The sequence below is a fragment of the Cuculus canorus genome, chromosome 12, assembly GCF_017976375.1.
Source record: "Cuculus canorus isolate bCucCan1 chromosome 12, bCucCan1.pri, whole genome shotgun sequence".
Lineage (NCBI taxonomy): Eukaryota > Metazoa > Chordata > Aves > Cuculiformes > Cuculidae > Cuculus > Cuculus canorus.
The window spans coordinates 4,942,966-5,217,898 of NC_071412.1; the positions used below are offsets into that span (position 1 = coordinate 4,942,966).

At 41.8% G+C, this 274,933-nt stretch overlaps 3 protein-coding genes and 1 long non-coding RNA gene across 7 annotated transcripts; 1 reads left to right on the plus strand and 3 right to left on the minus strand.

Moving 5' to 3' along the window:
* Positions 1-23,187: 23,187 nt before the first annotated feature.
* Positions 23,188-182,136, minus strand: FBN1 (fibrillin 1). Of its 2 annotated transcripts, none has more exons than XM_054077541.1 (66): positions 182,091-182,136; positions 181,560-181,766; positions 167,424-167,506; positions 166,145-166,243; positions 159,155-159,250; positions 157,021-157,116; positions 124,817-125,014; positions 121,382-121,507; positions 116,320-116,445; positions 112,344-112,502; positions 108,825-109,004; positions 107,070-107,210; positions 106,164-106,283; positions 102,679-102,804; positions 100,423-100,545; positions 95,410-95,532; positions 93,269-93,421; positions 91,211-91,264; positions 90,180-90,305; positions 86,911-87,036; positions 86,139-86,258; positions 84,349-84,486; positions 83,191-83,241; positions 80,472-80,597; positions 79,446-79,670; positions 77,560-77,685; positions 77,340-77,468; positions 76,744-76,869; positions 76,504-76,629; positions 75,560-75,682; positions 71,935-72,060; positions 70,999-71,124; positions 62,613-62,735; positions 61,690-61,812; positions 59,856-59,981; positions 58,181-58,303; positions 57,323-57,445; positions 56,285-56,449; positions 55,813-55,881; positions 55,575-55,700; positions 54,559-54,681; positions 53,771-53,929; positions 52,773-52,844; positions 50,601-50,726; positions 49,852-49,974; positions 46,737-46,862; positions 45,859-45,975; positions 45,322-45,450; positions 44,933-45,052; positions 44,360-44,485; positions 42,187-42,336; positions 40,189-40,254; positions 39,328-39,444; positions 38,843-38,962; positions 37,358-37,480; positions 36,808-36,939; positions 36,079-36,204; positions 35,335-35,541; positions 34,630-34,755; positions 34,301-34,423; positions 33,210-33,326; positions 32,480-32,608; positions 31,593-31,712; positions 28,055-28,286; positions 26,886-27,060; positions 23,188-24,451 (listed from the first exon to the last, which is right to left on the minus strand). In XM_054077541.1, the coding sequence occupies exons 2-66, from the start codon at positions 181,709-181,711 to the stop codon at positions 24,062-24,064; spliced, it is 8,601 nt and encodes a 2,866-aa protein (XP_053933516.1). In that variant the 5' UTR covers positions 181,712-181,766; positions 182,091-182,136; the 3' UTR covers positions 23,188-24,061. The 2 variants fall into 2 exon arrangements, with proteins under 2 accessions (XP_053933516.1, XP_053933517.1); XM_054077542.1 differs by lacking the exon at positions 182,091-182,136 and adding an exon at positions 182,033-182,055.
* Positions 182,137-201,947: 19,811 nt separating this feature from the next.
* On the minus strand, positions 201,948-229,719 carry CEP152 (centrosomal protein 152). The gene is made up of 27 exons (XM_054078104.1): positions 229,639-229,719; positions 228,097-228,219; positions 224,840-224,940; positions 224,517-224,583; positions 223,945-224,289; positions 223,295-223,463; positions 222,424-222,564; positions 221,405-221,544; positions 220,909-221,109; positions 219,316-219,463; positions 217,995-218,086; positions 217,054-217,217; positions 216,414-216,621; positions 215,533-215,646; positions 215,275-215,405; positions 214,961-215,089; positions 214,683-214,818; positions 213,282-213,461; positions 212,490-212,762; positions 211,906-212,037; positions 210,976-211,626; positions 209,181-209,343; positions 204,900-204,981; positions 204,710-204,816; positions 203,792-203,948; positions 203,418-203,521; positions 201,948-203,186 (listed from the first exon to the last, which is right to left on the minus strand). The coding sequence occupies exons 2-27, from the start codon at positions 228,181-228,183 to the stop codon at positions 202,168-202,170; spliced, it is 5,241 nt and encodes a 1,746-aa protein (XP_053934079.1). The 5' UTR covers positions 228,184-228,219; positions 229,639-229,719; the 3' UTR covers positions 201,948-202,167.
* A 251-nt stretch (positions 229,720-229,970) lies between these two features.
* Positions 229,971-234,711, plus strand: LOC128853393 (uncharacterized). The gene is made up of 3 exons (XR_008451922.1): positions 229,971-230,138; positions 231,566-231,730; positions 233,886-234,711. It is a non-coding gene; the product is annotated as an uncharacterized LOC128853393 (long non-coding RNA).
* Positions 231,739-266,892, minus strand: SHC4 (SHC adaptor protein 4). Of its 3 annotated transcripts, none has more exons than XM_054078053.1 (13): positions 266,624-266,892; positions 265,733-266,468; positions 256,099-256,169; positions 248,685-248,748; positions 247,695-247,814; positions 245,999-246,052; positions 242,825-242,876; positions 241,373-241,499; positions 239,365-239,542; positions 238,019-238,079; positions 236,465-236,644; positions 234,737-234,990; positions 231,739-233,994 (listed from the first exon to the last, which is right to left on the minus strand). In XM_054078053.1, exons 2-13 carry the CDS (start codon positions 266,300-266,302, stop codon positions 233,839-233,841), a joined length of 1,887 nt encoding a protein of 628 aa, XP_053934028.1. In that variant the 5' UTR covers positions 266,303-266,468; positions 266,624-266,892; the 3' UTR covers positions 231,739-233,838. The 3 variants fall into 3 exon arrangements, with proteins under 3 accessions (XP_053934028.1, XP_053934029.1, XP_053934027.1); XM_054078054.1 differs by lacking the exon at positions 266,624-266,892 and having other exon boundaries at positions 265,733-266,074; positions 266,173-266,299; XM_054078052.1 differs by having other exon boundaries at positions 265,733-266,892.
* Between the last annotated feature and the right edge of the window lie 8,041 nt (positions 266,893-274,933).

Here is a 274,933-nt window from a genome sequence, read left to right on the forward strand (position 1 = left end):
CAATGACTATAATTTAAATAAGATTTGGGTGGTTTCAGTGTTTGCATAATCCCTCCTGGCATGCAAGAGCAGAAGAGAAGCCTGTGGCTTTGCTCTCCTGCTGCGTTTCAGCAAAAATGGAAAATTGTAATGAACAGCAACATTTTTCCTATCTTTCATATTCACTTTCTTCTTACTCCCCCTTCCTCCATTCCTTTAAGTGGAATGCAGGCTGCTTAAGGATTGCATTGTAATGAAAGTACTGTATAGCTTGGTAAACTGTGTGTTGGATTCTCCAAATCAGCTTCTTCTTGCTGCAAGTTCAGGGTAAAAATTAAAATTTACTTAATCTGTGTTAACCCAGTAAAGGCAGGTGACAGTAACCTGAATTATGTGATTTTTTTATTAAGGTTCCCTAGTTTCTGTATTGGTCGCTACTGCTGTAATAGTGGAGTTCGGTGTTCTTGTATTTGTCTTCCTTCCTCACCCCCCTCCCCCCACACACCTTCCTATTTATTTTTTTTTTTAAATAACTATCATTGTATTTTGGCTTAAATATGGTTAAATATGTTTGGGTATTAAGCAAACTTCTGTGACCCTGCCTATTTCCTGTCCTGTCAAACCTTTCCTTGTAAGAATAACAGTGTCCTTTTATTTGGTGGAGTGTAGCATGATGTTTTTGGCAGGCCCAACATTTTTGACTTGCATAAATTTGTGACCTCAAGTGCAAGAAAAATGAATGCTAGCTTCAGTGCCTCATGCTTTCTGCCTAAGAAGAAAAGTGTCCACATCACTAACCATTACAATTTCTGAAGGAAAATTATCAGCACACTTATTCCACCTGATTGCACATGACTGCACTTCCAAAGGAAAGAATCTGAAATAAAAATAAGTATTTTGCACCCAGTTATGTAAGTTACCAAAAAATCTGAAAATATGGGGCAGGCTGTCCTGCCTTTCTGGTTTCTAGAACTGGCACACATGGCACTTCCTTCACTAACAGCTATTTGGCAATCCCTACCTCAATAAGGATATGATTCTGCAAAGTGTAAATTCAGGTCTGCTGCTGGGCAAAGAATGTCATTGCATGGCTAAAGGTTGCAGGATCAGGTCTGAAGTGAAATAAAGTAATTAGTTTCCTAAACTTTCCCTCTATTAACGGGGGGGTTATTTAGCTTTTTACCACTAAAGTGATGCTTTTCCCCTACTCTGTTAGAATACAGCGAGAAAAATTTTTACCCTGCCAAGTCTGAAAACCTGACAGATTAATTTTATAATCTAAGAGCCCTCATCCAGAAAGTAACTATTGTATTAATAAGTCAAATATGCTTACATAAAAAAATGTGAGCTCTATATGCATGCCTACTTGTCTCCGCTTAGACTTTTTTTCCATCAGAAATGTAATATTAATCACTGGCTTTTCAGAAAACATTGTTATAGTAAACATTATAACAGAAATTTTGTATCAATATTGTTTGTAGCCTTAACATTTAAAGCTGATAGCCTTGAACTGAAGTTATCTTTTGACTGCTAGTCTAGGCAAAGGAATGTTTGGGTTTGTTTTGTAAAAGGAAAAAGAAAAAAAGTCATGAATGTAATATCTTTGGCCAGATTCTTTTAATGTGAGTATTTTGTGGTTTATGGATTCCTAGTCCGAAAGGTTGTCTCCAAGTGTCCAAGACAAAATAACTATTTGTCCTAGTTGGACTTTTTTCCTTTGCAGCTAAAGCTGATTGTGCCATGCCCAGCAAGCAAGGCAGCGTGTTCATCCCAGTGCTGCCCTGCTAACACACCTCAGTCCTCAACACAACCTTCCTGCTTGTAGAGCTTGCGCTCTGGTCACTGCCAAGATACAGGTGCTCTTCCACAAGGTGCAGGACAGCATCAAGGAATCCTAATTGTTTTCACAGCAGCAAACATAAAAACACCAGTCTCACTTTCCTACACTTCCATGCAGAAGTTACTGCTGGCAGTGAGGCAAACTGTTAGCTTTACAGGTAATTCGAGCCATTTAAATTCTGCAAGAATAATGGCTTTTTCTTCCATCCTGCCCTATGACAGGGCATCGGCCATACACAGGCTGGCAGCAGTCAAAGAAAAGGAGAAGGTCTTTTGTTAAGGAATAGAGTATGATATTTCAGTGCTGTTCATACCTTTCCTCTCAACTTGCATTAAGGCATTAGCAATGAGAGAAAACCACAAAAGGACTCATGACATGCCAGCAAATCATGGATCCAGCAGCAGAGAACTCTTTGGCCTCCCTGGACATGAAGAGGAGGCGACAGCTGAGTCAGACCTGAATAAGAGCTCCCACTCCATCATCTTGGTGAGTTTTTTTTTGGTTTGGGGTGGGCATTTTTGTTTTTAATATTAATCATATCAATTACACTATTAAAAGTTCTCCAGGAAAAACTGGATAACCTCACTGCCTGGAAGACTGCTCACAAATGAAAAGCCAAACTGCTCCTCCAGGGAGGCAGCAAGATACTGGTATTTTTGTCAGAACATCATTCCTCACCCAAGTGCAGCACTCTAGAACTTGCTCCCAATTTCTACCCAAGAGAGGCTTTAAGAGCAGCTTTAAAGAAGGCTTCACATATCTGGAAGGGTGATACATGTTGTGTCTCACCTCAGGTCAACTGTACAGAACCTCCTGACTGCTGTTAACCTTCCCCAAATGCCAGCTGAGCAAGACTGACCGACAGGCGAGACAGGCAAGCTTTCTCCATAGTATCCTAAGGCTGGAAGTCTGCTGTGTGGGAGAAGTAGCCTCTGTTTGCATGTATTTTATATGACCTTCAAAGTGCTTAACATTTATAAGATAGCCTAGACTGAGCAGAAAAACACAGCTTGGGCACTTTCGAGTAGTTTGATTCCTACAAAGGATTCTGGATTTTTCAGTCCTGTCTGCTCCAGGGCACCTGCTTGCCAGCATGACCTGCTTATTTATTTTTATGTGATTAATTTCGGCTAATAAAGTTGATTTTTAAACTATGAGAACCTGCATTAATAACAATAACAACAAATTGGACTCCACTTCTGTGCCTCTGTTCCTGAAGTTTGCTATTTAGAAGTTTGGAACATGTGTTGAAGGCACAGCTAGGGATATATTAAAGCATGCAAGTGATCACTGATGCCAGGATTGCATACAAGCTAATGAAAAATTATTACGCATTTGCAATTATTCCAAGAAATTCTGAGTAGCTGCCAAAATAATAGAAGAGCTGGATGAGGAGGGGGGTCGGGTCTTTAAGCTGACACTCAGGGTAAAGGTGTTCACGCAAAGCCACAGCCGCGGTTCTCCAGAGGAGTCAGCTTTATCCTGGTGTTGGGCTGGTGTGCAACCACATGCACTGACAAAGCAGTGTGCTAATGACATCTGCCCAGCAAATGGGTGACTCCTTCAGCTTTCTTTTATTTAAGCTGTTGGAGCACAGCAGGTGTCTCTAGAGACACAAACCAGCAAAACCAATGCAACATCGAAACCAAGGCTGTCTGGCTGTGCTAGGATTGTTAAGCATGACTTATTGGTAGTTATGAGATAATTTATTGGTGTTAACCCACTTTAGCAATGATACTGGGGTTTATTAAAATACTTTGACTGTGCAAACAGGATAGACAAGGAGAAAACAAAGGCTTACGTCAAATATTAAGATCCCTTAGGGTCTCCCTCAAGGCTTTGCTCATTGATCCCCACAATTTAGTTTGCCAAACTTTCATTTTTCAGGTGTGCCATCAGCTAGAAGGCAATAGTAGGAGTGATTAAATAAATAGCTGAAAGAATAATGTGAAACTTGCTCACTTCTAACAAAGTAGAAGTAATTTAGAAGTAACTCTTTAACTGGTGCAAAGAAAAAGTGCTTACATTAAATAATTACACATTAAAATAAAAATTAGACCTAAAAGCAAACCTCCTGGTTTAGTGCACTAAAGCATATGCCAACAGCCCAAGGAGTTCCAACTCCAGTGTAAGTCTATTGAGTTGCCTCTTCTGCTGCTGTCCTATGATAAAAGTACATTACACAGTCTCACTGCCCTGTGAGTTCCTACAGTCTGGTGCTGTTGCTGGTGAAGTTTCATTGTATTCTTGCACTACACAGAGCACTGTGCAAATGCTAAACAAAAGAAAATTACACCCAACTGCTAACAAAGACACGTTGGGCATTCCAATTCCCTCCTTTTCCCCATAGCCAAAGTGGCAGCCAGACAGTCATTTTCTGAGTTCGTGCTTCATTTTGTGAAACAACCCCAAAAAACCCACAAAAAGTACTAATCATGGCATTCTATAGATCTACAACTACTATTTTTGAAGTTATCCTGCATGCTAAATACAATTTTCAGTGGCTGAGAACTGTGAACCAATGCAACTCTCATTAGAACACTGAGGGTACCAGCACTGCCTTAAAATTATCTCCATAGTCAACTTCAGCAGTTTATATGCACACAGATCAAAACCTGCATATTTTAATACCTATGGAAGTACCTAATTCCTTATGAAAAAATAATTAACACTTAATAATTAATTCATGTTGGTTAATGTGCAATAGCCAAGGTCAAAAAGCACATTCCTATCCTCGTCCAGAAGCTTTTTCTTGCAAGACGTCAGAAAGCTGTGATTGATCAACAGTAGGTGCCAAGGGATTTGAATGAAAATATTTGGAAGTCTTAAATCAATAGCTGTCAAGAGTCCCATCTATACATGCAGTTGTTTTTAGCAAACATCTGTTAAGTGTTTTTAATTCACCTAAAGAAAATATGTTGGAATTAATTTTTATGGGTCTCTGGGACATGAGAACACTAATTGCCAAAGAACTTGAGCACAATAAAGTGAGTGAGAGTAAGACAGAACACTTCAAACACTAGTGAGAGCAAGTTCTGAATGTTTGCCGAATGAAATGCAATTGTTCAGGGTTTGTGCGCTACTTAGTACTGAAAGATGACAAAATCTATTTAAGGAATAATTACTGAGACAGCTGTGGGGTGGGACATACTGTCAGCCTCATATAATCTGTATACAAGAAGTGATTAATAGAGAATTACATCTGAGATAGACACAGTATGGTTGTAAGACTCTGTCTTCTTCTCTCACTGTTCCTGTTCTCCACCAAAAAGGAACTTCGAATGCTCCTGTTTTTTCAGACTGAAAGTTATTCCTAAGGGCAAGAACTAATCAGCTATGTCACAGTGTCCCCAGGGAAGCTGTGGAAACCACTTTGGCTTGATGCAGACAAAGCAGCACACCACAGAGAATAATCCTGCGTTGGCAGATGGGTTGAGTAGATGACCTAACGGGTCTTTTCCATCTATAATTTTTTTCTGTGGCTTTGATGCTGAAGGCCCTGTTGACATCCACACTGCTATTGCTTTCCTGGAAGCTTTAATGAAGATCTGGTTTGGGACTCAGAATAACTAACACCACTGAGCAAATAACTCTAGCATGGGGTGACGGGCAACAAGTACGCCTAGGGGAACGTGCCCCATCATGCTAGTTGGGTTTATTCTGTCCCTTAACACCAGGATTCCCTGAAACACTGCATCAATATATAGGAACCGCAATGGATGTCAGCGTGGTGCTTGCTTCAATGCAGAAGAAATACAGCGCATAGTCACTTACTGTACTGTTTACCCAAGATATTGTTTGGATTTATAAGCTTCCATTTCCGGCCCAAAGACTTTAGTTCCATAGGAAATGCAGGAATTCATCTGGAGATCCTCAATCATCAACAACTGTGTCAGTATTTCTTCTCTATTCTTCACCTAAACTGTTACTATCAGAAGCCTACTTCCTCTTCACTGCAGCATATCCTTACGTTAAGATTGGTACAAGCCCACAAAAGCTACTTTGTCACATTTATTCTTCATTTGAAAGGCCGGGCTTTCTGCTTTACCCCATTGCCACGGGAGTTACTTCTGGGGCAGACGAAATCACAATTATACCTCAAAGTACAGCAGGAAGGTTTGCAATCTCTCTTGATATCCAAAACCTGAGCAAAGTGACAAGGCTCAATTTTCCAATGAGATACACCATCTAAGCAGATGGTGTATCTTAGATCTTAGCATCTTATCATCTAAGCATCTATCATATAGCATCTAAGGCAGATCCAGTTTGTGCAAAGTTTCTGTTGGTCCATAGGGCAGAGCTTCTCAGCCAGCAGTCACTTTTCAAACAGTCTGCAAAGTCAGAGGATATTTTGCCAATACAGTAACTAAATGAAATATGGTAGAATGTAGCCTGCGGCAACCCAGATCCAAATCTACAAATCTAGCCTAAGGAGCTGTGGCAGTACAAGAGGAATATTCTGACTCAGCTGGAGCAACTTCTCAGATCTGAAAGAAACTTTGCCCAATGGGAACTCACAGCAGGTCACAGCTCCATTTCTCATGAAGTCGGCTACATCTGTTCCCTTTTATGCAAGAGAATCACTTCATTAGGACCCTATGTAACCTTCTGTTGGGCAATACTGGGCACTCCTGGTTTCATCAAATGATGAATCAGTGGGTCTCATAATTGCCTCATACAGTAAAGTTTTGGGTGTGTTCTCGAACAGGAATCTTGGCTTCAAAAGACGTGTTTGATAGAACAGCCTTAGACACAGCTATACATAAATCCAAACATTACTTACAAAGTGTATGTGTTTACGTACATCAATAAGCATAAAATTAAAGCCATCTTTTTTGCTGTTGTATGAAACAAAATAACTTCAACACCATTATATCTCTTGGAATTCAAGGAGACTCACCCTTCCAAACACGCACGGATCTCACTGTGTGGCTCGGGAGGGTATCTTAGATTCCAGACCTTTCCAGCTGCTGCGGAACAGCTCTGCGGAGAAACCTTCTCCAGAGCTGAAAGCTGATTGTAAGGGGTCCAATAGAGGCTAGTATCCCCAATATTTAATGAATCAAACTGCAAGGGTATGTAAGACAGAGCAGAATTTGGCACGTAGTAACAAATAGGTTGCTATTTTTAAAAGTCACATTGGTATGGTTTCCTACTACTTCACCAAGGTATTAGTTGGCTTTATCACAATCCAGTTTTCTTTCTAATTTCCAGAGTAAATTTGAAGTGTGAATGCATTAGAAAGCATGAAGAAGCACTAGGCTGTTATGTTAGTACTGAAGGTAGATAGAATTTTCAAAAATACAGTGGGAGAGTCAGGCCTGAGGTCAGTGGCATTCAGGCTGGGATTTAACAACAAAACTACTTTTAGAGTGAATGAACAGAGAGCAATATTTTGAGTCTTGGGTCCTCAGATGTCATCCTTCTCCTTCCTTCATTCTGGACTGACATGGGGATGTTGGGCTGAGATTCTGGTAGTTATGGTAGACTAAATCCAGCATGAGTGTAAGAGGACACCAGGACTAAAAATTACTTCGGCCGTGAGTCAGGATTAGTTTCTTTTACTCGTTTTCCCACAACACTGAAATCATCTTTTCCAGTGACCCGTTCTATGTCCTGTATAACTTTTAAACATAGAGTTGAAGGTAAGGACTGAACAGTTGATCAGCACAAATCCACTTTCAGAGTTATCCTACCTAAACCTAAACTAGGCACTAGTAAACAGGTAATTGAACATAGTATCGACAGAAATTCTGTTTAGCTGATCAGTCTCTTGCTACAGAGTAAAGTTCTTGGTGGAGAAATAGTTTCATTTGTTCCCATTCTTACCTTAATGTAATATTGCTGATATATTTTGTCCTTCAGAAAGCACTAGAGATTAGGGCTTCACAGCTTTTTCTTTCCGCTGAGTGCCTCACACAGATGACACACCCTAGCAGTGCTCAGCCTGAGCTTGGGAACATTAGCCTGTTCCAAAAACCAGAGTTCCCACATAACTACATAATTCGCTGCTATCGAGTTACTGGGCTAGCCACAAATTGACTAATGTAATACTCACTAAGGATCAGGAGGCTGTAGCACGAGTGTTTAATTTCCAGGGCAGAGTGATTTGTCCTTTAGTATCACAAACACTTTAATTATCAACACACAAATAAGTACTAAATTGCCATCTGGCAGCCACGTGCAGTACAAAAAGAAAAGGGAATCTACACCCTTTAACTTGCAGTGATGTACCTAGACATTAGGACTCCCTGAAATCGGTCGGTCGAGGTTACACCAGTGATGCTTCCCTAGCTGTGAGGAACAAGCCAAGGACAGGAGAGCAGCTGAAACTCAACACTACAGAGCATTGCTTGCCTTAGTATGACTGAAGAATATAATTCGCAGGCTGGATATCACTCCCTCTCACTCAGTGTTTTTAGTCCATAAACCAAGCAGCAGCAATAATCAAGATTAGTTCCTTTCCCTCTACACGCCTCAGTGATAAAATGAAGCTTTTCCTCACAATTTCAGTTTTAAAAGATCATAGAATGGTTTGGGTTGGAAGGGACCTTAAAGCCCATCCAGTTCCAACCCATGGGCCATAGGCAGGGACACCTCCCACCAGCCCAGGCTGCCCAAGGCCCATCCAACCTGGCCTGGAACACCTCCAGGGATGGGGCAGACACAGCTTCCCTCGGCAACCTGGGCCAGAGCCTTCACTCAGCCTGAAGAATGGTTTAGCTTTTTTCTGAGCTAGAAGGGCCTTTTGAATTGCTTCCTGAACTTAAGCTTCATATCATTCATTGCTTAAAAGAGTCTTTTAGCAACCAAATTGGTTCACAACCTGCAAAGAGAGACTTTGCTTCAACTATAACAGCTTAAATTAGAAGAAAACAGGACCTACTTCTTCAGTCTGAATTCATTAATTGGAAACTTGCAGGGGAGTTTGTTGAAAGTCTGCCCACCCTCTGCTAGGGCTGCTAATCCTCTCTGTAACAATCTGCCTTCTGAAAGACGTTTCTAAATGTTAAACCATAAAAATACAAGCTTAGAAGTTATTTTACAGTCAATCAGCCTTCTCTGGCTATTGCAATACCAGCAATCCTGCTTAGTATTTGATTTGCGTAGTAATCAGTGAAGAATTTAGTTCTAGAACTGTTATATCTCCAGTTAGCTGTTGCATTCACTGCATTATTTTATCTTGTACGTCTGAAAATGGTTATCACATTTCCACCTAGAATGACTTCATTCAGTCTACAGCTACAAATCATAGTGGCATCTGTCAAAAAATGAATTAATTTTGGAAGAGTTAATTTTTTAACGCTGCTGGACTGGCATTCAGTGGGACAAAGGTTTTTTTTGCTCAGATGAACAAATAAGCACATTCAGCTTCCCAAATGGGGCAGACATGATAGGACCACAAGGGTTGTGTGTACTTCAGCTGTGGACTTCATAGAATATGTTTCTTTCTATTTAACTCCTCTCTCTCTCCCCCACTTTGCAATTACCTCCAGACGTTGGAGCTACCAGCAAGATCTAGTTCATGGAGTTGCTCAAAATAAATTCATTCAGTTATTTAAGCTCCTCAAGTGCCATAAGCACATCTCGCCTTTTCCCACCCCAGTATGTGGCATCCATAGATGTTCACTGTTTCCTGTCTTCATATCCTGAAGATCAGGTGTGACTAAGAAGTCAGATCAGGTCCCAGAGCAGCTGCAGACACGAGGTCTCTTCCTGCCAGCTCTGCAAAGGAGCAGCAGCAAGTGCCTTTTGTTTTGTGTTTATACTAAACCATGCAGTACGGAGAGAATTACTACATCGCTTTATATTTCTGTCCTTCCTGGAAGGAAATTTGGCTTTATGCCACCTATGACCTGAAGGGACCAGGTACTATGGAAAAGGATGAAGGAGTTCACGGGCTGGGCTTGGTGGCATACTTTTGGGCACGATTTCATTCCCTGAAGCAATGATTCTGTAACTGTTAGGAAGTAATGTGTGAAAATGACTGTAAAAAGCACAAACTGTGCATTTAAAGGAGCAAAAGGGAAATAAAAATAATGCATTGATTTTTAGAGTCCAACCTGAGATGTATTTAGTGCTGCATAAAAACGTCTGTGGCATCACAGCAGAAAGTGGTTGAAGGACTCTGTTACAGCACTGTAGATTAAAAAAAAAAAAAAAGGAAGAAACACTTTCTGAATTAGCTTTTATGATGAGAGGGAGGGGTGGAAAGGAACCCCTGTTACAGCCTTGGTTGTAAATTGTGTCGAGTGCCGCACAGCTGAACTCTTTCATGGTGACCATAACCTATGAACTAAGTTTAATACTGACAGTTTGTTTCTGTATGTGTGCCTAAATGTAAAAGTGCAAACCACTGGCCGGCTTCAGCCAAACTGATCCAAGCGGTCAGTGCCTAACAGCTGCCAAACTCACAGATGCCTTTCAGGAAAGCAGGCAGTGAAGCGAAGGCTGGATCCGTTGCCACCCAAACAAAAGGATGCAGCATGAGCTTCACCAGAGTTAGACCACAGCAAATGGGAAAGAGTTGCAGCATCTATGTGTGAGGACTAAACCCAAATGAACCTCAGTTCTTCTTAGACATCAAAAAAAAAAAATCCGTGTACAAGCCATACCTTTAGAGTGCCAGACTGCTCCTGGTTCAGATTCCCACCCCAAGAGAAGATCTCCGTACATCAGAGATGCCACAGTGCAGTCTAGAGGTGGGCTCACCACTGGTCAGTGGCAGGGCCAATCGGAAGTAACTGTCAAAGCAAAAAAGGTGCTTGAACTTATTGGTTTTCTCCAAAAATGGAGAAAAACTTTTTGGTCAGCTTAGCACATGGTAAGGTATGGGGAGAGTTGGCAAAACAAGAAGAAACCAGGGAAATAGCTGTTAAATAACAGTAATGTTCCATTGCTCTGTTTTCTGGAATCAAATGCCAATCTTACTTGTTCATTTACCCAGGTAGATGGGAAAATATAGTCACTAGAGGTCATGTGTGCTGGGAAAGTGTATAAGCAGGAAGCAATTAAATGGCTGTAAAAGAGTTGGACAGAATATGACATAACGAACCAAGTCCAACTAATGAACCCGTTTGAATTTATAGCTGGTTGAAACCTGTTAAGTTATGGGTCATTTGAGTTCTCAAGTGACAGGTCAGACCTGTAGAGTGGCAAGCATAGCATCATTATTGAAATAAGTGTCGGCAAGTATTATGAGTCTGCCTTTACGTTTAATAATGTCTAATTTTATAAGAAGTTCTGGATGATATCAAGTAGCTGTTCAGTCAATCAAATGCACACAGAGAAGTGACTACGGAGGCTGGGTTACTGGCTCAGGGTCAAGGCACTCCTGAGCAAGTGGGACATCTCTCTCTCTTTCCATAGAAATTTTCATTTCTTTGTTAGTTATTCTCTGGCCCAATGAGAGCTCAGGGCAGAACTCCATTGATCTATGAATTTCTGTGCCAAAGTATCTCCGTCAGCCTCTTCGGCTGCACAGCACCCATCTCACACCCAGCCCCGTCGGCATTGCCAGAGCGATACTCCCAGCACATCTGCCCGAGCAGCTGGCAGAGCACCAGGGCTCCTCTCTGGGCTCTGCTTTCCCTCCCCCTGCAGGTGGCTGTGCTGAGCCTGGGTGTGAAATCCCAGGGGCACTTTGAGAATTTTGGGCTAAAATCTTGTTCCAGTGAAATCAACGGCAGTTTTGCCGTTGACTTTAGCGGGACAGGACTTCATTCATAAAGTGTTGACTGTTATAATAGATTTACCAGTCCCGCAGGCAGCCTGTGCAGCAGTGTAATAGATCGAACGCTCTTGCCTCTTCATGAACCCCCTGGCTCAGGCTGAGGTCTGCAGAGAGCAGCTTCCCTGGGCCAAACCCTTTATCTGGGAAACCTACCCGGTACTCCAGCTTAAGCCCGCGGCTGGCCGGGACTGCCTTGTGCCTCTGCTAAGGGAGGACAAGCTCATGCTGACGTGCCGTCCAGCTCTGGGAAAAGCCAAAAACCCCATGGAAGTGTAGCCCTGGTGGTTCTGCATAGCAGCGAGCTGCTCCCTCGAGCAATCCTTCGAGTCACCTTCCCTGGAGGTGTTTAAGGAATGGGTGGATGAAGTGCTTAGGTACATGGTTTAGGGAGTGTTAGGAATGGTTGGACTCGATGATCCTGTGGGTCCTTTCCAACCTGGTGATTCTATGATTCTAATCACAGCAAAGGCAGACTTTACCAGCTTGCACCACGGCCAAACTGGCCCTCGGTGGCTTTGGCACAGAGAGGACACAGGTCACCATCTGAGCCTGTGTCTGCGCGAGAAAAGGGATGAAGTCTGGCCCTTTACAGGGCAGGGAAACTGCACTAACGCCATGGCACGGCTGCAGAGAGGGCTCTGGGCTGGGCGCCGCCTGCCATGTGTGCTGCCCTGGCGGGATGTTCACTTTATTTAAAAAGAATAAAAGAGGGAGAGAGAGGGAATCCTGCTCCATTGTCCTACTGCAAGTCGAAAAGGGCTTGAACTAATTCAAACCAAACTCAGAACAGAAACTCCTCCCAGGCAGAGACATTTTTCTGTCAAGTTTCTTCCCTGGGAGAATTTTTACAGCTGAGCAATAAACTCTTGAAACAGAAGTTAAGGGCCTCACCAGCTCCAGGCTCCTAATACAAGGAGCAGCACAGAGCATCGGGCACTCTAATCTGTAGGAATGTGTCTGGCTAGCAGGAAGCTGGAGGTACTGCGGGATGGAAGGGGTTAATCACCACAATTGCCCAACAAACATTTCCTAATATTGTCACTTTTTACCCACAAGTTGCGATTTCTCTGTTACTATAGAGGCGAGATGTTGATACTGGATTCATTTTCTGGGTTTTATTCCTTTTTGTCATTTTTCCCATGAACTAATAAGCCACAGTGGATTTGAAAGTATGAGCAAATGTGAGCACTATACAAAGCACTTTTATGTTCTATTGACATTTTCTTCCCACCCTAATAATTTAGAGCTGTTAACATAAAAAAAAAATTAAGATGATCATACTTCCCATCACTTTCATTTCCCAAGTTTATGAAGGGCTAATCATGAGTAATTTCCCATAGTTATTGTTTGCAGCGCACACATGGTCTCAATTACCAGGATAAGAAACATAGAGACGGTATTGGTGAGGATAAATGATTTATCTGTGCATTTCTTTCAAAATTCATTTTGCATGCCATAGATTATATTACTCCGATCAACCATCATCTTTCTTATTTCATTTTCTAAACGTAATCCAAGCACTCTGAGCAGGACCCTACGTCATGAGAGATCAGTTTGCTGACATATTTTTGGAGCAGAGAAGCACACACAGCGTGACCCCTCCACCATACCTACTTGCCTCTAAAGGTATTGACCCACCAAGGGCAGATCTGGACAAATCTAGACTAACAGGACACAAAATAACCGCTGGCTTTCACTTTTATCCTCATTTCCAAGGAAAGAAAAAGAGGCAGCAAGTAGAATCAGGATCCATTACCACATAGAATATAATTCTGTGCATTGATATGCGTTTTCTTTCCGGCAGGTGGAGGTTCCTCACTCGCTTTTACACTACTGTTTCTTGGCAATGCCATTTCTCCATTAATGTAAGGAGCAGCCCAAGCCCGTAGCCCGTCTTTCTCCATGTAAGCTTTGCCTCTGGAGCAGATGTACAAGAGCCTCGTGGTACGTTTCTCTTTCTGCACGAGTAGCGGGCGAATACCATCCACATGCGACTGTGCTGAAGCAGCACATGACTATAAAGCAGCAACTTCAGCACAGCCACTTGGATGCAGTGGAATAATTAGCTATTGTCTCAGGACTCTGTTGTTGCAGTAGATTTGAAGAGCGCTCTCCTGCCCGGCTGCCACGGGCTGGTGCCACTGCTGAGGCTCGCAGCAGAGTGGTTACTTGCAGATTTTGGAGGCATAAGGGCTTAGCTGAAAACTCAGCGGCATTTCTTTCCCTTTTGCCTGTCTCCCCATCTGGTTCTCCCACAGGACTGCTCGTGGTTAGAGAGGATGCAGGACATTTCATGCTCAGGAGGCCAGCGGAGCATAAATCCCCTGCGTAAATCCTTTACCAATTCTGTATCCTCAAAATGAATCCCAGGCTGGTCTGTGGGGAACAGAACACTGTGCTGTTTGTTAGCACAAATGTGCCCAATACAAATAATCGGTCTTTTTTCACCAGAGAATTGTGCAACTCCTGCCAGACTTGGCCTTCAACCTGGGTCTGGTGGTCACGGTGGGCCCACAATTTCCTCCCATGGTTTTATCTGTGCTGTCATTGTGGAGCAGAAAACACTCTTGTTCCCACCGTATTTTGGGCGTCTGTAGCAGACATACGTATGGGTGACAACATGATCTTTAATAAAATCAGTCTTCTAAATCAAATTCTGGGGCAAATTCGTAATAGGCAAGTTGAGATGGAGCTGACCTAGTTGAAGACTGAATTTTTTAAATGCAGTTCTGCTTCCTGGTGTGCAGCATCTTCTCTTTCCTCTGGGAACATGTGGAGCAAATTGTTTTCAGCCTTTTTTTTCTCTCTCTCCATTTGTTGCTGGGTGCTGCTTTCAGTTTTAATCCATACAACACAGACATCTTAAATGATTTAAAAGTAAAGATGAGGTCTCCTCAGGACCTCTGCCCATCCCTCACTCAAGCTCCGCTGTGCCACACAGCAGCTGTCATGGCCTGAGTCTCCACTTGCGATTCTTCGTGTGGTATCACCCCACAGTTGTACTCCAAGAGCAGAAACCATTGCTGGTCTGACATGGGGCAGCATCTCACCTCTGGTGCTTTGGCGTAAGAGCTCTACCAACAGACAGAGGATCTCGGGGCTTTACACCTTCTGTAGTCACTACTTCTTCCCTGGGCTGTGAGGACATGGAGAATTTGAAAAAGTTCTGGGACATCTTTTACAGGAGCGGATTTGAGAAGTGGAGACACACCCCCGATAATGAAAATTTTCAGAGCAGGAGATTTATGCTTTTGGCAAGCACAATTTGAACACGTGGAACGGGAAATCTGTTAAAATCTTCATTGGTAAGTTACCCGGGGCTGTTTTCAGATTCAGTAAAAGAGGAATTGCCTTTAAGGAATTATTAATCTACACTCAATACTTGCTAAGGTCTCATATTGTTCTGGTCCAGACAGGCCTTAGGGTTTTTTCTGTTCGGTTTATTTTGTAACTACTCACCAGCCAAAGTCCTGTGGTGAGCTTTACAGTTGTTCTTCAAGTGCTGGTTGGCTCAGGAGCATCAGCTGATGGAGAAGACTTTGCATCAGGGCCAGTAGCCTCGTGGAGTTGGCTACCGCAAGGGCAAATGTCTGTTGATTCACATCAAAAAGTCATCTGCGCAGCTGCCCTGCAGAGCCAGCGCTGCTGAGGCGCTCACTCCCTTTCTCCTCTCTCCCAGTTTCCTGTTGTTTCAGCTTTGCACTGATGTGAATACACATTGACAGCGCAGTTCCCTTCATATTCCTCGTCTGCTCCGCGCTGGCACCTTCCTCCTCTCTTCCTGCCCATCCCTCCTATCATGTGTTTCTCAAAGCAGCAGCAACTTGTGCTCTCACCTTCTTCTCTGGACCCCATACTTATATTCCCAGTTCAGTTGTTCATATTTTGCCTGACAGTTGAAGCCAGCTCCGGCTTAAATATTTTCCATCTCCAGTTTATGTTTGGCACAAAAAGAATCTCATGACCAAGGGGTTTAATGATAATATATATTTTTTTATTTAAAAAGACAAGCTTATGTCTGGAGATCCCTTTAAAGTACCTGAATGAATCTAAAGAAATCTGCATAAGAACGATTTTCAGCTTTTTTTCCATCTTGAAGGAATCCATGCCATGGCAGAGCTGGCAGCCCTGGTAAGCCAAGACCCATAACCCTGCTGGGCACCTCTAGGCTGGAGAACTGACACCACATCGCTCTCAATCTCAGCAATTCAGGTAGGAATTCCGCTTCCCCACTCTGTGGTTGGATGTGAGTCATATTGAAATGTAACATGGGGATGAGAACCATGGGCCTTATTCCTCTCTGTAGGTTCCTTAGCTGAATTTACCCTTCAAAATGCAAACATGCATTATGGAGCGGATCTTTGCTGCATTGGGCAAACCTAAAGTAAATGCAGTCCAGGCTCGGAAATTGCACATGTGACTTCAAATTAAGGGTTTCAGGAAGGCTTAATTATTTTGGGAGGACTTACTGGGGCAGCACAAGGCACGTCAGACCCCCAGCAGGACATGCACAGCGTCACTTGTGGTGGGGGGAACACGCCCTGCTGCTGGCGCAGCATCACAAGCGTGTGCTCAGTGCAGTGCAGGGCTTTGGGCTCCCACTCTGAACCAGTTTCTATGTGGTTTGTTCTTGGGACTCACCTCTTTGCTCTCATTTCTTGTTTTTTACGGTCAACGTTCAAAATCAAAGTAAAACTCATCCAAAGTGCCAAGACTTCCTGGTTACAGGTTGAAACCAAGCAAAGAGTCCATGGTTTGTATGGTTTGAACCTAAAATCATAAATCATCTGTTATTCACCTAAAATTTGTTCCAAATCTAGTCAAAACTTGGCCTAGATTTGCCTGAAAGTTGGCCCAGGATTGCTTGAAACTGAGCCCAGCTTGAGAGAGAGGTTCATGAACCTCGACAAACCTGGCCTGAGCCTTGTGATTATAATGAAACCCAAAACCAGGGGAGTTTCACCTGGTTTGGGTTTGGGTACAGACATTTCTCACGGCTCTAGTATTTATTACGATTACAATAACAACACATTTATACAGAGCTGCAAGCATACCCACAACATTGCAAAGTGAAGAAATCCAGACGGCTTTACTGGCTGAATAACGTACTGCACTACAGCTACAGTCGAACTCAGTCCCACATGGGCTGTTCGAAAAAAAATCATTTATCCAGGGTTCTCAAAGACAGAAAAACGCCAAAAAACATTAAAAAAAAAGATCACCTTGGAGCACCTCACATAGGAACGATAGGAATAAAGAATCAACCTCCAAAGAAAACTAAGCAGTAGCCTCGTTTTCCTGGCTGGTTCATCCAGCAGCCTCAGAGACGAGCCGGGGAAGCTGGCAGAGCCCAGATCGTGCTCACCAGCTGTGTCACTTTTGATTATCTCTACACAACCTGCTGACCTGGACACCTACCCAAAATCTTTTTCCAGCAAAAAACTCTTGGGCACTGCCCCTCTGTGTTTCTTTTCTCTTAACTGGTGCTGCTGCATCCGCGGTGGTGGCACCCTGGGTGGGGAACCTACAGGGAAGGCCACTCCAGGGGTGTGGAGCACAGGGACATGACCCTGGCCTTCTGAAGAGTGTGGGGAGCAGCCAGGGCTCCACCAGGCTCTGTCTGGGCCATGTTTTAGCCGTTTCCACAGTTTAATGCCTGCCAGGGCTGTCACAGCTGATGAGCCCATGTGGCTCCTTGTTGTTCTCTCCAGGGACACCTCACCATTTCAGGGCTGCTCCTGGCAGAACGGCCATTGCCGATGGGCTCTCCCAAACAAAAACATCTGGTTCTCAATTCCTGCCCTGTAAAACAAGGATGACAAACATATCCTGACCTCACAAGGGTGTAGCAAGGCTCAATAAGCACGTCTGCAAGGCACTCACTTCCTACAGCCCTGGGAGTCATAGAGAAGCTCATAAACAAATAAACCTGAAGAAAGCTGAGGTATTTGATGACTTTTTTTGTCTCAGTCTTCACCAATAAGGGTTCAAGCCACACCACCCAAGATGAAGAAGGCAAAAGGAAGGACTGGGAGTATGAAGAACCAACTGCTGTGGGAGAAGATCAGGTTTGAGACCATCTAAGGAACCCGAAGGTGCACAAGTCCATGGGACCCGATGAGATGCATCTGGAGGTCCTGAAAGAATGGGCAGATGAATTTGCTAAACCACTGCCCGCCACATCTGAGGATTCATGGCAGGCCAGTGATATTTGGACTGATTGAAAAAGGGGGAAAACCATAACCCTCATTTTTGAAAAGCGCAATAAAGAAGATGCAGGGAACTACAGACCAGTCAGTCTCACTTCTGTGCGTGGCAAGATCACGGAGCAGAACCTCCTGGAAACTATAGTAAGGCACATGGCAAACAAGGAGGTGACTGATAACAGCCAACATGGCTTCACAAAGGGCAAATAGTGCCTGACAAACTCGGTGGCTTTTACGATGGGGTTACAGAGGTAGCAGATAAGAGAAGAGTTAGGGATATCATCTACCTGGGCTTGTGTGAAGCATTTTGCATTGTCCCATATTATATCCTTGTCCCCAAATTGGAGAGACATGGATTCAGCAGATAGACCACTCAGCAGACAAGGAATTGCCTGGATGGACTTACTCCAAGAGTTGTGATAGATAGCTCCATGTCTGAGTGGATAACAGTGACAAGTGGTGTTCCTCAGGGGTTGATATTGGGACCAGTGCTTCTTAACATCTTTATTGGTGACACGGACAGTGGGATGGACTGCACCCTTGTGTTTCGGCAAGTTTGCCAATGACACCAAGCTGTGTTGTGCAGTTGACACACTGGAGGAATGAGATCCCATCCAGAGGGACCTTGGTGCAACATCCTGCACCAAGGATTGAGAGCAGCCCTGCAGAGGGACTTGGGGGTACTTACTGGTGGAAGAAAAGCTGGACATGAGCCGGCAGCGTATGCTCACAGCCCTGAAAGCCAACCAACAACCATCAAAAGAAGTGTGGCCAGCAGGCTGAGGGAGGTGACTCTGTCCCTTGTGAGACCCCACCTGAATTACTGTGTCCAGCTGTGAAGCCCTCAGCAAAGGAAAGACGTGAACCTGTTGGAGCAAGTCCAGAGAATGCCACAAAGATGATAGGAGGGCCAGAGCACCTCTCCTACGAGAATAGGCTGAGAGAGTTGGGGTTGTTTAGCCTGGAGAAAGCTCCGGGGAGACCTTATAGCAGCCTTCCAATATCTGAAAAGGGGCCTACAAGAAATCTGGAGAGGGACTATCTACAAAGGCATGTAGTGACAAGATAAGGTGTAATGGCTTTACATTGAAGGAGGGCAGGTTTAAATTAGATATAAGGAGAAAATTCTTTACTGTGAGGGTGGTGAGCACTGGCCCAGATCACCCAGAGAAGTCATGGAAGCTCCGTCCCTGGAGGTGTTCAAGGCCTTCAAGGCCACGTTGGATGGGGCTTTGAGCAACCTGATCCGGTGGGATGTCCCTGCCTATGGCAGTGGGGTTGGAACTGGATGATCTTGAAGGTCCCTTCCAACGCAATACATTATATGATTCCATATAAGAGCCAAGCTGGGGCAAGGGCTGAGCCTGAGCTGCCGCCATGTGCAAACAAAGGGTTCAGCCCAAGAGAAAGGAAAAAAGCCCTTTCTGGGTACTTAACAAAGGTTTAGCGGAATGTGACTTTAGCCTGGAAGCACTGAGATACATTTATCTGTCTAGAATCCTCAGAAAAAAAAATACACCTATTTCCACATACACATGTGGACATGGGTCTAAGCAGTCGGAAGACTCGGCTCTGTGCTAACAAGCACCAACAGCACATGTTGAACTGGCAGGGATCAACACGGGGCTGCAGCCCAGCTTTGCCTCAATGGCCACATTCACCGCGCTGCTCGGGGGCATCCTAGAAATAGAAAGGAAAGCCTAAAATACAAAAACAAACACTTTGGTGACCTATCTGGCCTCAAGGTTCCCCTGCTGAACTCAATGGGAAGCTCATAATTGAGGAGTTGGCTTGGGCGCGATATTCCTCAAAAGCATTTGTTACAAGGGTGTGAAATATTTGGCAAGTTTTAAGGACAGCAGAAGTAGATTGTTGGAATTTGTCAGAGCTGAAGTCATCGGCATCTTCACGGTTTTTGCTGCACAGGAAGATGGTCTTATATTCAGGCGAATTGAAGTACATGGCCCATTCACAGGGACCAGGCATTGCCCTCAAAGTCTTTCCAGGGGCACAAGGGACCTTGGTGAAGTGGGTACTGAATGCAGCAGCAGCACAGAACCCTGATGCTGAGCCCCTCCACCTCCCCAGCGCCAGCAAACCAGTGGTGGCGCGTCTCTCTTTGTGGGGACAGCTGCTGTGCAGTGCCTGCACGAGGACCTGTGATTGACAGCGCAAGGCACCAGAGCTGGTGCAGGACCAGCATCTGCAAGTGAAGCAGAGGCCACGTGCATTGGAGCATCTGGGGCCACCGAACAAGTGCAGCTTTCTACGCTCTCCCCTTCTCTTTCCTTCTTGCTGCTACTGCAACCTCTGCAACCATTGCATTTCCATTACTGTAAATGTTGTCACGCCTTGCCCCAAAGCACAGCTGTCTGCTTGTCCTGTCTTATGTTCTCCCAGAGTCCAAAACCAACATGATCCCACAGGTTAACGTGATACCTTGGATCCACGCTGCTGACAAGGAGTTTGCATGAGGAGCTCCTCCCTTCGCAGTCATGAAACCACAGGAGCTCGCGCAGGGAACACATGGGTTTCTGCAGCCATCCAACACGCTCGGCCCACAGGCAACAACTAGAAGCTTTGGGATTTCCTGAACGCAAGAGTTTTAGCCAAGTTGTATTCTGCCAAGATTGTGATAACATGAGGGCTTACTCTGGGCGACTACTCTGGTAGGACACTGCCAACCTGGATTTACTGGATTAACCTGCTGTACATCTTATCTTGGCGTTAGCTGCCGGCCGCTCCCACAAGCATGAAGCCAACCAAAGCAGAAAAGCTTGAAGACTGGTTCCAGGGAGAGGGTCAAGCAAGCAAGATCTTAGGCCCAGATGTCGCAACTTTGAGAAGCTGGTGTGTCCTCTTAGCTCCTGTCCGACCTGGTGCAGGACAGCTGGAGGACACTGGGCGGGGTAGGCAGCTCCTGCAGCTCCACAGGCAGCCCTGGCCTCAGCAGCTGCTGAACCCTGGTTTCCCCTCTATAAATACAAAATTTTCTTGTCACAGCAGTGAAGTTGAAAGAAGAGAAGCTGCCTCCCCCTTGTCTGGTGTCTACTCAGAAAGTAACAGCACTGCAACGCAATGGAAGCTGCAAACCTTGCTCATTGTGGCAGAAGCCATCAGATCCGTGAGAGCACCGTTAGGCTTTAGCGGTTCAAGTAAAGCATCGGTTTAAAGAGGGAAACCTAAACATTCCTGCATCGCAAATGTCAGTTTTTAAAAGCCGGGGGTGGCTTTTGCAATGCCAGGCGCCAGCCCCAGCCCCAGCCCCGCACTCACCTGTCGTCATGCTGCCGGCAGAGACCAGAGGTGCCCAAACTTGGTGCCAGGAAGGAGCAGGCAGCTGCGAGGCAACAGCCACGGCATCTTGCTCTTCAAACAGCTCAAGGTTGTCCACACTTGACCAGATTAACTCTTCCAAAGCACAAAGCTGAACTTGAATCACAGCATAGAAAATTTACCTTAGAGAAAACTTGAGATTGACCCTATGGGACCTGCCGTTAGAAAGCAAACACTTTGGGTCCTTTGAAAGTCAGCTTAAAAGGGAGACTGTACAAACAGTCACATCCTGCCAAAATACGTCAGCTGTCAAGTTTACAAGATACTGTTACAACACGCAACGAGAGAATGATTGGATACGCACAGTAACAAACCATCTTTGTTAAACTCTGTTAACCAAGAATTGCATTTATTATTCGTGCATGCACCTATGCCGAGTCACGTGCACACCTGCAACGGAGGGAAGCCAGGCTGGTATTTCAATTAAAGACTTCACCATTTCCTTGAATTTGAACAATATCCTTTAATTGCAAAATGATAAACGTTCAGAAAGACCTCTACTTCGGTCTGCCTGGTGCTTGGAGTCATTCCAGGATCCCACCGTCAAATCAAATACAGGAAGTTATCTTAAATCACACTGTAGGTCACAAACCACTTTTTAATTGTAGGCTATCGCAGAGACTTTGGGCTCCACTGAGACTTTAAGGAAACTGCAGAAATTCAACCTAATGTAAATAATTGCACACATACAGCAACGAAAACTGACAGGCAAAAATTATACACCAGTTAAAGGGCATTGCTGCAAAGAGACAGATGAATAATTGCACAACAAAACATCCTTTTATGTGCAGATCGGTACAGCAAGACTGGATTTGCCATTTTTAAATCACTAAGAGAGAGTCTGTCCAGATTTCTTGTTTCTGCAGTGTAACAAAGGTGATTTGCAGAACTGTGCAGGCAACACCAAGACTGCTGGGAAAGTCAAGAAGCCTTTGGCATGATAAGGTGTTAAACAGCAGCTTAAGTGCTAAAGCAACTCTACTGGACAGAGTCCTGACAGCTCTTTCTGAAATCATTCTTCTCACCTCCTCTCAGTGTTTAAGGGCTGGAGAGAAAATACTCAAACCGTACACTTAACTATAAACCATACGATCTTGCGCACTGCCGCTGGCATTAAAAATCACCCCCAACCTGCTGAAATTAGGGCGCCATTTACAACTGTAAAGCTCTGACTGTATTTCACCATAGTTACGCAACATGTGGAAAAAAACCCAGTGTTCAACGTTTTGGCTCACTAATAAAACCCATACACCATCTATCAAAATTTCAAAGTAACCCTGTGCACAAGCTCCTTTTTATATAGTTATAGTTGTTATGCAAAAGAAATCAAAGAGAGCTGAAGTCTAATTACAGAAAATAACACAATCTGGGGAAAATTATGCAGTACATTTCCTTTCCAAAGCTGTTAGAGCTCAATATATGTTCCCTTTGTCAACTACAGCACTGTCCAATCAGCAGTTTCAGCGACACCGCTTGCTTCATTTTTTCTTCCAGATTTTATAGCATGACACCTCAGTACAATGTTCTGCTGCTACCAGAAGATCCACCATGACACTTAGGTATACAAGAACAGCCACATCATCAAATAATCTGTTTGATACTACAATCCGGCTACAAGTTGTGATGGCTTTTGTTATTGGATTATCCCTTTGTTATCAGTCTTGGATTATTTGACAAGAGCTGTTGATATGGGAGTGAAAGAATGGAGTATCTTAAGTCAAGGCAGTTTCAGCACAAACAACTTCAAAGAAATCAAATGAGTTTTCTGTATAACGCTTTAACATCCACTTCTGCATGTTTTGGCTATCAAAGTTAGTTATTGGCAGGATTATTCAGGTCAAGTCATTGGAAATGCAGTAACGCTTTCTGGAGCTACACAATGATTTGGCAGAGGTCCAATGCTGCCTACATTTGTGATGGTTCCCGTATTCCTTCCGGTCTTCCTTTGCATGATGAATGAACAAACGGCAGCACACCTTCAAGGAGAAATCACCTGTGTACACAGATATACAACCAACCCTGCTGACAATGCCTGGAACACAAGAGCTCAGTTTATCACACTTCTAGTAAGAACACAAGGGCACAGAATAAACTAAAAAAAAAACTGTTTTATTGTGACATTTATGACATTGAACCCTTGTTGATATGAATGACTCTTGACACATTACATAATGTCATGGTGTAGGATGGCACTGATTGTCATCTGACTTCTGAGCATGTTTAATGGTCCCTACTGACCTCAGTGCATTTTGGCAAGTCACAGAAACTCCTTCATCAGGTTTGTGTATACAGTTAACAAGTAGTTGGTCTTATAAGCACCATTACAAACCCTCACATTAAGGGTATTATTAATCTAGTTTACAAATGCTTCATTGATAAAAATAGCATGATTACAGTATACACACACTTAATTTACATGTTATGTATTATAGGCATAACTGAGATAAACTACTGAGCTAACTTTGGTTGATTGAAGTATTTAGACTGAATAATGGCAATTTTGGCTTCTAAGTTGTGTAAATATTACAGTGCATTTATAAATCTAGGTTGAAAATTTACTAGCACCAAATGGATATCATAAATGGCTGACCTAGTAAGTTGTAGTTGGAGAAGCGAAGTTTAAGAATTACAAAAATAGAGCTGTCCATCAGTTGAAAGCACGTTCTTGTACCTCTGCTGAAATGATGACGCGTCTCAGCATCAGTGGCCAACTTCCAATGATAAAAGTCCCAGTTTTCAAGATTCAACATATCAAGGTAGCTCAGCTACACTTAAAAGCCTGAGGAAGTGGTTGTTCTGAGCTAGGGTATTCATCCTGTACCTTGTTTATGTAATAATATTATAGTGCTCATTCATACAAATGTACTCATGTGAGATTGTACCTATGATATGGAGAATCTGATTGGGAGGAATATTCAGTCCTACCTATCTATCTTTGGTTTAATTATTTGGTCTTTGGTTGATGAATTAATGAAGCAATATCTGAATTTTCATTTTCAGGTTATCTCCCAGCTCACCACTGAGGTAGTCTTTGTCATGTTTCTCTTCAAGCTGGTTAAGTTCCTTCTTTTTATAGAGCGGAATACTACTGATTTGTAATGAATAGTTTCCAGGCACTGGCTTCTTCTTTGTGAAATGAAGGTAACTTATTCCGTCCTTCTTATTGATTCTAAAGAAACCATCTTCATTTCCGGAGTCAATTAAATATCGGTTGTGGTTTGTCAGTGTTGTGAGGGCAGGAAGCAGTTCCAGGATACGATCTTTGTTACTGAGATCCGAGATGTTGATGGAGAAGACTGCTGCTTTCTCAACATCCCAGCTGGCGAGACTGATGGGCGGCTCCAGCTCTTGCTGATCCTGCACAAGAACAAACGACGTTAGTTGGCTTTGTCAGAGAGCATTTCACCTCCGCCTGTGGGTCTCTGTTTCCTACCCAACTCATTCATTAGTAATGAAATGATTTTTAAAAGGAGGTTCTGTAACAACGTCTGTCAAATCCACTCTTACGAGCCCAGGGCTTGTCAGGATAAAGAACAGTCATTGTCACTGTGCCTGTGTGGGTAACGGCAGCCTGAGACATGCACTGGAAGTTTCTGCGTGTGGGTCCTGCTGCCTGACAAGCAAATCCTCCCTCTGCTTGGAGTCCATGACATGTATCTTACCGAGAGAGAAGCAAACGCTGACTCCTCTCTGTCAGGGGAACCACAAGCTAACGTGAACAACGATGTGCAAGAGAGCAGGGTCTTGTGGAGGGGGAGGCACATCATTTAGGTGAGAGTTTTCTGCTTTGCAAGATCGGCTTTGCCTTGTGTAGGTGCGGAGCCGGGGCAGCCCGTAGGCACAGTGAGGTGCTGGAAAAGCCCCTTTGCGTGAGTCGCACCGCATCAGCTGAAGGATAATATTTCATACGGCACATCAGCTGTAACTTCTTCACTAGGAAAGCCTGTATCACCTCTGAGACAAATCCAGTGCTAACCACAGAGAGCACCGGAACACACTGATTTTGGGCAGAGCCGAGTCATAAACTGTGTTTCTCCAAACATCCACGCTCTGCCGGGCAACAGTACTGTCCTGTCTCCCCATATTAGCAGAGCCTCACGTGCTGAGCACCCAGTGGAAACACTAACAGGCTCCCAAATCCTCTGTATTTGTGCATGGGAAAGCAAGCTCTTCAGCACATACACATCAGCAGAGAGCAGAGGTGACGTTTAGCTCATGGTAGTGACGGTGTAGCAACATTTTACAAGTGTTCAGTGTCTCTTGGTTATATATAGAACGCAACACGCATATTTGCATGTGCAGACACATAACATCAGCTGAATGACAAACACCTGCACAGCCTAGAGACCTGCCCTGCCCTGCTGCTTCTCTGGCCAGGTCAGAGCAGATGCAGATCCCTTGACTTGTAACACCCCCGTCACGCTAGACTGGATGAAGAAGTGAGAAGTCAAAAGTGAGCAGTGCACAGAGGACTGTGTACTTGGTGACATTTTTCCTACAATCTGTTTACACTTTGTTGAAGTCTGTATATAATTAATGTGAGCAATAAGGCTTAAATGCAGTGTCTTGTGCTGGACGTTGGCTTGGACTACTAGACTGGACACTTCAGATTTTATACTGCAAGAAGTTGAAAGGAGCCAACTTGAGACTCTCCAGGTAATGCAAGGAATTTCCATTTTGCATAAGAGGGACTACAGTAAGATTACACGTTACAAGATCATGCTTCTACCACAACTTCTACACTCACCCTGAGAGGTGTGGTGCTGGAAGCCCAGCTGAAGAACAGAATTACAACCATCTCCATCCCATTGTCTCTCACTTTTGTGATCGATTCAGAAAACACCCCAGAAGAGGGAGTCTGGTGAAGGATTTACTTTAATGCTTTTTTTGAGAAACATTTGCTAAGGACTAAAGGAAAAGACCTCCCCAGAGGATCAGTGAAAAATGATGTCTGTCCTTTGCAAAATGTGCCACACAGCAGACTAGTTTTTATATAAATATAAGTGCTGAAACCACTTACTAATATTTGGTTAACAAATAAAAGCCAATGACAACAGCCAGGAAGAAGTGGAGTTGTGTTGGCATCGCCATAGATAAGCACTTCACTGACACCACTACCCAGCTTGGAGGCAAACACAAACCTGCCTCTGTCCCCAGCGACTTCCTAGCAATGACAAACAAAGCCCTGCCTTGTGTTCTGCTGCCTGGGCCGGTGGTGACCACCATGTGCAGCCTCGCTGGCAGCCTCGGCCCCAGGACAACAACCTGGGTGACTGACTGCAAGGGTGTGATAAGCCCCACGAAAAGCCGCAGCCCTTGACCCCCTCAGATGAGGTGTTCGTGTCCAGAGCTCTGAGTTTGCTTTGGAGAGAACTCCAGCGCCGGACACACAACACAGCACTGCTTGGCAGGTTCCACAGCCACCCTGACCAACGTGTCCTGCCTTTCTGGCCACAAGACTACACAAATATTTTACACAGCTGCTGTCCTCCGACATCACAAGCCTGCTTTGCTGATGAGGGGATTGCTCTCTAAACTAGATTTTAGTGTTTCATATGACATAGACATTAGGCATGCAGGGGCTTCAGAGGACGAGCTTTGCTTAATGATGGTGAATGATTACAGAAAGCCCCTTCCCCTCCGACTACTTGGTGTCCAAGCCCAGCTCTTTGGTCTACTTTCTTTGCGGTGTACATTTTTCCTGTGGGGTCACCTCTGGGCACACCTCCTTCTGAAACCGGTTTTCACAAGACAACCACAAATCCATTCTCCCCCCAAAAGGGTCAATTACCTCTGTTTCATTTGCAGTTTCATTAGTGCTTCTGCGCTTCCTTCCTCTCTTGTGATAGCCATTGATTTTACATTCATAACAAGCTTCTGGAGAGAGGGAGTTGTCATCTACTTCTCCGCTGAGTGAAAGCTCTTGTCCTTGACCTTTGCCTAGCCCTACTCCAGAAACACAGTGTCTGAGGAAGGAAGAAATTAAAAATTAATTCCGATGAGGCACAGAGCTTATCAAAAGCTGAATTTGGGGGACTGTGTATAAAAATGATAAAGCAGTTATGTTGCACCCATTTCCTTGGAAAAATTGTCACTGAATCACAATGCATCCACCTCTGATTTCAAGAACTTGGCTCCACGAGCCTCTGCCCAGGAGAGACTTGCCAATATTTAACTGTTTTAAAAACACAAGCTTAAGGTCTGCAAGTTGTTAGTAATTTCTGTTAACCAACCTGGAATACATTAACAGACGAATTTTCAGAAACTGCTGAAAAATCTGAGAAATGAAGCCTTTCATAATGTGTCTCAAAGCTTTCAGACACTTCTAAAATTTAAGCACAATCTTTCTGCTTTCCATTTGAGTTGCTTGGTCCTACACGATGCACAGCCCTAACACACTGGGGCAAGTGAAAATTTGTGTTCTTGATAAAACAGACATTTATTCAAAAAATTATTCATTTGGAACACAGAAGAATACGGAACATAGAAGAACATAAGAGCAAACAGATATCTTATTCCAACCAGTAGGTGAAGCTACTTGTGTTATCATTTGTCTTTGAAGTTGAGGGGGGTGGAGGTGTGGGGGGGTTTCTAAGCCTTTTTTTTAAAAGGAGAGAAGCCATACACCACAAATCATAGTGAGGGGGGTGAGCTCCCACCTGGCAAGCTCAGAGAACTTGGCCAGCTGCTGGGGTGTGCAGGACAGAGGGGAAAGCAGTAGCTTAAAAGACATGATTGAACCGGTAGCTCTGACCAGATTTCATTAGGCATTAAAGTCATGTCGCTCCCTCCCCTTGGTCACCTTTCCCCTCCCGTATCCACCTCTTGAGCACCTGCACAATCCTATCCCTCTTTCATTGATGACAATCCCCCCGCCCGGGTTCTGCTGCTCCTCACTACAGAGAAGGGAGTGGATTATGTCCCCTTTATGTCTGTTAGTTTAAAACGAGAATCCCTTACCCTTGTCCTATTCTGAAGTAACCAGGTGGACATCCACAGACGTAGCCACCTTCAGTATTTGAACAACCATAACTGCATGGGGCTTGTGCAGAACCGCATTCATTGATATCTTGGCAACCTCCACTAAACTGTTCATACTGAAATCCGGTAGGGCACATACATTTATAGCTTCCCAAAGTATTGTGGCAAGATGCTCCTCCACAAATGTGTGCACTGAGACATTCATTTTCATCTGGAAAAGAAGCAGAACAAAGCACGTTAATTTTTACTCTCAGGTCTTGTCCAAACCTCCCCTTCGGTTGTGCCTGACTGCTGCTAAACACGCTGCTACATCAGACACAGAAACGGAGAACAGGGTTGGCCTCACCCTTGGCTGAGACAAATGTCATTAGAAGATGACTACAACCGTACAAGACAGTAACATTTGGGCTACTCTACAGACAACGTTTCGTGCCAGGTCAGCTCTGGAGAGCAGAGAATCAGAGGCAACTTTTTTTTTTTTTGTTCCAGAAAAAAAATGAGAAGAATGAAACTTTGCACAGCCAATAATTTGTTCCAGTAATCCCGTGTTCATAACACTATTCAACATTAAAGGAAAAAGAGTAAGGAATCAAAGTAAGGCATCAAGCTCTGACACCTTTTCCAGTCACTGAAAATCCTTCCTTAAACACATTTAAATATAGGTACAAGTAAGGTAGAGGAACAAGCAGTAAAGTAAAAATAAAGTCAGCTGCAGATACAAAAAAGACTGTGACATTCTGAGCCAGCCTTTTTGCAAACTTCCCAAGTGCAGCACTGTAGGAGTTCGAGGTCACTCCAGGCTTGTTTACTGTAAATGGCTGTTTTTTTGAAAAGTAGCTGCTTTAATTTTTTTTTTGTCTGTTGTGGCAAATGGCTTTAAAACATTCTGAATGCTATTGTTCCTTGTTTTCTGTGATAAAGTCACTGCACACGCACATTGCGTGCGTGTGTGTGTGTGCACACGTGCGAGAAACGCCATCTGGACACTGTATGGATAAAATGTAAAGCGCAGAGCAGCATCTCTGACTTCAGCATCCAGGTTACAGGAGAGTAAGTACTAATCCAGAACATTACCGTCCTTTTCTTTGTCTAAAAGCAATGCCTTTACTTCTTGCAGCCTGATTTACAGCACGGTGCAGTACGGAATTGCCTGGGCAGGGGATGCAGTCGCACACAGCACAGGACATGGGAGGAACCAAAGCATTCTTCAGTGATTATCTAAATATGTGTTGCAGCAACATCAAAAGTCCCTGAACACTTCATTAAACGAGCTAAAAAAGACAAACTGTTTGCAGAGCTGGGATTGCCAAGGAATATAAAGGAATTGTCACGGAAAATCCTATTACATGGATTCTTTCCCTGTGGTACACCCAGGAGGCCTAGATAAGTATCTTAGGCAGATACAGTTAGAGACCTTACAGTGTGAACATGTGGAGACCACAAGATATTAAAAACTGGGGCTGAATTCTGTGTTACCAAAGCCTGTAGGAGTTTTACCATTAACTCAGAGCGATGTTTCAATATTTGTCATACTTAACACAGCAAAACCATCAATATCATAAATGCATGTTTGGGCCACAGAAAGGTACTGCCCCGAGAGCAGACACAATTGCTTCACCTCGCTTCATAGCAGCAAGAGTACGGACACTACTGGGGTTAGTTCCCATATCTTAGGAGACTGTTGGAAGAAAAATATGAAGAAAAGTGAAAAAAACAGTTATGGGAGCCTCGGACTCTACACGAACCATGCGGTCAGTCACCAGCCTTGCTCTCCTCTGTCTCTGTAATACACAGCTCTGTCATGCTCAGCTTCAGCGGGATGAGAGATGCCATCAGGATGGAGGAAACTAAGCCTTCTTCCCTGCAGTTTTGCATTCCTGTCTGGAATGCCCCATGTTCAAGAAGATGAGATGTTCAAGTGCTGGCTCAGTCTTTCCTCCGTTGTGTGTGGCTCTCAGTGTCATTTTCCCTAGTGAAGTTTCTGGTGATCGGTATTTGTGGTGCCAAGGTTGAAGCCTTTTTTCCAATGAGGGAAATACCAGTGCTTATGAATTTTGAAACTGATATTCCCTGTATAAAATCTGAACGGCCTCAAAAGATGGACTAACAGTGTACACCTGTTTGGAAATAGGCTTAGTTAAATGCTCTCACCCAGAAAGACCTGGAAACAGCCAAGATGTTTAGCAAAGCTGAGAGCTGCACTCTTTCAGATTCCACAATGTCCTCCAGCAGCCAGACCTGGTAGTGCTGGGTTGGGTTTTTTTTCATCCCCCCCTGCAGATTAAATTCTAATTTAACCCTAAGCCCTGCTAATTTAATTAATATTCAAACCCATGATAGGTTTCTACTCCCACCCTGTTCTCCTGTATGTAACAGGCACAGAAGCACAAGCAAGCAAATGGCAAGGATTGCATAAAATGTCAGGAGGTTTGCTAAGCATAATTAAAAGCAGAGTCCTCCCTAGAGCACCACAGTGATAACAAGCAAAGGCATTTTTATATTTCTGAAAGAAATGAAAGCCAAACAAAGAGTTATTGTAGCCCTTTGTTCCCAAAGAGGTCATCAAACGCATCTCCGGGTATCCACACAAGACCAGCTTGTACAAAACCCACTAAATGTGACTAAAACTGCACATAACACACCAGAGAATACATGCTGCGCTGCTGAAACGTGCAGAGACTTTTCCCAAGACTGCTGCAGAGGACCCAGTTCTGTCTGCTCAATTCATATCCAGCATCAATGCTCTGCACACACAACCCAGTTATGAGGGCTCAGAGACTTGGGACAGAACCAAAGTTTAGATGGGGAAGAAATAAGCACTTTAATTCACCAGTGTATTTACTTCTTAACATAAGGAGCACTAGCATTTGTCATTTTATAACCAGAATTGTCCTGTGATTACTTGATATAAACTGATCCCAAAGCTGCAAGGAAGCATCCTTAGGCAGAGAGCAGCGGCTTTGCTCTAAGATGACAGATGGTCAATTCTGTACAAAGAGAAGGCTTAAACACAACAGCCTTCCTGTAGGCGGTGTAAGAATGACAAAAGCACAGACCAAGTAGGGTTTTAATAGAATTCTAGATGCTTTGGGCCAAAAGTTTAACTCCACAAGTTACCAATCCAGACTCGTAGTTCTGAGTCCGCCAGGATCAACCCACCATCAGCCCTCAGACAGGACCTGTGTCTGAGCAAGAGGCTGTTGCACGGCTGACGAAGACTTCCTTTGTTCAGACCACAAAACGCACAAGTAGCGCAAGTTCCCTCAAAGTCAATACTTCTAGGACCCCCCAGGATAATTTTGTGCTTGAACACTTGTCAAACCAGGACATTGGCTAGCGGGTACTCCACATCCATTCCACTTTCCATCAGAGCACACATTTGTAATGCAACTCCAGTGAACTCACCAGATTATAATCAGAAAAAGAAAATACAGCAAACTGCACTATTACCCTTCACTTCTTGCTGCTAACAAAGGTAACATGTATTTTAATGTATGAATTAAAAAAAGGGACTTGCCAACACATTGGTTCCATTGGTAATGCTGGAGATATCCTTGTGGGCAGCTACATCTGTATCCTCCAATTATATTTTGGCAGCCATGCTGACACCGGTGGTTTCCATCACATTCATCAACATCTAAAAAGGTGAAATAGACTCTGAGTTTTGTGAGAGAAACTCACAAGATGCTGTATTTGAAAAGTATGTGACAAATACTCATATATATTCATATACACAGATCTATATTTCAGGACCTTCTGAAAACCTGACCAGTGCTTGGGAGACCACTTTGGACCTTTTGGGTTTGGATTTCTGGCTCCACAGCAAGTAACTGCAGGGTGAAAACCAGTAAAAGCTCAAATTCAGCCACAATTTTCAGAGTTTCTATATGGGCCTTGCAAAGCTCTCCTACGGCCCCAAGCATCTCCTTTTACCCAAGCATCCAATTCAGGAATTCCAGTATATCTCTTCTCAAAGCAAATCAAACTATCTCAAGAGAAGGCTCTAGAGCATCTAGAGGTCCAGAAGAGAAGTATCTGTAACCTGTAAACTCCCTTTTTAGGAGGTTGCCTCGGAGACGCAAGACTTCCTGACCCTGGTGAGGGCATCAGAAATACTTGCAGGATTCAACAGAAGTTGCTGAACTTACAACTCTTAAACTAAAATATTCCAGGCTAAACTGAAGCCTCCTCAGAAAATATCTGTCCAGCTCTTTAGCATTCTGAAATACAACGATTTATTCAGGCCTATGGAGAGAAATATTGCCTTTTTGCTGAATTTCCATACCCCATTTCCCTTCAATCTACACGTTTACTCTGTAGGTTTCTCCTTGGATGACGGTATGGCTGAGAAGATGAAGGAAAGCTAGGGAAGGCCACATTAAACCCACTGCATGTTGTACTTACCTTCACAGCTAAGCCCAGTCTGATCCAGTGAGAAGCCACGTTGACACTCGCAAACAAAACTTCCCGGTGTGTTCTGGCAAATTCCCTTTGGCCCACATAAATTGATTTCAGTAGCACACTCATTATTATCTGAAGGAAACCAAAGCCCAAGTGTTACTTTTTTCCACAATGAACAGCTTGTGACAAGGGATAAAGAACCATCAGTAGCACATGTGTCTTACTGCCCTCTATTTTTCATTTTGGACTACAGAAGAACTTACATTACCTACTTTTTCATTTGAAAACACTAATATCAACTATGAGAAGAGAAACACTCCTTTTCTTCACCAAGAATATGGAGTTTGATGATCTAGACTTCAAACAATCCCAGATTCACATCAACACTGCGGGATCATCAGACCACCACAAGCAAGATGCCACTTGCAGAGCAAAAAGAGTGTTTTGTAGGAAGTAGTTCTGTTTAACATTTCCAAAGACAAAACGGTGGTGGGAGGGGTGTTATAATTCGTGTGTGCTGTTCCAAGAAGCCTTCACAAGATCTCTAATGTGGGTCCTGCAATGAACTACAAGAACAGAAATACAACTATCTTTTTGCTCAATGAGTAAGAAAGGGTAAGGCAAGATGTCCTATGTTTCCGGTTCGGTTTCTCAGGAGGCCGATTTCACTTCCTTGCTACTTTGCTTCTGGAAGAAGAGTCAGTAATAAACCCCCAATTCCCATGGCACTTACCAATGCAGGCTGTATGGTGCTGAGTGAATCCAGGAGGACATTTACAAGTGAAACCCCCAATAGTGTTCACACAAAGGAACTGGCAGTTGTGCTGCTTTGTTGCACATTCATCAAGATCTAAAAAAAAAAAACCCAAAAAAATCTTTCACTTATGCTCCTTGAGGAGGATCAGATTGCTCAGCTAGACTCAGAGAGAAGTGATTGCAAATAAATAATGTATCAAATAAAGCCCCACATTTAATGAATGGAATTTTGGAGCTACAGTAGCATCCATGCTAATGCTGGATTAGAGACACCACACTAATCTGTCAGAAAGATGCTGTTATATAATAAATATAGTGGGATGTCCCTGCCCACGGCAGGGGGGTTGGAATTAGATGATCTTTAAGGTCCCTTCCAACCCTCAGTATTCTATGATTCTATGAAATGTCTGCTTTCACTGCAGACAATAAATGGGAATTCTCAACCTTCAAGAGAAGCAGTGGCAGACTTCAAAACAGTATCACACTGACACATGCTCTTACTCCAAAAGAAATATTTAAATGCTAACGACAGAGTACACTGTCATTTCCCATGCCCAGTTTAGAACTGCCGCTCTAACTTGTGTGGTTTCAGTCAGATTTTTGCTACCAAGATACATAACTAAATGAGATCATTAACATTTCAAAATCTCTCCTGCACTGGTGTTCCATATTCAGTGTGCTTCAGAGGTGGTGGGTGAAACTCTGTTGATGCTGGACAAAGCACTACAAATCATGTTCATCTCTGCATTCATTAAGACACATTTATCACTGAAAAACATGATTTAAACCAGCAAGCTTACCAAAATAAGACCAATCATATACTATGGGTTACAAAATCTCTTAAGACACCTGCCATCAGCCTACAGAAGTTCCTGTGGATCTATTGTTCATTCAGATTATGAAAAACCTGAAACACCAACTCCATCCTGGGCAGGCCACTTCCACTGTCTTTGATGGAAAGATTCACATGAATCATGAAGACAGATTTACATCATTTAAATGCCTTTGGATTGGTATCTGCCTGTGAAAGACTGAGTTTCTGCAGTAAATTTTTTTCTTGATTTTTACCTTTGCAGCTCCTCCCATCTTCTTGCAGGATGTACCCTTTAGGACATGAACACTGGAAGCTCCCCTCTGTGTTTTTGCAAATGAAATTGCAAGGTTTTGGAGACTCGTTACATTCATTCAGATCTAGAAGAAGCAAAATCAGACACCTCAGTGCTGATAACTAAGATTCACGATACTGCTTTTCAAAATGCTCAGGAAGAAATCAAAATCCCCAAAGCATTCTAACGAATGACATTTGCCTTTCTCATTTTCAAAATCTTTTTATTTCCTTCTTCAAGTCACCTCTTAGTAATAAAATTTATACACATACACCACTGCAAAAAACCTACCTATGCAAAGAGTGCCTGTTATGTCTGTAGTATAGCCAAGGTTGCAATGACAACGATACGATCCTCTCTCATTGATGCATTCTCCATTGCGGCAGACATCATGAATAACTTTGCACTCATCAATATCTGCAACCAAATGAGCGTTAGTTCACAAAGGAAGAAGAACTGATTTTGGGCAGCTTCAACAGATCCTTGTGACCTGAACTGAAAACACCCACACTCTACAGAAAATAAAAAAAAAATAAATAAAATAATGAAATACTGCACAGATGAGGAGAAATATTAAGTGGAAAAATATGGAATGGAGCGTTAATCTAACTTTCAAGTGCAATGAACAGTGGAAGAAGAAAAAACGGAGCTGACCATATATTAGTCTCCATAAATCAAAGAATACTGTGCTTTCACACACACAAATAGCTCTTAGTGTCTACCTACAACACACTTGAATGTGAGCGTGCAAGTTCCTATTCAAGAGCACATCAGTCAACCAGCACGCAAAATAAGTATCCACCGAGCTGGGATGGATGTCCCTGGCTACGCACCCTCCTCCCAAAGGGCTGTATTCTCTCCATGTGAAAACTCTCAGAAAATTTTGACTGATATCCAAAATATTTAGAGCCTCACAGTGTTCAAATATGCAAAAGGAAAGAGTTTATCACTGAATTTGACATTGCATAAGAGGGCCTTTAATAGAGAAGGCAGTACCTGCTCCATTAGACGTGTATCCTCGGCCATGAGGACATAGCTTCTTGAAGGCTACGGTGCCTGGGAAGGGGCAGACCTCACAGTTTTGTCCCCAGCCTCGGCCACCATCACAGCAGCATTCAGACTTGGTGACAGCGTTCCTGTTGCTTGATCCGATTTGACACATACTTTGTAAGACTTCAGTGAAGCAGTAGCCCTCCCTGTTGTCTGGAAGACAAATCATGCATCACAGAGAATCCTAATGGTGACGACCTCCAGAGGGTCATGAGATACTAGGAATTTAGTCAGAAAAATAAAAGAAAGGGCATACTTCACCCTGGGACTGTGGAACTGAAAGACTACCAGCAGTAAGAAAGAGAGCACGATGTCTCAGGGAAACAAAGACTGCAGGAAATTTAGCAAAAAGTGGATGACAAATTACATTGTGCTTATAAAAATATGTTTCTGTTTGAACACAGAGAAAAAGGACTGGCTGAAATTCAGCACCAAAGAAAAAGCAGAGTAATTCCAGGCTGACTGAAACCACCAAACAGTCAGCTTTCATAGCCAACCCAACTGGACTGACTGAAGCAGACAGCATGGGAAGAGTGAACTTGCAGGAGAGCACCTCCTTACGAGAGTCCTTCCCCAAAAGGCATGTGATTTCAAGAGCACATTTACTCACTATATATTTCAAAGGTTAAATTCAACCACAGTTTCTGCTGTCAAAGTCATAGTTCATTAGGGTGTTAACGTGCCACTTACCAAGGCATTCATTCTGGGCGTCACTGACGGTGAATCCCTCATTGCATTCACATCTGTAACTTCCCACTGTGTTCACACAACGACCATTCTCACAAAGCCCAGGTTTGGTCTGACATTCATTCTCATCTGTGTTTTAGAAATGATATGACAAAAATCAAGTCCATTAAGTGGATTAACGTAGGTCAGAGAAGTCTCTATGGAGTTCTTAAGCTGTGCATTTCACCCCGTTACAGTAGATCGTAGGGTTTTTTAATAAATAAGTCTCTTTCACTCAATTTTCAGAGGAAAGATGACCATCTAGCTTACAATGTTATCTATTTTACTACATTTTCTCTGCAATATATTCCTCATTGGTTTTCAAAATTTTTCATAGTTATAGCTGCACTTCTGAACGACAGCCAAAGTTCAAAAACAATTCAGATCTACTCTCATTTGTGCTAACAGAGATGAGCAGTCTTACAGAAACAGTTCCAATTCTCTGCTTTCTTCACTCAAAGTGATTCAGCAGCAGCAGTAAAAACTGCTTGCAAAGACAGCCATATCCAGATTTTCTACTTGCTACCCACATGCGTGCACACCTGAACAACGAAGCAAAGCGTGCACAGCACCGGTAGATCCATTAGACCTGCAAATCTTCCTCCAAGTTCTTTAACACTTTGTTAAATCCAAAATCTTCAGCTCTGCTGAGAAGCTCTGTTTCAAGCGCTTCAACACTTCAGCATCACTTACCCATACAGCCTTCCCCATCGGGACGGCGCTGATAACCGGGTCCACAGATACACATATAGGTGCCAATTAGGTTTTTGCACTCCATCTGTTTTGAGTCACAATCGTGAATTCCTTCTTCACACTCATTCTGATCTAAAACACAAGGTTTAGACATAGAGACACGTTCCTGGAAATTCACAATAGTAAATTCTGACTTTGGAATGTCAGTTGTAATCAAACTCTACACATATTTTTATTGTGCTAAACTAACCATAAGATATACTAGCCTAGAGCAAATTGATTTCTCCCAAATGCCCATTTTCAGGGCAAACCAAAACCATTTCATCTGATATGACCTCACTTTATGCAGATGTATAAGTTTATGGGCAGGACAGGGCTAATACACTCAACTGCATAATGCAAACCACAGAATTTCATCCCAAATTCTTTCTGACTCAGTTACTTCCTGGGATTAAAACTCTGGCCCAACAGTGCAGTGAGTCAGAGCCCCGTCCCTGCAGGAACTTGAAATCATTATCTCATAACTGTGAGAGTCTGGTAGGAGCTTTACCTCTGCACATTCTCCGATCCTCTCGTAGAACGTACCCTGCGGGGCACTTGCATTCGTACGATCCGAAAGTATTCACGCAGCGGAAAGCACAGAGCAGAGGGTTCTGGATGCACTCGTTGACATCTGGATTTAGAGTGGCAAAGACCATTGGGGAAGTGAAACACACTTGTATAAAACTCGGTAAGCCTGAGCGGGCAGGTTTTGGGTACGGGCAATACCCCAGATCTCCCTTTAGTGAGGACTAAACCTTAACAGTTGGGGACCCATGGCTCTACCGACTATGGATTTCTGTATAGAGGCAGGCACTAGACATGCCAGGATGTTTGCACAGCTACCTGTGTAATAAGTTTCAATAACTTAAGTGGCAAGCAGCCAATGGAAATAATTTCCAGACCCATGTTGCCAAAACACTGTCTGAGTTCAAACTTTATCTTTTCAACATCTAGGCTTAGATTCTATGATTGGTTATTTTTAAATTCTAGATGCACTTCTTCAGCTCCTTCATACACTGAATTCCATCAATGTCCTTACCAGAAACAATATTTTGAAGTGCATTTACCCATGCTCTGGGCTACTTGAGTAATTACTGCTACATAACGATGTTTGTGCACTCTGCTAACTCCTCCTCTGCAATTTGAGGTTTCACCCAAATTCCACAGGGAAGTGAATGAAGCTCTAACTGTATATAAAACTAATGCAAGCTGATGCAAAAGTAGAAGACTTCTTTTATATGGGCTCACAAACAAATAGACTGTGGCAGATAAATTTAAGAACAGCTGTGTCAGGTCAGAAGAGAGTGTCAGAATGTCCTAGGACATTCTCCTCTCTCTGGCTGTAACAAGAGGAGAAGAGTATTTAAAACAACCATACCATGTATGCAGAGATCTTTCCCCTGATATAGCCCCTCAGTTTTAAGGAGTTCCACAGCCAAAAGCCACAACCAAACTGTCAAGCTTAATTTCCACTGATGGATTCCCACATAAATTTGTACAATCCCTTTCTGGGTCAATTTATACTTGTGGCCTCAGTAATATTCTGCAGCAGAGAGTTCTACAACTTAGGTAAGCATTATACATACAAAAATGTTTGCTTTGGTTGTCCAACATATTCCCTCTATTTTTGGTAGCTTTACCAATTGTGGCTTTATAAATTTAAACCGTGTATCTCTTCAAACACATTTTCCACGCTGAAGAACTCTAGTCTAATTAATTTCCTGTGTGTCCCTTCTGTAACTCTTACCTTTCTCACTCCTCCTGTCTTTGTGCACTTTCAAATTTTGATGTTTTAAATGAGACACCAAAGCATGAAAAATATTCCACATATGGGTACCATGGTAACTGTCTAGTACTGTATTTATATTTTTTGGTTTGCTCCCTGTTTCTTCCCTAACAAACCCAGGCAGCCCATTTTATGTTGGTTTCCAAAATCAGGAAACTGTTTCGGCACACAAGTACAATGACAGTCCTGAATACATGGGAGTCTCACCTTCACAGGTCATCATCGGTCCAGGCTCAAATCCCTCGACGCAGGTGCATTCAAAACCTCCCACCACATTCCTGCAAGTTCCATTTCCACATGGGTTTCCAACGGCACATTCATCAGTATCTGCAATCAGTTAAATAAAGGGAAGAATACACAGTTATACTCACTCAAACAGGTATAAAACCTACGTTGTTGATGTACAACCAAACCCCCATAAAAATAGAAAATCCAGGAACTCATTCACATTACTGAACAGGAGTCTCACAGGCTCCTAACATAATTTGGGATCACTAGAGGTTATCTGGGTCAAACACGCAGCCAGAACAGAGTCAACTTGGAGCAGATTGCTCAGGCCATGCCCTGGCAGGTTTTAAATACCTGCAGGGATGAAGACTCCATCCAGAATAATACAACCCCACTACTCCTTAATGCCATACTGAGCAATTCAGGAGATTCTTTAAAATGGAAGATGAAAGGGCTATACTTACCCACACACTGAGCTCCTTCCAGGATGTAACCATATGGACACTCACAGCGAAAAGACCCATCTGTGTTGATACACTGCCCAAATTTACAGTTGTCTGGATCAAGGCACTCATCCACATCTTAACCAGAAAAACAAACAACACGGTAAGTGCAATTGACTTCAAGTGCTTTTAGACTTCTCTCAAAGAACAAGTGTTGTTCTGGCAAGAAATATTCCTGAGATCACAAAAAAATACTGATATTTGAATTTTATTATATATCAGGATGAGTGCACAGGCTGTGTCTTGCAGGCCAGCTTTCAGAATGTGGAAAAAACCCTGATTTTAAATGTCAGATAAAAAAACCTCTCCGACTGGGGCTATAGAGAGAGGAGTAGATATGAAAAGCAGTAGTCATCCAGCACTCCTTAAATGAAAACTTTTGCCAATAAGGCTAAAGTGCTGTTTTTCTTGGGAGAGAACAGAATGTACTGAAGGGATCTAGGAAACTGTGGTTTGCACTTCTGGAGTGTTAAAAACATTTACTGTAAATAGGCTATATATATATTTTATCAGACAAGACAGGTACGCCATGCGATTTATTCTCTAGATCCTACATAAGTTTCCTAACAAGTCTGCTCAGCACAAATTAAAAAGCCAAATACGCTATTCTAAAAGAGGTTTAATTTCTGATACATGAGGTATTCAACCTTGAATTTAAAACTGGTATGAATAATTGGAAAAAAAAAAGCATAGATGTTTCCACAACTCATGGCTTTTGGAAACAGTTGTAGAGGTGTTATTCTCAACTGAAAGGAAGAAAGGCTTAAGGGTAGAAAATGGCATAATGATAAAACAACAGCATCATGCAGTTCAAGCACTTACCCAGTCTTGCGTCACCAGGTCCAACAAGGATGCCAATTCCAAACGGACAAATTTGTCTGAATGCCTCTGTAAGGAAAAAAAACCCAAATCCAATCATAAGTTAAATTCTGCCTTGGCAATCAGCATTACTCGTGAGCCCCATAAATAACTGCAGATATCAGTTCACCATCCTCATGTTCGGGTCCAAAAATATAGCGTGTAAATGTACAAACTTATCATTTAATCTTAGATTCATGTAAAAGCTGTGCTTGCCTTCCATTTCATCTGATCTTGTGTATGTATAGATCAGTGAGAAACTCATCGCTGTGCAGCTGGGCAGCACAGAACTTGTCTGTTGCTTAGGCCTTCAGAAGGAAACTCGGGCATTCCATGCTTGAGCTTCGCAGCGTGCACTCAGGCAGCACACAATGGAGAACGTGCATGAGATAACAACTGAGTATTTTTCTTAAAAAAAAGAAACAATTCCACCATCCATGACATGCCAAGACAAATTTCCCAGAGTCCGATAACTTAAAGCTATTTCTTTTTTAAAAGTTAAGAAAAATGGCCTTGATACCACACTTTGAGAACAGTTTGGACTGTGAAAAATATATATGCTGACAGTCCAAGGAAATGCTGCTATGTATCCATGCTTTTCCACTGACTTTGGTTCAAATGCTCCAGGGCAACGGAACGCAGCGTGCATAGGCAATAGGCTTAGGAGGAATACTGCAACTGGCACATGGATTCTTTTGTCTTCCCTTGGCTTTTGTAAGGATTGTCTGCTAAACATCTCCATGACTTACTAACGAAATGAACTGTATTAATGTATTGCTGAAACCAGTAACGCCGTTAACCACATTTGTCAGCATGAATTAAAGTCCGTTCAGCAAACTCCACCATGATGGTCCAAAGGTCTGTGGGCTTTGCTGGATGCCTAGTTACTGAGACTTCCAAAGGAGCCTAAGAAAGTGTTTCTTTTGCAAGAGTCCAGGGAGGCTTTCCTTCATCAAGGCCAGTGCTGTGTCATTCCCCGCTATTTTTGCAAGTCACTCACATTGATAAGATTACAAATTTAGATTTTCTTAATAACAAAATATAGTCACAAAATGTAACAGGGTGATTCAGGCATAGACTCGGTTCACCTGTTTGTTTAGAGGTTTAGTGGTTTTTGTTGGGTTTTTTCCCTTCCTATCTTTATTTACAATTAGATGAATTCCATTTGTGTCTTTCCACTCAGAGCCTATCAAGGATCTACTTACTACTTTCCACTTTCTGTATGTGACACCTCCAGAGGAAAATACTCAGCACCTAATCATAGAATCATAGAATGGTTTGGGTTGGAAGGAATCTTAAAGCCCATCCAGTTCCACCCCTGCCCTGGGCAGGGACACCTCCCACCAGCCCAGGCTGCCCAAGGCCCATCCAACCTGGCCTGGAACACCTCCAGGGATGGGGCAGCCACAGCTTCCCTGGGCAACCTGGGCCAGCGCCTCAACACCCTCAGCGTGAAGAAATTCTTCCTTATGTCCAGTCTAAATCTGCCCCTCTCCAGTTTATACCCATTCCCCCTCGTCCTATCCCCACAAGCCTTTGTAAACAGTCCCTCCCCAGTTTTCCTGCAGCCCCTTCAGGTACTGGAAGGTCACTATAAGGTCTCCTCAGAGCCTTCTCTTCTCCAGGCTGAACAACTCCAACTCTCCCAGCCTGTCCTCGTAGGGAAGGTGCTCCAGCCCTCCGATCATCTTTGTAGCCCTTCAAATCATACTAACAAATAATAAATTCATCTAATCATGGTAACAAAAAGCTAAGCAAACAATGAACATGCTTGAAACTGGATTAAACAAGGAATACGTTTTTTAAGACTGAAACAGCATCTAATTTATAGAGAGCAATGACAGTTGTTAGGGTTAAGCATCTCTAGAAAAAATATTTTTCCTAATTCCTTTCTATATGAATTACAGTCTTTCAGTTCTGAGAGGCCATCATGACAGTAATGTAATTTTGTTAAGAACTCACCATCTGCTTCCTCTGGGCAGAGTTCACAGGGATCTCCCCATCCCTGTCCCTTTAAGGCGCAGCAGCACTCTTGTTTGGAGTGGTTTCGGGACTTTGGCACAGAACACTTTCCATCTTCAAATTTGGTGAAGCAATAACTTACTCTCAGATCTGCAAAGAGAAAAGCTTGTTATGAGCAGGGTGACTTCGGCACAGTTTTCACTTAGAGGTGTTAATTGCAAAATTACACAAGCACCTCCCAGCAAAACACCCAACTTCCACTGAATCTATCAAGAAGGACCATTATTGCCTCTGACTGGGGAAGATCTGAAGAGGGAAAGAGGTTCCCTATCCCAGTAAAGAGAAGCTAAGGGATAGAGTGTCCTACTTCAGTCATGGAAAAGGAGGAGTTTTTCTCTTTTGTCCAGCAGAGATGGAAGGGCTGTACTTCCCTCTTAACCTCACTCCCCTCTTATACTCACTCCTCATTGTAAAAACTGAATATTGGTTAAATTTATTTATATTTTATTAGTAGTAAGAATCACTTGACTCAAGAGACTTTAATCAACTCACAACTATAATACTGTGTAGTGTTAAAATAAGAGGCAATTTACAATAGCACTTTCCTTACTCCTTCTTCCCTGAGGTACACGCAAGGAACACGGCCCCAGTGACACTACACTCTGCTCTCTTAAGCTGGTGAACCAACACTGGAGCAGAGCTGAGCTCACAGACCACAGAGATCCAGCAGGCAGAGAGCTGGCAGCAATGGGGCAGTTGTGGAAGCAGCTGCTCATCCAGTTTTACAGCTGCGACATCAATGCTGGGCAATGTCCAGATTTTACAAGAGTCCTAGTTAATGGGATGTTTTAAACAACACTTCATTTGGCCTGAGATACTTGGGAAAAAAAAAAAAAGAAACAAATAGTTGTCTTCAGGGGATGGGGAGAAACACACTTGAAGTTCATACACACAAGTGTACATTTTCCTCTGATACTATGATCGAAACAATTATCTGTTTTCATAAAGGAGCAAGATGATTAGGCTGCATTCTTTTTTATAATTTTGTTTCTTTGTGATTTTTTTTTTCCTTACCTGAAGAAAACAAGACTTAAGACTCAATAAAACTCATTTATATAAGCTACAAAAACGCGGCTAAAAGAGCCGCGCTGCTTTTCTGAAGCTGAGTGAAGTAACTGTGCCAAACTGCATGGTGGTTTGGAGACTTGGATAAACGTTTCACTGCAGGTTGGATTCATTTTTACCAAAACCACAGTTTCATTTAGCCCACTGTGAAGTGAAGAACTCACTATGGTGTCAACAAGCATCACCATTCTGTGCCAAGCATAACTACAGAGGTCCTTATAAAGGTCTTACTCACCAGTAGTTCCCACTATGCACACTGTATATAGGACATTTAATGGTGTATCTATTTAACAATTTCCAAAGTCTTTAAACCAACACATTCTTTAATTTGTTGTGCTTGTTATTGATCCACAAAATAAATTAACTCATGGTTTTCTTTACTAGTTGTTCAGCTTTTAGCATCTGATCTCTGTCTTAGTGCCCGCGTTCAGGCTCTGAACGGTGTGTGTGGTAATGTAGAAGCCAAAACATGCTCCAGATAGTCACTTATCATCCACACAACCCTCTTCGCCTTTTTTTTTTTAAGATTTTTCTTTTTAGATATTTTTTTCCTCTTCATGTTGCTCAACGTTTTTTCCACCCACACATCTGTGGAGAGGAATAGCATATAACAAGTGTTATATTTGATAAGTCCTAGGAACAGCCTTATTCCTAGAAATGCTGCCTTTAGCAGTGCATTGCAGTAGTCTCCTGTCTGTGTTTGTGCTCCGTCTCCCGTGTCAGACATGTCACAGTCTACAGAGTCCAGGTAGCCTCAACAATTCTTCCAGGAGTCCAAGTAAGGGCTGCAGGGCAACATAATTTCCTCACTTAAGCTGGTCCATTTAACATTATCTTCACCCCTTTTATTGCAATGTTCTCTTTAATGACAAACAGATGTTAGAGCAAGACAGAATCTGGCCCCAACTACAGAATTATTACGTTTTCCTTGCGAAAAAACACTGTTTGAGTCCAGAGTCTTCTCGTTATATTAGAAACAGGCAGCAAATAAGGCTTTCATAAAACAGCAAACAAATTTTGAAATGCCAGAAAGCAGGAATGAACTTACCTTGGCATCGCCTTCCTGTGGAAGACAACACAAAGCCTTCTGGACAGAGACATTTGAAACTGCCTGGAGTGTTGCTACATGTGCCCAGGGCACAAATTTCTGGCTGTTCCACACACTCATCAATGTCTGTAAAAAAGCAATTAAAGCGATGAGAAATAAAAAGGTCTGCACTGGCAGCTGCGCTACAGCAAATGTAACCTTACATCATCACTGATATGAAACAGATTTGAAAAACAAAAAGGTCAAAACCGAACACACAGAATGAGGAACAAGAAATCCAGGTGCAAAATCTAGGGTTAGCTTTCAAATCCTCGTGCAGTGGGCAAAGCTCAGCAACACACAATCAACCAAACAACCTAGGATTTCATTTTTCTTGGGAGCAGATCGGGGAGTTCTGGTTCAAACAAAAGCTGGTGAAATGTTTTCTGGGAAGTGAGTGACTTATTAGGGGCTCCAGTTCAGAACTGTAGACCGCCACAAAAGACTAAACATTACTCAGTTTTAAATGCAGAGGAAAGTGGTAACAACTGTGAGTGGCTAGGATACAGGACAGAAGGATCGTTCCATACACACCTTCACATTTGTCATTCTGCAGGACATATCCAGGAGGACAAATACATCTGAACGACCCATCCAAGTTCTGACATGTGCCTGGTGAACATTTTCCAGGATCCAGTGCACACTCATTGACATCTAAAAGAAAAAAAAGATCATGTATTTGGGATAATTGCTGTTATCTCACTAAATCTGTGGCTGAGGCTGCTTTAATCCTGATTCCACCAAACTGACAATGAAACTTCCCAGGAGCAGGAGGAGAGTCCTCTTCTCATCCTCTCATCACTGTTTTTATTCTGCTAGTTACACTGATGACCTTGTGAGGGTTCTATTTGACACCTTCTACCGCTTTACTATTTTGTCAAGGTTTGTTCTACCTCTTTTCTGTTCTAAAAAAAAGCACTCACCCATGCAAGTCCTTCCATCCAGAGCCACCTCATAGCCATCATTGCAAAGACATTGGAAGGACCCAATCGTGTTTACGCACTGACCATTCCTGCAGAGCATTCCATTTCCACTTGCACACTCGTCCACATCTAAGAAAAACAACATTGAACGCTATGTAAGAAACACCTGCAACAAGTGAAATTGGTTATGTGAGATTTCTGCTTCCACTCTATTTGCACAGGAAATGATAATATGTAAATAATCGCCTGTTTCAAAAGTAACTGAGGGGAAACACCAATATTTGCCTATGCTGCATAACTGTCGAAGCAAGAGTAGAAAAAAGGACTGGTATATATCACATGCAAACATTTGAGCGGCTACAGAAAAGTAAGGAATGCATAATCAAAGAGGCCTTTTCAGACTGAAGAAATCTGGTTTTGTCTTTAATCATGCACCATGCAAGGTGCAATCCTAATTCAATATAGCAAACGGTAGTAACGGTACTTCCATTACAAGTAGACAGTCTTAGAAACATAACTGGTGTCAGCGCTCTTTACCTATGCAGTCATTGTTGTGTGAGAGGATGAACCCCAAATTGCAGCGGCAGTTGAAAGAGCCAATGGTATTTCTGCAGGTTCCGTTCCCGCACGCATCTCTCTCGCACTCATTAATATCTACAAATGAGAAAAATAAAGCAGTAAGAATTTAAACACTGAAGGGGAAAGGAAAGCCTGTGTTTTTCCCACAGGCATGAGAAAAAAATCCACTGCCAACAGAGTGAATAGAAGGAAAAAGATTTTACAGAGGTTTATACACTTGAGATATTAACATTTACAAAAGTAATCAAGGATCCAATGATCATTTTTCCTACTGTGACTCCTATCTCACCCTTCCTAAAGGAATTTTAACCTATCTTGAATCATAAGCATCTCACCAACTTGCTCAGACTATGGACACTACACTAACAGCTGTGAATGGGTTAAAAACAGAATTTCCTTCTTTATGAAGATGACAGTGTCTGCAAAGGGCAATTCTCTGGAAAGAAACCTACCCTTCACTTACTCTGTTTATAAACAAGCTGTATATAATTGCCACATTGCAATATTCGTCTATTAAATTCCCTGCCTGAAGGAACAAATGAGACAAAATGCTCCACAAATTCTAAGAATGGAACATTTCCCTGGAAAATGAAAGCATCAGCAGTTTGCTAGACAGGATATATATTTTTTTAAAGGTTCAGTCTCCATAATGATATGTTCTTCATTTATTATCATCTTCCTAATTGCCAGCTATGATATTTTTGCACCTTTGCTTTGTGGCAAATGGCTCACAATCTCCGTTTTTGTAATGCATGTCTGTGCACTTACGACAGAGACGACAGACTTATAAACTATGTTAATGAAAGCCTGAGTACAGCTTCATTTCATATACTCGCCTATACACATTGTTCTGTCATCATTGGTCTTGAATCCATTGTGACAAATGCAGTAGAAGCTTCCAACAGTGTCAATACACTGCCCGTGGCTGCAGATATTGGGAATTTCTTGACATTCATTCCGATCTGAAAACAAAGGTACACAGAGAAAGTTAAGGCCTCTAAACTATGGGGCTGCAAAGATGCATTAGCAACAACCATGATAGTTTAGAATTCAGTGCACAGCCCTAACTTAAAGTAGTATTTTTAATTTCTTAATGACAAAAAGTATTACTAAATAAATCTCAGAAAAGGGCCTATTTGCTTATCAATTAGCTTTTCCAACTTTTGCGGAGTTGAAAAAAAATGTAGCGTAAAAATTATGTTTACCAAACAATAATATAACCATGGCTTTGAAAAGCAAAAATTAATGACATGAAGTTGTCTTTAAGGAGATTTCCAAGTGCTCTGCATTGACTACATAGCAGACAGGAAAGCCACATAGAAATCACAGCTTGTATCCTTTTCGTGGAAGTAGCTATTTGCTTTTAGCTACCTTTGACTCTAGCACAAATCGCTCGATTAACTCAGAGAAGTCACACAAAACAGAAAGGGAGATGAATCCCACCCTTTTCTCACTAAGCTTACAGAGAGAGAAAATGCACTGTAGGTTTATCTACTCATTGTGCAGAGATAAAATGGGCAGATGTACACCAACGTGTTGTAGCATCCACGCCTCAGGCGTGTGATGATCCTGTAAAGCAGACAAAGCTCAAACAACGAGAACAGGTACTGCTCTATGGAGTGAGAAAATGTTTTGCCGACAGCAGCAAACACTGAGCTGCGCAATCCTGCGGCAAGAAAGGAGGCGGCCTCTCCTGCCAGCACGCGATATGCTGCCTTACAATAGCAGGGCATCTCTCACACTAGTTCAACAGCTCACTGCTTCCCTGCTACTCTGCTTAAAAATTATTTCAGGCAGAATCCAGGATTTTAACAATAGTAAGTGGAATAAAATGTCAAAGAACAAACTGTTTACTGTCCAGTACATCTTTTTTTTCCATAACGGATCAGAAGTATGAATCAAATGAGGTCTTTCTATTGCCCTCATCACCAAGAAGAGCTGGTTTGGTTCCATATGCTTCCGGGGCTTTGCCCACTGCAGCTCCAAAATAGAAGCGCTAAGGTGCTGCCATAAGCTTGTAGTAGAATCGATCAGATTTTAGCGTTCAGTGATTTTTATTCTACATGCAATCTAAGCACAGCAGATGCATTTTCTTACCAAACCATCCTCGGTCCATTGCAAAACTATGACTCAAGTTGTTCCTAATTGCAAAGACTTTTATGTACTAAATCTGGTTTTCCTGCCTCCACTATCCCTTTTCTACAATCCCAACAGCCTCCATCCCCACCATTAATGTATATCAGCTGCAGCCACTAGTCATTTTGGCTGGGTGTTCACTGAGGACTAACGCTATTAACGATCCTGCGGCTAATTAGAGTCTAAAGGAGGCAGAAAGGAAATTAATGCTGGATAACATGCTGTTTTAAGAACTCCTAATCTTCCCATCTCAGGAGAGCAAAGACAAAAGAAAAACTATGGCTCTCTTTGGTGCTCTGTGGGCAAAGGAATAGTGAATTAAAATCCCAGGGAAGTCACTTCTTTGGGGGTAAACAGAGAACATTGTAACTTTTTTAAAACATGGGAGGCAGAATTGTCTTTGGTGCCAAAAAAAGAGTTTAAATGAAAAATGATTTATTATACCACAATAGATTGCACCAAAAGAATGTTATTTTGACAGTAAGATAAATGCAGTACTCCCACTGCTTGTGTCTGTGATACATCAGTTTTCATTCAATAGCACATAAACTATCGGGGTGTGATCATTTTCCACGCGGTAGCATGACCGATCCAGTACCGCAAGGTGTTTAGTACTCAGCTCTCAGCAGGGCAGTTGGGAATTTCCTTCCTTTGCTGGATCAAATACTTTATCAACCACTTTATTTTGACTCTAATCGTGTAACTTTATTTTCACTAAATATAAAATAAGAGTAAAATACAGGGAAGTATCACTGATTGTGCCAATTCATATTGGGTATTGTAACCCATATCAGACCCTTCCCTGGCTCTTCCTGTACTGCTGTAACGAAGCCAGAACAACAATTACATTAAGAACATATTGAATATTTACATATGCCACTGCATGGCTTAACAAAAGAAAGTTTTAGTTCTCATAGTAGTGTTCTGGTTGTTCCTACACCCTTTTCCCTCAAAGGTCACATGAAACAATGAAAAACTGCACTGCAGGGAAAAGATGACTTCCTAAAACTCACGTATTCAGAAGCAAAACCCAAGGAAAAACGTTACCAGTTTCCTTTGTAATTATTATTTTGTTTGGAAGTGTACATAATATTTAAAGCTGCTCTGCTCACATCAGTCTTTAAAATCTGTACAGTCCTTCAAGTAATCCAGATAACATAAATGCCTCTCGGGGCTATGATATTAGAAGAGCAAATAGATTAGAGAACTGTAGTCCCACTAAAAAAGTATTTTAAAAGAATAGTCAAGGGCCTGTGAAAATCCACAAAAAAGCTAGGAAGTTTAACAATAAGCTTAAGTTATTTATTGCATATGGCCTAGCAGATAAGTCCACCTTATCTGCAGAGACCCTGGCAAGCAGTGATTTAGTTGTAAAAATACAAGTGGCAAATAAACTACTAAAATATATCTAGCAAATTATAATGTAAAATCAAAGAATTCATGCAGAAGAAGGTCCTTGTCAGGGGAGTTGGTCCAGTCGGAAAATATTCAGGAAATAGTTTGTCAAAAGGTGGTAAATTAATTGGTCTTCTCTCCCTAGATATGAGCTAAAGAAAATGTTTGTGGTTGGTGGGATAAATGGAAGACAAACATGTACCCAAGTGATTAGCTTTTATTTATGCCTTCATGGGATGGGTCCATTAGTCTTCTGGGAATAACCAGAATGTTTATGAGATGCCCTAACAGGAGGGTTCTCTGCCCAGATCATATCCTCATACACCATTTCTGAAGAAGAGATACGTTCTTACGGATTTTTTTTTTTTAAATTTACTACTTTTTGCAGACCCTCACAACAAACAAGACAGAAATACTCACCTACGCAGCGGCCAGTTGATGTAAACCTGTAGCCAGGTTTACAGTCGCAACGGTAGCTACCAGCTGTGTTGACACATTCTGCATTTTGCTGACACACCGGTCCATTTTGGCATTCATCAATATCTGTTAGTACAAAAAGGGTTTGACCGTTATGGTAAGTTGGCACTAGACAGATGTCAAAACCACTTTGGTTTTCTTTCTAATCATGAAAAAATAAATTTACCGATGAAATTAGGTATTTGGTCACATTTAGGTATCTCCTTGTAATGATCCTAAACCCAAATGCCCCATTTGTAAAATTCATTCCTATATGAACCCATATGGTTGTCTCACTTTGTCTATTAAACTGACTAATACAATGTTAGGAAATGTTTAAATTGTAGAAAAAATATCATGTGTTTGTATTTACAGAAATCTTTGTTCCATTAGTAAAAAATCTTGGATTAAAAAAAAAATTATGCTCGTGATCTGACTGAAGACTGCTACTCTTTTCTTGGCTTTACTGTCAAATGTGAAAAACAGTTTCTTTCCATGACTGACTCATGCTCCTCCAAGGCCTTAGACATCTGATGGAAAATCTGGTATTTTCTATGCAGAAGAATTCAAAATGTCTTAATTAGTGCAGACTTATTACATTAATACCAGATTTTTTTCCTCATTAAGGATGACTTGCAAGCATATCAGATCTGCCAGTGTCTGGACCGCCATCTGGCTAAATCCCATTTCTCTGAATGAGATCAACACCCTACCTTCACAGATCAGTAGCTTGTCATTGTAGAAGAAACCCACAGGGCACTCGCATCGGAAGCTGCCAACCATGTTTATACAGATTCCATTTTCACACACTCCAGGAATCTCTCTGCATTCATCAATATCTGCAAGAAGAAATTTTTTTTTTGAGTATTTGTGAACTGCATTTCATGAAATCTTCTGCTACAGAGTATGTCCTTATGCTTTTATCCTTTATTGTCCTTGGGAGAATTCTGATGCTCACGTTATACATTTGAGAGTTCTCTTAAGCTCCTGTTTCCTCAAGTTCCGACTCTTCACTGTAGTGAAGATAAATCCTGCCACAGAGGAGTGAAAAGGGCAGCGCACGTCTCTTCTCATGTCTCCTATAGCCCTGATGAACCTCCTCACCTGAGTGTTACAGTGGAGTGATTGGGAAAAGCCAAAAAGAGAGAATTTAACTGCCTTTGGTTTAATACAGGAGAGCAGGACTGAAGGCGAGCAGTTGTCAGAATTAGTTTTGCACTGTTTTACCCACGTTAATTTGAAGAGACTTTCACGTTTTTATGTAACAGTTTGAAAGTGCCCATGCCAGGTAACATGTGAAGTGCTGCCAAGGTGCTATTAATTAGATTGATTAAGCCAGGCAGCCAGGGTTTGCCAACGCTGCATATACACACCTGTTAAGTAACAGATTTTGGCAGCAAAAAATCCCAGCTGCTATTACAATTATGTATTTTGCCTACTGGATCCATAAGTTACATGTCTTTTAATATTCTGAGAACATGAAAGCGTTCAGAGTAACTCAGTAACTCAGTAGTAAAAACTGCCACATGCATTGATGTACACAAGAGAGAAAATATAGTTGGAAACCGTCACCTAATTTGAATTTCCATCAGATAATGTATTTTTTTTTTATCTTTTATTTTGCTGCTGGATCAAACCATTCTTTCCTATATTAGATTCTGTAATTCTGAGTCCTCTGATTATATTATAAGGGAAAAGTAAAAGTAGAACTACTTCTGTCTCTGAAACAACCACAAGGAGTGTATATATATAGAACTTTACTGCAAACAGAAGAGTAACATCATGTAACTGTATACCAAATAACATCATTGACTGTAATCGAACATTACAGGGTACACAGAGCACTGTCACCGCAAAACGAGCGCTACCTCACCCCCCGCCCTGTGTGGACAGACAGAAGGGACAGAAGCATCTCCTGTGCAAAAGCAGCAGGTTGAGCGCTACAGCCTAGGGAGACCAGCCAAGATCCCAAAGCGTCAGGGAGAGCCTGTGACCCGGACAGGTTACCACGATCCAAGGTCTCCCTGCTGATGCTGATAAACGGCAACATTACCTCGAGCAGACTCAGCAACAACCTGGGATGATGCTAATAGCTAGAAGGGGGAACTTTGCTTCTAAGAAATGACCTGGGCAATAATAAATATGGTATATTTCTGTATCTTCCTTAAGAATTAAATTCCTTGCTTTACTAGAAGTGTTTCCATCTAACTAGCTGAACACCGCATCACAGCGACAGCTGAACATTAAAGCACCTGATTACTGCCTATACGCTGCCTCTGTTCATTACAGGACACATTATCTGCTTCTTATTTGCATTTTTGTGTGAAGAAAACCAAAAGGAAGTCTCACCAGGGATTTACTCAACTCCTCGTCTTAGAATTCCTCATTCCGTCCCTCTTTTTGTTTTGCAATTTGTTACCCATGATTCAAATGTTACACACAATAACATATGTGAGAAATATTCCAGCTGAGCAGAAAAAAGGATTTTTGTGTCAAACCAATACGCAGGGGACTGATGTGAAATGTCAGATTACGTTGCTGCGTTAGTCTGAAGGAAAGACACCTAATTTCTCTCAGACCAAATGCTGGTTGGCCCTACTCCCAGACCTCTTATTCTTGGTATCTGTGCCCTCCTCATGTAGTCCCAATTACAGTTTTTTTGGAGCTTTATGCTGCCCTGATTATAAGCAGCAGTTTTGATTGTTGCCAGCTAGGAGGAGCTGGGCAGAAAGTTTGCAGGCTCAGACTTCAATGGAAGGTTGAACTCCATTACACTGTTTAGTCGTTATTCCTCCCATGAAAAGAAAAATTGGGAAAACAAACCTCTCCTCTTCCCTGTGCAGAGGTAGCATGAAATTCGGTTCAAAACAGAAATTACGACTCACCGACTGGTAATCCTGTATAAATGTCAATGAAGAAGCCAGGCCTTTGGCTTCCACAGAGTGTGGAGAATTCATCTGCAACAGGATAACAAAGCGGAATTAATCAACAGTCAAAAACTCATTACATCCTTTGCCCAAGAAAATTCTTTTCCTACTCTTTCAGCACCTGCAGGACACACAGAGGTATGCAGATCCTTCCCCAAGGCCCAACATGTGAAGTGCTTCGTATGGGTTCTCATTCAACCACCACTGAAATCAGCAAATAAAAAGATGTGGAGGCCTCAGATCATGCCCTGATTTTCCTTTGCATATGCTTATCTCTGTGAACTACAGTTCTTCCATACCAGTCCAGATTTGACTTTTAAAAACCTGAACTGCAAGTTGGCATTTAATTGAATGTGTCTAGACAATTTGTTCTTGAAGCAAAGCACCCTGAAGCAGAGTGGGATGTCCTGGGCTCAAGTCTGGAGAGCCGTAACCACTGTGGAGACCTATGTGTCCATATGCTAAGCCCAGAAACTCTTCCACTAAACTGCTCTTACATTTAACTGCTTGATACGGATCATTCTCAGAGGAGACCAAAGTACCTCTGTAAACCCATGGCTACCACAAACGCCGTTTGAGGCACTCAGCAGTTGAGGCACAGCACAGCAGTCAACATATTGTTGGAGCAATGCCGATAAAACCTTCGTCAGTGCCTTAACGCTGGGTCAAGAAGCATTTGCAAAGAGACGGTTTAACCAATATAGAGCATGAAGTCTCGCGGACAGGGAAACTGTGACAAAGCAGGCATGGTACAGCACTACAAACACAAAACACTCCACACAGGACTTCCTTGTGAGTAGGGCTGATCACCTCCAGACAAATAAAGGTAATTAATCCCTTTATTTTAGATACACAAGAGCAGACAAAGACATACCATCTCCAACAACGTTACACCCACTAATAGTAATTACGATGTTACCAAGGCTTTCAAATAGCTTCGCAACGCAAAAACATACCAGTGCTTGGGATGGGACACTGTTCACAAGGCTTATTCCACGCACGTCCAATATTGTAGGAACAGCAGCACATTTTCTTGGTCATATTAAAGAGCAGCTCACCATCACAGGTTTGATTGTCAGCATAGTAATTTCTGTAACACAGACTTCTTCTCATATCTGTGAAAATGAAGAAGAACCCAGGCCAATGCATTAGCAACTCTTCTGAAAGATGACCTACTTGAAGGGCTTAGGAGATATTTCCTTCAAATACGTATTTTTAGACCCCTGTCAAGTAAATGCTGCAGCACTGTAGACTACTACAGAACAGCTTGCCCCCAGATGTCCTTAAAACATAAAAAAAGTGTTTGATATATAGATATTCAAGAGCAACCAACACAGCTGTAACACTAACTGAAGTCCAAGGATTCAGTATTAGTCTTTGCCCAACAGTGAAAACCATGAGCTCGTTTACAGTTCCCCCTAACTGTATGCAGATTGTGACTTCACTCTGTGAAGCCTGAGGAATTTCAGTAGTGTTTAACATGCAGAAGCTTTTAAAGATGAAGTGAAACTTGGAACAGATGAACATAAAAAATATCAAGTTAAGGGAGAAATTCTGAAAAGGCATTGAAAGATCTGTATTAAAAGTGATCTGCCTTGCTTTATTTAAAAAAAATAATGAAAGAAGCGTGATCTTTCATTTAGTTAATTCTTGTATAACTAAATTAAGAGAAACAGATCTGATTTGTGCCTGGTAACACCCTGGTCCATAGCACTAAGATAAAGATTTAAGAAACATCTCATACCCATACAGTTGTTTCCTCCATTGACCTGCATGTAATCAGGAGGACAGATGCAGGTGTAGTTCCCAACAGTATTGTAGCATGTGCCAGGTCCACAAATGCCAGGTGTATCACACTCATTCACATCTAGAAGAGAACAAAAAGGCAGTGAGTAGCCACAGAAGAATTCTCACTGTGCTTCCAAAACCAAAAACGTTTCAGTAATGCCTGAGGCACAAATGTACTGGTGGAGGAAAGCCAAAAGGGCTCTGAGCGAGGTGGAGCAAAGCCCACACACAGAAGGACGTGGTGGCACAGGTGACCACAGAAAGCCTAGCTGTGATGCAAAGAGGAGAACTCTGATATGTGTAGGCAGCTCAGAGACACCAATTTGGATTTTGCACCTGAGGCACAAAAGTAGTATTTGAGTACCTCATCCATTCTGGATTCCCAGATCTGGACAGGAACCAAAGCTGTTCCCTGTGGAGTGCCCATCTCTATAATTAATGATGCTAAACCAGAGTGACTGGATGGTTTGGGTCTGTTTGACTGAGGAAAGTGAGCAACTTTCCCAACTCAAGATGTCATATTGACTTCATCAATAGACTTTTAAACTTTGTTTAAATAAACCAAACCAAACCCAAACACACCACCACCCCTAAATCACCTCAGTTCCTAAAATATTTCAACTAGGCTTAGTGATTAGCACTTTCCTTAGACACACTGCTGAGGAAAAAAATAAAGGAGTAGCTTTTCTCTTAGCTTGCCAAATAGCTATTTTTTTATAGCTGGTTAGTAAATTATGTTTTATTTAAAGAAAATTATTGGAGTTCCTGGTTTTGATGAAAATCTGACCATTTTAAACAGAAATTTGCATATATTTCAACATAGCCAGGAGGGAATTTTCTCTCAAAGCAAGACTTCAGCTTGTTCCAGCACCGAGCTTTACACTGCTTGGGAAGATTAATTCTTCTGCATATTGATCTGTCATCATTTTCTAAGAATAAAAGCATAAGACTAGTTAAGTAAAGGCTACGTACCATCGCACACTCGAGTCTCTTCATTCAAATAGTACCCTGATGGACACTGACACTGGAAGCTACCAAACGTATTAATGCATTTTCCTCCTTGGCAAAGTCCAGGCAGTTCTTGACATTCATCAATATCTGTTCAAACAAAACCACAAACATTTCATTCATGCTTTTCCATGAAAAACAACAGTTTACTAAAGAGCTTCATAATTTTAGATGTGTAAGTATAGGAAAATGCAAATATTACCTTCTAATATAACTGTAATAGGGTTTGGTCGGAATCCTTCCCCTCCAGGGCAAAGAACCTTATATTCAGCTGAAAACAAAATAGACTTATGAACCTAAAATAGCAGAAACATTTTCAGCACAATTATTTTTGAAAATTAATCAGATTATTACAGGTAATTTAAATGTAAAGTAATAAAGTAATCAGATATAAATATTAGGTTTTACACTGTAACATCAAGTGCTACTCTTTTTCATAAAGTAGTTTTTTGTGTAACAGCAAACTTCCTCAGAAGTGATAATAATATTCTGATTAAATAATCTTTTTGAAAGACTAGTGAAGTTTTTGTTTAAGACCAGAGGAAACCTGTCCCCTGCACATAAACAACAAATGATTACATTGGAATTTGAGTTATTTTGCTGTATTAGAAGAAAAAAAAATAATCTAACAAACACATTGAATTTTTGCGTTTCACTTAGGAAAGCTGACTTACTTGTGTTCACAAGTGGGCAATGCTCACAGGGAACTCCCCAAGCTTTGCCCAGGGAGCAGCAACAGGAGGCCTTGGAAACACCCACTCCGATCTCATTGCTGCAGAAGGTGCCACCGTTATCTCCACGAGTTTTAATGTCCAAGTAACAGTTGCCAGATCGAGTATCTATTCAGAATGCACATAATGACAAACCCATCTTATGAGAGAGGAAAACACAACACATCATTCAAGATGAGAGATACTTTCAGGTGGCTCTCATTTCTTGTGGAACAGCCGAAGGAAGTAATGTGCTGTCCAGGAGGGCCCAACTTTTCCCACTTAAGATAGGATGGTTGTACCCCACCCCTTGGCTTTGCTGGACTTTTCACAGAGTAGGGAACTTATTCTGCATGACCAAGCGCAGTTCAGCCAGGCCTTTTCTCATTTTGATTCACATTTTCACCCACATTTGTTCATCTTTCCAGTTCCAGAAACCCCCCTGCTTTCTCCTCAAGGTTAACAAGCATGCAAGTATCGACTAACAGTTAGAAATTACAAATACATTTAAGTTGACGAAGCATCCCTACATCTTCTTAAACAAACAAAACCCCCAAAATATCAGAGAATTACTAAGCAGTTAGAACTTAATACAAGAGCATTTCTGTCAGTCGTGAAGCTGCACTTAGCCAACCTGAGCTCAATGCTCCAAGAGCATGCCTGGTTTTTGCTGCAACTTCATTCGTCTGTCATCTCGGTGCCAGCTGGATGTTGGTTTAAGCTTCTTGAAATTTAAAATTGTCTTATGCCTGCTGTAAATCGTGGGCAGCTGTAAGAATGCCCAAGATGCTGGTTTTGGCAGCCGGGCGCTTCTGGCACACTACATCACACTGGACATACTTCCACTGCGCTTTTACACCTTCTAAGCTACAGTCAGTGGGGTTAGAGTCGGAGAGCCTGTTCCAGCCCTCTTCCATGACCTGAGGCTTTTTTCCTAAGCCATTAGCCTTGCGGTTCCTCTGTGCAGCTTCACTTGTAAAAAGAAAATGAGTGGTCCCTTACCAACACATCCAACTCGGGTGGGATTCAGTTCAAAATCAGGAGGGCACTCACAGGTGTAACTACCAGCAGTATTGATACACGTGCCACTAATGCAGGTTGTGGGATCTGCACATTCGTTAACGTCTGCAAGAGAAAACAGCACATGGTAAGCAAATACTCGAGGACAGTGGAAAACATCAAAATACCAGGTATCATATGCCGACCACCAAAAACTCACTAGTCACAAGATCACAGAATCACAAGGTTGGAAAGGACCCACTGGATCATCGAGTCCAACCATTCCTAACACTCCCTTAAACCATGTCCCTCAGCACTTCATCCACCCGTTCCTTAAACACCTCCAGGGAAGGCAACTCGACCACCTCCCTGGGCAGCCTGATCTCCAGAAAACTCTAAAAAGTACACAAACATTTTAGAAGAATAGTTGCTTGAAATGAGTTCATCATTTCATAGGGGAGGGAGGGAAGTGTTTTCCCTGGAAAGCCAATCACATGAAATACTGAAAAAAATACTTCAGGGAAAAATATATGGCAAGGCCATAGCTTACCATCCAGTAGCGTGAATGGAAACTACGAGGCACAACACATCCCCACCTCGGAGATAAGGACAGACAGAGGCATTCTCTCTCCTCTGTTTTCCTCCTTCTTCTCTTAAGCCAATGAGATATCAGAGGTTGACAAAGAAGGGGAAAAGGGATTGTACAAAAGGCAAGAAGTAGAATCCTGTGTTATACAGTAGGGAGGTCTCTATTTTTCTATATCCAGTCTGATTTGTGTAGCTTTTTAAAAGAATCTCCTCAAGAGCTGACCACAACACTAACAGAAAATTAAAAAGCATGTTGTTCGAATGTATCTTTACCTGTGCAGTTACCACCACTTCTATCCAACTCGTAGCCCACTTCACACTCGCATCGGAAAAGTCCAGGGAGATTATGACAAGTACCGTAGACACAGATGTTAGGAAGTGAGCACTCGTCAATATCTGATAGAGGAATAGGAGGGGAAAAACATGAGGCTTCCTTATCTTCTTAGGATAGAGACAGAGAACTGCAAAAAGCTTCAGAAAGTACAGCAGCCAGCTGTTCCCGCATACCATTAACACCAGAAAAAATAACACACAAGATTTATGTTTGAAGCCTAAAGAACCTAATCCATAACTTCTTTTTATGTAAAAGACTCTTCTAAATGTCTTTGGAAGCCATGCCAGAAACAATCTAAGCTTATTAGTGAGCTAATCTGACAAGTAGCAAGATTAAACATGGCAGGAAATATGCTTTAAAAAATGAAGTTTATTCTAAACCAGCAGTCATCTGCAGAAAGGTGGACATCAGCAAAGGAAAAGCTTATGTCCAAAGGTGAAATTAATATTCATCTTAAGGTTTCTGTATGTGGCAGATCTCAAGTTTGGCAAATGGAGCTCCTTTTTGTGCCTTTTGTCCAAATCACCGCACCTCATTCAGTATTTGCTGAATGCCATACACGCTGCACAAAGAACAACCAATCTGATAATCTGATACAATAAAAAAGCATGAGTTTACAAAGGACCTTAAAATACTGCATTTAGTGTACACATCTGAGACATCAAGGAAGGTCTGTTTTAGCAACAGGAGCTAGGCTCCACACAAGCTATTTAAAGTTAGCTACAGAGGTTTGAAAGTAAATTGTTTCACGAAACATTCTGAAACCTAATATTGTTTTAGTTTACACAAAAATTCACTCTCATAAATTATTTCTTTTGGAAGAATACTAAAAAAAAAAATACACAGAATTCTTTTCAGTGGAAAAAAATCCTATTTATAGTCATGTACTTCTGAACTCCATCAAATACCAATTCTATGAGTTATTACTATGTCAGATGATAAAGCTGCTTCTTCTTGATCAACTTAACCAATTAGCTTTATATCAACTGAGGATTTCAAATGTTACAATGAAATACATGACCTTAATCATGTTGGTAACATTTTATTATATGATTTTTGTGAATTTTTCATACGCAAGGCTCTTCTGAGCAAGTCGTAAACAGTTAACTGACAACCCACTTTCAAACCTGAACAAATACTCATGCTTTGTTTGTTGTTTGTTTGGGGTTTTTTTGTAGCGGTATAAACTTTCTGCAAGGCTTCAAGCTCGGATTCTGCACCCCACAGAAGCCCTCAAAGCACGTTCACTGTATTAGCCACCAAATTGGTGGTTTTCAGTTTCATATACCCAAAGGCAAAGTAACATTTTTCTTTTCCTGTTTAATTGTTGTGAATAAAACGAGGAACTGAGTACAAATGACCAAGACAAAACGGCAGCTGACAGTGCCATTTGGATCACCAACCAGAACCACAAATAACATGTCTTAAGATAGGTTCCAAAAAGCCGTTCTCTCTCTATACAGTAGGTAGATGAACACTTAGAAGCCCATAATAAATGTATGAACTGAAAAAAAGCAACTCCTATCCACAATTTTCATGCAGTTCTCAATATAACGACAACTGCTACCAACTGTAAAATTTTTCAAACATAATGTACTATTAAGGCAGAATTACCTTCACATGCTTTCCCATCTGGACTTGGCAAAAAACCCATATCACATTCACAGCGGTATCCTCCAGGGGCATTGAGGCACTGCCCATTCTCACAGAGATTCAAGTTTTCTGAGCATTCATCGAGGTCTGTAAAAGGAAGAGAAATTGCAGTTTTATAGTAAACAGGGTTTTCTCACCAATATTTGTTCCAGCTGAAGCATGCATTGTTCCAAGGATTTTAATTGCTATATTAGCTCTGAACACTTGCAGAAGAAACTGCAATCTAGTTATGTGCAGAGGTTATTATGTGTAACAGCTTGGTGTATTTCTGACAGGTTGAAAATAGAGCTTCTAATCAGAAAGGAAAATCAGAGAGGCACAGGCCCCTAAAGCAGCTACAGTTAATAACAGTTGGAGGCAGTACACAGACTCAGAATGAGCAGGTGAATTCCATTATAGTTATTGTTTCCACTACAGCAAAGCCTAGAGGCAGCAACCGAAAAAAGAGGTTTACTATGCAATGAGCAAACATATGGTAATAGGCAGTTGCCATGCCAAACACACACAACACTGACAAAAAGTGGCACTGAGGTGAAAATAACGTGATCAAAATTGAGCTACATGTTAACCGCTGATGAGAAAAACAGCCTTGCCACTGGACTACACTGCTCTTCAGACAGATCTTGGCCTTTACTCTCTAGCTGAAATTTTATACATCGCAAAAAACACCCTACTTGTTGCAGCAGAGTCTGGCCAGCAGTGTGAGCTTGTCAAAGCCCGTGGCTGGCAAATCAAAGGTAGTACCTACCAAGGTGAATGTTGCACGCTTTGGCAGAGGGCTTACAGAACACTTACGTGTCCTAGTTTGAGTCCCAGCCACCTCCTGAATCCATGAACAATAAAGTATCCAAATTAAATTTATAGACCGCTGGAAATCATCATATGGGAAATTAAAAAAAAAAGCACTGGGTTATGAAGGCCACCAAGGAAGCTGAATGGGATTCAGGGGTAAATTATATGCAGAGAATTAAACAGAATCCTAGGGTCCATTTATAATTTGGAATTATTCAAATTCAGCCTTAAACCTAAATCTAAGCCAGATTGTCATACGCCATAGAATCCTGCTGTAGTTGATAAGAGTGCTGTTGATTTGCACCAGCTCAAAAGCTGTCTATCGCATGGCTTTATTCCAAACAGAGTCACCCTCCACAGAGCATCACCAGCCACGCTGGCATCCATAGTGTAACAGCAGGGCTCCTGATGACTACAGTGTCACCAACTAATCTGTTCTTCCAAGTAGAATATTATTGGGGGGGGCAAACAACTCTCTAGGAATGTTGGATAATCACATTTACAGTTTATAAAATGAGGTTTCAGAAGCAGCTACTCCCAGCACTCTACACGCCAGCACTGCAACCTGACAGCATCTCTCAGAATGATGCAGTACCGGGCAAACCTCACACTCACTTGTGGAAAGAACACACTTTTTTAGGCAATTTTATGAAGTAATTTTAAAGCACTTGCCCTATTATTTCAATATTACGGTGGGTAGCCAATGGACTGGTTTACTAAATAGCCAAATTACATGACCAAGCATTGTTTTAATAATTTTGCCACCCACTCCAACAAGAAAAGCTCAAAGGAAACTTGTGTCTTGTCAAGTGAAAAAAGTGACTGCTCTAGACTAGGTGTAGTACACACTATTTCTTTCAAGTTATGGCAACTAAGGCAAAGACAACAACAGAAGATGACATTTTAGAGAATAATTTCAAGTGTTCAAAAGCTGGTTTTGTGTATTGACTTAGGTTGCAAGGGACCGATGGAGGTCATACAATGCTTGCCTAAGAAACCTCACCTGTGCAAGTGAAGCCATCTCCAGTATAACCTTCTTTACACAGGCAGCGGTAAGATCCCATTGTATTCTTGCAGTCAGCATGTGGACTGCACATGTGGGTTCCATTGGAGCACTCATCCAGATCTTTAAAATAATAAAAAAGGAAAAAGTAACATTAGTTAAAAAAAACCACACCATGCATACAAATTTTAAATAGAGTGTGGCACACAGAAGCTCTACTTTAAATAATCCTCTGTAACAGAACCCACACATATGCGGCGTCATCTGACTGGAAAGCCAGGCACAGCTTATTTGCACCCAACAAAGAAGTCTGACAAGGTAACTGTGAATGAGGAGGCTGCAGGGCATTCTCAAAACTAGGAACTGTATCGCATTTTCACGAGGAGAACCAGGAGATTGCTCATTGGCTATAAACTGGCAGATTTAGACTAGACGTAAGGAGGAATTTCGTCACCATGAGAGTGATGAGGTGCTGGCCCAGGTTGCCCAGGGAAGCTGTGTCTGCCCCATCCCTGGAGGTGTTCCAGGCCAGGTTGGATGGGCCTTGGGCAGCCTGGGCTGGTGGGAGGTGTCCCTGCCCATGGCAGGGGGTGGACTGGATGGGCTTTAAGGTCCCCCCCAACCCAAACCATTCTATGATGCTATGATTCTATCCTTTATCAACTGCCCTCAAGGACACAGTACCTCTTTCCATGATCCTGTCTGTTTCCACCACCTCACAAGCCAAACATGAAATAACACTGATTTCACAGTTACTATGGCAGAGAATTTGCCCTCCAATAGATCATGTCAAATCAACCTAACAAGTATGATAACGATTTGTCTTTTCACAGTGTAAGTGTGATACTATTTTTTTTTCAGAATTGCTAGGACCCAGTTTTGGTCTGACCTTACAAATAAACACAAACGCATACGACACTCACCTGTGCACTTGATACCATCTCCAACCCAGCCAGGGCTGCAGCTACATTTGAAACTTCCTGCTGTGTTTGTACATATGGCGTGTCTATCGCAATTATGGGCTCCAATTTCACACTCATTGATATCTGTAAAAACGCAGAGATGTTTGAAGAGCTCATGGATCAAACTTTCTCACATCCACATAACTGATATTGGAACTTCTCAAGAAAGACAATGTGAGCATGAAAACAAACCTGCCTTTCTTTATAAGATGACATTTAAAAATTAAGCAGAAGAGAAATAAAATCACAGCAAAGAAAAGCAGATAAGCACATAGCATATTTTAAAGATGGGCTGCCCTACTACCCATTGTTCTGATGGGCATATAAAGCAGTACTACTGCAGCTCACTCCAAAGCCTGGTAATTTATATTCAAGAAGGAACACAGTAACTCAGGTTTTCTTGTTTTTCTAATTGGTACATTCACAAAACATGGGAAGCCATAGGCTTTGGGAAGAGGATGATTAGCGTCCATAAAGATTACCACTGCAGGTGTTCAGCATCCTGGGATGTATGTTTGTCGAGCAGCTCTGCCATAGAGGTTGTGGGGCAAATTTGATGACTAAGAGCTGGTGTGAAGATCGGTGCCCCTCTGACAAAAGAGGTACACCACGACAATGTACTGGCTTGCTTCTTGACCATACCTTAACAGGACCAAGGGAAAGACTCCAGCTTTCCTGTCCTGCAGTCTGCAGAGAGGGTCTCAGATGGCTCTCCACTGCATGGTTTGCTAAAAGGTCTCAGCTGCAACTTTGCTGCCCAAGAACTCCTGGAATGCAGCACTCCCACAGCTACCACCATATCTGCAAGAATGCTGATGAACACCAGCTGGGCAGCACCTGCAAACCCCTCCTAAAGTTATTCCAAGGCAGTTAATGAAGCCAATGAAGCCACGTTCTGCTGTGCCAGGTTCTGCGTTTGGAAGGCGGAGGATGCACTGTACCACTGCACTTAACGGCACAGCTAATGGACACAAAGCTCCTCAGGCACGCAGTGTATTAATAACTCAGGAAACCTAATACAGTGGAAAAAAGTCAGCATCCTTGGAGATACCAGGCAGCAAGTCATCCACTCCTCAACATATGGATTCATGCCAGCACATTGTATTTCTGTACTTGCTATTTTCACCTTTTTCATTCTTAGGCATTCTCTGACAATGTCAAAATGTATAGACATAAAAAACCAAACTGAACATAATTTCTCCTTGCCAGAAAACACTTTTAATGTCCCATAGAAGCACTTGAGAAATGTATAAACTCACAGGCAAAGTTTTCAGAAATTACTATTGGTAACTAAAACAAACGTGGCAGGAATTCTCTTACACACCTGAGCTATGGATTTTACAGTGTTTTCTGTAACTGAGCTCTCTCTAACTGTGCTTTACTTCCATGCAGGATGTAAATTATCTAGAATTCGCATCAAACTACCTAATATTTCCATCCATTTTTCACCTTCCCAGGTGCCTTTGCTGTTGCAGTAAGCCAAATCATTTCATAGTGTACAATAGCTGATAGAAAGGGAAAAGTCCACAGGATTCCACACACAAAACCTGAGCTCAGACTCCTCTCGAGAACACAATTAGCAAAAGCATAAGTCATCAACCATGTAACAACCTTTGTGGTTCTCAGCAACAGACTTCAGTTTTCCTACCACTGTACCTAAAACCAACTAGCGCCTTTAAGAGGGCAAGAGAGCAAAACCACTGGGGAAAGTGTCCAGGTACCTTCTTAATAATTCCCTTTGTAACCTATTTCTGTCCATCCTTCTTTAGATGAAAGGCTTTTTCCTCTCTCTATACCCTATATATCTATTTTGCCTTTTCACAAAGGCTACACGTGACTCAGAGCAGCCAATATACGTTTGTCATCCTACAATTAAATACTCAAGTCCAGAAATTGCCCAAACCCACTGTTTGCATGGGGCTTTTTGGTTGGTTGGTTTTGTGTTTAGGGTTGGATTTTTTTGGTTTGGTTTGGTTTGGTTTTGTAAGCCTGTACAGTGGAATTGCATCCATTCTGCTTTTCTTTCTAAAAAAGGCATTGCTCTGAATCAAACCCCCAGACATGAGTATTCCCATAATCTGGATACTTAAGTCTAGATATAGATCTAAATCTGGCAGCTGGAATCTACTATTAATGAATGTTGACTGCACCAGAAAGTCTGAAAACATGCAAATGGACACTTACTTTTTATAGCTTAAAAAAAGGTCAGGAGTAGATAATCTCAGAGCATGTTTGCCTTTAGCATGTGCAGAAACTCACATGAAGATAGCATCACGCTAAACAGGAAACTAGTGTCTGTCAAAAATCTTAAGGGTGGTCAGAAAAAAAACCCTCGTTTTGGCTTGGACTGAAGGGAAAGAAAGAGGAATTTCGAAAGGTCAGCTACAGTATACATTGACATAAAAAAGCTGAGGCAAACGCTCCGTATTTTAACTTTTACATAATTTTAAACTCCAAACTGTTAATCCACTGCTAACATTAAGACTGCACTGTATTTGATTATTTGATGCTTTGAAACATACAATCAATCACATGCTTCCTTATACCCTGCAGAGCACAACAAAACAACACAAAAAGCATCATCAGTGGAGAAATTCCTGCCAAGAACTCTTTTAAACCACCAGCAAACAAACAGAAACTTGCATGCAACAGCTACACCGCAATGAAGTCATGCTCACGCTCAAATTTAAGGGAATCTAAACCAAAATTTTCAGCTCTACATAAAGCAACTGTGGACTTCGTCCCAGCTCATATCACATCGGCTCAATAACACTTTGCACACCTGAGAGCCCTCATTAACATCTCTCAGCAGAACACTCGACACTTGTTCCCCTGCTGTTTGACACACACACTAAAATGCTTGGAATTTTCCGCAGGATATAAGCACAAACCTATATCCAAACATGGGTACTTATCATGGGATCAACTTTCTTAAGAGCTCGTCCACTGAAATGCCATTCCACGTGCTTTGAACAAAACCCTGAATTCCTTTTCAGCTTTTATTTTCCAGGAAAAAAAAAAATCAATAGACTTTAATGCCTTTTGCCTAGGTAAAGATCAAATAGGGAATGCCAAATACATTTTCTAATAACATCTACCTTACAGGATCATCACAGAGCTTATTTCATGGATGCATGGGAAGGTTTTCATACATTTAAACAAAAGGTGACGGCATCACTGTTTTCATCCCAGATTTTACTTATTTTCTAAGCTATCTACACTTAACTCAGATGATGTTTTGCTATAATCCCTACTCTCTCCTTTCATCGCACAGCTGAGTTATATGCCTAAATTTATTGCACTGCAATTATTTCCAAAGCAAAAGAGATCTCAGACCAAACACAGTCCTGTGTAAACGGTGCAGGGAAATCAATGTAATTTATGCCTGCTTATACTGGAGCTTAATATGGATTTATGTTGCCATAAGTATTGAATTATGGCTTCATAGAATGAAACAAAAAGGAGAAGTTGAGCTCTGTAGGGGAAAAATTAACTCAATATAAATATCTTTAATAAGAGCAAGAGTCCAGATTGTGCTGCATGCATGGCAGTACAAACAGTACTACGCTCTTCAAATACTCCAACTATTTTTGTATAATTGTTTGAAAAGAAAGGCATTACTCAGTCTGAGTAAAGGTACCATGACCCAAAGAGCACACAGGAGGACACTACTCAGGTCAGGGTTTCACACAATGATAGCCTATTCCCATTGACTTGAGCGGGATTTTCACTAAAGAGTAACGGAGTGAGTCACTGATTTATATCAACCTTCTCCTTATGTCTCCAGTATAAGGCCGTGACAAGCCAAGGAAAATAAAGACATTCCAGCCGGAGACCGACACTGCATCCTCAGCCGGTCCCATTGTGCCCCAGTCCTGCTGCACACATGTTCTCAGCTTCGTAATTGCACAACTCCCAATAATACTAAGGGAGTTGTCTGCTTAGAACAGATGAGAATACACATGATAAATAATATGCAGATCTGACATCATAACGATCCCAACTACTCTGGGGAAAAAAACTGTCAGTCACTCTATTCTGTTGGCTCCTTCAGTTCTCTTCTCTGGACAAGATTTTTTCTCTCAAGTATTTGGCAATTAATAAAGCATCTCTCATTAATCACAGAAGCACAAACTGGTAGGGTTGTGGATGTGCAGGAAAAATACACATCACATATACCTGTCACATTGACACTATACTTGCAAACGTGACAATAAAGGGAAAGAAAACAGCTAGCCAGTATCTGCACAGCGCACCTCTACACAGCCTGGAACTGGATCATGAAACTCAGTCAGAGAGGAGCACAGGGATACATCACTGTATTCTCACTTATGTGCTGGAAACACTCAAATCATTCGTCTGTGTTTGAACAGAATGAGGGTGAACATTAACCAACAAAAATCCACGCATTCATCAAAGGGCACAAGATCCTCACGGTACTCCATGTACCGTGTATGTTTTACGTTAAGTGTCATTGGGGCTTCAATAGTCTATAAGGATTCTTAGTAAAGCGTGAATTTAATTCACTCTCTGCCTATAAGACATTGGTGTTTGTCAGGAATTATGCAAATTCCTTAAGCATTTTCTGACTTTTTAATTTTTTTAGCATTCTCAGCGTATCTGTGAATTTTATCGCACTGATGTTTCCCTGGTATTTCAAGCCTGGGACTGATTCCCACAGGGCCAGTCGTCTGGTGGAAGTCGCAAGGCATTTCCTCCTCCTGGATTGCTGCCCACGTAATCAGGTAGGTAAAAGAGAAGGCTTTTCAGAGGTAGAAAACTGAGACTTTCAACTTCGCATTCACACAAGTACAAAAATATTTGGAAAAAAATTCTCTATTCTGATCTCTCTACCTGTCAAATTGTTTTCTCTTTTGGAATCACTCTTGGATTTTATTCTGCATACTGGATCATAAGCACCTCTTGGAGTTTCACATGGGGCAGTTCAGTTCTTGCCTGCTATCCGTGCTTACATCATCAGCCTGGGGCACACTGTGTTATTGCTGGACAGACGCCTACTCACAATACGCTCCTTCTGTTAATATCCCCATTTGGCGGGCAGTGCCTTAATATTATCATCTTCTGGTATTTGGCCTCACACAGCCAGCTCCCAGATTCATAAGGGAAATGTATTTGTTTCACTGATACCAGAACTCTCTTGTGCCATCAAGACTGAAACACACTGTATTATTAATGGCCAGATGCCAAAAGCAGGGGAGAGAAGCAAGAACGCTGTACAAGCAACAAAATGTTATGGACTTATTTTTGAGGGCAATTGACAGGGCTCACCTCTTCCTTTCACTGCATCAGGTGTCCTTCTCTTTATATTATCATCAGCCATGTAAACAAGGGGTGTGCACTCACTCCTCCTTTACCCACTATCATCATCCTTACTGCATGACAGCAAGGAATGGCCAAGACCAAACTCTCTAAGCTCATGCCCCGCACCAAGGGCGCAGCAGAACATCCTCCACTAGCCTTTCTCCAAACAGCACCAGCGTGGCCCTTGCATAGTCAGAGCCTGGTCTCAGCAGTCCAACTCCCTGAGCCTGCTACGCAGAAATCCAGCTGACTTCCAGAGCTCTTTTATTTTTGATCTGATGACCATCTCAGGCAACTTCTACCCCCCAGATCACCTCGTTCACTTCGACTTTGCGAAGAGCGCCCTAAGCCTTAGCAAGCACGACTCCACCAAGGGGTCTGCACATACAACCATATGTGCAGGTTGTATGTGCAAGGATGGATGGGAAAGAGTCAGAGAGAGTTTGTTCCTCTGTGAAACTATCAGAGCAAGTAAACCACTACATCAACAATGAAATATTGCCAATTTACAGGCAATATTCCAGAGCGATGATGCATCACAAAATACAAATGCAAGTGCCAACACAGGATTTCATCTCCGTACAAGTACATGTCTATTTTATTGACAGAAAAAGCAGAGGCAAGGTATTTGTCACAAAGCTGGGCAATTTCAAACAAGGAAAGGTGAGAACTCTGCAGTCTTCTCTTGTGCCTATGTACCTTGCCTGCCTAGAAAAATCTAAAATAAACTGCTCTATGTCAGTCTTGCCATAGTTTGCCATGTGGATGGAAATCAAACCGTGTAGCACTTTGCCTCGGAATCCTGCATCTAAGAAGTATTTCTTTGCATATTTTTTTTTAATGACACTTTCGTTACTGAGCTGTCGACATCCTTGCTGAGAATCAAGGAGGGAAGGACCTAACATCTGTGTGGGATGGGAATGTAAGTCAGTGGGTGGATTCGGAATACTGTTAAATGATTGGGGAAAAAACATGTTTATTTGTTAAAATGGAAACAATCGGTAATGACAAGGGAGCTGAAATATTTAGACAAAACTGTAATGGAACCCAGAGGACATTATTTAGTTGTTCGCATGAAACAGAGAACCTCTCATTCAAAGCACTGTACAGATTGTTTTATTTGTTTTGCACAGGAGTTCCTAAAAACTGTGGATGCGTTTGATCTGTCTGTTAAGACAAGGATTGAATCCTGGGGTCAAGGTGCTGTTGACAAGGTCCCTCCAGCAGGAGTCTTGAAGAATGCTCTCATGGTCTGCATTACCTGAGCCCGGGAACTTCAGCTCCTCTCTAATAAGGTGCAAACATTAGGTGGGGAATTCGAAGGTCTCCACCAGTAAATATGACTTTTTAAAAACCAGAATGTGAGGATATGCTCACTGCAGTCACAAGGGACCTGCATTCACTCGCTTTCTTCAGAATGAAAACAACCTAAAAAGTTCCTGTTCTGCTTCCTCCCATTTGTTATTTAAATCCAAAAAAATTTGGCAATTTCTTTTGAGTGTGGTCCCGTCTCAGCTCTATCTGCATAACTCATACTCATCTTTTTGTCTTAGGCCGCTGACCTCTCTCAAATTACTGAGCCCAGCATCGACAGCATCTGCTGTAATTAAGGTGCCCTGGTGATTTTCCTGGTGAGTGCCATCCTCCCTGGGACACTGGCATATAACCAAAAGCAGCAGAAGAGGGGCTGACGGAAAGATAAATATGTGCGAGACGATGGGAAAAGCCCACACGGCAGACAAAGGCCATCCAGAAGGCTGGGCTTGGCTGGGACCAGGAAGGAGGGAGGGATTTCCCTGCCTCTCCATTAACAAAAGAGTATTGTTTGGGACATTTGCCCCTACCCTGCATCACAGGATGCCAAAATGGTGGCTATTTCCAGGCACTCCCCCAGAAGCCATACCTCAGATTCCTCCCCTGCCTGCATGACCTTTCTCTGTCTTTCGCCTTCTAGTTGCTTCATTTTCCCTGACTGCTCCTGGTGATCTCTCATGACGCTGGGAGTGACGGCTGTGCCGTGTGTAACTGATCAGCATCAGGTTTTTCAGGTCTTACAGTACTGAAGTTCTTAATATAATTTAGCACAGAAACAAAGAACATCGAAACGTCAGTCTACAGGGGACAGTTTGGGATTTCTTGGATTTAGATCAGTTCACGTGTAAGTCAAAGGCAGCTGTTACTAATGCACAACTATTCGCCCACTGTCCAATATGCAAAGTACAGCTCCAACTCTCAGACAGATTGTTCTATGAAAGCTGTAAAGAAACAGCTTCATTTATTTGGGGCACTACAGAAGTATATTATTAACTCCATACAATAAGGGCAGACTAAGAATAAAAGTTTGTCTCAAAGACATTGCCAGAAATGCGTTTAGCCCAAGTCTGCATTAAAAATTATATTGAACATATGTTTGCATTTGTATTTGGGCAAATCCTATGACTCTCAACACCTTGGCTTGAGACACCATCACTGGGATTATTAATATCGCGCCCTCGGAGACTGTATATTTGATTCTCATTTCTGTTTGCTGGCAATACATGAAATAATGCAAATTCTGATTCTGCTGATACAACGTAGTTGAGTAGCTGTATTGTTGCCACTTTGTAAAACCTGAAAATTTATTTTAGCACATATTTCAAGCCATCTGTGTTTGCCAAAATAATGCTTGGAACAGATACCTGTTATTTGCATGCATAGTATACAATTAACTAATCCAAATGCAACTGAGGTCCTTGGGAGCCTGTCAAAGTATAGGCAACGGCACCTTCTATTCTTTTAGACCAACAACAATGCAGTAATAATCTCATTTTCATTTCCAGTGTAGTACGTTTTGTCACTTGTTTCAGCAGAAACAGAATCAAGCTGAAGTTCAGCAGAACTCAAGCTCAGAAAATTTGGATAAGAGAGAGAATATTTAGCACAAATAAGTGAAAGATCAACAGTGAGAGGAGCTTTTGATCACTAGAGAAAGGGACAGGCAGACTCATGAGTTTATTAAAGTGAGTAACTAAACTTTAAAACGTACCTGTGCAACCAGTTGTGCCTTTCTTGCCTGAATATCCCATATCACAGTGACAGATAAATGAGCCCTTTGTATTCTCACAGGTTCCACTGAGACAGATGTTTGGATGCAGATCACACTCGTTAACATCTAAAAAACCCACGAATTAAGATTTATTAAATAAAATTATTAGAAAGTAACTGGCAAAATCTCTTGAGATATGATGTTTTGCCACAAAATGGATTTATGTGTGCAAACACAAAACTGCTCAGGTTAGTTATTCTTTACTAAATGTACATTTCAAGATCTGGTTTAACACTGCTATATTACCATATCTGTATTAATATATCTTTTAATTTCCTTAAAAATAGAGACTAAGATTCAGCATGTTATCCAAAGAATGACTGTGATTATTTATTAATGTTTTCTATGTATATGTATGTGTGCATATACAGATTTATATTTGCATGCATAAATTATCTAGCTTTGTACGAACATTTCTCCTCAAATGTGCTCCAGATTTTTAATTTAAACATGAAAATTTGGTTTTGGACAGACACTATTTCATGACTTTGTTCTGCCAAGGTACAGCACATGCACATGTTTTTCTCTCAGAGAGAGCACCAGTGATTTATCTTGCTAGAATTCTTCCATGGCGTCATCCACAAGCCCTTAATTTCTGGAAGCATTTTTTCACCTGAGCTGTACAAAACCCTCACTGGAAGAGGACCCAGAGATACAATGCTCTAGACCGTCAAGTTTGCATCCCTGTCTACAGGGATATAGAGATCTGCGTTTGACAAACATAGCTTGTGCAATAGGGCTGGTCCTATGGTCTGGTGGCCAAAACGAGAGCGCAAGAGCAACACTCTAAATATCGTCTGCCTACTTGGAAATAGTGCCTTAATACATAATTTGTCCCTAGTTAACACAGATTGGAAAATATGTACTTTCACTTACCTATGCAAGTCTTCATGTCTTCAGATGCCATAAATCCATCATAGCAAAGACACCTGTATTCTCCTGGGATGTTCGTACACTGCCCTCCATCACAGATGTTAGGATTGTCTTCACACTCATCGATATCTACAAGGGAAAAATCAAGATTAAAATATGCTCCCTTTATGCAATGCAACCAACCACAATCATGGCAAGCAAACATTTTAATGCTCTGATAAACATGACAAAGATGGAATCCTTGCATGTAACGGAATGGTACACTGCAAACGTGTCCTGATGAGTACGTTTCTCATCTCCAGGTAAATTCAGGGGCAAACATTCCCCTCTTACTCCAAATGGGAACCAACTCCGTAGGTGAAAAAAATCACTGACAAAAAAAAAGAGACAGAATCTTTGTCACACTACATGGCCATACACAAACGGAAATTTTTGGATCCAATCCACCATTGCTGAAGTCAATAAAAGCTCTAAAGTCAAATTCAGTGACCAAAATATTGGACTTTGAAGAGCTAAGAGACATTATGGGGTTTTTTCAGCTTTTCAGTTGACTGGTCAGGCCAGCCATATAGTTACATCCTCTAGCATGTAAGTTCTTTTCTCAGTTCATGAAGTTGGCCATCACTGATTGGGGCCAAGCTGCAGAAGCAGACACTTTATTATATTAATGCAGCCATGCTAAGGTCTGGAATCTTTCAGAGTCCCTGGGGTTATATTACTGTTCCTTGTAAAAATCCCTAGAATCTCCCTGTGTCAGCACCAACACAGACCAGCAAGAGCAAAAATCAGAAACTCTGCCTAGTGATACCATGGGAAAAAAATCAACACAAAAAGGACAAGATTCAGGAACCCACTCCAATAGAAAGGGTGTAACTCATTACCAGACCAGTCTATTGTGGATTGCAGTAATTATGCAGCTGCAGAAAATGAACTCACTTTAACTTAAAATATTATGTTCATTATTCTTCTGTATTTCTAGCAGCGAGTGCTTGTGTGGACACACAGCTCCTGCAAGGAAGAAGGCTGACCAGCCCCTGTTCATCTTAACAAGCAAATAATGTTGGCGTGGACATTAGCCTGGAAATGTTAATTTGGAATGGAATTTGAATTAACATGCAAAACTAAGCTCTAGAAATGGGGATAATAATGACAGAAATAAAGAACTTTATTTACTAACCTGTCATTGTACTGATTTCACAGTTGGGAGAAAATCAGCTGACAATGAACCTGTTGTTTCTCTTAATTGAGCTGATCATTTATGCATAACCTCACCAATTCAAACGTGACCTACTGCTGAACTGAACAGCATTCTTACCAGCTCAATTATCAAGAAATATATTCCATAATGGCTTCTAGCTCTGTGTGATGTTAAAGATAAAAGACATGTTCACACAGAGAGCAAACTGAAAATGTAAAATAGGTGCTGCGCATACTCAGGTCACAGTGCTACTATGTCTTGTATGTCATAGAATATATTTTTGCAATTTTTTTACTCAGTTTGGGCAGGGGAAAAATTTCAGCATGCACATTTTCAGTATTGGCCAGACATTTATATATGTAATTAACATCTCTTCAAGAGAAGGTGGTAGCATTTTTAGATACTAAAAGGGTGGTGAAGGTGAGCCCTCCCACCTCTGGATATTTTCCTAAGTAGAGTTTGTCCTGACATCCAAAGGTCTGGTGTTTCTGCTATTTAAACCTTTTTAGGTGTTGCCTATTGCATTCAAGTCCTTCTTACAGTACAGTATGAAAATAAATACCTAACAGCTATTACTGGATAGCCTATGAATGAAATTCTATTTTTCAGAGTCAAGGCTGAATACAACTATGCAAAAACTCACATCTAAGATCAGATGCTTTTTAATTCCTCACTCAGGTTATGATCTGACTACAAATTTCTGTGGACGTGTTTACGGTCAAGTTAATGTGTGGACTACTAAGAATCCATCCCCTCCCCACAGCCAAGGCAACTGTTTCCTCTCTTTTTGATTTGGTAAAGGGAAAGATGATAATTTTCTACTCCAAAATTTCATTTAATACACAGGAAGGTGCTGTAATGATCCACTCTGGTTCTGGGTTTAGAGAATTCTTTGGATGGCTAAGGTAAAGCACAGAACTGTTTCTAATTAGTAGACTTGAGATCCCTAAGACTGTCCAAGTATACACTTGGGACAGGTGGTCCCCAGTCAAGACAAAAAGATGAAAACAGAAAAGTGGCCCAGAGAACTGTGCTCTCAGCCTCCTCCCTTCCCCTTCATGTCCCTCTAATCCTGTCACTTGGGTTTAGATTTTGGCTGAGGCACAATTTTCATCAACTGGTTTTATTTTTGCATTGAAAAAGTGCTCCAAACATCAATGTTTGGCCGCTTATAGAATACTGACCTAAACAAAACTACTTCTAATCTAAATATTTTAGGTTTTGATATACTTAATTTCAGGGTCAGTCAAATTTGCACTTTTTCTAGTTGATTTCTTTCTTTGAACAAGAATACGATGCTTGCTGAAGACTGGCTACTTTACATCTTTCTGTCAGTGTAAGCTACAATTCGAAGGAAAACTGCATGTGACTGTGCTTTAATGCTTTTATCCTTTAGAATGGTAGCAAGTGGCCTCAGGGTAACTGAGACCCCGGGTCACGGGTCGATAAATATTTATCAATTTTAAATGTGTGCTCTCTCTATTCAGTACAGAATAATCTACATTTGCTCACTATCCAGGCAATTCTAGTCTGAGGGATTAACCCTGTCGCATTTCTCATGCTCTTCAAGGAGCTTTTGGATGGAATTGGCAAACAGTTGGCCAATATCCACATGCCTCAGTGGGCCAGTGGTTGTGCAGTGAGAAGAGAAGAGTAGGGGAGAACTAGTTTCCAGTAACTTATGTGGAAATCACTAAGTACAATTCACTTACTGGGATTATGACTCCGAGACTCCCAAAGGAGAACACTCGGCCATTATAGAGCTCTGAAAATTTTCTCACAAACCCTGTTTAGAGTGCAACAGAGCTGTTTCCTAAGAAAGATTCACACTATTCAAATTTCAGTTTGTCTGAAAGCCATTCAGTTTTGAAGCAATGCAGTATACTTACATTTGGTTAAACAAAGAATTAAAAATAGGAATTTTCTTGCTTGCTTAAGAGCAAATACCACCCAACCACAGAACAGGGCAACCATCTCCGTTTATAGCGTTTCTGTCTATTCTTTCTCCAATATAACCACACAATACACATGCAGAGCATTTTTGCTTACATTTATGATGACTCTTTCCATTAACTTCAATACATTTTGAATTTTGGATTTAATATACCTTAAGAGAGAAAATTTATCTCCCTTAAGAGGAGATACTGGAGAATTTTAAGGGTTTTGTTACTAAACTCAGAACAAATTTGTACACTTTCTGAAATTATGAAGAATCAATTCCATTCAAAGCAATTCAGTCTGCAGTTGTCCAATTCCAATACTTTTGAGATGTTTACTTTAGAAAAAGAACTTCGCTTTCCATGCAGTAATTACTTTTTTTTTTTTTTTACAGTATATTTGTTACAATGGCTTCAATCTTAAAAACAATTTCTATTTTTAAACTATTGAAATAAACCACTCCAGCGGAAAAGTTCCCAAAATCTCTCTTACCAGTGCATGTCCTGTGGTCTGGCATGAGTGCAAAGCCTTGTTTACAGCTACATTCATAGCTGCCCTCTGAGTTTGTACAGAAGTTCTCACAGCCACCGTTCATTATACTGCACTCATCGATATCTAAAAAGGAGAAAGTTACAGTTAAAGCCTATGACACCTTTTACTCTAAAGCATATTTCAAGGACACACTTTGAGTCAGCTTTCCCGAACAGCATTACTTCCAGAATCTACATTTGATATTTGCACACTCCTTGAATATTCAAGTGTTTGCATATGTAGGCATTGGGATGGATGTCAGGCAAACCATGCTCGGAAAGAGGTATTATCTGACATATATTATCTAACATATATATTATCTAACATATAAAAATATCACTGTTAGGTCACTACAGTATGAAGGCAACAAAGTTTTCATAAGGATCACAGGAAAGAATTATCTACCAGGCAGAATTAAAGCCTGTGCATTTTTCACGTATTTCTATGCTACTATAAAACGTTTGCATATAAAAGTGTGTACAATACATGATTTAAGCAGAATGTCATTTACAAAATGTGGCTTTAAAGAAACAGTTAATGGAAAGACTCTATATTCAAGACAATTGCAGATCAAAATTGGAAAAATTCAATACTCTATGGTCTGTCAGCAATGCTGATTTTTAATAAAATATAGAACTCGGGGTTTAACAAGGTATTCCCTCTTAATGATCAAAGTTTGAAGTCTTAGGCTATTTTATGCATCATGATTGATTTACTAGAGAAAATAACTATTACACAGTTAACGGTAAAGCTACCATAATCTCATTCACTCCTCAATTTTGCCAGACTTACTAGATTCTTGAATCACAGATAAAAATGTCTTTATACACCTACTAAAAATGAAATAAGTATTTGTGTTTTATCTTTCCTATTCACTAAAGACCCTGTGGAGAGTTTGTCCTTACCAACACAGTATAACTTGTCAGGTGTGGACTGATATCCAGGGTTGCAAGCACACTGATACTTTCCAATGAGGTTGACACAACGCCCATTTCGGCACAAGTTGGTGCTTAATTCACATTCATTAATGTCTGTTGCAAAAGAAAAGAGGAACACGTTTTAGGTCTGAATGAAAACGATACACATGCAGAAGAAGAGCAGTATAAAAAGCTGTGCACAAGACTGATTTATCTTGCATGTCTCACCTATACACGCAGAGATATTTGGTGATATCTGATGGCCTGGAGGACAATCGCATCGAAAACTTCCCTCTGTGTTGATGCAGGTGCCACCTCGGCAGAGAAGGGGGTTGCGCTGGCACTCATCAATGTCTGTGGGGAGAAGGGAAGGGAAATGACTGCAGGGGACAGCACTGCCACAGCAGCAGCCCATCCCTCTCCATAGTCTGCTACCCGTCACAGCACCGTCTGCCTAGATTGGCTCTGGAGCCTTTTCTATAGCAAGTCATCCCTTACACCACATTGCAGCTAAAAAAAGCAACAGAAAATAAATGCAAGAAGCTTCTAAATTTTAAGCTACTCTAACTTCAAAGTTCAGGATGGTGTCCCACTTAGCAAAATGGGGAATGTGGGGATAAATCTGCCCTAAAATCCTGAAACTTGTCATTTATGCTTTGGCATCCTGTAAAAAAAGGGTGGAAATCAACTTAAAGTGAGCTTTAATAAGACTTACAAAATGAGAGGCGTTATTTAAAAATAAAAATATAAACAAAAAATAAACCATGCATAGCATACTAGCACATAGCACACCATTGGACACCTATGGTCTATAAAAAACATACCCATGCAGTTTTTCATCATCATAAATCCACTTTCATAGCCTTCAAAACATTCGCATTCAAAATCTCCAGGAGTATTGACACAGATGCCTTGGCCACAAAGATCAGGAGAGATGCGGCATTCATCAATGTCTGTAACACAAAACACATTCACATTATTTTCAAAGGAGTTCAGTTTTTTCCTTTTCAAATCCAAATTAAGAGAGACATCCACGCAGTTTACCTGTGCAATTCCTTTCTTCAGAATCAAGGGCAAATCCACTGTCACATCTACACTTAAAACTGCCAATGGTGTTTCTGCATTTTCCATGGGTACAAAGACTGGGGACCATTTTACATTCATTGATATCTAAAAATGAAACAGTAAAGACATATGATGTTATGACTTCATAGAAAAGCAGCACACAAAAGAACAATCCAGAGCTCATCCTTTCTCAGGATACTGACCTCTCCTTTTGGGGAAATTGTAGACCACACTACATAAACTGATACTGATTTTCACTTGGCCCAACAACGGAAACACTCCGCACTGGAACTACCAAGAGCATTTTCTGCCATAAAATGGTATTACTTTTCCTTTTTGTCCTGCGGGATTTGATCTGCAGCTCACTCAACTCACTAGTAAGATTTCAGTGGGCAGAGGATCAAACCTGCAAGGGCAAAGGGTGGTTCCTGAAGAACCACTCTGTCTTCTGGTTTCTGAGAAAAATCTGTTACTTCCATGAGTCACAGAAAACATAATGAGCATAAATAAAAGCACATGTCACTTTTCTTTATGAACAATTAATGGCTTAGTGACTGTTTATAAAACTAAGGCTGAAGTTAACAACAGCAATTGTCACTGATAGATACTTTCCCCTCCTTTCAGACTTCATAATGCTTGTTTGGGCAAGCAGCTTTATTTATAATCATATTCACATCCACTTACGCCTCTGACACTGTCCAGCCTAACCTCACTAGTAACTCTGGAAAGACGGCTTTCAGTACATGATGCTAGAGTGTCACTGTGTGATTTCCACATTTAATGCTTGAAGTTTACCAACAACGGTCATAATAACATTTGGTTTACAGCAAATTGAATTCTACTAATTTGAGCTATCATCCTGGGAACATTTTCCTCTCCTTCTCCAAGCAGCCCCACAAAAAAACTCTCAAAACTATTCATCTTCCCTTGCTGGTTCCACATTAGAATTAAAGTTATTGCAACCTCCCCACATAAGAAGAACTGCTCTTTCAGTACATTCAAAGCTGACTGCTCAGTTTGTTCCAGCTCTTGTACTATCAGCTGTCAGGTTTTCAAAGCTATTCCATCAGCTAGAGCTGCCATTAGATGCAAAACAGGAGGCAAAGTCAGGCACAATTTAACCTCTCTAGTGGAGATAAATCTAGCGTTTTGAAGCTGCAGTATTATGTGGTGTTTAATGCTCTATGACACAGACTGATCATAGAATATAGAATAGGTAGGGTTGGAAGGGACCTTAAAGATCATGTAGTTCCAACTCCTCTGTGATGGGCAGGGACACCTCCCACCAGCCCAGGCTGCCCAAGGCCCATCCAACCTGGCCTGGAACACCTCCAGGGATGGGGCAGCCACAGCTTCCCGGGGCAACCTGGGTCAAGGCCTCACCACTGTCATCGTGAAAAAATTCCTCCTTATGTCCAGTCTAAATCTGCCCCTCTCCAGTTTATACCCATTGTCCCTCCTCCTGTCACCACAAGCCTTTGCAAACAGCCCCTCTCCAGCTTTCCTGTAGCCCCTTCAGGTGCTGGAAGGTCGCTATAAGGTCTCCTCAGAGCCTTCTCTTCTCCAGGCTGAACAATCCAAACTCTCTCAGCCTGTCCTCATATGGGAGGTGCTCCAGCTGTCGGATCATCCTTGTAGCCTTCTCTGGACCCACTCCAACAGCTCCATCTCCTTCTTATGTTATCTTATGCTATACTTTGGCTTCAATTTCTACAAAATCTAACTTGATTTTTAAATGTGCCTTGAGGTAAGTGAGGTGCCTGACTACCACTAAACTCTTCAAACCCACAGGAATTGTCCAAAAGAAGAGTAAAAGGAAAAGCCAGCAGGATTTGCCGGCAATGAACCATAAACTGATCACATACCTTTAGAGAAAGGTTTCCCAGTTATCTCTATCTTCGTAGAGAAACCAGATCCTCTTGGACAAAGAGCTTCAAATTCAGGTGATCCCTTCAGAGGACACTCCTCACACTCAAATCCCCACGCTGCCCCCACTGAACAGCAGCAAGCATCCATTCGGTGCCGGCCTGGTATTTGTGCGGTGCATTGCTCATCTTCATGCTGCAGGTAGCAACTCTCCAAGCGAATGTCTGTTGGGCAATTGAACAATATGTTGAGAGAGAAAGAGAAAATTTAGTTCACTGCAGAGGAATCCTGTCCCAGAATCCCTTCAAAGGACAGTTTGCTCCATGTTTTTGTGGAATCAGAGGAGCATACCAAGTACACTGCATAACTTCTGACAGCAAAGTACTAACGCTGAACTCTGAACTTCTGAGTTGAAGTAAGTTTAAAGCACAGTTCTGAAAAATGGCACTGAACACGTGAAGTAAATTTTGGATCAGAAGAGGATTTTAAGCATTCCAGTTTACCATACCTACGTAAGACCTTTTAATTGCTACAAGCTATGCCTTGTTCTGAGACAAATCTTGGGCATTTACTGTCATAAAGCAACAAAAGTGCTTTGAATGAGCAGCATGCAAAACTTCAATATTCTGTTGCACCCTCCATTAATATAGAGTGTGGCCAGGAACATCACATCCCTCCTGAGACTCTCCAATCCCAGCCCACAATCATCCCCACCACCACTCTTCCAACCTTGGTGATTTCGGTGTGGCTCCCAACAAAGTCTGCTAAAAGCTCAGTTGATCTGTAGGGAACTAAATTAATACTATTCACCAGCTAGCAGATGGTGATGGGCTTTAGCCACTACCATTGGAATCTGTTCATATTCCAGCTGAAATAAGTTCATGTCCCTGACTGATTCCATTTGAAAATTACTTCTGTGGGCAGAAATCATTTTTCATGCTCGTATGAAAACATGCAGTGCAAACACTGCTCACCACATAGATTTGCTCTTCCCCAGCAGACCTGTAAATGAAATTAATACCTACCAAGACATGTCCGTCCAGAAGCATCTAAAGTCATTCCATTGGGGCACTGGCAAACAAACGATCCCAAGGTATTGACACATTGCCCATTTGTACAGACTCCAGGAAACACCTCACATTCATTTACATCTATTTCCAAACAAAACGTGAATAAAAGTAATCACTAGCAGGCTAAACATCAACAAATCAGAAAAAAAAATGAGCATTCAAATATTTTGGGGTTTAGAATAAAATACAAAACCACAGCAGTTTACACGGCCTGACAAAATTCCAAATATTTAGGATTTCTTTTGCATGTTAGCCAGAACCAAATAATTACAGAAAACTGCTGATGATTAGAAATAATACATGTTGCTATTTGCCATTCCTACACAGACTGAAATCAAACTCAAAAGTAACAAAAGGTTAAATCCATTTAAAAATTATACCAATTTTCATACTCACTGTGGGCCAGATTTTTGAAGCAAATGGGCAAAGAAAGACAAAGGTGAATGCATAATGAGATGATGCATTATTCCAACGAGATTAAATTATTCTGTATTTTTTTAATGTCTTTTAAAAATTATTTTATTGTTAATGATTGTGTCTTGGCAGGTACACTTCTGCATGTCTGGAGACTACAATACCATTTGAAGTTTGGCCCTATGACTGTCTGCAAGTAGTAATTTTACATAGATTAAAATAAACTCCTTATGACTGCACACTTAGTTTAAGTTCATTAAGTAAAGATTATATTTCTATATTTAAATGGTCAATTTAGCACTTTTTGGGTAAGGATAATTTCATTATCTGTGTTAGCTTGGCCTGAGCAAAAATAAATGTTTAGTAATCTAAGTGTGAGGTCCTCTCACTACTGCCCTTTGTGAAAAGTGTATGCTTCACAACTGCCTTTAGGAAAAAGCCTCCAGTATTGAAGGTGGCCCAAGACGAAGCATAACAATTCTTAAGACATAAGAGGAAAAGAAGAAGAAATGAGAAAATCTATAGCTGCGCTGAACACTGATTCACAGAGTAAGCAAGAAGGGGGAAGGCTGAACTCACTAAGCCTCCAGACAAAACTCCTGGTGCAAACCAACTGCAGCTCTGAAACTGCATGGAGCAGGGGGGAGGATAAACGTGGGGTGGGTACCAGCGGCCTCTGCTCTTGAACAGATACTGTAAGTCAAAGGTCCATATTGACTGGAAGGTAGAAAGTAAAGCCAGGGGACTATTAAAAAACATTAAAACAGTTTGCAGCCTGTAAGCCATATTCCAGCTGACAACTCCGGGGCTCACCCGCAAACTAGAAGAACACTGCCAATTTATTTTGCTTATTTCCTTGCACAAGGTCCATTACTCATTTTACATGGGCTGTGTATGGGAAAACTGAGTATCACCTTTTGGGAACTAAACTTACTCCCTTGTCCTGTCTCTCACTTGCCAGTAAATTTCCTAGAGATCTTCCCCTGTCTTGAAAAATGCTTATATTGGTTGAAACCCAAATATGGCTTCGGTATACTAAAAGCAGGGGAAACTACTCTGAATAATCTGGGGCTATCCAAGTCCCCTTGAAATGACAAAGATTAAAGCATGTAATCGATGTAATCCAAAGCGCTGGTAAAGGAAATGCTCAAAACAGTTATGTCTACATCCTGGAAGCACAAACTTTCCATCCCAGCAGTGTTAAAAATGTTCTAAGACTTTCCTTGTGAAGAGAGATAGGTGGGGCCACTTGGTTTTGGTTGTTTTTTTTTCTTTTCCCCTTTTCTTTCACTTACTCCAGAAAGTGTTGCTGAGGTCAGATAAGTTATGTACAGTGGGTCTGCAGCACAGACATGCCAAAGTATTCAGTCATCATTTGGAAAGAAAAGAATATGTGTGAGGGTGTTCCTCTATTTTTTTTTTGTTTATTTTAATTTTTGTTACAGGAAAAAACAATGTTTCTTTATGGAAGCTACATATGGGAGTAATTTTTTAAAAATACTTTAACTGCAGTGTCATGTCAGATGTTGTCAGTCAGGATGACCCACAGCAGTCTGAGACTCTCTGAGCTTCTGCATATTATGGAAATATGCAGTACTTTGCCAAGGGTTCAAAACAATTCAAATGTAGATGAAATAGGGTGGGACCTTAAATTCTCACGAAATAGCATAGAATCATCTCATCCCAAGGAAAAAGCTACACATGTAAAAAAAAATCTTCAACCATTTCTTTAACCAAAATTTAACTGTGTCCTGATGCTTTTTTTTTTTTTTTTTTAAAGAAGACAATGAAACTATGCTTTGGAACGTGTCTGATTTCATATAATGTCGCATGGAAGACAGCCAAGTTAAGAAAAAAAAAACTTTCATGTGAAATATAGTCTTCAAACCTTCTTCTTCTAAAGCATATTAATGGTTTGTCATACTACTGTATCAATAACACCATGTTTTACAACACATATAGGATGCATATTTTGCCCAAATAGGTTACTTGGTTAACAGTATTTGAAGAGAGAGAACCATCTCCTTATGATGGAAGACACTATATTTGCAAGTGTGTACTTTGATATAAACTGTGAGTATGTAGGAATGTTAAACAAACTGAAACCAAATTCATCCCTGACACAACTCCGATGAAGTCAATGGAACTACACGAGGTAAGAATTTGGCACGGTGTTCCTCTACGCTAAATTAACCACTTAAATCAAAACACTGGCATTTTTCTTTCAAGCTCTGATTTATGTTAAGGCAACAATAAATACCTTCACACAATGTTCCTCTTATTCTTGAATATCCCCTTTGACATATTGGGTCTGTAAAACAAACAGAAGTGAGCTTTTAGAATGCTGTAATCTAAAACTCACCATTAACTTATTGTGCAAAACTGATCATGTGAAATACAACCTAGAGCTTATGGCTATGAGAAGTCTGAGTGCTTAATATCTCAGTATTTTCTGAAATAATAAAGAGATAAGACGGGGCAACTACATAAACTACATAGAGTATCAGCCATTATCCTTCTTTGCTTCCCACGTGTCTTAGCTAGCTAGCCCAAAAGTGGTTATAGGATTCTTGCTTCACTCAAAACAATTAATTCATTTAACCTGATCACAGCACATTACAGCCATATTTACCATGGATGAATGAGGATGAATTCTGCTAAGATATACAGGGTGAATTTATCTAAAGATTTGAGCAAACTAGCAGCTTTCAGCATACAGAAATAACAACCCACGCACATTTCTGCATTCATCAGCTCATCTCTTGAGTTCCCAACTCATCCCACAGTTCAGTCTAATTATCAAGTGAATACGCAGAGACCTCAACCCATTTCTTGGTCAACTGTATGATTTTCTATGCCACCAGTTCATCTACAGAGTATAATATCAAGGGCTACTCCCTCTCCTTCCTCCCTTACCACACCAAAGATCCAGTTGTTACGAACATTTTCTTGGGAGCTCTGGGGAATATGCATCTATTGCTACATCATTAGGAACTCAAAATCACTCATCATGACAAACCACGCTAAAGAAAAGCTGCAAGTTACAGATTGTAGGTGTGGTCCCTTCTCTTCAGAATTGAAACTTGTAAAATATTTACTATAAAGTCAAAAGTTAGACTCCTCTACAGCTTCTTCTATATAGTTTCTTATATGTATAGATCTTCATATATATATGTATCTTCTTATATGTATTTCTATATATCTTTTTATATGGCTACTTCTTCTATAACTACATATGATACGCGCTACCTCTCAAATATTGACTTCTCTTTTTCAGACTGAATAAGGAATGAGCATTTGATAACAGAACAAGTAAAAGTTATTTGTCCAGCCTGTACTCAAATTATTACGACAATAATCTGGACCAACCACAGAACAGAAAAAATCCTAGATTCCTGAAAAAAACTAATTCTGTTACCTCGTTCACATGGTGTACACGGGCTTCCCCAAGCAGCACCCAGTGAGGAACAGCACTGGGACTTCAGAGTTGCTCCGTTGATATTTATTTCACATCTTCCGTTCACTATGTTCTGCCAACAGGTACCCTTAACAGTTTCTGTTTGGAAAAAAAACCCAATGTATTGTCATGCATATTGTTTAGAATTATATATTTGCAAACACACTTGAATTTAACCATGAAGAAGAATCATCCTTTCATTATAACTTACCACATCACATCTGAATTTATTGCAAAAGCTCTTAATTTATCCTTATCTATGCTGTACTACAGCCTGAAATCAGCCCAGCACAAAGTCCTTGCAAATCCTAGTTTATGTTCATTGACCTTAACAGAGAATACCTCAACACCATCAAGATCTGAGTCATTGTGTTTATTATGACTCAGACTAGAGGCACACGCAGAAGAATGAGATAGATAAGAACCTTTTCTAGATGTTCCATTAATCTATTAGATCCCCTACTCTGAATATCTGATCTTCTCATATAGGGAGTGGCAGGAGGTGGCTAAGGATCACACAGAGACACAGTTCCACAGTCTTCCTCACTGACTAGGCAACAGGTATAAATTAGTGTCCCTCCAGAATAGATAAGGGAAGAAATCACAAGTCCACAGAGCATATGAGTCACAGCACTGTCCATGGCTGCTCTTGAGCTGATCAGGACACAACTCAGACATGCTCCACCTCAAACAGAAAACTGGCCTTTCCAGAGAGCAGATCTTAACAAGAACACGTGCACTTCTCTTGCAGGAAGCATTAGTGGGTGAGCATAGTCCTGAAGAAGTAGTCTTAGCACTTCTATAATTGTTACAAAAAGATTTCATCTTTCTCAAATTTGACGCGGAGGCACATTATGCTCCCAAGTGCTGTCACACCTTATGTATCTATAGTGATCGTAAAAACAAACACTTTCTTAACATTGTTTCTGTAACATTTTCCACTAAATTTATCTGCACAAGTTATTTCAAAATATTTTCTAAGCTGTTTGTATGTTACTGGACATTCACAGAATCACAGAATCACTAGGTTGGAAAAGGCCTCCAGGATCATCGAGTCCAACCATTCCTATCTGCCACTAAACCGTGTCCCTGAGCACTTTGTCTACCCATCTTTTAAATCCCTCCAGGGATGGGGACTCCACCCCCTCCCTGGACAGCCTCTGCCAGTGCCCAATGACCCTTTCTGTGAAGAATTTTTTTCCTGATATCCAGCCTGACCCTCCCCTGGCGGAGCTTGAGGCCATTCCCCCTTGTCCTGTCCTCAGTCACTTGGGAGAAGAGCCCAGCTGCCTCCTCTCCACAACCTCCTTTCAGGTAGTTGCAGAGAGCAATAAGGTCTCCCTTCAGCCTCCTCTTCTCCAGGCTGAACAACCCCAGCTCTCTCAGCCGCTCCTCGTAACACTTGTTCTCCAGCCCCTCACCAGCTTCGTTGCTCTTCTCTGGACACACTCCAGAGCCTCAACATCCTTCTTGTGGAGAGGGGCCCAGAACTGAACACAGCACTCAAGGTGCGGTCTCACCAGTGCCGAGTACAGAGGGAGAATCCCCTCCCTGGCCCTGCTGGTCACACCGTTTCTGATCCAAGCCAAGATGCCATTGGCCTTCTTGGCCCCCTGGGCACACTGCTGGCTCATGTTCCGTCGCTGTCAACCAACACCCCCAGGTCCTTCTCCTCCGTGCAGCTTTCCAGCCACTCTTCCCCCAGTCTGTAGCATTGCAACCAGCAAACATAAAATCTTCAGAATAAATACCTATGCAGATGGTTTTGGTTGTATCCAAAGTACTTTCAGGAGAACATTCGCAAACAAAAGAGCCTGCTGTGTTTTTGCACACCCCATTAACGCAGGGGTTAGATTCGCACTCGTCAATATCTAGAAGAGAAACACACTGCAGTTAGTGCCAGGAAGAGTTAAGAAAAATACATACGGTCTTTTTCAGCTTAGAAAAAATGGAAGAAGCTTTCCTCATGACCAGTTTTCCTGATACTCTGTTTTTCTGTTATGAAACTCTTCACAATAAACTAAGGATGCACGTGTCCTAAAGACACACTAACACACTAAATCATTAAACTTTGAAGTAGCATCTCGTTTTGCAGTGATATCCAGCTACTGCCCTGCTTTGTGGTGATGGACTGTGTTGTTTAAATGACCTGATACACACTCTGTCTGTGGCTCAAAACTGGTTCAAACTAGGACCCATCTGGCCCTGTTCTCCAGACAAGATACCAGATTTGTAAAACTCGGTTCTTCTCAAGTTTTTCTCACTCTTGGCACGCTGTGGATCCACTGATAGTAGTCATTAAGGAGAGTGCTAATAGAGACCTCCTACAGGTTATTCCATGAGGTTATCTAAGGGTTTCATTTTGGCCTTATCTCTCCACATTCCCATACTTGCCCATATAATTTCTTTATGATTTTTTAGCTCTACACATTATATCCTCATCAAGGTTCAAAGTATTTCTGGCACAATCTGAAAGCAATCCAAATAAATCAAACTAGAATAAAATGGAGTTTTACCAATTACCTTCACACGTCTTTAGGTCAGGAGTGTATACAAATCCTTTCGGACAAGTGCAGGTGAAGCTTCCAGGGGTATTTCTGCATTGCCCATTGTCACAAAGCAGCATGTTCAGTGCACATTCATCAATGTCTACAATGAAAATCAAGAACATTTTAAGAAAGAAGGTATTTCTGCAGTAAAGCCATGACAGAATCTACTTCCCAGCAGCCACATTTCATTACAATTTGTGTATGTGAAGAGGAGACAAATAGGGGGAGAGAGAAAGAGAGAGAATACGCACACACATGACTTGCAGTGTTATTCAAAGACACTAAAAAGATTTCTAGATTCTTTTGAGATTCGGAATTATTTAAAATAGAAATGACCATTCCAAAGAAACTTACACTGAAAATCCCACTTACTGCACCTTCCTTCTTTATGAAAACTATCATTAAAATAATGGAATCAATAATTATTATATGAATGCAAAACACAAATATTACCTAGAGAAAAAATAAAATGTTTGATTTTGTTTTTTAAATAGGGAAAAATCAAAAGAAAAAAACCCTTTCTCTGTATATTTTTGTTGACTTTTTTCCTGAGCTTTATTTTTTAGCAGGCTGCAATGCTTTTATAAGAGCTCATACCTCATTTCTACACATACTCCTAATATGTGACTGCCACACCATCATGGTTCAAAACAAAGCTGGGAATCACAGTTTCGTTTTGCCTGTACCGTGGAACAGGTCTATGCAGTCTCTAATTCCCTGCACAGAAGCCCCCACAGTCATGAAAGAAATGAGGAGATGATTGGTTTGGAAAATTTTGCTGGTCATCTTGGTCTTTAAATCACCATTTTTTCCAAGCTGGCTCTGACTGTCATAGATGTTAAGGTTAACAACGCCAATGTGAGTCTACACTTGCTTCAGAGGTGAAAAATTTAAATAGAAATGCTAGTGCTGAATTTCAAGAGCCCTTAGGAAATCTTTGGAAGAGATCATCAGAGAGAAGTTGCAAGAAGGTGGCAACGGGCCATGAATGGCAGGTGAAGACCAAGAGAGACCCCGAGAGCAGACAGGAAGGATTGCCTAAGTTAGACAGGGCTCAGAGAGTGTTGAGAGAAGTTGGGAAGACTCAGAGGGCCAACGGAGCAGCTGGGAACAGCAAAAGTGCTAGGGAAAAGCAGGAGATTTGCAGAATAAAACAGACCATGTGGGAAGCTTCACAGGAGTTCAAAAAAATTGAGAGAGGGCCAGGTGGAACATTATGGAAGAATGGGAAACAGCTGTGATGGAGCATGGATGTGGGCCACAACAGGGTGGGCTGGGGAACAGCTGGAAAACTCACAGATGGATGAGGAGAAGAGAAGGGATGCCATAAGCTAAGGGCAGACGCTGCAATGGGACACAGATAATTAAAGCCAAAGAAACAAATGGGAAAATGGGATGAATTACAGCATGATTTTATCAAGGATAGATCAACTCTTATTTTTTTAAGAATAAGATAGTGGATAGTTTAGTCTGAGATAACACAGATGACTTAAGCTATTTAGGTTTAAGTAGAGAATACGGAACCCAAATAAAATTATTATGTAAGCTGGAGATAACAGGAAGGAATTAAAGTACTTTAAGGTTGTTCCAGAGCTGGCTGAAGGAAAGATTACAGTAGGGTATATTAAACAGGGGAGTAATCATGATGGTGAGAGGATATTAGCAATGCATTTCAGGGATCAGACTTGGGACTGGTCCTATAAAATATTCATTGTTGTGTAGAAATAAAAAGTGAATGGGATCAAAAACTGTGGACAACACTAAGCTGGAAGTTATTACTTCATGCAAGACTAAATTAATCTTGACAATGTGAATGAGAGAAATAAGATGAAATATAATCACCCAAGTTCAAAGCCTTGCAATTAGGGACCAATAACATGCTATAAACCAGAACTCATCAGTTAAAGGCCATTGAGAAAACTCGGGATGTAATTCCCGGTTAGAGTTTGACTTTGATCCCGAAGTATAACATGTATGTGGGCAAAGACTAATGCACTCTAGAACCAGTTTAGGCAGGATATTTGTAGGGGGGATGGAGACTTGCTGGCACCACAATACGAGGCACTGGTTAGACTTCATCAGAACACTGCAGATTGGTCAGATCAGTTGTGTTCAGAAGGCAGCAGCCTCTGCTTTTATGAAGACTGAGAGTGTGGATTTAGATAGTTTAGCCAGCAGAAACTGAGAAAGGATATGATGATTCTTTATAAATACTTTGGGGATAAGTGCTGACATGATGCTACGTCAAAGCATAATATTAGTACAGCATCAACCAGTAATAAAATAGTCACAAATAAATTTTAATGGGAATCCAGAAGAAATTTCTAATCAGTTGTGCAAAGGAGGTCTGGGACAATGTATCAATGCAGGAGTGGAATAAAGGAATCTAAAAAGATGTAAGTTATGGGCTTTCGATAGGACTGTGTAATGGAAGAGGAAAATTGCCAGAATTAAAACTTGTAACAGGAGTCCGCAGGCATCTGATGGCTTTTTTCCACATCCCAGATAGTGTGAGGAGGAACTAGACCGCTACTTATTTGAATTCTTTTTACCCCATGCCATGGTGCTTCCACTGGTCACCTTTATGGAGCAAGAATAACTTATTTCACCTTTTCTGTGATGAAGAATTTGGCTTTAGATTTTTTTTCACTTGTACAGCACAGGAAATCAGCCCTAGCTAGAGACACCATGCCATTGGATTCTGCTGCTGCTTCCAATAAATTTTCCTGTGTCTGGACGGTACATGCAACACAGTTAAGCCAATAGCCCTGTCTGAAAGTTGAAAAGTCAGAGTTGGGAGAAACTATCTAAGCCTTCTGTAGCATATGGGATGCTTATCTTCTTACAATCACTTGGGAGTTTTACTTAAATCCCTTGGATGCACGTAGCACACTGATGATCCTAGATCCCTCCTGTGGTGAACTGCACCTGCAAGATCTGCCTTCTTTCAATTTTGAGGAACATTGGTACTGAAAAGTGCATGTTCAGTGGACTTAACTGAACTGGATGTTTATTGCTTGGTTGTCAGTGATCTGAATCACTTATGGCAACGGTCCTTTTACAGCCCCACAGTTGAGGCTTTTATAGGCGTTGCAAAGTACTGAAATGAAAACAAGAATTCAGCAGAAACATCCAGAAATATCAGAAGAGCACCTAGTGGATCTGATGAAACACTGAAAAAATAGGTGAAGGAGGATAAAAACAAGCACCAAGCTTCAAAATGAAAAATGGGAGGTTTCATACCGATGCAGTTTTTCCCAGTTGAATCCACTTCATATCCAGCGTCACATAAACATTTGTATGTTCCATGCAGGTTCTCACACCTTCCATTAGGACAGAGATCAGTATCCAGTAAGCACTCGTTAATATCTACGTAAAGGTAGGAAAAGAACAACAAACCAACAAAAATGAAAACCCAAAGTCAGTCGTTGATAGGTTGTGGAGGGTAATTCCCCAAACTAGAAAAAAATATAATTTCAGTATCACTAACATTGGCTCCTCTGTATTTCTGATGAGGGAATTAACACCTAAATAGTCACATTCTAAAAAAAAAGCATCCCTTTCACACTGATTTAGGACCATCTCTAGCCCACAGATATTTAAGAGACTTGGAATTGTAGTTAAGAACTCGGATATTAAACTGGGGTCTTATATTTATAGATGCACATGTACTAACACCCTTCCTGATTCATAGCATTTCCAGAGGGCATCACTCTCCAAAGCATGGTCATCCCCACCCTTTCTAAATGTTCTTCCCTCTGTGTTGCTGGCAAATCTACTAGGGAGCACTGACTGACAGAGTTTGGACTTTTACAGTTCTCAACTACAAAGCTTTCATTGTAATCATTTGCTCCTTTTTGGTAATTAACCAAACTACCAGCCTGGCCTTTCTGACAGGTGAAAACATGTGAGGAAGCTCAGTGTTCAACATGACTGAAATCATCCTGAAGAATAAAGCCAAAACGTGCAACTACGACACACACATGATTTCTAAGTCATAGAGCCAATAACAATTCTCACAAGTTTGCCATTATTCCATAACAGCACTCACATACATTCCATGGCATAAAACACAGAGAGCGCACCGGTGACATGACATGCTCCACTCATTTCATCCTAAATTATTCAAATGTATTGCAAACAGCCATTTGAATAAACCTTCCTCGCAGTCTTTTCTGCCATCATCCACACCAACAAGTCTAACAAATCGAGGATATCAAGGTAACACTCTTAGCCAGAACTCCTTTAGAACGAATCACATGAGGTGATCTTACCATTTCCTCCCGCAGTCATGCCAGTTCCACTGCTGCACAGAGCCTGATATTCAGCTGGAAAAATATTAAAATACTTACTGGAATAATCTTTCTTAGCTCACTGCTTTCAGCATCATTTACAATTAATTATTCACATGACATAACACGCCTTTCAATTATTCTAAAAACATTAATAGCTTCACAGTGTTCTGAACCGGTGAAACGTTTTAACAGATTCAGGGTCTGCATCTGCTCACGAAGATGGATGAACAAAAGCTTCGCATGGTGAACTGAGGCATTTAGTAAGAGACATAAACTTCATGCTGACCCTCCTACGCAAATAAACCATAAAATATTCACAGCAAGATTCTCCAGAACTCCTATGTCCAAGCCCTTGCTTAAGGTGCACATTCAGAATGACCAGGAAACAGAAAAAGTTTTCCTATAAATCTATCCCATATTTATACAGCAGGACTGTCTTCAGGAGTTCATAGCACATGAAGGATCTCTTATCCTTGAAAAAAACTAATTAAAATATGTATCAAAGTATCTCAAATATCTCAATTACCACTGGGTTCAAGTTCGTTTGAATTCAGAACAATTAACAGAATAAACTAACAATCAGATCAGGATTAATTGTCGTCATGGAAGTCAGCATTTTCCAATAAATTTGTACTTTAATTACAGCCCAAATAACTACACTGCTAAACTAAATAAATATTAAAAATATTTATGGAATTAGCTGTCTTTTCTTTAAGGAAAATGCCATGCAACGCATCTTCCCAATATTATCATAACCAGAAGATTTATATGTACCTTGCTCGAATCACTGTATGTGAAAGCAAACCTGCTTTGGACACGCATCAGAAAAACTTGCAGTCTAGAATAGCACGAACTTCTGCAAAGAGCCTCCAAGGAGCACAAAGAGACAAACGTCTTCCTTTCAGGATTTTTTTTTTAGTCTATCCGATACATTGCTCCTCTCGAAGAAATCTTCGTCTTCCCTCCCCTACTCAAAGCCCCACTAAATGTTACACTTCACCCTATACGAGACGGCATTTTTTTAACAGTTTGAAGAGGTGGGCAAAATTACACAGGAAAAAATAGCTTCCACATACGTACATGCTCTACTAAAGTAATTTAAATATGAAACAGAAGTCAATGATATGGAGTTCAACGTTTACAAAAGATTTCAACTCTACAGTACAATAAGAAGACCCCATTGATATCAACAGGGACTGCTAATCTGGTAACGTTTCCTTGGTGTTTTGCTATTCTAAACAACACAAAAATGGGGGTCAGCAAGTTCCTGCTGAAGAGCTTACCTCAGCTCAACCAGTCTAGACGGTTTTTGTCACCCTAATGCTTTTCAGGAAGCTATCCGTTAAAACTGAGATTTTCCATAAAGATATCAGTTAGAACTGCACCCTGCAGTCAGTCACCTTCGCGAAACCATTGTCTCTTTTCTTACTGGCTTCACGACAAGGACTGTGTCAGCACAGTCTTCTTGGAAGAAGTGCTTTCCTAAAAGTAGATTGTGCCCATGAGAATGATTAGGATTGCTTTCTTGCCAAGGAGAAGTTATGTTCCAGACAACTTCGTTTGGTGGGGATTTCAGCAAGAGATTCAAGTATTCTCGACCAACTCAACTGGACGTTTGTTCCTGCTTTCACTATTCAAAGGCTACTTGCTGCGTAAACATTTGACTGATAGGTGTATATAAGGATTTGAACACATGAATTACTCAAGATGTTTCCATAAATAAGCTGAGGTCAAAATTATATTTTTTGTGATGCACATCTATCAAAATAGCTTGTTGCTTGAAAATCTGTTTTAATGCATGTAACAACTCTAGCGCCAGATATTGGCATGTACTGTTGCCTCAAAAAATTCTCTCCCGTGCTCTTCCAACATACTAATTAGCAAAGTCCTCAAAATATATAACATGCTATACAACAACTTAACCATCCTGATTTAAGGTGCAATGGTAACACAGAAGTGTATTTTACCTTTCTAAAAATAGTTTATCAACATAAAGCTTAGATTAGCACACGTACCAGACCAGTGAATACGGCGTACCTGAATTTTGCGCTGGGCAGGGCTGACAAGGCTCCCCAAAGGCATAGTCAGTACTGGCACAACAGCACTCTGATTTTGTAACTGCGCCGGTTAATGGTCTCACGCATTGTCCTCTCTTGTAGCCACCGTAGCATGTGCTTCGCATATGTGTATCTGAGAAAAGAAATCTCTCTTAATCCTGTCACAGTCAACCATTCAGCTATAAATTACAAGTATTAAATCTATCCTGGGTGTCATAAACACTGTAAAATAGCTGTCAAAACAAAACATCTTTCACCATTTCCCTACAGTCTTCACCACCTATAACCTCACTCTACTTGGGACAGGAAATTCTTCTTCCGCATGTCCTAAGAGTTCAGACATACACTGCCTCATTTAATGCATTAAACTACTAGAGGAACAACCAATATTTAACCTCGAACTAGCAAGAAACCATGGGGAAAAGGGACAAAGTCTCTGCCATGTGACAGGGTCATTATTTACTTGTAACTTGACAGGCCCAGTGGCAGATCTCAAAGCTAGAACCAAGTAGACCTCAAAACTTCCAAAGAAAATCAGAACTGTTTACTTTATTCGCAGAGTTAAAGGTCTGATTTCATTTCAACAAGAAGTATTTTCTCTCCCTCTCTTGACCTTGTTAACTGTCTCTGATTCAACAAGGCTAAAATCACCACTGGTGCAACACTCTGGATTACAGCCACACTAAAAGTTTTGTTTTCATTTTATGCCTGAAAAAAAGGCAGAATGAGAGAAGAACTTGCATCGGGAGATCACAAAATATGCTGTCATAAAAATCTTTGCTTGTAAAAAACAAAAAGTCAGTAATGACACTCCAGTGGTAAGATATAAAATACTTATCTTTTCAGGTTCAGGGGTGACATTGCTCACTTTTTACAAACTGGCTCTCAGACACATGACAATTTTAAAATTAAACACCTCAAACATCTGTCAATCGTAGAGAGAAAGGCGTAAGTGGGAAAATTATTATGTCCCACTTTAAAAAGAGGTGAAAGAGTAATTAAATCTTTAAGCTTAGTGACAAATGAAGAACTTTACACTGAAAGAAATGGAGCAAGTTCTCACTTAATCAAAACTGACACAGCACTTCTCACCTCCAACACCACTACACTGTACAGTCTACCTGACTTTGTGACTTGGCCCATACATTTTTTTATCTTTAAAGGCAAAGGAAAATTAAAAAAGAGCAGAGTGGGCTATTACAGTAAACACCCTGAGCTCTCGGTATACACTATAGCTGCCATCCACCAGTCCATGAACAACTGGTAAGTTGTACATTGCCCTAGTTTCAGCTGAGATACAATTAATCTGCTCCTCGTAAGTCTTGTGCTCCAGCCCCTTCATCGGCTTCGCTGCCCTTCTCTGCCCACGCCTCAGCACCTCAATGTCGTTCTTGTAGTGAGGGGTCCAAAACTGAACACAGCATTCGAGGTGTGGCCTCACCACTGTCAAGTATGGGGGAGAATCACTTCCCTGGTCCTGCTGGCCACACCATTTCTGATACAAGCCAGGATGCTATTGGCCTTCTTGACCATCGGAGCACGCTGCTGGCTCATATTCAGCTGACTGTTGACCAACACTCCCACGTCCTTTTCCACTGGGCAGCTTTCCAGCCATTCATTCACAAGCCTTTAGTGTTTCACGGCATTGTTCTGGCACAGGTGCAGGACCCTACACTTAGCCTTGCTGAACCTCATACGGTTGGCCTGGACCCACTGATCTAACCTGTCCAGACCCCTCTGTAGAGCCTTCCTTGCCTCAATTGGATCAATACTCCTACTTAACTTGGTGCCACCTGAAAACTCAACGAGGGGACACTCGACCCCCTGGTCCAGGACTGGTGATAAATGATTAAGTGGTTTGGTGAGCACTTCCATCAGTTACTTCAGTATTTTGAGTTGAATCTCACGGGGCCCCCTGGAGTTATATGTATTTAAGTGGTGTAGCAGGGTCACTAATCATTTCACCTGGGATTATGGGGTCACCATTCTGTTCCCCACCCCTGTTTTCCAGCTTGGGGGGCTGAGTATCCAGAGATCAAGTGGTCTTACTATTAAAGACTGAGGGAAAAAAGGCATTAACAGTGGTTAATTCTGATTCGCCATACATTAAGCTTGTCTTACCAACACACACACGTCCGTCCAGTCCCACTGCAAGGCCAGGGAAGCATTCACATCTGAAAGAGCCATCAGTGTTCACACAGCGTCCGTTCATGCATATTCCAGCTGTCTCACACTCATCGATGTCTGTTGGAGAACAGGATGAGCTTTATTAGCAATTAAATTAAATTGTGTTCAATGACTGGCTGAAACTTGCATTTATGCAGCTTATTTGCAATGTATCCTATAGAAAAAAAACAAGTGTAAATGGAAACTAGTTCAAGTAAAGGTTTTATTAGGAATAATTACTAAATCATCCTGTGAAATGGAAGAAGAAAACACAAAATTCAGGACAAACAGAACAAAATAATTTCTCTTTCCTTGGAGAATGAAAATGGACTACATTTTCCTAAGTAGTTCCCAAGAGGTACATATTCCAATTTAAGGGTCATTCAGCCAAAAACATAACCAGAGAAAGGAGGAAACCGTGACTGCTAAGACAAAGGACTTGTGTGGTGTAAAACAGGGCATTCCCTTTCTGTTTTAAGAGTTAGTTTATGCTGTACAAAGTCAGTCCAGATAGCAAACTGAATCTTTGAAACCACCCTCCCCGAGATACCTTCACAGGGCCACCAAAGAATTTCCCTTCCTCCTGCTTCGAGTTCAGTTTTTGGAAGTACATCCGAATATCCACAGTCAGACCCTGCCCCCACGCAGTGTCTCTCTAGTGATCTGCATGACAATTGGGTTTTCCTATCAGATGCTCATTACAGCCCATTTTATAAACTTTCAATGGACAGACTGTACTCCAGCCTTGAAAGGAATTTGTTAATGATTTGAGCCTTGAGCAATTGCAGAGCACAAGCTACCATCTTTGCCCAACAATAGTACATTGAACAATAAGGCCCTTAGGAATGAAACGCAAGAACGAAGCCTTATAATATTATACTATCACAAAGGGTTGTCAAATTAGTAAAAAATTATATAGGCTGCCTATCCTGTTAACAGTAAAACCATTCTCTAGACAGAGAGAGCATGCCACTATTTTATAAGTGATTAAGAAAAGGAGTGCCTAAAATACTGTTTGGAAGTATGTATAACCTTTATGAAATAATCACTTCATAACAGCTCTCCATAATATATACAAGAGACAGCGTGTGTGACAATTTCCTTTTTTCTGACCTTAAAAGGGCAAATTGAGAGTGAAACACCTCTGTGTTTTACTTAGTTTGTGTTGTTTGGCATAAAACACGGCTTGCATGATCCAAGATTCCTTTTTCAAACTGCATTTTAAAATAGAAGTTAAGTACATGGGTTCAATTCATTTCTACTTCATCCTGCAATCTTTTGTTCTGTTTCAGAGAAATCTTAAATGCTTTTCCCACTTTAAATTTAGTCCTTACTCAGTGTAAGTAAACAGAGTTGGGAATACAAAATGTGCCCATACTGTTTAACAGTGTAAATAGCTATTTTGTCAGACAAAGCTAAACTTCAACAGGTACGAGTTCTCCTAAAAAAAAACCCCCCAAAATACTCCAAACACTTTCCTTTTTTAAGGTTAGTTATTGAAACGGAAAGTAAAGTTACATTTTTTTTTTCATTTCCCTGTAGTTAACTTTTTTAAAAGATTTTGTAAGCTAATAAGAGCTGAAATGTGAAATCCATTTTCTTTTGCACCAATTTATGAATATATTGAAAATACTGTTATAGATGTTTTATAGCATGGTAAAGTGGGTCACTTAGAATTGCACAGATAGCTGAAAATGTTGGTCCAAAAAAAGAGGGAGTAAAATGCCTTTGCTTTTACCAAGGTTGAGATTTTGCCCAGTAAATCAACTGCACATACAGGCATAGAGTCCAAATTTCTAATCTTGACAAGGCTCTGCTGTCTTTTGTGGCAAAAGTCGTCATTTGGAGAACTACAAAAATACTCACCTTTCTAACTTTTGCCAGAATTCCTCAACCTGGTCCTGGAAAACCACCTGATGAACTCATTCTCCATATCCAATGAATTTGTAAATTTTCTGCTTAGCTGCTCAGCGGTGCCAGCTGGGTACACTGAGTCCTCTAATTTTAACCAGGAAAAATTTACTCAGACTACTAAACTGCTGCTTTCAGTTGCCTTGCAATAGCTTTCAATTTGGGGAATTCCTGTCTGGTCTAAATATGAAGCAAAATGTATGGACCAGAAATCACACTTTAAGCCCCTGCCTGCCTGATGGAAGTATTTCTGAAAAATCATTAGCGAATCATCAGCAGAAGAAGCTAATGGTAAATAAGTTCAGCATGTCTTGCATTACGGGGAATACACAAGACTATGGTGTAACATTCTTTTTTGGCATGTTACTTCATAAAGCCTGAGTGGAATATTTTACCAGACAGCCAAGCATATGCCCTGTACTTACATTGAAATTCCAGTTCTTCAGAAGTAAGTGTCGTTTACAGTACCCCCAACTTTGGGCTAGAAATTCTTCTTCATCAAAATTCAGTTTATGTGCATCAAATGAGGTTTATAAGACCAATATGTTGCAAACTGCAATTTTTATACAGCTTTGTGGATCCTCGAATGAGTTTGGCAAAGACGCATGTTCAACTTCCTATCAAAACTGCTCGGGCAGGTAGTCAATTTGCTACAGAAATGTCAGTTTGTGCATACGCACATTCCCAATATGCCTGAGCACTAACTGCACACGCAACCGTGAGCATAAGAGTTTACGCTTGCGTAAGTTCAACGCATTCACTTCACAAATAAATTCAGGCTATGCAGTGCAAACAAAGAGTGTTTCAAAGACTGACTGTTCTGTAGGACAGAAGCTATTTACTATGTACATGTGGCGCGCATAGAAAAGACTCAATAAAGATAAACATTAAAATGTACAGGAAAGGACATTATTAAAGATCAGTGTTTTAAACTTTTAATAACGTGACTAGAGACATTTACCAGAGAGTTGTGCTCTCTCTAGCCACTACATTCCTGGGAATTATTTCATGATACTTCTGGCAAGTGGAAGAAAGGAGACAAATATGAAGTTGGGGAAAAAAGTGTAATTTGGGTGTCAAGGTCTCAAAATGTGGTTTGATTTTGACCCAATAGCAATTTTAACACATAATGAATGTTTGCATGCTTATTCATAGAGAACAAGGCTTACTGTAAGTGTTGAAAAGCAGTGGGAGAAATCCTTCACTTTACCGTAAGATCTGTTTCAACCTTCAGTAGACATCAGTTGATTTGCCTGCAGTTTTGGATAATTTTCAAACATTCTCTCTTTGATGCACAGAAGTAACATTTCTCTAGGGCCAGAAACCCCTTTCTGGCTGTATCCATACTCATATTTAGCCAGGAGGCACATAACAGAGGCTACGGAGTCGAGTATCACTGTTTTTTCAGTAGTCTGAAGCAATTTACAGGCGATCTTCTTGGAAAGCATTTCAGTGCACACACTAATGTGAAAAAAAACCAAAAAAACCAAAAAAATCCCCCCCACAAAAAAGAAAGAAATACCAGAAGATGCTTAAGGCAAAAATCAAGACAACCATTTGGGCTGAGCTTGCGCCAGTGTGTCACATTCCTGATAATGACACAGGAGCCTTAGGAACATGATCGGCTGAGGTGTCAAGGCCTGATGGGCATCCATTGCTTCCCTGTCAAGTCTGAGATGAAGTCTCATTGCTGTCCCACACACAGACCAGCTAGAAAACAAGTTTTGGAAAAGCACATATCTACCACATACACCTACCGCTTGGAAAATAGCTAAGAATGGAAATAAAGCTGATTGCTCTAAGTGTGTGAAGGCTGCAGCCAACACAGCAGGTAGTGTTAAGGCAAGGAGACACTTGTGTGGATATGCACATTTGTTCATTTGAGAAACTAAAGAACAATCCACTCTCCCAATGAAAAAAAGGCTGTTACAAAGCAAGAATGGGGTCATCTCTCATTAGGAAGACACGGTACCCCCACCTGAAGGCTGCATAGCAGTGCCCTGCTGCAAAAGCTACCAAACGCAAAAGAAGTTCAGGATATTTTACTGGATTTATTGGCCTGGTTTGGATTTGAGAGTCTAGATCACCATGAACTTCAGGCCTGAGATTGGTACAGCGTTCAAGAAGCAACAGGATCCTAATTAATTCACCTTCCATGTCAGTAACTCTCAAAACCAAATTATTTATTCAAACGTTTACTTTTATTATTTGGTCCACAACAAGATGCTGCTGTGTAATCCAGCATGACTTCTCTTAAAATTTGCCAAACTGTAAGCAAGCACTTCTGCTGCCTTCATTCCAAGAGTTAAGAGATTTTAAATTTTTCAAAAGAAAAATTCTAAGTAACTTGGCCCAGCATTTGTTTATTCCTTATTTCAACTTCTGCTTTGGCCTATAAAACTTGTTGAAACATGAAGATTTATACACACAAAACGTCCAGTTCCTGACGAGACTGAACGGAAACTCTGATGACATAACTAGCAACCAGAACGCTGCAGTGTCTCCCACAGGGGGTATTGCTGAGCTAGTGCTGCAAATTGAAAAGACAACATTGCTGTAGTGCGCACGACTGTCTCTTGGTAACACAGGGTGCTGGGCATTCCTTGGAGGTGCTATATTGACTAGGAACACCCAGACAGGAATGGGGGTAAGACCCAAAGAAAGCAACGAGCCAAGATGTTTGGGTGGCCAAAGGCAGAAAACTTGAAAAGGCCAAACACAAAAAGTGAGATATACTGGAGCCAAACTGCTGAAGACCACATAGGCAAAAAAAAAAATAAAAATAAATGGAGTTTAACTAGGTCAGATCACACAGTTCTTGATCAAAGAATATTTTCCACTGGCTGGTTAGGGCAGTTGCTCAACACTGTGGAGAAGACTGAGTACTGTTTTGCACAATGACAAATCATTCTAGTTGATTAAGCAAGCATATCTGATGAGAACTCTGCCCAACATTTCTTGTCCCCATGGATCGCTGGAAGGAAATAAGGCAATTCTTGAAGTTGCCAGAGGGACATGACTCACAAGCTCTGGGAACCTGTAATCTATTGTACCTACCTCTGCAATAGCGTCCATCAGATGCTAACTGGAACCCTGGTTTACAAATGCATTTAAAACTGCCATCTTCATTGATGCACATCCCGTTGAGGCACATGTTCCTTATGCTGCATTCATCCATATCTGAAAATGTACACAATAGATGTAATGCTCATAATGTTTAAGGAAAAGGACTCTTACTAGTTACATCCAAAAGACAAACATAAATTTCTGTATTAGTTGTTAGAGTTATAGGATAATCAGAAACATAGAACGGGACATACTGCAATGACCTTTTTTTGTTTTCACAATGAATCATTGACACAGAAAGCTACGTATCCAAAAAGAGCAAAGAATGAAAAATAGGTGAGAAACTGGACAGCTTAAGAACTGCCAGTTGATAAAAACCCTTACAAAGTGAGAATCATCTGTAATTGAGGAGGATTTGCAATCTTGATGTAAGCAGGAGCCAGGTTAGAAGCAGTCTCCCATTTGGAATGGAAAACACAATTTTATGTCACTCAGAACACCTGACGGGAGGAGTGGGCATTTGTGAAAACTTTCGTAACCTCCATTGGATAAGTCTAAGATTTATGATGTGGGGGACTTACTAGCACTGTGCTGAAGTGTGCGTTCTGTGGGCACTTCCATCATCAACGTTCATTTAAGATAAAACCTACCTCTTTCCTGAATTCTGTGGGACAGCACACATTGGAGGGTACTTATTAATCATAGCTTCAGATGAGCACTATTCACCCTCCGATCTAGTGGCGTAGCATGAAGGATTCGACTAGGAAAAGGTGGAGGTCCCAGACACTGCTTTTCTGAACCCTGCACAGTTACTCACACAAAAAAAAAACCCAACCAAAGTGGGGGGAGGGGGCAAGTACAGAGAATTCTACACTTCTACACCTGATTTAAGTAAGTTCTCGTATCGTCTTAGTCTTTATTTTATCGTGGAGCAAGTGACATCAGTTTTGGATGTTACATCCAAAAAGAATCAGCACTATTTACCATTTTCCTTTAAAGGACTACAGATAGTTACATTAAGTCATGGCACCGTGCCACGGTCTCTACTGATTAGTGTGTGTGTGCATATGTATTCCTAAGAACAAAGCTCAATGCATTACAATGCCAGCGATGAAACCGTTTCATAAGTGGATGCAACAGACATTCTGGCAACATATGCAATGGAATTAAAAATGTTTTACCAGACTGCCAATGTCCTGGTTCTTATTACTATTAACACATGGTATTTGGTGGGAAAGGAATAAATCAGAATCGAGTTTTTTTTTCCAAAATATATTCATTTCCAAGTGTATTTAGTCAATACAGTTCCATCATAAGATATATTTTAAAAGCAGCTTATAGTGCTAAACTGTATTTAAAAAAGAGTCAGGAAAAACAGAGTCTTAAAATGTCTGTCTCTACCAAGGATTAGCAGAATCACTACTAGCACATAAAATCACTGGATCATAATGACATTACAATATATTCAGAATTGTGCTTTTTCCTTAATATTGCAGCTGTCTTGGACAGCAATTACACTTCTAGACATGCTGTGTTTTCTTTTTACTTACAGGCTAAGTCAGACAAAAATAATTTATGATTTAAAAAAAAAAAATCATGTATCTATCCCAACCAGGAATTTTGGCATTAAGACTTTGAGCTGAATCACTGAGATAATATTCTGCCAAAAATGTTTCTAAGAACAGTGCTTGAAATTCCTTTAACGTATGAATAGATCATTGGGAACCCTCCCAAGGACCTTGGGAAGCATGATAAAGAGCATTCTTCTTTTTCCCCCCCTTTAGTAAAGGTCTGGGAGGTAGGAACACATCAATTATGTTTACAAATTTTTCTTAAAACAGTTTTTATGGGTCAGACCAGACTGCATCTACATAAAACACATTGCTAGTCACCCAGTAAGATTCCCACAAAGCATGCTGTTAAACACACTGTAAAAGCAGGCAGCATGTGACTCAAGCTCCGTTTTAAAACGTACCACTCCCATCAAAGAAACTGCATTTTGCGATAGTGGTATGTGCTAGTTCTCCTGCTGGACAGACATCCCGTTGAGGATTGCCAAGCCAAGGCTCCAGAACTGGCTGCAAAAGACAGTTTACTCGCCCTCTCAGATACAGCGAAAGGTATTTAGAAATTTGATTCCTTGTTCCTTTCCTTCCACCCCACCAGAGGGCCTTTTCTTTTTCATTGATGTGAATAACCTCTTGCGACTGTAATTACTGACACAGAGTAACTTCAAAAAAGCCTTACCTTCACAGTTTTTCCCATCAGCTGCCACTTGGAAGCCAGCATTACACACGCAGTGAAAACTGCCATCTGTATTGATGCATCGTCCATTATTACAGATACGACCGTTCTGTAAACATTCATCAATGTCTGCAAGCCAAGAGAAAAGAAAAATAACATTTTGGGGTTTTTCATTTTACATACTCAAGAGGAATTTTTCCCATTCCCCTAGGTTTTTAACCCTTCAGGGAAACTATATTCACTGGAAAATAATTTCTTTTGATTTCCATAACCGAATATCACGGAGCTGGAAAATGTTCATCAGATAGAAATTCCAAGTTGCTATTGAATGAATTTCAGTGAACATTAACCTGCAGCTTGCTCAAACAAGAATCAGATCCTTTCAATTGTTTGGGGTTTTCTTTTTTGCATTTTTGTTCATCGTGAAAATATTTTCACTGAAGTTTGACTTAACAATAGCCAATTACTGAAAGACAGACGGAGGAAGCTTGTCTTTTGCTGCTGTTTTGTAAGATAACAGGAAAGTTTGAGACTTTCCCACCTCAGAAGATATTTCTCCTGCTTATTTTATATTTGAACCATCAGCTCTTCATTTCCCTCTCTCTGCAGGAGGTGCTTGGCAAGTGCTTTGGAGGACCTGAACAGTGATATAGCACGAGGCTGGCAGCTCTCCCTCTCCTCCAAATGAGGGGAGAGGAGATGCTGAGACAGACTGTCTAGACATTTTTCAGATTGCTCAGTGTTCTCCATCAAGGCCTGGACCATCTCCCAGAGATTCCTACACACAGGGGACTCTGCTCACAGCAATCTCAACCAGCCCATGCAGACCTATCTAGTGTGCAACCACACGGTCTTCCCAAATATCCTGGGGGTTCCCTTCCCCAGGCCCTCTCCGCAGAACAGCATTGCTGTGCTTCAGGAAGAGACAAAGGGCATCCTCCCAAATGCCCCTGCTTTCTGGACACCTAAGGGGGAACTCATGCCTCTTGAACCTGTGGACCTACACGTGCCTCCTTAGCAGCACGGTAGTTCTGGGAAGCTGTTAGGAAATCCCTGAAAATAACTGTTTTGCAGGCGAGCAACCAGGACAGTGGAGGCAAGAGCTGCGCAAGTGACAGCTCACTGCAGTGGCAGCTTGCAGCCTTCTTGAGCACACAGGCATGATAAAACTCCCCTCATTTGATAACAAGCATCATCGATCATCAGTGCATAAAAGTGTGTTTTCTCTCTGCTCAGTCCCTTTCCCCCACTTTTGAGGCACTCGGTTGTACCTGAGCCTGGCTTCAGCTACTCCACTAGCTTTCTTCCTTAGGACAGGCAGAAATACACACCATCTCAAGATTTTTCTGGCTTTTTAGAGTTCATTAAGAGTTGTACTTTTATGCATCTGATGCCATCTAAATCACAGTGCGGAAAATCACAGATTTAGCACAACATTGTGGATTATTCCCCCCAACCCCCAGAGAAACGTGCAAAAATCAAAGCTTCCCTCTCACTGAAACGACTATTTATTGTCGCCATCTCCACCTAAGGTCTGACCTCCTCTCAGAAACGACAGCTAGATTACAGTAAGCACTTCACTGTTAAAGCTTTGACTCCCATACATTCATACCTAATCACTATAAAATTTAACCTTTTTTGAGGTCCACTTTACATCCCCCCTTCTGCAATTGAAAAGTAGTTTTTGTTTTGATCACTAACCATAACGTAATAACCTTGGTCATCTGTCTCCAATTAACAGATTTGTTCAGCCAAACTCCTACTAGGATGATAAGGGATCCCAGCAACACTTGAATCAGTAGCTTGCGATACAGACTACAATGTTCAATCACCTATCAGATTCATCATGCAGAAAAATACTCTCCCCTGGATCCTCAGAGCAAGGAACATCTGGTCATTATGGACACTTCATTTTTCAAGAATGGATGTAAGGAATACATTTGCAAAAGCGTATCAGCAGACACAATTGTATACCCCGAAAAAACGAATCCTCAACAAGTAGTCATGCGAAGTAATTTTACAGCAAATGCTGATTTTGGCAAGCACCATATGCTCTACGCATATTTTGCCAAATGCACCTCACTAGCAGTTTTCCTTTTCCTTAAACTGGTCCTAAAAATTCCTTCAGAAAACAAAGATTCCGCTCATCGTAGCGTTTTCTGAACTGCCTGTCAGGCAAGCACAGTTCCCATCAACTGCAAAGGAACTGCTAAGTGACCACACTTTAATGCCATTAAGCTACTGGGCTTCTGACAACCATGTGTTTGTGTAATGAATCAGTCAAATTAAAAGCGTGTGACAAAAATGACTCATAACTAAATTTATCACTGCTGAGACTCCACTTCAGCACTCCTTCACCACTAGTCATCTAAACTATGAAGATGCTTCCGCAACATGGCTGTTTGGCAGCAATTAGGTCAAATACTCCCAGCAACATGCAGCAGCCGTGCTGGCTCTGCATGTCCTCCTGGATTGGAGGAAGCCTCTGTACCACAAATACCTTTCTGATTCACAAAGGAAAGAAAAAACAAAATTAAACACTGATACAGATAGCTTTCTTCTGCCTATTTAGAAAGTTTGTGCTTTAGAATGAGTGCACGCCCAAGGAACCCTCCTTTTAATGCAGAAAGCAAAATAGGAAGACGAGCCGGAACTCTGAGCATTGAAACACCCTGTTTCGTTTAGATGCTTTACTTCTTACAGACTATCAAAGTAGTCATTCATTCTCCTGCCAGAAGTCTCTCATATGACTTAACTATAAAGGACTGCATCCACCTTTACAGTCAAATTCCCACCCCAGGACAGTTTGGGAGCACCAAACCCTGACAGAGGGCAGATCACTGAGGAGCTACACATTTCACACTGCCATAGGAAGGCAGGATGAAGACCACCAGGACAATTGTTGAGTCTGGTCTTCAAAACACCAATAATGGGGATTCTACAGCTTGCACACTTAGACCTTCCTAGTGCTTCACTACTTTTCCATACCTCACTTAAAGTTTTCATTCCTGTACTTTATGCCTATTTCTGACAGTGGGCAGGGACAACACACAGGCTCTGCGCTCATTTACCCACTGGAAGGCTTATCTTTGCCCCCACCTCCCTTAGTCTTTTAACAGTCTTTTATAGGTAAAGGATTGCTCCAAAGAAAGGATGTGTAATTGCCCTTGAGATCCTCAAGAAGCAAAAGAAAAAACGTCTCATGACTCTAAAAAAACAACAACAAAAGAATGAAAACACGTTTCTTCCACTTCAAAGACATAAATGGTGCCAAGATACTTTCAGCACAAGGCAAAATGTGTTTCTTCATAACTCAGCCTGTGAAGAGCCAGCTCAGGCAAGTTAATCATTTTTACGGCCCTATCTGATTTTTTTTAATTTTTAAAAGACCCTCGTATTTACCACATCCATTAAGTTTTGCTTAAAAATTGTTTTCACTCCTGGTATGTATACAATAGTAGAGATACGGCTGTAAAACCATGATTTACCTCGGCACTCTGTTCTAGTTGCTGTGCTCTGATAGCCGACACGACACTGGCATATGTAAGATCCCTGGGTGTTCACACAGTCTCCACTGATGCACGGACTCTTCTCACATTCATCAACATCTGTAAAACACGGGCAATACATTTTTATTAAGACGTTGTTTGAAAGGTATTTGGGTCTATGGAGGGAGAAATAGAGTGCTTCAATCTGAAAGTAAAAGGGACACCAGTGAATTCTCCATAAAAGGATACCATGTTCTAAGCTAAGCAGAAGTTGGAAAAAAAAGGGGGTACTCAACAGGACAAGATATTTCATGTGTGAGAGGTGGAAGCCTTAATCCCGCACCTCTGGAGACACGGCTTTTACATGGAAGATTTTGCCATCAAGAGATGGCTGATTCTCATTCCTATCATCAAACTCTGAGTCCCAAAATTAAAGGCTTCGAGAGCCTAATGAGATACTCGATATGAGATGCTGATGTGCTGAAAGAGGACTTGTAAATCTTATCACACATATATCAGGACTGGTTTTTTTTTCCTTTCTTTCTTTGTTACAATAGGTCCTTGGCCTTCTCAGAGAGTTGGTGGTACTTTAAAGAGGTCATTTTCAGTCACTAATAAACATATTACAGTCTCAGGTTAGTAAAATAAGAAAACCTTCTGTATAATTTTGTGGAATTTCAAGATTAGTTAAATACCGTCTTAAAGGTAAAACTGCTATAAAATTAAGTCTGCAGTTGAAAGCCATTAGTTCTTGGAAGTCTTATTTACTGGGTGAGTTTGTTTTTTTTTTTTTTGAAACAGGGTTCTTTTATTTAAGAACTCAGACTTATCACGTTGTGTGGAAAATAATTTTTCTTCTTTAAAATAAAACTCCTCCCCTGAGATTTACAGCAGTAAACCACATACCAATGCATTCCCCTCTAACATCCAGTTGGAATCCTTTGTTGCACTCGCAGCGGTAGCTCCCAGGAGTAGGAACACAGCGTCCATTAAGGCAGAGATGTCGGAACAGTTGGCAATAGTCGGTGAAGTTCACCGGCAAGATCACTGAAATCACAATATTTTAATAGATCATAATCAATTTTGGTAACTTGTCCAGCGTTTTCTATGAAAAGTCAACTTTTACCTTCCATCATAATGTGTATTACATAGTAAAATCAGCACTGGGAGAAAGAAAACAGCACTTAAGACTCTTGGAGATTTGTCTGAAAACAGCTAGCAACCACTGATTTTTCCATTGTGACAAGGCTGATCCCATTTTCCCCTTTTTCAGGACAAAAGAGGACCGAGTCTGCTCATATCTAGTGGTAAAGCGGGTAGGTGGCACTTCAGGGACTCTACAGTAGCAAGGAGCTGGCAGACTGGTCCACTTATCTCCATTTTCATAGACAGCAGAGTGAGAGGAGGGCAGGGATAACCCTGGAAGGTATTCCTATACGGGCTTTGGCAGGCAGACGTGAGCTGGCTCCGTCCGTGCTCCCAGCTGACCAGAAGCTATGCAGCTACGTCAGCGCAGTGTCAGGCCTCAGTTAACATACTTTGCCTCTTAAGCTTATTAGCTCAGCTTGGTGCTGCACCAAGACTAAATAGTTTCAGCTGGTGCCAGTGCAAGCAGAGCCTGCTGCCATCCGCACAGACAATGGGTGAAATGAGCTTGCGTTTACTTGCAAAAGGGTACGTGGCTATGCCAAAGGTTTTCAAGTGGCATACGCCTACTGCAAACTATATGGGCATGTATTAAATTCCCTGAGCAAGGGACAGAATAAGGAATATATCAGTATGCTGCTCTGGCAAAATACTGGATCTAAAAAAGCCTAACCTATGCCATGCACATCACTGTAAAAGTTCTTGCTTTGCGTTGAGTCAGCCTCGGTGTCCAGCGGACAGTATTTTTATCGGTACATTTCCTACTTGACCAAGCAAGAGTGAAGGAAGCAACATAAAATCATAAAATCACCAGGCTAGGAAAGGCCTCTTGGATCATCGAGTCACAGAATCACAGAGTCACCAGGTTGGAAAGGACCCACTGGATCATCTTAACTCCATTGACCACCACTCTCTGGGCCCGGCCATCCAACCAGTTTTCAACCCAGGAGAGTGTGCGCCTGTCCAGGCCAGAGGCTGACAGTTTCTGAAGCAGAATGCTGTGAGAAACTGTGTCAAGGGCTTTACTGAAGTCCAAGACGACTACATCCAACCATTCCCACCTGCCACTAAACCACATCCCTGAGCACCTCGTCTACCCGTCTTTTAAATACCTCCAGGGAAGACGCTGCTTTCTCACAGCCAAGCTGTTTAAAGTTAACTATCACAGCTTAGTCAGAAAACTAGTCACATTCCTCAATGTTGACATGGAGCGAAGTTCACAATAGCCTTAAAATAACAGTAATGTAGCTACTACAATACATGGGCCTCAGTACAGACACTGGGGATGTAACTTTTGAATCCTGTCTTGACAGGGAAAACAGTACCAACGATGTACACACTTGCTGTAAGGTACACGGTAACCAGGTTATGATTAGGAAGGATAACCGGAAACTACGCGACTGCATAAAGTAAGCAAAAAATATCAGCAGTTGAAGGGAGCACATTGCTCCTGAGAAACACATTTTTAACGAAGCTAAATGCAAATGCAGCAAGGAAAGATTATTTCTTTCTTACCATGAGGTGGTGGAACCCGAGATGGATAAACAATTTCTGGCTGTTGAGGAGGATAAACACCAGGAATGTGTGGTGGAGGGATGATATCAGGACGGCCTGGAGGAAGGTCGGGTCGGCCCGGTGGAAGGTCAGGTCTTGCCGGCAGCAGAGCAGCTACTGTGCACAGTTTGCGATACTCATCTGAAATGTGAAAACATGAACGCTCTTTAGACTCTTGTAGCCTATTTAATCCACCTCTCCTCCTTCTCACAGCATTTCAGATTAGCAATAACAAACCTTAAATAATCTGGAAAATCTGGGCTTACGTGTTTACTTCATAGTAACAAGTTTTCATCTGTGAATCAAGTCACTAATCCACCAGAGGATATCAATACTACCTGTCAGAAGACTGCCAGTAAAAAGATAACATAACTGACATTGGGGATATGAAACTGAACAGTGAAGCAGGGACTTGATCCTAATCTATTTAGTCTTCTTCCAGGCAAAATCTTTGATGAACTCAGTAGGAAGTTTACCTAACGAAGCACTTTTGGACTTGATTCCAAGTCAATTTAATACAAAGCTTGCCTCAGAGTTAGAAAAATACTGAACAGGGAAAAAAGCCCAGTTTCAACTGGATTTCTTAAAAGTTAGCCTCCTAAAGCAAGAAATATAAATATAAGCAATGAGGCAAAACCAATTAGAGAATGAATGCACTAACACTATTTTCCTGAGAAAATGAAGTTTGCCAGTAAAAGCAGAAATCAAACGAGGTGCGGTCTACGGAATATACAAAGAAAAACAGAGTCAGATCCACACCGAGTTCATCCTTCCTCAGACAATGGGAAAATGATCTGTTTCGCTGTAAGAACAGTTTATGCTGAGTCTTATGCATTCTCCTATTGTTTATCTCTATGAGTGGCACCTGCCCTACTGCCCCACTTTTCCTCTTGCCCTCAAATCTTTTGTCTTCAGGGTGTGTGGATTTGCAACTTGCGATCCAAAGAATGCACGCGGGGTATCACAATTAAAGACCGCATTTCCCGCTGACCTAATTCATGTCCACAATTCGTGTGTATACAAGTAACTATTTGTGCAGCAGATATCTGTGAACTTCAAAATCTTAAAGTTTATGGCACAACTGGGGAGAAGAATTATATAATGAAAACAAAACGCTACAGAGATGCATGAATTCCTGAAACAATATAAAAAATGAGAACTGAAAAATAAATTCAGTGTTGGGTGACCTAAGCTGGATATATCAGCCTTCAACACTAGTATCTCACTTCTACTTCCACCTGTGAAACACATTAGAAGCTCTTCCCAAATCACAGATGATTTTTTAAATAAACATGGTAGCCTAAAGTTCTGCTTTTCCTGGTTATGATCTTTGCATATATTTTAATGCTCTTTCACGTGTCACTGCATTTCCTTCTATTGTTGCTTAGAGTGATTTTAATCTTTAAATCATTCACAAGAAAGCACTACTGTATTATATGTTGTATTATGTCTATTTGATTTTTTCCTAGCTTTCTGTTTTATCTATTCATATGTAAGCAGACTCTGCTTTCAATTGGTGCTCTGTCTACCTGTGATAAAATGCATCCAGAAAAAACAGTGTCTGTGTATGCACACGCACAAATTCCAATATGCAAATATTTGCTAGCATTGGTAGTTCTACGAGTCAATTTTTTAATCACCCATTGTCTATAACCCAATGATCAGGCTTTGTCAAAGAAACAATACTGTACTTCCTCTTTACTCTAAATTGGTAATACCCAATTATCCGAAGCCAATCCACCAGAAGCCTAAGCCTTCCATGCAAAAAGAAGTCACGGCCTTGGGGCGACCCATTGGTTGAATGCAATTAGCACAGATGAAGGGATTGCTGAGGTGAGAAGTGACACACACCCAGCTGGGTGCCCGAGATACCACTTTTAAAGTATTCCTGGTGTCGGCGGTGAAGCCTGTCATTCCACATAAACAATTATTGTTGTGTTATACAAAGGAACACAGCGTAAGCCTTTTTTATTACAACTTTAATCTCCATGTATAATTTCTAGCAATAAACAGCTTATTTTATAGTAACATCTGGGTCTGCTGCCCACATTGAAAGTGCAACCACTTGATTACATTATGCAGATAGTATTCCGCTTTATACTGCAGTAAATTTCCATTTCAGAGCTAGAAAGACCTCGGGCATTGACAGCTCTAAATTCCTCATCGTGCTTTCTCGGGATACACTAAGGAGTAACTGAACTTTATTAAATAATGACAGTAATACTTAACACACATGTAAGGCCTTTGAACTAATTTCAAAGCACTGCTGAAAAGATTAATTTATAGCCTTAGTTTATATCCCAAGTTGGAGGTGGGGTGTGGGGTGGGATGAAGAAAAAAAAGAAGTAAAAACCCAAGTAGCAAGTAACCATGACCTGGAAGACCTTGCATGGATTTATGAGTCAGGAAGTCCCAGGTCCTAGCTCCTTCTCCACCACGTCTCAGTCTGCAGCCTTGGCCAAATTACTTCACTTTTCCACCCAGTTTATTCACCAGTTAGATATGAATATTTAGGAAGTATGTAAAGAAAACAGAGACTGTATTAATACTGAAAGCTTTCTCCTTGTCTTCCTATTTCAGACGAGCATCACTAGACTACACTGTTTTGTTTGCATTTTTCTAGTCAGTCTTGGACATTTAACATGTTTAAATATTATTAATGAGATAGTGACAGAACCAGGAAGAGTCTTCCAAGACTTCTGATCATAGATCTCTGCTACACTATTATGTGGTTTCACTCAAAGGATTAAAAACAACAACAACAAACACTCCCATACAAAACCTCTGACAACTTCTTTGGAGTTAACTGCTATAGTGTTATGACCCCCATTCCTCCCTAATCTCTGCACCTCCACTGACCTCCTCCCAACATTTCTTAAGCTTTTTGTATTCCGCTTTTCTAAAGCATTTCATTGGGTCTCCAGTACTAAACGATCTCAAAAACATCTTCCCACTACTCCCCCACGCTTAGTTTCACAATCTGCTCACCATCTCCTCTAAAATCAAACCTCAAATTATCTGGGGATCTCAATACACAGGGAGGCGATAAAGTACAGTGCATTTTGGTAGCAGACAGAAACCACGTTCTGTGTCAAACATCAGGAAATAAGCGGCAGCTCAAAAAGCTAGATATCTAAGAAGAAGAAAATCACAGTTTTCCAATGAGAATGAACTTGCAGAGAGAAGAGGGATCTATTAGAAGTCCCTGGAGGAAGTAATTTCAGCCTGAAGAGGATGTTGAAAGCAAAATCTGAATCAGGTAAGGTCAGAATAACCAGGCTATGAAACATTAATTAGCGACAGGTAAAATCCTTTGTTTACATCTGTTTGCTCCTGGGGGTCCTGAGCAACCTGCCATGATGCCTTCCAGCCTCTACCATTCTGTGTAGTTCTTTAACGAAAACATTACTGATACAAAAAAAAATATGACTGACTATTCAGTCTCCAATCACGCTCATAAGAACACAGATGGATTCATACCGGTGGATCTGATGGGGCACATTTCAGGAGCGGTGGCTGGACTGGAAGACCAGCATCGGCCACTGTCACAGCAACACTGCATTTTGGACAAAGGTTGGGGAAGCTGATTACTGCAGCGTCCGTTGGTCAGAGAAGAGTAGCAGTATCCAGGACGCACATCTACCAAGAGAAAGAAATAGATATGTAATCATCAGCTGAAAGAGGAAGGCGACTTTCACAAAAGGGAAAGGTCTAATTCTTCTTAGTTGATTACATCATTGATGACATAGAGCTTGCAACATTTCAACAATCAGAAAACAAACGGCAGAAAACCAGAAAAACCTAGGTAATATTTGGGCTATTTTGGATTCAGATGTGAACACCTCCTGTGAGAAAGCTGAAGTGAAATACGGAACAGGAATGAATTAATAGAGGCAAAAATAGAACAGAATTCTATATTCAGTATTTAATAAAATGTGCCTCTGTGCTCCCAAAGAAAAATTGCAGTCATCTCTATTAAACACAGTACCAGATCAATTCTGTTTAAGCTTTGATTTGGAAGCCACTGATGTACAGCAATAAACACACAGCATTACAGCTCTCAAAGCTTTAATTCATTTTTCATTAGTCATGGCTTCCCCAGCTGAAGTATGTAGTGATTTGACAAGATACAGGCTTGCAAGCAAGAAAGAGCAACACAGCTTCAACTGGTGCCATCGCATTGTTTATGGAGATGTGCTGGCTTCCTGTCTGAAGGGGTAAGCACGTGCTGTACAAAGAACGTCTTGTACCCAGATTTCATACACTCAGCTCTAAATAAATAAATAAATAAATAAAGTTAAAAAATCTTGCGATACAATCTGAAGCTCCGAGCAATTGTTTCACAATATGTCTCGTCACGTTAATATAAGCTGTGTTGTGATTTGATGCTGCACAGCAAACTAGACCAAGTTTTTTTCTTAAGATATACTAATGTTGGTTGTCAAAACGTAAAAGAAAAAGTTGTGGATATCACCTTACAACAGCAGACGTCATTCCTTAAAGAAACAGTATCTCAGTTATCCAGCGCATAATGGATTCCTCTGTCTAGTACCAGCGCTTTACAGAATTTCCTCGCTATTCCAGTGGACATAAGAAAAAGCACGGAAGTTTCTTATCATTTTTAGGAAATTGATAAACAGTGATATGTTGGGGCATCCTCTGATGGTTCTGCCTTTTATTAGCTGGAACCTTGAACATGGATATTATTGGCTGTACAGCTAAAAGGGTCTGTAGGCTCTTGCTTCCAAACCTTAGTTAGTTCATTTGTATTAGTGTATAATGGAAATCCAAAACAGAGGAAAAAAAAAATCGGTTCAGTTTTATTACCAGTTGTCCATTTTCTCCTGGTACCCAACTCAACTGCCAAACTCATACGCTCTTTAATCTACCATTTAAAAAATTAAATAAAGCTCTGATGCAAACAGTTCTCCACTGCATCTGTTATAATTTTCATCTTCATATTTACGTGCTTGGTGTGAAGGTGGGGTGGATGGCAAGGAAGAAAGAAAGAAGTTGTCTAACAGATGCTATCATCATCCTCTGTAATTCATCCTTCTCAGTTTTGGACAATACCAAGTTTTGAAACATTTAAAAGCACTAATGAGCAAAAGTGGAAAAAGAATCTACATGGGATCTGTGCAAGGACACAACGTGCCATAAAAAAGTAAACAGAGAGCAAACACCTTTGTCAACTACAGGTGTAAGAGCTTATCCAAAAGCTACAACATTTTCAGAAAAAGACAGTAAGTTTGTGAGAAAAATGCCAAATCTTTCCACATCCCTAATCAGAAGTGATTCTTTTTCTCTTTTCTCCTTCTTTCATTTTCTTTTCCAAATAGTAGAACACACAAATACGGGTAAGACCATCAGGAACAACTCTTTTACTGTTTCAGCTTTTAATAATTTAATATTCTTCACTTTAAAAGTAGTATTTCAAAAGGTAAAAAAAAATCACCATAAAAATTACTTCCAATAAAAATGTGCCTCTATTAAAAAAAAGAGGAGGAAAAAAAGGAAAAAAAAAAAAAGAGAAAGAAAAAGCCATCAAAAAGTAATGCTGAGCAAATAAATTTATGCCAGCTGGAAATATGGGCTAGCAGCTTTCTTCATAGCATTTTTCATGTACTTTGGTTGAGGTGTCCCACTCCTGTTTCTGCTCTTCAGCTCTAGGAGATATTATCTTTGCTTCTTCTATTCTAATTTTTAAGGTTTGCGGTAATGGAACTCCCAATTCTTCCTTTGGATGTTTGGTCCCTGCACTGCTCAGTTTGAGTCCCATAAGCACTTCCCCATCTTTAACAGAACAGACATGTTCAGCTAACACTTTTCACTTCAGAAGGCACGCTGTAATTAAATCAAGACTACATGTTTTGCCCAGCTCAAATACAGCTTTGGGGTCCGTCCTTGTTCATATGGCAAGTACGCAGACTGCATATTAGCTATTAATCCAAAATATCTACAATATAATTAATAGTGCTTCCCATTTAGCACGATTTGCCTTGGACACAAAGCCAAAACATTAACCATGGCTCATAGTCTGGCATATTACTTAACACAGTTTGTCACCATTTAAATACCCAATTATTTAGCTGAACTATTTTAGCCTACAAATACAGTGGGCAAAAAACAGCTGGAAAACTGCAGGAATATAACACGGGTGTGGATGCGGCAGTCCTGACTGAGCAATGACTATAAAAAGTAAAAAGCAAATGGAAGTTGTGCACGTCTAGAATTCTTCTGTTACAAAAAGGTGAATCTTCTTCATAAGTATTAAGCACAAGCAGCAATCAATGATTTAATGATCTATAGTCATTTAGGAGCTATTAATCTGAAGCAATAAAAGCAACTCCCACTGGTATTTTAAGTGTACAGTATGGATCCAATCTATCAAAATACTGTTCTTGATAATGGAAGAAATACAGTTCATTCCTCCCAGTCCGCAAAAATAGAATGGCACTACTCAAAATCAGTCATAACCCAAACTACTTTCAGGTCTCTTCGGGAAGTTAATATTATTTAGTGCTTTTGTCTGTGATTTTTTTTTTCTATTTTTTCCCAAGTGATTTTCTACCAAAGATACTAAACCCAAAGAGCTATCTTGAACTCCAGCGCTGGCACCGCGTAGGAGCCTTTAAATAAACAAGCCCAAACTGAGGAAATAAACCTTTCACTTAACTCTCAAATGGCAATAAATGATCAAAATTCAGCACTGACACTGAAAAAAAAAGAAATCTCTGCATAAATATTAGGAAAAAAAATAAATTTGAATACTTGAGTTGCCTCAGAGCAGGCTATGTGCTTCCCAGAAGGAATAAGTGCTAGTATTACTCTTTCATGGCTTTGGCACTGTAGTGGCAGTAATTTAATTCACACGGTTCTTTGGTTCCTGGTCTGGCCTTTAGCAGATCAGTTCTGATCTACCACAGTGAAAGCCTGAAAGAACAGCACCGCCAAATCACCATCATGAGAGCAGATACAAATGTCTCACATACAGCTTATCACGCTACTTCCTTTCATGAGAAATAGGGGCACTAAGGCTATAACACTTGGAATGAGGAAAGGAAAAGCTCTTTAGGGTGATTACCTTCTTTCTCAAGTATATTTGCTAAATGACTGATGAATTTAACACGAACTGAACCAAAGACAAACATAATCATGAATATCTAGGAGATCCACTAAACAAGTTCTGCGCCTTTTAAGACCACAAACATGGCACAACAGAAAATCTGACATTAAATATGAAAAATGAAGGGGAAGGTCACAACAAAGAGGGAAGAGGAAATACATCCTACAATAGGAAAACTCATTTCAGAATACATACATAGGCACATGAGGTTCTTCTATGTAAAAGGATTCCAGGATCCCGAGCTGAAATACATTTCTGGTATGTTACCCATTTTAGACATTCACAAATGGCCATGACACCTATTGTCATCATTTACAGGATTCTACTCACCTATGCACTTCAAGCCATCAGGAGCTGTATAAAACCCTGGCGGACACTTGCAGAAGTAACTGCCAACAGTGTTTGAACACTCTCCTCCATCACAGATTCCAGGAACGGTGCTGCATTCATCAATATCTTCAAGGCAAAAAAAGAGAAGCAGGGGCAGGTTAGCTAAATTAGTTCTGGCACGAGAACAGGTATTTTATAATTACTATTAATGACCAAATTCAGTGTGGTCTGAGAACCCTTCTAATTTATGTATTAGGGGCATCATCAGTTTTGAATCAGGATCTTCAATTAGAGATCTTATAAACACAACTGAAACAGAACCTAAGAAAATACTGTATCTGTAAATCACAAAAAGCCAGTGAGTTTGTTATACTGCTTAATAATGATGGATCAAAATCTTAAACTGCAGAAGGGATTTACTACCTGTAAGTAAACAGCAACCCCTCCGGTTTGAATTCTGAACACTAGAACTAAGAAAACTGTCATGAGACCTTTAATGACCATTTGCAATCAAGGGCTTAACCATTGTATCTCCAGCAGCACAGCATCTCCTGGCAATACACTGAGGCAACAGTTCAATACTGACTCAAAGAGAAGTGTAGCACCTACTGAATTGTCCAACCTTCTTGCTGCACTTGGAAATTTCATTGGAAATCCCTCATATAAAGTACTGTGCAGCTAGGCATTGTTCAATTAATGATAATCAATTAACAGGATAATAGCTCAAAGCAGGATTACTGCAGGCAACAAAAATTTTCTTCCTTGTCTTTCTCCACTAAGTGAAGCTCTGAAGTTTCAACAGATTTCTAGACAGAAACTGCGATACCTACTGCAGAAGTCAGGCAACGTCCAGAATTCCCCTTAAATTTTGTCAGTGATTTTAAAATAAAAGTCCATGTTGTGATTTTCATCACTAACAAATCTTGATTCATATACTAAAACATCATCATAGATCCAATACCAAGAAATTTTCAGTCTATAGAAAAACTTAACAAATATCTTCTTATACCTAATCATAGCCACACACAAGAACATAGAATCATAGAACAGTTTGGGTGGGAAGGGACTTTAAAGATCATCCAGTTCCAACCTCCTGCCACGGGCAGGGACACCTCCCACCAGCCCAGGCTGCCCAAGGCCCATCCAACCTGGCCTGGAACACCTCCAGGGATGGGGCAGCCACAACTTCTCTTGGCAACCTGTGCCAGTGTCTCACCACTCTCACGGTGAAGAAATTCTTCCTAATGTGCAGTCTGAATCTGCCCCTCTCCAGTTTACACCCATTACCCCTAGTCCCATCACCATAAGCCTTTACGAATAGCCCCTCTCCAGGTTTCTCGTAGCCCTTTCAAGTACTGGAAGGTCGCTATAAGATCTCTGAGCCTTCTTTTTTCCAGGCTGAACAACCCCAATTCTCTCAGCCTGGCCTTGTATGGGAGGTGCTCCAGCCCTCTATCATCTTTGTAGCCTCCTCTGGCCCCATTCCAACAGCTCCATATCCTTCTTACATTGAGGATTCCAAAACTGGACACAGTATTCCAGATGAGGTCACACAAGAGAGGAATAGAGGGGCAGAATCACTTCCCTCGACCTCCAGACATTTCCCTCGACCTGGAACTTGCAGGGTGTCTTCCACAGCTAGCAGTTTGTTATCTACAATCGTGTGAATAACAACCTATGCCGGTCCCAATTGTTCCTCAACTACCATCAGTAGTCTGCCTGTGATGTGTATCTATCCACTTCCCCCTGATCTCCAGTGACTGTCTTAACAACGCAGCTGTGTCTGCTTAGCACTGCCCTTATCTTCTAGGAACCTGGAGTCCAGCTGAGTTTAAAAACAGCTCACCTTTTTTTCCATAGTACCTAGAAGAACAATCAGCAAAGCAAAGCAGAAAAAAAGGTTATCCTCCAGTAATCAATGACAACTGCCTGTCACAACCACTTACAATCACTCAGTTGCTCTCCTGACAAGGAGAATTCAGCCAGAAGTAATGGCTTTGTAGGACTCTATCCAACCTCTCCTCCAGAGATCTACACAGAGATAGACACGTGGCTGTAATAATGATTTCACCAACCACAAAAAATTTCTGAGGTGAAATACTGCAGCACCACCCAACTGCCAAGGCAAGGAGTGAATAATACTCCAGTCATTAAAAACGATTGGAGGAATTTAAATGTGATGCCTGAATTGGGATCTGGCCCCACCAGATGGGGGAACACCCAAACTCCCAGAGGACTATTAATGAGCATTTTAGCAAGTAGAGAGAATCTCTGTTCTACTTCCCCTGTGAAGGTGGTAATACAAAAACTCAATAATATAAAAAATCCCAATTTGTCTTCCTCTAGTTAAAGCGCTGGATGCTATATCTTTGTGGGCTGTTGCCTAGCAGGAAAAAGGCGGAGGGTCTGGAGTGGGATACAGATAACCGGACCTTGCAGACTGACCCACCCTAAGCAGTGAGGGACCTCGAGTCCCCCGTGCACACATTCTTCCCCAGCATCTTGCTCGCTGTCATGATGTGGGTCACATTCCTCGCTTGGGTGTGTGAGAGGGGTGTGACTTTTTGTTCAGTGTTACTTCAAGGGTGTTGCCAAATCCTCGAGTCCGAGTGCCCTGGGAGCACTGCTAAGAGACTTCTGGCTTCTGCTCCAGGATTATACTCCACAGGAGTCCCAAAAGTCTCAGTGACAAAACATGTGGAAATTGAATTTTGGTCTGAATAGAGCCCTTAATTAACAGAGAAAAATGCAGTCGTAAATGGATCAGATTCAAGCATTTTCTGACTCAAATTCACCAATGTTTATCTTAAAGTCAGTGTTGACACTGTCTATATAGAGTCCAACCTTTTTAAAAGCAAAATCATGACTCTTTATTTTAGGGTTGAGCCTAACCCAAACAGTATTTCACTATTTATATTAGCGTTGACAGTCATATAAGTAACATTATCATTGTTTGGTATGCAAGTTTTATAAAGGTAAAAACACTCGATGTACTTGCAGACCTAAGTGTCACTCCAGAAATTATCACAAGAAAGTATTTACCTCATCATCAATGTAACTGGAAGAGCAACGGTGACATGAAGCAGTGACATAATGTAACACTTAAAATACAGTATTCCACCAGCTACGCTAACGAAGGGAAATTTGGCTAACACACTTGATTTTCCATCTTGTGTTGTCTCCCTGTACCAAATGATTTCTATCATGATCTTACTTTAAAGGGCACCCGCTGAAAAAACAGTACTGGTGATTCGGCAGGTAGCTCTCAGTTCTACTAAATCAGTGATCTAGGACACATTACATCTGCCAGAAGTCCTACCTGCTGGATAGGAAGCTAAACAACGCAGATTATCAGAGGTTAATTATTACGTATAGGAATTAATTTGCTATAAGGCAAATACCTTTAAACTCCTAGAAGTAATTTCAAAATATTCTGTTATATTATATATGGATATTCTATTGTTAGGTGACTACGTTCTTCTTAACTGTTGAATCTCCACCCTAATTCATGCTGCTGGCATAAGGATGCTACTTTTAATTTTTTTAGTTGTATTAATACCTACACAGCTTGAACAAAAACTGTTTGGTACGTGCAGTATGAAGATATACTGAAATTAAGTCTCTGTCCGCTGAGATTCAAAAATTTACAAGTATGGAACGGAAAAAAGGAAACTTCATCCTATCTTTGTGGTCAGGCAATCACTCCAAAGGGATTTCACAAGATGGGGCAGAAAATTTGTGGCAGGATTTGGGAACAAGCCAAGTGACCTCAGGTTCAGTGGTTGTTTGGGGGGGTTCTGTTCTTTGTTTGGGCTTTTTGTTTGGCTTATTTTACATGATTCAGCAATGAAAAAATACCATGGGAGTGTTTATACAACGCAGCCTATGCAAGCCTGTAGTCCTCGTTTTTTAAAGGCACATGTTTGGTCTTTCTTATTCACCGCTTTGCTACTTCATCCACAGAAAGGAACACATGCAACATCCTCCTCCTATGAAGCTGGGTTACATTACTTCCCCCTAAAACCATCATCAGTCAATATGAAAACCATGCTGTGTATTAATTTCCTTAACCAGCACTTAAAATTATAAGGTTTTGCTAGAAATACGGATTTTTTTGGTTGAAAGTGTTATTATTCCTCCAAAATCACTAAAAAATTTTGTGTTCCTCCTTAAGAGCCCCTGATGCAAGAAAGGATGGTGCATGCATCACCGTCACACACCTTTATGATATTGAAAGTTGGCACTCCAAAATTACTCACCATTGCTGAAACTTGCCTGCTCAAATTAATTTAATTTTTATCTAATGACTGAAAGGAGAATCAGATGTAAGAGTTTAAAAATCATCTGGAATTCACAGTAAAGAAGATAAACCCAAACTGTGCAATTGACACATTTGAGTACTATGTTCATTATGCATATACCACACTCTCTTAAAGCAAAGGAGGTATCTGCACCCGATTATTTTATTATAAAGAGAGAAAATACTATCGATTCATACTTAAAAATCAGTAAGATTCTATAATTGCACACTGCAAATTTACACACTGATATCTAACACTTGTTGTACTTCAATAAGAAAAGGTAAAACGTTTGTGCCTCTTTAATATCTGCAACTGTCAGGTGGGTTTAGAGCCCAGCCCTGCTGTTTTCACATAGCAGTGCCAAGCTCACATTCATGTTAAATACAATTTACCTGAGTAGGGGGCACTGTGCTGAACCTTCCAGCCGTCTACGCTTTTCACTTCAAAGATACGTACACAGACTTGTGCTTCAAGTTAAAAATTATTTTTAGTTTTAATGTTTAATTTGTTTCAGATGTACCTTTAAGTCTGTAAAGCGTTACATGAATAAAAGGCTGGAAAAAGCTGCAGGGTTTAATATTTAAGATTCTCTGGTTTAGAAGGAGAAAGGGCCATTATTCGTATTTGTCGTGAAGAACGCTATTTGCATATTCGAGGCAAAGGAGACTGGAAAGTTTATTACACACTTCTAAACAAAGTTGGCCCCAAAAAGAAGACTTCCCTCCCCTTTACTTTCAGAAGAAAGTTCTAAAAGTTCTTACCATCACATTTTTGTGTCACTTCATTAAACTTGTGTCCAGCTGGGCATTTGCACTCAAAAGATCCAACAGTATTAATGCAATTTCCCCCTTGACAGATCCCAGGGATGGCTTGGCATTCATCCACATCTATCATATGAAAAGGGAAAAAACACCCACTTTTAATTCATTTCTCAAAAAGAGCCATAATAATTTGTCTACACAAAAATTAAAGTAAATATGCCTAAATCCATCCTTCACCCATCATAATATTATGATACTTGTTTGCAAAGACAGATATTAATTTCATAATTACTCTATGCAAAGTATGATTAAGTACAGTACTCTAAACCTTTTTTCTGCAAGAAATCACATGGTTATTATTGTTACAGCCATTAAACATCTAACTGCTATTGCTTTATTTTTCCAAAACATCTGGGGAATGCTGTACAGAGAACACAGCCTGCCAAAACCCAGGTTCCTTTAAAGTATCTGAAGCTGGGCACTGAAAATCACTTGCCCCTTTGAAAATCTTGGCAACTCCATACCGCGTACAGCCCAGCAGCGCAGAGATGTAGGAGAGCAGCAGAGGAGCGGTGTGCAGTGTGCATGGAGAGGGCCTCCTGGAGAGGCTGGGGAACTGCATAGTCATTATTGATGGAAATGATTAACTCTTCACTCCTGAAAGATCAGCACCAATGACCTTAACTCGTGGTTAGGATTTGACTCAAAGAGTTTCATAGCCATAACTAACGTCTCAGGAGGAATTATTTATGACCTGCTTAGGTATTGATAAATTTGAAAGGGCTTTTTCCCCCTTTATTTCTCTCTCTTTACTTTTGGGTTTTTTTTCATTCAAGAAAATGAAAGAACCAAGATGATATCACAGGCGAGGTAGGAAGCTCAAGACAAACATTTTCAAGACATCCCAGTTTTTGGCCTCACGGTTATTTTAGCGCAACAACATGTGTGTCATCACTTGGCCGCAAAGGTGTTTCTATGGCTTCGTAACAGCTACAGAAAAGACACTAACGGAGGAGTAGCATTGCAATAGGAGACACTGGAGGTCTGGCTCCCGCGCCCTAAGGGCTGCCCTGTGTCTGTGGCTGCCTTTCCTTCAGCAGCAAATTGAGCACTCCCTACTCTCCAACCGAAATGCCTGTGTTTCCCCCTCTTCCCCAACAGGTACCAGTGGGTGCTGGTAAAAACACATTTCTTGAACTCTTGGGCTTCACATCGGGCTCAGTTTCAACACAGAGACAGAAGTTAAAGGAGACGATGCTTTCAAATCTCCTTTTATAAATCCCAGAGAGCCCAGCTGTAATGTGTCTTGTAGTCTGAAAAGCAAAGTATTATGTCTGTACAAAAGGCCAAGAGGCAATTTCCCTGGGAGCCACAAATAGGAAGTTTCAGGAACGCCAAGGGGCATATCTGTACCGTATCGCAGAGCATTATGTAAAGATCCGCAGGCTGACAGAACCGGGCTGGGGGTGCAACAGCCGAGCCAGAGCAGCGCTCTGAGCTAAACGCTGTGCCGGAGCTAAACACAGAGAGCCAGCACAGCCTCAGCCCCCCTGACAGCGTCACATCGCTGCCGGGACTCGAGCTGCAGCCATCAATCCGCTGCTTTCAGAGCAGTAATCAGCCAGACTTCATGGCACTGTCGTGACTTTAAAAAACAACCGAAAAAAATACAAGTCATGCTCCTGAGTCACGATGGCCGTTTCAAAATCCCACCTTTTGGCTTTCATTTTCCTCTTTTCTATCTTTTAAAAACCTCAGCTGTGATACTAATTTAACTTCCAGCCAGCCAGACAAAGTCAAAGTGTGGGCAGCGATACTCTATTTACTTTTTAAAGTAAACTTGCCCTCCCCTCCATTTCATATTTTCTGACTTCCCCACACAATAATAATGGTTCCTTTTTCTTTTCAGAGAACCTGGATTTTATTTAACCTGCTTTCCTTTACTTAGATTGAATATGGATGTGAAATCCCTGAAATGTCTTCAGTCTGAATGGATGTTATCTGATTTCAAAAGGCCTGGGTTTAGTACAATTGCATGAAAAATAAAGCTAATACGTGGTTCCATAGAAGATCTGTTGAAATTATGAACACATTACAAGAGAAGGGAAAACTGGAAAGTACAAGTCAAACATACAGGGCCAAAACTGTGCTGGCACCACATCCAGATCAGCATAAATGTAGCTGAATGCTAAGAACTGTGCAGCGAGCAGAAGTAGCCTCACTGTGAACTGCACAAACCCATCGGAGAGGTCACTGTAGCTTTCTGTGATGCAAACAAGAGGGATATAACTAGGTGTGGCGTGAGCTCAGGGGTGTGGGCCACATATTTATGCACATAAGATATCAGAAGCATCCAGAATCTCAATTCATAGATTTCTGCACAATTTCCTTCTGACCTTTAGGGAGGAACAGAATGGCTGAGGTCAAAATATGCACATATTATTCAGTGTACACAAACATGCTCATCTTGAAGTTCATCGTGCCTGTCTGAAGGCACCAAACAGAACTTGGCCTGTGACAGAGGATATCTGTATTTTTTAATGCAATGGAATGCCTTGAAGTCCTTCATAGGAATTTCATGATTAAATAAAATTACTCACAGATTCGTAAACTCTATCTTCCCTATTTTCAAAAATATTGTAACTAATTAGAAAATGTTAGACAGATTGAAATAAACTAGCCTGAAAGATATGGTCCTGGGAATTTATAATCCACATCAGTTTAATACATAACTGCCCCTGTTAACTTTCTCCTGTTTCCTGCCAGACATCCAGACAATAAAAGAATTTATACAGCTGGAAGTATTAGAATAAAAGCCAAAAGCAGTGTAAGGACTTTCTATGGTAAGGCATGCTCAGAAAAAAGTAAGCAACATCTGGGTGGATTTTACAATTTGAAACAAATGCAAATGCATTTCCAAAATTGTATGAAATATATAAGAGGGCATTTCAAATGGCACGACATGCACTTTTCTCCAGGTCGGAGCAGTGTAGCTCAAGAGATAAGACCCTCAAGATGAATCCAAAATCAACAAATTTTAGCTAAAAAATCCCACAGTGGATAAACGGAGAGATGCTGCCACAGATTGATTTTTAGATGTTTTGAGTGCTTTTTGAAACAGAATAAATTCCTCCACAGAACGATCGAGTGGTACACTCAGAAAAACACCATCGCAGAAGCAAGGGAAAGGGCTGCTGGCAGTGAGAAATTCATTAAGACGCTGGCTGCTCTCACATGACCTAAGTTACTAATGTACTCACTTGAACATCAGGCACTCACTGAATCATGAAGTAATGCATCTGACAAGGTTTTTCCATTCTTCACACATATAGCTGAGAATGGCTTAGGACAGGTTATTCACAGCAGTGTAACTCAATTAAGATTAAACCGGTAACAATTTCAGCAACTCTTGGGGAAGCTTTGCCGCTAACTTACCTTGACAGGCCCCGGTTCGAATGTTTGGAATGAAACCCCTGCGGCAGGGATGCGGCTGGGCAGGACACATCTCACAGGGGTGACCCCACGCTCTCCCGACTGTGGCACAGCAAAGGGTTTTTGTGCAGACGATTCCACTCAGCTGTCCCTGGCACATCTGGTTGGTTATCAAAGTGAAGCAAGGGCCGGTCCTGTAATCTGCACCAAAGACAGCAAACCTCATCAACATCACAAGAAAAATACGCAACAAAATAATAAAGCAAAACAACAGCACATTTAGGCAAGTCTTCTGCGCCTAAATTGCCCACCAGCCCAGTAATTTTACTTAGGAGTGATCTGCAGAGGATTTTTCTCAAGTTTTCTTCTCATTCAAAGCCACTAAAAATAACCAGCTCTACAAAGACATTGTGACTATTTTACCAGGAGCTTAATATACCTAAGATTCCGCAGGCCCCCTTCTTGCTTGGTTTAATACTCTTTGGGAGGTCTTTTCATCAGTTTGTTTTAAATATTCAGTGCATTAATTAAAATAATAATGATAAAAGGCTTAGGATATGTTTATTTCCACAAGTGTTGTTCTCAAATGAGTCTCAAGGGAAGGGAATACAGACTGCAGGAAGTTTTTTGAGAACAGTTTTCACTGTTATTCAGACATAGGCTGTACCAGATATGTGGGTATGCTTTGCCTACAGCTGAATGGAGGGCATGTGGAACACATCTGCTTTGATTTGTTTATGGTAGGACAGGCCACTTAGCCAACAGACAGAATTAAACTAAGATGTTAATAAAATACTAGTAGGCTTTATTTTGTTCCATTCTCCAAGGGCAACAACCAAACAGTGGTACTGCCAGCTCCTGCTGTCTCCTGTGCATCCGGGGTGCACACTCCAGCTAATTCTTCACAACTGACCCTAAAATGTTTTTTTTATTTGCTATGGTGCAGCAGGACAGAGTCCAGCATCCTCTAAGCACAGAGTGCAAATTATGAACCTGATGTTTGCCTGTACTGGAAGAGTTACCAGATGCCTCGGCCGAGGTCACTAAGTACAACACACTGCCTTGTAGTCATGACATTATAAATTTCTCCAATTTTCATGTCACTTCCAAACTTTGTTAACAATAATGTGTCCACTGAACCATTGATAAATAGCGTTAAACAGGGCAGAAGTAAGAACAGATGCCTTTTCCATCTGCCCCATCTCTCCTCACGAGGTACACCCTGAGATCTATCATTTAGTTGATCTTCATTCCAATCCAGGGTGCTCGGTTTATATGCTATAATTCTGCTAATTAATCAAGCTGCTTTTTGATATAATAAATAAAAAGGCTTACAGAAGTCCTGGAAACTATACAATAGCACTACATTGTTACTATTATCTTCATCAGTTAAACATTATATTCTCAGAAAGGCTATCAAGCTAGTTTGAAAGACCTGTTTCTGATAAACTTGTACTAAATGACAGTAAGTACCATGTACTACATTCATGTATTATACCCTGTAAGTGCTACTTTATCTTCAATAGGTCTGTTTAACAGACCTATGATCATCGAGATCACCTCTCTTCCTTTTATTGGAACAATAATTTTCTTCTAGTCTCTGGAAACTTGTCCTGTATTTCCAGATTTATGGACAGTTAACCTGCATGATCTGAGAACCCTTTAGCTCACTTTTTTCAGTCCCCCTGGTTCTTGATAGCTGGACTGGCTGTAAAAAATATGTAAATGACATTAATGATATTTACTGTCATCCCTAAATACTATCAGACTGCAAATATGTAATTTCTGTTCTATCCCCTCCAAACAGTACAGCTACATTTACGGAACACTTCTGCCCCCTCTTCCATAGCAATTCTGTAAACCTCATCATGAAATGGGTCAAAGTGTCTGATAATATCCTTATTCTGGTCACAGTCCTGATAATATCCCAAGATTAACTTAGTTACTTAACTACTTTTCATGGTCTTAACATTGTTGGCTTAGTATTTCTCACTGTGTCCCTCCACTTCCCATATCAGTTCTCTGCTCTGTAGCTTCTATCAAGTTCTTTTCCCATTTTTAAGCGTTTTTGTAGCTGCTTTCATTTTCCTACTTAGACAGGCTTGGTTTGCTTACATTGCCCTCTTTCTCATTTCTCATCGTAGAAATGCAGCTTTGCAAGCATGTAGTACATAACCAAACATTACCAGCTTTATCTTATTCCTTCAGCACACGAATACAAATATGCCATGATCGGTTATACCTACCCATTAAAAAAATTTCAGTTCCAAGATTGATTCTTCAGCCTTGAACAAAATGAGGCCTAAGAGAACTACCTGCCTTACTTTATGCAAAACTCCAAATATCAGAACTCCTCACAGAAAACCAATAGATGACAACTTCTTTAGAAACACCACAGCTTTGTGTCGGCAACAGGAAATTGCCAGTGTACGTCCTCAGAATGAAATCCCTCATTGTAGACTGTCTCTATCTCATTTATATATAGACAGTTTAAAAAGAAGTCATTTTATGCTCTGTCACAGTGGGAAATGTGCTCCAGACACTACTGAATAACCCATCTTACGGCAGAATATGAATGGATCAGCATTTACAATTGTTTGCTTTCAGGCTATAAATGACTTAGCAGTGCTAAAACAACTTAGCAACATGGTGAGCCCAATGAAGTTAACTTAATAATCATGCAAATCTTTCCACAAGGTTTCAGTAACAAGAAGTAGGTCAAATATGCACTCAAAACCAAGAAAATCCAGCTCCTATTTGTTATCCAAGTTCATAGCGCTTTAGTATGGAGAATTATACTTTATTTTTCTCTAATCTTCTGCCTTGATAAATTTTATTCTTAATATTCAGTTTTCTGCTGAGTAGAGTTTTCCTTGTATTTTCTCAAATAGAATCTTTCACTTTTTCACAAGTAAGATTTTCTTTCGTGTTCCTTATGAAAAATTCTAAAAGTCAGGAAATCCATAAGAAAAAGATCATTTGGATGTACACGTTGACCTACGGCCACATAGAACACACTTCAAGTCCATGCTTTTATATAGAGACTTAATAAAAAGGGCTCTAAAATAAAGTATTCCTAATAGTGAGTGTAAGATTTTTTTATATAGTACATGAAAAAGGCCTACGAGAAGGAAAAGGAAACGGGATCCCATTAGCACAATGGGAAAACAAAAAGAATGGTACCACATGTCAAGTGATTTCCTTGAGTTGCAGCATTTTCCTTGAAGGTGTTCGATTCTATGAACTACGCTTATTTCAGAAGACGCAATAAATCGTAGGGTCCATGCTACAAAGCACTGACTTCGGATATGAGCTTAAAACCCCAATCTTCACTTTATAACAGCAAAGTTTCCTTATACATTGATATCATTTGCAATTATTTAAACTATTTCAATGAGTAAAGCTCAAACACAGGGTTCCAAGTGATCAGTCAGGAGTTGAAAAGAGAGGAAGGGGATAAATATAGCCAGAAAAGGAATTACACAGTTTTGTCGTTTTTTCCCAGAGGTAATTTCATTTTAACTGGAGAATGTTGAGACTTTAAATTATTTTAGTAAAATGATTTTTAAAGATCTGCAACTGATAATTTAAATGTTTTAACTCACTTCTAATGCTAATTTCAGCATGTGCAAGCAGCCTTCAGTAAGGCTACTCACAGTTATCTAACAACTTTATCTGCTTCTTCTTAGCTATTTTGATAAGGAATAATTCCAAAGGGAGCCTCAGATAACTGAGAAGGTGGCGGAAACTGTAAAGCCACATTGAGTTCATACACCACCAAAAAGAGAGCAACACAACGAGGCTTGTTTACACCACGCAAGAATCCAGCTTATTAAGTCCCCAGGAAAGAATCAAGCCACGTTTTGATCTAGAGCTTTGTTCCTGTTTCAGCCACAATCATCAAATAAGCTCAGTTATCTTTTCAAAAGATCCTTTATGTCCCTAAAAGCACCAGAAGGGCTACTGAAATACGTAGTACTGGCAGGCTTTGATCAAAACCAAGCATAGCAATAAATAACGATAATTGTTCCAAGTAATGCTGGACAGCACCAGAGACTCAGAGCACCAGGATAATGCAAGACTTTCAACACCAGACAGACAGCTTAAGCCCTCAGCTCATGTTAACCTTTGCTTTCAAGCACAAAGTAGTTTTTAATGAGTTTTTAAATACAATTTTAAAAAAAAATTGAACTAATGGAACCCAGATTAAAACATTTTGCTAGTGCAAGGATGCTGGATGAAATTCTGGTCAGTTTTTCCTCCAAGATTCACTCCTTATAAGTCTCCTACAAAGATTCTTTATATTTTAATTTAACAGCCTGATAACCACCTGCTAGGGAGGCCGACAGACTCTGACACGCTTGTTAAAATAAATGGAAACTGAATGGGTGCAAAGGTTGAAGGATGGGACCCTCCCAAGCCGGCATTCACCTTACAGTGATCAAGAACTCCGTACTGAAAATAGGAAAATGCCATCTCTTGACATCATAAAGAAATGGATAACAATAAAAGGAGTCCTGCTTTTCCAGTGCTCGGCACACAGCCTGCACAGCTCACCGTGCTGCACGCTGGCTGAGCAGCAAACTCAGAACATTGCTTGAAGGGAGGAAGTGTTCATAGAATGGCCTGAGTTGGAAGGGACGCACAAGGATCATCGAGTCCAACTCCTGTCCCTGCATAGGACAACCCCAAAATTCACACCATGTGTCTGAGGGTGTTGTCCAAATGCTTGCTCTTCACATGGGTAAATTCTGCATGAACCCCCAAATCCAGCCAAGAGTGCTGTGTAACCGAAACCACCCTCAGCAATGAAAACTGGCAACTTTCCCTTTCTTTAGTACAGGGGGAAAGGGAAAGAGAGGAATATTCCATTATCATACAAAGAATGAAAGAAAGGTCAGAAAGGGCTCTAAGGCAACTGAAGTACCTTTAAAGCTGATCTTTATTACAACTTATTTTCCTGCCTAGCAGCATTTTTGTTTGCTGTTTGGTGGGTTAGTTGTTGAGGAGTTCTTTGCCAGCTGGGGATAAAAAAGGAACATTGGAAGTGAGACTGCCTAAGGCAGAAACACAGGCTTGTGTCTGCAAAGCCCACGCAGAGCTGCTCACGTGTGATCCACTGCACTTGCTAGTTTTTATGCCTCTGCTGAAGAAAAGAGAATTGCAACCACTTGCACCTGATAATGCTCTTCTGGAAACTGATCTCACAAAGAATAACGCTAGCTAAAAGGCTGGCAGTCTGAGTTTCAAGTAGCAGAAGCCTTTTAACACAGTATATGACTTCAGGCAATTCTCAAGAATCCAAAACGTGTCTTTGTAATGGAAAAAAAAGGGATTTTTAGCAATTCTGGTTTTCAACAGCGTTCCTAAAGTGCAAAGAGGAATTCTAAATGGTGACAGAACTAGTAACTAGGTGGTTACAGGCAGAAAAAAATACTGGGTAATTAAAATGTAGCACTTGGCAGCTGGGTGCCAGAACAGCATGAGAAATCGAGCTTCCATCCTTCCCTGACCTGGAATGGCAGGTGCTGAGAATGCTATCGATAAGAAAAGATATCACACCTCTGTTACAGAAGGAGAAATTTGCCTTAAACGCAACTTTTAAATTAGCAAAAGTAGGATTAGGATTAGAAAAACAGATGATGGGATTTCCAAAGGAGTTTCCAAAAATGTCCAATGGCTGGACACTTAGATATAGGAAAAATTAAGGGGGATGGGGGATATAGAAAAAAATAAGAATTATATGAGAATGACATCAAGCAAATTATGAGTTTGGAATGAGTATAAAGATAGTGTTTTCAAAAATTAGCTTTCACTGAGCCATGAATGAAGACTCTTAAATGAATCCTAAATATACGCAAATATAATCATATTTACCTAAGCTAATTCAGACGTACTTGCACAAACTAAACTCCTATCACCCTCTCTGTTAAAAAACAGGAATGGAAGAAATATATATCAGGTATTCTGATATAAAATATGAAATATTATATTATAATAAATGGCAGGATACCTATGATAAGAAATGCCAACTCTTAAAATCTTAGTTCTTTGAGAAAGCTGTGTTTCTTGACAGTACTGGAAACCATCCGATTCCTCTCACTTCACAAGCAACGGTGCTGTTAATGGAAAGACATAGCTTCCATCGCTATGTTTCATTGTACCTCAATTATTTCACTCTCTTCAGAGAAGGCAGCAACACATATAAAGATGATGGAGAAAACCACAATGTGCCTCCTGTCAGGAGGCAGAACGTGCTGTGCCTAAAATGAGATTTTTTGCAGTGAAATTCCAAGAATTACAGACAATTCCAGAACCGATGTAAGAGCACGGCTTGACCAAACTGACTGGGGCAGTAAGCACCACCACCGCACAGAGACTTACAGAACACAAAGGTTTAGCATTTCAATTTCCAGATGTCCCTCAAAGTGATTCTAGGTATCTTCAGGCATACTAAAATCTCCTGATAAGGACAAAGAGAACAAACAATGCTTCACACACATATCCCTCCCAAAAAATTAATGCAAACCTGTGTGTACCAGAGAAACAGGGAAGGGCAATGCACTCATAACTCCATTTTCACCTGCAAAATGTTCCTTTCAGTTGCTTGTAGGCTGTCATGAAATCATGTTTTGCATACAGAACTTCATGACTTTTAAGTGCTGGTCAGAAAAGTGAACGACCACGCTCAGAAACCCATGAGATAACTGTTGTCTATCTCCATCTTTCCTAACAGGGGACACGCTGCATTTCTTGGTTCAAGGACTGATTCGAGAACAGACACACAACACAATATTCCCATGTTAGCTCACTGCACTGACTTCCAACCATTTAAAAACTCAGACACAATAATTCTCTGTCCACAGGTGACACTTCAATGCCAGTTGATAAATGCATCCAATCACAACACTCTCTTTTCCACAGGGGCCATTTCCTTAAATAATTACTCACTATTAAGCACTCCTTGTCCTCTCCTCCCCCAGCCAGACACCATTACTCATCTCAGTCAGATCCCAATGTGTCATCATTGGAAAGTACATGGCAAAGATATCAGAGGGTGTTCAGAAGGAAAGAAAGTAAAACTTATAAATATTTTAGAATTTATTTCCTATGATGTCTAACACTTCTTACCAATGAGGTTTGGTAGGTTTAGCTGTGGTACGTGAATTATCACCATGCCACTTCTGTCTGCTCCCTTCCAGTGCCAGAGATGGCTTTACATATTCACAAGACCCCTTCTCAGCTGCTTCAGCACACGGAGCTCAAATTGCTGAGATTTAACGCTGGCTAGTACGAAGACGCACTGGAACCAGGGAATCCAAGCGCAACCATTCAGGCACTGTTTCTGGCAGGGGTGAAAATCTGGCAGCAGAAATGTCTCAAAATACCACAGCTGTGCTGCGGACAGATCACAGCTCCAAGTTGCCTCTCGTTATTTTAACAAGAGTAAAAAACATCCATGGAAGCATATCTAACACTTGCAATAACTACGTTCCACTGGTATCATAACTCTTCATTCTGTATTAGTCAGCCACGAAAGTTAGTTAATGCCTCACGTATTCCAGACCCAGGAACATTACCCTCTAATTCGTGATTCTGATGACCCCATTTCTGCATGTCTTCCTCACCTTTGCTTGTTGCAAATTGTTCTCATATATTGACTTGCTGGCACGCTTCAGCCTAAATTTATTTTCCATTCCGTAAGCTGCTTCACAAATCCATTTCTGCAGAGATGATCTCTTTAACATGTCTATCTAGCAAATATTATCTAGTCTTCCTAGGACAGTGGTTAAAGAACAGGACTTTTAAATAACAGCTTACTAACTCATGTGAGACTAACATTATCAGCTGCATTTGATGTACAGAACAATACGGACTGACCATTTTCAAAAGTATTTCGGCAATCCATTTCCCAGAACAAATATACAACTATTTTCATGCCAATTTTGTTCTTGCAACTGACCCAGTTCTCGAAGTCTGTAACTGAAAAGTAATAACATTACAGTAATAAAATAAAAAAATAATGTTCAAAAAATTATTACAGAATTGGAGTGATTTGTTGCATACATTTTAATCCAACATGCAGACTAAGCATTTCACCAAAATCAAGGCTTTAGCTCTGTTGTTCCCAATTATGTGCGGCAGCAGTCCAAATACAGAAAATTGTTACCACATTTTATTCTTTTCCATGATGAACAAAACAGTAAGCAATGCAGCTAAATGCAGAATAACTTCTCATTTCAGAATCATCAGTTACCTGACAAACTCTAACCCACCCTAGTTTGCTGTCTGAGCTACAAAGGAACATTTCTTTGCAGATTTTAATTTTTCCAATTCCTTTCCCAGGCTAGCAACAATGAAATAAAATTCTGAGTTGATTTCCATCTCTCTTTTTGCAAAAAAAAACCCTAACTTTGGTGACATATTTATTGTCAAGACCAGATGATTATTAAGAAGAATGGATTCAATTGAAGAACTCTGGAAGTTTCACTTAAAGAGAGCAAGTTGGCTGAGCTTTATTACTACTTTTTAAAAAGAGTTCTTAAGAAGTGCCACGTTAAAGAAACTCTCTTAACATACCACAAAGTATTAACTATTAAATAGCAAGGTAAGGACAAAGCCAGCAGACGAGCTCTCTCTATTTTTTATTCTTTGGCTCCAGAAGAAGCTGACTATAAAATAACGGAGACTATCCAAAAGCAGTGCTAACTGTGAAAGAAAAATAGAGCCTAATGACTTACAGTATACAAAATAGATCAACATCCAAAGAAAGGGAAAATGCTCTCAGATAACGCAACACCCAGGATTTAAAGAGATAGTGCTCACAGTTAAAATGGAGAGGGAGCGGTACAATACATTAGAAATAACCTTTCTGGGTTTTTTTACTGAAATATAAATGTTCCTCTGCAGTGTCATGAAACACAATACAACTGCAGAGCACTGGAATGATACTCATCCAGAACTGAAAACGGGTTATAAACAAAAAGGGGAGGCGAGAGGGGGGAAAGGAGGCAACGTCAGTGCTCCAGCGAAGTGAAATCCGAGTAAACATACAGCAGGAATGGAGAGAGGGCGACTTACTTACAGTGTGGATCACTTAAAGGGAAGGCAGTAAATGCAATAATGATGTTTTGGGTGTTGGTAAGTACATATTATCATAATGACACACAGACAAATAACTGTTGTGGTCAACTGAATGTAGAACTCCTAGTCCTGGCAGCTCTTTAACAAGGTAATTAAAGCAATCAACAATATATAACAGCTGCCAGGAGTCATCTGGCTTGTCATAAGCAAGCTCCCTCTTTGCCATAACACAAAAGGAGCACTCCGGAGAAATTATGGTGGTGGCAAACTTTCACCGAATGAAAGCGAGGGCCATGCAGACTGTATTCCCGTAAAGACTCTTCTCCAGATGGCAGGCAGCTCCCCGACCAAATTTCTTCAGCCAGGCTCTTGCCCAGGTTTTTGTATTCTCATTATTTCTCATATACATGTATTTTCAGTGATGTGATTTTAGTGATGACAGATCTTACATCATGTAAATACTGGTTTTATTTTTCTTTTTCACCAAACTGGAGACTTTGGAATAACTAATACTGTTCTTTTTGAGTAAGGCTGTGATACAGAGTTTTAGGTTGTAAACAGCCAGCGACACAACACAAAAACCATCTGCAAAACAATGACAAGTTACAGTATTTTCGTTTTCACAGAAATATTTCAGCAAGTTTTTTTCTATGATTGCATAATAACCCCCTGAAAATTCTCAGAAGTGTTACAAATTTAAGTCAATAATGTACAAAAAATTGCTTCAGACACTAATATCTTACCTCTAATTCTATGGTGAAACACGTCAACTACTTAATTGAAATACCATGCAACCCTCTATGTTACAGGATCAGATTCCTTCCTCAATGAAACTATGGCATCACTCTGTGTGTACACCAGTGTAATCGTGACCAGAATTTGGCTCATTTTGCATAACCACATATATGGGATTTGCATTAAGACTGTGGTCCAAAAATAAAGATGGTAATAACAAGCACTATTTAACTCTGAATAAGTCTGATGGCGTCTCTGCTGAGATGTTACAGAATACATGCCATAATTCCAGAGCTATCTCATGTATTCAACACTTATCGCTGGAAGAAGGAAACACCTCTTTCCAAGAAGGCAGATGATCTAACTTTGACTTACAAGTGTTTTCATCTAAGCAAGTATCATTTTATTACATATATATATATGTATATTACACCCACCAATATAAAGTACATAAGATACTGACACTCATGTTTCATTACTCCTAATGTTATGCACAATTCTAGAGATATTACTGTGGACCCTACCTCTCAGTTATTATTCTTTCAGTCTGCTTTGGATTGTAGACATTTTCAGTGAGTCTCGGGTTCTTTCATCTTAACACTTCCCTGTAATATTTACTAAAGCATTAAATTGCTCTGTTGCCAACCGTAAGTGAACGTCAGAAAATCTAAGATACTCAGAGAGCTTCCAGATTTCTGTATTAATTGAAAATAGCCACTGAACATCAGATACATTTGTATTTGATTTTTAAAAAAGCAAACTCATTACTTTAAGGTCTACTGTCATTCCTGTCTTCATCGATCACTTGGTTGAAGGAATCTTCACTTTGCTTAGCACTAACGGGTGGATGTTCACAAAGGCCAATGAATGACCGGATTCAGGTGACTTTCAGCTAGCATCACATTTTTAATCCAAGGATTATAGAAATTATTTATGACAACTGTCAATTAAATGCTCTTTGTTAAAACCACATCAAAAGCCTGATTTTCCCAAGCAGTGAGAAAGAGCAGAACTAAATTATAGTAAGTATCCTAAAATATATGAATCCATAGACAGTTATCAAACTTAGGGTCAAGTTCTCTTCTCACTTGCATGCTGCAGGCAAGAAGAGTGAAAGGTCTTCACTGACTCTCCTGTTAAAAAGCGCTCTTCATTACATCACTGTTTTATTTTTTAACTTGATATTGGTTGAGAGCAATTACAAGTTCTTACAAAAGACTGCGAATTACCATGAATGCCCTAGGCAAACATGGGAAACTTTTTGCGCTTTTACTGAAAATACAAGCAACTCCACATTCTTAGAATGTTGTTTAACATTTCTTAATAGCATCTGTGCTGATGCCTTTGGCCTTTTCTTATTCATCCCACGTGCTGTGTATAAATTATTGTAGCGTAACGGGTATTGCAGATCTATTTTTACTTCAGCACTGGAAATTGGCATCTCTTCTACTTGTTGTTGGGAATGTCAGGTCCTAGGATTCCAATTGCCTTCACAAATGGGGCAAATAATTAAAACTTTGGTAACAGTCACCAATTGGAGTGCCTTGAACGTGAACCGAAATCCTAACAGATTTCCGTTTCCTCTCTATCAGAAAGGGCTTGTTGTTTTTTTAGGTGTCCAGACACGGATATCTAGCATGAAGTCCAGGTCACAGCTACAAGTGAAAGGTTAGACTCATTGATTTCGATGAGAGAATGACAATTCGTTGGGGAATCCCGTTGCCTGTGACTACACGCACACACCCACACATAGAAAACGGCCAGCACTGGGGGGGACGAGGGAAAAGAGAGATCCACCCAGCTTCAGAGGGCTCTTTCCAAAAGCTGGGCCATACAGGCTCAACCAAAAGTGACACAGTCCAATTGTATTTTACTAATTATATGCTCATGGGGAATAGCATCAGAATCTTGGAAACTATATCTGTACTGAACGGCCCATTACACCGATTGCCACATAGTTTCGGATGATTCCTCTCTACTTATTTTAGAGATTCTGGGTTGGAAAAAACAAGGTTTCTCTCACCTCCATGCCACATAAATCCCAGTGGTCCTTCAAAGCTGACTTTTTTTTTTGTTTGTTTTGCCATGGCAATCACAATTTTTATTTGGGGCATGTGGGAGAAATGAACTGAGGTTCAGCAAATGAACCACGTGTCTGTCAATAGCTAATGAGGGCACTGGGGGAAGGAACAGGTCTGGCCTCTTCTTTTCATCCTTCAATGCCAATTTCATACAAAAATGGGCGATCCCAGTTGAAGGGGAATACATGCAAGTATATCCCCACATAGCTGCACTTTTTTTCCTCTTCCATTTGAAGTACAAAAGATTAAAACAGAAGTTTCCTTATCCTCTGGCTTATACAGAGATTCTCCAAAAGATAAGTAAATACTCCACACAATAGGAATCACTCAGATTTAGGTCAGCAAACTGCAAGCCTCACTAACTCCCAACACAGGAGTACTTAACCTTTGAGTAACACGGGTGCGTTAGCCTGTCATGCGACCCGAGCCTCCCTTTCTCAGTTTACACCGCCTGGTGTAATACGCTACATAGCCTGGAGTAGCTACGCATCACTGCTAATGCATCGTGACATATGAGTAGTACCAGAACCTAAAACACATGAAAATTAGAGAGCCACAGAGCACACAAGTCCTTTAAATGCATTTTCCATTCTTAAAAATCCTTAAAATGCCTTGAAATTAAGTACTGTATTTATAGGTTTAACTAGGTTATTTATAGATAAAAGAATAATTTATGTATCATTTTCAAAGCCCTGATATGCTTTGCTTCTGTTTACAGATAAAAGTATCTGCAGAAACTGCTGTTGATCCAGATGCTTGTCTAATACATAATACTTCACGGCCTTACAAAATGCTGCGTATAAAAGGATGGAAACTGCTTTTTGGCCTACTTTCTGCACTGACATACTGACGAGGAGGGATAGTCTTGTGGTTGAGACACTTGGCTGGGACTGAGATGACCTGGGTTCAGTTTCAGACTCCGCCGCAGACTCCCTCTACGTCCTTACAGAACTGACTTAATTTCCCTGCATATTCGCTCCCCACATGTAACACGGGGCTGCCAAACCTGGATGCTGTTGGGTTTTTTTCTTCTTCAGACTACACTGCCTTTGGGACACAGACTTGTGTGTTTTGTGAATGATAAAGGGAGCCTCAAGCTGCGTTCAGGTCCCTTGGCATTATTATAATAAAACGAAAAAATATCTTTCTTTTCGTGTTAAGACCCTTCACTCTTTTTTTTTTTTTGGTGTTTGGGTTTTTTGTTGTTGTTTTTCTTCGTTTTAATGCTCTATTAATTGTCAGCTTCTAGTAAAAGATTAAAGGAATTAGCTCCTGAGATTTTCTGTGCCGGGTGAGTGCAACAGCACCAGAACACATTTCACAGAGGAACTCATGCACAACCAATTAGGTCGTCTAATTAATTTTCCAACTCAATAGATGCTATGAACTATTTTTTTAATTTTTTTGCAGAAATATATCTATACCTACTACACATGTGTAAAAGCAATCCAAAAGCTTTTAAACTCTTAGAGGAGAAAGGACAGATGATATTCACTTGACGGGAATAGGCTGCTACGTGGGAACAATGCCCTCTCACGTGGGATTCATATTTCTGTCATGAAAGGAGAAAACACATTCGAGGGGAGAAGAGTATTTTTTAGTTGACAAGATTGTGTACTAACCATTAAGGACTTGTTAATCAGTATTTAGAGTCATTTGTGATATTAGGTACCCCATAATTAGGGAGAATGAAAACATTGGCTATGCAAAGAGAAAAAGTAAAAGAAGCACTTAGAAAATAGATTTGAGTGAAACAAGGAGAGAATGTATAGGTATTTAAGGGGAGTTTATCACAGATGATGTGAGATAAGCTATAGCATCTAACAGAGATCTGTTTCTCTAGTCTTAACTCCAACAAAACTTCAATTAGCATCAGCAGGAATTGTTTCTGAATAAGGACACCGGAACAAATACTGAAGCAAGCAGAATAACCACAGAATTTCATGTCTTCTCTCACAGAGTCTTCAGCAGCAAATTTTCAACTGTCATGAATTTTCCCTGCATTCCTTTCCTATCATTGTGATCACCAGAAGTACTCATTGCACACTAACATAATGAAGTGTTTGTGAGACTATAGTTGCAATTGTGATGTCTGGATTAAAACAGCGAGTTGTGACATTTGCAAGAGTCCTAAGGGAGATGACAGTGAGTTATAGAGAATACACAGATATTTGATAATCCACAGTTATGGGAAAGATGACAGAGAAGCATAAAGTGCTTCAGTTGAGATTTTAGCACAGCTATATAAGCAAAGACTACATCTAAAGGAACTTACAAAAATGCCTATAGGAAATAAAAAGTTATTAACATAATCATTTCTCCAATCTATAACACTAACCAGTATTCTGTTAGTAACTTTTTTTGAATAGTGTGGTTGCTAGGTCAGATGAATGGACAAAAGCGAGACAGCGAGCTCTGGAAAAGTTGCATGTTGCCTGTAGGTAGGGGAAAGCCAGAGCAGAAAGCCTTAAGGGAACAAGTGTGAAGGAAACAAGAATACAAAGAAGCGAAACAGCAAAAGAGCAGAGGGAAGAAAAACAGGAAGGCAGCAAAGGCAGGATGGATCAAAGCAAATCTAACAAATGAGTGGGAGGCACAGAGACACGGGGAGATAAACACTGGGAGCCAGCAGACAGCATCTGTGAGAAGAGGAGAAAAAGAAGGGGAGAAGAAGAAAAAGGCTGTCCAGCCAGCCCGAGAGCTTCACCAGCCAGCCAGGAGAGGACGGTTTGCCAGGACAGGACAGCCAACTAACTAGGTAAAGAGTAGGTCCAGAGAGCCAGCTAGAAGACAGCAGCCAGGCAGACAACGCGGTCCAGGAGAGGAATCCACAGATGAAGCATAGCGGTCGCAGTCCTGGCTCCACCTGGGAGCTGGCTGACCTGCTGCCAGCATAATGCCTTGTGGGTGGGGAAAGGGCATTAGCAATGCTCACCTTCATTCTCTGAGAACCCAAAGATGTCTGAGAACGTCACAGCAATGTGATGAGCATCTTACTGACCCAGAAGACCACAGCATCCCACCTGGCTATGCAGTCTGAAATATAATCCACTAGCTAGCATTGTCACCGAGTATGAATAAACGATGAATACACTCCATTTCCCACAAGGCATTTTCCTTCCATCTGTAGAGTTAATTTCCATATTCTTTTTCTACTTTTCAAGCTGATAAAGTACAAATTATGTATCCAATAATATTTGCAGAGATCAATGTCATAATCCTAAATCTGGAAAAACAAACTGCAGCCAATGATAAACAAGGATGAGTCAAAGGGGGTTGCAAACCACATGAAGAATGGCCTAATCCAGCACTGACACACTGCCTATCGGTAGCTCCTACCTATCCATCCATCTCAGAGAAATAAATTTAAGTCTATTGGATAAGGATTTCTAATACATAGTAAATACTTGTGCTGCCTTCTAAAATATTTTTTACATGGAAAGAAAATCTGAACAAGTGATTGGAGCAGAATAAACTATAGCAATGCCTAAATGTGTTCACATCTTTAGACTTAAAATTCACCTTTCAAAAAAAAAAGAAAATAAATGAGCAGTAAAAGATACATATTTAAATTATTTCTGAGAAGAACAAGCTCCATTTCACAGTCACTAGACTGTTAAGTGCATCCTCTTCATCTTTACCTCCCCAACAAGTCTTTCTGCTGTAAGTCAGCATCATACAAAATAGCTACTGAGGTTATGAGGTAGTCCTGTCAAGAAATCAGGACTCACAGAAAGAAGAGAAGTGAGATAATCCATGTGTGAGCAATGTCTCAACGCTTAACTTACCCTTCTGGATACAGGATCAGAACCACATTGCTGAAACCTGAGAGAGTTGGCAGGTGTGGTTGCCAAGCCGCTCTCCATGATATTTGAAAAGTCATGGCAGTCAGAAGTCCCTGGTGACTGGAAGAAGGGTAACGTTGTGCCCATTTTTAAAAAGGGTAGAAAAGACGACCCTGAGAACTACCAACCTGTCAGCCTCACCTCTGTGCCCGGGAAAATCATGGAACAGATCCTCCTAGAAGCTATGCTAAAGCACATGGAGAACAGGGAGGTGATTAATGGCAGCCAGCATGGCTTCACCAGGGGCAAATCCTGTATGACCAACTTAGTGGCTTTCTCTGATGGAGTAAGTGCAGCAGTGGACATGGGTAAACCAACAGATGTGATCTATCTGGACTTCTGTAAAGCCTTTGACAAAGTCCCCCACAACATCCTTCTCTCTAAATTGGAGAGATATGAATTTGATGAGTGGACGGTACGGTGGATTAGAAACTGGTTGGATGGTCATATCCAGAGAGTAGCGGTCAATGGCTCAAAGCCCAGATGGAGATCCATGACAAGTGGTGTCCCTCAGGGGTCCGTACTGGGACAGGTGATGTTTAATATCTTTATCAATGATATTGACAACGAGATTGAGTGCACCCTCAGCAAGTTTGCGGATGACACCAAGCTGAGTGGTGTAGTTACCACACCGGAAGGACGGGATGTCATCCAGAGGGACCTGGACAGACTGGAGAAGTGGGGCTGTGAGAACCTCATGAGGTTCAACAAGGCCAAGTGCCAGACCCTACACTTCGGTCGGGGCAATCCCCGTCCTTCAGTACAGGATGGGAGATGATGTGATTGAGAGCAGCCCTGCAGAGAAGGACTTGGGGCTGCTGGTGGATGAGAAGCTCAACATGAGCTGGCAACGTGCACTCGCAGCCCAGAAGGCCAACCATGTCCTGGGCTGCATCAAAAGAAGCGTGGCCAGCAGGGCGAGGGAGGGGATTCTGCCCCTCTAGTCCTCTCTTGTGAGACTTCATCTGGAATACTGTGTCCAGTTCTGGAATCCTCAATGTAAGAAGGATATGGAGCTGTTGGAACAGGTCCAGAGGAGGCTACAAAGATAATCGGAGGGCTGGAGCACCTTCCCTACTAGGACAGGCTAAGTGAGTTGGGCTTGTTCAGCCTGGAGAAGGCTCCAAGGAGACCTTATGGTGACCTTCCAGTACCTGAAGGGGCTATAGGAAAGCTGGAAAGGGGCTGCTCACAAAGGCTTGTGGGGATCAGACATGGGGAAATGGGTATAAACTGGAGAGGGGCAGATTTAGACTGGACATTAGGAAGATTTTCTTCACTGTGAGAGTGCTGAGGCGCTGGCCCAGGTTGCCCAGGAAAGCTGTGGCTGCCCCATCCCTGGAGGTGTTCCAGGCCAGGTTGGATGGGCCTGGGCTGATGGGAGGTGTCCCTGCCCATGGCAGGGGGTTGGAAATAGATGATCTTTAAGGTCCCTTCCAACCCTAAATATTCTATGATACCCTTGAGTATCTTTTCCCTTCTAACTTCACTGGACTTTGAATGAAGTATTGAGCCACTAGGAAGCCAGCAGTCCAAATGAACTCCCCCGGCCCCCCTAAGCCTAAAGCAGATTCACAGCCGAGACAACGGATACTTCAGGTATTAAGTCAACTTGTGCCTGGGACTGAGTGCAAGAGACTGATCTGTGAAAGGCAGCATCCTGGGGTTCCTGCAAATGTTAATAGGAAAGAGAGGAGGGGAAGCAGGAGGGAGCTCCCATCTACTGCTGAGGAGCAGCAAAGAGTTAAGAGGAGTAAGCATATAAAGTATGACTTAATGTAGTTTAAAGTTCCTTTATGGGAGCTCTGACATCTGTCTAAGCTGCAAGGTTTAGCAAATACAGTGCCAATTTAAACTTGTACTTAAGAGTATAGGAAATATTTTCTTTTAAGTTTTTAATAGAACAGGGACATTAGGAATTGAGGTGGTCACCAATCCACATGTGCATCACTCTCAGCAATGATAGTGGAATAACAGACTGCTCTGAGTGGTGTCTAAAGTTTCAGCTGTTTGTAAACCAGCATTGTGGGAAAACTTCTAGGTGACTTAAAAAAAACAAACTCATAAACCAGTAGAAAGCTCATCATTTAAGACAATTCAGCAGAAGAGAAAACTTCCTTCTGCTTATCAGAGGTATTTTGCTCTATACCCCGAAGGCAAGTAAGATTCTTCAAGAAATTATGTCTTTTATCCACATCATTCTTGCCAGGAAAGTGCCCAAACATCTATTTTAATAATTAAGCTTCAGTTTTCAACTACACTTGTGATAAATAACATTCACATTAGAAAACCGGTTTTAAAGCATGAAATAGTTTAGTCTTATAAAATAAAATAAGGTTGCAGCGGTTAAATTCCCCCACGTAGAAGCTTTTTATTGGTGCATGAATATACTCTAAGCCTAAATTATAAAGATAATGTCATTTTGCCCACGCATTTGAAATAAGATTGCTATTGGAGGACACATATACAAACTTCTCTGTGTTAACCAATGTACATTAACACACTTGCGTTCAAGAAACACGTCAAGAAATTGAAGTACCACATAAGCCCAACAGAAAAAGCACATTACATTATAAAACTGAAAGCGGCTGTATGTGTTTTCTTTCCTATTTACTCTACTAGAATAGTTCTTATTTGTTATCTTAAAATCCCAAATTGCTTTTGAATAAAGACCATTCCACACAATGGTATTTGCCATACCCTATCGCCACAGTGGTCTTTGCCAGAACACATTCACATTTGTGGCTTACGCCTTTGAGCACTTCTTACTTTTATCCAATAATACTGATTAATAGTATTGTGTGGTAACATAGCACAGAGCTAATTGCTTATTAATGAGCTTGTACACCTTCTTGAGAGTCGGCTGACAGGATTTGATCATGTCAACTCTGACTCCCAATTCAAAGCCCACCGAAGTCTTTGGGATTTCCTTTTCTTTGACATGAGTAGGTTTTGGATCACATCTAAGGTTGCTGAAGCATCCAGGCTTCGCTTCTCTGAAAAGCATAAAAGTCTACCTTTGAGTTTAAAATGCTGCCCAATGTTTGAATATACAACCAATGCACACAGGCACATGTGTGTGAAATGCATGTGTAACCTACCCGCTGGATGAAGAAAAATGAAGAGTTGTAGAATAAATGTAAGCCATTCCTTGCAGGGTTTTGGCAATAGTTTACAATAAGTGGCAAATCATCACCGCTTTTAATTTTCATTGTAAAGTTAGCCGTCTTGAACTCTTTTGGTATTTCCTTGGATGCACTGGGCAGTTGCCCAGAAATTTAATTTGTGGCACTTAATGTAGAGTCACTACATAATATTTTATAAGACGACCCAAGTATTTATGAACAGGGAATAGAAGTTGCATGTGCATAAGCACAAAACCCATGTAGTTTGGTTAAATTATTTCAGACACTAAAACCACACAATTCTCATCTCAAGAATTCCGTCAGCAGTCAAACATGAAGAATAGCGGCAGTCTCCAAGTAGTGGGAGATGTCTATAAGAGCTCCTGTAGCTGCAGTCCAGACAACTAAAATGAAAGTGTCAAAACTATCTCACGTCTTCTGAGTAAATCTCTGCTCCATGATATTGAATTCAAAGGAAGTGTTATCATTTATTCCAAACAGGACCAGGACAGCACTCCTGTTATGTTTTGGGGATAGCCAAATCATTGCAACAGCAGTGAGACTTTGCATCAGAGTAACAAAGAGAAATTCCTCTCAGCTTGAGACTGAAGCAAACTTCAACAACATAGGCTGAAGAAAGTTGTTATTTCTATTCAAAATTCTAAACAGCTGTTTTCAAGGCAGATTAAAAGATTTTCCAATGTTTGGATTCAACTCAAGAGCTTTATCTAATGCATACTTTGTATTTGAGTATTTGTTGAATTAGAAATTTAATAGAGCAGCTGAGTATTTTAAAATCTTTTGGAAGATGTGAAAAAGGGATGTGAACTCTAGCACACCCTGTAAAACATAAATTTCTTACCAAAAGAATATGTTATTCATGTGCTCTGTACATTAGGTCAATTATTACTCACTTTCTTTGGAGAACAACCAAGTGCCTCCACCCTTTATAACAGAGCACTCTAATCAACTGTAGTAAGAACAGCAGAATTCTTCTAATACACATTGGTGGCTCAGGCCCTAGCTCAAGAAGGCTTTAACAATAAGAGACTAAGATGGATTTGCCATCATCGTTACTTTTTTTTTTAAGAGGGTAAGATATTAGTATTTCCTTGTACACCTTTGTAAATAATTTCAATTTCACATAAATGGGAAAAAAAATATAAAAAGGAAGGCTTTAAGTTGAGCCTCCAATTTAAACATTTCTGTTATTTAACAACAAATTCCATAAACATTCTGATACTAATACTGCTTCCACCGCACGGCTTTCATTTCTGCTAACCCAGTTTAACCTCTCATCTTCCTTGCCGTCAGCAGCTGTACAAAGCATTTTTTTTGTACTGACATCAGCGAGTGACTGAAGTGCTAGTGCTAGATTTAAAATGCCTTCTAAAAACATGACTTTTTGTATTGAATTTGGAACGGAGTTTGATACAACTTGTACTGTTAGTTTAATATAGTATCACCTTTCATGGAGCCATATCTTGTTGGGTTCCTGCTGGGCCCTGAGAGCTGAAACAGCACAAGGTTTAATGCATGGCACTTCATTTTGCCCAGCTCGGCTCAGGCCAAGAGAAGCATTTCAAATTATTTAGATAACCACACAGATTAAATACCCAGCAAGATAGCTTGCTAAGTCGTTCATCATTTGCCATTCCTGGACTGTGCTTGTGTCTAGCAATGTTTTTACTAGAAGAGCCATTCAGATGAATGGAATGCACATCTCCGCTGGGTTTCCCCTGCCCAAGCAGCCGTCTAAACTTCGCAGCCTGTCTTCAACACTCTCTTCCTGAGACGCAGGAAAACTATTTGGCTAGATTCCCTCTGACATCATCTTCTCACCTATCTTCCCCCTCACCTGTTTCTTTTCTTTCTTCTTCATCAGCCACTTATACACCTACCCAATTCGAGTGCATATAAAGATGACCCTTTCCTTCTTTCAGTCCCCCAAATTGCCCTCTTCTTACGCTTTACTCTTCACCTCAAGAACCAAGTAACTGGAATGACTCACGCTGTGTGGTGCAATTCAATTACAGATATAATATCTGCACCTGTAAATTATATCTTATCTTAAAGGTTATTGGAGCCCAAGTGACCTAACAGTGACTCTCTTTCCACAGCTATCACTTACCTCTTTTTGAATGGCCCGCTTCAACGGTAGGTCTTTTTGCCTTCAAAGCCTGCAGTCTGGAAGTCATTTTTGACCCTGTGGTTTCTTTTGAAGCCAGTATTAATCTGACTGTAAAGCTGTCATACTACCATTTCACGAATCTCTCCAAGTTACCACCCATACTGTCCCACCGGGACATGAAGATTCTCATAAAGGCTTTCATCGTATCCCAGCAGGACGATTACAATTCATTGCTCACTGGTTTTACTATTACTTCTTATAAACATTTCAAGTTCAAGTAGTATTGTGACACTGCACTGCTCAACTGAACTAAGACGTCTGGACATACTATTCCAGCGCAGAGACCGGTCCAATGGCCCTTGAAGAAGCAATTCAAGGTGTCCCACTTCCACTGCACTTCAAAGAAAGTGCACAGCATGCTCTTTCTACTGGATGTTTGCTGCTTCGTGCCTTGATGCAGTTCGCAGAAACTTAAGCAGACAAAGAAGCTTTTGAGATCCTAAAATCTCCCATCACTGAGGGACCCAATTTCCTCCTAAATACAGTGAAATTATCAGTCAAGTAGCTAATGGGTCTCAGCCAGTGCCAGGTGCAAATAGGCAGATTCTCCCAACAGTGTGTCCATAGCTGCTGGACTTACTAGGAGTTAAACCCATCCCCTATCCCACCCCCCACAAATCACTGTAATTTTGACAGCTTATTTTACATTTTGAAACTAACTGTTCCATTCTTAGAATTCTATTAAGCAAGTACACTAGAAATTATCAGCACAATGTGCTTTCATTTCACAGCACTGAATTAATCGCTGCCACAGGACAAACACCCTCTGGATAGTAGAACACACAAATAGCAAAAAACACAAGACATTCAGGGCTATGACATGCTTTGACAATGTTAGCACTGGATTTTCCTTAAATCGATACCAGGAATGACAGTGAGAGGCGTTAAAAATCACAAACTAACATATATTCTACTACATCTTCTAGAAGGCGGCTGGACACAGTCCTGGGCAACTTGCTCTACCTGTTTCTTCTGGAGCAAAGGGGTTCGACACAGTGATCTCAAGAAGTTTGTTCCATCCTAAGCAAATCTGTAAGCTGAACTACTGTAAGAAATTATTCTCTCTCCCTTGTAATTCCTATGGCTCAATTTTTAAAGAAATGAAAATACATTATTTGAAAGAGAGGAGTCATTGTAGATGTGCATCTTACTGTGCTGCTTTTGCTGGAGATAAACTGTTTTCCCCAGCTTTGCTGAAAACTCATCTATCAACAGATCATAAGCAATGAGACCAGTGTAAATGGACTCTGGGCAAAACCTGATGGCTTAAACTTGAGACCTAAAAGCACCGACACGTCACTGTAAAAAAAATGGTAAATCTAATAACATACCACTGAATTTATTACCACGGCTGCAATGCCAGTGAGGACCCTTCTCCTGCATCAGCACAGTGGAGCAGGGGCTCTGTCCCATGATGTGTGTAATGATGCAGGATGAAAGCATCAGCCACCACTTCCCGAGGGAGGTAAGAGTATCATAGAATAGTTTGGGTTGGAAGGGACCTTAAAGATCATCCAGTTCCACCCCCTGCCATGGGCAGGGACAACTCCCACTGGATCAGGTTGCCCAAAGCCCCATCCAACCTGGCCTGGAACACCTCCAGGGATGGGGCAGCCACAGCTTCCCTGGGCAACCTATGCCAGCACCTCACCACCCTCATAGTGAAGAAATTCTTCCTTATGTCCAGTCTAAATCTGCCCCTGTCCAGTTTATACCCATTCCCTCTCGTCCTATCCCCACAAGCCTTCGTAAACAGCCCCTCTCCAGCTTTCCTGCAGCCCCTTCAGGCACTGGAAGGTCGCTATAAGGTCTCCTCAGAGCCTTCTCTTCTCCAGGCTGAACAACCCCAACTCTCTCAGCCTGTCCTCGTATGGGAGGTGCTCCAGCCCTCGAATCATGTTTGTGGCCCTCCTCTGGACCTGTTCCAACAGCTCCATCTCCTCCTTTATGTTGAGGATTCCAGAACTGGACACAATGCTCCAGATGAGGTCTCACAAGAGCTGTAAGCATGAAGATTCTGCTAAGCTCCTGCTTCCCTATGGCTGTCAGCATCTCTGTGTCGGAAGAAAAAGCATTAGAGGGTCACAGCAGAACTTTCAACCCAAAGAGTAAGGAGGAAATAGGGATAGCACTAAAAACTCCTAGCGAGGACAGGGCCATTATAAAACATGACCAAGATCACTTGGTAAGCCAGGCTTACCTGAGTGAAATGCTTTTTAGAAGTAGAGTCACACACCAAGTTAAACATTCAAGATCAAGGGAAACAGTGCAGAGGCCACTCTGTCAGAATGGGACCTTTAAACTGAATTACCCCACCACAAAAAGAAATTAAGACTCTGGCACGGAAAACTGCAGTTAGGTTAACCCACCTATGCTAGTTTAGCCGGGGTAATACCCACAACAGACACACCGTAAATGCTTAAGATCACAATCAAAAGTCAAGTGCTTACAAGAGTTCATATTTCTTTTCTTAATATATAAAACCATATGTGTATGCATGTGCGTACACACACACACACACACGTGCACTTTTAATAAATTTCATGCTTTTTTTAAATTACGTATCCCTAGCCTTTACACATCTTCCTACAAAGAGAAATATTGAACTTTGGTTTCTTTACATAAGGAAATTCTGCCTTTTTCCAAAAGGAATTTTTTTCTGGATAGGAAGCGCAACGCTAGGCTCTGTTTTACAGCAGAGCAGAATTTGGAGAGTGATCTTTCTTCTTAGGGCTCCTTTCTTTTCAGACCTTATTTAGGCCTCTTTTCTTTTCCTACAGCGTTTCTCCAGAGTGCCAAACCGCACAAGCTGTCACCGAAAAAAAATAGAAAAACCACTCAGCCATTATTTGTGAACTTCTCAAGGCCAATTGGAAGTGTGAATGCGACCGTCCTCACAGCTGCTCTTAGGTAGTAGTTTCTCCACAACTTTTTGTAACTTTGATGCTGAGATAGGATAGGAGATACCTTTCTAAATGTTACACTTTACTTCGGAAAAGCTATATTTTTAACAAAGACTTCATCAAGTCCATTACATGCAAGTTGCAAGGAAACTTCTATGTGAGAAAACAGTTGCACTGACCATTTTGAGCACCTCGGCATAAGATGTATTTTCATTAGCATTTCGCAGCTGACCTACATAGAAAGAACTGTTTTGCTTGGAAATGCCCTCTCCGGTTTATCCTTGCACTAGGTATGATCTATGATGTTTGTAAAAGGGGTTCTCTTTGTTTTGCTAGCGCTGACCATCATGAAAGTTTTAGATCACTTTAAAAAACAAAGAAACATAGAAAAATGAAGTCTGCAACACAAAATCGACTGAGGTACCATGCATACTGATATTTGATTTTTTTCTCTTGCAACTGTAACAAAAGTTTTGAGCTTACCACCTCAATAAGAGAGAAAAAAGCTAGTAATATTAAATATTCATATAAAATTTCAGGGTGATTCACAAAGAAAACATCTGTTTTCACTGTAACAAATGAGACAATTTCAGGTAGCTGTAGTTGCTTATATCAAAATATCTTCCAGCACAGAGAAGGAGGAACATTTTTCTCTATAAAAGGCTATGAGAGCACTGTTAGAGAAGTTCTCAGCTGCATTGACTCATTCACTGTATCATGTTCCACTCCAGGAGTCAACATTTTGAAAGCACCTCTTCTACGGGAAGCCCCATTAGAAATTAGTCGTGCTGAACTATTACATGTTCTACATGTAATATCCCAGGAATGTCCCAGGAATCAGGAGATGGCCAAAATTAGAAAAACAGGTCTCTTACAATGGTACTAAGAGAGCAAGAATGGCTTGAAGACACTCATTCTGAAGGACTCAAATGCAACGCTGTGCTGCAATGACAACCAAAATCAATAAAAGCTGACTCAATCTTTGTACGCACAAAAAAATTCCAACTTTCACGATACAGCACATCAGACTGATTCTTCCCAGCTCTTCCTAGAGCTCCACAGAGAGCAGAGATCTGGCAGTGCAGTGCAGGCCATTCAGGGAAGTTATATCTTTCAACTGCCTGCAATATGTATATAGAAGTCATATCTGTATTAACACAATATTCTATAACCAAGCAAACAGACATCTCTTTCCGTATATAACTTCAACAAAACCTCCTGATGAAAGCACAGGCTTCCAATGTTCATTTCTTAAGGTACTGCAAGGCAGATCACAAGTACCACACACAAGTAAAGCCAGAACTAGGTTCAGCCCATCTGCAATGAAAGCAGAACTGAATTTCTTGCATAGCAAACACATATTGCAGGCTGCACTACACCTGGAGGCAGGCGTCGGGTTCAACAACAAAGCTGTCTGCACGACCAGAAGTCTCAGTGATTCAACGTCCTACACGCAAGAATCAAGTCTTACAGACTAGAACAACACAGCTATTTCATTCAAATGTTTGTATTGTAACATACCAAAATATGAGCTCTTCAATTTGTGTTTAAGTTTGTATGAATCTGCACTGCTAGAACTCAACTCAAATCAAAACAAAATAAATGATGTGATTGAGAGCAGCCCTGCAGAGAAGGACTTGGGGTGCTGGTTGATGAGAAGCTTGACATGAACCCGCAATGTGCGCTCACAGTCCAGAAGGGCAACCGTGTCCTGGGCTGCATCCAAAGAAGCGTGGCCAGCAGGGAGGGAGGGGATTCTGACCCTCTGCTCCTCTCTTGGGAGACCTCATCTGGAGTGTTGCGTCCTGTATTGTATCCAGTTCTGGACACAACCTAAGAAGGCTATGGAGCTGTTGGAACAGGCCCAGAGGAGCCTACGAAGATGATCAGAGGGCTGGAGCACCTCTGCTATGAAGACAGGTTGAGAGAGTTGACGTTGTTCGGTCTGGAGAAGGGAAGGCTCCGAGGAAACCTTATAGCGACCTTCCAGTACCTGAAAGGGCTACATGAGAGCCGGGGAGGGGCTGTTTCCAAAGGTGGTGAGGCGTAGGTTGCCCAGGGAAGCTGTGTCTGCCCCATCCCTGGAGGTGTTCCAGGCCAGGTTGGATGGGCCTTGGGCAGCCTGAGCCAGTGGGAGGTGTCCCTGCCCATGGCAGGGGGTTGGAACTCGATGATCTTTAAGGTCCCTTCCAACCCAAACTATTCTATGATTCTACGATTCTAATACCTTGTTGCACATCTAAAGGTCACTGCCCTCAGCAGCCAATCAAGAAGACATGGAAACAGAGAAAGGGCTGCCAAAGAGCTGATTGAAAACTTTGGATTTGTTTGAGTGAAATCAAAACTAATTTGGAATAAAATGTAAATGTTCAGCTTCACATACAAAAGCTGGAGCCCTAACATCTCACAAGAGACCTAAACCCATATGTACTGAATCATTTCTGATTCTTGATTAAGCTTTAAGCATAAATCTGAAGAAACATTTTAAATTTGCTGTGTGATATTTTGAGATGCACAAAGCATACAGCAAGCAGCACAGGACCGGTTTTATACATATATATATATATATATATATGTGTATATATTTGCAATGAGCAGAACAATGGATGAAAGCCTTCATATACTCAAGATCCTAAATATGCTTTTTGGCATTGAATAACAGGCTGAGCTTAGTACTGAGCTGTGATCCAGAGATCTATTGATGACATTGTTTATAGTATTAAAAACCACCTTCAATCACACATAGTAATTTTGCAAAGACTGACTTCTCAGTCTTTAAGCTACAGCCTCAGTTGTAACAATTAAAAAACTCCTCACGTCTTTATCTCACTTTCTTTTCTAGAAAAGATATTCCAAGACACTAATATTGAATTTTTGTTTTAAAACTGAAATATGTCAAGAGTGGCAACATATTAAATTATTTTCAAGACAGTAAAACACCACTCTGATACTGAATATATTTATCTTCAGGCTGAAGCCATTTTTCATAATTTTTCTGAAGGAAATGGTGTGCAAGAATCATTATTCCAAGCCTTCAAGCTTTGCCATCCTTTAGTTTGCTGCTATAACACTGTACATGCATTCATGTTACAGGGTTGCAGAAACTACGTCTATGTCAACAGATGTGATTCTTGGAAGACAGCTAGAGAAATCAAGTTTATTCAAATGTTTGCCAGCTACCATATGCTGCAATACTACTTTAAATGCAACATAAGGCTTTGGAAACATACTTTTACTGCTATCTACACTTTGTTATTTACTTTCTATTTAAACTAAATACCAGAGACGGGGCACACTAAGGGGTGCAGTGTCCTCTTTGTGAAAACATTCTACCCGTTGTAATATTTCGAAAGAAAAAAAACATATAGAGCTCTACACTACTCTAGATGACTTTCAGTGGCTGCACTTTCTTAGAGAGGCTCTGGGAAAGATATTTTTACATATGGCATTAATTCTGGGAACTTTTAATAATAGCCAAATATAATTAAAAATTATGCAAAAATTCTTGCCATGAAGGGAGCAGGACAGAAACGACTCTGTTTGAAGAAAAAGCAATCATTTGCTCATATTCTGAGTCCAGAAAAAAAAAAAAAAAACAAAACACACGTGGTACATTTTTAATATTTGAACTACATCAGGCCCGATTCTGCTCCTATGCGAAGCGAGTGGCAAAACTCCAAAATGCAGCACGATTGAGCCCTTAATGTTGTCACAAGCATTCAAATAAACAAACAAGGCTGTAACACAATCTAAGCTTCCACTGTGTTCCTCTAAACGGATCAAGACAGAAAAAGAAAAGCACGTTTCATCGCACTTTTGCAATGCAAGGATAATAACAGCGTACAATTTTATATTATATAGAATTGACCCTCTTGAGGTATAATCATCCAAAGAGAAACAGATTCAAAAGTCAAGTATGTTTTCATGCACAAGTTTGGAGGACACAGTTGTACCAAAGCTGATAGGGATGTCTGATCTCTCTGAGCTTCCAAGATCACTTCTTCCTCTGGACTTAAAAAGTGCATGACATCGGGATGTTTTCACATGACCCAAACGTGGGCATCTCACATAGGCAGCTAAATCCCCCCAGGCTCTTTTAGAGACAATAAAAAGAGCTGTTGATGTTCTGAATCATCCTCAGGGGAATATAAGCTAAGTCTCTGCTCTCATCAGAGACTCTAAACGGAACTGCTGAATCTGTAACTCACTCGAGCTATTCAGCATTAAAAGTCAAATGGCGTAAAGGTGGCATCCAGTTTTGAAGCAGCAGAAGAAATTCTGCTTTGCTTGCACCTTCATTTTTTTACCTGAGATTTATTTCCATTAACAATGTGACTAAATTATATGCTAAAAGTGCACCTCTCAGATCTCGACCGACTCTGAAAGCTTGGGCCAAAATCCAGCGAGGCCCTTAAGCGCTTGTGTAATTTTAAGCACATTGACATCTCAGGTTTGAATTTAAATGCATGTCAAAGCCTATCACTGGATCACAGCCAGAGAACTCAGCACCTTCCAGAAGGAATCCTTGACGTTTTAAGTCTTAGCTGAGCCAATATCCATGAAATATTTTCCTTTCTGGACTATGTATTTTAAATGTGTCTTAAACTGCTATGGGAAGCATTTCCAACTCCACTACACTTTTACTGTTTAATTCGTGTCAAGTTCACCTTTTTGATTAATAATATCCCACATAAAAGCCAGGACTGTCATACTTATGATACACCTGCATATACTTGACGGTACACCCAAGTGTCTTCCCCTGCTCTGGAAAGGTGCTAAATGCCATACACAAAGCTTAGGAGCTACCGACACATGGGTACCCCTTTTGATCGTACTACAGTCATCAACCCAGCGCTGACAAAGTCTACTGCATCAGTGATGGAGTTCCTCCATTGATTATAATGAATCTAAAAATTCCTTTTGCTCATGATTATAGTATTTTATATTGTTATTAACACTTCTAAGACACACAAAAAGCAATTTATGTCCAAAGCCAGCTGCCGCCCTCTCAAAGAATGACTGAATAAATATACTAAAATACTCTTGCCACAAATTTGATGAAGTTTGCTGCACGGTGAATGCAGCAGGTCTTCCTACCAGAAAACAAGCCTTCATTGTGCATGTATTTGAAACTGTTGACCTACACAGAAGTCTCATAGATCCTACATTAACAATCATACAGTCAGCTAATTGGTATCAGATGAAATTTATGGAAAAAAACCTACTTGAAACTCAAGAGACAGAACTACACAATTTCCCTCTGGATGTAAGAAACTGACTCTAAATTTGCTACAACCACCTGCAACACTTTAATTGTTTTCCATATCAGATTATTGGAATAACCCCCAAGAATGTGGTTGCCTCAACATCGTTTTATTCAAGACAGTTGTAAGCTATGACATATGCAGCAGAGGCTGAAATATTCTTTGGGCTGTGTCATAAGTGCTACAAACACTCGGTGACTGTTACTATTAGTTGACTCTTGTAGAGAAAAGCACTGCGTGATACACAGCAGTAAATTACTTAGATCACTGTTAGCTTGCGGCATGGCATAACCTAGAAGTCAAACCTCAGCCAAACAGATGGAGAATGTGCATGCCACAAAACTGTACCACTTCACATCACATTTAAAGCCAGAAATAGCGTTTTCAAAACAATTTGCCTCTCCTGTTTCCTCCAGAAATGGGATAGTTTAAGAGACTATTTCTCTTGAGTAATTTCCTCCTCCCGCCCCTCCATGCTTTGGGTTTGTTTTTTCTTGCTAATAAAGACACAGTTTTACTCTACAAGGCATGAATCTTTCGCTTTACTGGATGACATCCATCCACATATATATCAGAAGCCCACCAGGGAGTGTCACAAATCCACATAACTTTCCAGAGCTAGATTCAAAATACGGACCTCTTACTTAGCTGACAGATGTGTAAAATCATATGGAGCCAGACAATTCCCAAATGACCACACAGGTGCACGTGCTGAACAATGCATGTTATTCTGACTAAGACCAGCATTAGCTTATACTTGAAAAGATATCTTCACCAAAAGCTTTTCTAACGGCATAATGTGATTCTGGGACCACAAACCACCACACCCTTTTTAGAGGAGAGGAACGTATTAGCTCAGCTAGGTAGAGAGGCTGCAGGAAATCTCTGTGAAAGAAGCCAAATTTCAGAGGTTTTCTAGGAAGATATGACTATCATTTGTCTTCAACACTGCAGTAAACATTAGTCAGCTCATTAATGTCTATTTTCTTTTGTATATTATAGGATCATACACATGTTCTAAGTAAATGCTGCCTAAGGACGAGGCATATAAGTTATAGATCTCCACCTCAATTGTGCTCAGCAACATGCATTGGATGACAGCATGATTTGGCTCAAATGGCTCTGTGTCACCAGTTTCTCACTCCACCCGACACAAGGCACGAGCCCTGAGGGACCAAAGCTGTCAACAGGATTCAGCCTTGAAACTGGCCGGAATGAGGTTGAGTTAAACTGGTCCCAGATAGAGCAACATAAAAGCAGCACTGAACAATCCTCTTCTGAACTTGCACTTTACATCTCCTGCCCGGACTGAAGATTCAAACCCTTCACCCATGGAGAACAAGCAGTCACTGCTCAAAATTCAAAGCCTTTGCAGTAATATTCAGCACAGTCTTTACCTATAAAGCCTTTATTCTCTTCAAACCTAGGATTTTTAACCTGATTTTCCGTTCATCTTACACTCCTCCAGCAGTGAGATCCCAAGATTCAGAACAGAGCTCCTTTCAGAAAAACTTCATCAGATGAAGTTTGAACTACTTTTACAACATCTGAGTGGACAACTGGCAAGACTTCACACAGTGCCAACGCAGCGATTTTATCTGCTGTAGGAAGTGCAGGAAATACTTGCTTCATCCTACCGTCTGCTCTAGCACAGAATGAAAAGATCTCAACCCCTAAGATTCCTTGTTCTGCATCACCCACGTATGCTGCCCAAACAAAAAAAGACGCCAACCATGACTCCAGGTGCAGCACAGCAAGAGGTGATCATCTGACACAGTCCCTGACAGAAATGTAATGTGCTGACCACATCCCTACATGCAAACCCAAAATGATGTTACTAATGCCTGTTCTATTCCAGGTTCACAGTTATATAATGCAGTCTACTCCATGAGTAGTATGTATGAATTTCCAACTAAAAAGATCAATTAGTAGCCCAATAAATGAAAATGTTTTATTTTTAATATTAAAAAATTGAACAGAAGGATTATACCTCAATATTATTCATTATATCACTCTGGAATGAAAAATTAAATTGGCTTAATAAACCTGAAAAAATCCATATGTGAGATAAAATATTTGGTATAGCTGTGTTTTCATCTGGAAAGAGCTGTGATTATCACTATGGATACACAAACAAAAAGATAAAATCGATAAGAACAGATCTGTACAAAATGGGAAGAAGAAAACAAACCATGCCAAAGACAGAGACAAGATGCTGCTTATCACTGGTAAGCAAATGTAGCAGAGAAACTAAGAGCTTTTCTGACAACTTAGAAACTGAACTGAACTTTTGAGTAAAAACACTTCACAGTACTTTTCATTTGCCACCTCTTCCATTGGCTTGTTTTCATAGCAAAAATGTAAGGAAAAGAAAGGGATTAATCAGTTGCATGTGTGTTTCATCCTGGCCTCTATCCTTATACAGCTCACGTATTGCTAAAAATGCTACTTAAAATTTACTTTCAATCTTGACCCTAACAAAAATAGATCCAATCAATTCAGCTATAGATTAGAATAGGTAATGGCTTGACAACCCTACTGTTATAGTAAATAAATGAGGATTTTTGCCCCCGGAAAAGAAAATGACACTTGGTAAACCTACTGTGAAATGAAGAACTAACCATTAAAATCATTAACTAATCATTAAAACCACACTTGTGATATATAAAAAATCACAAAAGAAGATAAGATTGAACATCTGTTTTTAAATCTATGCTAAGGTTTTCTTTCTCATTAAAAATGCCATTTAGGAAAGTTGTTACCATTTAAATTCGTGTAATTCCATAACTAGTATCTCCACAATCTTCTTAGACTGGAGTTTTCCTTTACAGAAAAGCTTCTTTACATTGCATTCTACAAGAACATTAATTCTATTTTACCTTATTCATAGACTGCAATAAATTACTATTGAAGTATTTTTAAAGCTACTGTTAAGCAAGTTGGAACACCCATTTTTTCCCCACTATTTTAGGAACATACCTCTTTCACACTGGGGTCCAGTAAAGCCATATGTGCAAGCACATCGGTTCGGAGCCACACATCTTCCTCCATTCAGACATCCGTTTTCACAGACGGCTGTATCAGAGGGAGGCAAAAGTAATCTTTATTGAGCTATTTCCAGAAAGACATTAAGGTATGTACTTGACCATACTGAGTAGACTGGAAAAAATGGTAAACATAACAGTACAGGATACTTTATTTTCCAGAACCTACTTCTGATCTTTTTCTATTTCCTGGCCTCATTAGTGTCATGAATTTATCTTTCCAAGGGAGTATAACATAAACACAGCAACAATTACAGCTTTTCTGACCTCTCTATTTGGAATTGCTAGACAATTCCGTAACTTCAAAATAACATCTCTTCCAAATGTCAACAAAGAAACACTGAAATAGTAGAGACTGCAGAGAGAAGGTGTAGAAGAAAATTCCATTTCTTAATCCTCAAAATCTTTCCCTATTAAGAGGCAAACTTTAAATGTATTTGTTTGTCTACCACAATAGAAAAAAAAATCCAGTATTAAAAGGCTATTTGCTGATGTAAAATTATTTTTGCTATCAACTAGGATAGCAAACTGCAATCAATATCAGTTTTGACTAAGTTAATCCAAGATATTCTTCCTCTATACAATGCTGTCACTGGATTCAGAACCTGATTTTCATCACAATAAACTCCAAGAGCAGCAGTTCTCAAAAAAAAAAAAATCCGAAAATAATATCCACACGAAGAAAGGGCTTTTAAATACAATTTGATGCTCATTGAGTAATGTTATTCTTTGTTCCGTTTCACATGCACTTCAGTAGAAGGAAGGTTTCCATTTATCCTCTTTTATCCACTTGATATTTCACAGAGAAGTCAGAAATACAATTCTTAATCCTTTCACCATGTGATCCTCTTCCAGATTATTAGGGTAAATTCCTAGTTCCACTGAAGTTCATGTAAAGTGTGCCATTGATTTTGACAGAGCACAAAAGGTTTTCATTAAACGAGCTAAATACAATTTCTCTGTCAGACCAAGAGTTCAGTAGATACCAACATGACAGCCCTGGTGAAAGGCAGTATCTACATGCTTATTAGAGTTTCTTCACACCATTCCAGCCAACAAGAGCAAGAGGCCACCAGAGACAGCTTGGGAAAGATTTCAAGCAGTGGATCCAGGAATGCTGTTGGCTTGGGATGGATTGAGGAAATCAAAAATATATCAATCACGTCTAATCATAGAATCATAGAATCACCAGGTTGGAAAGGACCCACTGGATCATCGAGTCCAACCATTCCTAACACTCCCTTAAACCATGTCCCCAAGCACTTCATCCACCCGTTCCTTAAACACCTCCAGGGAAGGTGACTCGACCACCTCCCTGGGCAGCCTCTGCCAGTGCCCCATGACTCTTTCTGTGAAGATTTTTTTTCTGATGTCCAGCCTGACCCTCCCCTCGTACAGCTTGAGGCCATTCCCCCTTGTCCTGTACTCAGTCACTTGGGACAAGAGCCCAGCTCCCTCCTCTCCACAACCTCCTTTCAGGTAGTTGTAGAGAGCAATAAGGTCTCCCCTCAGCCTCCTCTTCTCCAGGCTAAACAACCCCAGCTCTCTCAGCCGCTCCTCATCAGACTTGTTCTCCAGCCCCTCACCAGCTTCGTTGCTCTTCTCTGGACACGCTCCAGAGCCTCAACATATAATAAGACAACATCAAAATGAGCAGAATTCCTGAAGCATACTGCCTAAATATGAACCAAACCCCTGATATTAAAACAAGACTTTGTATTAAAATATTTAATTTTCTCTAAAAGATGAAAACTGAATCCCACGTAAATTCTAAATGTATGGCCTATTGCTCTGGTGAGTGGTAAGCCCTACAGGTCAATGGGAATTGTGGTAGTGTGAGAACTGCAGGATCAAGTTATATCCAATTATTATGAATTCACATGATGTTTATTTTAATAGTCCTGATCAGAAAGAATTCACTCGGCATTCATTACAAAGTCATGTGTTTTCCTGTAAAATTCCACTGTACCTGATCAAAACCAAGCTCAACATCAGCTGAAATTTGGCGCTAAAGGGTGCCAGATCCACACATCCCATATTACCATCTACATTAATAAAAGTGTACTTACGCTGTCCACAGTGTGTTCCTGTATATCCCTTCTGACAGAGGCAATGGTCGTCACTGCAGCTACCTCCGTTCATGCACCGGATGTTACAGTGTTGTACTTGAAAGGAAAAAATGATTTTCCTCAGTTAAATCCAACTAGTCAGAAACATTTAACTGGCTGCTAAGGGATGGGGTTTTTTTTTACAGATTGATTCAATTAACTGGGATCCAGTATTAGAAACTAAGGATGCATATTTTACAACATATACTTAGAATGTTAGCACGGAAAACAATACTGATCTACGATTCCTAAAGAACGTAGAACACAGTGCAACAATTTGATTCTATTCATATTCACTGAAGTCAAAAGCATTTCCCGGGAGCATAAATCCACAGAATTTGTCTCCTAGTTTGCAATGACGAGAAAAGGCCGTCAGTGAGGTGAAAGTACTAAACTTCTGGCAGATACCACCAAGAAGAAAGGGAGTCTTATCATCTGGGCAATGAGGGAGGGAAGTATTGAAGGGAAGCGTTTAAAGAAGCTCCTGAAGACAGCCCAGTTCTGCCAACACACGCAATACCCGAAGCTGATCTGCCCAGGTAGGACTTCTTGCATGAAAGGGAAAACTAACAGAGCTGTTTCTCTCTGTACACATCTGCGGTCTTGCCCCATCTCCAGGTAAAGCTGCTGCGCTTGAGGGCTGCAGAGCTCACAGACAGCATTTCCACAGTGCCAACAACCTTCCCCGCAGGGAGCACGGGCAGGGGAGCAGCATGCTCTTGGGGGCTGGAACTGGATGACCTTTAAGGTTCCTTCCAACCCAAACTATTCTATGATTCCTCAGCCGCAGCCCCATTCAGGGTGATTAACACGAAGCTTAAGTCCTATGCCAGTAAAGCATAAAAGTCTGTGCTGCCTTTTCCTAGCAATACGGAAAAACTAGAGGACAGGAACAACTTGGAAGTATGTCATGCTCTTCATCAGGCACAGAGAAGCAGACAGGCCTTCTGACAAAGTGAAGTCCTCTGCAGAGGTCCTGCTGTCCAACACAGCTGGGAACCGGGGCAGGCACTCCAGTAAGTAGCTGGGAAATTCTCTTAACAGGAACCACATGAAAGGCTCCTCCTCATAGGATTATGGTCAGATCAGCATTTCAGTAGATTGTGATGGAGCACTGGATACCTACACCACGCTGTCTGAAATGCTGAAGACTGAAAAACAGAAATTGCATGTCCCGCCAGAGCCTGTTGCTAACAGGTGCTATGCCAACCACTGAATTTTTCCTGTTGCACAAAGCCCTTAAGCATCATTTGGCTTTTTACAGTCCAGAAGTATGTGGATGGAATTTTATTTTTATTTTCCAGTAGAATTGGTAATCTTAACTGTATTGCTTTCTATAGCAATACGAATCCACAAAACAGAAGTTAAATATGCAATTGGAGAAAGGATTTAAAATAATCTGGCCTTTAAAAGAGTGGTACTCGAATTCTTCAATTATAAAAGTAAAAAAGTCTTACATTTCTTAGATTTTAATAGTTACAACACATCTTTGTTCTGCTTTGGATGTACTTCAGTACTTCAGGCAACAAAAATGTACTAACATTCCTCAACAAAAAGTAAAATTGTCTGCAAATACAGAGTGAATATCTGGTGAAGATTTTTGGACAGTGTCCTAAGTAGGTCAGAAAAAGGTGTGTAGTTACTTTAAAATGTGTAGTTCAACTTAGCTTTATACAATCTTAGAAAAACAGAGGGGATTACAAAAAGCATAGGAAATGATATCATCTGTCAAGCAGGGAAGGAACTTAAAAACCACAAACTGATTTCAATTAGAGCAAGCTATGCCAAGAGCTAATTTCCATTCCCACATGAAGACCAAAGCCATTTAAATAGTTTGAACTACATTCGAGATAAAAAGGTTAACAGTAGCTTATATGATGATTTTCATATTATTTGTTCAAATATAAGAAAGCGTATTTCCCCATTTTGGGATAAGGAGTGGTTTTACACATCACACATGCACACACACACAAAGTTTCCATAATTTGTCTTACTGCTTTTAAAAGGAACTTTTCCAAGGTAAAATATTTCTTCCTTCTTTTTAAACTAAAATCTTTATGGGAGACCGCTGGGACAACCAGTCATCTTATTAAAATGTGCCACTCAAGTCAGTGAGCTTTATCCTTTAATACCATGTAAGAAAACCAGTGACATACAGTCAGTAAACTAATTATCTGCTTTCTGCCTTCTTTTGAGGGAATGTTGAAAACAGTATTTCCAAAACCACGCAGACTATTCTGAAATATTACCCTTCCAAAAGTTTATAGAAACACATACAAAGGCTGTCTGGAGCTCAGATGATGATTTTAAGATTGCATTTTTGAAAAGCAGCGTATTAATGCAGGTCCAAAGTCTCTTTTCTCAGCTATATCAACATTTCCATTAATGTCAGCAGAGATATTCCAGTAAATGAAATAACCTATTCCAAGGTATCACACTGACAGAGAGTCAAGGAAAAGCAGAGGAATTACCACGAGGCCAGTTAATTAATGTGTATAACTTTACCTTATCTTAGCATGCACAGAAAATGTTAACAACATTAATAATTGAATAAAAGCCGTATTTTATTAATTCTCTTTTAGGTCCAATTTGTAAACAGTCTGCCCTGGAAATTCCTGTCAAAACAGGAATAACTGCAGGAACACAACTTTATAAACCTGCAAAAGAACCAGTGAGACCAAATGCATCCACACACGCTTTGAGTGTGGGCAAAGTTTGCGTTGTTTATCGAAGTGAAACAACAAAGCTCCACACTTAAGCATAACAGTTCCTGACTTTCTTAACAAACCTCCGCAAAACCCAGTAAAGATATGGTCACACCAAGAGCACTATCACACCACAGCCGCTCACGAAGCGTTCGGGAGCTCACCAAGCAGCCGAAAGGTAACACGCACGCCATCTACTCTGCGATCCCAAGCTAAGAGACGTGCGGCGTGAGGGTCTGCGATCCTCGGGTGGGACAGCCAGCAGAGCTGGGCAGTGGAAGGAAAGGCTGCCTCTCGTCTCTCTGTGCCACAGCCAAGGAAACACTCCCAATCCAGGCCCTGCATGACGCAGGGCTTTGCCTGCCAGCAGCTGTAAACAAGGAATGACGGTCTCATCGCATCCCAGATGCTCAGCGTGCTTTCTCTGTGGAGTGACTGACTCAGGAGCAGATGGCACACGAGCCAACAGCCCTGCACAGGGCGCTGAGAAAACCCACAGCAGCCTTGAAAACTCCGCAAATGACTAAAATTCAAGACCTTTAACCACCTCTGACAGCAGCAGGATATAAGGGAAGGGGCTGAGCTCTGGGTTTTACTGCCATTTTACTGGACGTCTCCCACACTACCCCAAGGAGTGGGATCCCGGGGTGCAAAGACAAGGATGCAGCTCCAGCTTCCCCCACCTCAGCACGTGGTCCCTCGAGGAAGACCTTGGTCCTCGGGTGGTGGCTCTGAAGCTGCAAGCAGGGGGAGTGAAGCAAGACCAAACTTCTCTCAGGCAGCATCACCAGCCTGCTGGGGGGACACAGACACTCGTACCCACCAGCTGCCACCGCCAGCACCCACCACAGCTCTCGCTGCCTCTGCCACAGCTTCCTTCCTTCCTTCAGACACAGCCCCACCAGCAAATGCCTTCCCTGCCAACGCCAGCCTAAGCCATTCCGACCAAAACAGGTTGGAAGCAAAGAGGCTGTGCTCAGAGACACATCTGACCCGTAACCCTGCGGGCAGTGGGAGTTGCCTGATGCTGAAGCAGAGATCCTCCCCCTCCCTTGCCCCCCCTGCTCTAAGCGCTGAGTAGGAACTCCAACAACGCTGCACGATCAAAGGATTTGTCTGCAACACGAACAGACAAAGCCAAATCAGCCACGCGGCAGGTAGCAGCGGAGATGCCATCACAGAACCGGTGCAGCACAGGGTTTAGGGCATCGCCCCACGTGTGCACCTGCACCATCAGAACCACCCACGCACTGGAGCCAGCAAGGGGGGGATGCGACTCACACGGCAATCTTATCTCCAAGCCTACTGTAAGCATACCCAAAAATTCACTAATTACACGGAAATAACCACTACTCTGCCACCAAGTTCATTGATGTCACAAAAATCCTTGCTGAGAAAACCACCGGTTGATCTTTTCAACCACAAATCAGATTCCTAGAGCTGACTCGTAACCAGAAAAGTCCCAACAACTGACCTGCATAAGAATCAAACTTGAAGGCTTTGTTTTGCTTTCCAATTTACATGCTTACCAATCTGCATTCCTTGACTCTGGCAGACAACCAGTCCTTAAGAGCCACCGTGAATTTGGGTTCTGCCTGTGGTTGTACATCCTATAAAACCTGTGCCCACTACTGATTCCTTAAGTACTAAAGACACACATAGCTCACAATACCCAAAAGACCACTCAGACACATCTCATACATCAGAAGCCATACATTAATCCTGAGAAATCATGGTATTTTCACTCATATTTGTTATGCGTATTTTGAATGTGATAAACTTGTATCATCTTTTGACTTTTTTTTATTCTGTTAATAAGAGTTTGTTCTCTTTTGTTAAGATGTACAATTAAAATAGTTTCATGAATGCACATCCTGACAAAATGTTAACTGTTACCAATGGGAGTTGAGAGCAACACTTTGACAAAAAAACGTGGGTTTTATTTGTGTCTACTTTGTTCCCTAATAGCAGATCTAAGTCATTGTGGTCTTCTGTGTAAATACATATTTGTGGATTTTGTCTACAGTGCCAATAGAGCAAATGACTTAGAGAAGGTGTATGTTCCAAGTCCTAATGACATATTGGGTCATAAACATTACTCAACAAGACTGTACAGAGGCAGTAGAGGTTTTTGCCTCTACAGCAACTCAAGAGACTTTTGCGTTTAGATTTGGCTTGTTTCAATAAATAAAGGTGATGTGACCACACATGCAAAATGTATCTTAAATTTTTGCACTGATTAAAAAAGATATAAGCAGTATCTTTTTTAAGCCAATGGCTAAGTCTATTTGTAAAGTGTTAATACTTATGCGCTATACAGAAAAGTAACATTTAAAAGTGGGCAATGTAGCAATGTAAGGAAAATGATGTCTGCACTGCTTTAAGTGTGTGATTAGTAGAATATTCATACCTAGGGGAAGTAATTGTCAATAGCCAAAACATCGGTGTCATCTAGGCTTTAGAAACTGGTTGATTAAGAACTATAGTAAAGTCCTTCTGCACCCGTTTATCTGTGCAACTCCAATGAAGGCTAAAAGTATGGCGATCAATGGCAGAATATTTCGGAAAAGGAACCACAAGAACTGTAACTTTAGTCATACTCTGTTTTTCTTTTAAGTCTTGACTCACAAAATACTTCAGTGTGGCCTAAGAAAAAAATGAGGTAATACTAAAGCCCACTCATTCCTGCCTTTTACAAAGGTGCCAAAACATGTAACAGATGTAGGGATATATCTTTCCTTCTGTAGCCTGAAGGGGACTTGGGAGAAGGTCATACTTTCCTTTACCGGCTTACAGGATTAAGGCACGTGCACCTGGTAAAACAGAAGCTGCAAACCAAGGCAGGAAGGCAACAACACACACATTTGTGCAGCATTTTGCACCCTTCCTCCTCCCAGTCCTCTCTGGGATCTCCAGAGCTCCATACCTTCCTCACGCTGGCCCCTCCCTAACAGACATCACAGGAGCCTGAGAAAGGGGTTGAACTACAAAGAACAATATTTACCATTTTAGTACATGCCATTCCGTTACATTCCACAGTTGTTATTGTTTTCCCACTGTTATTGCATGAAAAGGATGCTGAAGCCACAAGCTGGAGTGGTCAGCTATGTGGGAAAACTCTTATCAACTAGGAAAGCATAAAAATGACAAGGTAAAAAATACAGGGGCAAAGTAGACCACACACTGAGTCTGAAAAGATATTCAGAATTAAAAGTTTGATCGTTTTGCATAATATTACAGATCTCAGCTGAGTGCACTCCCCATGGAATTCAGTTTATACATTGTTTGGATAGTTAAAGGCATTTGTAGGAGCAAGTTTCCTCCAAGATTCTTCCAGAAACTTCACATTTTATATAAAAATTGAAACTTTCTAAGAGACAAGCACCATACTGAAATGAAAATACAGTGGAGGTTACAGCTGGCATCTCAGATATGAACTGAGATACTATCCCAAGCAGAATCCTACTTCACATAAGACAGTCTACCCATGATTAGCCATTGAGCTATCTAGTTCACTGAATTAATTTTATTTATTATTATAGTAATTTATTTTACTTATTTTTTTTCTGGATCTGGGGAACCTTCTTGGAAATCTGACATCCAAGTGTTTCTAGGAAAAGTCATCTCCCTGAAAAGTTTCATTTCTAAAGCACCTGTTTCTTTCTGATGAAAACCTGTTCTGCTTCAAAACCTACACCTGAATACCACCTGAATAAGGTCTGCAAGGTTCGATTCAGAAGACACGTACTGAGTCTGCTGAGGAAACGCCATAATAGTTGTAGGTCTATGTATGTAAAATGCAGCATAGTGTCTGGCTTAGTAACCTCTAAAATAGGGTAGAATTACAAAGCAAGTCAGATTAAGCCAATTGTCAACAATCATCGCTCTATCATCGCAACTTTTGCGCTGTATATATGTGTGTGTCTAGCACTAAATAGAGATAAGGCATTTTCCAGAAAGGAAGGAAGACTGGAATTAGTGTAATGTAAACTGGCAAATGAACATAGTTTTCAATAAAACTGGTTTTGTTTTAATTAAGCAGAAAAAGAGTATCCCCAATAGCTAGTCTCTGAGTCATCCTTCGGTTTCATCACAGGAGGCTACACTTTCTTTCCTGTGGTAAATGTACGTCTAGTGACTCAGAGGTTATTTGTCTCAAATATTGACCACTGAAAACTATCTTACATACCTTAGCAGCCTCACAGACTCAAAAGAGCAATATCAAAGACACGGAAGAAATACTTACTTGATTTTGAACCACAGGAGGGGGCTATCTGACCATTTGGGCATGTGCACATGTTTGGTCTAGAGCAAAATCCATCCCCACAGGAATGTCTGCAGATAGCTATAAAGAAAACATAAATGCTTTTAAAATACGTTTCAAAAGCCCCAAACACATAAAAAAACACCTGAGAGAAAATATGCATTCAGGATCATTCCATAAAGACTTACAAACTCACTAAATTGCATACAACAGATTCCAAAAATGTTCATCCTATTCACCTGCATCTCTATAGGGAACATCGAAAACCCAGACCTTCACAACCTCTTACGAAAGGTCTGGGAATGTGCCACAGGCCATACTAGAGACAGGGAGATTCCTTGGAAAAGTGAAGCTGTAGTCCATTTCACCAGATAACTCTTGGAGGAAGGATGGGCATAGAGGGCATTACGGGTATAAACTGGAGAGGGGCAGATTTAGGCTTGATATAAGGAAGAATTTCTTCACGCTGAGAGTGGTGAGACACCGGCCCAGGTTTCCCAGGGAAGCTGTGTCTGCCCCATCCCTGGAGGTGTTCCAGGCCAGGTTGGATGGGCCTTGGGCAGCCTGGGCTGGTGGGAGGTGTCCCTGCCCATGGCAGGGGGTTGGAAGTGGATGATCTTTAAGATCCCTTCCAACCCAAACTACTCTATAATTCTATGAGGCAGCATTACAATGTTCCCATTAATTTCACACCAGACACACACAAGCATAATAATTCCCATCTGACAGCACATCACTTCAGTATCCCTGGAGAGGATCTTATCAGCCTTAGGCAAAGAGCCCTTTACAACTATTTCTAGTACATTGTACTATTATACCTGAATATGCTTACAGCACTATGATGTATGGATGTATATAGCTATATTCCTAAATATATATTTCAGGGATATGATCCAAACAAGCAGCGCAAATGCACTTGTTTGACCTATGTTGTTGCCGCCTCCCATTTACTTAAATATTTTAACATATTCCACAGCTACTCACTCCCGAGAGTCCACACATCCCTTGGATCCCTTTACCACAGACTTCGAACACGAGGATGAGATCAATCCTCTGTTAAATACTGGTATCACATCACTATATTGTAACCCACAAAACTTTGAATACTAGCTTACTATACTTAAAATGGTAAAGAAATGCCGTACAGCTGCTCCTGAAACCATATAGAAACATATTTCAGTTCTACTACACAACTAAAAATACCCTCACATTGAGGGACAAAGACAAACCTCAGTCATAACTCATAACTGGATTAACTTACGGACTATGCATTGGTTTCCACCAGGTAAAGTTTTCCATCCAGGGCAACAGTAAGCATTGTAACGTGATCCACACACATTTGGTCTGGAAAAAAAAAAAAAAAAAAAAGGATGAATTCTTATTTTTACTCAGAAATACGTTGTAAAAGTAGAGGCATAAAAACGGAAAAAGTAAATCACTGCAATATGCATTTCAATAATCAAATCTAGAAGTGTTGAATTTTTTTTAGAACTGTGTGCCTTTGGTTGTTGGGGTTTTAGGTAACATAATCTTTTACAAACTGAAGAGTACATTATAAACACGAAATCAAATCAGTAACGTCTGAAAAACAGGAACAGAAGGGGCAAACTTTGTCCTATATCTGGAAAAGCGGCATACAGGGATTTTGAGCAGAACTTCCATTCAAATACAAAATCAGGGTTTCACAGCCATCGTTATTAGTGAACACAGAGGAAAGTTTTAACAACCTCTATTAATATTGTGAGCAGTTACTCAACAGACTAATACAAGTGAACTTAGCTATAAACTAGTACTTCCTAGAAACCGCTTTCTTAAAATACTGCATACAGATTAGAGACAGATTTAAAGTGTTTATTGTTTTAAGAAGGGGTTTCTATTATTATTTTGTCCTTGGTCTTTCAGAAAGTTCTTCATCCCTAGCATTGCAACGTCTAAGTAAACAACAGTTACCTCATATGGTGAGGCAACTTAAGACAAACAATCTCGACATATACAAATATTTCTTTATGCACATTTTTCTAACCAACAAGACTTTAATACTATATTTATTTAGACATCTGCATTGTTGATGCAATTTCAAGTATTCTGATTACATCAACTTCAGTGACACCTAGTCTTTTCATTAAGTGCTTGGCCAGAAACTCCTTAAGTCAAAGCGAACACTACCATTACCTTCCGCTGGTTCTGGATAATTACAGGGCGGTAACCAAGATGAATATGAGCAAAACAACTGGACTTGTCACAGAGCCCTTTTCTCTTCCTGAAACTGGTGTTATAGACTCAAAGTCTTATTCATATAATTCCAACGTATTCAGTTTTAGTAACGTCAGCTACTTCCCTGCAGGGCTATAACCATGTAACTTTCCTAGAGTTCCCTGTTCATCAATGCCAAATGTTGCTCCACAATCATCTGCCAAGTTAAGACTGGCAAGCAGACAAGTGAGATTGCTTTTCACCTTCTCCATTTAGAAGAAATAATGGTACTTATTAAGACAGACAGAATGGGTTTGTTGCTACCTGCTACAACCTCCAGGCATAAACCACCGATTTCCACATCTAGGTTGGTAAGAATCTGTAAACAGTTGACCATAAAGTAATGTTTAGGTACTCTGTCAAATTTCAGTTTCAGCAAGTATGCAGCTTTGGGGACCATCTGGTCCAAGTTAAGAGTTAGAAGCAGGTTTTTGTGCCATGGGGAAACCCGATTTTTAAAATCCTTTTCCAAAATGGGGCTTTGGAAAACCTACATGTGCCAACAACCAATGAAGTCAGAGACCCTGGGAGCCTTCAGGCTTCCAAAGGATAGGCAAGCCGTACGCCCAAGAAGCTCCAACTCGGTTGTGGCATGCTTAGCTTTTAAAACAAAGAAAAAAAGTAGCCATCAAACTGTACTTCCACGGAACAGTTTGAGCCTGACAAGTGCATTTTCCAATGGAACACATTTTCATCAGAAAGCTGCTTATAAAAGAAACCTATATTAAAATCTGGACATTACTTCTTTGAAAGGGAGGAAGTGTTCCTTACTGGTCCCTATTTGTAAAATGTCTTTAAAAATGATTAATTTTGATGGTTAAATTAATTTATATTTATGAGGTGATCAGACACGATAGCAATAAATCCCCATAAAGAAAAGAAGTATTCAAGGGAGTAACATTTTACCTCATGTAAAATCATGGAAACCATCAATCAAATTGTAAAGGGTTCTATCGTGGTACTTACTTTCCACAGTTACCCACTGTTGCGTTTAATAGAACATATTTTCCTGCTGATATTATAGGCTATGAATACTAAAGAAGCATTTTACATTCTTACAAAGCTGTTTTCCTGAACAGCACTACAAACAGATTTCAGTTATAAAACCTTGTTAGTAGTGGTAAAATAAGCAAAAACACATCTATACAGCCCAGAGGAGGAAGAAAGTATTTCAGGAACAAAGTTGTTTCAATTGCAATTTTAAAAAGACAAGTCTTTCACTTTATTTTAGAGTCACTTCTGAACTCATAGAGTATAAAAGGATCTCTCTGTAACGGTCTGGTGCTGAGACACAGTGTGAATGATACCCAGAGTTTCACCAAAGTTCCCCAACATAAACATGAAATTATGTCTTCAATTAATGGTATGCAAGTACAAACGCAGAAGCAAAATGAGTTTAATCATTATCAAAACACATTAGTCATCAACTAGAAAAGTCTCAGAACAGCACAGAGAAAAAAGTTCCTCTGGAACTAACTCATGCTTGAGAGCGACAGGTCTGGCCGACAGCATCTGTGTACACCAAACGAGAAGATATTCTACTCTTCTTCAGGAACAACCGCATGGAACCTCCACCCCTGTTACGAAGTAAAGCTTTGTCTGCCCCTTCCACGCGCAGCCTGGGTGGGACGGCAGTATCAGCTCCTTGGGATGGACACAGGTGGTCCCGTCCCAGGGCTGTGCTACCCCTGGGCTGCAACCGCTCTCCTTTCTCCACTGGGCAATACTACGTTGTCTCATGGAATGGACCAACTTGGGTCCAACCCTCTCTTGCTACTCCAGCTCCCAAAGCCCCATCTGAGTGATTGGCTACCTGGGCGCGAGTGATTGGCTACCTGGGCCTTCTCAAACCGTACACGATGACCCAGCCACTGGAGGCAGCTTTGTGGAGCGCTCTAAAACGATGCCAAATCACACGAAACATGGCAATAACTTCTTATCAGGCAGCGAGGGTACGTGACAGCCAGAGAAGTGAGGGAGGTGCTCGAGAGCCTTGTATGAAGCTGGCAGTGGGGAACACCACCCAGCCCGGGCCAGTGGGGCACCTCCAGCCTTGTGGCCGTCCTCTCCAGGGCAGACACAGCTGGACCCCCTGCTGCAGCCCGCCTGGGGCGTGTGCTAATCCTGGACATTCCCTTTCTGCCCTGCCTGTGACCCCTCGAGGAAATTAGAGCCCTCTCCCGAAGAAAGCGTTGCCCATCTGCAGCTCCCACGGGAGGAAGAGTTTTTGGCATTGCTATGAGCGAGACTTCAGGCGGAAATTTTGTCAGCAGCGCTGTCATGCACCGGCCAACGCTGGCGTAACCCAGCCTGAATCAAACCCAAAGCGTGGGTCTCGAATACATTAGACAGAGAGACCAGACAGAGTGGGCAGAGAGAGCGGCTGAGAGAGTAAAAGAGACAGCTGATCACCATATCCCTGAGATGCAGGGATACCGGGAAGGGTTTCTAATCACTCCCTCAACTCCCTTTTCCTCTCCCTAAGAAAACACACAGGGATTCCTCCTTGCAAGAAAATGTTTAATGAAGGATTTGCATTAACTATTTTGGCGGCAGCAGCTAGCATATGTTTAACATAATGTAGAGACCCAATTTTCTGGCAGAATTACACAATTTAAAGGAACATCATCAGCCAACAGTTATTTTTAGAGAATCCTCTGCCTGTTTTTCTTCTTACATGGGTAACACTGGTACCTGCTAAAGCTCTACCCGGAATTATTCCCTGATCATCTCCACATAAAATTGGAGTGGTGATTCCATGCTTGCACTGGGAGTTAAAAAGAACAACGAACTGCCCCTAAAAAAATGGTAGGCTTGTGTTAAAAATATAGTTGTCCAAGTCTGAATATAACCAACACACTAAGAAATAGTAGCTAAGGCTCCAGAACATGAAGAGGAATAGCTTTTACTAGTCATTTTCCAGAGACACATAATCAGATCTATCTTTTGCTGTAAAACAGCTCTATGTACCTTCCTAAACTCCTCAGCATCTCAGAGTAAATGCTAAAAGCACGAAGTGGCCCAGCTCCGCTGACTCCACTGGAGCTTTACTCTACTTTCCCACTGAATCAAGAATTTCCACTGTTAGACAAACTCCAAACCTGCGTGGACATGGCTGCAAGCAGACTGATTTCACCTCACCTTGCTCAGAGTAGAGTTTGGACCATATGGTCCTCCGAGGCCCCCCTCCACCTAAACAATGGAAGCCAGGTACTTGGTGCACAAATTAGAGGTCAATACAGAAACACCTCCTTGTCGTGCTGGCGCCCACTCCTCCTCCAAGGAGCAGCAAGCATGCCATGAGCATCCTTCCTGAGCCACCCGCCACCCTGAAACACACCAGTCTGCACATGAGAGCCCAGTCAAGGAGCCTTGTTGTCCTTGGACCTCACCACTTCCAGTCAGCACAGCCAAAAACTGAGAAATTTAACTATGTGGATGGGATAGAGCAAAAAACACAGACACAGGTCTGCATCTAACATGCGTAAGCCTCATTTCCAGGTACCTCAAAAACTTAAAACAGGGATTGCTGCTCTGTTGTTTAGCTAAATATTAGAAAACAGAGTGGTTTTAGTCACTGTGCTCTTATTCATCATTCAGTGAAGATTATTTAAAGGACTCTTGAAGGTATTTATTTCAATTCTATGAAACAAAAGAACAGGAAACAATGCTAGACTCTGAAAACAAACGCAAAATTAATCTTCTATTATCCTACGAACGATAGAGCATGCATTTTTAAGCAAAATACGCTTTTTACATACAGAGGTTTACATCCAATATACTCATTTTTACCATACAATCACTAAGCCTGCGTGTTTGTGCCATGCAGAGAGTCTAATATGATAACTATTTCTCACTCTGACAGTAAGGATACCGCTGTCCCAGAATCCTGGCTCAGTTCAACTAAAAAAATAACATGCTGAGCGGCTCTACGGGTGCCTTTGGCTCCAGCCTATGAGCAAGTCAAGAGTTCAAAATGATATGCAAGTCTCCTGCAGCAATACTGAACACTTTTCTAACCCTAACTTCCATCACACTGTGACAGCTAAATACAGCAATCCAACAACAGCACTTGACATTAAGTGAATTCTTCCGCACTTGCTCTGAAAATGTGCCCGTGCCTTTTGCAGGGACAGACTCATCTAACCTGACAGCCAGGCATTGTTTGCATTCATAGCCAGGGACAGATGTATTTCTGGCATGTATTCCCTCATTGTTCCACTTGAGAATGTCAATGGATCCCATTCAATACCCAATTTACATGGCTGTATAAGACACGTAAAGTAGAAATGCGCCACCGCAAAAAACCTGTCTGCTGGGAAATATGCCTATCTGGAATCCCATGGAAAATAAACGTAACTGAGGGCTGGGGCAATGCTCAGCTCTCCAGATGTCACTTCCATCAGGAGAACAGAGAGAGGCCCGGTTATACCTCCCACACCACTGCCCACACTCCCCACGTACCTGCTAAAGGCTACCGGTGGAGGTAAACCTCTAACATACTCTCCCAAGACATGGCACACACGCGAGCTCAGGAGCTCCTCCAGCCTTCGCCGTGCACCGTGCTGAGCAGCAGCACAAGCAGGGCATGCTGGCCAGTCCAGCCCCAAGGTTATCCAGCCCCTTGCCGAGGCTTTCCCAGAGCCTGTGGGATGAGCTGGTGCTACCTACCATCCCCACCTTGGAGCAAACGCAAACACTTGGGGAGAGAGTCTCATAAATCTGACACTTCTATCAATATTTCATAGAACCACAGAATCATAGAATCACCGGGTTGGAAAGGACCCACCAGATCATCGAGTCCAACCATTTGTCAGTGAACACTCTTAGGTGTTAGGCAATGCCATTAACTTGTGTTTTAAAGCACTCTCAAGCTACTGGAAGATTTATTTTAGGCATTTCTCCTCCTCCCTTCACAACCCACTGTATCGTACCCTCTGCCTCTCTCTCTCCTTGCTGGGACAGTGACGCTATTCTCAAAGGTCAGCTACCTGCATGTCTGCCACAAGGCAACAGGAAAACCCTGACAATATGAACCCCACTGCTTTACTTCACTTTGTTCCTAGCAGCCAGGGAGGAGTAAAACATGAAATATCAGGGAGAAAAACCAAGGAGAAAATAGACAGGAAAAAAACGTTCCTGAAAGCAAAAAAAAAATTTTAGTTTGAAACCTCAGTTGAACATCACTGGATATTCTGATGTCCTCCAGCAAAACATGAGAGAGGGGGAAGCTTGAAAAGGAGGATGAAAATGATTAAGACTGTAGACAAAAGAACTGTGGCTTTCATTTGGTATTTCTGAGGCTTTAATGGTCATGAATCATTCCATAAAATGAGAAGTAGAAAGGAAAACAACAGATTCTCCAGCAAGTCAACACTGAAAATATTCTTCCAGATAAAAGCTAGAACTCCTTCCTACTTCAGTGAAGATCTATAAGCAAAGCCAGAAGGCACAGGTTTTAATTTAACAGGCTACATTTTACCTCCCAATGTACCTTCCAAAGAAGAGCCCAACTTCACTAAACTGATACACAAACAGAAAAGTATTCTTCTCGTGCCTGTATCGGCACACAAACCTCAGCGTGAATGAGGCTGTTCAGTAGGTCAGAAATCCTTAAAAAAAAAAATCAAACAAAAATCCCCAAATAAACAAACACAAAAACACCCTGAGGTGGGAAAGTCCAAAGCGATGAGAAAACAACCAAAGGAGGCATCCACAATATAAGACCAAACAGCTACAAATATATTTTCCAGCACAGTGCAATGGTTAATCAGAAACACTCCAGGCCACAATTGTTCCATTCTACAAAAATATTTCTGACTCTGGGGAGTAAGACCGAAGTGGCACACATGCATCTCTATCTCTTCATCTTTAAGGTTCAGCAGGGGTCTAAGAAGAGGAACGAGATGGAAGGTGATCTTATGGCAAAGCAAAAAAGCTAATGATTAGCTTCTTACCATTTCTGTATGTACACATTCAAAGATCCTTAGCTCCTAAAGTCTTGTTTAAGTAGAGATGGCTGCCTACCAGCCAATGTCTACTACATTTCCATCTAGAGGAAGTTTTCCTGGTGATATATGTGGATAAATCATTTGGATCTTGCATTTTGGGTAGTACTACTCCGATAATCACAGGCTGCTGAGCCCATGAATGTATTTAAAGTGACCCTTGTCAAAACTTGTATTGAAGTTCATATATAAAACGCTCAACTTTGCAGGATGGAAGATGAAAGACAATGAAAAAAACTGTCCTAAGTGAGCAGCACTGCTGCACAATGCGCCACAGGAAAGGAAAGTCAGCATACAGGAAAACAGAAGCTGCAGTTTTACTCAATAAGGATCACTGTAAATGAAGCAGACAGATGGACGGCCCCTGCCAAACCCTAACCCAGTGATCCTCCCGCTGCTCCCAAATACACTCAGAGCAGCCCTACTCTTACTTCATCTCAAGCCCAGTACAGCCCTAAAGGTTCTGACACAGCAGCGTGAAGTTGCACACAGAGTAGCTCCGCCAGTTAACAACGCAAACATCTCCAGGTGAGACCGAATCTGCTGAACAACTTGTGGAACCACCAATGCACATAAAAAGTACTCTGTGCTGGCTAAAAACAGGAGAGAAGACTACCTTTACAAACCTTCAGTGGGCTCTTGGCTGAGGAAGGTGCAGCTGTGGTTAGCAAACCAGCCATGTGCCGGATTCTTCTTCTGCCTCCTCCCAATAATTCCCTCCCAATAATTGCATCTTGCAAACTACTGTACACCACTGCAGACGCACACGCTGCAGGTGCTGCTCTTCCCTGCAACCTTTATGCCTCCAGTTTCTAAAGACTGAACACCATTCTTCCTCCCTCAATAAAAGCTCAACCGACGACCAACAAACCAACACCAGAAAAAGTCCCCAGAAAGACAACACCACGCAAAAGATCAGACAATTCCATCACAAATCCACGGAAGAAAATTATTACCTGGAACACAAGTACCTTCCTACGATAGGACCCAAAGTGGCAAACCCAAGGTGAAATTCTCCATTCAATGTACACAAAGTACAAACCCATCACAGGTCAGCTATGACCCATCCTGCAGCACCTGGGTAGCCTGATACAGCTCGGAGCTATGCAGATGGAAATAAATAAATAAAATAAAATAAATAAAAAATTACAAGAGGGGAAGAAAGGAAAATAACTACATCCAATCATACCCTCCTGATTTTCAGCCTGTCACCTTGGCAAAGTCATGCCTGGTGACAATGAGTCCCCCTCAATTTTACAGTATTTCCAACACAATCACGTTTCACACAATACGTCAAGAATGCTGCTATACTGTTCACTGTAGGTTTTTTCCTCTGTTTGTCCTACATATGCCTTACTGCCATCAAATAGGAAAAAAGTATTTCTCTGACGTATTTGGGGCTATGGTGGTGGTCTCTGATTCAAAGTTCAACCAATAGACACATGGCACTTCAAAAATCATTTGTGTCCAGCTATGATATGAGAAAAGACAACAACGGGGAAGACCGGCTAAGCGGTTGGTAACGGAATCACATGTGCCTAAGACGGTTGCCAGACTACAAGCGTAGCCATCAAAAGCTTCAACCATAGGATGGCTTTTCACTGGCATGCCCAAAATGAATCCAGTCTTAATTCCGCACCATGAACTTCGCCTATCCTCATCAAGCAGAACTGGGATTAAGGCCATGCCTTTTAAAGAGATGGTGTCTGAATGACAGGATTGGGAAATTTAAGTGGAGAGCACAAGGACTGCATAGGCCTGGAGATTATTTACTTTTTACTGTTTTCCTTCAGGCTGAAGAACAACATGGAACTCTAACAAGAATGCTAGCACGGGAGCTTCGCACTGCTCCCAGCTCTGGATAAAGCAATCCAGTGCACACTACCGTCAGACTGCTTGCATCAAACGCATTTAAAAATTTACATATAGTAGTTAAACAAATATACTCCAAAATGCAATTAAAATCTATTGTAGCAGCCAGGGGAAGGCATATGTATGATCAGAACTGAAAATAATGTGTTATTCCCTCTTTAAATACTAGCCCTTTAGCAAGTGTTCATAACAGCTATTGGCAGCCACAGAATCGATTCAGTGCTGGCTTCTTGCTCGGTTCTGTCACCTTTCCCTACTCCTCACCCATAAATCCTGCTCCCCAAAGACAGTCACACCTACATAAAATTGCATCATGCGGTCCTACTGAAAGAAAGGAAACAGGTACACGAGACGCAGTGCCAAGATCTATGAACTCACTTCACTCTAGAATTAGATTTCCAACGATAATTTAATAACGAAACAATAGTGTCACAACCAGTGGCACGTAAATTCAGACAGGGGCAAAATCTTAACACTACGTGTAGTTGTCAAGGACTTCAGGTTTTACATTAGGATGCAATGGCATAAAAGTTCTCCATCGTCCATACAGGCTTTACTCTTTTAGGAGGTGTCCCCGCCCATCGTGGAGGGTTGGAACTGGATGATCTTTAAGGTCCCTTCCAACCCAAACTATTCTATGATTCTACCCTGCAAGGCGCCAAGGACTGGAAGGAGGTGGGTCATGCTGTCCACAAGCCAGGCGAGCGCTCCAGCACATAAGGTATTCCAGCAATTTGCCTGTAGTTATAACCAAGATTTTTATTTCCAAGTATTCAGGCTGCTTCCTGCTCAGAGTGACGCTGACAAGGTGTTGCACCAGCAGCCGGCCAGAGGGGTGCAGGCCAAAAGCGGTAAGAAAAATGTTTGAGGTTTTACAGTATAAACCAATATTTACTGGTACGGAAAGTCTGCTTTGCTTCAGAGGGCATTTAGTGGTAAATATTGGTTTAAAACGAAAACCAGAAGCCTTAATTATATAGTTGAATACTGGAATTATGTTATAGATTTATAAGATCTATTTTATTTCAGGAAGCGATGATGCACGAAAAAAAAAAAAGGGTCAAATCCAATGGAGTTTACTCAAGTAAGCGCATCTGTAAACCTGTGGACTTATTGGGATGATCAAAAGAAACTGGTCAAAAAAAACCTCAATTCCTGTTGAACAGCTTTAATCCAAGAGTTTTATGAATCATTTTGGAGCGAATTGTTCTGTTCTGCAATATTCACTATCATTTCAACTTAATAAAACCACAGAAATCATTCTTGCGCAAACGCATTTAACTAGTGTCTTAATCAGTCACATCGCAATTCAGCTATCTTGAAGAAATTTTAAGTTCTAAAATTTCTGCTGAGCTGTTTGTTAAGCAAACAATTGCTTTCTTCAGCCATTATACTGAGAAGAGGCTGATAAACATGATAAACCTGGCTTAAAATATTATTAAGAACCGACTGCTCCTCATTACAGTTTGTCATCTTTGTCTAGCATCATCAGAAAATGGGAAATCCTAATTAATTCTACGATCTTTAAGCACGACACATCTTGTATTTAGTCAAGTACCAGTCGAATCACCAGTAAATTACTTTTTACTTTATATTCAAATGATTGAAAGATATTTAAATGGTCGACTTAGAGTATTATATTGTTAAAGAAAAACCTTCTCATCGTGGTGAATTTTACAGATTTTATTTCTTCGGAAGTTGGTCCTACATTCTTAGGTGCTTAAAGGACAACAGAATAACGGCTTGATGCCTTATAATTCAATACATGAACATTTGTGTTAAAGTTTTGGGGATCCAGAGGTTAAAAGTGTCTCAGTAACAGCTTATTACTTTAAATTGCTGAATCACAATGGATTCCAGCAACGTTTCCATGAATGGAGAACCCACTTATATCCTGAAATAATTACTGCCTTTGTTCTGATTGCTTTCTGATCACTTCAAGGCACCAGGCACGAGCACATAAGCACACACTCCCTTAGACCAAACGCAGAAGGCATTATAAGCGTTTCACTGCTGCTGCCTTTGTAGCCGGACCAATCCAAACTACGTGACCAGCAACTTTAATGTCTTAAAACAGGTACATAAGAAGCATTTCTAAATAATTTGTAATTATTAAGGTCAAAATCTACTTCTAGAATCATGTTCTTTGTTCAGACGGCTCACTGGCACAAACAATGAGGCAAATGTCACAAGGACCAACAATCTCCTGCAATCAACAGCCTGCAGCAAAAAATGCTAAGTGGGAAAAATCGGGAGAATTGAAACAGATCTCAGAATTCCTCATTTTAATACACAAGACCAGTATTCACACAGAGACTAACCTCAATACTTCTCAACGCTAAGACTTTCAATAGTCATTATCATCAAACACACAAAAAGTCTAAATGTAAAGGGTTTTCTCCAAAAGTGTATCCCCGTGCTCCAACAATCAGAGCAAGAGTTCACTGCAAAAAGAAGAAAAAAAAGTCTCACTCAACTACAATAACATGGAAATTAAGTTTCCCAGCATCTGTTATGACTTGTGTTACAACTCTCAGAATCCCAAATGCATTTGCACTGATGAAGAAGTTAAAAAAATAGTATGTCTTCTTGTAAAATCACATTTAGTGTTTTAGTCCTTCAATAACAATGAATTCTCCTTGTCTAACGCATATACAGTTCCTGTACGTTCAAAATATGTTTTCCATCTGGCTTTCCAAAGAATTAGTTCCAACCTTGTCTGTTAAAATGACAGTTCCTTTTACTCATATTGTACATTCCAGTACCACACCTAAGGAAGTGCTCACAATCTCTAAACTGTAAATATCCAGCAGGATTCACCCAACAATGATAAATATCACTGCGCCTTAATAATCTCCTTCAAGCAATTTGGGGACTCTACATTCAGCCTCGAGTGAGAGTTAAAGAAAAAGGTCTAACAAGCAACCAAGCTGATAATTTTATTTTGTTCCTAACATATCTCAGATCGTCTGGCAAATTATTATACTCTTGTTAAGAACCTCCTTCCCAAGAGCATTCATTCAGATGTGTAATATTCCAATTAAGCAAGATACAAAATACCTATAATTTATATTGCCGTTATCTCTAGATTCACAAATTACTACGTAGATATGAAAGTCACGCCAATAAACAATAAAAGGAAGAATCGTTGCAAAGTACATAATCAATTAAAGGCTTCAGTTAAACCTAAGAGTCAGCTCATATGACTAAATACTTGCCCTAACACATTTTGGTTTAAAATAAAAATTAACAATTGAAATATCAACTTTTGATGCACTATTATTGTTTATCTAAACAGCAGAGCTTTAGAGCAACAGCTACATAGCAAAGAAATGTTATCCTCGACTAGCTATGGCTCTAACTCCCACAAAGTCCATGGAGTCAGCAGACGTGCTAGATGGGACACTCCATCCCACTGAACAGAAAATGGTATTTGCCAGTTTGGTATTAACTCAGACCTCTATAATGAGAAAGTTTTATGAAACATCCTGAAGAATAAGGGCTCTTTCTGATAAATATTCCTTACAATCTTTTATTGCTTGCAATTAGTCCTACTTATTTACTAATATGCTCTCCACACCTCCTAGAACAGTTTTTGTCACAGGAAGGATCTACTTTGTCCATTTCTCTCGTGACGAGATATAAGGGAAATAAATAAGGGAGTCTGACCCTACGTAATGAGATCCTTTAAGAACACACAGATAGTCTGCATCCATTTCTGCAGCATGGGGTCCTAAAAACATCAACCTTTTCCAGTCAAGCAAGCTTTAAAGAGCAAATAATGTAAATATGAATATAAATAAAAATACCATACAAGTATGAGGAAATAGAGCACAGTCATCAAGGCCTCTAAAAATAAAGTTTAATAGAGAAAAATCAGGAAAAGAAAGAAAATATCTTGCATCCCTTACTGGAGCATAACTATCTCCATATAATTTTTGCTACATTTGCCCTCTGCCTGATGAGTGAAAAATCTGCCTATGGGCTGAAAAAGGAAACCACTATTTTCTTCCAATATCCCAAGCTTTTCACCTTTACAGCGAACTGAATTTTCAACTGCACACACGCCGTGCCTTTCAGCTGACTTAACAATTATTTTCTCATTGGAAAGGTGTTCCATTAGAATTTGGAAAACAGTTTGCCTGACACAGATTGACCCTTTAAAAACCCCACTCTGCTAAGCGTGTACTACAACGTTTCATGAAACTCCTGTACGCTTGGGCTCACTCACAGTAGTACCGGATAGCTCTGCTACCCAAAAATGCTGCCTTATTCTGAGATGAGATGAGATGAGATGAGATGAGATGAGATGAGATGAGATGAGATGAGATGAGATGAGATGAAAAAGAGATGAAAAAGAGGAGAAGAGAAGAGAAGAGAAGAGAAGAGAAGAGAAGAGAAGAGAAGAGAAGAGAAGAGAAGAGAAGAGAAGAGAAGAGAAGAGAAGAGAAGAGAAAAGAGATGAGATGAGAAAGAGAAGAGAAGAGAAGAGAAGAGAAGAGAAGAGAAGAGAAGAGAAGAGAAGAGAAGAGAAGAGAAAGAGATGAGCTGAGGAAGAGAAGAGAAGAGAAGAGAAGAGAAGAGAAGAGAAGAGAAGAGAAGAGAAGAGAAGAGAAGAGAAGAGAAGAGAAGAGAAGAGAAGAGAGATGAGATATGAGATGAGAAAGAGAAGAGATGAGAAAGAGGAGAGGAGAGGAGAGGAGAGGAGAGGAGAGGAGAGGAGAGGAGAGGAGAGGAGAGGAGAGGAGAGGAGAGGAGAGGAGAGGAGAGGAGAGGAGAGGAGAGGAGAGGAGAGATGAGATAAGATAATGAGATGAGGTGAGATGAGATGAGATGAGATGAGATAAGATAAGATAAGATAAGATAAGATAAGATAATGAGATGAGATGAGATGAGATGAGATGAGATGCTCATCCTAAAAGACTTGAGGTGGGAACAGGACAGTGGACAGAAAGGGAAACTCTGGTCTCGGGGCCCCATTTGAATGCAAAGCAGAAATTCGGGACGGGGGAAGAAGGCACAAACCCTTTATCTGGACCCTTCCCAGGAGCCAAACCAGCAGGGTCGGAGCCGCAGCGGCTCATCCTCGCGGCGCACCCCCCGCCCGCAGCATCGCGGGGTCGCTCCCCGTGTCCCAACCTGCCCCTCGGGGCGTGGGAACCGGGGACCTCTCCCCCCGGTAAAGAAGCGACGGCGAGGGATGCACAGAGACAGAGAGACGGAGACCCGCGCGAAGCCCACCTCCGGCCGCTGCCCGCACCTACCCTTTGAGCGCATCGTGCCCGCCGCCCTGCCCTCGCCGCTTGGCCCGGCTGGCTCGGCTCTCCCTGGCGCTCCCCCCCTCGGCAGCGCCCGCCTGGGATGCCCAAAGCACCGCAACCCCCAGGGCGAGCCCCAGCAGCCGCCCCCGCCACATCGCGACCCCGAGCGGCCGCCGCCTCCTCCTCCGGTCCCCGCTTCTCCGAGGCGAGCTGCGAAGGGAGCAAAGGGAAAGACGGGATTAAAGGAGGGAAGGGAATCAAAGGGGGAGGAAAAGCGGGCGCGGCCGCCCCCCGCTCGCCCGGGGGATGGCGAGGGGCTGCCCGGGCTCCACCTTCCCTCCCGCGGCACCCACCGCCGCCAGCCCGGAGCCGCTCCGGGGATGGATGCGTCTCCCCCCCCCCCCCGCCCCGGGCACCGACGCGCCCCCCTCCCCGGCTGGGAGCCCCGGGAGAAGCCCCCGCGGCGAGGGTCGCACCCGCTGGAGCCGCGGCTGCCGCTCCCGCTGCGGTTCCAGCTGCGGCCGCTGCACCCACCGCTGCTCCAGCTGCGGATCCAGCTGCCCCCTCCCTCCTCCTCCTTCTCCTCCTTCTCCTTTTTCCCCTCCTCTCTTCCCACCCTCTACCCCCCCCTCCTCTTCAAGTATCGCCCGCGCACCACTTTCTCGCGAGAGAGAGGTGAATAAAAACGTCCCCCGAGCCCCGAACGCCGCCCCGGGGGCTCCGCGGGGGATGGGGGGGAGCCCCGCGCCGGGGGGACCCGAGGGGTGCGGGGGACCCGGAGGGATGCTGATTCCCGGAGCGGGATGCGCGGTCCGAGAGGGATGCGGGGACACCGCGGGGTGCAGGGAGACTGGAGGGATGCGGGTTCCCGGGGCGGGATGCGCGGTCCCAGAGGGATGCGGGTTCCCGGGGCGGGATGCGCGGTCCCGAAGGGATGCGGGGGGACCCGAGGGATGTGGGGAACCCGGCGGAATGCGGGTTCCTGGCGGAATTCGTGGCCCCAGAGGGATGAGACAGGACCGGAGGGATGCAGGCGTCCCAGGGCGGGATGCGTGGTCCCAGCAGGATACAGGGTCCCAGTGGGATGCGGGGGTCTCGGAGGGATGCGGGGGTCTCGGAGGGATGCGGGGGACCCAGAGGGATGCGGGGGACCCGGTAGGATGCGGGGGGACACGGAGGGATGAGGGATCCCGGTGGGATGCAGGGGGACCGAGGCGGGATGCAGAGGATCCCGGAGGGATGTGGGGGCTCCCAGAGCGAGATACCGGGTCCCGAGAGGCACCCCTGCCCGGAATGCTGGAAGCAGGTTGAGGGGATTGCACAGGACTGGGGGGAATTGGAGGAAGTGGATGCCTATAGCTCCAGCTAAAACCGAATAAATACATAAATATGTGCGCGTCCTGGGGGTGCGGTGTTTTGCATCTGTGTAGTAGCCCAAGAAATACCATAATGGTATCTGTTTCCCTGATAAGAAAAAACAGCAATGATGTTGGCTTTGCCCGAGAGGCGGCTGCAGAATGAATAATGCATTTCTAGCGTGGCACTGACCCACCGAGCTCTCCTGTGTGTACTCTTCAATTGCTAGAGCCGAGCTCCCCAACAAATGCGGCTCATCCTTATCAAGGAAAGTCAAAAAAAAACACCCTGCGGTGGTTTTTGTCCATGACCACCTCTGCTAAGGCTGATTTAGAGCTCCTGAAGCAAACCACTACGAGCCCTTGAGAGATAGAAAGTATTAATACTGAAATAATTTGGGGTGGGAGGAGGACAGTTAATAGTCAAGGTTCAGGCCCAGGTTGTACTCTCCAGTCCAATAGCTCTAGACTGGCTGGATCCCATTTCCATACACGCCGAAAATATAAAACAAAAAAAAAAAAGCAAACTTAGTAGACTGGAAGTAAATTCTATTTATGCATTCTGATGCTTCTTACGTAAATATTTTAGCAGAAGCGTTGGGTTTCTTAATTTGCAGGCATTCTCGTTTCTGGTTAGTCTGAGGCAGGTACTGATGGTGACCGCTTCTGGGTTATTGAATTGATGTTGCAAAAGCTCAGCCGCACAATTTTACAAGCAAGAAGCTGACCACTCACCCCCAGCAGCTGCCAAACCACCCTGCCCAAAGATGACTGCGTGGTTTATCATCTGCCACCAACCCACTATTACGGAGAAAGGAAGGACCGTGTAAGATTTCCTGGCACCAGCCTCTGTTTACAGCTGAAATGTAATAATGGCACAACATGGGATAGACGCTACTTGAAATATATAGTTTAAATCAGTTTATAGTACTTTTTATATCATGTATATAAATATCTGTTATCCTTCTATACATACCTGAGTATTTAAATGAGCACAGGAGAGGCTGTATTTGTGTGAACTCACCACAATAACGGCATTCTAATAATTTTGGCTGATTTTTTATCGTCCAGGAAAGTAGTGGGTTCCTCAAATTAGAAAACAGTGATTTTATTTTGGCCATTAGAGTATCACTGATTAACAGTTTAACATGAAAACTTTCAGACGGACTGTTAAAATACAGGTAAGATGTAGATGTGCAGTGAAATACGATGATATGTTGGCACAAGGAATAAGTAAGGGATTCAGAGTGTGGCTTTTCAGTATGTCTGAATGAGGCCCAACCTTACTTCACTACTTTGGAACTTGTACAAAATTAATCAAGGGAATTAATTTTAATTCTGGATGCGGAGTATTACCGATCTGTGGTTTGCACCACGGAAGTAGAAATGAGGGGTTTCAATAAATGTGGAATATTGACACTCCTATTACAATCCACATGGATAAATAGGAACTTAATATTTTCAAAGTTTTTTTTGTTAGTCTGCCACATAGGCAGAGAAAGGCAGGACATTTTTATGTCTATGCTTGTTGAAATGACAATATAGAGTTGTGTAAAGGGTTTCATATGTCTTTTGCAGTAGAAAATTAAAATATGCTCAAAAGAGAGACCAGGATAACGGTGGTAGTAACCATCCCTGCTCCTAAGAAATCCAGGACACAAAGTACATTGGTATGCAACACTCTTTCTTCACTCTCATCTATGTGTACAGCAAAATCTAAATATTTATTTAGCGAATATAGAAGGTAAGTTTTTAAACCAAACCACCGCAAAAAACGTTGTCAGCTATTTACTAATTATGTTTATAATGCAAAGACGGAATTTACTAGTAAACAGAAGTGAGTTATGAAAGGAATTCTGGGTTACTATTTACTCAAACATTCTTTCGGTTTCAACATTTTCTGTTTCAACCACTTTAATCTTCTGGATAAGCTACCGGAAAAATATCTACTCTATGTCACAGGTTAACAGGAGTATTTTCTCATATCTTCTAGGGCGTTTTATGATGTATTATTTGGTATCTAGCAGAAATGTGGATTACACTATATGAAGTAATGTTACACGCTATGTGGGCTGTCCATTAATTAATCAGGTGAAATACGCAGCACATCATCAGCTTCTGGTGTGTCATTTTAAGGAATGTGCTTATATATTAGAAGAACTTAAATTGTCGACAGCTTTAAAATAGTGCCCACCTGGGTTCTCAAACCACTAGAAAAATACGCTGTTACGAGCAAAAGACTTAAAGCGACTGCTCTCTGCTGCTGAGCAGAGCTACTAAGGGTCATCCACATGCTTTGCCGCTGCCACTTGAGCCTTTGGAAACATCTGGACTCTGAAGAACATCTGGACAAACAGATCCTCTACAGCCTTCAAAGCACCTGTCATCCACTCAGAAGTTTCACTGGAGAAACAAACAAAGAACCAATTCTGATGATCCAGTCGATCGCTGTCTCCCATGACAAACAAGAAGCTCAACTCTTAGATCAACCGAGAGCTGGAAGCTTGGTGATATTTTATCTCCTTGAGCAAACCCTAGAATCAAACCCAGGAATAAAAAACACCAGCAACAAGGCATAAAACATAATTGCTACACGCACAGTAGGATTTGCCGTAACACGTGAACCACTATTTTTCCACACCGTTGAGACTTCCAGATAATTTTGAGGATCTTAGACCTATGTCTTGGAGGAGGTAGATGGCATCAATTGTGGTGGCAGGGCCCAGAATCAGGGGAGGATAATTATAGGTAGTTTAATTATATAAGGGAATAATAGAGAATATATAGATTACCTTTTGCAGTAGGTATCAGCTTGGAAGCAATGATCCTAAATATTTACATAAACACACACACGCACTTTATGTTTAAAATCAAGGCTTACCTCCCCATGCATCAAACGCATAAATCAATTTATACAGTGGCTTAATTATTAAAATTTAACTGATTGTCAGAAACACCTGTTCGTCCTGCTGTTTGGTTTTCATAACAACATGGAACTGAAGTTGTCAGTGCTGGTGATCTTGGCGTTCAGCAGCAGTGATGCAATGTGTAGGTCTCCGTCCTTCCTGGCCTTCACCAAGCTGCTCCTTTTCATCTCGCGCAAACATTCTTCCCTCTCGTCCTGTAGGGTGCTTATCAGAATTTTCATATTTTAGACAATTAACTCCTTTTGAATTATTGCAAACAAAAAGAAATCTCACCCTATGGAACTACTGTGATAAAGTTTGGGAGTTTATTTCAGTTAGGGTTTTTTATTGCAATTTATGTGAACTTGTGGAGTAATTTTATTTTTTGATCTGCACATTTACTCCAAAACAAGTGAGCAAAAAAAAAAAAAAAAGCATGTCCATCTTACATATTTCTTAATAAAGAAAGTCTTGATTATGCCAATGAAAACAAATAGTGTGGGAAAGTTTTAGTGTGTGTATTTTTTTACGTTCATGACAAACACAAACAGTAATTACATCCAGACAACCAATTAACCAGTTTAAATCTGAAGAAAAGGGGGAAAAAAGGAAATGGGTAACTCAAAATGAAACAAACTATCATGCATTTTCCTTAATATTGCTTGGTCAGAAAAGCTGTGATAACTAGCTATGAAATCCAGTAACGATAGCTTTTGGGGGACAGATTTCCCGTAAGACTTATTTCATTTTTATAAATGGTTTTATTTGATTTTTTTCGTTTTTCAGCTTATAATGCTGAAGGAAGAAATCCAAGCTACATTAGCATAGAATTCCAGAATTTGTGATACTGTGCAAAGCGTTGAGGTAATAATTCTGTGATATTATAAGAATTAAAGGAAAAGTCTCTCTTACCTTAAATATTATGGGCCTATGTGCTTCTGGGGAAAATCCAGCATTTTATCTCAATTGTATCCCAGATGACCATGAATCTAGTACATTTTATACAGATTCAGAACACATCCCTCCTATTTATGCCTGTATAGAATAGTTTTAGCACAGAATTTATGTTGTTTTACACAAAATAATCCCTTCAATTTACAAGACCAAGGCAAATTTTGATAGCACCCCATCAAATATTTTAGGAGTCAAACAATAACTGGATTTGTCCTTCCTAAGATCAGAATGTTCTTAGTCCTCTAAAACACCTGGATTCTTCAGTATCAATGACAAAGAAAGCAGAAGAGAACCTGAGCGATGCACTAAGTCAGACACATCCTTCTCAGTACCATTTCTAAGAAAGTTCTGTACCATTAATAGCTATTTTCTTTTCTAAACCTAGGTCTCATTTTAGATCAATCCTTACCTGACAGGTACACTATATCTCCATTTACTAAAGAAATGTGAAATTACATCAACAGATTTATTCATGGGGATCCTAAATAAAAGATCATAGAGTCACAGAATAGTTTGGGTTGGAAGGGACCTTAAAGATCATCCACTTCCAACCCCCACGTGATGGGCAGGGACACGTCCCACTGGATCTGGTTGCTCAAAGCCCCATCCAACCTGGCCTGGAACACCTCCAGGGATGGGGCAGCCACAGCTTCCCTGGGCAACCTGGGCCAGAGCCTCAACACCCTCAGCGTGAAGAAATTCCTCATGTCCAGTCTAAATCTGCCCCTCTCCAGTTTATACCCATTCCCCCTCGTCCTATCCCCACAAGCCTTTAAGAACAGCCCCTCTCCAGCTTTCCTGCAGCCCCTTCAGGTGCTGGAAGGTCGCTCTAAGGTATCCTCAGAGGTAATTAAAGTATATGACTTCTATTCTGTCCTCCAGGAAGGGGAAGCACAACTCATCATTTATAAGACTAGGATTGAATAGAAATACAACTAAAATTCAGTGGAATGGAAAATCTCAAAACAAAAATCCCAGCCTAATATAATACATACCTTGACATATGTAATTTTACGTGTATCAATAGAAAAAAACAAAGTTTAACAATAGCAATCGTTTCTTTGATTTACATATAAAAAGTTAATCCAGCCTTAGTGCAAGAGAAGGAAATACAGATAGTACTACTTTCTGTCAGCTGTAACCCTGTCAGACTCAATGGGAACATTGCCAGGGTAACAGTTGCATGCTGAGTTTCCTCAATCTTGCATTTGTCCCAGATGACCTCTTAAATCCCACCTGTCCTCTTAAATCCCACCTGTAAGCTCAGAAGCAAAGTGGAACAAATTTCATGGCTTAGCAAGACATGCCAACTACTGGGTGAGTTTTCAGGCTAGGACGTTGAGCAAAACGGATACAACTCTTTATTAGTACATTCCAAGTGGGTGGAAATCAGTAACTAGGAGTCTCTTCTTGTAGCTCTCATTTATGCAGAACTCCCTACTGACTCAAACAAAGACAGCTGAATCAGGCCCTACATTCCTTCAGACATTGTGTCAGCAAGGGATTGAGCGTCGCTGCCTCTGTTTTCCATCCCAGTGTTCCTCTAGCTAGGAGATGTCTTGGTTGATAGGGAGTTGCCCCATGATGCAGTTGAAATAATAAAATAGGTAATAAGGGACCAGGGATTAGACCCTGAACCCAACACATTCCATTTGCAAGGCCCTTCCTTTGAAAAATAACACAATGACAGCATTGCTTGCAGCTTTCATAGAATCAATGAGGAATTTAGGTGGGAAGGGACTCATGGAGGTCATTTGGTCCAATCCCCTGCTCAGAGCAGGATTAACCTAAGAGTAGTCTGCTCAGGTCCTATGCAGCCGAGGTTCTCCAAGGATGGACACTCATGTTTCTAGACTAACTTACTCCATTGTTTCATAACTTTTGTTGTGATTATTTTTTTCTTAATAATTAGTAGGAATTTCCCTTATTAGAACATGTGTCTGTTGCCTCCCATCATACCACTTCTTATCACCCAGCAGAGTCAGCTCTGTCTCTCCTATACCCTGAAGACAGCAGTAAGATCCTCCTTAACCTTTTCTTCTCGAGTGAACCCTCTCTTTGGAGAACATTGGTTTAGCCTTTAACAATCCTGGTGGCCCTTTGCCAGACCTACTCCAGTTGTCAATGGTATTTTTTGGCTTGGTTTGGGCAATTTGGGGTTTTTTTCTGTACCGGGGTCCCCAGAGCTGGATACAATACTGGAGAAGCAGTTTCTCAAGTACCAAAGGAGAAGAATCCCTTCCTCCTACTGCGAGGTCACACTCCACGAATACAGCCCCATACGCAGCTGACCACCTTCACTGCAAGGGTTCACTACTGACTCGCACATGATCATGAGCAGTCTCCAGCTCCTCAGTAGCTCAGAACAGCTTTGAAATGCACTTCCCTTTATTCAGTAAATTTCCAAAGGCTGATTTCATTTCCTCAGGTTTTTTAGATACCAGTAAATTAAGTGAGACAGTCTCCTCTAGAGTCTGAGGCTTCTTAACAGGTATAAGATCATTTGGGGACTTCTTTCCCCCTTGGTGCTGTGGAAAGCATGAAAACTTACTGAGAATCACCAGGGAGTTGTTTTATCAGGTTCATGAAGCTCAGCAGCTGGTCTTCATTGCCTCAAAAAGCCCATCAGGTCTTTTATACACAACACTGGATAGAACATGATCTATTTCATAATGCATACGTCTTTAGTCATAGAATCATAGAATCATAGAATCATAGAATCATAGAATCATAGAATAGTTTGGGTTGGAAGGGACCTTAAAGATCATCCACTTCCAACACCCATGTGATAGGCAGGGACACGTCCCACTGGATCTGGTTGCTCAAAGCCCCATCCAACCTGGCCTGGAACACCTCCAGGGATGGGGCAGCCACAGCTTCCCTGGGCAACCTGGGCCAGCGTCTCACCGCTCTCACGGTGAAGAAATTCCTCCTTATGTCCAGTCTAAATCTGCCCCTCTGCAGTTTATACCCATTCCCCCTCATCCAATCCCAACAAACCTTCATGAGCAGTCCCTCCGCAGCTTTCCTGTGGCCCCTTCAGGTACCGGAAGGTCACTAATATATTGCATCTCGCACTTCCAGAGTTGTGTGTTGGGTATATTCAGCCCATAGAAGTCAATAGGAAACTTCCTATTCATTTTAAGATTATTTTGTTTCATTAAAAGCCGCTTCTCACTTATGTGTTGGCTCAACCTGCAGGAAGCAGATTGTGTCCTAAAGCAAATAGCTATGAAGTATATAAATAATGCAGATAATTACGTTGCCTTTCTTTATAAGGAAACAGGAAATAATAATTGCAGTGAATTAAAAAAAAATGATTAATTTTACAAGTAACTAAATTAAATAAGGAAGATATTGGATTAGGAAGTTAAATATATATATATATATATATATATATATAAGGTCCTAAATATAGTGGCTTGAAGTGGGAATTGGAAGGGGCAGGAAGGAAGATCTATATGGGGTTTTTTTGTTAATTTGTTTAATTCTCCTTCAAGGAGAATTTAATTTAATTGTTCTACAAGAAGAATTAAGACATAGGGATAATTTAAGATTTATTCATTAGAACACTTAAAATGTGAGTAACTTCTACCAGTGTTTCTAGTCCAAATTATTCAAATTACAGTTGAAATAGGAGAAGCAATTCTAATATAATGAAAAAAAAAATCTTCAAAGCTTTTTTCTTAAAAAAAAGTACTGCCTACAAAACATCCCTAATGGTTTGCAAATTATCAACACCAGATCCACCCAAAATTGCTATTGCACCAAAGAACAGGGTGGAATTCAGAAGGGATTGATCTGCTACATTTCTTTTCTAAAGGGGCACGTTTTGACACTTTGAAAATTTTAAATGAAAATGTTGAAAACTGGTTTTAGCTGTGTGGACTTTCAATACCCCCCAAAAATACCACATAACTTCAGACGAATAGGAAAAGAGGCCGAACAGGCACACAGTCAGCAAAGGAAATGTCATCCGACACCCGTAAGGGAGAGCCAAGGAAAAATACTCATAGGCAGGAGATGCTTGGGAAAAAGGACATCTCTCTCTATCTATCTATAGATCTCTGGATATATAGCAAGGCTGACTTTTCCCACTCCTGTTCATCAGTAGAAGGAAGGAAGTCTAATTTTCTGGATGAAACAGTGGATGATGTAAATAAGGAGATTCATGCAGCCTTTTCGAGATAAGGAAATCTTTCAGAGGCTCCAGTCTGGACGCATTTTATGATAAACTATTGGGAAAACAGAGTTTCTCTGCACTGCTATGATCTGGAGAAACTTCATTTGGCACTACAAGCTTAGTCCAAAGCATGAGATAATTTTTTTCCCTCCGCTTATTTCAATGGACTTCAGAGCATGCCCTGAGTTCAGTGTGGTGAACGCTATTCCATCAGCTGCGCTAAGCTAGAGGAGTGAATTTTCTGGAAACAGCGTATTACATGGATCCTGACACATGATGGAGAACTGGAAACAATTCCTTCCATACAATTGGCTACAAAGTCTTTGGGGCATAACAACCCTGTGCTGCTACAGACTGGGGGAAGAGTGGCTGGAAAGCTGCACGGAGGAGAAGGACCTGGGGGTGTTGGTTGACAGCAACTGAACATGAGCCAGCAGTGTGCCCAGGGGGCCAAGAAGGCCAATGGCATCTTGGCTTGGATCAGAAACGGCGTGACCAGCAGGTTCAGGGAGGGGATTCTCCCTCTGTACTCGGCACTGGTGAGACCGCACCTTGAGTACTGTTTTCAGTTCTGGGCCTCTCTCCACAAGAAGGATGTTGAGGCTCTGGAGTGTGTCCAGAGAAGAGCAACGAAGCTGGTGAGGGGCTGGAGAACAAGTCTGACGAGGAGCGGCTGAGAGAGCTGGGGTTGTTTAGCCTGGAGAAGAGGAGGCTGAGGGGAGACCTTATTGCTCTCTACAACTACCTGAAAGGAGGTTGTGGAGAGGAGGGAGCTGGGCTCTTCTCCCAAGTGACAGGGGACAGGACAAGGGGGAATGGCCTCAAGCTCCGCCAGGGGAGGTTCAGGTTGGATATCGGAAAAAATTCTTCACAGAAAGAGTCATTGGGCACTGGCAGAGGCTGTCCAGGGAGGGGGTTGAGTCCCCATCCCTGGAGGTGTTTAAGGAACGGGTGGATGAAGTGCTGAGGGACATGGTTTAAGGGAGTGTTAGGAATGGTTGGACTCGATGATCCAGTGGGTCCTTTCCAACCTGGTGATTCTATGATTCTATAATTCTTTCCTCCTTTTCAAAATATGCAATCCTGCATTCTTTGGTCTGTCCACAAGGCTCTTTACCTGCCTGAGTTTGCTCCAAACAGTAAAACAGCAACAAGTCTGTGCAGTCTTGCTGACTAAATAGTGTCTAAATAGAGTCTTGCGCAGGGACAATACAAAGAGAAATCTTGGCAGTGTGGTCTAAAACAAAAAAAAAAAAACAATGCCTTTTGAGTTCACTCCAACTTGTAAAAAAAATAAGATTTTCGAATTCATGTATTTATCATGCTCTAATACACATGTTCAATGGTGACAAATTCAGAGCTAAATGCATCACAAAATCAACAGCACCACTCTATTATTTCAGTGGATCACTGATATGCATGTGCTGGCAACAGTCATTCCCCATGGAATCCTGGGAAAAGTTGCTTTTTCTAGGGCAACTCAGCATTCAAAAATCTTATTGGCCTTTTCTATGGGTTTTTCTCGTTTGGTTTCCACCTCTCCCCCTCGTCCTCAGTGGTATCATAAACTGCATTTTAAGGGTAAGCTAACTTAAGCAGCCTGGGAGCTACTTGCCCTGTTTTGACAGGTTTGTTTCCCGAGCTGTCCTTCCTCCTCCCATGGTCAAAACCTGTACAATATTATTTAAAAGGAGAAACAAAATGGAAAATAAAAATCATAGAGTCATAGAACAGTTTGCGTTGGAGGGGACCTTAAAGCCCATCCAGTTCCACCCTCTGCCGTGGGCAGGGACACCTCCCACCAGCCCAGAAGCTCAGATCCTATCCAACCTGGCCTGGAACACCTCCAGGGATGGGGCAGCCACAGCTTCCCTGGGCAACCTGGGCCAGGGCCTCACCACTGTCACGGTGAAGAAATTCCTCCTTATGTCCAGTCTGAATCTGCCCCTCTCCAGTTTATACCCATTGCCCCTCATCCCATCCCCACAAACCTTTGTGAACAGCCCCTCTCCAGCTTTCCTGCAGCCCCTTCAGGTACTGGAAGGTCACTATAAGGTCTCGTCGGAGCCTTCTCTTCTCCAGGCTGAAAAACTCTCAGGCTGTCCTCTTACAGGAGGTGCTCCAGCCCTCGGATCATCTTTGTAAATGAGATATTTTGAAGAAAATATTGTTAATTATGCCACTGGCTAAAGCCCATAAAACAGGAAAGGTTCGCCCTGTGCTTAACCAAATCCCATCCTCAAGAAGAGAGCTCTTCTAACACATTTGGAACTAAATTGTGTGTTCTCCTAACTGTGATTGAAGGGCCAGAGTAGAAAGAAAGTCTGAGAAACTTCTTGCACTCATGTAGAATGCAGATGGGATGTAACCCAGGACGATGCTGAGAAGTACAACAGTGTGTTAATCCGCAAATCCCAGCTATAAACCTATCGGAGCCTGCAGTGCTCAGCTCTGCTCCTGAGCCACCAGCGCACAGCCTTGTTTCTCGAGAAAACGCTGCCTGACAGCTGCCAGGTGTAGAAGCTGCTGCTCTTCAGATGATCAGCAAAATATGCTCCTCTGTTGCCAGCACTTCTGCAAGAAAGCATTCAGCAGTGCGGTGATTTAATTTATAAGGTTGTTCATATTCCAGAAGCCCTCGGAAATCCCAGGTGAGACTGTGGCTCTATCGCACTATACTAACAGCACAGAAAGCAAGTTTCCATTAGCCATTGCCATTTGATACTGGGTGTCAGCAAACTGTAGCCAAGGTGGAAAGACGCTGACAGCAAGGCAGAAACACATGCAGGAAGTAGTCACCTCTAGGATGACTCCAGAACTTCATTTACCATCACTACATCTCACAGCTTTTGATTATGACCTCTTGCATAGTCATTTCTAAGACCTATTTTCCTCGTCAGTCTCAATTTTTATGAAACTATAAAATGGGATGAGAATAATTGGGATGGGGGTAGCCCATTATTAGGGGTTTTAGCAAATATTTCTTCTCACTCCTACCATTGCTTCTGGTAGTAACAACAGTGAGCTTCCTAACAGAAATGAAGAGCTGACGTCCTGCAATGTTTTACAGTGCCCTGTTGCGTACAGCAATGCCCAGGAACCGCCAGAGCTCCGTGCCAACCTCAGCCGCTCGGTGCTCTGACCAGCAGGGTTACAGGGATCATGACCTTCATGCTAGAATCTATTCAGTCACTTCCTCTCTGACACTTCTACTGGGGCACAATGTTTCTATGGATTTTCTCTTTTTCTGGGACCCAGAATCATCGAGTCTGAATCCATACTGGCCAACGGCCCTCTTCTCCCAAGCACGAAAACCCACAAGTCTTACCTTTACTCACGTGTTAAGCTCCAGAGCTCTTAAACAACCACACGTGCTTCTTGGAGGAAGGTACTGGAGCACACGCGTGCCCAAAACTGCAGTGTTATGGAACTGCTATGTAGATTCGATGCAGAGAGCTCAAAAAACTGAACGTGCATAGAAGAATAATAGCAATACCACCAAATGAGGCAGGGAAACTTGTTTCAACCATCAAGCCCCGGTGCCCACGTTGCAGTGCTGGAATGACAGAGCTGGGATGGGATTGCCTGCGGAATTCCCAGGTAGAACACCCCCATCAGCAGCGGTTCCTTCCCTACCCAGGCCCACGCGTTGCCAAAGGCAGAGCCTGACAGTCCATTTGTATAAAGAAATTCCTACACCACCTGCCTGCTTTCTGTAGCTCTACCGATCATTTTATTTCCATCTTACCTGCTTCCTGCATTTTCTACCCTAGTAGTTGTGTGAAGGATTTGGATTGTTTGACTGCTGACACTGCTGTTCAAGAGAAGAGTTAAGAACAAGTTAAACTCCCTGGCTCGTGAATTGGACACAACTTCCCACAGGGACTGCTCAGACATCCGCAGTGATAAATAGAGTCAAGGCCTCTACTGGCTTAGCTCATGTTTATTAGAACTATCTGCTAATGACCTAAAGGGAACAATCTTGAGAAACGTAGGAAATAGTTTCCCCAGCTATTGGTTATTATAACACGCATCGCTGACACAGGCCAATAATCTCTTGTAAGAGCACTGCAGGAAGATAGGAGTTAACATTTTAGGAAGGATTTTACTTTTCACATTTGGTTTCCCTCCAGCCTGGAAGGAAACTGAGATACTTAAGTTTTCCACAAAAGAAAAATCATGCAGAAAAAAGGACGGATTGGATCTCCTAAATGGTTTCATTTAAATTTTGACTTTTCAGAGCTGCAAAAGTTTACAAATAAAGACTCATCTTAGAACAAAATACTCCACTAATAGTGTTAAAATGTTTTGGAATGTTTCCATTTATTTTTCATAACTAAATATGATGATAAACACAATTTGAAAGGTAATTTAATAGAATTGTATTTTCAAATGGAAAATTATCAATATTTTCTTTATTTACTTTATATCCTTCTTATCCACTTTCCTTTTCTTCCAAATATTAGTCAAAGGCATTCTAGAAGAAAAAGGAGAAGCTACGAGTGGGTAGCTAGAAAAGAGCAGCTATCTTCTGAGAAGCGAATCCTCTATCCACAGTTTTCTTAATATCCTCTCTCTGAGGAGGAGGAGGATACAAGCATCTTACCAGGTGCCCTATCTTCTCCAAGGATGCTGCATTTACAAGTCATTCCAAAACTTCTAAAATACAGACTTTAGGAAGCAAATTAACATTTAGCCAAGAACTTACCGATTAACTCTTGGTAAACGAAGCCTGTGCTGCACACAGCGCTGATTACAATATCCATAACTTCATAGAATCGCTAGGTTGGAAAAGACCTCTTGGATCGTTGAGTCCAACCATTCCTGTCTGCCACTAAACCATGTCCCTGAGCACCTCATCCACCTGTCTTTTAAACATTTCCAGGGATGGTGACTCACCCACCATCCTGGGCAGCTGTTCCAGTGCCCAATGACCCTTTCCGTGAAAAATTTCTTCCTGATGTCCAGCCTGACCCTCCCCTGGTGGAGCTTGAGGCCATTCCCCCTTGTCCTGTCCCCTGTCACTTGGGAGAAGAGCCCAGCTCCCTCCTCTCCCCACCCTCCTTTCAGGTAGTTGTAGAGAACAATAAGGTCTCCCCTCAGCCTCCTCTTCTCCAGGCTGAACAACCCCAGTTCCCTCAGCCGCTCCTCGTAAGACTTGAGCAAAAAAAAATATGGGATTACTGGAAAAGTAGAAATTTCCATTATGATCCTGTAGGTTCTCATCTGTTTTCCAGCTCGTGGAAGCCACGTGCTACACAAAATGGCCAACCGGCGAGCTTAAAGGAGGAACCCAATCATTTGACAACCTCCATATGTCCCAGGGCTTGCACAGGCCCAAAGAGCGTTAGACACACCCCAGAACAGACCCACCGAGCAGATCTACGGCACTACAGACGTAACTGCGTTCTGCTGAGGTTCCTACAGCCTTGGCTGCAGCTCGAGTCCCCGTTGACATCGACATTGATACCACTTGTGAGCAGGTTTGAGGGCACAGAAAACAAACGTTCAGTACACGGCTTTAAGGCTTTCCTGTATGCGCTGATTTTAAAGTTGGAGGTGAAGTTTGGCATTTAAGTTAACATATAAAGAACAGTTTTGTTTATAGAGTTACACCAGCAAGAATCCCAGTCACTGAACTGGTTTCTCTATAGAAAGAGATGATGAGCAGAAAAAAGGAGAACATAGCAGTAGATTTTGGGGTTTTTTTTACAGAATATTAACTCCATCCTTAAATCTATTGTGATGAAAAGTGTTACATAAAAGTATGTATGGTATAAGACCACTAGAGGGGAGTAAAGTAGCTTAAAAGCGAGTGTTTCCTCTACTTGGTTTTACTGCACAAATTGCATTTGCACATGTTAATTAACAGCTATAGTAAAACCAGAGTATTAAAGAATTGCATTTGCTTAACATTCTAAGAAAAGTTGATTAGATAATTACAGTATTTCTGTACCATTGTCCCCTCTCACTAGGCTGCAGGCTGACAGGGAACATTCGTCATCTGGATGAAGCCAGAACACCAGGGATGGCTTTCAGCCAGAACATTTGGCAATAAACACGAATTTCTTTACTTGTATTCAGATTTCCAAAGAAGAAACGCTACACGATGGAAACAGATTCATTTTATCAAGTGTGAAAAAGGCTTAAAAGCTCGCTTGGTAGGTGAGTACATACAAGAGAGAGGAAGACAAGAGCCTTGGTTCTCACATAGATCACTTCCTAAGTCTACACAAGAGTGAAACATTTACCCAAGCAACAAGAACAGAGAGGGAAGCATGATTAATTTGGAAGTGTGAAGCACTCTGCATCAGAATGCTGGGTGAAATCTCACTACAGCTGCAAGTAATGTGCTCCTGTATCACTGCCAGGTTACCATCGTCTCCATTGTGACCCATCGACACTGTGGGAGACGAGACCGCGCAGGGGACCCACACAAAAGAGCAAACGTTTAAAATAAATTTCAATGGGAAATCTTAGCAACTCCCACAGAACAAAGGGAAACATGAGAACAGAGTTCCAACGGCAGAAGAATGGCTTTGACAGCAAATTTTAAGGATGAATGACTGAAATATATATATGTTACTGTGTATCTCAATACTTCTGGGAAGTATACCCAGCTTGAGATTTTATGGGAAAAGGGACGCTCGACTGCAGTAAGTAGGTCTCCAAATTCCAGTGGCAAGTACCAACTACAGAAGTAAAACAAAAGGCAAGGAGGTAACAAGATATGAAATCCCAAAGCAACACCAACAAGGTGTTTTGCAAAGACAGTAATTCTTCGGAAGAATGGACAACCACTTGAACCTGTCTGAAAGTTATCAGGCGTGGTAGATCCAAAACTGGTTTAATGGTTTTCCATTTACCATTTGCTGTCCTTTAGATTCCTTCCACATTTACACACAACAACAGACGTATAAAAGATAAAAGCTGACTCATGCAAAAATAGATTGAAAGAAGCGGTGATACTTCCATGAGAGAAAACTGAGAGGGAAAATAGTTTTTAAGCATGACGTAAAAGAAATCCCTGTTCTGTTCCTTAGTACACTGGAGAAGCACCAATGAACTTAAACTGCAGCAAAAGAGTTCAGGTAAGACATAAAGGGAATGGGGAGACAGTCTTCCGGCAGCAAGGATAATACTGGAAAGGATTTGTCTGGGTAGTTGTAGGATCTCCATTACTGGAGATCTTTGAGAACACATTGGACAAACACCCATCAGGACCAACATCAGCACAGCTGATTCTGCCTTGCAGCAAGAAAAAGGACTGCATGACCTTTTTAGAAAGGTAAGGGTGGAGAAGAACTGTGGTATTATGTAAATGATAATTCATTAATATTATCTAATATCATGAATAGGATAACACAAGGAAAAATAGTATCTGAGAAGAAATAGTACCAGAGAAGAAATTTATGAAGATTAATCTATCCCCCCCCCCGAGCAAAGGCTGAAAAAGAGGATGGCGGGAGCCACACACCACTGTTAACACAGTTCAAACAAAGAAAATAGAAAAAAAAAGTCCATGCAAAGCAAAAGGGCAACAGAGTTCAAGATTAAAATTGAGGGAGGGAGAGGGAGGGAGAGGGAGGGAGAGGGAGGGAGAGGGAGGGAGAGGGAGGGAGAGGGAGGGAGAGGGAGGGAGAGGGAGGGAGAGGGAGGGAGAGGGAGGGAGGGAGAAGGGGTGTAAAGCCAGAGGAAAACCTGACCAGTACAAAGGGAACATTAAAAAAAAAAAAGTACAAGGGAATAAATCAGACTAGAAAAGAGGAATCAAAGGAGTGTAGGACAGTTAAGCCATCAAGTAGAAAGAAAAGGTAATTTAGTGGTTGAAGTACTAGCCTAGGATTTAAAAGACTTGTTTTTCATTCCCTATTCAGGCTTGCTAACTTTCTGAACAAGCTACCTAACTTCTCATGGCCTCAGAATAATTACTCTTGTAATTATTCTTGCGCACAACAGCTTGCTGTGATAGGAGACAAAGTTTCAGATGTGCAGAAGTGTCACCAAAAATAAGAAATGTGAGAATTTAAATCTAGTTCATGCAAGACCTATTCTTCTTTCTTTTTTCTTCATTAATAGCTATGGGTGTTACTTATTCCAGGTGAAAGAGGCCACTGAAGAGACAAGCTAAAACACTAGAACCTGAGACCAATCGTTAATATATTGCCTCAAAACATCCTGCGCATTCCTCTTCTGTACATCACGCATAAGCATCTTATACACGCTTACCTATGCAAAAGATGTTTAAGAGGTACATAAAATATAAACTTTATTTACTATTTAAACAAAGTATGAAAAAGTCATCTTGGAAATAGCTTTCATCATACGTGTATTTCAGTATGAAATACAGTGAGGCATTTTTACAGATAGGTTGTTCTAAGCAGGCATGGGTAGACACACTGTACCTGCAAGATAAATCAGCTAAAGAAAAATAGGAAGAGCAAACATCCAGCAAGGAAAATAATACAACTGCATTCTGCTGCTTTGAGGGTGGAGTTAGGGTGTGGTTAAACAATGTTTAAGCTAAATAGTGCCAAAGTGCAACATCACAAGAATAAAATCAGGTCTGGCTCCTATAAATGCAATATTAACACAAGAAATCACCTGAATCAAAAATACATAACAGGTAATTAATTTTTGATTAAAACAGGCAGGTCCTTCCAGCAGTTTAATGTAGTAGGTGAAAATACAAGGCAAACATTTTAAGAGATTCATTTACCTTTACATTCTGTTGCAATCTTGGCTCAGCGAGGCAAGTCCAACCACACGGATTGCAACACGACACCCCCCTTTGCGCCTGGTGACCATCCAGTTTCAGGAGCTGCCACCCCTATGCTAGTGTGTTATTGCTTCATTCTTTCCTACTGACATTAGAAGGAGGGCCAAGGAATGTTTTTGACTAGGAGTTGTTGATTCTTGCGTTAAATATCTCCTTGTTCCTCAAACTTCACTCACCAGGCAATGATTGCTGCCTCTGCAGTCCATTCGCATTAAGGAAAGTTTAAAACGCCTTTGGTAGCTCTGGACCGCTCTGGAGCTCTCAGTGCAACAAGACACACAATAAACACTAAGTGAGCAAGGATTGTACTTACCTGCATCCACGTTCTCACCTGCACTCCAATGTCAGTCACTGAAGTTGCCCGGTGCTGTGAAGTGATATAACTGAAACAGCAGCCAAACCTGGTTGGGCAATAATATCTACATTAAATATTCTCCCTTTTACTAGCCAAGATTGGAAAGATTCCCATTCCCCCTCTTTTGCCCCAACTATGTAACATCTTCCTGCTCCATAAGGGAGGAAGGAATACCTGGAAGAGGCCGTGGAGCCTGCTGAAGAAAACTCCCCTGGTTTCCTCAGTGTAGCTGGGACCTGCTGCACCTTCAGATATTGCCAGAGCAGCCAACGGTGCACAAGATGCCTTCTCATCAGTGTGGGATCGCAGCTTCTAAATCAACTACATGAAAATCATCAGCTGCTTAAAGCTTTAGCAGGACTAGGACCATTTTACATGGAAAACACCGAGCTTTCAAACACAGGAATTTTTTTTAAAGATACAGAGAAACATGAGTAAGAGTTCTGCATACAAACAACATCGAACAAAGCAACAGAAATAAAATTAAACAAACTGTAAAAAGTTACATTTTAGAAAACTCTAAAAGCAGTTTGCATATTGGCACCAAGTGTGGCATTTTGGGGAGTAACTACAGAGCTCCTAAAGCCACCTTGGATGAGGGATTACTTGGAAAAGTACATGTGGTGCACACCAATGAGATGAGGAGTGCTCAGCTCCTCTGTCTGAGCGGTCAGGGATGTCCTACAGGGCAGCTCTGTGGTTGGTTTTACAGATGTAGGCTTTCTTATCTGGAGGTTTCTGGACTAGCCCAAGGAGCAAATTAATCTGATGTATTGGTTTAAACACTCATACAAGTACCTCTTACACAGGAATAAATGTGCTTCTTTTTCTATCTTATGCAATTTCAGAAAACATTTAAGCTAACCAAAAAAAATCTCCACGTGGGGCTTAGAGGACAACTAGTAAAAACTTTCCCCTGCAGACAAGGCCACAGCTATTTCCTCAGCTAAAAGCTCGGAATTTGGCCCTTGAACTCAACCGCTGCCCGTGTTTGTTTAGGCACAAGCAGCCTCTCGTGGCCTCAGTTCGCTCCCACTAACGATGATAAACCCCACCTTCACTGAAAAGGAAGTGGGGTTGGATTTATGGGCAACATTAAACACCACCAAAAAATTCAGAAGTCTCTCATTAGAGCGCCTGAGAAAGTCTTGAGTCACAAACCTGTCCTGCGTACCAAGAGCTGTAATGCCTCCTGCGTTGCCAGTTGGCCTGAAACAAACAGGCAGGATGTTTCTCTAAAAGAGGTTAAACACATTTTTCTTCAGAAGGGTTCTGTGGAATCTTGTACTAATTTCCTCTTAAAACTGAAAAGATTCTCAGACTAGACAGCGCTGTTCGACTCTGAGAGACCAAATGAATACCCTTACAGCAGTTAAATAGTTACATGAAAGGCATATATACCATCTTTGAGAGATTATTCAGTCATTTTTCTTCTAATATCACAGAGTAATAGCAAGAAAAACCTTTAAGCCTTCCATATTATTGTTGATGTGAATTGCTGGTCCACAACCACGCATATTAATCGAAACATGTAAGATTTAATCCTACCCTGAATAAGCAAGAAACAGAACATCTCTTTTCCTCACAGTATGACCAGAAATAAAATGCCATTCCAAAGAAACCAAAAAGTCTAGGAAAAAAAAAGATACATCTCTTCAAAAATGTGAGCAGGCCTTTAAAGTAGAAGCCTTCTAATCACCATAAGGATCATTACTACATCTTTTCTTTACAGTGCTAACCTGTGCTATTTAAGAAACACCTAAAAAATGTGGTTATTCTAATTTATACATTTCCTCTGCCGGTTCAAGCTATTTTTAGCTGTAGAAAAGGGATGAATACATTAAATCTGATCTGTTAAAATAATTTATTGAAAAAACTCAAGTATTTTTGCTTTTATTATGAACACACACACAGAGTTTTACAGAGGGCCCTTCAAAGACAATTAAAATGCTTCAAGCAAATCCTAAAACACCTCTAAACATACACAGTACAACAGGTTTTCCTCAATCTTCACACTTCTATTTAAATATCAAGTTATCTTTTTTCCTTCAAATGAGGAATTGGTGGCATCAATTCAAGTTAGAAAGCGGGCGATCTTGCTGAAGAGACTGGGGGCCCCACCCCATTTCTTTCCAAGCACTTGTTGCAGCATTTCCCTACATTTGAATCTGAACGTACATTGAGTTGTGCGACAGTGGAATTTGATTTATCAGAGTTGAAGAATGAAGTATGCTCTGGGTTTATCAGGTGGCCTCTACTGCAAACTTCAGCGCTGCTTTTTGTGCTGAGAATCTTTACATTGCCGTTAGAAATGTCTCTCCAAGAAGTAGAAACATTTTCATCTGCAGGGGAAAACAACCTGCTGTGAGGAAACTCTTTGCAGTGCGCAGTCTGTGCAGGCACATTAGTACCGGGCTTTTGCTCAAGATGCAAGAAGGGCATATCACCACGTTCCAGATGCAGGCTTCCATTCACAGAACTCCATTCACTACAACTTCCTTCATCCCTTTCTGGAGTTTCTTGAAAAACAAATTCCTGAGTTCTTTCAGATTTGGTTTTCCATTTTCCACATGACTGGATACATCTATCTTCTTTCAAGACCATTCTTTCATTCTTGCTCTTAGGCGCATGATGAGTTGGCCCAGAGCTGTTATGGCCATTCGTACAGCAGGGTGTACACCTATCTTCTAACGTTACTTGGAAAGCAGATGGAAGAGCACTCTGATGTGCTGTATTACCAGCAGCACACAAGACTCTTCTGTCTACATTTACAGTGGGGCCATACTTTTCTCTTTTTCCATCTTCATTTGAATACAACTCTGACAGAACATCACCTCTTGAAGCACCATCCAGATTTAGAGAGTTTTTCCTGATCTGATTATTTGAAGTCTCAGATTCATGAAGCATATATTGAGTTTCAGCCTGCACTGCATCAAACTGTTCTCTCAAGTCATGTTTTGAAACAACATTATCATTGGCTTTTCTGGTAATGCTTTCACTACACAATTTGCTTTCCATATAGTTTGACCTAGTCTGAAGTGTGGGATCTGTTTTTGGGTACTCAGCTCCAGGTGGTAGATCAGAATTTAACAGGAGAGCTAGGAGAGGAAGGGAGGAAATAGGTTAATGAGGAAAACGTAATGCTGGAAGAAAAACTAGGTTCTTTTGTGTGTTTAAAAAAAAGAATTGTAAGCACTGTCAAAATAAGCATGTTTACAATTCTACTACCAAGCTTATAAATAAGTAGTACTTCACTTTCCACCCAACTTTTCATCACTACTTGCATTAAATCAATATGATCAAAAGATCAACTACAGAATCCAACATACCTGAGCGGGCAGATTTGCTTTGGGGAATGTGTCGAAGGGGCATTTCAAGTCCTTTAGCCATTGTAGCAAGCTTCCTGGCAGCATTCATTATTCTCTTTTCAGCTCTGCCAAGAAATGCATAAAATGGAAAAAAAAAAGAAAATAAAGTTTAAGGGTAATTCCTTTTTAATTTTGCATTCTTCTTCAAGGTACAGTCAGCAAGAGTTAAAGAACACTGAAAAGCCAGACTGCTCAGCAGTGACTCCATGCTGCTCTGAGCAGACTTGCAAGACTTCTGGTCAGACAGAGTTTTCTTCAAGGTGGACAAACACCTGATCAATGTCTACACACCCCTTTCAAATCCAATGGTAATTTCCAAACATAGTTAAACTTACCCTTCATCATCCCCATTATCAGTAAGAAGTTGTTGAAGGCAGGTTAAATAGTTTTTGTGCATTTTCCGTGCAGTTTCTTGGCGTTCTCTTAAAATCTCCGCCTTAATCATTTCAGCGGCTCGCTTCTTACTTTCACGGATATAACAAAGCATATCACCTACAAACACACTTCATTAGTACCAGTTTTCCCTTAGACGGGGAAAAAGCCAATACCACAAACTGGGATTGTCTAAAAGACCTGAAGCAAGTCAGCAAGGGCCTGGATTTACCTGCCAACATTCCACCCAAATTCTCATGCCAAGTGTTGCCTACTGGATAAATGCCACCGAAGACCAGAGCAGGTCAATATGAAGCACCAGACAGGAATTTAGTTGTCCAATTCTGCTTCTTCAGCAGCAACAGAAAACACTAGGCACAGGGATTTGGGAGGAATGTTGGCTGGTAAAATGCGGGTCTAGGAATTTTGATAGTTGTGCAGCAGATGTTTGGGGACCTGCTGCACTCAAGTAAGACGTAGCACTACACTTAACTCGCTCTCCTCAGCCAGAAGGTTGCTGATTAAGCCAGAGGCAGGATACAGCACAAGAGAAAAGATCCTCCCTCAGAACAAGCTGCAGAGAAGGTGCATTGTTTGCTGGAGAAACAAGATCAGGTCTCAAAATAACACCTTACCACTTTTAAGGACATAATACCACGCAACAAAGCAAGGATGGCACCACAAGCCTTCACTCATCTCAACTGATCTTGGCTAAGATTATGGTGACAATTCTATTTCTCGCACTGACTCTAGTAAGAAGGGAAAATATACTTCTCATGCAATGTAGCTGTCAGATTCCTGTGCAAGTTGGCTGAAGGAGGACGAAGTGACAGAGTAAATTATTTTGCTCTCCTAACTTCAGCTAAGATTTTAGTACTTACACTTAATCTTGCTCACAGTTTTCACGTACTGAGCACGCATTTCTTCCAACCCTTTCAGAGACTCGCAGGATGTACAAGGTTTTGGGACGCCTCCCCTTGACAGTGACCTGAAATGCACATAAGTCACACCGCACAAAAAAAGCAGCCTGTATCTTATAAAAAACCAATCAACTCTCCTGAATTTAAATACCTTGGTGGTGTTCCCAGGTCTTTCAGGCTAGTCGTCACCTCAGAGTTTTCTGCAACTTGAGCTTCTAGAACCTTCTCATTTTCTATGAAAAAAATAGATGAACCATAATTCACTGCACTTCTCTAAATTCAAGTTTATTTCAACAGAAGTTATTACATAAACTGCTGTCTCTGGTATAAGAGCTCGACGTCACAAAGTGTCATCAACAGATGTAGAGTTACTGCAGTAACAAGCACACACAGGAATTGATCACAATATGCTTCAGTGAAGCCTGAATATAAAAGTCATCTCATATGGTAATTAAATAAGATTAAAGCCTTCATATGCCATTACTAACGCCGTGCTGGAGACAAAACTTGAGATAATGGGTGCACATGTAGAGAAAGGATGGGGAATAAAACCACAACAGTTGTTTTGACAAACATTGGAAAAGAATCAGTAATTTGTCAGTTAGCAATTGTGCCTTCCTTGGGGTGGAGAGATAGAAATAAAAGTTGGTTCTTATCATTTTTTTGGTTTGGGGCTTTTTTTAATAATCAAAAGCCAGTATTACACAGAAAGATTGGACTTCCATGCTGAGCTCTGCTCAATGCTACTAAGAAGCATATAAATATTACATCGAGCCACCATAGAGAATGAGAAGGCAGTAGAGGTGAAAAAGCCTGAAGAATAGGACTTCAAGCGGATACTGAAGACTGCTGAAAATGGCATGCACATTGTTCACCTGTAGATCACCTCCCAAAACGTGAAGAACCTTAAAACCTACTGATTAGCTAGGTAATCTAATATAAGGAAAATATTATTTTAAGAAAGGGTACAAGTATTTACCATAACCTTTTACTGATGGATAAACTTGGATAGATCCATGATAATCAACAGCTGATTATCAGCTTTCCTGTTTTAGGAAAGAAAACTAATCTGAATTGAACACCCATGCTCAATGCTGGAAACACCTCCACTGCACCAGGCACAGAAGTTTTCACATGGACTATGACCTAGGGAAAACGGATTGTCACCATACAACAGAGGGCATGTCTTAAACACAAAACTTCCTTCAGGAAGAATCAAGGCTTTTGTGGGTAGAATGTGAGGACCCGAGTCCTGGGAAAGACACAGACAAGTTTCACTTTCTTCCTTCTCTAGGATGACGCACAGGAAAGCAAAAAGCAAGTCATCATCCTGAAGTATAGAGAGAAGCAAGTCATAGCCTTCAGAGATCCTCAATTTGAGGTCCAAAACTCATTCTAGGCATTTGAGAGCTGTATCCGTGATGACCTTCACGACAGCAGTAGCCTCTGTTTTCATTTACAGACCTCTTACTATGCTTCCATCTTTCCTCCAGTCCCCAAGGGAGTTTACATGCTACATGGTTGCAACAAAAGAGCACAGAATAACATTGCGGACACCTGTGCAACTTACTCACCTGGTCTTGCTCATACATCTGCAAGCTGGCAATAACCTTTCCCTTACAAACACAGAGCATTTTACTTATTTCACTGGGCACAAAATTTATTACAGCAGGCAACTGAGACTTCTCATTTAAAAAATAAATAAAAAGAAAAAAAACACACAACACACACAAACCACAGCCTTTGGGAAGTCACCTACTACCTCCCATCTGTTCTCTCCAAGTTGACCATTTGCCAAACCTGCTTACCATGCCCACAGTGACCTTTCACTGAGGCATGCTCAAACAATTCCAAAGGTCTACTGATCCTCAGAAGAGTTTGAGACCTCTCCTGAACCAGGGACTTCAGCAAGTCCAATCACTGCCGTGCTCTAAGGAGAACCTAAAAAATTCCCTGAACGCTATTGTGTACAGCTTCAACTGATTAAAACACTCCAGGGAGAATTATTCTCTTATTCAGTCACCAGCATGCTTTCCTTCAGAGAAAAATAATTTTCTGTTCTGCTCCTTGAAACAAAGACCTCTGCTGATTCCAATACAGCTGAATAAGGGGACAGCATTCCTCAGCTACCAGCTGAATGGGAACTGTGCTCAAGATGGTATGTTAAACTCAAATAGGAAAGAAAAAGTTCCTGAACTTTTTCTACAGGATCAAAGTGGAACAAGCTTTCCTCCTACAAATCCTCTCAGAAATTCTTGTTCCTACCAGAGACATATGAACCAATATGAATTCCTCTGAGTGAAAAGTCTACATTCAAGGCCCATAGAGGAAGACTCCACTGCAGGAGTAGTTACAGCTATAGCAAAGGAGTTTACATGCCTTTGATTTTGATACTTTTGCTACAAGGTTTCATCCTCATCCAGATTTTACTATGGCCAGAGACTTCTACCAAGTTAAATAAAGTTATAAAGAATGGAGTCTATTATCCTGAAAGGACAACAGAGATATATGATGCAACAGCATCCACAATAAAACAGGTATCAATATCAAGTCAGATAGTATTGCAGATTGACTAAACTTACAGCCAAGTTTCAGGGAAGTTGAGTCTGTTCACAGAAGGTGATATGGATTTTGGTGCCACTCTGCTCTAGAGGCAGTACAGCTCCAAAGAAGACAGCTAAAGACCTCCCTGGCTCATGCACATTTATAAGCATATGTGTGTATGTGCACACACATGCTTAATCTGTATAAACCTCATAGGCAACAGGATCCACATGTACCCACGTTCAAAGAACATCTGCTATGTGTTCAGTTTTCCTCTAGTCTTTTCCTGATACACACAAGAGTTCTAAGGCAATAATGAATGTTTAAAGCTAAGAGAGTGGGGGAGTTTCTCGAGGAAGAGAAGATCAGTTTGTTGGTGAGGTTTTTTTTTGGGGGGAGGGGGGCTATTTTGGTTTTGTTATGTATACACACACCTCCCTCCCATCCACTGAAAACTAAATGATGCATCAGCCAGCAAGGCAGATCCACTCAGTTTTCTTTAGGTGACTTAACAATCCTAATCCTTGCTAAAAGTTATACATCAACCACTGGACCAAAAAACGGACCAAGTCCTACCCTACTATTTCCAGTGCTCTACTTAATCTCTCTCTTGCTAGGAAAGCATATAACACATTAGTCTACTTAAAATAATCACAAGAGGCTGAAACCCTCTTAGAAGAAGCAGCAGCAGCTATCAACTCATTGAGCCCCCATAGCCTCAATGCACTCGTATCAGTGATGATTTGAGTTTTCAGTCAGTGACATGAGACTTGTAGGTCGAATTTTTTTTTTTTTCCCCTTGAAGAAACATGCAACAGTCAAGTTGGGTGTTTTGGAGTCAGCTGAGAGACTCTCCCAGCTGGGAAGCCCCACATGTGGCTGTGTCTGGTTAAGTTAAAAAATTCACAAAGACTGGGCTACTTCCAGGAGAGCAATGGCTGCTCTCTGTAGCCAGGACAGGCAGCTCTAGAGACAGAAGAGCTGCACTGCCTGTATTGTTTTGTATTAATAAATGGTTTGTTATTTTGGTGTTGAAGGAATTCAAGCCACGCTATAGGCATAAAGCCAAAGACTCTCTTGGGTTTTCTTGCTTTATGTTTTTCGGTTGCGTAAGAACTCAAACTAAACAGAAGGCCCCAGAGAGATTTCTCTGCCTCCCATGAAGTTCTTACCCAGCTACAGTGCCTCCAGCTTTGCCACAGTACATGTGATGGTTTTGGGAAAAGCTTCAACGCTAAAGTAAATCACCCAGGGATTCACATTTTTTCAACTACATTCTTGATCCAAAGAAACAGAAAAAAAATACCATGCCAGGTGAAGTATAACCCTTGATGCAACAGTATCTTTTACACAAATGCAGACTTCCTCGTCTTGTCTAATACCAAGAGCAAATAGTATAACTCGATCATTAAAGCTCTGATTTAGTATCTTTCATTTACAAGACAGTTTAAAACATAGCTTGCTCATCATGATCAACACTGGATTGCTTATGAGCTGTTACACACCTGAGGCATTAGTGTTCACATCCACAACACCCATGGAGTATTTACACCTGCAGCACATAGAGCAGTTTTCTTTACTCCTGAAGAATGGCCTTCAGAAGCAGAAAGTTACTAGCATTTAACAAAATCAAACCTGAAAGCCTAGCATCAAATCAGTAAGCTGAAGACCAGTACCTTTTGTTGCATGGTTTGTGACTTTAACACAGTACAACCTTATGCAACATCAAATGACCTTACAGTCAGAAGAAATGCATCTTCCTTTATCACCCAAATACTCACTAATTAACTAACTTCGCATTAGAATTGTCTGTCAGGCATCTGCTTTAAAAGACTGCTACTAAGAACATTAATTTGATGATTTCCCAGACTAATACCAAAACAAATACCTTTGTCTGTTCCAGTTTCCTGCAAGGGTGGCTGTCTTCTCAGCCTCCTTTGCACTGTCGCAGGGTGCACAGCAGGTCTTCCCATGTCTCCAGCTTCTGTTTCACCACACTGCAGGCAACAGTGTGCTTCTTTATTCATGACACTTACCAGCTCTTCGTATTTCTGCAATTGAAAAACACTTCCTGAAAACCCAACACATAGCAAAAAAAGGGTGTTCCACACTAATAAACTAATACATAGCGAAAAAAAAAAGGGTGTTACACAAAGTAATAAGTAAAAACAAGCAACCCTGGCCACCAAGTAGCTTTAGTAATTGTAACACAGGTGCTTTAAACTGACAACAGAACTGTAAACAGCAGTTCAAATTTGGAGGAAAATGTGTATTCTAGCACAGAGAAGTTTTACCTTGTGTACTTCACTGCAGAAAAATACCCGGCTACCTTAAATTTTATTTTGGAAATGTTGGTATCCCTTAAGATTCCAGAACTACACAGCATGCTTCAATAGTTGGAGGTAAGTTGTTTTTTAAAAGGCATATATAACCAGCAGAAAATGGGCTTGGACCCATTTAGAGCTTCTGCACTACCATGGGTAGCAGAGGGACAGAAACTTAGTCTAGAAAAATACAACTTCTTTTTTAATTGTTATTAGGGTAGCATAAGAGAGGACATTACTAGAAATTACAAAGATTTCACTAAATAAGGTGCGTCAAGCCAACCAAGAGTGAGAAGTTCAAAGGCATATTAAAAACAGTTTACCAAGAGACATTCATCTATTACAGAAGGAGCATCAGGCATAGGAAAAAACCTTCCAATTCTCGTTACCATGGCAATACTAGTTTAAAAGATTACTTTCTGAACAGAAACATATTACCACTAAAAAAAGTGTGACATTGTTGTGAGAAATCACTTCATACTAATTTTCCCCCATCATACTTTTTCTTGAAAAATGAGACAGTTTCTTTCTCTGTCCTGTTCTTGGATAATTCCCCGACTGCTAAATTCTGGGTGGCAACGCCACTTCCAGTGGGATTCTCTCTATAACCAAAACCTTACACTGCATTGCATTGCAAAAAGAGTAACCTGCTAAAAAAAACAGAAACACAAGCTTTTGGACAGAATTCTACTCAGTCCCAAACTTCTCTAAAAGAGAGTAGGATGTCTCCCCTCATTTGGGCAGATGTGTTGAAAAGGATTTCCTAGAGCCACAAGTTAAACAGAAGCATTATTCCCCAGACAGATCAACTAGTCAATTACTCAGTTCTACTACAGATAATTTGCAAAAAAAAAAAGGATTGACCGTTTTCATCTTTATTTCTATCAGAACGGGAACAAAAATGAGTAACATGATCCACGATTCCCATCCAATCACCATTACAAACTGTTAAATTTCTCAAAGAAAAAATAGCAGATATTCAAAAATCTAAATTGGGTCTTAATAATATCAGCCACCCAAGAAGACACAATGAGCCTTCAACAGGCTCCCAAACTTAAGATGGTGGATTTATCGATTTAATTTACAAGTCTTAGCATTAAAGAATGACTCCTAACCCGGATTTCCCCTCTTTAAAGATTAAAGGTGTCAAAGCCACACCTATCCTTTCCCTTTTCACTTGCTAATGGTAGATTTAGCCCTCTTTTACAGTTTTAGAGAACTGTTGTTATGAAATAACCCAAATGTTAGATTCTCTGATTCTCAGGATTACATAGATATTTTATCCTAGGAGAAGACAGGTATGAGGCTGACTTCTCAATCCCTCTTCTGGTTGGCAGTTAAAATTCACAGAAATATTACCTCTTTCCATTCTTGCTCTTTGTTTTCCAGAATTGTGTAAACTGTTGTTCTGTAGGCCTTTTGTAAGCAAGCTTTCAGTTTGTCTTTGCACTGAGGGTTTAATTCAACATGAGTGTCAAAACACTCATCCTTCCAAGAATGCTTAGGATGTGTGCACTTGACTAGTTCTTCGTGGATTTCACTCAACAAGTACTGGAGTTCAGTCAGAGTCTTCTCCTCATACAGATTAATTTCATCCTGCAGTCTCTTTGTTTCCTGAGCCTCCCATTCTCGCTGCTTTTGGTCGAGCAACACCTTTATTTCTGCCTCTTTCTGAACAGAGAGATCATTCTTCTGCTTTGCAAGATCCTCCTTTGCTGTTGCAAGTACCTCTTTAATTCTGTTTTTATGATCATCTAGGAAAGATCGGTAGTCTCTCTCGTTTTGTTCTTGTATCTGCAGGATTTCTTCTTGCTTTTCTTTGTTCCACTGAGCATGAGCTTTTGCTAGTTCAGCTTTGATGGCTGCAGGGATTTCTTCTTTCTTTAGCTCCAATTCCTTCTTGAGAGAAACTACTTTTTCTTCAAGTTCTTTAATTCTTGGTCCAGATTCCTCTGTACTCTCATGTTCTTTTTTCCATTTCTCTTCAGCAGCTGAGAGAACTAGGAATAACTGATGAATATAGAACACAGTCACTACGAATATATGCATACATTTATATACACATAAAATATAACCCTGGGTCATTATCAATCTACTGGAGATGACTTGCAAATTATTTAATAAAATATAATCCTACATAGGCAAAAAGCCCCTATCAGAACCAGAGTACACTAGAAACATCTCTCCTTAATGATTCCCCACCTATGTCTGCATTCATTCCTCAGCAATATATGGGATATAGGAGACTGAACAGTTTATAAATACACATATATAAGTATTTGGGGCTACCTGCTTTGCTGCAGTCTCTTTGTGTTCTTTTTCCCATTTTTCTTGTTCTATCTTTAGATTTACTTTGTACTCTTTGAGGTCTGTTAATTCTTGCAGCCACCTGGCACGAGCTTGGGTTAAAGCTGCATTTACCTATAAGTACATAAAAAAACCTACTTCAGTCACCACCACCGAACACATTTTTATTACTATTTTTATGTAGCAGTGAAAGACCAGACTTTAGCTTGGACTCTTTATGTTTAAGGAAATGAAAATAATCAGACAGCAGCATCTGATGCATTTCTTGATGCAGAAATGATACCAAAATGATGACTATTAAATTAATTTTTCTTAACAAAATGGTATCAACTTCAAGCAATTTTTGCTCAGCTCTGTTTAAAATGCCTGTAAAACTTGTCCAACTGTGTGAAATATTAATAGCTAGAAAAAGCAATGCTACAGCTTCTTCAGAACTTCTTTTCTTTTTTTACAAATGTATTTCTCTTATACTAAACAGATAGTGGAAGAGAACACATTTTTTCAGGTGACTTAGTTGCATAAGGCAGTTTTACAGGCTCCAGGCAGACAGAACAATTATTTGTTACCTGGCTGGTAAGATTTTTACGGTATTTATTTTCCAGTTCTATTTCAAATTCTTTTAAGGCCTCTTCAGAGGCCATTTTTTCTTTCAGAGCCTTCTGGATCTGCAGCCTTTGGTCTTCAACAATCCGTTCTATCTCTGTAGCTGACGCTTCATCCATAACTCTCACTTGGTCAGTTTGGCTGCTGCAGTCATTACATTCAACTACAGTTCTTCTAATTTCTTCCAGCCTACTTTGCCATTCTCTTTCTATTTTTGCAAAGACTTGTTCTTTATTCTAGGGAAAAAAATACTTTTTAAGAAAATTTCCCTAGCGTCTAAATAATTAGAATTTCACTGGTATTTAACAAACAAACCCCTGTTTACAACAATAATCTTCTCTAACAGAAAAACTATGCTCAGAGAGCACTATGGTGAAGAAGAAGTTGTTTTTCCTTATCATGACAGATTTCTTCTATGGGATAGGATAGACACACAGGACTTTTATATGATAATGGAATGCAACAATAGAAAGCATAACCACTCATCCAGGGATCAGGGTGGGAAATTCCAGCATGTTACCAGCTGTGACATTCAGGACATTCTGCATGTCACTTAACAACAGGGGGGTTTCAAAATCTTAAGCACGTGTAATACATACTGACTCCTTCAGAGGTTCCTAAAGTGACAGACCACTAAAAGCCACCCCAAAGGGCAGAATAAGACCGCATAAGTCTGTTGTCAGAAGGAGAACTTCTATGTAGATAAATAGATGAACAAAAAAAGATTTGAACCTGCCCTGGTCTATATTCCACACCTCTTTTTCTTCCTTCTCCCAGCGAACTTTAGCTAGTGCAACTTCCTCTTCAACCTGCTGTTCTTTTTCTTTCAACCACTGCTTCTTTGCTGCCATCATAGAACTATTGTGTTTCTCTTCAAGTTCATTCCTCAGAAGCTTAAGAGAGTTTTCTTTTTCTTCTAGTAGCTGTTTCTTCAGCTAGAAAAAATAAATAAATACATTTAACATATTCTCCAAAGCATAAAAAATTGCTCTGGTACCAAGGGATGAGAATACATGACAGACATGATGAACTGTTTAGAGCCTGTGCACCCATCTTACTGGTGACACCAGAACAGAGATTCAGCTCTCTAAGGGAGGTGTTTTAAGGCATTATACTAGAGGTTACTATAGGCTATGTCGTTAAAATAAGTTTTCTTAGCAAGTGTCTTTATTCCCAGCATACTTTGAGCTGCTCCATTTTACTGTACTTGCTCAGCAAGACAGTTGACCTACTTTAGTAATTTCACGCCGATATCCTCAGAAAAGCAGAGGTTTTAATCAACATAGCAGTCTGAATTCATTTTACTTAAAAAAAAAAACCACTCAGTGCTTTCAGATCTATTTTATATATGGATAATATATGATAGTTATATTTGGGCCTCTTGCTACAAGAAAGACACAGGAGCTGGTTCGTGTTCAGAGAACGGTAACAGAGTTGGTGAAGGGCCTGGAGCACAAGTTGAGGAGCGGCTCAGGGAACTGGTGCTGTTTAGTCTGGAGAAGAAGAGGCTGAGGGGAGACCTTATCACCCTCTACAACTGCCTGAAAGGAGGTTGTAATGAGGCGGATGTTGATCTCTTCTCCGAAGTGACAAGTGCTAGGATAAGAGGAAATGGCCTCAGGTTGAGATTTAGATTGGATATTAGGAAATATTACTTCACTGAAAAGGTAGACAAGCACTGGAATAGGCTGCCTGGGGCAGTGGTTGAGTCACCATCCCTGGAGGTGTTTAAAAGACACGTAGATGCGATTAGGGGCATGGTTTAGTGGTGGACTTGGCAGTGTTAGATTTACAGTTGGACTTGATGATCCTAAAGGTCTTTTCCAAACGATTCTGAGAAGAAAACTTGTATTGTCTTTCAGGTTTCTGGAAAATGTCTCATGAATGTGAAACCTCACACTGCTGACTGAACAGGGATCAAAAATCAAAATTAAGAAAGTCGACTATGTGAAAATGAATAGCTATTTGAAATACTTTACAATATATTAAACCCCAAAATACAACAGCAAGTTAATTTAACAACCAATAGGTCACCTATTCATTTTCTAATACAGCTGCCATCTCTTCCCCTAATAGAGACAAAGTTAAATACTTACGGATATTACATCTTAAAAACAGTGTGAAGTGATACGGTTTATAGGTATTTCCATTATTACCTTTTCTTCTTTGAGCTGCTGCTCTTGCTCAAATTTCTGCCTTAAAGTAGCTTCCAAGGCATCCTTTTCTCCACAGACTCCAATATAACATTCCTTCACTGTAGTCATCTCTCTGTTCAGCTCCTCTATGTTAGACCTTCACAGGACAGATTATTTATTATCAATTAGTCTTTACACTCACAGGACAGCAAGTCTGTTTTACAAAAATAGTGCAATTAGAACTGAGGGCCAGATATGAAAAGCAAAAGTTTAGGTAAAAGTGGAAAAAATGGTCTTACTTTAACTGCGAAATTGTCTCTTCATAAGCTTGAATAAGCTGCTGTTTTTCTGCAGCACATCTTTCCATCAGATCTTTCTCAAAATGTGCTTTTGTATCCTCATGATGCTGCTGATAAGTCCTTTCACATCTAAAATTTCAAGGAAGGAAAAGAATGCCTAGGTTTCTTCCCCTTTTTAAAGTAGGTTCAACTCCTCCATAAGTAAGAAACTAGGTTTCTAATGCTGACCTCTTCTTGTACCAGACAGCTGGTACAGGTTTATAAGCTCAGGCTAAAATTTCACAAATAGAACTAAACTGAGTTAACAAACTTACCTGTCAATGGCTTCTTGTTTATCCTGATCAAAATCCTGAACCATCATTCTCATCTGACAACAGAGATCTTGATTTAAATTTTTCAGTTTTTCCTCATTTTCTTTCAGTTCTTTAATAGTCAAAGTATGGTTCTGGACAAACAAGGGTCAAGTAACAGGCAGGTTGTAAACAATCTTTTCTAGTTGCAGCTTTTAGCACAGAGGGATTTTTTTTTGGTGGTGTTTCTTTTCCTAGGGATAAACACCATCTCCATCTTACCTCAACTTCTTGCAGCAAAGTTTCATTAGCCTTTCTGAGTCTCAAAACTTCTTCCTTAAGATTATCAGAAGCTGAAGAACTGGCCACCAAAGTATCATTCCAGTTTGTGACAGGCTAAAAATAAACAAGAGTAAGATGTCAAAGCTGTCAAAAAAACCTTGTACTTGGAAAAAATTAAAAAAAAAAAAAACCACAAAGGAAATTATTGCACTGTTATACGAGATGAATTCTTGAAACTCATATCATCGTGAAGGATTAAATCAGCACACACACAATGTGTTTGCAAGCTGAATGACTATTATCATCCGAGAGCACACTTCTCAAGCATATTATATTCCTCTCCCACATCCAAGTCACAATGTATAGATTACAAGAGCAGATGTTACAAGTCTGATCAATTTATAGAGCTAAGGTACTAACGAGGTGGAGAGAGATGCAATATCAGATATTCCTTGTTGATCAAATTACGCAGTGAATGCTCTCTGACGGTGATCTGTTTAATGGTCTATTTGTATAACCTAATGATAATATCAGCTTTCTCGGTGAAATTACAAGGTCATTTTGTCTAAAGAAAATCTACTTTCAGCAATCAGATTTAGTTCTGAGAAACACAGACTGGCCATTAAGTGCTATCAAGCAAGTAAGCACCCTACCAGAACCTACCTAATAACACACACGCTGCCCAAGTTCTGCCATTCATATTTGTTTCTTTTCCACCAAAGATACAAATAATGTATCATCCAAAGACAGATCTATGTAGTTGCTATGAATACTCAACTGTGAGTAAATTCTTTGGCCCATTTTCATAAGAAATGTAAGTGTTGGTTTCATTCATCAAAATCTAGTGCATCTAGTTTTAAAAAAAGTGTAAAAGAACAAACCTCTGACTCTTTCGACGCTTTTTCCACTTTCAACAACTGTTTGTATTCCTCTAATGTCTTCTGGCAATCTTTAAGATCATTTTGTAACTGAGTAATCTGGTTTCTCTTCTTTTTATTACTACTCAACAAACGTTCCAACTCAGCTTTTAATTCTACAATAATTTCATCTTTAGAGAGCTCTTTATCCATGTCTCTGTTCAGTAGTGCACTATTAGGGAAGGTATAACCAGTTCAGTAGTTAAAAGACAAAAAACATTTATCTGAAAGGTAGCAGCAGCAAAAAGAAGAGCAATTAATGCTACCAGAAATACAGATGTATAAGAGGTAACAGTAAAAAGAACAAGAGAACACGAATACAAAAGCCATATACTTTTCATCAAGTTGCAATTAACGTACAGAAAACAACACAAAGAACAGCAACATAGTCCCTATAAAATCTGAAGATCCATTAAGCAGCTATTAGGCATCCAATATATGGTATTTAGTTGTTCCCCATTTCCCAGATTACCTGGCAATACAAACAGTATTTCAAATCTCTACCAAATACTACATATTGATCCAGTAAGACCATCTTTTACACATGACCTTTATAATTTCATGAGGATTTTAGATTTTTCTTTCAGTAAGAGCAACTCAATACCTGGAGAACTTTAGTTTCTTCCCACTGATTTTCTTAATTCCCAAATTGACATAGGAATCACTCAGATTCGCTGGCAGCTCTCCCTCTGCGTCATTCAAAATGACTCCAAGCTTGGCAGCAGATTCATACAAAGCTATTTCTTCCTTCAGTTCCATTAATTCTTCCTTGAAGAGACAAAAATATTACACTGAGCAGAGAAACTTCAAGCAAAGTTATCAGGCCTGTGACAACCCTTCCAAAGAAAACAAATACATAGAACTATTATTTCTAAATATAGTTGTATTCAGCTGTATTTACTTGAATCATCTAGCATTAGCTTTATTTACTTATACTATCACTTTTGATACCTCTAGGAAAGCATATGTTAAAACTACAAATTAGTTAAGAAATATTTTCTTTTGCTTAGTATATTCTATCATTCTTATTATAGTTCACATATGAAGCAAAGTATTATTTCTTTGGCTTTTACTTCTTTTCTCCTGCTGCTCTTGTATAGTAAAATGGATGACAACAAAAAAGTACATAGCAGGAAAAACAGCCTATTATGTTAGTACTTATTGGGATGCATAATTTCCAAGATTATTTAAGCAGCTTGAGTCAAATATATCATTCCCTTTTGCTGATAAAAGGTAAATTTCAGAACGTATCTCCAACTATCCCTATAGTCTAAGTTATAAAATACCCAGCAGATAGAATTTACGTTCTTCATTTTCCGTAGGCAGGTTAGATACATGTGTATCAGATTTGTACTGATACACATGCCTCGCTGTGTTTTGAAGAGGGGAAAAAAGTCCAACATACAACACTGGGAGATGAAACAGTGAAAGAAGATGAGCTTGTTTCACCAAAAAATAAAAATAGTTTCAACCAACCAACCTCTTAGCTAAAATGCCCACTCTCCTAAAGCCAAAACAGTAAAATATTTAATAAAATAAATTTACCTGCAAAGCCTTGTTCATGTTATTGCTTATCAGGTGCGCAGACTGAGCCTGCTGCAATTGAAATCGTAACTGATTTGTCTCCTGCATGGAGCCTATTGCAGGAAAGAAAAGGGAGACAAGAGCAAGTCATAAATATGCAAGAAAGAGTATGCAATCTGAAAAAAAGATCACAGTTCAAAATAGCAATGTTGATTCTGGTAATAGGCTTTAGTTCGTTTCAATTTCCCTGAGCTTATAACAGAAAATACAAAAAAGGCAGGCAAGAACACTTCTGCATGAATTGAGCTGGTGAAAGACACAACAGGTCTCTGATTCAAACTGGAATTTGTTTTAAAGTTTGGGAACTTCCATTTGCTTTATTTTTTTTCAGAATTTTTATTAGTGGCTTTAAAATAAAGACCATGAGGAGCAAGATGTGCAAAATGTTTATTTTTCTTGTAGCTCACCAGAAATAAAAATGGGCTTATGCAATTGTGCCAGAAGTTTAGCAGGAACAGGATCACCTTCCTCCTAAGGTGAAACACTTGACTTGATCAGTTTACCAGTGTATTACTGCTTTAAGGTATTTGATGAATGTAGCACAGAAAAAATATGGCATTTCTTTAACTGGCAGTTGCACTCTTTAAATATCTTATCACATTTATAATTACTTGTTTACTGCAGAATACAGATTCAATAAGGTTTTTCTTTTCTCTATCATGACATTCAAGATCTCTAGAGAAATTTTTCTTCCAGACTACCTCAGTTCTCAAACAGAACATTTTCTTAAGTTATGATCCAGGAAGACAGACATTTTGTTTAGTTAAGATGTTTGGATTCCATGAAAATAATTCAATGCGTAAAGGTAGGCACAAATCAAATACACAAAGAGCAGAGTATTTCACGTACTTTTCCTCCTGATATACCAGCCTCTACTCACAAAAGCAATTATTTTCTTATTGAGATTTGGATTTAGAATGGTAATTGAAGTCAAATGCCTAACACAAAAGTAAGCAGCTTGCTCATAAAGGCCAAAACTAATTTTACGCAGCACAAAATGAATACAAAAATAGGTTGATCGTTGTTGTTTGGGGGTTTGAGGGTTTGGTTTTTTTTTGGTGAGGCAGAGATATTTGACTTATTTTATTTTTATTGTTTTTTACACTTCAGTCTAGGCAACTAAACCTCATTAAGTCTGACTAATGCACTGCATAGAAAACAGTCTAGTACACATTTAGCTTGATGTTTATTCCATTTCAACAGGAATATAGATGCGTAATTTCATATTTCAAAAAATTGGAGCTATTTCTGCAAGGAAAGAAAGTATGAGTGAAAGGCTGACCTGTTTGTAGTAAATTTGCACACTGCTTTTGGCTTTCTTCTAGGCTTCTTGTCAGTCGATTGATTATTTCAGTTTTTTCACATTTTGTTTCTTCCAGCATTTTTTCAAGTTGCTTAACATGCTCTCCTAGACTTTTGCAAAGCTCTTCCTAGGAAGAGAGATTATTTTTACTCATGTTACAAACAGCTAGCCATCTAGGACAGTTTTGGATATAGAAGGACTCAATACGTACAAGAGATAGGAGAAAAAGAATCAGAAACCTAAAGGGGTAGAGGCCAGCTATATCAATTACTGTACAAACACTATCCTTGGTTGACAAGTCATCTCTCACAACAAAGTGAAGTTTTCACCAGGAAACAGTAAGTACGCTCGCATAGAAACATACGTGGATGTGAACAGTTCCATACTTCCTAGGGCAGTTAGTTTACAGCATGTCAGACTATCCCCCTATAATCGATGACAGTCTCCTGAAGAAAAATCAAACCTTCATAATTTATACTAAGGCTGAGCTTAACTTAATACAGTCTAACTGGGTTTAAGCCAAGCTAGCACATTCCAATGCTCTGCAAAAGAGGAACGGTACTTTTTTCACATGCTATACAAAGCACACCTTCACATGGCATTTCTCAGTTACCTACACCGACCCACGAGCACAGTACCTCATCTTTACACCTTTTAACTTTTCTATTTCCTCTTGAAAACAGATCTCTCTCTAAATACTCCAAACCTACTACCACAAAGAACTTTTCTTGCAGTAGAGACAAAGCTGTGTAAGCTATATTGTGGTATTAATAGACAGAAATTTAGCAGTGCATTTTTGTTTCCAAGCAAGAGCTAGTTACCTTTGCAAACTTACAACTCATTTTTTACACGTATTTGAGACAAGACTTACAGGCTCAGAATTAAAGTAATTTAATTCCATTTCCTTCTGTGATAAAAGGGGATAATTTATTAAGGTTGCCAAGACTACCTTGCTTGAATATTTCCAATAGTGTAACAGACTCTTATTACATATCAGGTAGAATAATTTTAATAATCTCTATAACCTTACGACACAATCCATATCACACTCCATCCTAAAGCCAGACTTTTTTCCCCTTCTCTCTCCTTTTAAACCTGTACTTCTAAAATAAAGTGATTGCTCAGTGGTTAGGAGTCCTTGATCATTTTAAGACTAAAGCCTGGTGACAGACTGTTTAATAAACAGCTTTTCTTGCAGCAAAAATATCGCATAATTTCTCAATTAGTTCTTTTTTTTCCCCCCCTCAGATTTATTTGCCAGTACTCTTTCAAAAAGAGATTGCACACAGAATGAAAGCTCAAGAGAGAAACTAAGACAATGAATTTCTGCCTCCTCTGCATCTGTTATGAACACACACACACAATTTGAGCTCACAACTGCCTGGAGATGTTTATAAAAACACACCACATATGCCTCATAATATCGAGACTCATGTAGCACTTCCTTTCCATTTGCTTAGCACTTCCAGAAGGAGTTATCAGAATTACATGTCAAGAAGTGCAGTTTAGGAAACATGGGGAGCTCTACAGCCTCTCCAATACAGTACTTGGCATCCTAAAAGAACCTCTCACCTGTTCTCGGAGTGCCGATGTTGTAGTATCAAGTTTCTGCTCTAATGACAATACTTGCTTTTCATACTTCTGCTTGAGTGCTGAAACAATGGCCTCGTGTTGTTCTCTGGCTCGCTGAAGGGCATCGGATCGCTGAAGTTCTAAGAGCTGCTTCTGCATGCTTTCCATGGCTACCTCTGCCACTTTGGATTGCTTCAATATCTGCAGGTACAGTATTAGAGTAGCTCCCAGTTAGACATATTTCTGTTTTGCACCCATATTCTGTGTGTCAGTTCAGCTTTTTTGTGCAAAAGTTGCTAAACGTCTCCAGTTAATGCCTCGATTTCAATGCAAGCTATTTTCCACCAATGCATCCTATTCATTCATTACATATTCAGCTTTTGCAATGATCTTAAACAGTGTTTCAAGAGACTACCACTTATGTTTAATGCAAATGCACCACAAATACAACTGTGGAGATGTTCCACAATAAACAGGTTAAATACATTTAGAATACCTGCTCCTCATTGGTAGTAAGAGTCTGAATCTGAGTTTCAAGGGCCTTTATTTGACCTTCAAGATGCACTTCCCGTTCCTTTCCATTCTGGTAGAGTTTTTGAGACTCGCAAAGACTAACAGCCAAACCATCCTTTTCATCTTGAGAGAGACATAATAATTGTGTGAGACAAACGGCCAGCCACCCAACAACCTCATGGAATGCGACTGTTGAGTTCCCCTGCACTACAAAACCATTCACTATGGGCCCTCTGTCTCATACTCGGACACAGCAAAAACATTCAGTGAAAACAAGCCCCATTCTGTCAGCACTAGGAACCAGCAATATTCCCTGCACCACTTAAAGAGAGAAACAAAATAATTCCCCTGGAGGAAGACCCAAGACACAGCAAAATGGTAAACAGCTGAAGTTTTCTATCCCCTTTGCTCCTTTTGCCTTCTAAATACTTTCAGCTCACAACTCCTTTTTGTGTGTTCCTATAGGAAAATGGAGACCAAGACAACCACCAGTTTCCACCGCAGCTTAGATCATTTTGGAAGAGCTTCTCTCTACATACAGTCCAGCTCGTTAAACCAGATAGCACAATAAAAAACCAAAAAAACATTTTTTCATAGAGATACACTTCTCCTATCGGAGTTTAGGTTTTGTTTGGTTTTTTCAATTTCAGTTTCTGTTGGTTGCTGGGGTTTTTTTTTTTTTTTTTAAACTTTAACACACCATTTTGGTGATCTTCTCACTTTTCTGTACATTTTTAATAGCTGGCACATGGGGACTCTGGAATACAATGGTGGTCTAGACAATGCAATAGAAGTTAAGGTAGTTATGCAGTCAGGCACTGATTCAGAGAATTTTCTGTAAAACAGTGTCAAGAGAGAGAGTTAGGTCCACATAAACCCAGATCAAGTTTATAAATGTTATTATTACCTTCAGAGACACCACCTATATCAAAGTTTCAGAATAAAAATTGGCCATGTATGAATGAAATCTAAGAACTGGAGATCTGTACAAAAACATTTTACCTTTGACCATTGAAAGCTGATGATTCAAATACCTAATCTGCTGTGCACTCTTTTCTAGCTTTTCATTAAGTTCTTCCAGTTGTCTCGCTCTTGCTTTATTTAGAACTTGAAGTTGAAGAATCTGCATATTTTCTGAAGCATCTGCCAAATTTCAAACAGAATACAGACAAGTCAGCACAGTCAATTAACGAAGAAAGTCATGGTTGTAAAAGCAATTCCTGCCTCCAGACACTTCTTTCATACAGTGCCAAATTCACTGTTAGTTCACAAAATCACATAGGTTTTTAATCCATGTTTGACTCACATCACCTGAGTTGCAATGGCTGAAGAATGGTAGAAACTAGCAATGCAATTCAAACCTAAGAGCAAGCCCAGGCAAATGTTTACGTGTTGCAAATTCACACAGTCTTGTGGCAACTATAAATTTTCAAGATGTCTAACAAACAAAACAGTTCTGTTATTTGAAATGTACTTAACAGAAAAGCCCGATGTAGCACCAAGCAAAGTACGTTTCCTAAGGTACAGCTAGTCATTATCTTCCAATATTAGAAACGATACAAAGTGCAAGCAAGACTTAAGACCAAGCCTTCAGAAATAATTTCGTTCAGTCTCACCAGTCAAAACTGCATTGTTAATAGCCTGACACTCAAATATCTCAGTCAAATGAAAGCTGATTTCTAGCTAAAGTGGAAAAAGAAAACCCAAACCAAAACAAAATGTAAGCTTAGAGCAAAATAAAAGATCATAGATATCAACATATTTTTAGCTGTCCTCTTACTGAAAATCTACTGAAATCAACAAGTTTTCTGCTGCTGTTTTCCAGTGAACTTTTCACACAAACTTATTGCAAGTCTAAACAGCAAACACTTACTTTCATGACTAACCAAGAACTCCTGTTCCAAGTCTTCAAATGCCTCATTTCTTCTGGTTCCTTCTTCCATTACAGGAATTTTTTGATGAATGCCATTTTGGTATGGTTTATAAGTCACTTTGTAAGATTCTGGCGACTGGTCATGCACAATGTCAGTTGCAATGAACTGCTGTTGTGACAGTATGCGCATGAGAGGAAATAAATTAAAATTATAATTGTAGTCTTTTTTGATGAAAATACTCTTTGTTTTACAGGCTGGCAGGAAGAGCTCTAATGGCTCTTCATTTTCAGGCTCCAATCCAGCTCATCATTTAAGTGTAAGAGAAATTTTCATGAAAGCTTCCACTTTAGGAGAGCAGTGAAGTGTCAACTTCAATAGAGTAAGCACACACTGAAATGAACCACAACCATTTTACCTCATGGAATTCTACCTAGAGAATAGGAGCTAAAGAAAAAACCCCAAAATCATGCATATATGAAAATTTAACACTTTGTTGTTTTAGCATGCAAAATAAGATTACAGAAGCCTCCTATCACCATTTAAACTGATCATAAAAGACTAAAAGCATTTAGAAATATTACTACCAATAGTTAAAGACGTGTGAAAATTTTTCCAAAAGAGACAGAAAATGCATCAGCATATGAAATACCTTAACATGTTCCTTTGGAGCATCTGGAAAATTCAGTATTTTACTTTCTGGACTGTTAAATTCTGATTTATGGCCATTTGTATATGGCATGAAGTTTTCTGGAAGATGATAGACATTGTTCTGTTGGTAGCAACTTGGAGCACTAAACTCATCTCCACCAAGATACACATCATTGGGATCCTCTTGACTGTTCTGGCCATAGTAATCTTCTTTAACGTCATATAAATGTTTCTCCTCTTCGTCATTATGCAGGCCGTTCCATTTCTTTCCATGTTTTTCAACATGGTCACTTTGCTGGTCATGCAAGAACTGTTCAGGGTACAGATTTTGCCCTTGTTCATAATCCTGTGAATGGATAAGACAGTTAGAATTGCTCTCTCAAAATGCAGATTTTCCCCCCCATCCTTCCTTTTTTCTCAGGTTACCATCCCTCAAGTTAGAAACGTTTCAAATGAGTAGCAAAACACGTCACCTGCATGAAAAATATTTCTTTAATGAATTTAAATAATATTTCGGACATTATTACAAACAAATACATCGTACTGATTACAACACTGCTCATGCAAGCTTACATTTTGAGGATCACTTATCAATGGATGATCATTCCACCTTCCATCATGATTCCCAGGCTCATGTGATCTGGAGAAAGACAAGCAGCTTAACTACATACTTATAATTTCAGGGGGATTAAAAAGAAAAAAAAAACCAAAACAAACAAAAAAACCCCATCTATTTGTTAAGTGGCACCTGGCTTGTTCCTCATGGAACACAAACCATACTGCAAACTGCACTACAGCCCCCCCTTGGATTGCTTTTACACACTTAATCAGCTCAAATCTTGCTCTATTCTCAAAAGCACAACATAAACAATAAAAAATGGTGCAAAATGCCTTACTCCTCCTCAGCCTCATGAATGCTACAGTCTGAATAGCTGAAGAGTTGATCTCCACTGTCCTCCAGCATATCATGCGGAAGGTCTGTCAATAGTTGTTGCAACTGAAACAGAACAAACAACATTCCTTATATGCTTTTTCAAAAGAATGCATACAAGTTCAATCCAAAGAGAGAAACAGGTGAAACAGGCCACTTGCACAAAAGCCTGTTTTAATTCCTCCATTGAAAAGTTCACAACACTAAAATTCGCAGAGAGACTTATAGCACAACATGCTTGACAGACTAGAGTAACAACCTAACGATTTTTCTGGAAAACTCTTCTTAACAAAACAGCTACACCAAAAAGAGGTAAGGGAAATTCTACCAGACAAACACATCCCAGGACAGACTGCTTTCAAAGAATGATTTGCAAACTAACCATGCCAAGGTTTTTCCTCCATAAACCCCAGGCAAGAGAGATACTGGACATTCAAAATTTGCTCTGAGGAGTTTGGATTGAAATCCATAGAAGAGCTTGCCAGCTAGTGTTACTAGATGCAAGAAGTCATCACTGCCATGATTTGTGTTCTGCTTATCTGTTCAGATGAAGTCACAAAGCAACTGGACACAAACAGAAAAAAATACCACCACTTCTAATTCAGGAAATAGAGCTGTGCCACAAAAAAAACCAAAACAAACAACTACACAACTAAAATATTCCTGAACTTACTTGTTGTAATGATTCCCATATAGAATGTATCTCATCTTCCAATTTTCAGAGAAGCTTGGATATGGGGACAAATATTGGGCTTCTTGTAAATCTGAGCTATGCACTCCCTTATTGGGTGATTAGTGAATGACACAACATATTCAGAGTTATTACATTCAGTTTCTGAACCCATTCTCCAAACTCTCAAAGCAGAAACATACCAAGAGCAGAAACAGAAGCTGCCCCATGCTGTATACCTTAGTAGCTTTTCTTTGTTAAAAAACAAAAACCCACAAACCAAAATCTAACATCTACAAAAAGTTTATTTCAGAGACAGCATGTTTTCTCAGATGCTATTTTAGATGCTGTCTAAGACCAAAGCACAGGCAAGAAGCTAAGAACAACCTTTCTAAATGCCTATAGAACAGAGCACCAAAAGTTTGTTCCTAGAAATTCACTAGTGGCGTGAAGTTTCCCTGTCATTAGAGCACTATCTATGTCTACTACGTCTCGGCTCCAGGAAGTAGGAGACGAAAGACAGCATCATGCACTAAAGATCCCCATTCCTTTGCCCTACTTGCAACCATGGATATACTCAAGCACCAGAGGTTTTCTCAGCTTTGGATAATTAAAGTAAAGAGAAAGCAGCACATACACAGTTCAAGAAACATCACGAGAATACTGTGTCCAGCTCTGTGAATACTGTGTCCAGTTCTGGAATCCTCAACAACAGAAGGATATGGAGCTGTTGGAACAGGTCCAGAGGAGGCTACAAAGATGATCGGAGGGCTGAAGAACATTCTCTATGAGGACAGGCTGAGAGAGTTGGACCTGTTCAGCCTGGAGAAGAGAAGGCTCAGAGGAGATCTTATAATGACCTTCCACTACCTGAAGGGGCTGCAGGAAAGCTAGAGAGGGGCTATTCATAAAGCTTGTGCGGCTAGGACCAGGGGGAATGGGTATAAATTGGAGACGGGCAGATTTAGGCTAGACATTAGGAAGAATTTCTTCACCATGAGTGGTGAGACACTGGCATAGGTTGCCCAGGGAGGTTGTGGCTGCCCCATCCCTGGAGGTGTTCAAGGCCTTGGGCAGCCTGATTTAGTGGGATGTCCCTGCCCATGGCAGGGGGGTTGGAACTGGATGATCCTTAAGGTCCCTTCCAACCCTAACTATACTATGATACTATGAATTCATATTTAAACTTGAGCTCAGCCTACCAGGTTAGCTAGCACAGTCCTCCAGATGTGTGTGGGTAGGGGCTACCCAGTTCTTATGTAAGTGTCAAAGTACTCTCCTACCATGCAGATGTCCCCAGTTTTCAAGAAAATAAACATCTAGCTTGCTGTGGCAGAAAACTTACACAGAAAGTCTTGGATTATGTCTTAACTAGTGAACACAGCAGAGCTTATGTTTTAGCCTCCTTTTAGCAGGCTAAAAATCACTTTCCACTGAAATACCTACAACATGTGGTTTTGTGAATTCCACCTTTCCCCAGTTCAAGTGTGCATGACCTACAAGGATTATTATTATTAACTTATTCCAAAGATGCTGCTTTGTTTATGTGCCCATTGCTTCTCGTCCTGTCACTGGGCACCACTAAAGAGAGCTTGGCTCCATTGTCTTTACATCCTCCCTTCAGGTGTTTATACCCATTGACGAGATTCCCCCTGAGCCTTCTCTTCTCCAGGCTAAACAGTTCCAGCTCTCCTTATAGAGAAGATTTTCCCCTCAACACTCTGAACTTATAATCCTATTTATGCACTCTCGCTCAGTCACCATAATAACCCTGCAATTATTTCACTACTTGTTCTCTTACACAAGCACAACATTCTCTCAAGGCAGAAAGTTTTGGAACAGACATCAGATTCCCTACAGTGTTTGCAACAGCACCTTTCCAAGATGAACAGCTATTATTCTACCACACATTTTTGTGCACATTTGTTTTTACATAACCTACACTCTAGACAATGAACCCCAAATCAAATACTGGGGAGGTTTCCTGACATAAACATGATTTACCACCCTGTAACCAATATGCACATTCTCATTAAACACATTTTGTGGATTTTCTTTATGAAACAAAGAGAATAAAAATATCCAAGGTATTTCAACTCAAAAACAAACCAAAAAAACTCAAGTCATTAGAATATATTTTCTAGAGATCAAAGGATGTAATTTATAAACAGAATTTTACAATTCCGATTTTAATTATTCCTCATTCTTTTCTAACCTAAACCTTTTCACCTCAAATGAAAGAGAACTATTGCTTTCTAAGTATATGCAATATGGGAAAAAGCTGTCAAGAAATACAAGATATCAGCTTTTTGCATTTGATCTACTGTATTGGCAAGGAATAACAGTCTTCCAGACACTACATACAATGTTGCAAAGGTCTTAAGATACAGCATGTCAGTATCTCTTTGCTTTTTACCCCACTTTAGCAAAGCACAGTCTGTACTCTGTTCTGCTCTTACAAAGACAGCATATTTTTTTTTAAAAACTTAAAGAGAAAAGTGGAAGAAGATAGATACATGAGCGTTCAGCTTAAATAAGTTGTTCTTTTTCACCTCTTGTTCTCTTGCATAATCCTCTTGGTCATAGTCTTCATCTTCATGTTGAGTTTGTAGAGCTCCACTATCAAAGTCAAGGGACATTGTTTTCTAATGAGGTTTTCGAATATCCAGCAAAACCTATCACAAGACAGGAAAACATGAATAAAAGCAGAGAGGGGACCAAAAAGTACCACCATCTGTCCTGAATTAAGTAGCCAAACCTACACAAAACTATATTTTTTTAAATAAATATTGCACATTATCTACATCATCCACTTCAGCTTTTGTTTCTTAGTGTATCCAATGCTACTCATTTCTAAGTTAGCCTTTAAAACAGATCATTTGTACTTTTCATATGCTGACATTACGAAACTATTGTCACTTACAACCACACATTATTTTCTTCAAGTTTTATCACTGTATGCTATACAAAGACTGTGAGATATATTGATAATTACAACCACTTTTAATTCTTCATTTATTTCTACACCATAGCTATATTTTGTACTAAATACTTAAAGTATGCTGCTGCTTGTGCATTTGGATAAAGCTGTGATAAGAAAATATGGTGTCATGGAAACAGGAAAAGCATCGTGTCAGTTCCACATTTAACCACTTAATGAGAAGACTCAGACTTGTCTGAACCCAGTTCACAGTAAGCTACAGTGCATAAACGCTGGCCCAAACTTGGTTACTCCCTGATTAAGGGATACTCCCAACAGGCAGGTGTGAATGGGAAAGGACTGATGATTTTACAAACTGGCACAGTCTGAGCACGCAGGTGCAGCACCTGCTGGAGGTTTCACTCAGTACCAGGCAAATTTCATAAGGGCATTGTCCCCAAGTTAGAAGACACAATGTGTCGTTTACTTCCCTATGTTTACAGGACCTGCCTGCCCATGGAAACTCTCCAGTGTGGTTGGTAGGAATCATAGAACAGTTCAGGTTGGAACGGATCTTAGAGATCATAGAATCATAGAATAGTTTGGGTTGGAAGAGACCTTAAAGCCATCCAGTTCCACCCCTGCCATGGGCAGGGACACCTCCCACCAGCCCAGGCTGCCCAAGGCCCATCCAATCTGGCCTGGAACACCTCCAGGGATGGGGCAGACACAGCTTCCCTGGGCAACCTGGGCCAGGGCCTTATAGTGAAGAAATTCTTCCTTGTGTCTAGCCCAAATCTGCCCCTCTCCAGTTTATCTCCATTGTCCCTCCTCCTATCCCCACAAGCCTTTGTAAACAGCCCCTCTCCAGCTTTCCTGCAGCCCTTTCAGGTACTGGAAGGTCGCTATAAGGTCTCCTCGGAGCCTTCTCTTCTCCAGGCTGAACAACCCCGACTTCTAACAACAGAAACACGTGCCTGCGCACCCCCAGAACACTGGTTCTACGGGTGGAAGGGGGGCAGGAAGGGAGAGAGGAAGGAGGGGAGGAGGAAGGGGAAAGGGGGAGGAGGAAGGGGAAGGGAGGGAAGAGAAAGGAGGAAAGGGAAGGGAGAGAGGATGAAGGGGAAGGGAGAAGGGAGGCAGGGGGGTGCAGAGCTCGGCCCCCGGGCCTCACCTGAGCCGCCGCTCACCACAAAGCTGCCCCCCGGGCGCGCGCCCGCGCTCTGAGTGGCAGCCGCACGCACCAACCGCCGCGCGGAGAGCCCGCCCCCCCCAGCCGGGCCTTTCGAAAGCGGGCGCGCGTGGCAGCGGGAACGCGCCCGGCCGCCTGATTGGCTGAGGGCGCGCCAATGGCTGCGCGGGGGAGGGGGATTGGGAGGGGCCTCTGTTGACGTCACTCGTGGGCGCCGCCCAGCGGCGAGGCGTGGTTGTTGCTTGGCAACGCGCGGAGAGAGGCTCTCGTGAGGCCACGGCGCGGCCAGGTGACGTCACGTCCTCACGGCCGCGAACGCTGAAGGAACGGCAGCAGTATGGCCCCAATGGCGTCAGGCTGCGCCAGAGGAGGCTCGGACTGGATATCAGGAATAAATTTTTCACAGAAAAGATTATGGGGCGCTGGAACAGCTGCCCAGGAAGGTGGTGGAGTCCCCATCCCCGGATGTGTTTGAAAGACAGGTAGACGAGACGCTCGGGGACATGGTTTAGTGGCAGATACGAATGGTTGGACTCCATGATCCAAGAGGTCTTTTCCAACCTGGTGATTCTATCAGAGTGGTTGACGAAGGAGTTACTGACCCTCACCTCCCTGCAGCCCCTCATCCTCGCCAATGCTTACCATGGTGATGCCAGGGCTGGGCTGCACACAGGAAACCCTTCTGGAGGATGCAGCTATTGCCTGGTGAAGGCACACAGATGCAGAGGCACTGCCAGGCTGCGCATAGGCAGCCTTCCTCGGGGTGCCCAGAGAACCACAGCACCCAGGCAGCCTTCCCTGAGGCACTCATGGAACTAACAGTATGTAGGAAGCCTTCCCCAGGGCACTTATGGAACCACAGTGCACAGGCAGCCTTCCCTGGAACATCCAGGGAACCACAGTGCCCAGACAGCTTTCTCCAGGGTGCGGAAGGGAACCACAGCACCCAGGCGCCCATCCCCAGGACACCTAGGGAACCACAGCATCCAGGCAGCCTTCTCCGGAGCGCCCAGGGCTTCAAGAACTTGCTTTAATCTGTTTAAATGTTTCTAACTTCTTCCGCGGAACTGCCTGTAACAAGCATTCAAACAATAACAACAGAAAAGGAAATCAGAAGGGGGTCTGAAAGTGTTTGTTCAGTGCTGAGGCAGCCACGTAGTAGCTCCATCCGGTGACAGGTGCCTCCGCGGTTGCAGTGCTGCCCGCTGCCCTCACTGCAGAAAACGGGAGTTAGGGCTGGAGAGAGGTGCTTGGGTCATCGTTGTAACATTTATATTGCTGGAAGCAAGCAGATACCTGAATTAGTGTGTTTCAGTGAAATTTACAGAAGTTTGGAAAAACAACAAGCGTGCATGCCTTGTGAATGTGACATTAGAGGCAAAAATAGCGTATTTTCCAGGGGTTTCTAGTTAACTGTTAGAACAGAGATTCACAATTCTCCTCAGCACTGCACAGGCATGCAACAATTTTTTGTTAAAAAAAATGTCTAAATGTGCCTGTCAATTCATATTAACTTTCTTAGGAACAATACTTTGGAAAACTTTCCAAAACTTAGATAACTTTGAGGAGGTTTTCTTAGCATAGTTACTTTTTCTAAGACTTCCATACAGAAGATGATAGTGTGTTTGATATGAGACAGCCGGTCCCCAGAGGCTAAACCAGCATTAATAGCTAAGTGAAAGCACAGAAATGTTAGAAACTAAAACCTGACTTCCTAGTTCCGGCCTCAGGAGAATGGATGGAACTTAGGAAAATGACTGTTATCCATAATGCATGGACATGTTGTGTTTAAATTGTATCTGTAATTAGTTGAATTCTTTGCTTTCTCTCACATCAAGAGATTCTGAAATGCTTGTTTATTGCACTAGCACTCAATTATCTCCCCTTTCCCTTCACTCTTTTACTTCAGACACATACAAAATATGCAGGAAGAACAAAACAAAGATTCTGGTCTTACTCTGTTAGTGATATTCAGAGAGGCTGTGTCATACTCCCATCCAAACATCACATGCTGACTCTGGATGTTTTTATGCATTGGTAAAGTGAAAACTGGTGAAGTGGAAAAAGCCCCCAAGTAAGTATCTCGCCTGGCAAACTCATGTAATGTTGACCTCATACTATCACAACTCCAAACACGATTATTCCAGTCCCAAGTAACTTTGATTTGTACTAAGACTGGAGTTCTGCCCATTTGCCTTCTATGACCCATCATAAAACTCAGCTTTGATGCAAAAATCAAACCCGCCCTGTGCAGCTCTTTCTCTGCCCTCAACATGCCACAGAAATAGCTATTTTTGTCCCATTGTTTGCTCAATAAAGTCATGTCAAATACATTATGATGTTTGGCAAGATGTGAGAATAGGAAGGATGCTATGAAGGGATTTCATATTCCAGTTACAGATTCTTGCCTAGTATCCTTGCAGTGGCACAAAGCTTGAGCACGGACTCTTGCTGGGGGCCTTTTCACAGGTGAAAACCTTGCACAGGGTAGAACAGACATAAGCTTGAGCTTCGAGTCTGAAAGATTGAGGTATCAATAATGTCAGACTATTAGCAAGGAAATTAGATACTAATATTTTAAACTTCTCACTGCTTCAGTATATGTAATTGAGTATTTTAATCATGTTATTATCAAAGAATGAAATACATTTTATGCCTATTAGTTGAGGATAAGAATAAAGATTTCTTTTTCAGCTCCGTGTAGCTCTTTACATATTTTCCACTCCAAGAAAGCTTAATGTCTTCGATAATTTTATATGACTCCTCTTGTTTTCTAGAGAAAAGAGCTCTTACTATAATGCCCCACTGAACATGAACACAGGCAAAAAAAAACCCAGAATGTATTATTTTATAGTCAAGTCTTCCAGCAGCTGCTGAACTCCACAACAATTGTGTGCTTTATGGAACTGAGCCGGTGGGCTGGAAGACAGAGAGAATGTCCCTGCTCATTGCAGAAGACATTATCTTAAAGAGACCACTTTCTCAGGCCATCGCCCAGACTACCAGTTCATCCCGCAAATTCCTCCCTGCCTTTCTTCAGTTACATATTAAATGACTGTTTCTTCAACAGGAAGCCCAGGAAATCACTATTCACTCTGAATATTGGAGTGTTCATATTTAGAGTATTTATTGTGGCAAAACAATTCATAGGTTTCCTTTAAAATACTTTTTTCCATGTTTAGGAGCAAATGGACTCTACGTGAGGAAAGGGAAAACCATATCTTGTTTTGGAAAGAACACTGAAGAAGGGCACATGCAAAGTTTAAACAGTCTTTTAAATAGTTTTCTTTCAAAATGTTATTATTAGTTTTGTTCAGCTTCTGTAGTTTGTAAACAACTATGCAATTAATGAAAATATATTTAGTCTACCTTTAAAAAGAGATGTCTCCAGTATTAATTGGTAATAATAGCAAAATCATATGCAAGACAAAAAATATTAGGATCTAGCATGCTTGTCCCTTAACAAGTTCTATTCCAAAATTATATTACATATATTAATTTCAATTTTGTAAATGTTTCATAATCTCAAATCTTTGAGTAGTTAGTGATAAAAAATGATTTAGAAACGGACAACCTTTCCATACTGTGAACGATATTAGTTTCAAATATTACTTGCTAGTAAAGTGCTGTTACAAGCAAAATGAAATTGTTAGTGTCTATCGAAAGCAGGTGACATTTTAGTAGTATTCAAATCGTATTTGTTTTGGCAAATAGTTAAAAGCTTAGACATGTTTGTTTAACCACCCAAAACTAATTCAGTATAAATAATATTGGTTTCCAATAGTTCTATGCTAAAAGGCACATACTAATGTTCCAGCAGTTCATTCAAGTGAGTTTTTGTATGTAGAGGTTTAATTGTGCTTTTAAATAGTTACTGATTCAGTATGACCTTGAAAGTGACATTTGTGCACGTCTAAAATACCTTCTCACAAATGAATCTCACACTCTGAAGGTGTAATTTTGTTAAGATTATATATATCTATATAACTATGCTTGTTGATCTCTATAGATCTACATAGATATACACATATACATATATTCATACATACACACACAAACGGGTATCTCCTGTAACAGCAGCGGAAAGTGCAGTCTATACTTTTTTGAATTGTCTTCGTAAGAGAAAGTTCTCAGTACAGTTTTCAGTTATGAATTGTGTTGGGATTTGTGAGATCCAAGGGCTTATTTGTGATATTGCATGTGTCCCACATTGCTTTCTTTCCTTACAGGCTGCTTCAAGCTCACTTCACTTCCAGAGGAGACGATTGGCAAATTATTTTCCATGTGATACTGAATAAGATGACCCACGCTATCAAATATATGGTCTTTGGTTCTCACCTAGTGGAAGAAGCAAAAGAATATATTTATGGTCAGATTGTGCTTCGGCTGGTGGGACGTGAACCTAGTGCATTAAAGTCAAAAGGTATTTAAGCCACTGAACGCACTGCAGCAGGATCGTTGGGCTGTAGAATGTGATTCAGACCTATCCTTTGACTTACCCTTAGCTGACACGAAAAGCAGTTGACCAAGTTAAAGAGACTGCAGGTAGAACTGGGCTGAAGCTGCTAAGGGGAATGAAATAACCATTCTTCTTTTCTCTACAGAAGAGTGATAGTTTTCCCTAAACCCCATAAGGATTACTTTTCTCATTTAATCTCTCCTCTGAGAGATGTCATTCAAGAGTGCTCTTCTAGGCCTGAGAAGAAGCAAGTAGAATTGAAGTGACAACAAACCAGCTCTCCCTTTTCTGTATCCAGAAGTGTTTTACTAATCAAATTCATTATTTGATGTTAGGGTTATTTTTCTAGCTATGTAATAACAACTCAAAGGCTATATTAAGTGTATATACTAATTATCAGCTCCTGGACCAACAACGATATTTAAGTACCTCACTTCTGTTTCCATGATACTTGGGTGCTTATAAGTTTTTGAATGGAACTTCTGAGCCTACTGAAGTCACTGACTAAAATTAAATTAGCCTAGATGGAATCAGATCAGTTCCACTTCCTGGAATGCACCCATGTATTTCAACTGAAATATCTGAGCAGCCCTGAAATTTCATTATATGAAATGTTCATACCTTGCCCTCAGGATCCACCAAGAGCAGATGCTTTGCTTGCCCTCCCTGAAGTCCACTGAGGACATATTGGCCGGGTGACGTTGTGCTCTCTCGCACCAGAAAATCTCCATCATTGACTAAGAGGCTCTCTGCTGCTTTCCTGTTTAATTTGCCATGGTAACAATCTTCATTCCTTAGTTGCTGCTTTATTTGTGGCAGAACGCAGAGACCAGCTGTGTTGCTCGTGGCACTCTGCTGAACAGCTTCCGGTAACTCTAAAATGAAATGAAAGGGAATCTATTGGACACTTCACGTAGAACTTTATCCTAAAAGGATGTGAGATAATACTTTTTATAGCTTATAAAAAATTCAAATGGCTCAGTCTTGAAAGCTGTGATCAAACCAACCTTACAGACGGTAATAATATGCACACATGAATGCTCACAACCCTCCAGTGCATTAGGTAAAATTATCACACCATCTCCTCCCATACCTTAGATGGGAAAGCCTTGAGTCGCTAGGCAACAGGGATTGCAAAGAGGAAATTTTCTGATGCTCTCCTGTTTTGGGTTTGTATTTCTTTGGTTGTATTAAAAAGTCAAATCTTTTCTGTAAAAATGAGATTTTTGTTGGTTTTTTTTTAGCCACTTTTTTCTTTTTTTTTTTTTAAGATCTAGTTTTGACTTCTTCCTTAACAAGCTCTGAAGAGATTGTCATGGATCATTGGTGGAGTCATGTTGAGTGGCTCCAGCTATGTGCAGGAATGTAAGACAACGTGGCCAACGTAGCCAGAAGGGAAGGATTACCGCATGGTGCATCTGCTGTGAAAAAATGAACAATTACTGAATGTACCAACAAAACTGGGTGGTTTGGGATATAGCCGGTCCAACTGCAAATGATTCACAGGCAAGATTTTCTAAGGAAAATAAGAGGATACCACTTCTTCAATGGAATTGTGCAAACTAAGGCTCCTCAGGATACAGCCAGTTCCTTTTAGAGCCTAATACAGCCCTGGGCTGGAAATGTCTCAATGCTCACAGTTTTCTTTTACTGTAGTTCTGTCCAGTCTTTTACTCACTTTCTTGTGTCAAGTCGACTCTGACAGAGAAAACACTCAGTGGCAAAGCATAAAAGGCAAAGCTAATAAAATATTTTCAATAAAGAAGACAATCAGCAGCAACTATACAGCTGTTTAAAAGATATCTACAACTTTGTGTCTGTAAATCAAGACTTAACCTGACATACATTTAATAGCTACTACTGATCAAACAGTTTAATACACAAATTATTGGATGACATTCAATGGTCAGTTATGGAAGAATTTAGATAAGATGGTCATAATGACCCCACTGTGACCTTGCATGCTACCACCTGTGAAGCAAAGGCATCTGAGGCCACTTTTACCTAAGAGTGGTTAAAATCTTAAGCATAAAGGAAAACCCTCTTCTTTGAGATACAGTGCAGTCCCAAACTTCAATATAATCTTAGAGACTTGCTTATTATTACCTGTGGAACACTACTGTCATCAGTCAACTACAGAAGATGAAAGGTTATTCTGCTTGCTTATTATCACTTCTTTTACTCTTCAATTTAACAATCAAAAAAACTAACCGTGAAGGATTTCTCACCACCCCCACCCCCCATCTCGTCTTTTCTATATTCCCTATAGGGAAACCAAAATTTTTCTCCATTCACACAGATGACAAGACCCCCTCTTTTTAAAGATATGATATTGCAAAGGGAACCTACTGGCCTGACGCAGCGGGCTCCCATGGATCTGTGTTGTTCCTGCACCACGGGCCGTACCGACTGTGGACAGCAGGGTCTGTGTGTTGATGTAACACGGATCATCAAAAAGATCTGTTTTGTAGGCAGGCTTCAATACCATTGCCTCTTTTTTGGTCTTCTGTGATATTTCACCACAATTACCTGCAATTAGTATATAGTACGCACAGATTTTTCTTTCTTTCTTTTTTTAAACTCAAATTAAAATAACTGTAAAAGCCGAATATGAACATTGTTGTTCTTACATTCCCCACTAAAGTCTTTCAGAAAGAAAAGAAAAGTTGGCAGACAAACTCATTTTTCCTTAGGGCTGGAAGGCACAAGATACACTATCCAAAATGATTTAGAATGAGGTTTTAAAAAATGTTCCGCACTGGTTCAATTCTGCTTCAATCAATGTCAGCAGTAAACCCCCCACTGATTGAAAAGAAATTAATATATTTGACTCTACAGAGATACAAACCATATACATTGTTTGTTGCAAAACCCCTTCCTTCCCCTCTGCACCACAAAAAAGGCTTGTGGGAAACTAAACAATTCTCTCTCTTGCTATTCTGGTGGAGCAAGGAAGATGGAAGAGGTTGGCGCTTTGTGGCTCTGCCTGGAGAGCCAAAAAGCCACATCTGTCAGGTTAGGATCCAAGCCTAGGAAGAGGCTAACAAAATATCCCCTGCAGGGTATGAAAATAATAGCACTTCAGCTAGCCAAATAGCACACATAGTTTTGCTCTTTAGCAAACGTTTTATTCATAGATAGATCTATTCATTCATTCTTTTATTTGTTCACCCGCTCTTTGCAGAAACCATTTGATTCTCCTTTCCTTAAATGAGAAAAAACACAAGCAACTGAACTCTCCCGTGCCCACAGTATAATGGATCACTTTAGAGCGGTGCAGGTGGGAATTCAAGAAGGACCTCATTGTGCGATGACAGAGATGAGCTGGGAAAGTGTGCACAGGGCATCAGCTGTGGCAAGGGATGTCCAGAAAGGGCTGGAGGCTGGCCATCTCCTGGCTTGCAGAGAGCACGTTTTGCTAAAGACTTATCAATCTTGGGCACAAAGCCGCACAAGGCAGAGGAAGGGCACAGCCACACTGTGCGCCGGTGATGCTGGAACCAAGGGCTGTGTCGGAACCACACCGATGCTGATAGTTTGGGTCTGAAATTTGTAGGGGGAAGGGGTATTTTCAGAGACTGGTAAGAAATAAAGTAGCTTCTTTTTCAAAAGGGATGAAAGGGAATAAACCAACAAGGAGTATGAAAGAGAATAGAAAAAACAAAGAGCTACTGTACAGTATCATGACATGTAAAATGAGTAAGTCTGCCAGCAGACATGAAGATAGATTAGTGGCCTTTAGAAAAGCTATAACGGTGTTTTGTCTGCCCTTCATCTAGGGAACTAGAAAGGACCCACTAAGAATACTTTTCAGCATTGTATCTAAAACCAAAAGGCAGCTCTTCCAGGCAGTTTGCCTTGGTTAATTCTGCATATGCATGAGAGGGAAAACAGAGTACATACCCACAGTTTTGTTCTCTTCTGGGCAGTTTTCATATATACTTATGAAAGTCGGGTTGCCTGCCTGCAGAACAGTTGTACAGTCACATAAAACAGTCCTTTAGAAACATCAGGTAATCATACAACATCCACGCTCCAGTTAGTTAGGATCAAGATAACTAAACGTATCTTCTTCACCAAAAAATGCCCATCTCCCCAGATACAATTTCATGCTGATACTGTTCTTTCTACAGGGCATTACATCAATCCCCACAGAGATTGTCAACTGCCCAATTATGTAGCTACGGCTCAGTATACACAGTATAACTCCCAAGTCATAATGTTAATATTTTTCTTTTCTTATTTCTTTTCTGTAATGTTTCTTGCAACAAAACCAAGGAAAAATAACTACAGACATCATGGTGTGAAACAATCACCAAGTTGCCCTGGTGGAAATAAAGCCTTCGCATTTACTTGTTGCAGGGTAACTCCTTGCAACAGCTCGGAAGAGCTTTGAATGTAAACTTGGGATATAGTCAAAAAACCTTTTCAGAGTACTGTTGGGAAGGCACAGACCACCAGGCCCACAGCTGCGATGTGGAGTATGGTTGAAGTTAACAAAGCAAAGCAACGGATGGAGCAGTAGCACAGGAATGCACAGGACATGGGAGCAGCAACTTTTTAGCCAGCATCAACTGGATTCCAGTAGCATGTGTGATTGCACTCCCTCCGAGCAAAGCAGTGGTGCCTGTTTCCCCGAGTGGGGAAATGCTGGTGCTTCCACGAACTCACACAGCAGGCTTTGAAGTCTGGGCAGCAAGTCTGAACTCGCTGATTTTACTCCCTGACTGTTTTTTATTCCCCACTATCCCAGACAAGAGCCGCAGATACATGCATCTTTTGCTGCTGTGGCTGATTTAACAGAGACTCTTGAAACTCTCCAGGGGGAATTAATGTTGCATATACATTGCAATCAGTTAATGTTGTATGTATAGGTTATGGAGCATAATGGACAGGATGAAATATTTATCAGATCACAGAATCAGGAGCCAGGAGGTCCCAGATTTTGCAGATGTTCTCTCAGACAAGTCATTTAAATCTGTATCTATTTCCTTCTCACAGCTAACAAGTGAACAAGGGAATATTACTTGCTCTCCTAAAAGTACTCTAAGGACAAACCAGTTAATATTCAGAAAGTGCTTTGTACATAATTGTACTAAGCATCATTAAATCTAGCCTAAAAAAACCCTTTCCCAGGATAATCAGGTCCTGGTTGTGATGTTAATGCCGTGCTTTGCATCACAGAAACACTTTATTATTCATTCACATAATAGCAAGCGGATTGTTATCCCAGAAGATAATGTACTTACCGAGCAATACTGCTTTTTGCACTGTATAAGACAGTTAGTTCTTTGGTCTGTTTGCACTTTCATTCGCATGTCTAACACTCCACCAGTGGGAGGCTCTTTCCCTGGAATTTCATTGTAATATTCATGATCCTCCCTCTCCTGCGAATTCCCAGCTGATCCATTACTGTTTGCTGCCTCACTGAAAAAATATGGAAAGAAAAAAAAAGCGACTGATGTAACCAACTGCTTTCTAGTGTAGGCAAACGTCCCCAGTGCTTGCACATCGCACAGTACACAGATTAGCCATACGGAGGCTGTAAAGGGCTTTGGGTCTGAACTTTCAGAGCTGTTTCTTTTTCTAGTTACTTCTTCCTGAATTAAAAATGGAGTCAGCCCAGATCCCTTTTCTTTGCCTTGAAAATGTAAGGGCCACCTACTGAAACTTTAAGAAAATAATGTCCATGCATTGTTCATCAAGGCGTCTGAAATGTATACCATAAAACTAATTCTTCTGGCTTCTTGTCTGGACTGTATAAATCTAGGGATTGCTGGGAGGGGCACTTACAAGAGAAAATTAAAACCTTATGGCGACTGTTTTAGAAAATCAAATATTGCTACAAAAAAAAAAAAAAAAAAAGTAGTATTCCTGAGTGGAATGTACCGTGATTTTAGAAACCATAATCCACGTAACTTTTCTGTTTCAGCTTGTATAAAAGAGAGTGACACAAGGGAGAGCGCCCAGTGTTTTCCTTGAGCTAAACCAGAATGATAATAGTTTAAATATCCATCTGATCCACTGCGAAACAACTAGGTGCTTCCTGTGCTGTCTCCGGTCCCAAAATAAAAAGCTCGTCTGAAATCTTACTTCTCTGTTTAACAAGAATATAATTGGATAAAAGGCCTCGAGCAGGAAAGAGATAAAGTTCAAGTAGTTGATTATGTGATATGCACTGCAAGTATTTGATTATATGATTCATAGTAGTTTGGAAGTGGGTGACTCATTCACACAGCAATATCCGACTTCTCTGCCCGGGGACCTTTCTCTAAGGCTGACTGTGGGTTAGGCTCGAGGAGGGAATCCAATTAGCCTCTTCCATCTCTCCTTGCTCTGATGTACTTGTGGCACAACCTAACAGAGTTTCATAGGAAAGCCTCTTCCTCCGTTTATTGCCTCCAGGGAAAACAGACCAGTACTAGCAGTGCAATAGCTTGAAGCACTATATACGATGAAATAAATATAAACTGGAGCTGGGGCTGCTGTTCAGCAATAAAACTTGTCCTATTGCATTGCATCAGGCACTGTACTGGTGACACTGCCCGCACAGCGACGCCCGGTGCTCAGGACGCAGCTAAGTGACACTACAGCTTTACCTACTCATGGGAGGTAGCAAATGATCAAATTTGACATTATGGTAAGAAAAGACTATGAAAAATAGGCACGGCTAACCTGTGAGGAGTTAAAATTAGAGCAAGAACTGTTTTCAGGGCATTGGGAAAAGGGTAGTTGAAATGCAGAATTGTGGTTCGAAAATTAATCCGGGCCCTGTATTTTAAGCAATGTGCAGGATGTGAGCAGAACAGCAGGAAGGGGAATTACAGTTGCTTATTTCCCCACCACATACTTTCCACAACTGCAGCGAGCTTAAACTTGGCACGGGTCAGGACAGAGCTCAGTGTGTGTGTGTGTGTGCGTGTGTGTGCCGTATTTATAGAGCAGAACTTACTTGGGCCAAATAATTTGAACATTTGTTTGACTTACTTGCATCATTTAAGATAAGGCTGTTTTAGCAAAGGAGCAATTCTATGGTGTTACGGTTGTACAAATGTCACTGAAATCAGTGGAGTCTATCAGAATAAGCTAATTCTAGTTTATTATACTCTGTACATACCGCATGTAGTACAATTAGCGTATGTCCAGAAACCATATCAAAAGCATCTTATTTATGGATCGGTCTTTAGAGTATATCGTTTTCCTGAAAAGTACTAAAGAGAACAAAACTGCCAGTTAAGTGACTAAGAACGTACTGACCTTTCATTAAACGTAACCAGGCTGGATGGGTTCTTCAGGTACTGTTTGAAACGGAGCTCAAAAGCCTGCCCTATGGTGTTTATCACCTCCTGCGCCATCCCATTGGGGCACTCCAGTATGTGGCATGCTGCAAAGAGACACTTTGGTTTAATTAAGTAAATGCACTTTCTAGCAGAAAATAGAGAGACAAGCTCTATTGCTTACAGCAGAAAAGCCAGGCATGAAATTATGCATCTCAATAGCTTTAGGACGTTATAGAGACTGAGATTTTTGATGTGTTAAAGAAATTGCTCTAGGTGTTTTTTAATCATAGTACCAGCTTATACCTCAATAAAAGAAACTCTCCATTTATGCTTTCCGCATGAAGTGCTCCTGTGTCTCCTGTATCTCCTTTGCCTGGCAGCAAGCAGAAGCAGGGGAGAGAACCAGTGCTGCCAGCGTGCAGATTTCATGTGAAACAGCTTGGAAACACAAGTGTGCGTGGCTCTGGCAGCCTGGGGCCAGGGCTCCCTCCAGGCAAGACCATGCTCCTGACACCAATCCTTGTTCTCATGTGCTGGGTGCCTAGGACCAGCTCTCCCCTCTGGAGAACCACCATGAGATAGCCCTCAGAGACGATGCTGGGCCAGCCACCAGCCCTGCCTGCAGGCTGCTAGAGTGCAGGAGTTCTGCACATCCCAGCATCAATGGGATCTTGATGACCTACTGTTGATCCCGCAGGGTGCCCTAAACTAAGCAGAATAGCAGCGCAGGTGATATGCAGGTGATGCAGCTACAGAAAGGCAGCAGTCCAGACTGCTAAAGCTCCAGCCCAGCTTCTTCAGATTTTCATCCTGATTTTCTGAGCCATCCACAGAACCTTGGAGTGATTTCTCCCTTAATCTGCCACTACACCAACTTCATAACCATCGAGTAGTTTTGCCTGAGAACTGTCTGGCATGAAAGAAGGAGCTAAAGGCCAGTCTGTCTTCTTTTGCAGTAAAATAATGAGTGATGTAAAAGAGATTTTATCCCGAGTCAGCCTCCAGAGGGAAGAAGGTCTCACGCACCTGAGTATGTACCTGACTCTGCCTTCCAGCAACATACCCAGGAGCTTGGGTTAGACAAGGAGGCTCATTCACCACTTTTCCCTCATCTAGGAATTGCCCCAGAGCAGGGCAGCTGCCCACTTTTCCTCCTCAGTCAAAGCTGGCTTGGGAAGGTTCCTGCCCCTGCACAGAGCCAGCAGCTAATACAGCTTTAGACCTGCAGATTCTCACTTGGCTGCTCAAAGAATACAACGTTCAAAGCTACAGCCTGCATCCCATCACCCACACTCATACAAGGAAGTCAGAATTGTACAGAATATTGAGATGTTCAGTAGCTTTCTTATTTTAAAAATCAATTACTTGGTAATTATACGATAAAGCAATCATATAAACATGAATAACAATCTGAAAATTGTTTCCATACCTCTCTGATTAACAGGATCTTTTGCTACATATGCAACATATTCTGTTGTATCCTGCAGGAAAGAAGATGACAAATGTCATTACAAACAGCCCTATGACCATAACAAAGCAGCTGAAAGAGACATATTTTTAGCATTAAAAAGCATACTTCTTTCAGAGAAAACATCCAGAGGTGCTAGCAAAGTAGGCTAAGGGAAAGATTGGTGATGCACTGGCAGCTGTCGACACAGTAATTGTGCTGCAACCTTTTTCTTGTAATAAATGCATTAGACCATTTGGCGTTCCTTGGGTTTTCATTAAAATGTGTTTTACATTCCAAACTCTGCAACAGGAGTAGAAACACGACTGGTGCCTCATCAGCAGGCATCGTCGTGCTCTTCCGCTGCTCCCACAGAGCTCGAAACCTCCCCTGTGTAACGCATTAAGGCTGCGTGTCTGCCAGTCACAGCTTTTAGCTGGACAGTCCTTATCGATATTAGCAGAAGATAAAACAATGTTAATATACTGCAAAGGACGAGTTAGAATATTCCAGATTTGTAGCATGAAGATTGAGTTTTGAAGTCATCTTAGAGAAAAGCTGATCTTTAAAATACTGCATAATACAATAGGTATCTGATCTCAATTGCCGGTGCCTGATTTTAGTCTGGCTACGATCAGGTTAAATCACTCTGGATCGCAAGGCTGCTGCTGAGATCAGACCACCTCAGTATAATCAGCGGTCTGTTTCAGATTCTCTTTCCAGCTAACAGTGAAATAATCCTTTTTCTTAGCGAAAGTGAAAATGGAACTGGAATAGAAAAATTAACATTTCTAGTCATGCTGCAAAGGCTAAGAATCGCTTGATAATTCAGTGTTATAGTAAAAATGGTGAGGTAATGAATAACATTCTTTTAATTATTAAAGATGCATTTTGTTATTTTGGATCTTGAAGGCAGGATGGGGAAAATGCAATTCGCAGCTTAAAGGCATGGCTCTCTTGGGGGAAGATGCAATCAGCTGGCAGGAAACAAGGCCCCCTTCTGCAATATGCACAAGAACAACCATTTAATAATTCACAGTGAATGACACGAGGCAGGACTTAGGGCCAGCAGAATTTGTCCTAGATAAATTTTTTTTAAATCTCCTAAGTTAATATCATTAAAACAAAGGAAGCTTAAGATTTCTTATGCATTTGTGAACTCAATTTCCTTCCTTTTCCTTTCAGGTTTTCCTTAGAGTTCATGAATATTTTAGGATACACTTTTAAAACAGATCTAGAGAGCAACTAGAAACTGAAGTAACTGGAGCAGTACCTGCTATTTTTATATCTTTGTAATGTTTATGTACATCCATGGGTGACTTTGCTTTAAAATAAAGCCAGAATAGGTTTTATCCTCAGGCAGAATGTTGCTACTCCTTAACAGCCCAGAGCAACACTGAACTGCGCTTAGACCTTGAACGTGGGAGCAAGTGGAGAGGTAAGCCCTGTGGAAACCATCACCCATTTTAAATGTAAAGGGAATTTTGGAAAAATTACCTGAACAAGCTGCCAAAATTGCCCATTATGTGAAGTACCACCAGATTTATAGTTAGCGCTGCTGAGCAAGACCTCTCTTTTACATACTCTCCCAGTAAGGGAAGTGTCACCAGCACATCCTGCAGCACATCCGTGGGCAAGCACATCTCTTGGTGGTCCTTTCATTAAGCACTGACTAAACCCAGTCCTGTGTAGCCTGTGAGATCTGATGGGATTGCTTTACAAGACCAATGCAGGATAATAACATAAAATCCCCAAAACTAATAAAGGTAAACAAGCCTCAGAGAACTCCTCATCCAACCTGCTGAGCTGAGGTCTGAAACCATATCCCTGAATTTTCCAAACTGGAAATTTTACGTTAAAACACACTAGACAGCCAGCATCTAGGACATGGTATGCACTTCAAAATGAGTCAACTTAAGCACATATTTAAATTGCTTAACTATCAAAAAGACTGGAATGTGGAAATGAAGCATGGTGATGCTCAGCACAACAGCACACCAGCACTTGGAGCTACCTGGAAATCCACATCAGGAAGGGTCTGCAAAGCCCAAGGACTGTATCGTAGAGTGTAGTGTATTGGTTAGAACAGGCATCTCTCAGACTCTTAAAATGCGTTAAGCATTAAATGGGATCTTTAAGGATGTGATGCTTTGGCACCAGTCCTGTGCTGTGCTTCCCTTCCAGGTGCAGGGCTGACAGCACAGAGCCTGCAGACGCGCTCCCTCCCCACTTCCCAGCCCAGCTCCAGAAAGCTCCAGTTCTCAGGCCGCTTGGGCAGCATCTCTCTGAGCAGAGCAGCTGGGCTCCTTACATCGACCACACGGCCCTCCAGAGAAGATCCATCAGTCATACAGAGCTGGTTCCCAGCCATCTTTCCTTGCCTGCTCCTACATCCAGAGGCAGACCTGGCATTTTCCAGTCAAAGCTGGATCTGGTTTTCACCCCAGTGTTATCAAAAGCATGACCAAGAGCCTTCTCTTTTCCCTGTTTCATAAGACAAGAACAGGGAGACATTTAACAAAATTCAAGGGCAGAAAAAACCACTGATTTCATACCACATGAAGGGTGAAATTCAGGATGCTGTCGGGGCTGGACTTGCTTAGATTTGAAGAGGGAATAGGGCACATTTATAGATAACAATTACAATCATTGCAAGTAAGAGTTTAAAAGAGAACTGAAAACCTCTTGCTTGAAAACATTCATGACTCCATGACGATGACACTAGGAGAAAAAAAATGTATCTGCATGAAGGTGGTTAGGCCACATCTGCCTCGTGGGAACCGTCTGACTCAAAACTGGTATAAAATAGAGAGGTGCCAGGCTGACCATTTTTGTGACAGGTATTGGATTCCAGGGACCACGGAACCAATGCAGTTCCTATATTTGTGTGTTCTTATTTCCAGTTACCCAAATCTGAGGGCTTTTGAATGAACTGAGACTCACTGATGGGCAACAAGAAAGTTAATTCTATTCCGCGTCTCCTTTCCAGTCTCAGTCCCTCAGTTTTCTTGTATTACTGGTAATGATCCAGAAGAGCGGTGTACTCTGTTAGCGACTGTGGATAGGAAGGGATGAAGCAAAGCATTTGCAGGTATTTTTATTCTCATAATAATTTCATTATACCTGCGGAAGTATATCTTATAAATCAATACTTACTGGGTCACCTCCAGAAGCAAATGAGATGGACTGCATGTGATGGTTGGCAATAATCTGAAAAGCATCACAAACTAGTTAAACACGCTCACGTGCCACACGTTTAGAAAATAGCAATGCATACATCTTCATAGAGCAAGCAATTAAGTTCCGGACAACCCAATCCATGCACATATCATATGCGAAGGAAGGAGATAAAAATAGGAATATTTTTGAGACTACACATTCACGTTCAGTAATGTCTAGATCCCTGGGTAATATTCCTTAAAGGGTTTTCAGAAGGAAATTCAACCACTAGCTTCTAACCTGGTCTGTATGAAGCTAAAGGAGTCTTTGAAAGGAGAGTAACTGGAGATAATGGATATATTCACAAAGTCTTGAGATATTTATTCATTTGAAAATTACCAACAATTTTATTTAAATATCTGATGTATATAATGGTGGTGGTTTTACAAACAGGCCCCACGGATACTCTGATCATATTCCCTCTCACCACTAGCGCTGAACTGTAGGAATTACCTGGTAGAAATTTCACCAGCCAGATTAAGCACCAACTTTTCTCATTTTCAAACACTACCTCGTCTCTGGAGATAAACTGTTCTTTATTATATAATTCATGTTAAAAGGATTATACAGGTATGAACACAGTGAAACGCGGTGGCAGCACAAGAATAGAATAAATATGATTTTCTGTTTGCAAAGGTCTAGCAATGAAAGACGTAGAAAAAAAACTCAAGATAGTGCCCTTCACACCCCTGAGTGCAGTCGCTGGGCACATCGATGCATTTGGACACAGGTCTGTCCCGCCAGTTTTCAGTCCTGTTACAACAAGGAACAGGTTAAAAGGACCACACTCTAGCTGCCAACCACCAGAGTTTCACCTGCTGTAGGGAAGCCCTTTGCTGCTGTAGCTGTGAGGAAGGGAAACCTGGTGCCATAGACCCCTCTTCCTCCTAGCACAGAGGTCCTCTGTGCAGGCAAAGCCGTAAGAGCTGCTTGAGGCTCAGCATGGCATCAGCTCAGTGCAGTGACTCCTCAGAGCCAGTATGCCAAAATTACTTTCCTGATGTTCTCCAGCTCCAGCTGGAGACCCGGGAGAGATCATGCTGGGACTGGGACCTAAAGCCAACAGCCAATGAAGGAATTAGTGATGAAGAGGTTTGTGCTGCCTGCCACCTGCCAAGCAGGGAGCACGTCCCAGTTCCAGGGCAGATCCATGCTCTCGGGAACACGTCTCGATGGAGCCCAGAGACTCTGCATAGCATCATTGATTGTGCACATATATTTCCCAGCTGTAAGATAACTTTGAACGATGCTAAAGCCAAGCTCTGACTCATTATTTATACCAATTTTTTTCCCCTAGGACTTGTCAAGAACTCTGGTCAAGACTAGTGCTTTGTTTATGAGGCACCATACAGGCAGAGACACATTCAGAGAAACAGTTTGCCAAGCGCTTAAGGAACTCCCATGAAAGACACCATCATAAACAAGAAGGGCATGCACTGCATGTCCAATTCCTCCAAAATGCTATCATTGTTAAATTCAGAGGCATCATATAATTCAGCTTTACCACACATGCACAAGAAGCTGAAGGGCACCGCTTCCCCTTTGAAGCCCCCAGCCTTTCTTTCAGAAGCCACAAAAGGAGGAGAATACAGTAGCACGGAGAAAAGGACACTGATATATATATATTTCCTACCTGCTGTGTGTCAACATTAATCAAAGTGAGGCTGCTTGTTGAAATGGTCAACTTTATATTCATGCCAGAAAACTGAAGGTTACTTTTGCCAAGTACAGAAGACAGAAACTTCACTGCAGGCTTAGAACAAAGAAACAAAAGAAAGAGGCTGTCAGTTGACTCTGTCAGAGGCAGAAACATATCAAAATCAACTAGATTTTACAATATCTTATTGAGAATTTCAATGGGGCAAGGATAGTGGCTTAGTCAAATGCAAAGAGATCATCTAACAAGTATCAGCTTTGAATACAATACTTGTATGCATGGGTTTTATGGCAATTATGGGGGAAAAAAGTTTTAAAGAAACAAAATTCCAGTGAGCTAAATGTTATAGCTAGCTTAGTAATTGAGAATTTGTAGTTTTCCTGTTGAACTCTTGCTTCATTACCTGGAGATGAAGCATTTCTTAGTAAATCAAGACATTCTCTCCTTTTTTCATTTTTCAAAAGCAAGTTCATTCCTCCTGAGCACCACAGTTACAGAAAGGAACAGCAACTTCCACTGGACACATTCAACAGCAGCCACTGACATTGTCCCTCACTGTGTCCCAGTTATTTAATAAGCAATCAGCCCCCTAAACTGCCATTTGTGTTCATTTTTTATTTATATAAATAACATCCCATGATCCCTTCTGCAATCAAAAAAAAACCCAACCCCTGACATTTTACCAGCCAGAAGCTAAAAAGTCTAAAGCACCAAGCACTGCAAAGGCTGATAGGAGCAGGAACTCTGGGCAAAGCATTAATCCTGACAAAAATAAGATATCACACAGTGTTGGCCCCAAACCAAGCAGGCTAAACAACCTGCTACAAGCACTTTCATGTTAGACTGAGTTTAGATGGATTAACGTGCACTAATCCCAGCATGGACTGAAGCCTGTTAGGGAATCATGTATCCAGCTTATGAAAAGCCAATATAGAAAATTAATCATCCAGCTAAATCAGTATTTACCTTTCGCTTTTTTATAGCTCCATTTGTACCCGATACAGCTTCACACAGTCGGCTTATTGCTTCCCTGAAAATACAGAAACACAGCACAAAGTGTCAGATCTTTTCACACGCATCATCTGTAACAGGGCCAGCAACCCTGCAATTTATTGTATCATCCCACTTAGGGACACTGAAATCTTCTGGAAGGTCTTTCACAGTTGTTCTTCTTTCCTCCAATGTTAAAAAAAACACCCTATTTAACAAAATACAGTGATCCAGCAGCCTGGTTTGGCTTGATTCTTTCTTTTCATAAAACACACTCGTTTCACCTAATGCAAATCAACTGACTGCCAGAAACTCAAACAACATAATGCCTTCAAATCCTTTTTCTCAGTAATGCTGGTTGGTCTCTTGCTTAGCAGGTAAGAAGCCTTCCCTGCCTTAATCCTTCTTGTTTAGAGCAGCAGCAGGGTCGTGCTGAGGGGGCCCAGCTGGGTGCCCCGATTGCCCTCCTGGTGTTTGGGGCTTCTCTGTTTAAAAAAAAAAAAAAAGAGTGGGAGAAAGCAAAAAAAAAGGAGGTGCAACCAGCTTCTCCGGTTCTTTTTCAAATCTGAGCTCTCGGTTCATATCTTCCCATCTCTGGCAGGTATTTCCCAAACCAGACGTCCTTTCCAGCCACCCACTATTCCTTACGGGCGTCTCCCAGTTATGGGAGCAGAAAGGTAAGGTATAAAACACTCTCAGTATTTATTGGTCTACATCAAAGAGAGCTAAATCACATACTATTACATAGCGGCGCGCTGTGCCTGTTTTCCACACTTGAACAAAGGAAATTCTGATGTATGCTCAGGCAGGTGACTGGTTTAGACATAGAGCACGGTTGGCACAGCAGCTGGAAAAAAAATCCTTTTCCTGGCAGTCCACAGGCTTTTCCCGACTGGTACTTACTGGTTTGAAGTCAAAGGAAAAACGGTGACTTACTGGGCTGGGATGTGCTTAGCAAGTTTCCTTAACCTTGCCTGGACATCTTGAGGGGAGCTGCAGCCCCCGACCTCTCCAGCTGCCCTGGGGCTGCCGAACCCCATCTCCTCTCAGGCTTCGGTTCCCCCCACTGGGGGATTTCATTTTGAGGTTGTAGTGTCAGCTTTTCTCTCATGGCTGAATCCGGAGTTTTGTTTTCAAAGGTTGGGATTTTGTTTTGATTTTAATGGGAAGGGAATGAGTTTAATTATTTGTTTATGTTATTGGATTATTATCCAAAGAGCTAATTAGGAAATGAGGTCGTTAGGTAGCCTGTTTTCAGGTCCTGGCACGTGCGTGGGAGGAACACACCACTGGGCTTCATTACCTGAGAAAGTTTTGGTTCAGGAAGGCTAAGAAATATCAGGACATCACACAATAGTGAGAGGTTCCAGCCAGGTATGTCCCATGAAGCAGAGGAGCCCTGGTAAGGAGCGTGGTCCTCCCAGGACCATAAATCATGCCCAAGGAGCTGATCAAACTGCAGGTAAAGCCAGCACAGCACTGGTGACCCACAGCATCGCTGCTGCCTCCCGCTCAGTGCCCCAAGGACATCGCTACATTGCTCGGCTACATCCTTAAAGCACTGAAGATGAGCAATGCTACATCAAGAATTCCTGGGGGAGAACATCCTGAGAAATGAAACCTGGAGATCATCAAATGAATGAAGACCTCGCCCATGGCAAAATAATAGAAATGTAATTAATATGTTCTGAGCAAAAATAGCAAGGAAGAATAGCTATGCAATACAGACCAGGAACACAGCCTTTCAAACACTGCCTTTTAAAGAAAAGCACTTCCCTCTGCACAGCTGAGAATATGCTTTTGAAGCAAATTCCTGATATGCTTCTTGTTTAGCTTTTTTTTTTATTTAGGTGTTACCGGTAGAAAAGGCAAAACTTAAATGGGAAAGGCATCCTGCAGGATGATTTTGCAGATTCCAGTTGTCAGCTTGGAAAATAAGAGCTCATCTTCTCATTCAGTATTAAAGGAAATTAAAATCAGAGCCAAGACATTAAGGCTACCTGGAGCCTTCAAGTCTAGCTCTACCTAGAAAGAAAACCAGATACAGAACAAATTGGAAAAACAAAGAAGTCATCGATTTGGGTGACAAATGAGTTCTCGCACGCTTCAGGTAGGCCATGTGGAGTCCGGAGTTGTACGCAATGCTGCCAGCAACAGACCTTGTTTTGTACAAGCCAGTGTGGTCACTGCTCACTTCACTACACGCTGAAGCACTTGTTCGTCAAACCAAAAGTTGGCAAATAATTTTTACCTAGTAGTTTCTATTGCCCCTCTTTGGTAGGGGAAATCATCTTCTCACAGACATTTCTTGCTGTGTACATCCGGATGATTTCCAGATGATTTAACAAACTTTCTCTCTAATATTATTTCAAAGATGTGAAAAGCAGCAGTTTGATAACACCTTGCTGCTACAACTGACACTTCTAACCTTCAGTCATTCCCACAGGGCAGGTGGACCTGAACTAGAAACTGCACTGTACACTAGGAAGAAAAAACTCTGGATACATCCACAATAACCTGAAATAGGATTTATCATATCAGTGCCTTTTTCCTGGAAATCTGCTATTAATTCCTTCTTACAGCCATTGACTTTCAACCACTTGCTCAGGCAAGTCTCTGCTTTTAGATCTGCCGGATGGCGTATACCTGTGCGTAGGTCACGCAGTTAATCAGCTTGTTCCCGGACGAATGTGCAACCTCACAGGTTCTGGCATTTGCTCATCCATTTGACATCTTCCAATTGTGAGGAAGTAGCAGAAAATGTGGCCTTGTTATTCCAGTCATGTTGCTGGTTTTTCCTTTCTCCCTCCTTGTCATTCATCCCAAAGCAAAATATTTTGTGGGGTTTTTTTTTTGTTTGTTTGTTTTTCTTTTAAATCACCCTGAATGAGATTAACTCCACCTGCATGCTCTGCAACAGCTCTTCTCACCCCTCGGAGCCACAGAATGAAGTCGGGAGAGCTGTGAAGAACTTAAATTGTTCTTGTAGTTTAAGGCAAAGAAAATCTCTCTCCTCAGCTGCTGAGGCATCTTCTGCCATTCGAAGCGCAATCACTGTCTGTCGGTCCTGCAGTGCCCACACGATTACATAAACCGGTCATTGTTTCATTGACACAGATTTCCCTTTCTCTAGTGAATGGAAGAGAACTGGGTCAGCTCTTTTCACCACCCTGAAAAATATTGCTCTGAAGCCCTTTGGTCCCCTGGGCTGTTTCCAGCTGCAGACCTACCGCTGAGGCAGAGGTCCCTCTCCCAGCCCCAGCAGATGCCCATCCATCGCAAGGAGGAGTTTTCCAGAGGTTATTCTGCTGGGCACCAACTCAGTGAGGATCCAGGCTGGCACAGCTCCCTGGGGAACTCTGTGGGATCCAGGAGGAGGGATGGGCAAGCAGGGCTATTCCTCTTCGACCGGGACACCAAGGCTCCTCAGCACGCTGCTGTAGGCAGTTCCCCACTTTCTGGGCTGGGATGCACTGAACCAGGACAGCGCTGCAACCCCTGTGCAGCTGGATGCTGTGGGAGCTGATGGCACAGGGAATTCCTGGTTGATCTTCAAAAAGCCCGACGCAGCCGCCAGGGCACTGCTTCCTGCGCCCGCTGGGTTAGCAGCCCGCCACCCGGCCAGGCAAGGGCTTGGCAAGCTCGAGGACAAGACAGAGTGACAAGGATAGCCCCATTTTTGGCATCTATCAGTTTTTTGGTCAGCTCAGCTGTTCAGCCTACGGGTTTTCTCTGGGTCTGCACCTCTGGAGTAAAACCCACAGCAGATACTCCTCCTCACTCCTCCCAAAGAGTGCACGTGTGGGAGAGCGTCGCGCTGGCAGTAACAGTGAGCCACTTTGTTTATTGTTCCCCCAAAGGAGAGTAAAAGACAAGAGATGGGCTGATGTAAGCGAGTAAGCATGCTGCTGGAGATTTGCTTTTAAGCATCTCGGGCTCTGCCTACACTATCTAACAGAAAGGGATTGTATGTCTCAACAAAGTTGAAATTAATCTTCCAAACAAAGTCAGCCTTCTTCCAGCAGCACATTTCGGATGCCCTACGCTGTCTGATCATTTTCATGTTTGCAAGTTAATGCCCTGGTCTGCAATATAGTATCCTTTTTCCCGTAAATGCTCAAATATAATGACTAATAATAAGCTTGATTTAACAGAAGTGGGATACATGTAAAAGGAAAAGAGCTAAAGGGTCGGACAAATGAAGTGCGTGTCAGGCTCCAGCAAAGGAAAGACCTGTCACAGCACAGGGGTGACAGCCTGAGCGCATCTTGCACTGAGAACAGAAAGCACAGCGTGTTTATCATGGTTTACGATAGCCATTAAAAAAAAAAATACAAAGCCTCTTAAGCAGAGGAACCTGTTACCATTATTGTTTTTTTCTTGGTGTTACTTTAGCTATCTATATGGAATTTGGGATCACAAATCTCTGCAAAATGGGAGGGATATAAGTGCCTGGGAGTTGAGTCACAGGCAGGCACGGCAGAGAGCTGGCAAACTGCTGCAGCGAAATGTCCTTTGCCAACCTCCTCACCACACCGCCACCGAGGATAGAGAGCACCTCAGCGCCTGCCCCTTCCCGTGCTACGCTGTGGCCATTCAGCCTGATGTCATACAGCATCTCTGCACCCCATGGTCGTTCATAGCCCAGGAGAGGTTAACTTCTGCCTTCCCTGGCCCTGTGCCTGGTAAGTCACTGAGAATGAAGTCCAGCAAGAAACTAGAAAATAAATACTCCACACTCATCTCTTTTGACTCCTCATTGCACTTTGGCAAACATGAGCGTTGATCTTTTCCATGCTCACGTGGTGTAGGTAAATAATATCTTTGATTTTAGAAATCAGAAGACTAATAATGCAAATATACATGAAGCAAGGGAGCAGATATAGAGACCCTTTCAACATCACTTTAAACCAGAAGATGCTTCTTTGTTTAGTGAAATGCCATCAGAGTGAAAATACTTTTTACCTCCAGTACGAATAACAGAGATGATTAAAATGGGATCATTTCCAATAACTCCTTGGTTGGTACATTGTGTATGCCGTCTATAAAATTACTCCCCCGGGAGAACAACAGAGGAATAATCAATGTTATCTTCGCTCCAATCAGCTTGTAATCGATCGAACTTTAAAATCTGCATGCATGAGCTCAGCACTTCAGCATCTGGTTTGCAAACAGTTTAAGTTTTGAGTTTCTCATACACAAAAGAGCCCGTTAAGGTCAGCAGTAGCATTTTTTTTAGGTGATGGAAATATTTCCATTGTTAAGTTTTCACATAACTCTGATTAACAAAACTTTACGATTGGGGCCAAATTTAAGCTGGCAAGCTCTGGTCACACAGTAATTCCTATTCATTATTTTCCAGATCACCATCCAAACCTCTGTTCCGTAAGCGCCGCAGCATCCGTACTCCGTGTCTTGCGAACACGAGATAACCTTGCTCTTTGGCCAAGGATGCTGAAGAACACAGTGGCTTGATCTGAGCGTGCAGGGGTGATTGCTTTGAGCTAAGTGTACTACACGGTCCTTTTTGATCGGTAAACTACCAGGCTGAGGAAGTGTATTTGTATCTCAACCACTTCTTCATATGCACATGCAGGAACTGGGTGAGTGCGTGCTTATGCTGATTGGAAGTGTCGACAACCACTGATTTTTGAATATAAAACAAATCAGGCAGGTTTTGAGTGCGGTATATTGGCATTCAAGGACTCAAGTTTTTCAGTTTCTTCCTTTTAGCTGATAAGTCTGGAAACCAACAGGTAGAAATGTAACACTTATCTCTTCATCTTCCTTTATTTTCTCCAGGATTTCTTTAATGCAAACACTTGAGGAAGCAAAAGAGCATCTGTAAATCATCCACCAGTAGGAAGGAAGAGAGGGGCAGGCGCAGGAAGCCTTAACCACACTCCTGGCATCCTCAGCATGAGCCATGCCAGAAAAATAGCTGAGGGGAGGAGGGAACATGCCTAAGGCCAGGCTAAAACATTCTGCACCCAGACACCCCTCCAAAAAGCCTCTGGAGGTGTTGGGATGCTGGGTGGTGGAGTTGCCTGGCAGAGTTCTAGTCCTGGCGGCTGGACTGTGAGTGCGTCTCGGTACCACGCAGCGCTCCGGGCTAGAAAGAGGCTGCTTTTGAAAACTCAAACACTCCTGCACTGACAGACCTACGAGATAAAAATAAAATTGGGCTTTTCTGTTCCTAGCAGGACATTTCAACAAGCCCACAGGTGCATACATTAATAATCTACACCCAGCGATGGGCAGCAATCTGCAACAGAAGCTGCAGACCTTCCAAAAGACCACCAAGTATTTCACGTTTAAACCACATTCAGTTGTATCTGAGACTGAGATATTAACCTTCCAATTTGCAGCTTGGAAACACAGGTGTGCAGTACAGTCGGAAATGGCTGTATTTCAACATTTTCAAGCAACAAAGCTGGTGAGGGGCTGGAGAACAAGTCTTATGAGGAGTGGCTGGGAGAGCTGGGGTTGTTTAGGAGGAGGCTGAAGGGAGACCTTATTGCCCTCTACAACTACCTGAAAGGAGGTTGTGGAGAGGAGGGAGCTGGGCTCTTCTCCCAAGTGACAGGGGACAGGACAAGGGGAATGGCCTCAAACTGCACCAGGGCAGGTTCAGGCTGGATATCAGAAAAAAATCTTCACGGAAAGAGTCATCGGGCACTGGCAGAGGCTGCCCAGGGAGGTGGTCGAGTCGCCTTCCCTGGAGGTGTTTAAGGAGCGGGTTGATGAAGTGCTTAGGGACATGGTTTAGGGAGTGTTAGGAATGGTTGGACTCGATGATCCAGTGGGTCCTTTCCAACCTGGTCATTCTATGATTTTCTTTGTGACTCCACTTCCACCTCAGCCTGATCTTGGTGCAGATGGGGCAAAGCGATGTCATCCATCTGATAAAAATTAACTAAATAGCCTCGCTAGATTGAGGGACTGACGGCACTTTCAGCACGAGGTGTGAAGCAGAGAGGCCTGTGAGCACCCAGGCTCTCTGCCTCAGCCACCTGCGGCTGCCGCGACACCAGCACCAGCGGATCCACCCTGTGTCTTGCGTGAGCTCTGCGGGCGGCGCTGAGCCCCCACGCTCAGCCCTGCCGGTTCGCAGCTAGCTGGGGATGTCTGTGCCGTGCTGAAACTGCAGGGGGAGGCTCTCCACAGCCAGAAGAAGAACTGGGAGAGAAATTCAGTCTGTTTTCCAATGCAAATAGCCTATTGTAGTGATCAATAATTCAAATCATCACTTCAGAAAAACAAAACAGAACATGCAAACTCCTATTCAGAATTGTCTCAGAGCTTGGCACACACCCTCGGCTTTATACAGAAATTAATTAGCACTCAGGCTTTTCATTCTTGGGCTGAATTTCAGTCTGATACCACGTACCTGGTGACTTGCGTTCGCGTGCCGAAGTCCAGGGACCTCATTGACTGCAGCACCTCAATACAGCCCATGTACTAGGGAAAAGAGAGGGAAAGGAGGATTATGTCAATATCTAGCAGATAGGTATGAGGAGGATCATAGAAGGAAGCAAATGTGATTTTAGTTCACTAAGTATATGCAGAACCATAGCCTAAATGGAAAATCAAATCAGCCATACTAAAGCTGCTTCCTAAACAGATCTTGTGTTCCTGAAAAGTGTAGAGAAGAGCAATAAAGATATCAGTGGCTTCAACAACATTGCACAAAAAAAAATGAAAAGAGCTCTGCAGACACAAAATCTAATCTTTCCCTTTTTTCCGGTTCCGCTTATTACCACTGATTAGCCTGCAGCACTAAGCTGGGAGGAATACATGGACGTTGCAGGGAAATCCCCCAGGAGCAGAGGGGCTCTGGAAGCCCCATGAGACCAATGCACTCGGAGCCTCCTTACAGAAGAGCTCGATGTCCCCCATAGCAGCAGAAGGCATTATTAGGCGTGAGGAAAACCACCGGCTCCACGCTGCTGCGCGTTTGATGACAAATAACCTCTGCAGAAGATGAAGTAGGCAGAGTTGCAATTCCAGCTCTTAAGAGCCTGCGCTATAAACTGACCTGCTTTAAATGAGAGGCTGACTCCCACTCCTCAGTTGTATGGGGCAGAGCTGGGGGCTTTTTCATTACTCATTTGGGATTTGCATAGGTCTAATTTTCAGAAACATCAAGAACACGACAGCGTGTGAGCCCATAGATTCCTTTGGTGTTACATACAAACCTATGGATCATTTTCATCTCAATGAAGTGCATTAGGCTGTGAATATCCACTGAGTTTCTCTCTCCCGAAAAATATCTTATTAATTCTTTCAGCATTTCTGTTCATATCCATCCCTCTACTGTTGAAGCACTCCAATATCTCCACTTCACAAGGCTGGCATAGGTCTGGGTCTCTCAGTTTCCATCCTCTGTTCCACAATGAATTCTCCTGGAGGGAAAAGAGCTTTCAGGAGCATCCCGCCACGCTCCATGGGCTGCAGTGACAGCCTGCCTGCAGAGACCTCTCCTGCAGAAAGGCAGGATGTTCTGAAAGGATTGAGGGAGCACTCTTTGTGCAGAGAAAGGTACCATATTTACCTTTTCTGCTTCCCTTGGCCTGTGAATCAATTTTTCTGCTGGGCCATTTGAGGGGCAGGGAGTGGATTTAGGTATCCGTTTCCGCTTCGGAGCCTTACACAAATGAATGGGTGTGTTAAAAAGAGAATGCGTGTGTGCAGCTAACCAGGGATTCCACAACAATTGTATTATCTCCGTTTTGGTTTCTTTCCAGATAGCAATGTAACCCTTGGGAGAACTCCAGAATTAGGTCAGAGCCCTGGAAGGACATCAATAAGAATCTGAAGGGTTAGCAGAACTGCTTCCCCCTAATGAACATTTAATGACTTTGTAAAGGACTCTGAGAACTATCTTACTTGTTAAAGATCTTCCTGCTTAAGAGGAACAAAGAAAACATGGAAAATGTGTCTAGAGCCTCAGCTTGGAGCACAGTGGAGACTTCTGATCCTAGAGAATAAGGTCAAGCATCCTGTGAGCTGGTTGGCTGCTCCTCCATCCTTTAGAAAAGAAAGATTTAGAGGGGTAGGTGAGTCATATGCTGATAAGTGAGTCCCCATTGCATCCTGAACAGATGCGTGGGAAGCTACTCTAAGCAAAGATGAAAAATCAATATTAGGTTTTTGCATAAGTGACCCTGAGTGAAGCTGAACTTATCAATGATTCACAAAAGAGCTTTTTTTTTTTCCTTTTAAAAGCCTAAGGAGGGAAGTACAAAGTACATTAACATAGCACCTCACCGCATCTCTCATTTATTTTAGCTGCTGTTGGTTATCTAAACCAAGCGCAGTTAGTAATGGCTGAACCTCCACATCTCAGCAGGAGAGCACGAAGAACCAGCAGAGCCCTGGGCAGCGGGACACCGTGGGACTGGGGGGGAGGAAGTTGGGGTTACAAAGCTGTGGAGAAGCCCATGGAGCACACGAAAGGACAATGGGATACCAGAAGCCTGTTCATGAAAACAAAAGGCACTCTCTAAGGAATAAAACATAATTAACAAATAAACAAGGAAAATATTAATTCCTCCATAGCTGACTCCAACAAGCAGCATGACCAGCGTATGAGAGAAAGGGAAAGGCAGGAGACAAGAGAAATGCCTGTATCAGAGACTTCTCCAGTTCAGCTGTTGCCCTGCTCCTCATCCTGTACACCCCAAACAGCAGCTCCCACAAAAACCCAATGGGCTCACCCCAGCCCAAACTACCCATCAGCTGGTTTTGTAACGTGAAAACAGCAGCCCTGAGGGTTCAAAGCTGGTGTTCAAGGACAAGGGCTCCTCTTCCAAAGCCCCACAAGGGAAGCACAGCTCAGCTTCACTGAGCTGCTAAGGACAAGGCGGAGGAAGCTGGACACAGGGACGAGGCTGCTGCATCCAGCCCCAGCGCAAGGAACACAGGTACAACTGCAGAATTCAGCTACCTCCAGAAAAATAAAATGCCAATACCAAAACAAGCCAGGAACTAAATATCTGACATCACCAATGGAAGCAGGTGCTGAAGCCACCCACCTGTCAGCAGCAGGATGGAGAGGCTCTTGCTAGGAGGAGCAATGGGGAGAAGGGAGAAAGAAGGGAGAAAGAAGGGAGAAAGAAGGGAGAAAGAAGGGAGAAAGAAGGGAGAAAGAAGGGAGAAAGAAGGGAGAAAGAAGGGAGAAAGAAGGGAGAAAGAAGGGAGAAAGAAGGGAGAAAGAAGGGAGAAAGAAGGGAGAAAGAAGGGAGAAAGAAGGGAGAAAGAAGGGAGAAAGAAGGGAGAAAGAAGGGAGAAAGAAGGGAGAAAGAAGGGAGAAAGAAGGGAGAAAGAAGGGAGAAAGAAGGGAGAAAGAAGGGAGAAAGAAGGGAGAAAGAAGGGAGAAAGAAGGGAGAAAGAAGGGAGAAGGCTCGCTGGCCCATGCTGGAAATGGAACAGCTGATCTAATGGCAAAGCTGTCCCCATTTCCCTGGCAAGGGCCAGGGAGAGCAATGGCACTGGAGGAGCTTCATCCGTCAGTGTTTGAATCCAGAGGGTGATCTGGCGCTGGCTGCTGTTCCCCCACGCCGCAGGGATGGCGGGGGAGGCGGAGGGGGGAGGAGGGTAGTTACTGAAGACATACACATCTTTTCACATCTATTTACAAGAGACGATGGAGAGTGACTGCAAACAGGATGAGGGACTGTGTGGGAGTAGATGTGAAGGCACCAGGCAGGGCCTGTGTGAATAAGCTTTTCAGGCACCCTCTAATCCAGACCCACGTCTCATTTCTTTCCCTGCCATAACAGTCAGTGGCTCCAGCTCCAGCTTGAATGACAGCCAGTGATTCACCCGCAGGAATGATACAGGGAGCAGCACATGGAGCTCCTAATTAAACAACACAGCTGCAGCCTTGCAATTTTACCTATTAGTTAACAGGCGGTAATTCATGTGTAATGCCAAGAGCAGCTCCTACAGATCCCATGGCTGACTAACAAAGAATCTAAGGGACAGGATTTGTTCACGGGGCAGTCAAATAACATGCTGCTGCTAAACAGCCTCTGTCCAAACATATGTGAGACAAGTTTCAAATTCCCTAAAAGATAAGACAGGTGCTGGGCAAAAACCTGCCAGAAGCAGCACTGCTGTGTGCATGTGACCACGGCTGACTCCCATGGAAGCATTTCTCTTCTCAGCACTGCTTTAACAAGGTGCTTTTGAAGTGAAGGGAAAGCATTTCTGAGCTTCTCACCATCCTCCTTCCTTGTGGGCAAGCGCTGCCCAGGGTGGGTGCTCCTTGCAGAGGAGCTGCAGCTCTGCCAGAGGCACAACTGGCGGCTGCAGGGCAGCAGGACAGTTTCCTTTTGATTTGCTTGAAGAACTCACTTCTAGCTTGCAATGGATTCGGCAGGAAGGGAGACTGGGTAGAAGCAAGCAGCAGCCACCAGCACTGCACAGTGGCACTGGAGTGATAAGGAGACAGGTCTTTCTTTGCCTTTTGCACCAAGAAAACACAGCCTCTGCCTATGACAGCTGCAGCGTCCCCCCCCCCCGGAGCTGGCTGCCAGGCTGGGGCACACGCTTTCACACATTCATTTCAGATGCTCCTATTTTTACCCTACCAAGAAGGTGAACTGCTGGCCTTCCTGCATGGACAATGCCAGGAGAGAGGCAGGGTTGCATGGAAAGAGCAACACACACGCCACTAGCTTTGGTGGGGAAGTTTTCTCAGTCCTTTATGCTGCCTGTGGTAGCTTTGGGGTTGAAAAGCCACTGTGTCCACTGGAAAGCAGAGACCACTGCAGCTACCCTGGCAGTGGCACTGCATTCCTGTCAGCTCCCAGGTTGGTCCATGCAGCCGAGCAGCCAGTCAGCTTGGCTGCTCATCCTGCACCACCCAGCAAAGTTTTGCCAGGCTGGGGTCAGTGCTGTGTAATGCTGTTACAGCCACCAGTCAGGCTGCTAATTAAGAGCTTTGGCCCGGGTTTGCACCCTGCAAGAGTGTTGACCAGCTCATTCATCAGCCTGAACTGCATTGGCTTCCTCCAGCAAACACCAACCCCTTTCAGAGAGGAAAGCCAAGCCAGCAGAGCACGGTCTCCCATCCCTCCCAAGAGAAGCGGAGAGGCAAAGGCAGCCCATGTACCACCACAGGCATGAGTACCCCCAGAACACCTGCCAGAGAGCACAAAACCCAGGCAGAAAAGGCTGGAAAACAGACTGGACTCCTTCATGGAAGGAAAAAAAAGACCATGAAACACAAAAAATCCCCCACTAATGGTTTTTCAGTACCTGCCTAAGACCCCACACTGCTATATTCTGGGGATGACAAGTGCCAGAGGACCTCACCTCAAGCACTTGCTTTGCTCTCGTCTTCCTCCTGGCAGCAGCAGTAGTGCAGACAGACAGAAAAGCCCCTGCCCTGTCCCACTCCTCCAGCCCTTGAGCACAGCCTCTTCCCTGAGGGGCAGCAAGCTGTGGCTTTTTGTGAAGAAGAACGACTTCTGATAAACAGTAATTTTCCTGGGAAACTCTGAGCCTTTCGTTCATATGTTTTCAATTTTTAAATAAATTTTGAGAAAAAACCCAGGGAAATGTTTGTAAATATACAGACACACACACATATATTTTCCATTTCTTTTTCATTTTGTGCCAAAACCCCTCTTTCTGCAGCACTGTAATAAGGCCAGGGCTCCAACAGAATTGGTTCAAAACTGCCGTGTCCCCCTGCTCCCAGCTGTGACCAAGCAAATAGCCTAAAAATGTGGGGGTTTCTGTGAGGAAGCAATTTCCCACAGAAGCTTTGGAGGCAGTGCCGGCTGTGCAGAAGCGCAGCCCCGTGGGATGAAGCGTGTACCGCGTCGGCCGCCACACACCCCGTCCCCCTGAGCACTGAAAGCGCCACCCCAGCACCTTCCAGCCCTGAGCCCCCATCTCGCAATTCACAGCTGCGACTCTGAAGCCATGAATCACCAGAGCTCATCTCCTTCCTGCGAGAGCAGGTTGTTTATTTACGGCAGGCAACGCAGGGTGCCAAGGCCAGAGCAGCTCTCTGGGTGCTCCGTTGGGGTGCTGCGCACCAAGGAATTGGCAGCGGCTGAAATACCACCATTCTTGGCCTGCCCTGAGCATGGGAGAGATGCTAACGGCTCCTGGGGACTGGCAAAGGGCTGCCCTGAACCGCACTCCCACACAGAGACACAGACAGGTTCCCCAGGCTGACCTTTCACACCCTCCACGGAGAAAAGCACAACAAGTGCCCCTCTGCCCTCTTTCAGGATGTACTTCACATCATTCTGAACTCATTACCTTAGTGAAGCTCCTTTTACCCTAGAGACTAACGACTGATTTAATATCTATGTGTTTATGCCAAACTGCTAGGATCAACGTAGATATTGGTAAAACTCCAACATATCCATCCTCTATGACAAAGGATGCTGCAAATAACTTATACGATATTATTTCACTATAATAGTATTATACTTCAAGATAACTGGCAACAGCATTTCTTTTTCATATTTTAGTTAAATAGCACATTTATCTGAACATCATCTCTCAGACTCCCACATTACTGACTCAGCCACAGACCCTCATTCCATGTTAGGCAGTAACATCATCCTACTAGTTCTTGCTGGTCTCAGAGGGGCCACCGCTGCAGGATACTGCTATGAGCCAGGTCTCATCCTCCAGCTCAGAAGCCACAACACTGGCATTCCCCAAAAAGCAAGAGCAAGGATGGCGAGTGCCTCTTGGACTATTCCTCAGGCTCCTCACAGCCATAATGAACACCAGCAGGAGACAGGAGGGCCATGGTCACCGTGGGCACTGCAGAGAGACAACCTCAGCTCCAGATGGGCAGCGTTGTGGGAGGGCAAGTAACGGGTAGAACGGGTAAATATCCACGTGGTAAATACTACAGCAAACTGCATACAAAGCATGTTTTGAAAGATAACAGTGTGGAAATCAGAGCCGCTTGCGTTCCTATTAAAATACAGATATTTGGGCTCTCTGTTATTTGCACGAGTGTCTCAGGGGACCAGGTGCTGTTACAGGTCTCTGCTTCCTCACCAGATTCCAGGTGACACATGGCCGTGACGCACCGCCAGCCCTATCCCGCTGCACCGCCTGCTAGGGGGATGCGACAAGACCAGCGCCGCCTCTTCCTAAACCAGGCCAAGAAAGACAATTTCTGCCTCACTCCAAGTCTGTTGGGGACAGCTTCTGCCCTAAGGCATTTCATTACTTCACCACATTATTGCCTTTCTAAAATAACTGAAGATCCCCTCCGTGGAAGTGCTAAATCCTCTTTGGACTGCAATTAAGCTTGGAAGGCCAAAGATCTCTGGCAGCAGTGGGTCCTCTAAGGTAGACTCAATTTGCCTCCTCAAACGGTCTCGGGAGATCCCAGCGATCCCGTACCCTAACAAAGCACGTGGGGACAGCAGGTGCTTTCGAATGCCATGGGAGGCAGGGTGAGGGCCAGGGCAAAGGGATAAGGATTGAAAGGATTGGAGTAGGAGCAGCTCCCATGGCCACTCGGCCCCACTCTGCCTTTGGGCGAGACCATCCCACCGTTCCACGCTCCCTCTGCACTTGCAGCCCTGTGCCTCTGTCTGAGGCTTCATCGGCAGCTCCTGGAGAAGCCTTGCTGTCCCTGGGGAAATGAGTTCTTTTTGCCCATGCTCTGATGCTGAGGGCCTCAAATCCCCAGGCTGCTTATTTACGGACCTGCTGACTGAAAAAAGCACCAAGAGTTCAGCCAGGACACATTTTGGTACACATCAGCAATGCTCCTGCAGCTCTCCCAGGGCAACAGTAGTGGGATGATGCAGGAGAGATGCAGGAGAGATGCAGCGAAACAACATTTCCCCAATGACCTGGGAGGCTCCTGCCAGCAACCACCCCTCGAGAGATATTCCCCATGAAATGAGGTGACTTCCAGAAAGACCAGCAGAGAACCATACTGGAAATACAACCTGGGGAGCAGCAGGAAGGGATGAGCCCTTCACACAACCTTCCCGTCCTCTTCTAGTTTTGCTTTCTTCTGCCTTACTGGCTCACGCGCTCTCCGGTGGGCGACACCTCGGTGCCTCTGCTCTCGGCCCTGGTCCTCAACAGAATCCTGGGAAAGTCCCCATGTGCTTCATCGCCTCCTCCTCATGCCACAAATGGAATTTTTTAAGTGCGCCTCTGGCATCAGCCTTTCAGTATTGGAATACAGGTACCTGAACGCCAAGCTCCGCTGCATCGCGCGCAACTCAAACCACAGCACAGGAGGGACGCAGGTCCTGCATGGTGGGTGCTGGGCATCACGCAGCCATCTGACAATGTAGACCTTTCCCAGGACTGCCCGAAAGCGCAGCCCCTGAAGCTGTAGTGGCCCTTGTACTGTCACGGCAAGTCCCACCTTATGTGCTCATTCACCTAGTTTAGCCGCTTGTTGACGTCAAAATGTCAACTGTTTGCGTTAACACTAGGTTTTAATGAAGAGTACACGTAAAAGGACACATATGAGCATGATGAAAGAGCGTGTCCCCTCCCCTCCACCTGCTGCACCCTGAGTGAATGTCTCACGGCCTCCTGCAGCTCCGCTTACAGCAGCAGGTGCCGTCCGGGGACACTAAAGCCTTTCAGCTAACATCTGATCAAACCAGCCGTGCCACCACCGCTGGACTACAGGCAGGCATCCCATTCTTGCTTAGCGAAAGGTGAACACGGCTATTTCCCCAAGCTGCTCTTCTCCTCTATGACTTGCCTGCCCTCCTGCTGCAATTAGAAAGGGATTGATCAAATTTTCTTGTCCTTGCACCTTTCTTTAGGCTTTTCTGCTTGTGAAATATCATAAGACGTGAATTTTGCATGGCTTATGGCTTTTTTACTCCTTCTGGCACTTTTTGATACCTTCCACACACCAAACTGAGCACTTTACACACACACACACTCACTCACTCTCTCGCCTCACCTGCAGCCCACCAGGAGGAATAGATGCTCCTCAGGTCCTCCTTGCATGCCAGGGACAGGCACGAGAGCTGCAAGATCTACAGGAGCCCCTGGCCACCCAGCCATTATACGAGGAATTACATGAGCCATTTCTGGAGCAGGTTTAGACCACTTCCTCTGCCATTCCCCTGTGGTCTGCACCAGCCCCCTCCACACAAGCAGTGGGCAGTTTTTGCTGAGGAGCGCTTTGACACATAAACATAAACACCAAAAAGGTGCAAAGTCACAGGTTCGAAGTGTAGAGAAAGAAACAATGGCTAGCAAACGGTGAGGTCTGGCTACAGAAATATGAAGTCAAGACAGGAAAAGAGCATTATAAAGCTACCGAGTGGGGCAAGAGTGGAGGGAGCAAAAGCACTGAGGCCAGGAGGCACGGTCTCCTCTCAGCCCCTGACTGCTAATTAGAAGATGACACAAACCAATCCATCCACAATATGAAAAATACTCAGAGAGGCTATTTTAAGCTATCTTCTCAGGAAATAGGCATGTTTTCCTGTACATCATCATGACGAAGAAAGTCAGACACAGCCCTATAGCATCAAAGGAGGAGGGTGGCTGTCGCATCCTGCCCGCTCACCTCTCAGGGCAGGAGGCACAGCAGAGAGGGGCTCCAAGAAGCAGCAGTGGTCCCAGCAGCTCTCCCACACCTTCCGTGATGAATACATCAACAGCATAAGCCAGCATGCAGCCAATACCTGGGAGCTGCTCTGCGAGGGATGGGAAGCTGTTTTTGTGGGCCTCCTTCTTCCTCCAACATGCATCTCATGCCAAACCAAGCCCTGTTTGAAATGCAGCTCAGCTGCACTCTTCAGAGAGTCTAAAGATAGTCTTTTGGAAATGGATGTTGTGTTACCTCTCGGAGCAGCTGTGGCCCTTTTAACTCCCTCAGTTGGATACCACAGCCCTACATACATCAGGAGACAGGAAATATATGGGAGTAGTCAGTGGTTTGGGGCACCGTCTCCAAGACAGGGAACACGGAGGTCACCTTGCAGCTACCTGCGCAATTTGCTTCGTCAGAAAACGGAAACCATGTGAGAAGTACTCACCCGCACGCTGTAGGTTGTTCCTGGCTCCCACGCCCTTTCGCCGCTCTGTGCGAGGCTCCTGTCCTGTCTCCCAGCCTCCTCAGCTCCCCGCACCGCACAGTCACCCGCTGGCTTTGGGGTTAAGGCCAGCTTGTCCAGGTCAGGCTGCGGATAAGACGCCGAGAGGCAGCTGATCTCAGGTGAAGTTGGGCTGCTCGGGATGGTAACGCACTCAGTGAGTTTAATTCTCGGCACCTCTTTCATTCCCAGACAGAAGCTTTTCAACCCTGGCAGATTTGACGGGTTGGCGAGTTTAATGTTCGCCATCCGGGGAATCAGCGTGCACAGGGTGCTGCAGGTGTCCTGTGGCCCCAAAGAGACATCTTCCGTCAGTAAATTAGGTGTCGAAGAATGGGAAGAGGAGGAAGAACCTTTGATATTTAAAGACGTATTTGGCGTACCTTCCTCTAAGGATGTTATGGAATCATTCCTGAATCGGCTGTACTTAGCCCTGTGCAGCATCCCTGGATGTCTGAGCAGCCCTACATACAGGACGCGTCCACCGAGGCTCCGCAGGCTGCGTTCTCTCATAGCCTTGGCGCTTCTCTAACTGGATCCTCTTGCACAAATTGGCTCTCGTAGATAAATTACATGGAAACCGAGCAAGCCCAACAATTTTTAAAACAGAAACCTATCGGGTATTTCTGCCGATTCCTTCTCCAGCGGTTTTATTTTCCTCAATGGACGAGGCTTAAACCTGCACGGACACGTGGGAATTTGTAAGCAGCGATAAAAGCGGCACCCAGGGAGGCGCATCAGCAGCCGAAGCAGAAGAACCGCTCCGCAAAGCCGCCTTCCCCCCTGCCTCCAGCCGGGCACCACAGCTCCCAGCGCTCACAGCCGCATCGTTACCCGCCGAGTCTCGGCTGCAGCGACAGCTCAGGCGCCTCGCAGAGCGGGAGCTACGGGCTCCAACACCTCCTCAGCCCGGCACGAAACCCCGGCTCCCTCCGCTTCCATCTCCAGCCGCCCCGCAGGAGCGGAGCATCGCAGCGCTCCCGGATTTTACGATCCCATCCCCGCTAATTCCAGCTTGGGAAGCCCTCCATGCAGCCCCCGCTGGCCCTCGCAGCGCCCGAGCCGCCCCCGGCCCCACCGCCGCGGGATTCTTTTATGAATGAAGTTTGGTTGGTTTTTTTTTTTTTTTTTATGAATGAGGCCGGGCGCGCGCGCGCGCGTGAATGGAGAGGGGTGGGGGAAGGGGGGGAGGAGGGCGCCTCGCAGCCAATCACCGGAGAGGGTCTGTGCCTCGCAGCCAATCAGCGCCCGGCGGAGGCTCACGTGACCTCCGCGCGCGGGCAGCGGGGCGGGAACCGCTGGGTGAGGGCGGGGAGGGGTTGGTACTAGACGGGCTTCAAGGTCTTTTCCAGGCACAGACGCCTCCTCCCCGCAGGTGCTGCCCGGCCCTGCCTTGCTCCTCAGCCCCCGGGGAAAGGCATCTGGAGCGGGAGAAGGGAGCCCGGGGGGCGGCTGCTGCCTCAGAAGGACAGGGTGTTGTCATCCCTGGACCTGGAGAAGCTGTGGCAACCCCGTGAGGTTCAGCGAGGGCGCCTGGGTCGGGGCGGGAGGAGGACTGGATAGAGGATGGGGATGGTGTGATTGGGAGCGGCCCTGCGGAGAAGCTTGACAGGCTGAGAGTTGGGGCTGTTCAGCCTGGAGAAGGCTCCGAGGAGACCTTAGAGTGACGGTCCAGTACCTGAAGGGGCTGCAGGAAAGCTGGAGAGGGGCTGTTCACAAAGGCTTGTGGGGATAGGACGAAGGGGAATGGGGATAAACTGGAGAGGGGCAGATTTAGACTAAACTTAACAAAGAACTTCTTCACCATGACAGCGGTGAGACGCTGGCACAGGTTGCCCAGTGAAACTGTGGCTGCCCCATCCCTGGAGGTGTTCAAGGCCAGGTTGGATGGGGCTTTGAGCAACCAGATCCAGCAGAAAGCATCCCTGCCCATCACATGGGGGTTGGAAGTGGATGATCTTTAAGCTCCTTTCCAACTCAAGCTGTTCTATGATTTTATGATTCTGTTTCATGCACTGAAAATATGTGGGCCCTCAGCACAAGTCGTCTCTGCTCCGAGGTTTCAACATCTAATGCAGTGTGGTGGAAAGAGAAATGCAGCATCACAGGGGCCAGGCCAGAAAGGGAGAACCAGCACAGCAGGCTCCGTTGCCTCCCTTAGCTGAGGTCCTCTCGCTGGGTTTTCAATATTGACTTCACCTTCCCTCTGCACACAGTGATACTGGCCTCATTCTCCCTTCAGTCAGAGCTGGAAATCAGCTGCCAGTGGATGAGAAGAGAATCATAGAATCCCTAGGTTGGAAAAGACCTTTTCAATCATCAAGCCCAACCATACATGTCCGTTTATAAACCATATCCCTAAGCACTTAATCTACCCATCTATTAAACACCTCCAGGGATGGTGACTTCACCACTGCCCCGGGCAGCTGTTCCAGAGCCTGAGAACACTTTTGGTGAAGAGATTTTTCCTAATGTCTAATCTGAACCTCCGCTGGCGCAGCTTGAGATCATAAATGTCCAATCTGAACGTCTCCTGGAGCAGCTTGAGGCTGTGCTGCTCCCTGCCCTGTGGCAGCAGGAGAAAATCATGGGCAGAGAGCTGAAGAGACAGAGCTCAACACAGCCTTTGCAGGTTTTTTTCTCTTGTATGAAACCTGGTATTAATCCTAAAAGGTGAAAAGTTGCTACAGTAAAGTAGGGAAACCACCCCAGTCCAGACTCTACTAGTGAGGTGTGTCCCAAAGAGGGAGCAGCTGCTCTTGAATCAACCCTTTTTGGGGGAGGACGGCTCAGACTGCTCACGAAATCAAATCCAAAGGCAAAACCTGGACCAGCCACAAGTTACGAAGAGTGGCAAATTTCTCATGAAGCTTTAATGATAGCTTTGAGCACAAAAGGATAGAAAATGTTCGGAAGTGATTAGCAGCACTACTGATTGTGCATAAAGCGCAGAAACTCTCTTAGCATGAACATTTTTAACTCTTTCATTTCAGTGCCATGCTAGAACATGACATCAACACAGCTGGTAGAAACCACTGAGATGGAGAGGCCACAGTTCCCTTACTGGTGAGGAGGGGGGCCTGGAAAGGGGAGCAAGCTGTGCTCACTAGAGGGAATAACGAGGACCAGTGTTCAGTGTCATAATGATGCTCTAGGCTCCTGTCTTCGGGGGCTCCCAGATTTCTCTCTTTACTGCCATGAAAAACATGCAATCAGCCAACAAATTGGGAGCCAAGAAGCGCCAACCAGCCAAATCTTCCTGGGAGGCTGGGTTTACCATCCCTCACACCTTTATTCTGAGCACACAGCAAGGGTCTTCCAGCCTTACAGGAGCTCCTCACCATAGATGCCAGCACCAGGGTGGCTTGACGACCAGGATGCTTTTCCACGCTGTGGCTCATGTAGAGACTAGTTCATGGCCTTGAGCTACTTCTGGTCCCTGCTGGTCTTCATCTGGGGCCTCTCACCGGCTGCTTCAGGAATTTTTAAACCAGTCTCCCCTCCAGGAGGCAAATTGAGCCTTCCTTACTTGGATGAGTGAGAAAAGGGACACGCGAGGGCCCTGCAGGAGATGCAGTCCTCACTGTGCCCTACAGCAGCTAACAGCCTGGAGGTAAAAAGGGATAAAAGAATTGGCTTTAAAGCCATGTGGCGAAAGGGCATATTTAAAAAAAGAAAAAAGATACAACACTGCAAGAGCCTGTCCTTCACTGATCACCCAAGAGCTCGTTTCTCCAGCCCCACATGGCAGCAACACCTGCGCTGTGGCAGAAGCACTGCTGCCCTCCCTGGGTGCTGGGTAGGGGTGTGGGGGAGGACGACGTTTCCTAGTGAGGTGAGGGAGGTCAGTACATTAACTGGTACTTCTTGGCTCACACACACCAGCGAGTACAGTTACAGTGTGGGAGGTGAAGAAGCTGATGTTTTACACCAAGTTCCAGAGAAAAATGCAATTGTGACAAGCTCTGCTTTCAGCAGTGATCAAGAAATACAAGCTTGAGAGCAGAACACAGCAAAGAGTGGCATTGTCCAAGGAATATTAGCCATCGCGGGAAGGGGGAGGAGAGACAAGAAAAATGCCATGCCTTTGTAAATTAAAAAGCTTTTTTCTCAAGGCTAAAAACAAGATTTCTGTTTAAGATACTGGGAAATCAGCCTCTAACCAGCACAGAGAACAATGCTCCTTTAAGCACTGCTGAAACTGAGCCTACAGCCTTGTATACCACCTAAAAGGAGCCTATGTTTCTTGCTCACAGCTCGAATTCCCGGGTGCCCGTGGTGCTCAGGGCCTGGGAAGCTGCCCCAGCTCAGTGCCCACCCACCAGCTGCTCTCCCAGAAAGACACAGGGAAAAGTTATTTTGCCCCTCACGTGGCTACTGACATGTAAGGAGATGTGTGCTGCTGAAGGGCTACCTGTGCCCTTCTGGTGCAGTTATGAACTGCTACGTTACCAGCCCCGTCACACCCAAACCCTCCATCACACACCTTGTTTACAGCTCTAGTCTCTCAGCCTCAAATATACTGCATGAAAAAAATGGATGTGAGCAGCCCCCAGACACACATTGTCACAGGAGCTTTGGCAGGTGTAACAATAGTGATGGGGCAGCACTATTACATACGAGTGGGAGAAGCAGTTAAGCAGCTACAGACACCTTTAGCAAACCTCTAAAATCACTGCAGAGGAGGCAACGAGCAGCAGGAAGGAGCAGTGCCAGCCTGGGGGCCCCAGGGAGCCCTCGGGAGTGACACCATGGGCTTCCTCAAAAGCAGCAGGGCAAGAGAGGTGATTCTGCCCTTCTATTACTCTCTTGTGAGACCTCATCCGGAATACTGTGTCCAGTTCTGGAATCCTCAACACAGGAAGGAGACAGAGCTGTTGGAACGGGTCCAGAGAAGGCTACAAAGATGATCTGAGGGCTGGAGCACATCACATACAAGAACACGCTGAGAGAGTTGGGGTCGTTCAGCCTGGAGAAGAGAAGGCTCCAAAAAGACTTTATAGCGACCTTCCAGTACCTGAAGGGGCTGCAGGAAACCTGGAGAGGGGCTGTTCACAAAGGCTTGTGGGGATAGGATGAGAGGCAATAGGTATAAACTGGAGAGGGGCAGATTTAGACTGGACTTAACAAAGAATTTCTTCACCATGAGGGTGGTGAGGCACTGGCCCAGGTTTCCCAGGGAAGCTGTGTCTGCCCCATCCCTGGAGGTGTTCCAGGCCAGGTTGGATGGGCCTTGGGCAGCCTGGGCTGGTGGGAGGTGTCCCTGCCCATGGCAGGAGGGTTGGAACTGGATGATCTTTAAGGTCCCTTCCAACCCGAACCATTCTGATGCAGGTCTGTGGGGTCACAGCTCCAGCAGGATGATATCACCACTGTGCCACCCTCCGCTCAGAGCACTGGGGCCAGGGAAGGCAGATACCAGGACATGTGCACATGGTGCTTGCTGGCAACAGGAAAGCTGGAGGCAAACTGGGAGCCAGTTTAGGACGAAAGCAACCAGATCAGCAATCTTGTGCTGGGAGCGTGTGGAGAGCGAAGCTGTCACTCACCTGCAGAGCACACCTGACACACAGCTGCACTCTTGCAGAAGCCCAGAGGAAGCTGTTCTGTGCTTCTTGTAACCAGCACGACAGCACTCAGTATTTCTGTTAGAATTCAGAGTAAACGGAGGATTTTTTTTTTCTCCTATATAAATAGCAACAGCAGAATTAATTCATGCTAAGGTGCACTGAGCTGGTCTGCCCTCCTTCCTCATTGATACGCCTGGCTGACGCTGGCAGAAATCAGCCAAGTGTTACAGAACAGCAGGAAAACCCCATCACCAGCAACGTGATGGCAGGGTCCTTTGGGAAGCCCTGGGGGACACTTATTTGCGCTAGCAAAAGTCCTGCACAGCCACCGCTTCATTTCAATCAAGAGAAATTTGTTTTCCTATGTATTGAATCAGTCTCACTGTTTTACCTCCTATGGATGCCTTTTCCTTTTTCTGAATGAGTCAAAACAAGGCACATTCAGCAACTGCAGCTCACCTCCTGCTTTTTAGAAGAGTCAGAGGCGTTTTGCAGGGGCTGAGAACGCAGAGCTGAGAGCTAATGTGTTTAAGGAAGACAGTGGCACAGCTGCTGCCGTGTCCCTGGATAAAAACCTCAGGGATTAGACTGTCATTGGTTTTCTCCTGTTCTAGCTCTGGAGGATCCAACAGTGCTAATCCCAGAAAACATGGGGAGGGGATTTATGTACAAGTTGCAATTTTCCTTCTTGGGAACCACACTGTGTTTCACTCAGCCCAATTAATCATTCACAAGAATGTCACTTTGTCCAAAACCGTAGCTAGAAGACAGCAAGACCACACTGGGGTGAGAGAGCAGAATTTGGGCAAGACAGAAGGCAGGGCTGCTCTCCTTGGGCCAAGAGCACATCCTTGCAGCTAAGCACGTGGGTGTGAATAGGGCTTAGCTGGACACACTTCATACCCTTCCTTTTCACCTCCTCCTTCAAACACTACTGGGCTTTGCCTTTTCCACCCAGAGAGCCCCATAGCATTAGGAAAGAGGACTGAGCTCATGACTCTGGTGCGAGGAGCCAAAATTTGGAGTCCAACAGTTCTCAGCAAGCAGAACAAAGCCAGCCCTTGCAGCTCTGAATGCAAAGGCAAACGCCACGTGCCTAAGGCTGTCGACGGCACTCGTGAGGAGGTGAGAGCTGAACAGAGGAGGAGAGCAGAGTGTGGGGGAACCTGGGCCACAGCCATCCCCTCTGCGAGGAGGAAGATGCCAGCGTCTGCAGGCTTGACAAGGACATACTAGGCACATCAGGGCTACAGTCAGAGCCACCACAAGCAGTCAGGAAACAACATACTGCCCTAACGTCACTGCTTTCTGAAGGGAGATCTGTATCCCAAGAGCCTGAAGATACCTTCAGTAGCACTTACTGGCCTGCTTCAGAACTTCTTGCACGGAGAATGAATGGCCACGAGCAAAACCCAGCATCATCTGATGTTTGTTGTCCCCCAAAGTGCTGAAAGCCATAGCAGATCAAGCATCCAGCGCCTGGCTCTGGCTCTAAGCCCTGCGGGAGGAGAGATACAATGGCAAATTTCACCCAAAGTAGCCAAAGCTTCCTCTTAGCAGAATTACCCATGAAACAATTTTCTGCAACAGCACCACAGAACTACAGTCAGCTCGAATAGAAGCTGGAAGCAGTCGTACTACAGTGGCAGCACAGGGCTTGGCATCCTCACGGTAGCAGGCAGGGAACTTCCCTTCTGCAGTTCAGCCTAAAGCTGTATTTTTTGTAGGGCAATCTACTAGCACATATGTGGGAAGAATAAATCCTGTGACACAGCTGAACTTCTCCTAGTGGCCCCTCAGCTTCGCAACACCGAAGGACGTACCCTCCCTCAGCATCTCCCGCTTCCATACTTGCACGGTTGCCTTTAACTTGGCTGTAGTAAATCAGAAAAGAAACTGTGACATCAGGACGTTTCCAATTGCTTTATTTTTGTTAATTTGCTCCCTTCCTTTATGATGGACACTCCTCCCTAAGGAAGATTCTGCAAGAGCTTCTTCCAGTTGTTGCTACCCACCAGCTTTGTTGCCAAACATCCTCCCCACTCCAGCGCTCGCCTCCTCCTCCAGACAGCTGACAGCAGAAGGGGCGCTCACCTTCTCAACTTCAGCTGGAAAATCCCCAAGAGTTTGGAACAACACTCTCAGGGGAAGAATGCATCTGAAAAGACACCTGTCCCTTGAAGTGTTTCATGAAGAATTTAATGCTCTAAGTAACTTACCTTAAGGGTTTTTTTTCCATAAATGCACCACCCAACAGCAGGACTTTTAATGCGGGAGGGTTTTTTTTTTAACATGTACAACCCCCACCAAGTTCAGAGTGTGGATATTTATTGACGCTTTACAACTCTGCAAGAAATGAGAAGCCTACTGTATAGGCACAAAGCCTTACAGAAGCCCAGTTGGTTTAAATTTAGTGTGGACACACATCAGCTTTCCCTATAAACACAGCCTGAGCTGCCGCCTGCGTGCACAGTGCTACCACAGCCTCCGCAGTCTCCGGGGGAACCTGAGCACAAACAGAGCTGCCACACAAACTGCAGGAAATGCAGTTTACTCTGGGCCCCCCTCTCTCATTTCCCTTCATATAAGAGAAAGTCTGTTATCAGTGGCACGTGATTACTAAATTCCTCTTTACTCATTAAAGTACTGTCCTTGGAAAACAACACAGAGGTAGCTGGGTGTTCCAGAGAATGTCCAGACGGACACCCACACACATCCGCCCCGCGAGAGCACTCCCCAAGCACCAGTGGAAAACTGCGATTTAGCAGCTACGAGCATAGTAGAGGCCCGTAGCTGCTGCCAAAATGCACATTCCAGCTTAGGTGTCCCTGCATTTTGTGCTGTTTGCTAACTCATAAAAGACCTTGAAAGGCAAATAAGCTTCAGCTGCACCTCCCTAAGGGTCTGTTGTGGGTTTTATTTTTGTAAGCAGCATTGAACAACAACATTTTTAAAGAAAACATATTACTCCCCCCGCACTTTTGTACCCAGGGATCCTAAAAACCAAAGCAAATCCAAAGAGCAAAAGTCTGTTGCATAAATAGCACAATTTGACCGAGTGGGATCTTCCCACACATTCTGGATGTGCAGATTCCCAAGCTCCCGGCCCCGTCAATAGAAACCTGGTATTGGAGAGCTCAGGCAGCTTGTAGGAGCTTCAGTGGAGCAGCAGCAACTTGCTTCTAGTGTTTCTTCTGTGTGTGCAGCAACGTGAACCAAATGCCACCTATAGAGTTATTAAAATTCTCAATAGAGGCAACTAACTATCCTCAAGGGAACTACAAAGCGGTTCGCATTTTTAAAGTGGCGAAGAAATAGAGAGGAAAAATCAGTTTGTAAGGCTGTGGGGTAATTAATTTTCTTGTCACCTCCACAGTGCAAATCACATGGTACCACCTACTTTTTTTGTACTTGCCAAAATTCCTATCAGGTTGAGCAGATGGAGGCAAAACCCAGACGTGAGAAGGAATTTTGACAGCAAGTGATAGCACCTACAAGGTAAGGTTTAGAACACAGCACTGTCAACAGAAGACAACTGCAATAACAGAGTTGAAACATGAAGTTAAAGAACATA

Excerpts from the sequence above, each read along its gene's own strand:
- FBN1 (XM_054077541.1), bottom strand. The coding sequence starts at position 181,711 with ATGTGGCGGGGGCGGCTGCTGGGGCTCGCCCTGGGGGTTGCGGTGCTT. Across the intron at positions 125,015-157,020 it reads TGGACCCCAGTGTGAAAGAG|ATTACAGGACCGGCCCTTGC; the intron begins GTATGTTCCTAA and ends TCTTTGGTGCAG. Across the intron at positions 45,976-46,736 it reads TGACAGAACAATGTGTATAG|ATATTAATGAGTGCGAGAGA; the intron begins GCGAGTATATGA and ends TCTCATTTGTAG.
- CEP152 (XM_054078104.1), bottom strand. The coding sequence starts at position 228,183 with ATGTCCCTTGACTTTGATAGTGGAGCTCTACAAACTCAACATGAAGAT. Across the intron at positions 203,522-203,791 it reads GATAATGGGGATGATGAAGG|AGCTGAAAAGAGAATAATGA; the intron begins GTAAGTTTAACT and ends ATTTCTTGGCAG. Across the intron at positions 203,187-203,417 it reads AAGCAAATCTGCCCGCTCAG|CTCTCCTGTTAAATTCTGAT; the intron begins GTATGTTGGATT and ends TTCCTCTCCTAG.
- SHC4 (XM_054078053.1), bottom strand. The coding sequence starts at position 266,302 with ATGAGAGAACGCAGCCTGCGGAGCCTCGGTGGACGCGTCCTGTATGTA. Across the intron at positions 248,749-256,098 it reads ACGCGAACGCAAGTCACCAG|GGAAGCAATAAGCCGACTGT; the intron begins GTACGTGGTATC and ends CTGTATTTTCAG. Across the intron at positions 233,995-234,736 it reads TGGTGGATCCTGAGGGCAAG|GTGAGAACCAAAGACCATAT; the intron begins GTATGAACATTT and ends TTCTTCCACTAG.